Source organism: Zalophus californianus, chromosome 14 (genome assembly GCF_009762305.2).
Source record: "Zalophus californianus isolate mZalCal1 chromosome 14, mZalCal1.pri.v2, whole genome shotgun sequence".
Taxonomy (NCBI): domain Eukaryota; kingdom Metazoa; phylum Chordata; class Mammalia; order Carnivora; family Otariidae; genus Zalophus; species Zalophus californianus.
The window spans coordinates 34751961-35038821 of record NC_045608.1 but is presented as its reverse complement, the minus strand read 5'-3'; the positions used below and the strand labels follow the sequence as shown (position 1 = coordinate 35038821).

Genomic DNA, 286861 nt, shown 5'->3' with positions numbered 1-286861 from the left:
ATGAGGAAAGTTGTTCTTTTGCTACAGGCGTCCAGTGGCAGTGAGCCACGTGGCACGGAGAGGCAGAGGGTCAATCTGGAGATGCAGGGTTGGGAGGGAGCATCTCAGCTAGGGAAATCAGGCGGGCAGGCTGTGGTATGGCCAGCCCCACCCAGCACCCACACCTGGTGGGTTTTGAGTTCCTTAAGCTGGCAGCTAACTCCATTAGCTTGTAGGTGTTATGAGTTATGATTCTTAGGCCTCTTATATTTTACCTAACCAATTAAAAAAATTGATTTTACATCTTTTTATTTTGAAGTCTCTGCTTGAAGGATGGAGTCAGCAACAACTCCAAGGTACAGCTTTTGAGGTGAGAATTCTCAGTGCAAAAGCAAAGAGAAAAGAGTTCTGCCCTCCTAGAGGGGTGCTGTGACCCAGAAAGGAGCCTGGAAAAGTGCGGAACTGGAAAAGCGAGGATCCGTCATGGTTGAGGATGTCAGAAATGCCCTCAGTTGATTGAAGTTAGCCACTGAATTTAGACAGTCACCACTGAAATTCCTTTGTGGCAAAAATGGTTGCACTGTTAGCCCTCCTAATGCACATCATGCTGCAGCCATAGTGGTCATTCTAGAATACATGTGCAGGTAATGACTGCCCTAACCACAGTTCCAGTTCCCAGCAAATTGCAAGGCCTTTGTGCTCCTTTGCCTCAGAGGGCTCGGGTTACCTAGTAGGAAGTAGGAGCAAAGCAGACAACCTGCCTTTTGTTTTCCAGCAGTTTCACCTGCTTCAGGGGCTTCTCTGGGGATGGGGGCAGTGCCGAATTGAGTGCATTTGCCAGAAGACGAGAAGAGGCCCAGGTCTCCCAGACCATAGGGACTGTGCCCCAGGCCTCAATGTGCCCTCAAGTGCCTGGCTCCAAAGTCTGAACTTGCCTCTTTCTAGGGGTTCCAACTTTCGGGTATTAGCAGCCCAGCCCTCATTGTCTAGGGCCCTCAGACTTGCCTCAAGGATTCTGAGATCCAGGGTAGGTAACAGAGCCTTGCTCTTGGCAGGTATTGGATGTGATAGGGCTCTGCATCAGATTTTACTTGATTTAAAGAAAATAATGAGGGGCGCCTGGGTGGCTTAAGCAGTTAAGTATCCGACTCTTGATTGCAGCTCAGGTCATGATCTCAGGGTAGGGAGATGGAGCCCTGCATCGGGCTCCACGCTCAGCTGAGAGTCTGCTTAAGATTCTCTCTCTCCTCTCTCTCTGCCCCTCCCCCCACTAGTGCTGACTCACCCTCTCTCTCCCTACCTCTCATAAAGAAATAAAGAAATATCTTTAAAAAGTTAAGAAAAGAACTATGACATGTGGCAGAATGGCGTTTCCTTCTCTCACCCTCCTCCACGGGCAACCTTACTGTCGTCTCTGCCTGTCTCACCACCTTCTCTCATCCTCCTGCTCCCCTCAATGCAGGCCTTGCCCTCCCTCAGCACACCAAGTCTATTCCACCCTCGGGGTTTGCATGAATTGTTTCCTCTGCTGCCCTCAGCTGCTTACCCAGATTTCGCTCGCTTGTTCTTATTCAGGGCTCCTCCCAGATATCTCTATCACCATTTCTTAAGTAGCAGGCCCTCCCCAGTCACCCAATCCTATTACCACTTTACTTCTTAATATCAGGTAACTCTCTGAAAGTATTTATCAGTTACTTATCATTTGTTCTTCTCTGTTAGCATGTGAAACCCTTGAGGGTAGGGAACTTGTTTCTTTTTTTTATCACTGCCTTAAACACAGTTCTCCAGCACCCTAAAGTGTGGGACGCATGGCAGGCACAGATGTTTTATAGAAGAATGAAGGATAGCATACTTCCATACTACCATACTTCCGCTTAAAATGGTGGCCCCTTGTTGAACTCAGATAAAGGCCCATATCCTCAGCAGGCCTCTCAGGGCCCCATGGTTTCCTCAGCCAGGCCCACCTCAGACCTTTTCATTTTGATGTGGGCTAGTTGAGCACAACAGTCAAGAAAGAATTCTTGAGGGGCGCCTGGGTGGCTCAGTTGTTAGTATCTGCCTTCAGCTCGGGTCATGATCCCAGGGTCTTGGGATCGAACCCTGCGTCGGGCTCCCTGCTCAGCGGGAAGCCTGCTTCTCCCTCTCCCACTCCCCCTGCTTGTGTTCCCTCTCTCGCTGTGTCTCTCTCTGTCAAACAAATAAATAAAATCTTAAAAAAAAAAAAAGAATTCTTAAGACCTTTATGGTGCAACTTAGTTTATCTAAGTAGCACAGGGACAGGACCCATGGGCAAAAAGCTGTGCTTTTTGCTGTGTGAGGCTGGTGGTTATATACTTAGTAATTGAAGGGAAGGGGGTATGCAGGGAGTGTCAGATTACAAAAGTTTCTTTGAATTTCTTTTATTTTCTACTTGTAAAACTACTTTTGCAAGATTTCTTTGGTGCCTATCTTCAGTTTGATATTAACTGTAGGTGAGATATACAGGTAGTAATGAGACCCTTAAAGAGTGTAGCAATGGGCACATATTTGATGCTTATCAAAACTATGTAGGCTTTAGGTCAGCCTTCTGGACTAAGGGTAAACATTTTCCTGCTTCTGTCCCCCATTTTCTCCACTGACCAATTTTCGGTCCTTAAATCTTTAAGGTTGCTGAAGGACAAAGGGCTCGTCTTCTGTAACTTCAAGCTGACAGGGGGTTATAGAGATGTCCCTACCTATGGAGCAAAATTGGTCACTGTCTGTTCCTATGAATAGTAATCACAGAAGACCACTGCTGCAGAGTCCAGAGTGGACATCAGGAGATTATTTCGTATAGTAAGGATCATCTGTTGACTGGGCAAAGGAGTCAGGAACTGTTTACATATACCTCAACAATAGGAGAGAACAAAGCAAAAGAGACAACACATTAGGATTAATATGATAAAAATAAGTGTGATAAGACCCTTTAAGGTCCATCTCCCAACCAATCATTAAGTGACAATGTAGGGTCTTTAAGAGCACCAATCTGGTTAGTAATATCTGTAAGTAACCCTGTTACATTTTTGTCATAATCTGGAATGGAGACACAACATTCCGTTTTAATAATGACACATGTTCTTCCTTGTGCTGCTGTTAAGACCTCTAATGCCATTCTATTTTGTAGAACTGCTTTAAGCATTTGAGTTACATTAGTGATTAATAAATAATGTAATGCTGGGATACCTGGGTGGTTCAGTCGGTTAAGCATCTGACATTTGATTTCAGGTCGTGAACTCAGGGTCATGAGATTGAACCCTCACTGGGCTCTGCACTGGACGTGGAGCCTGCTTAAGATTCTCTCTCCCTCTCCCTCTGCCCCTCCCCACTCCACCCCCCACCCTGCTCTCTCACACTTGCTCTTTCTCTAAAAAAATGGTAATAATGTAACTCTGTTTTGGAAGTCATTAAGCCCTTAAATGTATAGCATGTGGTGTTACCCATCATATAGACTGTTTTGTTTAGCAAGCAATCAGGTAATTAAAAGGCACTTTTATGGAAACAAAAGAAAACTATAAGTCAATGGTTAGAGCAAATTACAAATCCAGTCTGAGTCTCAAGTGCTCCTGGTAAGATTTTTTTAGATGTCAGGCTTGCAAGCATTCTCATCTGGTGTGGCAGCTGAAATCAGGTGAAACAGGCAGTGGGAATCAGATGAAATTTTCTGGTTTGTAATTGTCTCTGGTGATCCTTTTGAATGGCCTGTACTTCAGCAGGCACAAAGATTGTCTATACATGAGTTTTGTGGCAGTTTCTCTGAAGCTGACCTCAAATTGTCTAGCATCAGTTTTCAGGGTTTTAGGAAAAAGGACAGTTTTCATTTTTAATGACTTTTGTCAAGAGAATGGAAGAATATTGGAAACCTTAGTTAAAAAGCCATAGCCAGATATTTGAGGAAACCAGAAGAACTCAGGATCTAGTTTAGCTTATAATAAGTAGTATTAAAATCAAATCTCTACAAAGATGTGTTATTGAAACGTATTTTCTCTCTATAATTACCATCATTTTTATCAACTAGCCAAATCAAGACTAATTTGTTTGTTAAAAAAAAAGTCCAGTTTTAACAACAAAGATGGCCTAATTATTTGCATAAGCTTAGTAAGAATTGTGATTAATTATATAGATCTTTTAAAATCTGCTTTCCTAGAACTTTTACTTAATTATTATTAACATATAATGTATTATTTGTTTCAGAGGTACAGGTTGGTGATTCATCAATCTTACACAACATACAGTACTCACCACAAGACATACCTTCCCAATGTTCATCACACAGCCACCACAGCACCCCTACCTCACCCCCCTCCCCTCCAGCAACCCTCAGTTTGTTTCCTGAGATTTAGAGTCTCTTATGGTTTGTCTCAAACCGTTTCTCTGGTTTCATTTTTTCCTCTCTTCCTCTATGATCCTCTGCCTTGTTTCTTAAATTCCAAATATCAGTGAGATCATATGATAATTGTCTTTCTCTGATTGACTTATTTCACTCAGCATAATACCCTTTATTTCCATCCACATCGTTGCAAATAGCAAGATTTCCTTTTTTTTTTTTTTTTGGATGGTTGCATAAAATTCCATTTCACACACACACACCACATCTTCTTTATCCATTCATCTGTCAATGGACATTTGGCTTTCTCCATAGTTTAGCTATTGTGGACATTGCTGCTATAAACATTAGGGTACAAGTGCCCCTTCAGATCCCTACATTTGTATCTTTGGGGTAAATACCCGGTAGTGCAATTGCTGGGTTGTATGGTAGCTCTATTTTCAACTTTTTGAGGAACCTCCATACTGTTTTCCAGAGTGGCTGCACCAGCTTACATTCCCACCAACAGTGCATCCCTGCCAACATCTGTCATTTCCTGACTTGTTAATTTTAGCCATTCTGACTGGTGTGAGGTCTCTCATTGTGGTTTTGATTTGTATTTCCCTGATGCCGAGTGATGTTGAGCACTTTTCATGTGTCTCTTGGCCATTTGGATGTCTTCTTTGCAGAAATGTCTGTTCATCTCTTCTGCCCATTTCCTGATTGGATCATTTGTTCCTTAGGTGTTGAGTTGGTAAGTTCTTTATGGATTTTGGATACTAGCCCTTTATCTGATATGTCATTTGCAAATATCTTCTCCCATTCTGTCGGTTGTCTTTGGTTTTGTTGGCTTTTCCTTTGCTGTGCAAAAGCTTTTTACCTTGATGAAGTCCCCATAGTTCATTTTTGACGTTGTTTACCTTGCCTTTGGCGATGTGTCTAGGAAGAAGTTGCTGTGGCTGAAGAGGTTGCAGCCTGTGTTCTCCTCAAGGATTTTGATGGTTCCTGTCTCACATTTAGGTCTTTCATCCATTTTGAGTCTATTTTTGTGTGTGGTGTAAGGAAATGGTCCAGGTTCATTCTTCTGCATGTGGCTGTCCCAATTTTCCCAACACCATTTGTTGAAGAGACTGTCTTTTTTCCATTGGACATTCTTTCCTGCTTTGTCAAAGATAAGTTGACCATAGAGTTGAGGGTCCATCTCTGGGCTCTCTATTCTGTTCCATTGATCTATTTGTCTGTTTTTGTGCCAGTACCATACTGTCTTGATGACCACAGCTTTGTAATAGAGCTTGAAGTCTGGCATTGTGGTGCACCAGCTGTGGTTTTCTTTTTCAATATTCCTTTGGCTATTTGGGGTCTTTTCTGGTTCCATACAAATTTTAGGACTATTTGTTCCAGTTCTGTAAAAAAAGTTGATGGTATTTTGGTAGGGATTGCCTAGAATATATAGATTGCTCTAGGTAGCATAGGCATCTTCACAATATTTGTTCTTCTAATCCATGAGCATGGAACGTTTTTCCATTTCTTTGTGTCTTCCTCAATTCCTTTCATGAGCATTCTATAGTTTTCTGAGTACAGATCCTTTGCCTCTTTGGTTAGATTTATTCCTAGGTATCTTATGGTTTTGGGTGCAATTGTAAATGAGATCAACTCCTTAATTTCTCTTTCTTCTGTCTCGTTGGTGTATAGGAATGCCACTGATTTCTGTGCTTTGATTTTATATCCTGCCACTTTACTGAATTCCTGTATGAGTTCTAGCAATTTTGGGGTGGAGTCTTTTGGGTTTTTCACATAAAGTATCATACCATCTGCAAAGAGTGAGAGTTTGACTTCTTCTTTGCCAATTTGGATGCCTTTTATTTCTTTCTGTTGTCTGATTGCTGAGGCTAGGACTTCTAGTACTATGTTGAACAGCAGTGGTAATAGTGGACATCCCTCCCGTGTTCCTGACCTTAGGGGGAAAGCTCTCAGTTTTTCCCCATTGAGAACAATATTCGCTGTGGGTTTTTCATAGATGGCTTTTATGATATTGAGGTATGTACCCTCTATCCCCTACACTGTGAGGAGTTTTAATCAAGAAAGGATGCTGTACTTTGTCAAGTGCTTTTTCTGCATTTACTGAGAGGATCATATGGTTCTTGTCCTTTCTTTTATTAATGTAGTGTATCACATTGATTTGCGGATGTTGAACCAACCTTGCAGCCCAAGAATAAATCCCACTTGGTCGTGATGAATAATCCCTTTGATGTACTGTTGGATCCTATTGGCTAGTATTTTGGTGAGAATTTTTGCATTCATTTCATCAGGGATATTGGTCTGTAATTCTCCTTTTTGGTGGGGTCTTTGTCTGGTTTTGGAATCAAGGTAATTCTGGCCTCATAAGAGTTTGGAAGTTTTCCTTCCATTTCTATTTTTTGGGACAGTTTCAGAAGAATAGGTATTAATTCTTCTTTAAATGTTTGGTAGAATTCCCCTGGGAAGCCATCTGGCCCTGGGCTCTTGTTTGTTGGGAGATTTTTGATTACTGCTTCAAGTTCCTTGCTGGTTATGGGTCTGTTCAGGTTTTCTGTTTCTTCCTGGTTCAATTTTGGTAGTTCATACATCTCTAGGAATGCATCCATTTCTTCCAGATTGTCTAAATTGTTGGCATATAGTTGCTTATAATATATTCTTATAATTGTTTGTATTTCTTTGGTGTTGGTTGTGATCTCTCCTCTTTCATTCATGATTTTATTTATTTGGGTCCTATCTCTTTTCTTTTTGATAAGTCTGGCTGGGGGTTTATCAATCTTATTCTTTCCAAGAACTAGCTCCTAGTTTCATTGATCTGTTCTATTCGGTTACTATTTTTCATTGATTTCTGCTCTAATCTTTATTATTTCTCTTCTCCTGCTGGGCTTAGGCTTTATTTGCTGTTCTTTCTCCAGCTCCTTCAGGTTGTGTATTTGAGACCTTTCTTGTTTCTTGAGAAAGGCTTATATTGCTATATACTTCCCTCTTAGGACCACCTTTGCTGCATCCCAAAGATTCTGAACAGTTGTGTTTTCATTTTCATTTGTTTCCATGAATTTTTTAAATTCTTCTTTAATTTCCTGGTGGACCCATTCATTCTTTAGGAGGATGCTCTTTAGCCTCCTTGTATTTGCGTTCTTTCCAACTTTCATCTTGTGACTGAGTTTGAGTTTCAAAGCATTGTGGTATGAAAATATGCAGGGAATGATCCCAAACTTTTGGTACCAGCTGAGACTGATTTGTGACCCAGGATGTGATCTATTCTGGAGAATGTTCCATGTGCACTCAAAAAGAATGTGTATTCTGTTGCTTTGGGATGGAAAGTTCTGAATATATCTGTGAAGTCCATCTGGTCCAGCCCTTATTTCCTTGTTGATCTTTTGCTTAGATGATCTGTCCATTTCAGTGAGGGGTGTGTTAAAGTCCCCTACTATTATTGTATTATTGTCGATGTGTTTCTTTGATTTTGTTATTAATTGGCTTATATAATTGGCTGCTCCCATGTTAGGGGCATAAATATCTACAATTGTTAGATTTGCTTGTTGGATAGACACTTTAAGTATGATATAGTGTCCTTCCTCATCTCCTTTTACAGTCTTTGGTTTAAAATCTAGTTTGTCTGGTATAAGGATTGCCACCTAGCTTTCTTTTGATGTCCATTAGCATGATGTCCATTAGCACCACCCCCTCACTTTAAATCTGGAGGTGTCTTGGGGTCTAAAATGAGTCTCTTGCAGACAGCATATTGATGGGTCTTGCTTTTTTATCCAATCTGATGCCCTGTGTCTTTTGATTGGGACATTTAGCCCATTTACATTCAGGGTAACTGTTGAAAGATATGAATGTAGTGCCATTGTATTGCCTGTAAGGTGATTATTACTGTATATTGTCTCTGTTCCTTTCTGGTCTATGTTACTTTTGGGCTCTCTCTTTGCTTAGAGGACCCCTTTCAATATTTCTTGTAGGGCTGGTTTGGTGTTCACAAATCCTTTTAGTTTCTGTTTGCCCTGGAAGCTTTTTATCACTCCTTCTATTTTGAATGACAGCCTAGCTGGATAAAGTGTTCTTGGCTACATATTTTTCTTGCTTAGTACCCTGAATATATCATGCCAGTCCTTTCTGGCCTGCCAGGTCTCTGTGGAAAGGTCTGCGGCCAGTGTAATGTTTTTACCCTTGTAGGTTATAGACCTCTTCTCCCGAGCCACTTCCAGGATTTTCTCTTTGCCTCTGAGATTTTTAAGTTTTACTATTAGATGTCAGGGTGTTGGCCTATTTTTATTGATTTTGAGGGGGGTTCTCTGTGCCTCCTGGATTTTGATGCCTGTTTCCTTCCCCAAATTAGGGAAGTTCTCTGCTATAATTTGCTCCAATATACCTTCTGCCCCCCTCTCTCTCTTTCTTCTTCTTCTTCTGGGATCCCAATTATTCTAATATTGTTTCGTTTTATGGTATCACTTATCTCTCAGATTCTCCCCTCATGATCCAGTAGTTGTTTATCTTTTTCTCAGCTTCTTTGTTCTCCATCATTTGGTCTTCTCTGTCACTAATGCTCTCTTCTGCCTCATTTATCCTAGCAGTTAGAGCCTCCATTTTTTTATTGCATCTTATTAATAGCCTTTGATTTCAACTTGGTTGGATTTTGGATCTCCAGAAAGGGATTCTCTAGTGTCTTCTATGCTTTTTTCAAGCCCACCTAGTATATTTATAATCATTATTCTGAACTCTAGTTCTGACATCTTACTAATGTCCATACTGATTAGATCCCTGGCAGTCAGTACTGCCTCTTGTTCTCTTTTTTGAGGTGAGTTTTTCCGTCTTGTCATTCTGTCCAGAGATGAATTGATGTACAAGAGAACAAAATACTAAAAGGGCAACAATGACCCCAGAGAAATATACATTAAATAAATCAGAAGTGACCCAAAACTGGGGGTGGGGGGGGAGGGGACAGAACATAATCAGAGAGGTGTGCAGAATAGAACAATATGCTGGATTCTGTGTGTATTTTGGTCTCTTTTTTAGAAAACTAGATCCCAAGAGTTAAAGAAAAACTTGTATATGTACAAAAATAAAATTAAATACAATGAAAGGATAGAATGTAACTGTAAAAATGGAAATTAAAAACAAGAAAAAACAAAAGACAAAACAACAACAAAAGGAAGGGATATAAACAGGTGAACAGAACAGAGCAATACACTATCTCCTGAGTGTATTTGATCAGTTTGTTAAAGGAAACCACATCTCAAAACTGTAAAGAAAGAAAAACATATATACAAAAATAAAATTAAATACATTGAGAAGATAGAATGTAACTAAAGATGAAAATTAAAAAACTCTTTAACAAAACAAAAAACAAAAGGAAGAGAAGAAAAAAAAGAGAGAGAGCATATGATCAGGCGTGTGAATAGAACAGAGCCATACACTAGATTTTGGGTGTATTTTGGTCTTTTAGAAGAAACTACATCCCAAAATTTTAAAGAAAGAAAAACATATAAAATGATAAAATGAAAATTAAAAAAGATTTTAAAAAAGGAATTGATAAGACGTTCGTTGAAAAAGGAAAGAAGAAAAAATTTAAAAAAAAAAATTTTTTTAAATTAAAGACTAAAGAGTCATGGGAAAAAAGCCATGAATTGTATGTTCAATATTCCCCTAGCGCTGGAGTTCTGCCCTTCCCATTGATCGGTAAACTTGGTCTTGGCTGGCTGTTCTTACTGATCTTCTGGGGGAGGGCCCTGTTGCCATGGTTCCCAAATGTCTTTGCCGGAGGCGGAATTGCCCCGCCCTTGCCAGTCTGGGCTAAGTAATCTGCTCAGGTTTGCTCTTGGGAACTTTTGTTCCCTGCAAGCTTTCTGTACAGCTTTGGAGGACAAGAGTGAAAATAGCAGCCTCCCAATCTTCCCGCTGGAGGATCCGAGAACTTGGGGCCCCGCTCCTCAGTGCGCCTCCAGAGAAAAGCAATCGCTCCTGTCTCCCCGGTCTCTGGCCACACTTCGTGCTCCCCTGGCCTGTGACCAAGCATTTCTATCTCTGGCACACGACCCCATGTGGAGTCTCCAAACCCAGCAGATCCCTGCGGTGTGCTCCCGCGCCGCTCCTCCCAGGGGAGGAAGGGGAGTCTCCCCCGATCTGCTGCTTGTTGGGTCCCTGCTGGAGGCGCAGTGACCCGAATGTGCCGCGGATCACAGTTTATGGCAATCCCGAGCTGAGAGCCCGCTCCTCGGCTCCGCCTCTGCAGCCGGCCTCCCCATTCTGATACCTGGGAGCTCTGCCGCACTCAGGCACCCCCAGTCTTTCTGTGACTCCGAGGGTCCTGAGACCACACTGTCCCCACTTAGCTGCCAGAGCGACGTCCCTCAGCAGAGCAGCCTTCTAAAAGTTTCAGTTTTGTGCTCCACTGCTCTATCACTTGCCGGTAGCAGCTGACAGAGGCTTCCTCCCCCCACGGTCTATCTTCCCATATATTGCTTTGGATTCACTTCTCCGCACGTCCTACCTTCCAGAAAGTGGTCGCTTGTCTATTTGTAGAGTTGCAGCTATTCTTTTCTTCGATCTCCTGTTGAGTTCGCAGGTGTTCAGAATGGTTTGATAGCTATCTAGCTGAATTCTGGGAACCAGATGAAATTAAGGTCTCCTACTCCTCCACCATCTTGGACTCTTCCCTGCTTTTTTTTTTCCTAGAACTTTTTTTTTTTATTAAAGATTTTATGTCTTTATTTGACAGAGACACAGCGAGAGAGGGAACACAAGCAGGGGGAGCAGGAGAGGGAGAAGCAGGCCTCTTGCCAAGCAGGGAGCCCGATGCGGGGCTTGATCCCAGGACCCTGGGACCAGGACCTGAGCTGAAGGCAGACGCCCAATGACTGAGCCACCCAGGTGCCCCTTCCTAGAACTTTTTATAAGTAATCTCTAGGTTGAGTTTTTTTTTTTTTTTTTTTGACAGAGAGACACAGCAAGAGCAGGAACACAAGCAGGGGGAGTGGGAGAGGGAGAAGCAGGCTTCCTGCTGAGCAGGGAGCCTGATGTGGGGCTTGATCCCAGGGTCCTGGGATCATGACCTGAGCTGAAGGCAGACGTTTAACAACTGAGCCACCCAGGCACCCTAGACTGAGCTTTTAATAGCTTCTCGAATCCAGAGCCAAACCAAATACTTGCCATCACACTTTGCCTGCCATACCTATAGATTTGGGTGAATTTCTCTCTTCTCAAGGTCTTCAACATATCCTGAAGTTCCTACACCTGCCAGGAAATGACCTTCTTTATTCACCAGGTAAGGCTGCTGGGAACTCTGCAAGCTCGTTATCACACTGACATTTCCAAGTGCCTTTTTGGCTCCATAAAATCAATCTGAGTTTCTTAAAGCTGTCTGGTCATATCTGAGTCTATGCATGTCTCTCTCAAATATGACATGCTAGTCAAAGCTCTGGTAATGTAACCAGTGCTTCCAATGGTGTCCTGTTACAAGGGTGTTTCCAATGGTGTCCTGTTACAAGGAGAACAGAGTTTTATTGAACCTATGCAAATAATTATATTGCTATGAAAGAAAGAATACTCACTGAGAGTTTCTGAATTTCAGAGGGTCCAGGTAAGGAGAAAAGGTAATGTTTCAATTTGTTCCCAAAAGAATATATTATCATAGTTCTGTAAGTTATAGATATCTTAAGAGAAAAAACTCCTTAAATATAAAAAAGCAAATATTAGAGAACCAGCAATGTTCCAAACAAGAGTCATAAAAAAAACAATAATCATCTTCCTCAATTCATTCAGTCCCATGTTACTAATTCTTGCTTTGTTTTGATGCAGCTTTCCCATTAGTTCTGGAAATTCTTATCCAGTTTAATTTTATGATCTTAAGGATATCAAAAACCTGTTTGTTAGAAAGTCCTTTTCATAAATCTCCTTGAAGACAAAACTCATTCTGCAAGAGCATCAGAATGATAACTATAAATGATAAAAGACTAAAAAATGGACATGGTTAAAGATCTGATGAGAGTTCATGATAATGCAGTTAACAAGGAAATCAGCTTATTTCTGTGACACATAGCATTTTAATAATTAGAATGTCAAGTGATGACTTTATACCAGAATGTATTTGAAACTTTAGAAATTTCATGTATTTTCTAGAACAGTTATAGCATTTACCCAAACAACATAACCTAAGGTTTATCATCATTTATTTGACAATGCTTCCCAAGTAATTTAACATATCAAATAAGCCTAATTAGTTGAAAAGACTTCATTTAGAATCGAATCTTGGGAACTTTCAAAGCACATGCCTAAATAAGATAACAGATCAGTATAGAAAACTCAATACTTAATTAACCATGCTGGCAATAAGAGATTCTACAGAAGGTTATACAGTTGTTCACAAAACTTAGCTCCTTCAATATTGAGAAATTTTAACTTTTTTTAAGTAATCGAAGACCTGATAAAGACAAAACATGGAAGCTTTGGTTTTCTGGGCAGATAAGAAAAAACTCTGTTTACAATTTCTTATCAAGAGCAGACCAATAATCCAAAAAAACTGTCTTTTTAACAGAGAGAAAAACAGAATTTCAATCTTATGCCAGTATACTTTTAAAATCCATTTATTTCAGTTTCAGTCTTGACCACATATAAAATTCTTTCCAAAGATTTCCCTTCATAAATCTTATATACAACTCTCTTTTTCAGATTTTGTCCTAAGCCTTTTCTCTCTAAATAGCCAGTCTGATTTTAGGGCACAATTACTTTTTTTTTTCCCCTCAACAAAATGTATTATCATTTCTTATACCTTCCTTACACATTTCCTACTTTGCTACATACAGACTTTCTTTCCTTATCATTTCCATCAGTCTTAATTACATTTAGCAGAATTTTAACTTAAGAAACCTTAGTCTCCAGTAAAAATTAAGTAATAACTGATGTGGAAATGTTGAGGTTCAGAGCCAACAGCCAAGAAAGAATTCTTGAGACATTTTTGGTGCAAAAAGGTGTTTTTTATTATAGCATGGGGACAGGGCCTGTGGGCAGAAAGGGCTGTACTGGGATTGTGAGGAGCAATTGATTATATACTTTGGAGATGGGGGAGGTAAAGACAATGGGAAGTTTCCAAAAAGTTTAGAAGATTTACAGGATGCTGGAGGCCTAGCTATTGTAAGTTAAGGTTGCTTTTTCTTCTAGCAAGGTAGTAACATTAAGACAGTTGGGAGTTCCTGGAGGAATGTCATACTCTGCCAGTCTCAAATATTTGTCAGTGTGCTGCAAGTTAGAAGGAAATCTAATTTTATACATTTCCTTTTGCCTTTGTTCTCCACATCATTCCCCGCCGAACAGTTCTGACCCTTAAATCTTTAAGGTTGTTGAAGTTGGAAGGTCTCATCTTCTGTAACTTCTTCCTGCTGAATATGGGTGTAGAGATGTCCCTACCTACGGGTGAACATTGGTCAGTTGGGGGTATATATAGAGAGTTACCAAAGTCAAAGGCAGCCAGTCCAAGGTGGACAACATATATCAACCTTCTTGAGTAAAAAGGAACATCTGTTGGCTTGAAGTTATGGCAATGAAGGACTCTCAGCACCAGGCAGGAAGACATTGGAAAAGATAACAAAATATGGTTTTTATTATTATGAGAAAGAGAAGCGTGAATAAGAGACCTTTGATAGTTGACCAAAATCTTTTCTCCAGGCCAGGAGTTAAACCAATCACTAAAGAAAAGAAAGATCATCTAAAGTGCAAATTTGGGTATTTATTAAGGACCTCCTTATGCCAAATTACTTTCTAATACTACAGATGGAGGAAAAATGGATGCCAAATGATCATACCAATGAAAAACAGATCATGTCCATCTTTATTTTAAATTGGGAAGATTAGCTGGAGTAGTGATAGTTTTGGGAATGTACCCATGAATCCAGGCAAAACCTAAGGTACAACGACCTATCCACCCTGGAGGAAGCCAGGGCCATAGATTAGTCCCACATAACCAGTGGGTTCCATTGGGAGCTAACCATCTGGTTCCAGGTCTCCTTCTCCAATCAGTAGCAAACCAGTGAGTAGCCTGGAGTACAATGGTTTGAGAACATGCTTCTGATGGTAGCCATCCTAAGTGACGTGTGCTATTTACCCAGGTATCATATGTATGATTTCTTTGTTCCCAGCATAAAACTGCCTTTTGACTGAGCTGTGCAGTGGTGGGTGTGAGCCATAAATATGCATCCCAAATTTGATATATGCCATCCTCAGTATAGCGGTAAGTAGGGTTTTGTAATTTAGGCACTCATTGGCAGGCATCAATTTGTGGGTTTGTAAAGTCAGTTAATATTTTAATAGTTTGATGGTATGAAAAGGTCTGGTTATGTCCTGGTAAGTTCCATGTCCTATTGATCATGGGCCAGGAAAAAACATTCTGATTGGTGATAGACTGATCATGAAACATGATATCATTATGTATTATTTCTGAAATGTAATTATATAGAGAGTGCCAATCAGTGCCTTGAATAGGAGAAATCCACCAGGATAACCCAGATGTACTGGACAGAATTCCACAAGCTGTTTGGTTTTGTAGTTTAGCGTAATGTTGTGCCCACTGTAGAAAGGAATTGTGACCTAAGATAGATGAATAGAAAACAAAGAGAAAATATACAACCTTCATTGTCGTCTGAAGAGGAGTTTGAGATCTTCTACAGGTTCACAGGAGTTAGAACGCACATTAATTTGTTCATGGGTTTCCTGTGAAGGAGTTACAGGTTTTATTCTAGATATATGAGCCCATGAAGAGTGTCCCTCTAATTTTACTGCAGTGAGAGTACATAATATGATCTGATATGGACCTTTGCATTTTGGACTTAAGTCCCCTGCTATATTTGACTTCCAATCTCTTAAATAAACTATGTCTTCAGCACTTACATGGGGTGGACTTTTAGTTATAGTTAAATCAGGTTTTGGGAGCATGTGATCAGTATACTTATTAAGTAACTCATGAATTAAACCAGCCTCGAGTGAATAAAGCAGTATAGTCTTTCTCTATTGATAGGTCTACCAGTGAGATAAGGCTTTGCATATACAAGAGTTGGGGGAATCCATCCCATTTTCCAGTTCACATAATCATATGCCCAAAGGTCTTGTTATTATCTTCACAGAATAACAAGAAGATTGTCTATACATGAGCAGTTTATCTCAAGTTGTCCAGCATCAGTTTTTAAGGCTTTAGGGAAAAGGGCAGTTCTAGTTTTTAATGATTTTAAGTCAAGAGGAATGGAAGAAGATTGGAAACCTTAGAGAACCATAGCCAGATATTTGAGGAAACCAGAAGAACTCAGGATCTAACCTAGTTTATAATAAATAGTGTTACAATTTAACTCTGCAAAGATGTGTTTTTGAAACACAATTTCTCAGGGCACCTGGGTGGCTCAGTCAGTTAAGCATCTGCCTTTGCTCAGGTCATGATCCCAGGGTCCTGGGTTGGAGTCCCACATGGTGCTCCCTGCTCAGCGGGGAGCCTGCTTCTCCCTCTCCCTCTGCCCTTATTCCCTGCTCATGCTCTCACTCTGTCTCTCTCAAATAAATAAATATCTTTAAAAAAACACATAATTCTCTATAATTACTCTCATTTCCAGAGATAACCAAATCAAAACTAATTCATTTGTAAAACAAATCCAATTTTAACAAACTTGGCCTAATTATTTACATAAGCTCAGTAAGAATAGTGATTGATCATACAGATCTTTTAAAAGTTGCTTTGCTAGAACTTTTTATAAGGAATGTCGATCGAACTTTTAGTAGCCTCTTTAGGCCAGAAGCCAAGCCAAGTGCTTGCCATCAGACATGCCTGCAATACCTGTAGATTTGGGCGAATTCCTCTTCTTGAGATTCCCAAAATAGACTGAGGTTCCTGCACCTGCCAGGAAGTGACATTCTTCACTCACCTGGTAAGGCTGCCGGGAACTCTGTAAGCAAGGTATCAGGCTGATATTTCCAAAGGGCTTTATTGGCTTCATGCTTCATAAAGTCAACCTTAGTTCCTTAAAGCTGCATGGTCATATCTGAGTCGATGCATGTCTCTCAAATATCACATTCCAGTCAAAGCCTTGGTAAAATACCAATGTTTCCAGTGGTGTCCTGTCACAAGTAGAACAGAGTCTTATTGAACTTATGCAAATACCTATGATTGCCATGAAAGACAGAATACTCAGTGAGAGTCTCTGAATTTCACAGGGCTCAGGTAAAGAGAAAAGGTAAATGCTTCAATTTGTTCACAAATGAATATTTTATCACATTTCTATAAGTCATAGAGATATCTTAAAATTTCCTTAATCTGGAAGAGCAAACATTAGAGAACCAGCAATGTTTCAAACAAGAGTCACAAAAACTGCGGTCCTCTTCCTTAATTTATTTAGTCCCATGTTACTAATTCTTCAGTTTGAATGCAACTTTTAGTTTGTTCTGGAAATTTTTACCCATTTTAGTTTTATTATCTTAAAGATATCAGAAAACCTGTATTTGTCAAAAGCCCTATTTATGAATCTCATTGAAGATGAAACATGTTTTGCAAGAGAATAACTATAAATGACAAAAAACTCAAGAATGGACATGGTTAAAGATCTGATGAGAGGTTACAGTGTAGCTAGCAAGGAAATCTGGTCATTTCTATGACACATAATGCTTCAATAATTAGAATGTTAAGTGACAACCTTATTACCAAAACATATTAGAACTTCAGGAATGTCATATATACATATATGTGTATATATTTGAACAGTTATAGCATTTACCCACCCAATACAACCTAAGGCTTACCATTATTTGTTTGACAATTCTTCCAGAGTAACTTAACATACCAAATATACAAGCCTAAGTGGTCAAAAATTAAATTTACATTTACAATTTAAAGCCAGAGAAATTTGTTTAAAAACCTTAGAAAGTTATAAAACACATGCCTAAATAGGATTTCAGATCTTTACAAAATTTAAAACTTAATTATTTATTTAACCAAGGTGGTAATAAGAGATTCCAAAGGCAAATACGTAGGGTTATATAGTTAGCAAAACTTAGCTCCTTTAACAGTGAGATTTAAGTAATCAAAGACCTGATAAAGACAAAACATAGAAACTTTAGTTTTCTGGGCAGACAAAAAAAGAACCTTTGTATTTTCTTTTTTTTTTTTTAAAGATTTTATGTATTTGACAAAGAGAGACACAGCGAGAGAGGGAACACAAGCAGGGGGAGTGGGAGAGGGAGAAGCAGGCTTCCTGCAGAGCAGGGAGCCCAATGCGGGGCTCGATCCCAGGACCCTGGGATCACGACCTGAGCCAAAGGCAGACGCTTAACTGACTGAACCACCCAGGTGCCCCTTGTTTGTATTTTCTTATCAAGAGCAGACCAACAATTCAAGGAAAAAAATTTTTAACAGAGAGAAAAGCAGAATTTCAATCTTATACCAGGGTACTTTTAAAAATCCGTTCATTTCAGTCTTAGTCCTGACCACATATAAAATTCCTTTCCAGAGATTTCTCTTCATAAACCTACAACTTTTTCATTCAGAGTTGCTTCCCTTATTTCCATCAGTCTTAATTACATTTAGCAGAATTTTAACTCTTAGAAACCCTAGTCTCTAGTGAAAACTAAGTAGTAACCAACTGTGAACTGTTACACCAGAATTCTTTAGATGGCAAACTAATGAATCTATTAAGCACAAAGCATGTTTTCCAACAGACCCAAATATTCTTATTTTCTCTGCAATAAGAAGCAGAAAGTGCAAACCTACATTCAGTAATCAATATTTAGCACTTTATCCTATTTGGGAAAGACCTAGATGTCCAACAAATTCATTTATCCAAGCAAAACTTTAAAGTTTCAGGTTACCGAAGACTTGGAAAGCTGTCTTAACAATTACCCATGAAAACTTTGAGACATCCAAAATTAACCATCATTTTAAGTCATCTTTTTGCTAACAAAGTGCAAGAAAGATAACAAGCTTATTTGACCTTCAGTAATCGCTGGTGGAATAAAAGTTTCATATTTAATGCTGATAACTCTAAAGTCATGTCTATTTCAATTAAACCAACAAACTTCAATTAGTTTAAATACTGAATTATGTTCCACTCGAGTTCACTGTAAAAGTCAAAAAGTCAATGAATTTGTTCCCCATTGCCAATTTTCGCCTGGGACACTGCTGGGGAAATCTGAAGTGGGTGGTGTAAGTGCAGTGGGGTGCTCTGGACTCCTTGACAGTGAGGGGGGGAAGAGGAGCCATGGTGCTGGAGGCACCCAGATGGTATAGGAGCCAGTTATGTAGGGTGCACCCAAGGTGGTGCAGAACTGGGAGGAAGGGGAGGGGAAGGCAGAAGGGGTGAGGTGCCTCCAGGGAGGCTGGAGGTGGATAAAAGCCAAGAGGGCAGAGAAAGAGGTCTTCCCGGTCCTAGAGCTCATCAGCTTGGACAGATGAAAAAAACAGGCAGTCCACATCAGGCTGGAGAAGACCGAGAACTTCCCCATAAACAAAAGGAGTTTCAGCAGCTGCTTGGGAATATTCCTGAAAATCCCCGTCCTGAGGGAGACTAACCAGAGACAGCTGGTTCCAATTATAGCCATTAACCTGGGAAATGAGTGAGGGAGAAGCCCCCACATACAGCTAAAGTAAGCTGGGCCTCTTAGGAACAGTGAGAGAGTCAGGGTCCCCTTCATTAGGAATGGCCTGTGTTTCCTCCAGCAACCTGCATTTATTTGGAGGAGGCTTATTTAGATAATTATCATTCACTATGTCAGGAGGGAGTTTATTAGCCTGGTCCATTTGCCCAGTTTACTGCAGAAGAGACCTGATACAGGAGGTCAGTCCTTTCTTAAATTTTACAATCTGAATTGTTTCCAGTGGGTTAAAAGGCATTCCAAGGGAGAGTCCTTGGGAATTGAAGAAGAGAGAGGGTGGGTTACCAAAAATCTCCCCTCCCCCCCCCCGACTCCCAGGTGACATCCCACACAGGATATGTCAGAAGTTCCAGGTATCAAAAGTGACTGGAGGAGTCCTTCAAACGAAATCACCATTGATCACTGTCCCACTGTAAAGGCCCTGTAGGAAGGATGCCGGCGCTCCCCCCACCCTTCCCCATTGCATCCTAAGCTACAAATGGGTGCTGGAGAATGGACCGAGATATCGTACATGCCTTGCCTTGCCTTGCTGTGAAGGCCGTGCCCTGAAGGCCATGAAGAACCTGCCATTTTTAACCTATGAAAAACATTAGCTAAGTTTCACAAGGGGAAACTTCCCAATTTTGTAATTTAAGTAGTCAGTAGGTGACATTGATGGAAAACAGTAAAGATAGAAACCCATAATGGTTTAAGCAACATGCCAAAACATGTAGTTCTTATAGCCAACTTCCCTAGGAAACGATCCCCAGTTGGATTTTAATTCATTCAGGTACTGGTTTTGGCTGGCTCCAGGTGGAGGTTTTGTGGCCAGAGTGGCTAGAGACATGGAGGGGATCACATTAGACCAATGAGGAGGGAACCTCATGCAGGTGTCCTAAGATCAGCAGCCGTCCTGGTGACTTAGGTGCTGTCCTGTCCCAAACAGACAACTTTGTATAAGGACAGGAGTGAAGAGAAGGCATTAAGTTTCTGGGTCTTATTACCATTCCAGCCATGGTACTAACTTCCAGCCAAAAGGCAGGCTTCTCTTCCTCCCTGTAGAGTAGCCACGGACTAGAGGACTGCAGCCTGAGCAATCAACATGAAAGTGTTTCAATAAGACCCTACTCTTGAAGAGCCCCTGAAATGAAAGTAAAGGAAGAGAAGAGGAATTACTCACCAAGTTTGCACTGAGGCTTCGAAGTCTCAGGCCGCACGCTGTAATGCCAAAATGATGTGGAAATGTTGTTGTTCAGAGCCAACAGTCAAGAAAGAATTCTTGAGATGTTTTTGGTGCAAAAAGGTGGTTTTTTATTATAGCATGGGGACAGGACCTGTGGGCAGAAAGGACTACACTGGGATTGTGAGGAGCAACTGATTATATACTTTGAAGATGGGGAAGGTAGAGACGATGGGAAGTTTCCAAAAGGTTTTTCATGTGTTAAAGGAGAGTTACAGGATCCTGAAGGCCTAGCTATTGTCAAGCAAAGACATATTGGTCTTATGTTAAATAAGACAGTGGGGAGTCCCTGGAGGAATGTCATACTCTGCTAGTCTTGAGTATTTGTCAGTGTGCTGCAGGTTAGAAGGAAATCTAATTTTATCTACATTTCCTTTCGCCTTTGTTCTCCACATCAGTAAATGATTGTGAATTGTTACACCAGACTGGCAAATTTATGAATACATTTCATAATTTCTAAAAACATATGTTTTCCCATAGTACAGTCTTTCAGTAAAGCATAAAGCATGTTTACCAACAGACTCAAGTACCCTCAGTTTCTCTGCAATAAGAAGCCAAAAGCACAAACCTATATCATTAATCTTTATCTTATTTGGAAGACTTAGATATCCAATGAATGCAATCCAGTTTATCATTTGACTTAACAACACTTCTAAGTTTCAGGTTACCAAAAATTTTGAAAGCTATTTAAAAGTTTTACCTATAAACCTTTTTATTTATTTAAAAATCCTGCTTATTCCTAACAATTACCCATAAAAGCTCTTATGAGACAGACAAAATTAACCATCATTTGAATCCATCTTTTGCTGACAAATTGCAACTTATTTGAGCTTTAGTAAGCCCAGGTAAAAGGTAACTCTAAAGACGTGTCTATCTTAAACTAACAAACTAAAATTAGCTTTAATACAGAATATATTGCACTTGTACCCACTAAAAGTTAATCAATTTGCTCCCCACTGTCAATTTTACTTGAGGCATCTGTGGGAAAATTTGAAGGGGTGGCTTAAGTCCAATGGAACCCTTGGGCCCCTTTGTGCTGATTTGGGAGGTTCTTCAGTTTGGACCTCAAAAGGAGATGTCCCAACAGCTTGGGGTGCTCTTCTCTCCTTGATAGTGAGGATAGCAGGAGCCAGAGGCCTGGAGAATGGTGCAGGACCAGGTTATGTAAACCACACCCAGGCTGGTGCAGAAACAGGAGGAGGAGGGGGTAGAAGCAGAACAGGTGAGGTGCCACCAGCAAGGCTAGAGGCAGATAAAAGCCCAGACAGAAGAAAGAGGACTCCTGGTCCTAAAGTTGGTCAGCTCAGACATCTGAACAGATGCACGTTTTCTGTCCACCAACAAAAAGTGAAAATAGGCAGTCCATGTTGGGCGGGAGAAGATGGGGAACCTCCCCAAAACAAAAGGAGTTTCAGCAGCTGGAATATGTCTTAAAGTCCCCATACCAAAGTAGACTAACCACAGACAACTGGCTCCAAGAATCGTAGCCATTAACCCAGAAACAAATGAGGGAGAAGGCCCCACATACAAAAGAGTCAGGCAACATTCATTTAGTCCTCTCAAGATACATTTCAGATCTGACATACAAAAGAAGCACACAAAGAGGAGATGAGGAACTCGGGAAAGAGGGACGCATGTACCTGATCTTGGCAGCAACCTGTTTACAAGAGGTGGGGGGCGCCTAGAGAACGTGATGGAACACAGGTGACATGACAGATTAACAGAAGTAGAAGGGCCTGCAGCAGCTGAGCTGATGGTGGATTGAGGAGTAGAGGCTGAGGAGAGGGGTGTTCTCAAGCCACGTAAAGGAGTATGGACAGATCAGTGTTTGATACAGGGTCACAAAGGCCTGACCATATGGGATTTTTGTCCACTTTTCCCGTCCTCTAGTTCATATTGAGGCCAACATGGTTAGAAAAGAAGCAGACTTGGGAAGGAAGCATATGAGGGATCAGGGTTAAACAGGTGTCAGTTTCTCAAGATGCATCCCAAGGGAGTGCCAGATGGAATTGAGGATTTGGAGGAAAGAAAGACAGTGAGAGTCTCCTGGACTAGAGGCATCCCTGCTAAACCCCAAGAGCATCACCTTGGATAGTCTGGACTCCAAGAACATCTCCCTGGAACCATCAAACTATCATCCCTGGTGGAGGAAGGCATCCCCAACCTGCCCACCTCTTCAACCTCCTATACCTCCCGAAGATGGAACCTTTGCCCATCCTTCCTATCAGTCAACATGAGTTTCCTTGGGAGACAGGAAGTCTCCCCTGCACTGAGATTGCATTTAAACTGGTGTACCACCGATTTTTGTTTCCTTTTTAGGCCTTTCCCCAGGTAGATCGGAAAGAGAGAGGAGAACAGAGGAGAACAGTGACTAAGCAACTCTCCAGCACAAGGAAGGAGAGAGTTGGAGGAGACTCATGGATGAAGAGGGTCACTCAACCTGCTGTTACCTTATCCCTCCGTGGTCATCAAAAAGATGTTGCCAGGTGAATTGGGGAGACCCCGGGCCATGGGGCCTTGACCCAGCCAGATCCAAAGGAGTGGCCAAAGGTTCTTGGTCTTGTCATGAGAAGGAATTCAAGGACAGACATGGAGCACAGCACACAAGTAACAGAAGCGGGAAAGTTGATTAAAGTGAAAAAAAAGGTACACTCGAGATCTGAGAGTAGTCAAGCTCAAGAGAGAGCTGCACATCCTGGGGAATGGGTTTCTATCTTGACAGTTGTTCACTAGGGGGTGGAATGTTTATTATTTGGGGCAGGAAGTAGGGTTTGGCACTTTTTTAAAAAATTCAAACTGACTCATATGTTAGGAGACAGCCCAAAAGGGAATTTTTTGACTGAGGAAGCTGATCCCATAGTTAAATCCAAGAAAACAAGGAAAATATATTAACCAAGAGTCCATTACCAAAATCCCCCTCAGCTTCCGAATGGCGTCCCATCAGGAATATTGCTGAAGGTTCCTGGGGTTAAGAGTGCCAAGAGGCATCCTTCTTCCTGAAGGCTCTGACACCCTTGTACTACTTGAGAGAAGGGATGTTGATTTCCCTTTGCTTCTCCCACTGCATCCTCGGCTACAGTAGGTGCCAGTAGATGGACTGAAATGCCACAAAGATTGAGGCTGCCTCTTTCAATTTTGAGGGAGTCAATATATTTGGTGGCCAATAATAATACCCTTTGAAAGCCTCTAGATGTAGTATTAATGGGTGAGGTAGCAGTCCTGCCCTTTGTTGAGAAGGTGCAGCTATTTTATATTGTATTAAGCATCCTATATCTAAGCTAGAAGTACCTTTAATCTAAGAGCATGACCAAGAACACCAAATAGCCCACGGGTAAGAACAAATGAGAGACATGAAAAAACGAAAGTATGGGACTCCTATTTAATCCAGGCAACTTTCTCATGAGGCTTATTCATGATCCAGTCCCAAGGGAGCAGTCACCTATTGAGGAGTGCCCCAACTGGGTAATAGCTCCAACCTGTCCGTTTCTAGAAGCATGTGGTCTGATGCATCTTGGATTTTATGCTCATTCAGTGATCTCACCACGTTATTGGGAAGGAAACCTTCCTCGGGAGTCTTAGGATTCACGGCCGTCCTAATGACCCGTATGGCTAGCTGTCCAATGCCCTAGAAGAATACAGGTATTCAAAGAACAGGTAAAACAGGGAAAGCCTGATTTCTGAGCCCAATGCCATTATGGCCAAGGTACTAGTGTCCAGCCAGGTGGCAGGAGTTTGTCCTTCCCTGTAGCCACAGGCAGGAGGTTCTCTACCGAGCACTCAGACAAGGCACATTCTGAGGGGTCGTACTATTCAGGACCTCTCTGAAAAAGAACAAATAAGAAACAAAGATGGGGGTGGGTGTGTAAAGACTTACCAAGCCACGCTGAAGCTCTTGGATTCTTTTTGTTGCTGTCCCTATACAGGCCCCCCAAAATGATGCGCGGTTGTCAAGTGCGGCAGTCAAGAAAGGATTCTTGAGACCTCTACGGTGCAACTTAGTAAGTCTAAGTAGTACAGGGACAGGATCCATGGGCAGAAAGAGCTGTGCTTTTTGCTGTATGAGGCTGGTGGTTATATACTTAGTAATTGAAGGGAAGGGGGTATGCAGGGAGTGTCAGATTACAAAAGTTTCTTTGAATTTCTTTGAATTTCTACTTGTAAAACTACTTTTGCAAGATTCCTCTGGTGCTTAACATGCAGTTTGATATTAACTATAGGTGAGATATACAGGCAGTCATGAGACTCTTAAAGAGGCACATATTTGATGCAGTGAGCACATATTTGATGCTTATCAAAACTATGTAGGCTTTAGGTCAGCCTTCCCGGCTAAGGGTAAACATTTTCCTGCTTCTGTCCCTCATCAATTTCACAATCCTACTGAACCACTTTCGGGTCCCTTGTAAATGATATTTTATCAGCCTGGGACACTTTTCCCTTTGTGCCTACCCTTCACCCCTTTCACTGGCTGACTAATGAAAGTCTCAGGCTTTAACCCCAGGGAATTCCTGAGCAGCATCTTAACCTGAGTCATTACCCTAGTCAGGAAGTAACCAGGCACTGTGAATTGCCACTCTTTCAGCCGGTGTCTGGGTTTTGAGTGGGTCATATGTAGGTGTTGCAAATGCATCTTTGCTGTGTGGCTTAGGGTTTTTCTAGACTGCTGGTACTCTAGGAGACTTGGAGATCAGGGGACTTCTCTAGCAACCTAGGAAGAAGACCATGTACGTTGTTGATACAGTTTTTGGTATCTTTGAGGGCAATTTCTGTTGCAGAAAAGATGAATCAGAAATTAATATGCATTTTAAAAATTAACATTTAATTTATTTGATTTACAAAATTAAAAAACCTAGCTAATTCTTCCATAAGTTTTTAAAAATACTAAATATTATTTCCTAACAGTTTAACAATGTAGGTATATATCTAAAAGTTTTCAAGGCTCTCTTTCTTTTTTTTTTATTATGTTATGTTAATCACCATACATTACATCATTAGTTTTCGATGTAGTGTTCAAGGCTCTCTTTCAATGTTTGCTTAGTCCTTAGACAACAATTAATTTAAACTTATAATAAAGTGAACCTGTTGAAAGTTCCAATTCTACACACAAACTTGGGAAGATTTCGACTGAAAATTAAGCCTAATTCAATTTCTCAATTACACACTTTGGATTGGATATGTGTGGCTGTGTTCTAATAAGTGTAAGTGAGGAAAGAAGACAGGGAGATTGGTAGGCACCACACAGTCTGCTGTGTGTGGATGACTATAACATCCTAAACACCTCCCATTCATAGTATTTTCTACTCTGTGTTGTAGTTGCCTGTTTACTTGGCTGTATATCCCCTTCACCAGAATGAGGTTGTATGTCTAGCTTGAAAACACAAAACTAGCCCCTGTCCTAGCTAGGAAAAGCACTGGTTCTAGACTGAGTGCCTGGTGGAAAGGATGAGGTGTTTATGACTGCCAAAAGGGGCATGACTTTGAACGATCCAGAATAAGCTAGCTAATAGCAGTTTCTGAGTGGGTTGGTTTTGAAGTATATAGGAGTTGAATAATTTTTCAAGAGTTAACAGTGGCCTTTTTAATGGCATTTCTTATTTAATACAGTTACATTTTTCTCTGGCTGATTTCTGTAGAAAAGATTCATGTTCTCTCATTTTCTCTGCCTTATTTGTAGGTGAAATAAATTATTTCTTTTAAGCCAAAGAAGCATATGTAATCCATAATTGGACCAGTTTACTAAAGCTCATAAATTAGTCTGTAGTGGTTTTCATTCCTGAACAAGAGAGCTTAGCCTTGAGATTTTTTCCATATTAAAATCATGGACCAAGGAGTCTTCCCTTTGGATTCTGAAATAGTCATGCAGAACAGAACTATCTAGCATAATACTGCCCAACAGAAATATAATGCAACACACAAATGTAAATCACATATGTAATTTAAAATTTTCTGGTACCACATTTAAAAAGTCAAAAGAAACAGGTAAAATTAATTTTAATAATATATTTTCTTTAATGTAATATATACAAATTAACATTTTGTCAAAAGTTCACAAATAACAGAAGTAAAACCAATGGATCACTGAAGCACTAATTAGTAAAAGTTTATTGTACATGCACTAAAAAGTTTGCAAATGGGGGCACTCAAACCAAAAACATGGAATGGAGCTCAGGGGTATATATAGTGAGAAAACAGTGACTGTTTATTCTTCACAATTAATTAGTTATAATATGAGAATTCTCTTTCTTATTTTTAAGCATTGGAATATTTTTAAGTGAGAGGGAATTAGTCAGTGGTTACCTCATGTCAACCTTGGGATACAGTTTAAGTTTTGCTTATGATTTTCAGAGGCATAAGCAAGAAGTGACCCAGGTCTAGTTAGCCTTACAAAATAAGATAAATAAAGCTTTTTTTGTATGACTGAACTGGTTTTGTCTGCCCAGGGAATTTTCAAGGCTGATTTCTAGTTGTTTTTGATTTAACAGTTTCAACATGGAATTCATATAAAAATTATTAGTGGCACATTTTACATTATTTTTTTGATATTAAGTCCTTGAAATCCGAAGTATGTGTCACATTCACAATGCATTCCAATTTGGACTAGTCACAATTCAAGTGCTCTCTAGCCACATGTGGCTAGTGGCTACTATACTGGACATCACAGATCTGGAGGACATACCATCTTAATTCTGTCACTTATTATCTTGTTGATCTTCTGTCTATCATAAGTCACTTATTTTCTGGAGCCAGGGGGTCTTGGCGTCGAGATATCTAACACCAGTGGTCTGGAATATGCACACGATGGCTTTGCCTGGTCATTCCTAATTGTTCTAGACTTTTGAAAATTAGTTATTGAAGTCTCCAATATTGTTGTATTGTCTGTCTTTCCTTTCAATTCTGTCAGCTTCTGCTTATTGTATTTTGGGGCTCTATTGTTAAATGCATATATGTATGTGATTGTTACATCTTCTCGATGGATTGACTCCTTTATCATTATAAACTGTCCTTCTTTGTCTCTAGTAGCAATTTTTTATCTTAAGAATTATTTTGTCTGGGGTACTTGGGTGGCTCAGTCGTTAAGCATCTGACTTCGGCTCAGGTCATGATCCCAGTGTCCTGGGATCGAGTCTCACATTGGGCTCCCTGCTCCGCGGGAAGCCTGCTTCTCCCTCTCCCACTCTCCCTGCTTGTGTTCCTGCTCTTGCTATCTCTCTCTGTCAAATAAATAAATAAAATCTTAAAAAAGAAAAGAACTATTTTGTTTGATACTAGTATTACCATTTCAGCTTTCTTTTGGTTGCTGTTTGCATGGTATTTTTTCCATCATTTTACTTTCAACCTACTTGTGTCTTGGAATCTAAAGTGTGTCTCTTGTAGACACCCTATGGTTGGAACTTGTATTTTTTTAATCTATACTACCAATCTCTACCTTTTAATTAGATTTTTAATCCATTTATTTTTAATGTAATTATTGATAAGGAAAGATTTATGTCTGCCATTTTGTTATTTGTTTTCTATGTCTTATGTCTTTTTTTCTTCCCATATTTCCTCTATTACTGCCCTTTAAAATCTTGGAGGGGCATTAACTGTATTTTCTTTTAAGATTTTATTTATTCATTTTTTTTAAAGATTTTATTTATTTATTGGACAGAGAGAGACAGCGAGAGCAGGAACACAAGCAGGGGGAGTGGGAGAGGGAGAAGCAGGCTTCCTGCTGAGCAGGGAGCCTGATGTGGGACTCGATCCCAGGACCCTGGGATCATGACCTGAGCCGAAGGCAGATGCTTAACGACTGAGCCACCCAGGCGCCCTTATTTATTCATTTTAAAGAGAGAGAGAGAGAGTGTGTGTGTGTGTGTGTGTGTGTGTGTGTGTGTGTGCAGAGGGAGGAGAGTATGGGGGAAAGAATCTCAAGCAGACTTCATACCCAGCAGAGAACCCAATGCAGGGCTCAATCTCATGACCCCGAGATCATGACCCAAGCTGAAACCGAGTCAGATGCCCAACAAACTGAGCCACCCAGGCACCCTTAACTATGTATTTTCTAGTCTCTATTTTAATTCTCTTGTCATTTCTTTGACTATATATTCTTCTGAATTATTGTCTTAATGGTTGCCTTGGGAATTACAATTAACATCTTAATTTATAACAATCTATCTACTTCAGATTAATGCAATTTATTTATTTATTTGTTTGTTTGTTTGTTTGTTTAATTTATTTTTAAGTAGGCACCATGCCCAGTGTGGAGCCCAGCACCAGGCTTGAACTCATGACCCTGAGATCAAGACCTGAGCTGAGACCAAGAGTTGGACACCCAACTAACTGAGCCACCCAGGTGCCCCCAGATTAATGCCAATTTAATTTCAATAGCATGCAAGAACTTTATTTCTGTGTAGCTCCATTTCCTCCCCCCTTTTCCTACCCTTGTAAAGAAAACACTTACTTGCTTAATGCATGACTGTATGCCACTCTCGATACTTTACTTCTGACACCAAATGTGTGGGGTTTCCCCACACATCAAGCAGTGTTCCAACTTTCTGGTGAACACCCACTAGGTGTTGTATAATTCAACTCAATTCTGACACTCTTTACCTAGAGATGGCTTTATTATTTTTTTTTTTTAAAGATTTTATTTATTTATTTGAGAGAGAGAATGAGAGATAGAGAGCACAAGAGGGAAGAGGGTCAGAGGGAGAAGCAGACTCCCTGCCGAGCAGGGAGCCCGATGCGGGACTCGATCCCGGGACTCCAGGATCATGACCTGAGCCGAAGGCAGTCGCTGAACCAACTGAGCCACCCAGGCGCCCCTACCTAGAGATGGCTTTAGATCCCACACAGGTTGAGGGCTCAGTTGTGCAGGACGGCCCCTCCCCCAATTTAAATCCAGGCTGTTACCTGTGCGTCTGACTGGCTATAAATTGTGAGTTCCCACTACCCCATCCTCAGATTTCATTAATTATCTAGACCACCTCACAGAACTCAGAACACTTTCCTTACTAGATTACTGGTTTATTACAAAGGTTAAATGATAGGAATGAACAACCAGATGAAGCCATACATCAGGTGAGGTTCAAAAGGGTCCCAAGCATAAGAGCTTCTATCCCCATGGACTTTGGGATGCACCCCCCACCCCGGATATGGATGTATGTATTCTTATTCACCAGCCCAGAAGCTCTTTGAGTCCTGTCCTTTGGGGTTTTTATGGAGCATTTATTACATAGGCATGATTGACTAAATCATTGACCATTGGTGACTGAACTCAATCTCCAGCCTCACCGCCCCTCTCCAGAGACTGGGGGTTGGGGGTGGGCTGGAGGTGTGGAAGTGTGAGCTAGTCTCAGGTGCTTTCCAAAAGTCACATTGTTGGATCACCTGGGTGGCTCAGTCAGTTATGTGTCCAACTCTTGATTTCAGCTCAGGTCATGATCTCAAGGTTGTGAGATCAACACCCACCTCAGTCTTCTCCCTGGGCATGGAGCCTGCCTGGGATTCTCTCTCTCCCTCTTTCTCTGCCCTTCCCCCTACTTGCTCCCTCCCTCTTTAAAAAAACAAAAACAAAGCAAAACAAAACAAAAAAACAAAGTCACATTATTAACACAAACTCAGGTGTGGTTATGAATAACAAAAAAACACCTTTATGGCTCTTAGCACATAGGAAATTCCAAGGGCTTTTAAACCAAAAAAAAAAAAAATCACAATTTCACATCCCTCTTTTGTGACGTTATTGTCATACAAATTACATCTTTATATTTAATGTGCCCATCAATACAGATTTATAATTATTCTTGATGCAGTTGTCTTTTAAATCAGATAAGAGGGGAAAAAAGAGTTACAAACAAGAAATACCTTTATGCTTTTTTAAAAATATTTACTTTTTTAGTTACCTTTACCAGTGTTCTTTATTTCTTCATGTGGACTCAAGTTACTATCTAGTGTCCTTCATTTCAGCATGAAGGACTCACTTTAGTATTTCTATAAAGGCAGGTTAGGTTGCAAGTGGCAAAAACCCAATTCAAATCAGCTCAAGAGGGGAAAAAAACACTGGAAGGCTCACATACCCCAAAAGCTCAGGAATATCATAGCTTCTGGAATGGCTGAATACAGGAAATGCTCTCTCTTGCTTGCAGCTCTATGCTGGGTTGGCACACCCCCAGACAGCTGTCTCAACAGCTGGCTCACTCCTCCAGTTGGCAATGCCAGCATGAAGAGCTCATCACTATGCAGATAGCTCCAGAAGTCCCAGGTAGCATTCATGGGTCCAAAGGAGGCCCCCCAAATCACATGGATAGAGTTGGGGAACAGTAGGTCTCCAGAGAAATACAGAGATTACTCAGAAAAGGAGGCTTGGCTAGAATATAAGTAAAAACTAAAGGTCTCCACTAGGTCAGCTTTAGGAAATGTTTCAGCTTTATTAAGTTGTTCTCTTGACAAAAACCTCTTCTACACAAGGCAGATTTTAGACTTGGAAATCCAATTTTAAATAACTGTATTTTTTTAAAAAAAAGAGGGGCGCCTGGGTGGTTCAGTCAGTTGTGCATCTGACTCCTGATTTCAACTCAGGTCATGGTCTCAGGGTTGGAGTCAGCTTGAGATCCTCTCCCTCTCCCTCTGCTCCTCCCTGCCCTCCCCACCTGTTCATGCATGCATGCACACTCTCTCTTTCTAAAATAAATGAATAAGTCTTAAGGAAGGAAGGAAGGAAGAGAGAGAGAGAGAGAAAGAGAGAGAGAGAAAGAAAGAAAAAGAAAGAAAGAAAGAAGAATGAAAGAAAGAAGAAAGGAAGGAAGGAAGGAAGGAAGGAAGGAAGGAAGGAAGGAAGGAAGGAAGGAAGGAAGGAAGGAAGGAAGGAAGGAAGGAAGGAAGGAAGGAAGGAAGAAATGAGGTTTCCAGAGAGCTCTAAGCTTTTCTCAACTCCATATTTTGGTGCATTGTGCTGCTTCTTTCAGGAATTTACTCCCCAGGTGCCTGGGTGGCTCAGTTGGTTAAGTGCCTGCCTTCAGCTTGGGTTATGATCCCAGGGTCCTGAGACAGAGTCCCGCATCAGGCTCCTTGCTCAGTATGGAGCCTGCTTCTCCCTCTGCCTCTGCCTGCCGCTCCCCCTACTTGAGCTCTCTCTCTCTCTCTGTCAAATAAATAAATAAAATCTTAAAAAAAAAAAAAGGAATTTACTCCCCAACTCTCCTTCTCCTGTCAACTGGTGCATTCTGAATTGTCCTTCATCACAATTGTCCCTATTTGTCTCATCTCCTCTGGGAAGAATTCATCGTCTCCAAGGCTGGGTTAAGCTTCTCCACTGAAACTCCTTTAAAATTTTCTCTTCATTCCATCATGGCCTTTATACTCTGTTGTAATTGTTGGCTTCTTGAAGTTACAGGATATACTTTGTTCACCATCATATACCCAGTATGCAGCATAGTCTGTCACATGCTGGGTCATCATTGTATAGTTATTGAATCAATAAAGTCATGACAAATTAAAAAAACCCTGCATTTTTATTTGAGGCCTGTCAGTTTTTTTCCTTGCCTGACATGTTAAAAATTCTTACTAATGTAATCTAGTAAATCAATCAAGAAGTACTTTAGCTAAAGTATGAAAAGAACTTCTGTGAAGGCGCTAATTTTAATCTCAAGTATGTGATATATTTTCTGAGGATAAAAAATGTATTTTGAATTCTAATAAAGGGCATTATAAACACCCGTAAGCAATGCCCTATTCTGCAGTTGCTACAAGTTGTACTATCTTTTTAAGCTTATCCATAATTCATAAAGGGGTAATGCAGTAATAATATGTTATAGTTTTTTATTTTCTTTTTCCAGATATGTAGTAGACACTAAAACTGGATAGCCAAAAGATTTAAGAACTTTGTCTGATCCAATACTTCAGCTGCAGGGAACCCAGAAAAACAGGTTGCTTTTCTTAGGTCCTCAGTGCAGTGTACAAGCAACTGTGTTGAATATTCCTTCCATTCGATGTGGGTCTAATCATGTATTCATTTGCCTTGGGATAAAAGTCCAAGATCCTGCGCTGTATTTTCATAACTATTTTGGATTTGCCCCCTGTTTAAGTAGCTTTTCTCCTGGGATTATTGCCGAGATTTTCTTCAGAATACTGCTAATAGAATTTTTTATTTTTTATTTCTTTTTATTTTTTATTTTAATTCTAGTATACTCAACATACAGTGTTATATTAGTTTCAGGAGTACAATATAGTGATTCAACAAGTTTATACATCATTCACTGCTCATCATGATAAATGTACTCTTAATTTCCTTCATCTATTTCACCCATCCCCCACCCACCTCCCCTCTGATAACCATCAGTTGGTCCTCTATAGCTAAGAGTTTGTTTTTTTGGTTGGTCTCTTTTTCTCCCCTTTGTTCATTTGTTTTGTTTCTTAAATTCCACATATGAGTGAAATCATATGGTGTTTGTCTTCTCTGACTGGCTTATTTTACTCAGCATTATACCCTCTAGATCCATCCATGTTGTTGCAAATGCCAGAATTTCATTCTTTTTTATGGTTGAGTAATATTTGTGTGTGTGTGTGTGTGTGTGTGTGTGTGTGTGTGTGTGTGTACCACATTTTTATCTATTCATGTATCGATAGACACTTGGGCTGCTTCCATAATTTGGCTATTGTAAATAATGCTGCAATAAACTTAAGGTGCATGTATCCCTTTTAATTAGCGTTTTGTATTTTTTGGGTAAATACCCAGTAGTATGATTCCTGGATCATAGGGTAGATCTATTTTTAACTTTTTGAGGAACTTCTAGACTGTTTTCCAAAGTGGCTGTATCAATCTGCATTTCTACCAACAGTGTATGAGTTCCTTTTCCTCCACATCTTTGCCAACACCTGTTGTTTCTTGATTTTTTTATTTTAGTCATTCTGACAGGTGTAAGGTAATATCTCACTGTAGTTTTTGTTTGCATTTCACTGACGATTAGTGATGTTGAGCATCTTTACATGTGTCTGTTGGCCATCTGGATGCTCTCTTTAGAGAAATGTCTGTTCCTTTCTTCTCTTTTTTAATTGCATTATTTGCTTTTTGAGTGTTGAGTTGTATAAATTTTTATATATTTTGGATATAAAACCTTTGTTGGATATTTCATTTGTAAGTATCAAGTGTGTTTATCATTTCATTAATTGAGCCTTTTATCTCTGCTTTGTTATTCCTTATTGCTGTGTTAAGGGTCTCACTCGTGTCTTCCCCTCTTTCCTCCAGTCCAGTGAGTATCCTTATTTATTATTGTTATTATTTTTTGAAAGAGAGAGAGTGTGTGAGAGCACACATGAGAGTGGGGGCGGTGGAAGGGCAAAGGGAGAGAGAATCTTAAGCAGGCTTCACGTCCAGCGAGGAGCCCAGTGCGGGCCCTGATCTCACGATGCTGGGATCATGACTTGATCTGAAATCAAGAGCCAGATGCTTAACTGACTGAACCACCCAGGCGCCGCCAGTGAGTATCCTTATGATCACCACTTTAAATTCTCTATCAGGCATGTCACTTATATCTGTTTCACTTAGATCTCTGGCTGTGGCCTTGTCCTATTCTTTCCTTTGGGATAAACTTCTCATCTTCTCATTTTGTCTAAGTGTTTGTGTCCATTTCTATGTTAGGGAAGTCGGCAGTGTCTTCTGTTGTTGAGGGTAATGGCCTTATGAAGTTTCTGAGTTATTTTGGTAGTAGGACAATTGTATTCTGAGGGTCTCTCAGCATGTAAAGTGTGTGTTTATGTGTTGGATGGTCAAAGGATGTAGGCAATTAATCAAATAGTAATGGTGCCCATAGATAGTTGTTGTAGCTAAAGATTTTGCCAGAGTAGCATTCTGTTGGTTTTCATTCCAGTGGTTAAACACTTCATGTCTATGTCACTCATGGTGGCCTCTTTCTACATACATTTTATACTTTTGGGGGTAAACTTGTGTTCAGCAGGGCTCTGTGCCCTTCCTAGGAGACCTGGGTTATGGATATATACTTTCTGAGAGGATTTTTTTTTCACGTCTGCAGCTGCTCCAGGGTGTTACCAGCCCAGAAATCCTTGATGTGAATTTCTAGCTTTATAGTTATAAGCATAAACTGGTAATAGAATTTGAACTCCAGAGCAGCACGAAGACAGGCTCATGGTCATGAACTCTCAAGGAGATGCTTGCCCCATCCAGACCAACACAGAGTGTTGTTCTTTTGCCCTTTGTTCTCCTATTGTCAGAGGGAGAATTTTTTCTAGTTCTCTCCTTCTTTGGACTACACCCTTTCAAGAGTCCCAGCTTCCTGGGGGTAGGAGAGGGCCTCCAGTCTATAACCTGTTTTGTGTGGTCCAATGCTTTGTCTCTGTCTTCTCGCTCATTAAGACCTGAGTCTTTTGATTATTTGAGATCAGCTAATACTCTCAGGGCCGGGGTGACAATAGTGCCAGTGTGGTTTTTAGCTTCAGCATCAGGTTTTTCCTTCTATTTTTTTTAAAGACTTATTTATTTATTTTTAGAGAGAGAGCAGGGGGAGGGGCAGAGGGAGAGAGGAAGAGAATCCTCAAGCAGACTCCCTGCTGAGTGTGGAGCCCAACACAGGGCTTGATCCCAGGACCCCAAGATCATGACCTGAGCTGAAATCAAGAGCTAGATGCTTAACTGACTGAACCACCCAGGGTCCCCTGGTTTTCTTTTCTATTTTTAAGATTTATTTATTTATTTGAGAGCGAGAGCGAGAGAGTGCACACATGCACATGTGAGTAGGGGGAGGAGTAGAGGGAGAGAATCTTCAAGCAGACTTCCGCTGAGAGTGGAACCTGATGTGAGGCTTGATCCCATGACCCATGATATCATGACCTGAGCCAAAACCAAGAGTCAGATGCTTAACTGACTGAACCACCAAGGTGCCCCTTTTCGTTTTTGAATCTAGGGACTTTCTTTAATTTTTTACAAGTGCAGCTATACATTGAACAAACAAACAAACAACACATTGGTTATGTTGTATCAGCATTTCTTGTTATTTTTCATTTGGAATTTTTTTCCAGGATGCTAAATTGCTTAACATTTGCTTAACATTTGCTTTAGTTTCGTTCTTTTTTTTTTTTTAATTAGCATATAATGTATTATTTGTTTCAGGGGTACAGGTCTACGATTCATCAGTCTTACACAATACACAGCACTCACCACAAACATACCCTCCCCAGTGTTCATCACGCAGCCACCCCCTCCCCCCCACCCATGCCCCTCCCCTCCTTCAACCCTCAGTTTGCTTCCTGAGATTAAGAGTCTCTTATGGTTTGTCTCCCTCTCTGGTTTCATCTTGTTTCATTTTTTCCTCTCTTGCCCTATGATCTTCTGTCTTTTTCTTAAATTCCACATATCAGTGAGATCATATGATAATTGTCTTTCTCTGATTGACTTATTTCATTCAGCATAATACCCTCTAGTTCCATCCACGTCATTGCAAATGGCAAGATTTTTTTTTGGATGGTTGCATAAAATTCCATTGTGTGTATATATATATACACACACACACCACATCTTCTTTATCCATTCATCTGTCGATGGACATTTGGCTCTTTCCATACTTTGGCTATTGTGGACATTGCTGCTATAAACATTGGGGTGTAGATGCCCCTTCGGATCCCTACATTTGTATCTTTGGGGTAAATACCCAGTAGTGCAATTGCTGGGTCGCATGGTAGCTCTATTTTCAACTTTTTGAGGAACCTCCATACTGTTTTCCAAAGTGGCTGCACCAGCTTGCATTCCCACCAACAGTGTAGGAGGGTTCCCCTTTCTCCACATCCTCGCCAACATCTGTCATTTCCTGACTTGTTAATTTTAGCCATTCTGACTGGTGTGAGGTCTCTCATTGTGGTTTTGATTTGTATTTCCCTGATGCCGAGTGATGTTGAGCACTTTTCATGTGTCTCTTGGCCATTTGGATGTCTTCTTTGCAGAAATGTCTGTTCATCTCTTCTGCCCATTTCCTGATTGGATCATTTGTTCTCTGGGTGTTGACGTTGATAAGTTCTTTACAGACTTTGGATACTAGCCCCTTCTCTGATATGTCATTTGCAAATATCTTCTCCCATTCTGTCGGTTGTCTTTTGGTTTTGTTGGCTGTTTCCTTTGCTGTGCAAAAGCTTTTTACCTTGATGAAGTCCCCATAGTTCATTTTTGACGTTGTTTACCTTGCCTTTGGCAATGTGTCTAGGAAGAAGTTGCTGTGGCTGAAGAGGTTGCAGCCTGTGTTCTCCTCAAGGATTTTGATGGTTCCTGTCTCACATTTAGGTCTTTCATCCATTTTGAGTCTATTTTTGTGTGTGGTGTAAGGAAATGGTCCAGTTTCATTCTTCTGCATGTGGCTGTCCCAATTTTCCCAACACCATTTGTTGAAGAGACTGTCTTTTTTCCACTGCATATTCTTTCCTGCTTTGTCAAAGATGAGTTGACCATAGAGTTGAGGGTCCATTTCTGAGTTCTCTATTCTATTCCATTGATCTATTTGTCTGTTTTTGTGCCAGTACCATATTGTCTTGATGACCACATCTTTGTAATAGAGCTTGAAGTCTGGCATTGTGGTGCACCAGCTGTGGTTTTCTTTTTCAATATTCCTTTGGCTATTTGGGTCAGTCTTTTCTGGTTCCATACAAATTTTAGGACTATTTGTTCCAGTTCTGTGAAAAAAGTTGACGGTATTTTGATAGGGATTGCCTAGAATATATAGATTGCTCTAGGTAGCATAGACATTTTAACAATATTTGTTCTTCCAATCCATGAGCATGGAACGTTTTTCCATTTCTTTGTGTCTTCCTCAATTTCTTTCATGAGCGTTTTATAGTTTTCTGAGTACAGATCCTTTGCCTCTTTGGTTAGATTTATTCCTAGTTATCTTATGGTTTTGGGTGCAATTGTAAATGAGATCAACTCCTTAATTTCTCTTTCTTCTGTCTCGTTGGTGTATAGGAATGCCACTGATTTCTGTGCATTGATTTTATATCCTGCCACTTTACTGAATTCCTGTATGAGTTCTAGCAATTTTGGGGTGGAGTCTTTTGGGTTTTCTCCATAAAGTATCATATCATCTGCAAAGAGTGAGAGTTTGACTTCTTCTTTGCCAATTTGGATGCCTTTTATTTCTTTCTGTTGTCTGATTGCTGAGGCTAAGACTTCTAGTACTATGTTGAACAGCAGTGATGAGAGTGGACATCCCTGCCATGTTCCTGACCTTAGGGGGAAAGTTCTCAGTTTTTCCCCATTGAGAATGATATTCGCTGTGGGTTCTTCATAGATGGCTTTTATGATATTGAGGTATGTACCCTGTATCCCTACACTGTGAAGAGTTTTAATCAAGAAAGGATGCTGTACTTTGTCAGATGCTTTTTCTGCATCTATTGAGAGGATCATATGGTTCTTGTCCTTTTGATTTTGAGGTGGGTCCTCTGTGCCTCCCTTATTTAGGTGCCTGTTTCCTTCCCCAAATTAGGGAAGTTCTCTGCTATAATTTGCTCCAGTACATCTTCTGCCTCCTCTCTTTCTTCTTCTTCTGGGATCCCAATTATTCTAATATTGTTTCATTTTATGGTATCACTTATCTCTCAAATTCTCCCCTCGTGATCCAGTAGTTGTTTATCTCTTTTTTTCTCAGCTTCTTTGTTCTCCATCACTTGGTCTTCTCTATCACTAATTCCCTCTTCTGCCTCATTTACTCTAGCAGTTAGAGCCTCCATTTTTTATTGCATCCCATTAATAGTGTTTTTTATTTCAACTTGGTTAGATTTTGGATCTCCAGAAAGGGATTCTCCAGTGTCTTCTATGCTTTTTTCAAGCCTAGCTAATATCTTTATAATCGTTATTCTGAACTCTAGTTCCAACATCTTACTAATGTCTGTATTGATTAGGTCCCTGGCAGTCAGTACTGCTTCTTGTTCTGTTTTTTGAGGTGAGTTTTTCCAGTTTGTTATTTTTTCCAGAGAAGAATAGATGAACGAGAGAACAAAATGCTAAAAGGGTAACAATGACCCCAGATAAATATACACTAAACAAAGCAGAAGAGACCTGAAACTGGGGGGCAGGTGGGGGCAGGGAATGATCAGGCTGGTGAATAGAACAGAGCCATACACTAGATTTTGCGTTTATTTTGGTCTGTTAGAAGAAACTGCATCCCAAAATTTTAAAGAAAGAAAAACTTATATATATACAAAAATAAGCTTAAATACAATGATAGGATGGAATATGACTGTAACAATGAAAATTTTAAAAAGATTTTTATTTTATTTTATTTTTTTAAAAGATTTTATTTATTTGAGAGAGAGAATGAGATAGAGCATGAGAGGGGGGAGGGTCCGAGGGAGAAGCAGACTCACTGCTGAGCAGGGAACCTGATGCGGGACTCGATCCCGGGACTCCAGGATCATGACCTGAGCCGAAGGCAGTCACTTAACCAACTGAGCCACCCAGGCGCCCTAAAAAGATTTTTAAAAAGGAATTGATAACAAGTTGCTTGAAAAAAGAAAGAAGAGAAATTAAAAAAAAAGAGAGAGAGAGAATGTGATCAGGTGGGTGAATAGACACTAGATTTGGAGTATATCTTGGTCTGTTAGAAGAAACTGCATCCCAAAATTTTAAAGAAAAAAAATTTATATATATACAAAAAATAAGTTTAAATACAATGAAGGGATAGAATATGACTGTAAAAATGAAAATTAAAAAAGATTTTTAAAAAGGAATTGATAAGAAATTGGTTGAAAAAGGAAAGAAGAAAAAAAATCAAAAGAAAAAAAGAAAAAAAGAAAGAAAATTTAAAAAATTAAAGTTGAAAGACTAAAGAATCATGACGAAAAAGCCATGAATTCTATGTGCTATATTCCCCTAGGGCTGAAGTTCTGCAGTTCTCATGGATGGGTAAATTTGGTCTTGGCTGGCTGTTCTTGCTGGTCTTCTGGGGGAGGGGCTGTTGCGTTGATTCTCAGGTGTCTTTGCTGGAGGCGGAATTGCACCGCCCTTGCCCGGGGCCAGGCTAAGCAATCTGCTCGGGTTTGCTCTCGGGCGCTTTTGTTCCCTGCAACCTTTCCATACAGCTTTGGAGGACAAGAATGAAAGTGGCACGTTAACTGGGGCAATTTCCTTCTCACCATGACCTTTTCACTGTGGCCTCTTCTGTGTTGATCCAGCAGGACACTCCATCACTAGCTCAAGAATTTGGAACTTGAAGATAGTGACCCAGAACCTCAGTCACATTCCCGGCAGCACTCTGGAGAGAAGCTCTACCAACGGAATTCTCTGGAGTTGACCTACTTCTACACAGCCCAGTTTGGTTCCTTTGATTCTGAGACCTACCCCAACAACCTTCCAGTTAAAAGCTTTTCCTGGCTTAAGAATCTGTTTCTTGGGGCGCCTGGGTGGTTCGGTTGGTTAAGCATCCAACTCTTGATTTTGGCTCTGGTCATGATCTCAGAGTCACGAGATGGAGCCTTGCATTGCACTCTGCACACTGGGAGTGGAGCCTGCTTAAGATTCTCTCTCTCCCTCTCTGTCTGCCCCTCCCCCCCAGTTGTGTGCTCACCCCCTCTCTCTCTAAAAAAAAAAGAATCTATTTCTGTTGCTTGCATCAAAAGAACACCAATACTAAATTGCTTATAAAATACACTTAAAATCAGGTGAGGGATATTAAAACATAAATGGTATGGTAATTAAAACAGTGTGGTACTAGCATATTAACATACGTATCTATGGTATGGGTATGCCCAGAAATAGTTCTAAATGCAAAAATGTAAAGAATAAGGTAAAGGTGATGTTACATACCAGTACAAAATTGTTATTAGATAAATGTGGGAATGACTGGGTGACTTAGTCAACTGAGGTTGCTGTAACAAATACCACAGACTGGGTGTCATAAACAATAAACATTTATTTCTCGGAGCCCCTGGGTGGCTCCATCCATTAAGCGTCTGCCTTCGGCTCAGGTCTTGATCTCAGGGTCCTGGGATCTAGCCCCACATCAGGCTCCCTGCTCAGCAGGGAGTCCACTTCTCCCTCTCCCTCTCCTCCCCACTTGTGCCCCCACCCCATCTCAAATAAAAAAGTAAAGTATTTAAAAAAATAAAATAAAATAAACATTTATTTCTCACAATTCTAGAGGTTGGGAAGTCTGAAATCAGGCTACCAGCAGGGTCAAGTTCTTGGGGAGGGCCTTCATCCTGGTTATGTGCTCACATGGTCTTTCTTTGGTGTGTACACACAGAGAGAGATCTCTGTCTCTTCCTTTCTTTTATAAGAACACTGATCTCATCATGGGGGGCTGTACTTCCTAGACCTTATCTAAACCCAATTGCCTCCCCAAAGTCCCACCTCCAATACCATCACACTGAGGATTAGTTAGGGCTTTAACATATAAACTTTGGGAAGGGCGCAGACTTTCATTCCATAGTGTTAACCATCTGAGAAAGAATAAAACTAAAATCATACCTCATACCTTATACCAAAATACATTCTGTATCAAAGATTTAAATATAAAAAAATTGAACTACAAAAGCACCCCCCAAAAGAGAATTACTTTTTAATCTTCATGTAGGAAAGGCTATTTTAAGTACAATTTAAAAGTTTTAACAACTAGTAAAGAGAAGACTGATACATTTTACTACAAAGCCAAAACTTGAATTTGGGAATTAAAAAAAAAAAATCAAACAATGAAAAAGGCCCTTACTTTAGAAAAATTATTTTTTTGTCAGTAAGAAAAAGAATTACAACCTGATAATAAAATAGTTGAAGTATATAAATGGACTATTCAAAGAAAAGGAAATGCCAATAATTATGGAAGATTCCTAACCTCTCTCAAAATTTCAGAGATGCAAATTAGAATATGAACACATAAAAGCATGGAAATACCATTTTCGTGTATCAAAATTGACAATGATCAACATTTTTCAGCTACAAAATGTTCAAAGAGTTCAGCAATGTTCCAAGAGTCATATTACGCCTAACATTGAGAGGTTGCAGGAAATCAGTCATGGGTCATGCTGTTTTCCACAGTCTCTTTGCTGGGGAGGGGTGCACTTGGCAGATCTGCATTGATCCAGCTATTTATCCTACAGATACTACTCCCAAGGGCATCCACTCAACATTGTAATGCAAAGTCTTGGACCTAATGTCCAACAATAGTAAGTGAGTAAATGATGGTACATTCTTATAATGGAATAATGGTGCAGAATAGTGGAGACTGTCTAAGATATATTGTTAACAGAAAAAGGCAAGATGTAGAAATATGTATAATATTCTACAGTTTGTGTAAAACAGAAAAATTTATGTACATAGTAGCTTGTATGCAAGTAAGTGTCTGGAAGGAGTCACCAGAAAATGAAAACATTGGCTGCCTCCAGGAAGGGGAGATTAGAGGAGGCTGAGGGACAGGGTAGGAAGGAGACTTTCACTGTATGCCCTTTTTACCTTTGAATTGTGAGCCATGAGAAGGCATTACCTTAAATAAAATTTAAATTTTAAAAAGACATGAATAGATATTTTTCCTAAAAAAGTCCATTTTGCAGCAAAAAAACAAAAACAAAAACAAAAATGTCTCTGTGAGTGACTAGATACCCAGAGTCTCTAATAAAAATGTTAACCTAAGGAGTCTTGATTATTCTGATAAACTTCACCTGTTGATCTAGTCCTGTTTTGGATAATGACATATTTACAGTTCTCAAATTCTAATAAATAGTTTCCAAATAGGATCTAAGAGTTGAGCAGTAAGATTTTAGGACAGTTTTAGTCATGTGCCTAATTTGTGCCTTTTACTATCATGGGATTTACTTCTTTGACCTTACAGAAGAGGTCAGGAGTATAAATTCAGTCTGTAGCATTCATTTAAACGGCTGCATTCCACTTCCTTAAACTAATCACAACCAACAAAAACACCAGCAAGAAACTCCAGGCCTTCATTTTAAAATTCCGGGAGAAGGATCTTTAAGAAGAATGTATTTGTGATCACAGAAAACATGCTAAGCAGTAGTTCGCCTCTCTTGAGATGACTGCCTCCTCATGACTTTTCTATGTCCCCAGTTCCTCCTGCCCGGATAAAGCGGCCTCCGTCACATTCTTGCCTTGGCATTTCCTTGCGATTGCCAGTTTTGTAAAAAGCCCAGTGCCTGTGGCCAGACCCAGAACCCCCAGGGTGGAGAGGAGGAAGCACAGGAGTGTAATCATTTTAAGGTAATTAACTTATTAAAGCAAACCTTGTCTAGCAGAGTGTTTACAACTCTCCCTTTTGTGAGTGGTTCTGTATAGACGTACGAGATGTCCTCCGAAGGACCTTGTTACACAAGTACAGAGCTCCGAACAAAGAGCTCCTTCCAGAAGGGTCCAGAGCACAGCCTGGGGCTAGAGGCGTGATGCCAGCCACTCTCAGGCTCCAGGCTCCAGAAATGGATGCGACCTCTTGAAAGAACACATTCTCGTATTGCTTTGGAATCCTGAATGAAATTCAAGAGGTGCAGGTGTTCGGCAGTTCTGGAGACAAAATTCAGTCTGCAGAGCGCCTGCCTTCCCCTGTGGCTACCTAGGAGTCTGGTGCGCCGAGCGAGGCGTGCTCACCTCCGCCGAGAGGCACGCCTCCTGCACGTGAGTCTCCTGACATCTGTGGCTCTTGGTCATTTCTCCCATCCCTCTTCTGTTTTCTAGGCCTCGGTAAAAAGAAAAACAAACAACCACCTTTTTTTTTTCTTAATGCTTGATTTTCCTAAGATGGATAGAAAAAACAACTCACAATCCAATCGTCCTCAAATTCAGCTTTGCTGCTGGAAAACAGGGAAACTGAGCAGAGAGGCCTGGCAGGCAAGGCTGCGGGTCCTCCTCTGGGTGCTTCAAGCCCAGACTAGATGTGGAGCAAGACAGCAGCCTGAGTCACTGCACGTTCTGCCGGCCGCGTGGGGAAGGCACGGGGAGTGGGCGCAGAGCCTCAGTGGTGACCGTGCTCCCAGGAAGGGTGCCCCGTCAACAGCGCGGGCTGCTACCCTTCCCGATCATTCGCCTTTCAGTCAGCTGAACATGTTGTGGGGCTGGTCTGATTGCACCTTCGGTTGCTCCACCGGCCACAGTGCTGAGGCGCTAAATCAAGTCACCACGTTAGCCTGGTCCTTACAACGTGGAGCAGGGGCCCAGGGAGCCCGATGCAGGCTAATTTCCACGGGCTGGGCACAGACAGGCTGGGCCAAGAGTGTGCCTCTCCTGGGTGTCAGAACCAGGAGCTGCTGAGAGAGCGGTGGCTACCAGGGGGACCTGGCTGAAAGAAGCACACTTGGAGGATCAGCGCAGCCCCGATGGGTCCTGTGCAAGCCCAGATTGTGGAGGAACAGGAAACGTAAGGAGAAGGTGTGAGAAGGCGAGAAACTACGGAAGAGGGTGTGGGGAAGCTGAGTGGTCACGCCCGCAGAGCAAAGCCTCCGGAGGTCCGCCTCCTATTGCTGAGGCCTCTGGACCTGCCTTGATTCCAGAATAATCCTCACTCCTACTGCTTCCCAACTTTTCCCATGTCGTGGTGAAGGTGTTTCCTTGCAAGGAACTTGGTTTGGCTTTTTGTTTGTTTGTTTTTTGAGAAATCTTGGTGAGTCTGTTCTTTACAGCCCCCAATCCTAAGGAATACAATGCCCTCCCAGTCGCCCTCCCCACAAACGGACAAAACTGGATCAGAATGAACTGTGATTTTTAACTTGACAATGTGTGTGGGAAGTCTTCTAAATATCACTGAAACTTTATAGAATTTCCTTGCGAGGTACCCAGACTTCTGAATAGCAGTCATCACAAAGCAAAGTCCAACGTGCTGCCATCCTGCTGTACAAATATCTGTGCAGAAACCCATCAAGAAGTTGAGTGACATTCTCTCCCTGTCCGCGTTCCCTGGAGCCGCTCCAGCCCCAGCCCTTGGCCATTTACTGCCTTTCCAGCAGCTCTCACTTTCTCTGTCCCAAATCCTTTTCTCAAGAGCACAGACATACTGGAACTGTCAAAAGGACCTGAAACGAGCCACAGAAAAGCAGGCAGCATCACTTACAGTTCTATTTGTTCTGTGACATTTTAAAAAGAGCAAATCTGTCATCAGGATAAAAAACAGAAAAGCTGAGCTCTTTGGTATAACTCGAGGGAAGATGACCCTGCCGTTGAACCATCTCCCAGGGCTATCAAGAAACAAGAAATGCAGGCCATTTAAACAACTCCAGTTACCTTCTGCCTATAACTTTCATGCTCCTCTGGCTTTAAAGTCCGGCTCCTGAAGCCTCTCTCCGTGGCAGCGGCAGGCAGGAGGTGCGTTAGCTGCACGGCCGCCGTGGGCCTAAGGACCCTGGCACCGGGAGCCCTGGCCTTTCGGGTCCCGCGTGGGGGCACCGGCTGTCTCTGGAACCCTCCGAGCCCTCCATGATCCCGTGGCATTACTCACCTGAGCTGCGAGGTGGTGGCCTCTGTTCCTGGCCATTGTTGACACCTGGACTGAGCTCCAGCCTCATCTCTGCACTTCTGGAGGGGATGAACGCTGTCACTATGTCAGAGGTCCTTGCCAGGAGCGCTCGTGGGTGAGCACTGTGAGCGGGGAGTAGCTGAGAAATGTCCATTGAGTCTGACCTCGAGCTCACAGCCCAGACGGCCTCCCAGGCACTATCATTCCTATTTCATGGTTTGGTGGTCAGGCTGCCATTGGGAGGGGTGATGCCATGATACTTGGCACGGGGGTTTGCTCCTGTGCCTTCTCTCTCTGTTTTCCCTTGGGTCATCTGGAAGATTGGGGACCAGGAAGAAATCGGAAGGCTGTAATGCTTGCATTGTTCCATGGACAACGTGTCTTAGGTGTGTGGGAGGGAAACAAGAAAGAAAAATGTTGCTCTCTTCTCCCACTGTCTGCACCTGGAATTACCTGTCAGCCACTGTCCTTGCGGTCACACAAGGGTTACACAGTGGTCAGAACTCACTGGGCTGATCAAAGGGAATGAAATCTTGCCGTTTGCAACAGCGTGGATGGAACTAGAGGGTATGATGCTAAGTGAAGTCAGTCAGTCAGAGAAAGACAAATACCATGATTTCACCCATATGTGGAATTTAAGAAAAAAACGATGAACACAGGGAAAAGGAAGGAAAAATAAAATGAGATAAAAACATAGAGGGAGACAAACCATAGGAGACTCAACTCTAGGGAACAAACTGAGGGTTGCTGGAGGGGAGGTGGGTCGGGGGGATGGGGTAACTGGGTGATGGGCATTAAGGAGGGCACTTGATGGAATGAACACCGGGTGTTATATGCAACTGATGAATCACTAAATTCTACCTCTAAAACTAATAACACACGATATGTTAATTAAATTGAATTTGAATAAAAAATTAAAAAAAACCTCATCGGGCTGAACACTTAGCTCTTATGCATTGTATCGTATGTTCATTATGTCTTCAGGTTTTTTTTTTTTCAATAAAAGTTAAACCCCAGAACTGTGCCACATCCTGCAATGTTAAGATGGAAATAAATTCACCTTTCTCGCGGGTTTTGTGACTTGGACCTCGCGGCCCAATGTTCCTTTCCAGCCCCACCCTCTCGCCCTGCCTCATTTGGCCAATGTGTAGCCTGCCAGTTGATCCCTCTGCCCCTGGTCTTGGCACCATCATTTCAGCCACCAAATACCCTTTAAAAATGCAAATATTTCCATATTACTCCTTGCTTAGAGTCCTCGGTGCCTTCCCATCTGCTAGTGAGAGGATAAAATCCAAGGTCTTCATGGTATACAAAGCCCTCCTCTGTGCTGGCTGCTGCCCGCCTCCCTGGCTTCGGCTCTCACTGCTGCCAGACTCCCATTTCCCTGCTCCAGAAATATAAGCTGCTTATAATCCCCCACACTCCCAGTTTGCCCCTCTGCCGGAATTGCCCTTTCCAAAGTTGCCAAATTAAAGTTGGTGCCAGGACAAACACATACCGTGCTTATGGGCTTCCAAAACAGTGGTCAAGTGGGTTCTCCTTAAATAGAGACATCTCCCCCGTTTTGTATCTGAGCCAGCTGTGAAGGTGGGCTGGGGGCCACGGGCCATCGTTCAGTGCTAGAGCTTTGCCCCTTTCTGACTACACTCCTTGGGCTGCTCACTTAGCATGTCTGAATCTTACTTTCTTTTATGGAAAGCCAGGGTTATAAATATTCACCTTAAAGGAGGAGGAACACATGAACTGTTGGATGTCAGGCGACGTTGGGAACTCTTCAGTGCTGCACAAATGCATTCTGAGCTTAAGGCGACCCAAGTGCAGTTAGCAGAAAGCAGCAGAGTCCATTGTGGGCCCTGCACAATGTTTTGCTGCCTGGTATCTGTTGGAGAATGTCTTGAATCCTGGGAAGAATTTTCTGTGGCCAGCTCTGGCTGTTCCATCAAACACCATAAGGATTCCTTCTCCAAGGGCAAATTTAAAAGAACGCAACATCTGCCCTTAATTATGGTTAATGGTAATGGGAGCACATCTAATGTGCTCCAACATGGACAGGCTGGGGAAGGATTTAAGACACAGCGGACAGAAAAAAAAAAAAAAAAAAAAAAAAAGACACAGCGGACAGAGCACTGGATGCAGGAGAATGATGTTCTAATTCTCTGCCACCAGCTTGACTTCCCTGGTCTTAATTCTCTCATCTCCCAGGGCTCAACTAAATTAGTGCTGGGGCCCTTCTAGTTCTTATGTTCTATGTATAGCCAAGATAGAGTGGTGCAAAATGGCTGCTTTATTTATTTTTTAAATTTTTTTAAAGATTTTATTTATTTATTTATTTGACAGAGAGAGAGATCAGGAGAGCACAGGCAGCAGGAGCGGCAGAGGGAGAGGGAAAAGCAGGCTCCCCGCTGAGCTCCCCGATGTGGGGTTGGATCCCTGGACCCTGGGAGCTGAAAGCGGTCGCTTAACCAATTAAGCCACCCAGGTGCCCCAAAACTGGGTGCTTTAAAAACTGAGTTTTGGGGCTCCTTGGTGGTGCAGGTGATTAAATGTGACTCTTGGTTTCAGCTCAGGTTGTGATCTCAGGGTCGTGAGATCAAGCCCCTCATCGGGCTCAGCATTCAACGCAGAGTCTGCTTAAGATTCTCGCGCTTTTTCCCCTCTGCCCCTCCCCACCACTCACTCTCTCTCTCTCAAATAAATAAATCTTTAAAAAAATAAATACAAACTGAATTTTGAGTAACATCCATCGTTAGCTCCAGGATCAATCAAGCCACAGACATTAATTGACCTACAATATACTCAGTATGTAGTCCAATCTAACTATTCTTACCAGAAGTGCCATCAATGAAAAACACTGATAGCTCAGTCTGTCTATTCAGATGCCAATTTCTCAGGAGAAATCTCCTTTTTGCCAGACTAAGTGGTGCCTCCATTTAGAAGAGCTACTATTGACCTTGAACAACACAGATTGGATCTGCTCAGCTCCACTTAAATATGCAGATTTTGTTCAATAAATACATACAGTACTGTAAATGTATTTTCCTTATGATTTTCTTAAAGATTGATTTATTTATTTGAGAGAGAGAGAGAGCGCATGTGCATGAGTGGAGGGGAGGAGCAGAGGGAGAGGGAGAGAGAAAATCCTCAAGCTGATGCCCTGCCGAGCATGGAGTCCAACTGAGGGCCCGATCTCACCCCCCAGGAGCTCACGACCCGAGCCAAAACCAAGAGTTGGACATTCAACCTACTGAGCCACCCAACCTAGGCGCCCCTCCTTATGATGATCTTAACAACAGTTTCTTTTCTCTAGCGTCCTTTATTGTAAGAGTACAGTGTATATTATGGATACACAGTATGTGTTAATGGACTGTTTATGTTCTCAGGAAGGCTTCTGGACAACAGTAGGTATTAGCAGTTAGGTTTTGGGGCAGTCCAAAGTTATATGCACATATTTGACTTGTGGGGAGCCAGAGCCCCCAACCCCTGTGTTCATGGGTCAACTGTAGTTAGAAACTAGTTATAGTCACTGCCTCTGGGAGCAAAGCTTGATGGGAGGGGGACAGGGGAGCACCATGACTTCCTTCTTCCCGATTTTGCTTCCTACCTTTTGAATTTTGTGCTGTTTACATTGAGAAAACTCTAAAATAATCACTGAAGTATTTACTGATGAAATAATAGGGTGTCTGGAATTGCTTTCAAACACTCCAGTGGTAGTTGGGGGGATGATGTAGGCTCTGCCATGTATTAATCATTATTAAAGTTGGGTGATGGATACATGGGGCTTCCTTATACAGTTTTTATTTTTAGAGATGTTTGAAATATCCCATTATGAGAATTTTTAAATAATAAACATGTCAATTTGTTGAAAAGCATACTTAAAATTAGTCATATACTACAAAATTTTGCTTTATTTCACCTTTTCCTTGAAACTTTTTTTACCATAAATGAAAACAAAATGAACGTTCCCTATGATGAATCAGTTAAATTATTCTAAGAGGAATTAGAGAAACCAGGAATGAGACTAGAGTTAGGGGTCAGGACCCCCCCCACCATAAACAGAATGTCTGTGTCTCCCCCGCCACAAATGCATATGTTGAAATCCTAACCCCCAATGTGATGGTGTTAGGGGTTGGGACCTTTGGAGGTGATGAGGTATGATCATCACTCTCCCTCACCACCCTCATGAATATGCGATTAGTGTTCTTATAAAAGAGACCTCAAAACTCTCTGCCACATGAGGACACAACGAGAAGTCAGAATCTGTAACCCAGAAGAGGGTCATCACCAGACGATGATGGCACCATCAGCCATCTGGCACCCCGCCCTTGGACTTCCAGCCTCCAGGACTGAGAGAAAAATGTCTGCTGCTCATATGCTGCCCAGTCTGGAGTAGTTTCAGCAGCGAGGATGGACGGAGGGGTCCCCTTAACTCCTGCTGGGTGGCAAAGCCAGCTAAGACAGTCACTCTGCGGCTTGATCCTCTGCTCTTCTTCTTTTGTTTTCTTTCTTTTTCTTTCTTTCTTTCTTTCTTTTTCTTTCTTTCTTTCTTTCTTTCTTTCTTTCTTTCTTTCTTTCTTTCTTTCTTTCTTTCTTTCTTTCTTTCTTTCTTTCTTTCTTTCTTTCTTTCTTTCTTTCTTCTTTCTTTCTTTCTTTCTTTCTTTCTTTCTTTCTTTCTTTCTTTCTTTCTTTCTTTCTTTCTTTTTAAAGATTTTATTTATTCATTTGAGAGAGAGATAGGGCATGTGCAAGGGGGAGAGGCAGAGGGAGAGGGAGAAGCAGGCCCCCTGCTGAGCAGGGAGCCAGACATGGGACTCGATCCTGGGACCCTGGGATCATGACCTGAGCCGAAGGCAGATGCTTAACAACTGAGCCACCCAGACGCCCCTCCTCTGTTATTCTTGACCAAGTGTCTCAACATAGACACTCTTGCCAGTTGAGGAGCACATCATGAGATATGTCGGGGTCACCTGGGGTTACTGACTGGACAAGCATCTTTGCTTTTCCTTTCCTTCCTCACTAACTGTCCTTTAAGGAAAAAAATGGAAGAGGTCAGGCCATTAAGCAGACAGGGACAGTAAAATGGAATCAAAGGAGCACGCATGAAATGCATTCTCCCTTGTGAATTGGGAAAATGGGCTTTTATAAGTGCACACCCAATAAGTGTGTACTTATTAACTGTAATATAAGTGCACACTGCTGTTGTTTTCCTCATTTACTTAGCAACGCATAAAAGAATGAATATATAAACAAAGATTTCTGGGCTTTAATATCAACAGTAATAGTTTTTCTTTAAAGATTTATTTATTTATTTGGGGGGGTGGGGAGGGGCAGAGGAAGGGGGAGAGAATCTCCAGCGGGCTCCCCGATGAGCAAGGAGACTGATGTGGGGCTTGACCCCAGGACATTGAGATCAGGACCTGAGCTGAAATCAAGAGTTGGATGCTAACTGACTGAGCCACCCAGGTGCCCCAACGGTAATAGGTTTTTATTGCTGTTCTTAAATCACCACTATAAACTCAGTGGCTTAAAACAACATAAATCTGTTCTTAGAGTTCTGGAGGTCAGAAATTCAAAATTAATTTTATTGGGCTAACTTCAAAGTATCGACAGGGCAGTTTCGTTTTGGAGGCTCAGAGGGGAGAATCCATTTCCTTGCTTTTTTCAGCTTCCACTGGCTACCTGCGTTCCTTGGCTTGCAGTCCCTCCCTTAGTTTTGAAGTGCATCACTTCAAACTCTGCCTTCTCCAATGTTCCTGACCCCTCCTGCCTCCCTCTTATAGGAACATTCTGAGATGACATCGGTCCACCCAGATAATCCAGAATCATCTCAAGACTCTGAACTAATTTAAACCTGCAAATTCCCTCTCCCACAGAAGGTAATATTCACAGGGAATTAGGAGGTGGATGTCTTTAAGGGCCATTATTCACTGACGTGACCAACCACGGGAGAGCATCTCAGGAAGCGCCTTGCTGGTGGTCCAGAAGTGTGTGACTCAGGTCACATTTCTCAAACTGAGTTATGTGCACCCAGGGCTGCTGGGCCAGGCCACGCAGTTCTCTAAGCCAGAGGGAGAACATGGAACATGAACTTTATTTCATGAGAAGTGATTTAAGACATGACTTTAATATTTAAATAAACATAGATATGTTATAGAATAGGATGCAAAATTCTCATGTGTTTTATTATTTTTTTTTTAAAGATTTTATTTACTTATTTGACAGAGACACAGCGAGAGAGGGAACATAAGCAGGGGGAGTGGGAGAGGGAGAAGCAGGCTTCCCGTGGAGCAGGGAGCCCGATGCGGGGCTCGATCCCAGGACCCTGGGATCACGACCTGAGCCGAAGGCAGACGCTTAACGACTGAGCCACCCAGGTGCCCCTCTCATGTGTTTTAAAAATGTAAGTCTTTAAAAAGAAATGTACCCTCTAGTGATGTGGTTCTTTGGGTTTCATCCCAAGACCCTTGGGTTGGTTGGCTCTCCTCTACCACCGGGGACACTGCAGGAACCAACTCTTCTACACGAGAGGAAGTGCGGGTCCAAGAGCTTACAACTTTTACAAGCACGTGGGGGCTGAGCAACGGCTGGGCTGCATCTCGCCTGATGGCTGGTGGTTTGCTGTGTGTTGGCTCCAGAGAACCCACCTCATAGGCCAGAGACAGACACATGAGTGGGTGAAACTGAGGTGGAAAGAGCCCAATGTGTCTCCTTGGCTGAAGGAGCTGTGTCCCTGTGTGATCTGGGGGGCACATCCCACGTACCACCTGCCTCAGACCTCTCTGGTGGGGCGATGGGGTCTCAGAAAGGCAAATTTTCTCAAAGGGAAGTGAATAGGAATGCCAGGCACAATTTGCCCACCTGCTAAATTCCTGATTGTTTCCCTTTAGAAAAAAAGAAGTCAGGTGACTTCATTCCTTAAAGCTCTAACCCCCAGTGGGATGATATTAGGGGGTGGGGTTTTGGGAGGTGATTAGGTTTAAATGAGATAATGAGGGTGGGGCCCCCATTATCTCATTTAACCCCCTACATGAGGAGGAGGAGGGGGAGGAAAAGGAGGAGGGGGAGGAGGAGGGGGAGGAGAAGGGGGAGAAGGGGGAGAAGGGGGAGGAGGGGGAGGAGGGGGAGGAGGGGGAGGGGGGAGGAGGGGGAGGAGGGGGAGGAGGAGGGGGAGGAGGAGGGGGAGGAGGGGGGAGGAGGGGGGGAGGAGGGGGAGGAGGGGGAGGAGGAGGGGGGGAGGGGGAGGAGGGGAGGAGGGGGGGAGGGGGAGGGGGAGGGGGGGAGGAGGGGGAGGAGGGGGGGAGGAGGGGGAGGAGGGGGAGGAGGAGGGGAGGAGGGGGAGGAGGGGGAGGAGGAGGGGGAGGAGGGGGAGGAGGAGGGGGAGGAGGAGGGGGGAGGGGGGGAGGAGGGGGAGGAGGGGGAGGAGGAGGGGCAGGGGCAGGGGGAGGGACTAGAGGGCCACCCCTCGCCCCTCTGCCATGGGACAACACAGCAGGATTGTGGCTTCTGCAAGCCAGGAAGAGGGCCCCCCCCCCCAACAAGGAATCTGCCAGTAATTTGATCTTCAACTTCCAGCCTTCAAAACCGTGAGAAATGAATGCTTGTTGTTTAAGCCACCCATTCTGTGGTGTTGTGTGACAACAGCCCAATCTGACTCAGATGATGAGGATTCTGACCGGGCAAATGTTTACAATGTTTACAAGCATTCATACGGGAAAAAAATTGGTAATGCTTATTTTAAAACAGTGGGTTTGAATCTAATACCAGTTTTCCTTTGGAAGACCATATCCTTCAGGATTTGACTCACTTGAGAAAGTAAGTCATCCATAGTCTAGTCCTCCTTCTCCTCTCCTCTCCTCTCCAGATACCCTAGATTTCCTTTGCTGCTCCCTAAAGCAGTGATCCTCAACTAGGGGGGCGAGCTTCTCCTCTTGGAATGAGATCTGTCAGATTCCTTTAGAAGATAAATATGTAAAACTGCAGATCATGCTGGGATGGTAGAAATCACAAATGGATACAAGCCTCAGCCGGTGTGAATCACTCCCCACGGTGCATGATCGCCTGCATGTGTTTGTAGTCGGAAAGTTCTTTTGGAATCCAACCTGACCAGCACAGGTGTGTTAGGAAGGCCAGAGAACCGTGTGTCCTGGTGAATTGCGTGCAGCCGAGGTGAGCTGTCTCCATCCAGGTGGGTGGTCAGGGCTAAATTTGCAGCCCACACAGGGCTACGGGGTCTGGAATGCCGCGGCTTTCTTTGAATTCGGTCAGCTCTGTTCGCACTTTGGGGATATTTTACTTCCTCAGAAAACTCTGTATGTCTCCTGGCATGACCTGTAATTTTCTGTGTGCCAAATGAAAGGCACACACAGAACAGTGACTCTGGTTATGACAGGTAACCAAAGATGTCCAAAACCGAGTACCAAAACATGGTAGGGTGGGGGTATCTTATGCTTGACAAGCCCTTGCTCAAGCATCCTTTCAGGTTGCCTATTTGTGGGTCAACAAAAAAAAACTCCATTCAGTAGCTGGAAAATTACTGAAAACTTGGATATTGGCAAATGGCAAAAAAAAAAAAGTTGGAAGTAGTACAAAAGAGGTTTTGACAAGCTCCCTTGTGAAACAGCATGACCCATTTCAGAATTCATGAGGCTCCCAAAACTAGGTTTGCATGATGCACAGATGCTTCAAAGCATCTGTGAAGCAGCAAACACATTGAAATCTTATTCAAAGCAAAACCACATTTGCATGACGAACATCGGAACATTGCTCTAAACAAAGGCCAGTCCCTGGAACTTGATGAAAACCTGGGAATGCAGAACAGTGTGTCTACTTACAGCAAGTGGGATCAAAGGCAAGATGGTGAACAACTCCAAGAAAGCAGATCTTCCTTTTTCAAACGGTTCCACCTCTATCTACCTTGTGTACGTTTTGCATTATCTTAGCCCAGGTAATCTGGCTGTCCCTACTACAACCTCCACGGAGCACAGTTAGAAACCAAAGTCCCCGGGCACCTGGGTGGCAGAGTCAGTTAAAACCTCCGACTCATGGTTTCCACTCAGATCTTGATCTCAGGGTCCTGGGATGGATCCCCGCCTCCGCCTCCACACTCAGGATGGAGCTGGCTTAAAACTCTCTCTCTCCGCATCCCTCTCCCCAGCCCCACCCCATGCACTCTCTCTCTCTCTCTCAAAAAAATAAAAAATGAAGGAAAGAAACCAAAATCCCTTATGCCAGGCTGTAAAGTTGCGCCATCCAGTATATCTTTAATTTTTTTTTAAGATTTTTATTTACTTCTTTGAGAGAGAACGAGTGAGCTAGCAGGCGAGCCCACGCAGGGGGAGGAGCCCACGCAGGGGGAGGAGCCCACGCAGGGGGAGGAGCCCACGCAGGGGGAGGAGCCCACGCAGGGGGAGGAGCCCACGCAGGGGGAGGAGCCCACGCAGGGGGAGGAGCCCACGCGGAGGGGAGCAGATTACCTGCCTGCTGAGCAGGGAGCCCACCCTGGGGCTCCATCCCGGGACTCCGGAAGCCTGAGCCGAAGGCAGCCCCTTCACTGAGCCACCCAGGTGCCCCTCCAGTATATCTTTAAAATGGCTTATTGTGTCAATCTCATTTGTCTTAACTCTCCATGTAAATGGCATATAAACATATTCACTTTTTTGGTCATGTCCGATACAATTCATGCCAGCATTCATAGTGGCCACATTTGCAATCAGGGCTTCAGGCTTTTTGTTTTGTTTTGTTTTACTAAATTAATTTTGTCCACGAGGAGGTTAGTTGTTTCATCTGTATTTGATTTCACTAACTCATCAGGTGCAAGCTCTATATTTATTTTCTAGGTTCATACTCCTTACATAATATTTTTCATTTTCTTATTCAAATGTTGCTGTAATACTAACAAAGAGTAGTTATAACAATGTGCTGTGCAGACTACTTTTACTTAGCTAATGGTTTCAGCAGCAAGAATAATTGTTCCCATTTTTACATCCAAGTTTCTAATTTTTCAGCTATTATGTAAGGTTTCTCTTCTCTAATCCACATCACCCATTAGTCAACATTTTGGTCTTATGGGGGAGGCGTTTTTGTTTTTTGGAAAAATTATACTAAAATTCCACATTCTAAAAATGAACGAAGGAGTGCCTGGGTGGCTCACTCGTTAAGCGTCTGCCTTCGGCTCAGGTCATGATCCCAGGGTCCTGGGATCAAGCCCTGCATTGGGCTTCCTGCTCTGCGGGGAGTCTGCTTCTCCCTCTCCCACTCCCCCTGCTTGTGTCCCCTCTCTCGCTGTCTCTCTCTCTGTCAAATAAATAAATAAAATCTTTTAAAAAATAAGAATAAACGAGGACCTCATCTGCGATATTCGTTGGTTTCACATCAGTGATAACCTCCTTGACCTTCTTTGGCCAGATTTCGATTGTGAGCAGATTCTTCTGATTACTGCTGAGCTTTGTAGGATTTCACAGCCAGTAAGACAAAATTGATCTGGGTGCTTTCCTTATATATTTATATAATCAAAGTGGCTCTGGACGCACGCTGCCTCTAAACTGAATTATCTGGGGCACAAATGGCAGCGAGTTTGAGGAAACACTGTGCCTGACAGCTGCCTCACGTTGTTGCCCATTATTTTGCACGATCTCTTCACTTCAGAGAGTATTTCTGGTCCATGACAAGAAGGCAAAGTAAAAATGTATGCATAAACCCACAATTCATTTAACCAACCGAGCCTCTATTTTTATTTTTGTAATTACACAAGTAAAAAACGAATTCATGATCATTGCAAAACATGCAACACCACAGAAATATATGGAGTGAGAAGTGAGAGCTCCTTCACACACTCTCCTCCCCATCTTACCCCTCCCACAGATCCTTCCAGACTTTTCTCAGAGGATTCATAAATTCCAGATAACTTCCCACTCTGGCCCTTAGAAAAACTGGTCCCTCCTTCTCCTCCTCACTCACCAAGATCACAGAACCAAAAAGAATTTTATTCTGGAGCACTTGTTCAAGTGGCAAAGGAGGTGCAATTTCACAAAGTAAAGGGGGAAATCCCAAACCCTGCCATGCACTGGAGGGGGGAGTTTGGAGAAGACCGATGGCGGGGGGGGGGAGTTGTCTAATGGAGGGGCCAGAAGAGGGAAGTGTTTGAGCAGGTGATGAGAATCTGAGCTGAGTCTGCTTAGACAAAGGGCAGGGCACCCACGGACCATGTCTTCCCAAGGAACAGCCCCCCTCATTAGAATCAACCTTTTCAGGTCCTGGAGAAGGTACAAGGTAGTGAGAATTCTTCTATGGCTTCATTTCCTACCTGTAATTGTATCCATCCTATGCCATCTTGGGTGCGAGGCTGGAGGAGACCCAAGGTGACCCTCTGTCACTGGGTGCTCCGGCAGGCTCCAGGAGGTGGCCTCATGGCAACCCTGGGGGGCACAGCTGAGAACATTCCAAGCAGGGCATGCTCAGAGGACAGTGTGTGGACCTCACACAAACCTCCGACTCATGGTTTCCACTCAGATCTTGATCTCAGGGTCCTGGGATGGAGGACCTCTTTATGGGCTTTGTTAAAAAAAAAAAATTCTACTGAGTGAATTTTAATGATCTTATTGGCTTTATTCAATGATTCATGAATCAGGCAACAGCCCATCTAGCAGATGGAAAGGAGCAGTGAGTAGCTGTACACAGTGAAAGACTCGTAGGTAGAAGGGACTGGGAACCAGGAAGTTACACCAGGCAAAAAAATCAGATTGGTTATTGAAAGGTCACCTTCGTTTAGGGGATGATGATGAGGTCTATCAGGCAGATTACCTCTCTAGTGCTGATCAGGCGATTCCTGACTGACTGGTTTAAGATTCCATTTCTGGGAGAGCCAAAACCATAATTAAGTCACAGTTTGGTGATGTGGGGCTTAGCATAAGGGACTCCCTTTGGGGCCTGCTGTTTTGCTTTTAACTTTTTTTTTTTAACATATATATGTCTGTGTGTGTTGTGTGTATGATTCCTTTTTTTAAACCATGCATGCACACACACACATTTTTTTAAGCATGAATGGAATAATTGAATTTATTTTTCTGTGACTTGCTTTTTTTCACTTAATACACTACAGTATTTCATGTTAGTATATGTAGAGTTGCTTCTCCTGTTTAACACATATTGCCTATCTTTTAAAATTAGAAGATGGTTGTTTGTTTATGCTCTTTTTGTTGTTGTTGTTGCTTTAGGATTAGGAGGCAGGCCATGAGAATGACCTGGAGACGACCAGAGAGGCTGGTGAGGCCACATGCTTGGCTATTTGGGGACTTGTGGGAGGGAGACTTGCTATTGAGCAAGTGATGTCAGGGGCGGGGGACACTAATGTCACTTGGCCTCAGCCTCTACATCTCTGCAAAGGAGGGTGGGGAAGGTTAAGGAAAATCCCCAAATTCCATCCTTTTGAACAATGTCTCCATGCCATTTTAGGTTTTCATAGCACAAGCCTAGCAAAACTTCTGAGATGTTTTAATGATGTCAAACGACCTTCCCTTCTTTTTTATTTCTTTTTCTTTTTTTTTGAAAAAATCAAAGACAAACTTCATATGTTTAGAATGCCAACTTCATCCCAGTTCAATGCTTTCGTATGTGTTGCAGAGAAAGAAACTCCCAGAAGCAAACATGTCAAAATGATCTTTGTGAAAGGAAGAGAAAAAGCTTATTTCAAATGTCAGTGGTTAGCAATATCCTTGAAATAGAATTATAGCCTTTGAAAATCAGGTTTCGTAAAATTAATTGTCCCAAGATCACAGTTGGGCTTTCATTTCACAGAACCTTCAAACAGCCTCAAAAGTACTGTTAACTGATCATTCACTTTCCATAAGAATGGCGCTGACTCTCCTTAGTTAGCCTGACGAAGTTAATCAATGGGACCAACACCAGGAACTGGGGCGGGGGGCAGGACTTGGGGCAGGGGGCCAAGCAGATGTGTCTTTTGTGGTCCCCACTCCAGTTTGGAGCTTCTCCAGGACACTTCTGCTTTTTTTTTTTTTGCCTTTGAATTCACTTGTTTGAACAACTGCCAAGACATCAGGGGACACCTAGGAGCCAGAGATGGAGAGATAAGATTCGAATCATCCTCAAGTCAGTGCAGAGGGGATTTCACAAAAATGTCATTCTCTTGGCAAAATGCCAATGTCATTTTTCAACTGTAAAACCATATTTTCAAATTCTCCTCACCAGTGTGGGGTAACAGGACCCACATAAATGGCTCCTCCCATAGAGTCTGAGAGGGAGGAAATGTTCGGGGAAGGGGGAGAAAATTCTAGAACGGCATTTTCCACACCTGGAGAGGGAGCCCCCTGATGAGTCCTGGATGCTTTCAAAGCAGTGACTTCACAAATCAGATTTATTGTAGCAGGGCAGCATTTCCCAACTGAAGGGTAAAGGGATTCACTTTGTTAAAAGATAGAATGATCACTGTTCTATTTCAATTTTTAAAAATAATCCAGTAATTACTTAAAAAATTTTTCATCCTTAAAACAGAAAGTTTGAGAGCCATCCAATGCTTATCCAATGAGCTGGTCAGAGGAACCAGCTCACTTATCAGCTGCTATGAAGGGGAGGGGGTTTTAACCACTCAGTGGACACAGCTGGCTCATTGGGTGGGGTGGGGTGGACCATTATCCTTAGTTCTGCATTGTTTAACTTAGTCTGTGTAAAACTATGGTGTAAAGTGGGGGAGTGAACAGGAAACCCACTGAATGGGAGAAAATATTTGTAAATCATGTATCTAATAAGGAATCAAGACCCAAAACATATAAAGAACTCCTAAAACTCAATAACAAAACAAACAACCTCATTAAAGATAGTCAATCATCTCGAGTAATCACTTCTCTGAAGAATATATATAGGGGCGCCTGGGTGGCTCAGACGTTGAGCATCTGCCTTCGGCTCAGGTCGTGATCCCAGGGTCCTGGGATGGAGCCCCGCATCGGGCTCCCTGCTTGGCGGGAAGCCTGCTTCTCCCTCTCCCACTCCCCCTGCTTGTGTTCCCTCTCTCGCTGTGTCTCTCTCTGTCAAATAAATAAATAAAATCTTTAAAATATATATATATAAATATTTGGCACAATCAATAACATGTATTTATCTAATCACAGTTCTTACAGTGCACATCGAACTATCTCTTGTTCTTCACAGATCAGTATTAAAAGAGAAAATGTAGTTTTAAAAGCCCAATTTTCACTTTTAGTGAAAAAAATCTTCTATTCATGATGTATGGTTTTTGAACAAATAATAACAAATAGCAGTTTGAAACTTCACAGAAAACTTATAAAAATAAACCAACTGGCGTTTTTCAACCAAGAACTGCAAGCATTTAAGACAGCTGCTTTGGTCTATTTTTGATGCCACTATGCCGATACATTTCAATCTAAATTTTATTCTCATTTAAACAAAATTTTATCAACACAGTAGATGTAAATTACTTTTTAAAAAAAACAATCGCAAGATTTGTGATGGAAAGCATCATGTCTCTCCCCACTCCAGGGCTGTTCCCATGGGCAATAAATTTTATCAACATAGTAGATGTAAATTACTTTTTGAAAAAAAAAGTCACAAGATTTGTGATGGAAAGCGTCCTGTCTCTCCCCACTCCAGGGCTGTTCTCATGGACAATCACTTTTTTATTTTCCATACTTCTGGTAGTTACCTTCATAATTCTAAATATTGTGTCCACATCACTACTTCTAAATTAGATAGATATTATCCAACAGCTCCCTCCTCCAAAATGTAAAGATTTAACCTACACGATTGATCTTCTCTTTTCAATTTTTGATAGTTATTTTAGTTCTTTTTTTTTAAAGATTTTATTTATTTGACAGAGAGAGACACAGAGAGAGAGGGAACACAAGCAGGGGGAGTGGGAGAGGGAGAAGCAGGCCTCCCGCTGAGCAGGGAGCCTGATGCGGGGCCTGATCTGGACCATGACCTGAGCCAAAAGCAGACACTTAACGACTGAGCCACCCAGGTGCCCCGATTTTAGTTCTTTTTTATAACCTTTGTAATTTGAAATGATACACTTAGACCTCTATTTCTTGTTCCATTAATTTTATACAGTATTTCTTGTCTCTCCAGGAGGTAAAATTAGAATTCTTCTCCAAATTTTACCTCTTGACTTAGGTTCTTACTAAGTATTTTGTGGATTGTCTAAAGGTTCTTTTTCAAAGTTGAAAACCATTAAATGGCTTACACATTATTATAACTATGTGGGTATTATTAACTGCAGAGATTTTTTTAAAATGCTAGGATCCCAGGGGCACCTGGGTGGCTCAGTTGGTTGAGCATCTGATTTTTCATTCCAGCTTGGGTCATGATCTTGGGGTGGTGGGATCAAGCCCCACAATGGGCTCCATGCTCAGCATGAAGTCGGCTTAGGTTTCTCTCCCTCTGCCCCTGCCCCAGCTCACGCGCTCTCTCTCTCTCTCTCACTCTTCTCTCTCTCTATAATAGATGGATAAATCTTTTTTAAAAAAAGAAATAAAATGCTAGAATCCTATTTCCTTCTGTACATGGTCAATGTCAACACTCCAGAGTTACCTGAAAGAATGTTCTTAGAATTATAAGCAAAACCTATTCTCTTTTCTAATATTCTACCAATTGCTCAAACTTATGCTACTTTGCAGGTTGCTTCTTGTTTGAACCATGACTATCCTGTACAACTTTCTGGGTTTTTTTCTGGAGTTTCTAAGTGCCTTTATTCTATCTTGTCAAAAAAAGAAAGGTGCCTTCTTCTCAACAGGCTTTTGGGTCAGTTTCACCCCTTCCTGTATCCCATGTTTTCCTTTTTCTTGGCTTTCCACTCATCTCAAGAACTTTCTGAAAAGGAATATGTGGGAGCTACATTAAAAAAATTCTTGTATGTGTGCAAATATCTTCATTTTTTCATTCAATTGATAAGTTGACTGTATATAGCATTTTAAATTGAAAATCATTTAAAATTAATGCCAGGATACCTTGACTTACTACTTGTCCCACAATAAGTATGCCTGTTTATTTTGGTATTTTCCTTCTTGCTGCTTATTTTTTCATATATCTGGGGATCTTTAATTGGTCATATTTACTCTCTGGCCACCTACAATTCATGAAACTACTCTTCATGAAGTGTTGCCATGCACTACCAGATGGTAGAAGAGACCTTTTGTTAGTCAAGCTAATTTTTCATTAATAAGTTTCTCTGACACAAAAGATCATCCTAAACCTAATGTGCTGGAAGCTTTGCAATCAAGAGGCCATAATTTCTTACCTCTGCATTTTACAACATTCTGTAAGTAGTAAAAGTGACAAACTTATTAATATATCAAAGTCCCAGAAAATTTTAAGACAACAAAAAGCATTTCATGAGGATATAAATGTTATTCAGTAATAAGATAGATATAATAACTGAGAAGTCTGCTATTTCAAAACATTTGGCAAATGAATTATTGTTTCCATGATGGAAATTTTAAGGTGACAAGGGAGAAAATATGCATTAGGCAACTTTAGTAAAGTAATAAATATTAAATAGTGATTAGCCAACTTAATTGTTTGTATACTTGATATTTACTATCGATTTTTAATATTGGCCTATTGTTTCTCTCAAGATTTTCAGATATTTTTACTGTTAAACTTTCAAAAGTACATGTTGAGCTTCTGATAATTCTTCAAAGGTTTTCCATAATTTTACTTTTCTATTTTGTTTGATAATTCTTTAGTTAGAATAAATTATTTAGTTAGAAATGCCACTTTAGGTAGGAGATTCAAATGTGTTATAATTAGGTGAACATCAACAACATAATGACTACTTCATTTATTCTTTAATTTGTTTCATGCTCGCTCTAGAACATGACTATTCTAATTGGGCAAATTGAATCAGTCTAATAAGTCTAATCAGAATATCCTATTCTAAAGAGTCAAAACAAACACGTCATACTGTCAGGGTTTTCTTACCTAATTAATATTAATCAAATTACATGGCATCATTTAACTTGTCAAATAAATAAAAAATACAAGTTGTCTTATGTATATGGATTTAGAAACATAAAATAAGAAAATTATAATGCAGTTATTTAAATGTTTTTCCTATTATACTTAAAATAACTTCTCTATTATATACCACACAAAAGCTAAATATCTATCTATCTTCCAAAGAAATTCTAGAATTTCTATGAAAAGGCACATGACCTGGATTATCCAAAGTAATCTTGAAAAAGAAGAACAAAATTTAAGAATTTACACTATCTGACTTTAAGATTACTACTAAGGTATAGTAATCAGTGTGGTACTGGTGTAATGATAGAGAACTGAATAGAGAGCCTAGAATTGACCCACATTTATACAATTATTTGAGTTTTACTAAAGCAGTTCAATGAGGAAAGGAAAAGTTTTTCATAAAATGGCACAGGGACAACTGGATATTTGTTTGGGAAAAGATGAACCACCTGTATCTCATCCTTACCCAACAAATAATTCAAAATGTATCATAGACCTAGACTTAAGAGTTAAAACTATAAAGCTTCCAGAAGAAAACATTAAAAAAAAAATGTTCATGTCCGCGAGGTAGACAAAGATTTCTGGACAAGACCCAGAAGGTGGTAACAATAAAATTAAAAGTTGATAAATTAGGGGCACCTGGCTGGCTCAGTCAGTAGAGCACATGAGTCTTGATCTCAGGGTTGTAAATTCAAGCCCCATGTTGGGTGTGGAGCCTACTTAAAAAAAAAAAAAAGGTTGATAAATTGGACTTCGGCAAAAATTTTAAAATCCTATTTCCTGAAAGGCACAGTTAAGATAAATAAACAAGCAAGAGGAAAATATTGGCAAAATATATATTTAGTAAAGGATGTGCCTCCACAATATATAGAGAACTCCTACAACTGAATAATAGAAAGACAAAAAACCTATTTTTTTAAAAAGCAAATAATTTGAGCACACACTTTCCAAAGGAAAATGTACTAGTGGACAAAGAGCAAATAAAAAAGGGTTCAACATCATTAGTTGTCAGGAAAATGCAAATTAAGCTACAATTAAGTTACCACTATAACTAACCAGAATGGCTCAAATTTAGAACACTGACAACACCAACACAGGGAGAGTGGAAAGAATAAGAACTCTCATACATCGTTGGTGGACGTATGAAATGGTGCAATCGCTTTGGGAGAAGTTCTGATAGATAAACATCTATCTTATGACTTAGCAATTCAGCTCTTAGGATTTTACCCAAGGGAAATTTAAAAACAGGTTCACAAAAGGACTTGGGCAAGAATGTTTTGTTAGGAGACAGTTTTCCACGGGTCTCTGGTGTTATGCATGGCTTGCGAGCAGAAGCACCAGCTGCTTTTTGTTCTGAGCTATGTTTGATAGAGAACAGCCTTGGAAGATAAAGATAAAATCTCCCTCTGGGCAATCATAACAGATTCAGGTTCTCTAAGCTCAAGGTTTGTACCCTGTGACATAACTCCTGTATGCAAGCATCACTTGGCCCTGTATGTCACTCCATAGAGATGGGCTTAGGGAAGTGGTGCAGATACTGATACTCTGGCTATCACCATAGCTGTGAGCAATAAAACCCTTTGTGTCTGACTTAGGAGTCTTGTGATACACTTACATGATGGAATACCACTCAGTGATAACTAGAAATGAACTACTGAAACACAACATGAATGACTCTCAAAAACACACTGAGTGGAAGAAACCTTACACAAAAAAGTGCTAATCGAATGATTGCACATATCTGCAGTTCTAGAATAGGCACAACTAATCGATGGTGTACAAAATGAGGACTGATCTAGATAAGGGTTGGACTGAGTGTTGTATTTTTTTTTTAAAGATTTTATTTATTTATTTGAGAGAGAGAGAGAGAATGAGAGATAGAGAGCACGAGAGGGAAGAGGGTCAAAGGGAGAAGCAGACTCCCTGCGGAGCAGGAAGCCCGACGTGGGGCTCGATCCTGGGACTCCGGGATCATGACCTGAGCCGAAGGCAGTCGCCCAACCAACTGAGCCACCCAGGCGCCCCTGGGTGTTGTATTTTTTAAAACTCATAGAATGGTGGTACACTTCATGTTTGTCTATTTCATAAGCCAGTATTATAAGCAAATATTAAGATCTATTTAAGTACATGTGAGCTGAAATGTTTAGGGATAAAGTATACTTGGGTCTGCTGTTTACTTTGAAATTCAGAAAGAAATGGGGCGCCTGGCTGGCTCGGTCGGTGGAGCGTGCAACTATTGATCTCAGGATCGTAAGTTCGAGCCCCATGGTGGGTATAGAGATGACTCAAAAAAATAAAATCTTTAAAAAAAAGAAATACATAAAAAAATAAGATGGATTGGTGGGTGGTTAGATACATAGATGGAGAAAATAGAGATCAAACAAATGATCAAACAAATACAGCAAGATATTAATATTTGTAGAATCCAATAGTGGGTATACATCACTGTACAATTCTGCCTGCCAACTTTTCTATGTAAACAGCATTTTTCATTTACAAAGTTGGGGGAAAATACACATAAAAATTCTAATGGGGCTCGAGATATATTTTATCATGAAAGGAGTCTGTGAATGAAAATGATGTTGAGGAAATCTTACTCAATTCCAGATATGTCTGTCTTTTCAGTTCTTGCAAACAGATCCAGTATAAACCCAGAGATGTCTCTCAGACAAGAGAGAGACAGAGGGAAAGGGAGAAAAATGAAAGATGAAGTCAAGGTTTCCAGCCTCAACATCAATAGAATTTTTAAAATTTGTCCATTAGCTACATAAACTTTACTAATAAAAAAAGTATATTTTAAAATGATCATGGACAGTTTATTAGCAACATGATCCATAGAAGTCATCCCCAAGTCCATCAAGATTCTAATAAGCCAATCAAAGTTTTATTAAATAATTAACATTTATTATATATTAATTGTTTCAGTTTAGATAGTTCAGATTTATGACACTGCTATATTTTTATATGTTGTATGTATGTCTTTTTAAACTTATGACATGATTTTGATCATCACTATAATGCTTTTTATGCTGAAATAAATTATTGTGTTATATATTTCCCTTGAAAAAATATGTCATTTACTTTGTATCACTGTTCTCAACAACACATTTTGGAAAAAAATGTACTACTTTTTTTGGGTGCTACTTGTATTTTTAAGTAAAGAAGTATGTTAGATGAGTTTTAAAAAGTGTCTTACTATCTATATCCCATGTGAGGAAACTGGATCAGATGACCACAAATCTGTTCAGCCCGATGGTCTGCTCTTTGCTCTGTCTTCTGAACAGTGAAAATACAAATTACAGCTGCTTTCCCTGCCCAAACAGAAAGCATCATTATTTTCCTCCTTTATAATGTATCATTTTCATAAATAGTTCAAACAATACAGGGACAGGGAACACATTCTCATACATATTCTGTCCAGATAACTAAGTTTGCTGTTTGTTGGATATCATGGACATCTCTCATGCCAAAAAAAAATACTATGTATTTTTAAAAGATACACTGTATTCTACTGCAGTGAATATATCATAATTGATTCAATCAATTCCTGGTTGATAGACCTTAGGTTTTAATGCTTTCATTGCTAAAAATAATAATATTATAAATATTCTTGTCCATCCCACACTTGTCCTATTATACCATTGGAATAAGTTTTTGGATCACAGTTTATATATGCTTTAAATTTTGTTAGATACCCTGAATTTCTCTCTTGGAAGTCTGTACCAATTTACAGTTCCACCAACCGTGTAAGTTTTTTAGTTACTCCTTCAGCTTCTAGAAACCTGCAGAGTAAAGTAAAGTAAAGTAAAGTAAAATATTTAACAAAGGAACTCTTAAATATTCACTAGAGGGACATTTCTCATCCTTTATTTACCAGAAAGACTTCCAACCATTTCAATCAAAGACTCTATAAAGGTTATTTCAATTGATACTCCTTTGTTGTAATTAGACCCACACATAAACTTCCCAGGAGATGGTAACCTACTTTATTTTTAAAAGCCTGTCTAGTTTTAAAAGCTTTCAACAGCCACTCTAAGGAAATCCTTTTGATGGCAAACTTCAAAGCCTTGTTTTGGTTAAGGCTCTTTTCTTTCTGTTTCAACTTCAATAAAAAGATGGAATACCTGATTCCTTTACTTGAAAACTAGATTTTCAGTCACTAAAAGCATGTCTCCACAAGCATAGCTAAATCCCACAGGATTGAGATGCTGTATTCATTCAACAAGGTCTGACCTTTCTCCTCCTGTCTGGAAAGCTCTGTGATAGGCACCAGAGGAAGGAATAGGAGGGTGGGAGGGGCAGCAAGCTAAGGTCTGTTTGACACAAGGACAAAACAAAACTATTAAGTGCTTTGGAAAGACTAGGAACTAAAGTGAATGTTTTTGGTTGAGTCACAAATGGCATATTTGCGCTGCTGCAACCAGAGCCAGAACCATAGTCATATCAGTGAACCAGAAATTCTAATGCTCCATTTAACAACCCTGTGCAAATTAAACTTTTCAGGCTTTGTCCAATCCAACCAGACCATAGAGCTTAGAGAGGTTTAGAAACTTCCCCACAGGTTATCTGTAAGTAGTTAGTGACACATCCCAGACTCAACCCCAAAACTATCTGACTTTGGGGAGCATTTCACTGCCTTGGTTCATTTTTTTTTCCAGCTTAAAATAGGAATTTTATTTTATTTTTATGTAGTTGACATATAACATTACATTATTTCAGGTATACAACATGATTTGCTATTTGTATGCATTGCAAAATGATTTGTATAGTAAGTCTAGTTATTAGACCCATCACCAGACAGTAACAAATTTTTTTGTTTGTGATGAGAACTTTTAAGAGCTATCAAATTATTTCATATAAGGGCCAGAACAACCTTAGAAAGTAGTTAGCATTAGGACTGTTTTTGCAAATGACGTAATTGAGTTAAGAAAATATATTCATAGAACAGAGGTCAGCAGAGTACAGTCCATGGGCCAAATCCAGTCCTTCACTTGTTTTTCTAAATAAAGAATTTTTGGAACATAGCCACACTCACTTAGGTACGTTTTGCCTATGGCTGCTTTTGAGTTACAACAGCAGAACTGAGTAGTTCTAACAAAGACCATACAGCCCAAGGAAATCTAACAAACTTACTATCTGGCTCTTTAAGGAAGAATTGCTGATTTTGACGTACAGTGGGAATTAGAGTTAACATTCAAACTCAATTCTGTCAGATTCCAAATTTGTGCCCATTTACCTAGTCTAATTATACCTGTTTGTCGTGTGTACAAATTCTTGCAAAGTTTTTGACAGTATTTCTCTTCTTGCGGACATGTCAGAGTGGTATGGTCTGGGTGATAGTACACTTATGTGTTAATTCGGTGTCTGTGGGTAAAGATCATCCCACAGTCACCCCAGCTGAACTCCTTGGACCTTACCCATCACTATGGTAACTGCAGCCTCCCGGCTGCTGGAATTAAATGCAGCCACCTGTCCTCTATTGCTCTGGGGCCCCATCTTGCTCAAGAGTATTGATAACTTGGCTCTGTGCTTTCCTACCATCATCCCTGACCTGCAGAAACTCTCGCTGAACCCCTAAGTGATGCTGGTGCCCCTCTAACTAGCACATCTCTAATGGCCTTGCTGACTGGTGTGTCCTGGGACCCTCCTGTGGACCATAATCCTCTGGTGGGTCTTCTGGTCACCCATCATATATCCATTCCAACACGCCTGCTTCCCTCAACCCTTCTATTCTTCCCTCTACCATGTGCCAGGGAAACTCAGACATTTCTGCTTCACTGAATGTTGGTCATTGGTTTTTTGCAAGCTTCTAATTAATTGTTGCCTGAGCATCAGGTTTGCCCTATTCCTTTTGCCAGTCAATTCAAGCAACTCTTTTGGTGGAGTCTCTTTCCTCCATTATCAGGCCCAGCATGTGCCCATCCAGGTGATTGCCCTGGCTCCCAGGATGGGTGGTGGGAGCAGCTCCTGAGGAGTATGCTGGTACTATGTAGTGATTTCCAGCATGACAGAAGTATCAGCTAATACGAGGGAAGGGTGGAACATTTGGAAGTTGTAGGGTTAAGAGGTATCTGCAGAGTTAACATCCTCAGTGGCATACATCCATTTGTCTTTATTCTATATTTCAGAGTCCCAAGTTTTCCCAACCAGGACTTTGACCTTAGCATAGGAGATGCCTTTGGCTGAGAATTCAAACATCCTGGAGCTCATCTGTGTCCACTCTTCTACTGCAAAAGATAAGGACCTTTTTGTGTGCTACTATGAGTCTTGGCCATTAACTGCTTATTAATGGTGCTCAGGCTTTAATTATTCCTCTGCAGGGTATTAATACAATTTATCAGCAACCATCTAATTCAACTGTCATGGAAGACATGGTTCTCCTCATATTTCTCAAATTCTTGAATCATTTTATCTGCAAGACTGTTCTCTCCCTGGAAATTTTTCCAGCTCACCACGGGTAAAGTCTTTAGCAACTGGGTCACAATCTTGTGCCAGGAGTATCTGTGCCCACCTACCACTCAGGATAGCATTTTCAACATCTGCCAAGTTGTAAGTCAATAAATCCCAAATCTCATCTTTCCATCTGTTTCCTCAGACTCCAATTTCTGTGCCATTTGCAATAGTCTGAGTCCTCTGAGAGGTACATGCCAGTATGGGACAACACATGGAAGAGATTTATTAGGGGAAACAGCTATGAGAGAAAATGAGAAGACTGGAAGAGCTATCAGTCATGATACAGGTATGACCCTTGTAAAGGAGGGAGGGAGGGAAGGAAAAGGGTAGAGAGGAAGGAAGGAAAAAAGGAAGAATGAAGAAATGGCCATAACTACAATGCAGTTCTAAGAAAGTTTTGGCAAGACTATGGGCATCTTCAAGTCAAATACACCCAGAAGAGGAATCCTGCATCTTGCAAGAATGGGCTTGCCTTAGTACTCCTGCCACTCTTAGTCATTGACTGGGGAGCAGCCAATGTGGGAAGTGCGGCCTTGGGAAGAATGCAGTGATGCATCTGGAATACATCATCTGGGACCATCAGTCGATTAGGGTCCCTACAGTCAGAGATCCAAGAAAGATGTGTCTCCACTGCCACACCCCACATGTCAAAGAAAAAGGGGGATCCTTTCCTTTTTTTTCACAAGAATTTACTTATTTCCAGTTTTATTGAGATATTATTGATATATATGTTAAGTTTAAGGTATATAACATGATGATTTCATACATGTATCCATGGCAAAATGATTACCACAATAAGGTTAGTTAACTCCTCTGGGGGAAACATCTTTTAGGAGAAACCAGTAGGTTGACACACTCAACAAAATAGCCCAACCAGACCCCCCAAGAGGGAATGAGGTCCACAAGTCCCAAGCCCCATATACATACACAAGCTTTTTAGTTTCACACTTTCAAATATAGTTAGATAGCCAAAAGTCACTGCACACTTAAGGAAAATCTCTCATATGAAAAGCGGAGACCCAAATAAACACAATGGTCACAAAACCATCAAATCACAACCTGAGAAGAATCAGAGATTATGCAAGGAGAAGAAAACTTCAACGTATGTGTCACTGATAGGCTCAGGAAGAAAAGATAGGTTATAACATCCAAGAATAGAACAGGATGCTATATAAAAAAAATTAAGAGAGGGCGCCTGGTTGGCTCAGTTGGTTAAGTGACTGCCTTTGGCTCAGGTCATGATCCTGGAGTCCTGGGATCGAATCCCACATCGGGCTCCCGGCTCAGCAGGGAGCCTGCTTCTCCCTCTGACCCTATCCCCTCTCATGCTGTTTCTCTCTCTCTCTCTCAAATAAATAAATAAATAAAATCTTTTAAAAAATTAAGAGAAATTAAAAATATGAAACCAAATGAAAACCCTAATACATAGGTTGAAAATATATTTGAAGAAATTTAAGTAAAAAGACAAAGAGACAGAAAATAGGAGATAAAAGACAATAAAAGTAGAAGAGCATTATAAGGATTCAAAAGCAAATTACAGGAATTACAGAAGTACAGAAGAGAGAAGTGGATGGGCAAAAAAGTCATCAACGAGATAATCCATGAAAAGATCCCACAATTGAAATGCATGGGTTTCTGGACTGAAAGGTCCTAACCCACAAAAGAATAAAACTAATCCCAGCTCAAGACATATCACTCTGAAATTTCATAAAACCATGGGCAAAATAGAGAATTTAAAAGTATTTTTTTCTTAAAGAAAAAAAGTAAGGTTTTTGATGGTTTGTTTACAAAGGATCAAAAATCAGAATAGTATTGGATTTTTCCACAGCAATACTAGAAGCTAGGAATATTCTTCAATATTCTGGGGTAGAATGATTTGTAATCTGTACTTGGCCAAACCAAGTCTGAATTGTCAGCATAGAAAAAAGATACTTTAAAATATGTAAGGTGTGTTGGGGGGCCCATAGCTGGTGTATTAAATTAAGAATATGTAGATTATGACCTGCTGAGTGAAGAGGCACAAGCCACCCACACAGCGTCGGCAGGTAACTCCCTCAGCATTTGAGCTCCCACTTTGGGAAAGAGAAAACCTGGGGGCCCTTTTGACTGAAGGCACAGTTTATTGTTTTATTGTTTTTAAAAAATTTTTAGAGCGAGTGTGCATGGGTGCTCTCACGTGGGGGGAGGGACAGAGGGAGAAGGAGGGGGAGAATCTTCAGCAGATTCCCTGCTGAGCACAGAGCCCAACTCTAGGGGCTGGATCTCACTACCATGAGATCATGACCTGAGTCAAAACCAAGGGTCCAACACTCAACCTGCTGAGCCACCCAGTGCCCCTGAAGCTGCAATTTTAACACAAAGAAAGAAAGAAAAACCACAAGATGTATTACTTACAGCCCCCAGAAGGAGGTGCTGAGGGAGGAGGTAGGGAGTGCAATGAGCTGCGGGGAGAGCAGTTCTCTGTCCCAGGTCACAAGGAAACGGAGGAATACTTTTAGATGTTTAGGTTTATCTAGACCAAAACTATGATTCATAAACTCATGATCCAAATTATTATTATTCTAAATAACCTCAGTGTTATCACTCATAACTTTAAAAAACAAATGTTATACTTTAATTTATGACATAAATTTTACCATTTCTCCCCCCAGAAATGATTACATGAAGCGGCATATGATGGAAATGGAAAAAATTTTGCTAGATCAGATGGAAGCTTATAAGGTAAAATTTTTATCTGAATCAGCTTTGTAGTTTATTTACTCCTAGAAAATCTTTAGGATTAGATAGGACTGGAGGGAAGATACTAGAATGCAGTTTATACTTACGTTTGATTTATGATTGTTTCAATCAAAAGGTGTCAATTCACACTAACTTACAGACCTTGGAGGTTATGAAGTCATTCCTGCAGGAGCCAAGGAGATTCAAGAATTCTTGTCATAGATTGCAAATAAATGGGCACAAATTCTTTCAAGTGCCTCGGTGTAGGTGGAGTCTATTTCTTCATCTCTTGAATCTGGAGCTTGGCATATGACTTGCTTTGGCCAATGGGACATCAGTAAATGACCTGCAAACACTTAAAAAGTGTTTGTGTGCTAAGAATACAAACTAGCCTTTGGAAGATGAGAGATCACTGCAGAGAGAAGCTCAGCCATCTCAACTGCCCCGGCGAGTCTAACCCCCACCTAACCCACCAACTGACTGTAACTTCAAGAGCAGCAGAATAGTTAAAAGGCACTGAGTTGTGGGGTAAATTGTTGCAAAGAGTAAATGTGAACTCATATAGTTCTGACATCTGTTTTTGTCATGAGCTCTAAATAGTGTATCTTTATATGATCCGTAAAACTATAACATTTTATTATATTATAAACATATATTTAATAATAAGAAATAAGAAATTTCAACTATGTAACAGTGCTATGACCAGTGAATTGTTTAGTGCCAGTCCCAAGGATACAGGCAACAGACACTGGATCTTTCTTTCTTTTTTTTTTTTTTTTAAAGATTTTATTTATTTATTTGACAGAGAGAGACACAGTGAGGGAGGGAACACAGCAGGGAGAGTGGGAGAGGGAGAAGCAGGCTTCCCACAGAGCAGGGAGCCCAGTGCGAGGCTCGATCCCAGGACCTTGGGATTATGACCTGAGCTGAAGGCAGATGCTTAACGACTGAGCCACCCAGGCGGCCCAACACTGGATCTTTCTACTCCATTCATCCAAGCGTGGGGTTACTTTAGAATATTTAATCCAGTTCTCATATCTTTAAAAAAAATAACAGTATTATTGAGATATAATTCATGTACCATAAACTTGACCCTTTTAAAGTGTACAATTCATGAAGGATATTCTATTTTTTTGTGATGTTGTTGGTTTTGTTACCAGGGTGATATTGGCCTCACAAAATGAATTGGGGAGTGTTCCTTCCTCATCTATTTTTTAAAAGAGGATTAATAGATTTGGTATTATTTTTTTTCCTTTAAAATATTTGATATTTTAAGGGAAAATTCACCAGTGAAGACATTTGACCTGGATTTTTCCTTGTGAGATTTGTATTTACTGATTCAAGTTTTTTACCCTGATACGTCTATTCAGATTTTTTACTTTTTTCTTTAGTTTTGGTAATTTGTTCTCTCCAGGAATGCCTCCATTTCCAGCTATTTTTAAAAGTATCAGGATTATGATGTTCATAATATTCCCTTATAATACTTTTCATTTTTGTAAGGTCTATAGTGTCGTCCCTCTTTCTCATTTTGGTAATTTATGTCCTTTTTTTCTTAGTTGGGCTAAAAGTTTATCAATTCGATATTTTCAAAGAGCCAGGTCTTGGGTCCTTTTCTCTCTTTCCTTTTGGTTTAGATTCATTGATTCCTATTTTTATCCTATTTCCTTATTTCTACTAAATTTAGGTTTGATTCACTCCTCTTTTGCTACTTTGAGATAGCTTAGATTATTGTCTTCCTTCTAATGTAAGCACTTACTGCTATTAATTTCCCCCTAAGCACAATTTTGGCTGCTTCCCTTAAATTTGATATATTTTTGTTTCCATCTGTTCCAGACGTTTTCTAATTTTCCTTGTGACTTCTTCTTTGGCCCATGGGTTATTTAGAAATGTGTTCATTTCCAGATATTTGGGGGTTTCTCAGATTTTTGTTTTTGCTAATTTAATTCCACTATAGAAAGAGAACATGTCTTGTATGTTTTCAGTCCTTTAAAATTTATAGAGATTTGTTTTGTGGCTTACTGTATGATCTATTCTGGACAATGTTTCATTTGTTTGAAAAGAATGTGTATTCTATTGTTGGAGTTTTCTGCATATGTCAAATATTTCAAGTTGGTTGATACTGTAATGCGGGTCTTCTATACCCATCTTGACTTTCTCTCCTGTTCATTGCTGAGACAGGAATTTGAAACCTCCAACCACAACTGAATTGTCAATTTATCCTTTCAGTTTTTATGATTTTTGTTTTACATGTATTAGAATTTCCTTCCTTTTTAAAGCTAATATTGAACATGCTAATAATTGGTAATTTAAGTGCTCAAAGCACTTAAAGAAGAGCTGTACAAACCTTGGCCTCTAAAACTGAAACCAGAGTCATCATGCTGTCAGCTCTTGCTTTCTCTCCCTTCCCATCCCACCCTCCCCTCCGGTTTTGGCCTTATTGTTACTGCAGAAAAGACTCTTTATGTTGTGAAGAACATGGCCATCAGCAGTTACCTCAATAAAAAGCCTTTTCCCCCCTCCCTTTTCTGTGTCCACATAGCGATTTCAAGCAAGGGCTCAATAATGCCCAACTCAGGTCAGTGCCTATCCCTTGGCCCAATTAGTGTTGCTAGAAGCAAATAGTATTATTAACTGGCATTGTGACACGCCCATCTCAGTGGTCAGAGGACACTCTTCTGTTGCCAGCAGGGCAAAGAGAAAGCTTCTCAAGCAGTCAGAAAACAATGGCTACTATAGACCATGTTGGTATCTAATCGTAGGAGGCTCCTCAAAGTCAGGCTTAGGGGGCTGAGTAGAAAACGTGTACAAGGAAGAGACCTATTGTCAGATCTGTCAGTTTATCTGGGAGCAGGACGGATTACGTAGGTTAATCTACATTATACAATGAAGTTCTAGAGTATTGCACGTAGGAATGGAAGTAATTGGGAAGGGCATTTATCCCAAATCATACCTTTCCCCTAATAATCAGCCAACTTTTATAAAACAAGAACACTTCAAAAGACCCGATTTCCAGCCATGCATTAGTAGAATAATTCTTCAAGTTTTGCTTAGGACTCCTGGGGGGAATTTAGTTATTTTCAGCCTTTCCCACGATTCAGTAATTTCTGCAACCTAAACATGCGGCTGGACAGTTCTATTTCAGGTGTTCCTTTGCAATTGTTGAGCCAGAGAGGGCGGTGGAAGAAAGCCCCGCACCCCAGCTCGAACCAGGGGCTGGCCCTTGTCAACACCCATTTTAGGAATTCTCAGCAGGTTTCCGACAGAGTTCTAAGCAAGTTTCTCCTCAGAGGCCCAAGGCGCTTCCTTTAACGAAAACCCACAGCAAGAGTCCCCACCCCAAGCAAAAGATTCCCCACCCAGTCCAGTGCCGGGAAGATGCCCCACCCAGCGGCAGGCTGGGCCGGCCTCCCAGGCTGGTTTAACTGGTTAGGACGACCGAAGCCTGCTGGCACAAAATATCTGCACTTCGGGAGCTGAGGAGCAGCCGGCTAGAACGTGGAGAGGAAAGCTCTTTCCTTTCTCAAGACCACCACAGGCGATGCCTTCCGACCGTCTTCGCTGACACTCGCTCGGGGTAGGTGTTACATCCCACCCAGTCCCCCAAGACCAGGAACTGCGCAGGCGCCCGCTGAGCACTAGCGCGGCGCATTCTCTCGCGCGCTCCCTCAGTCTCCTCAGCGAGCCTCTGGGCCGAAGGAATCACGGTGCTTCTTGGGTGTTGTAGTGTCCTTCCTCGACGAAGGGCCCTCACGTAAACTGGGCGTTGGGCATCCAAGAACTACGCCTCCCAGCGTGCTGCGCGCGAGGGCACAGGGCGTTTGCCCTTGACGGCTTTAGCCGTCAGCACAGAGAGGAGGACCCGGGAAGCCGGCAGCGGCGGGAGGAGGGAATGCGCGTGCGCGTTGGGCCGGCTCGTCGCGTTCTGTCCCAATCATTGTAAACAGGCGGAGGCTGGGGCGGGGTGGGAATGGGGCGCCTGAGGCCGGCTAGGGGCGCAGCGCAGGAGGCATCTACGGTGGCTGCGGCGGCACCGTGAGCGCGAGGAGGCGGAGGCGGCGGCTGCGGCGGGGGCGGGTTGTCGCGCGGCGGCAGGTACAGGTCAGTGGCGGTCAGCGGTGGCGTGCGGGGGTCGTAGCGGTACCCCTCGCGTGCCCGGGGAGTCCTCTTCGCACCCACCTCGCAGCGGCGTCTGTCAGGCAGCGTGCGGGGCTGGGCGCTCGCCGCGCGCGGAGCTGGAGTTGGGGGTGGGGGGCGTGGCTGCCCCGAGTGCGGGTTCATCCCGGGCAGGCTTCTCCCCAGTTCTCGCCCGGTTGCCGGCCGTTCCTCCCACTTGCCGGCCGGGCCTCCCTCGTGGCATCCGCATTTGTGATTTGGTGCTCTCGGGGTCCGGAGGAGGAGAGTCGGGAACCGGGCCCCTCCCCACTTGAGTCTCCAGGCCTCAGGGCAGCTCTTGGGCACCGGAATGGAGGAGAGGGGACTCTGTCTTTTATATAATCACTATTTTTTTTTAAATCGCACCCGGAATATTGACCCGTCTCCAGGACTTGCCCAGTGGACTAGGAAAAGGCTCTTGATGTTTCCCACCGCTGGCACGGAAGCAGTGGGGCTCCTTTGGGTGCTGCGGTCTTTCGTTCAGGTTTCAGTGCGAATGGACGAACAGATCTGGAGTTGAGAATTCTTTTTACAACTCATTTTCAAGTATGCTTGTGCCAAAATGTTCTTATTGAGATCACCTTTTTTTTCTTTTTTAAAATTTATCGTTATGAGAGTGAAACAGGGATTTTACAAAATACTCTACACGGCAGTCTTAACCTGAAATAATTACGGTGTTTCGAGTTTTGGGATTCATTACTTCAGAGCCTCCCTCTTGACCAAGCAGCTTGTTTCCTCTAAGGCCTAGTAGAGTACTTGAAAATAATTAAAATGTTAACTCGAGATATTTTGAATGTGTATTGTAGAAGTACAGTCGTTTGGACGTGCAATTTACCCACCATCTAGCCTCATTAGAAAAGCTTTCACTGAATGTTTTGTAGAGTGGAGTGGGCATGTTCACATGCTGCAGCACTTTCGGTAGCGTTCCATCATACTTGGCAGTTATTCATAAAGTAAGTGGTGATAAGGAGCAAGCTCACTTTTGGTTTGGTGATTATGGAGGCAGCACTTCTAAACGAAAAAAATGGGACTGTGAGTAAGAAAAGTAACCTCACTTGACACCTTCCTAGTTGTCTTGGTGATTTGAATGTTCCTTTCTGAGTGTTTCTGAAAATGAGTAATTGCTGTAAACTGTACTGGCAGTAGGAGAGGTAGGAAGGAAGTTAGAGTGGTTCCCACTTTTCTCAGTGACCCATAGATTTAAGTGGGGTAGACTAGTTTAACAGTAACCACTGAGAAGTAATTCTTTGAACAAAGTATCTTGAAGCAATATGACATAATTTGCTCTCTCTTCAAAATAGTATCTCTCATTTTAGATCTAATTTAGAAAACTAGAAGTGTTATCAGAAAATGAATATTAACTTTAATTTGTATACTTGTATTTGCACAGATATTTGCTTGGCCAGGGGAGATTGGGCTTGAACATAACCCAAAAGTGTGTTCTTTCTTTTTTGAAAGAAAATTCCTGATAGAAACTTAAGTTAGTATATGTGGAAGGAATAAGGAAGAATGCAGGTCATTTAGTATAGAGGAGTTACTCTATAGCAGGTACTATGCTAGGTGAAGAGGACTTACAGATGGATTAGGCAGTGACCCTGCTTTCTGGGTGATAAGGCTTTATCTCTTACTTGCACTGTTCTCAAGTACAATATGTTTTTAAGATTACTTTGTAGAGAAAGTTTGGGGGTATAGAGGGTGTACAAAGGAGATAGTGATCAGTTTCCTAAGGGAAGAGAAGGAGAGATTGAGGAAGGTGGCAGTGGTAAGGGAAAAGTATGTATAGGAGGGGATGAAAACAGTAAGGATAGGCATTTAGGTTGAAGGAACAGTGTGAACAGAAGCACAGGAGTCTAAGCCTCCATAATGAGTTGTAGGATCTGCAGGCCAAATTATCGATAGTCTTACACACAGTTGAAGTAGTTTAAACTTTTATCTTGGAAGCAAATACAAGTCACTGAGACAGGATAAAGAAAACAGAAGCCTAAGCCAGCTCAGCCCATTTTAACTCCCTGCTGTGTGTCACATTAGGTACTTTATGCTTTATGTCCTTAAACTTGAAGGTTTAGGCATGACTGAGGCAGAAAATGAGGGAAACAAGGGGCGCCTGCCGTGGCTCGGTTGGTTAAGCACTCAGGTCATGATCCCAGGGTCCTGGGTTCGAGCCCCACATCGGGCTCCCTGCTCAGCAGGAAGTCTGTTTCTCCCTCTCCCTCTGCAGTTCCCCCTGCTTGTGCTCTCTCGCTCTCTGTCAAAGAAATAAATAAAATCTGAAAAAGAAAAAAAGAAAATGAGGGAAACGAACTTAAGGCAGAAGGAATGCTGGATGTGATTAGAGAGAGCATGGAACACTTTGAAGAGCTGGAAGTTGTTCTCTGCAACTATAACATTGGGTTTATGGTGGTAAGTAGCACATGAGGCACACAGATCGATCCTTGAGTATTGCATGACATTCTAAGGATTCTCGAATTTTTTCCCTATAGGTAATAATAGAGTTTATGAATTTTAATCAGGAAAGAGTCATGATAAGGTTTTCCTCTTAGAAAGATCATTCTGGTATTGTAGAGTGCAGATTTCAGAAGGGATGGAGGGAAGATAAGGCAGGGTGCACAAAGACTGGTTAGGAGTTTCTGTAATAATTGAGATGACAAGACCCTAAACTAAGGTAGAGTCATTGGAGATACAAAGGGATAGGTTAACAGTACAGTACAAACTGTACAAACATTTAGAAGGTAGGATCCATAGGATTCAGTTACAATTGGATTTTAACTTGGGTCATTGAATAGACAATGGTAGAGAACAGTTGACCCTTGAACAATGTGGGGGTTAGGGATGCCGACCCCTCTTGCAGTCTAAAATCCATGTATAACTTTTGACCACCCCCAAAACTTAACTACTCAACTACTGTTGACTGGAAGCCCTACAGATAACATAAAGTCAATTAACACATATTTTGTATGTTATATGTATTATATGTATTCTTACAATAAAGCTAGAGAAAAGAAAATGATACTGAAATTATAAGGAAGAAAAAGTATGTTTACAGTACAGTACTGTATTTATTAAAAAAAGACCACATCTGAGTGGCCCCACACAACTCAAACCCATGTTGTTCAAGGATCAACTCTGTACTGAGACAGAGGAAGAGGAGCAAGCTTGGGGAGTAAAAGTATTTTAGCTTTTGGATATATCGAGTGGGAATTGTCTATGAAACATCCAGGTGGAAACATTAACTACAGAGTTGGGTGTGTGGGTTTGGAGTCGAAGAGAGAGGTCTTGCTGTGAGAGTCAGCAGACTATATTATAGGTGGTAGCTGAAACCTTTGATTTACATAATACCATGTAGGAAGAGTTTACCAATGGAGAATAGTTCTGGAAATAGACAATGGAGAACATTTAAAGCCAAATTGAGGAAGAAGACCTGGAAAGGGAAATTCCTGTGTGTTTAGAGATGCAGAGAAATCATGAGAAAATGTCATAGAAGCCAAAATGGAATCATTTCAAAAGGAAGCTATGCTTCACAACCAACTCCAGAAAAAAATAAAAATTTTTTAAAAAGGAAGTGATACTTCAAATGCTTTGAGAAGTTGAATAAGACAAGGATTATTAGGAGTCGGTTGAATTTGATAACTAAGTAAGAGCAAGTTTGTCACATTCTACCTAATGCTACCATTTGGGGAAGGAGCTAATTTCTTTGAATTGAGAAGTTAATGGGAGATCAGAGTGAAGAAAGTAATTGTGGATTAGTTCAAGAATAAACAAATCTTAGCTGTGAACGGAAGAATGGAAAGAGGTGTTAGATGGTAAAAAGGGTTAAGAGAGTGATTTTTAACATGGCAAAGACTTGAACCTGCTTTTTTCTTATGACAGTTTAATTGAAATGTACTTCATATAATGTAAAATTCATCCTCTTAAAGTGTACAATTCAGTGGTTTTTAGTATATTAACAGAATTGTGCAGCCATCTCCACAGTCAACTCTAGAACATTTTCATTACCTCAAAAAAGAAACCTTTTACTCATTATCAGTCACTCACCATTCCCTCTCTTCCCACCCATTAGCAGCCACTGACATCTGCTGTCTCTGGATTTGCCTCTTCTGGACATTTCATAGAAATGGAGTAACATATATGATCATTTGTGACTGACTTCGTTTACTCAGTATAATGTTTTCAGGGTTTATCCATATTATAGCATATGTCAGGACTTCATGTCTTTTTATTGCTGAATAATCTTCCATTGCCTGGTTACACCATGTTTTGTTTATCCATTGATCAGTTGGTGACTATTTGAGTTGTTTCTACTTTATGGCTTTTGTGAATAATGCTGATATGAATATTCATGTGCGAGTTTTTGTGTGGATGTATGTTGCTCCTAGGTGTATACCAAGGAATAGATATGGTTACTCTTATGTTGTACATTTTGAGGAACTGCCAAACTGTTTCCCAAAGCAACTGCACCATTTCATTATGCAGTGTAAGGATTCTGATATCTCCACATCTTCACCAACACTTGTTATTTTCTGGCTTTAAAAATTTTAGCTGTTCTAGACATTTTTCCAAAGAAGACATCCAAATGGCCAACAGGCACATGAAAAAGTGCTCAACATCGCTCGGCATCAGGGAAATCCAAATCAAAACCTCAACGAGGTACCACCTCACACCAGTCAGAATGGCTAAAATTAACAAGTCAGGAAACGACAGATGCTGGCAGGGATGTGGAGAAAGGGGAACCCTCCTACACTGTTGGTGGGAATGCAAGCTGGTGCAACCACTCTGGAAAACAGTATGGAGGTTCCTCAAACAGTTGAAATTAGAGCTACCATTCAATCCAGCAATTGCACTACTGGGTATTTACCCCAAAGATACAAATGTAGGGACCCGAAGGGGTACGTGCACCCCGATGTTTACAGCAGCAATGTCCACAATAGCCAAACTGTGGAAAGAGCCAAGATGTCCATCGACAGATGAATGGATAAAGAAGAAGTGGTATATATACACAATGGAATATTACGCAGCCATCAAAAGGAATGAGATCTTGCCATTTGCAATGACGTGGATGGGACTGGAGGGTATTATGCTTAGTGAAATAAGTCAATCAGAGAAAGACATGTATCATATGACCTCACTGATATGAGGAACTCTTAATCTCAGGAACAAACCGAGTGTTACTGGAGTGGTTGGGGGTGGTAGGGATGGGGTGGCTGGGTGATAGACATTGGGGAGGGTATGGGCTACGGTGAGCGCTGTGAATTGTGCAAGACTGTTGAATCACAGATCTGTACTTCTGAAACAAATAATGCAACATATTTTAAGAAAAAAGAAAAAGAAGAAGATAGCAGGAGAGGAAGAATGAAGGGGAGTAAGTCAGAGGGGGAGACGAACCATGAGAGATGATGGACTCTGAAAAACAAACTGAAGGTTCTAGAGGGGAGGAGCATGGGGGGATGGGTTGGCCTGGTGATGGGTATTGGGGAGGGCACATTCTGCTTGGAGCACTGGGTGTTATGAACAAACAATGAATCATGGAACACTACATCAAAAACAAATGTAATATATGGTGATTAACATAACAATAAAAAATTAAAAAAATTTTAGCTGTTCTAGTGGGTGTGAATTGGTATCTCATTGTGGGTTTGATTTGATGATGATGACCATCTTTTCGTGTGCTTTTTGGCCATTTGTCTATCTTCTCTGGAAAAATATCTATTCAAGTTCTTTGCCCTAAACCCCTAAAATTGGGTGGTTGTCTTTTGTTGTTGAGTTTTAAGAGTTCCTTTATGTATTCTGGATGTTAGACCCTTATCAGAATATGATGTACAAATATTTTCTTCTGTTCTTCCCTTTTTACTTTCTTGATAATACCCTCTGATGTACAGAATTTTAAAATTTTGATGAAATACATTTCATCCATTTTTTTTCTTTTGTTACTCATGATTTGGTGTCATATCTAAGAATTCATTGTCAAATCCAAGGATGTGAAAATTCACGCTATGCTCTCTTCTAAAAGTTTTTTGGTTTTAGTGTTTATGTGTTGATTCATTGTTGAGTGAACTTTTGTGTATGGTCTGAGGTGTGGGTCCATTTTCTTGCATGTGGAAATCCAGTTGTTTCATCCCCATCTGTTGAAGTGACCATTCTTTTCCCATTGAATAGTCTTGACACCCTTGTTGATAATCAGTTGACCATAGATGTTGGGTTTATTTCTGGACTCTCATATCGATTCTATAGGTCTGTATGTTTGTACTAATGCCAGTACCATATTGTTTTGGTTACTCTAGTTTTGTAGTACCTTTTGAAATCAGGAAGTGTGAGTCTTCCAACTCTGTTCTTTTTGATTATTTTTTTGTGTGTGGCTGTTTAGGGCCCGTTGCAATTCCATATTAAACTGAAGATCAGCTTTTCCATTTCTGCAAAAGAGATTGTTGGAATTTTGATAGAGTTTACATTGAGTCTGTATATCCCTTTGAGTTACAGCAATACTTTGCTACTTCCAATCTGTGAAAAGGCTGTAGTCTCTATGTTGTATCTTTTACCCTTGCAAATGGAATTTTTTTTTCCTTAATTTCATTTTTGTAATGTTTGGTTTTAGTGTGTGGATGTATAGTTTATTTTCTGTCTTCATCTTGTATCCTGTAATTTTTTTAAACTCATTTATTAGCTCTAATAATTTCCTAGTGTATTCTTACGGGTTTTCTGTGTAAGATCATGTCATCTGTGAATGAATAGAGACAGTTTTGCTTCTTCCTTTCCAATATGAATGCATTTTATTTTATTTTAAAGATTTTATTTATTCATTTAACAGAGAGCATATACATGGGCAGGGGCTGGGGGGAGAGGGAGCAGACTCCCTGCTGAGCAGGGAGCCCAATGTGGGGCTAGTAGTTACTTTTACCAGGACCCGGAGATCATGACCTGGGCTGAAGGCAGATGCTTAACCAATTGAGCCACCCATGCGCCCCTGCATGCATTTTATTAATTAATTATTTTTATTTTCATAATTGCCATTGCTTGAACTTCCAGCTCAGTGTTGAATAGAAGTGGCGGGGCAGACCTCTTTGTCTTGTTCCTGGTCTTAGGAGGAAAGCTTGCAGCTTTTCCCATTAACTGTAATGTTAACTATGGGTTTGTCACTGATGCCCTTTATCAGTTGCCTTCTATCCATAGTTTGTCAGATGTTCTGTTAAATGTTTGTTAATATTTCTGCATATTTTTTAAGTAAAAAATTTTTTCTATTATTGATTTTCAGTGTCATTTCATTGTGGTCAGAGAACATAACTTTGTGTGCTTTCAATCTTGTAAACTTTATTCAGGTTCAGGTTTGTTTGTGGCCTAACATATGACCTGTGTTGAAGAATGTTCCAAGTGCACTTGAGATGAATCTGTTTTTTTATGCTGTTGTTGAGTGGAGCGTTCTGTAGATGTCTGTTAGGTCTAGTTTGTTTAAATATTGTTCAAGTCTTCTTCCTTTTGGTGTTTTGTCTAGTTGATCTGTCCATTATCAAAAGGGGGATATTGAAGTCTTCAACTATTGTTGAACTGTTTCTCCTTTCAATTTAGTCAGGTTTTTGTTCCATGTGTTTTAGGGTTCTGTTATTAGGTGTGTATACATTTTTAATTGTTATCTTGTTGACAGACCTACCCTTTTATCATTATGTAATATTCTTTGTCTCTTGTAATAGATTTTGTCCTAAAGTTTATTTTGTTTGGTATTAGTATAGTCAGTCATCCCAGCTCTCTTTTGGTTACTGATTGCATGAAGTATCTTTTTCCATCCTTTTACTTATTTTTTTAAATTTAATTTTTTAAGATTTTTTATTTATTCATTTGAGAGAGAAAGAGAGCATGTGAGAGCACGAGCAGTGGGGAGGATCAGACAGAGAGGGAGAAGCAGACTCCGTGCTGAGCAGGGACCCCAGTGCAGGGTTCAATCCCAGGACTGTGGGATCATGACCCGGGGCAAAGGCAGATGCTCAGCTGACTGAGCCACCCAGGCATCCCCATCCTTTTACTTTCAACTTGTCTATTAGAACTTGAGTCTCCTGTGGGCAACATATAGTTGGATCTTTAAAAAAAAAAAAAAAAAAGTTTTGCCACTATCTGCCTTTTCATTTTGGGAATTTAACTTATTCACCTTAAAGTAATTACTGATTAGGAGGAACTTCAGGCCTATTGCAGTTTGTCTTCTATATGTTTTATATCTTTTTTATTCTTTAATTCTTCCATTACTACCTTCTGTGTTTCTTTGCAGTGTATTTTAATTCCTTATATCTTATTTACTATATGTTTTTGAGTTATTTCGTAGTGGTTGCCCTGGGATTACAATTAACATTTTAATTTGTAATAGTCTGGTTCAGATTAATACCAGTTTAATTTCAATAGTGTATAAAAACTGTACTCCTATAGCTCCACTCACCCTTATGGTGCTTTTGTCACAAATTGTGTCTTTATACATTGTATGCCCATATGATTTAAAATTGTTGCCTTATGCAGTTGTCATTCAGATCAGAAAGGAGAAAAGAGATACAAACGAAAAATACATTTTTAAAATTTTTTGAAGATTTTATTTATTTGAGAGAGAGCATGCATGCGTGCACGAGTGGAGGCAGAGGCAGAGGGAGAGGGACAAGCAGACTCCTGGCTGAGCAGGGAGCCCGATGCAGGGCTTGATCCCAGGACCCTGAGATCATGACCTTAGCTGAAGTCAGACACTTAACTGACTGAGCCACCCAGGTGCCCTGGAAAATACATTTATACTGTCTTTTGAAATTGGTATGTCTTTTATATTTACCTATGTAGTTACTTTTACCAGTGTTCTTTATTTCTACATGTGGATTCAAGTTAATTACTGTCTAGTGTCCTTTTCATTTCAGTGTGAAGGACTCACTTTAGCATTTCTTGTAGGATAGATCCATTAGCAATGAATTCATTCAGATTTTCTTCCTCTGAGAATTATTTTTTTTCGTTCAATTTTGAAGGATAATTTTACAAGATAAAGATTCTCAGTTGACAGTGTTTTTTCCTTCCAATACTTTATGTCATCACACTGCCTTCTGGCCTTTATGGTTTCTGATGAGAAGTCAGCTGTTAATGATATTGAGGATCCCTTGTATGTGATGAGTCACTTCCTTCTTGCTTCTTTCAAGATTCTGTCTTTGTCTTTGAACTGTTTGATGAAGATGTGCCTCAGTGTGAATTTCATTGAATTTCTTCTGCTTGGAGTTTGGTGAACTTCTTGGATATATAGATTAATATATTTCATTAAGTTTGAGCAGTTTTTAGCCACTATTTCTTCAAATATTTCTGCTCTTTCCTCTCTCTCCTCTCCTTTTGGGACTGCCATTATGCTTGGTGTGTCAGATGGTATCCCACAAATCTCTTAGGCTCTCTTATATTTTCTCCATTAATTTTTATGTCCAATCCCCAGGCTGATATATTTCAGTTGACCTATCTTTAAGATCACTGGTTCTTTGTCCTACCTTCTCAAATCTGCTGTTGAGCCTATACAGTGAATTTTTCATTTCAGTTATACTTTTTAACTCCAGGATTTCTATTTGATTTTTTTTAAAGATTTTATTTATTCATTTGAGACACAAAGATAGAGAAAGAGCATGAGCAGGGAGAGAGGCAGAGGGAGAAAGAGAAGCAGGCTCCCCCCTGAGCCAGAAGCCCGATGTGGGGCTCAATCCCAGGACCCTGGGATCATGACCTGGGCCGAAGGCAGATGCTTAACCATCTGAGCCACCTAGGCGCCTCTATTTGATTGTTTTAAAAATAATTTCTCTCTCTTTATTAATATTTTTAATCTGGTGAGACAGAGTTCTTATGCTTTCCATTAGTTCTTCAGACATAATTTCCTTTTGCTTTTGAACATACTTAAAACAGATTTAAAGTTGTTGTCCAGTAAGTCTAATGTCTGGGATTCCTTAGGGAGAGTTTCTAGTGATTGCTTTTTTCTCCTGTAATGGGCTCTTCCTTCTTGTTTCTTTACATGCATGTAATTTTTGTTGAAATTGGACATTTTGAGTATTACAGTATGGTAGCTGTGGAAATTAGGCTCCTTTCCCCAGAGATGTTGCTACTTGTTGTAGCTGTTCTTAGTTTGTTTAAGAACTTTCCTGAACTAATTTTGTAAAGTATACATTCTTTGTCATGTGTGCCCATTGAAGTTTGTGTCTGTGTTCTGTCAGCTAATGATTGGACAGGTGTTTCCTTAAACATTTGGTACCAAAAACGTCTCCCAGTGTCTTCAGAAGGGTGTTGTGCTTATGCTGGAATATTTTATTCCCTGAGCACTCAGCCACTTTACAACTCTGGTTAGCCTTAATTTGCTGTTTGTGTAGAGGTCAGGGTCACCCAGAAGTGAGAGTGTAGGGACTTCTTGGGTAGGATAAACTCAGCAAGATCTACACTGGGAATCTTAATCAAACAGTTGAAAGACAGAGACAAAGAGAGAATCTTGAGAGAAGCAGGAGTGAAGTGACTCCTCACATACAAGGAATCCTCAGTATCATTTAACAGCTGACTGTTCCAACATCTTAGCAGAAACCATAGAGGTCAGGAGGTGGTGGGATGACATATTAAAGTCCTGAAAGAAAAAAAACTGTCAACCAACAGCTGGCAAAATTCCTGGGCATGTGCACAGCCCTAGGCATACATGTTGTGTCCTAGATTCCCAGAAATCTGTTGAAGCTGTTCAAGGTCCTTATTTCTCAAAATATCTCATTGCCCAGCCTTTCTTCCCAAGGTTTTTGGTCAGTTTGTTTGCGCCAACTGTTATTCATTGTGTCAGGCAGCAAGCGCTGAAAATGTCTGCTTGCATATGTTTTCAACAAACATCCTTTGTGTCCTGTAGTGACTTTAGCCTGGGGGAAGTCTGAGTTAGCAGCATTAGGTGAGTTAAAGCAAGACTTTTCACACATCTTCCAGGGAGCCATTAGATTGGTCAAAACAAATGATTTCAGTTTGTTTGTAAATGAGATTTGTTTTGCTTACCAGTACTAAGAATGTGGGCTGTTTTCACAGCCACCACTGAGCTGGGGAGCCCAGGATAGGACGAGAGTAAGTTAAATGCCACAAAGCTCTATGTTCTTACCAAGATTTAGCTGTTTTTCTTGAACCAGTACTCCCTGGATTGCTACAAGCTTTTGGTTAGTTTCTGGTCTTCTGGAAAAATTGATTCTGACAGTTTTTAGTTGCTTTTGCTGTTTCTTATGCCAGCATTTTGCCAACATTACTCCCATCTATTTATCATACTACACTTGTTGTTAGGCTACCTGTTATTAGTATAGTTCAAGTGAATTTCATATTTCATGTAGCATACAGTGTGTCAGTATATTCTCTTTCTCAGTGCTTTATTTTTCAAGGATTTTAGGTGCTTAAAGAGATGCAATATAAATAAAGGTTTTCTGGCTGTTATAAACACTACAGTAAGCACCCTTTAATTACATTTTTGCTTACTTTGTGTATTTGAGGGTAAGTTTTTAATAGTGGAATTGCAAGGTGAGAATATTAGTTTTTGATAGGTTTTGCTAAATTGCCCTTTTAAATATATCAGTTTACACTTTTACCAGTAGTGTCTTCATGCCTTTCTATTATTGGGTATTGGACTTGTTCATCTTCAGAAAATTTGTGGTTGAAAAAGGGTATCTCTTTAATTTCCTATTCCTTCATTTTTAAAATATCTTTTTAAAAAAGATTTATTTATTTATTTTAGAGAGCGAGAGAGAGATAGTGGGGGGGAGGGATGGAGGGAGAGGAAGAGAGAGAGACTTTTAAGCAGATTCCCCCCTGAGCATGGAGCCTGATGTGGGGGTTGATCTCACAACGCTGAGATCATGACCTGAGCCAAAATCAAGAGTCAGATGCTTAATTGAGCCATCCAGGCACCTCCATTTTTAAAATGTCTTTTTTGTGTATTTTGTGTTTATATGTTTTGTCTTTTTTTTTTTTTTTAAATTTTATAAAATATTTGTCATGTTTTAGGGGACGCCTGGGTGGCTCAGTTGGGTGTCTGATTCTTGATTTCAGCTCAGGTCGTGGGCTCAGGTTTGTGAGATTGAGCCTTGTGATAGGCTCTGCACTCAGCGGGAGTCTGCTGGATTTCTCTCTCCTTCCCTCCCCCCTGTTTGTGCACTCTCTCTCAAATAAATAAATAAATAAATCTTAAAAAAAATATTTTTTTTAATACATGTCTAGTGCCAGTATTTTTTTTTCCAAGTTTCTTTGTGGCTTTTTAAATTTGTTTATGATGGGGTGCCTGGGTGGCTCAGTCAGTTAAGCATCTGACTCTTGCTTTCAGCTCAGGTCATGATCTCAGGGTCATGAGATCGAGTTCTGTGTTGGGCTTGGTGCTTAGCGGGGATTCTGCTTGAGATTTTCTCTCTCCCTCTCCCTCCCCCCTACCCCCTGCTTGTGCATTTGTGCTTATTGTCTCTCTCAAAATCTTTTAAAAAATGTTAATGATTTGTAATAAAACTATAAAAGAATTTGTTTATGATGTTTTAAAAATGTACTTAAGATTTTTTGAAGGGTTTTCAAATGGACAATCAAAGAGAAAAGACAGAAAAAGCTTTGTTTTTCATAGTCTTGTAAGGGGGAGAAATACAGTTTAGAAAATCTCAAGCTTTGTCCAGACATCTTTATGCCCTTCTTTTCTAGCACAATTAGATATTGGCTAGTATTACTGCTTACTGAGTACCTACTGGATATGAAGAATTTCATTTTATTTAATCTTGGCAATGCCTTGCCAGATGTCAACATTCTTTTGTACAGATAAGGAAATTTGGTCCCTGAAAGGTGATGGCATTCAGTCAAAACCCATAGCTGTGTTCCAGACGGAGCTAAGATTTGAATCCAGATCATCTCTCAAATTCCAGAGCCCATATACTTCCTATTTACCAAATTATCTCTCCATTAGGATATTTCCCAATTTCCTTATAGAGAGAAGGGGGCCTGAGTGATAATACAAATGTGTTTTTCTCAGCCATTAAAAGATACTACCAAAGGAATAGCATTTCTTTTATGTTCTTGCAGACATGTTTAATACACATACAAAGAAAGTTGTATGTATAAATATGTATACTTTTAAAAAAGATTTTATTTATCTTAGAGTGTGCATGCATGAGCAGGAGGAGGGGCAGAGGGAGAGAGAGAATCTCAAGCAGACTCCACCCTGAGCCCGGAGCCCAACACAGGGCTGGATTCTGTGGCCCTGAGATCATGACCTGAGCTGAAATCACGGGTAGTTCTCCCAGCCAACTGAGCCACCCAGGTGCCCCTAAGTGTGTATACATCCTAAACAGGCTTTTTTTTTTTTTTTTTAAGATTTATTTATTTTAGAGAGAGAGAGCATGCAGTGATGAGGGGCAGAGGGAGAGGGAGAGAAAGAATCCCAAGCAGACTCCTGGCTAATCGAGGAGCCTGATGCAGAGCTCAGTCTCATGACCCTGAGATCATGACCTGAGCCAAAATCAAGAGCTGGCCACCCAACCACCTGAGCTACACAAGCACCCCACTATTCTAAACAGTTGTAATACATGGAGTGAGGGAATTTGTATTTGTTCAGCACTTGCTGTGTGCCAGGTACTAGGCCTGTTTATATTTGAGTGAAGTCCTTAAAACTGGTTGCCTTGAAAAGTTGTATAAATATTTAAAAGTGAAGCTTTTACCTAAAAGGTTATTGAAAACAAAAATACTAGTAAAACTCATTTGGAATTGCTTTCAGAGCTAATACCATGATGTAATGAAGTATAGCAGTTCATTTTGAACTGAACATTAAATTAATTCAAAAGCACTAAAAATTGTGACAGGTTGAGAATAAAACTGCATACTATTGCCATTGTTCAAAAATGGGGTGTGTTTGTCAGTTATAGAAACAGTGGTTTTGTGTGACCAGGACTTTCCTCTTAACCTTTTCATAAATAGGAATGTTTCACCAACTTGCCAGTGATGGATGCCTTTAGATAAATATAGTTGGATAAGGAGCTACTAAAGAGAAAAAAGAGAGCTGGGGAAGATGAGGAAAGAAAGCTCCCCTTCCCTATACTGGGAAGAAGACTTTGTAAGGAAGATTCATAAATTATAGATGTAATTTTAAGATGTTGGTAATTTTAAGTAGTTTCTTCCAAAGTTGAAATAGTGAATCAAGAACTTTGACTTTCTGCTTAGGAAAATTATGGGAAACAGTGTGAATATAAAACTGGAGAAAAGGCTCATTGAAGTCCATTTTGTTATCCTACTAGTATGGTAACAAACAGTTGAAAAGCAGCAGATACCATCTAAGTTTTTCAACTTAAGTTTAGCATTTTAAGAAAAGGTGTATTATGAGTATATCATAGTCTTAAATGTATATCTAATATACATTTATACTCTTATTTCGTATTTAATGAATATAAATAATACTCTTATTTGGTATTTCAGTATTAATATACTTTTAAATGTATATTACAAAGTATATCATGACATTAAATTTAGCTTCCTCAGGTTTTTCTAACATTACTTTTTTTTTTAATTAAAAGAAAATTTAAAGCAGTTTTAGGTTCAGAGCAAAACTGAGCAGAAGACAGAAAGATTTCCCATATATCCCCTGCCCCCACACATGCATAGCCTCCCCCATTATCAGCACCCCACCCCACCGCCCCCCCACCAGAGTGGTACATGTTATGCTTGATGACCCTACATTGACACATCATAATCACCCAGTCCATAGTTACATTAAAGCCCACTCTTGGTGTTGTACATTCTTTGGGTTTGGACAAATATGTTATGACATGTATCTGTCATTATGGTATCACACAGTGTTTTCACTGTCCTTAAAGTCCTTTGTGCCCTGCCTGTTCTTCCTTCCCTGCCTCCTCCACCAGCCATAGCAACCATTGATCTTTTAGCAGTTTCCATAGTGTTCTACCTTTTCCAGAATGTCATATAATAGAAATCAGTACAGTATGTAGCCTTTTTAGATTGGCTTCTTTCACTTAGTAGTAGGCACTTAAAATTCTGCCTCCATTTAAGATTTTACTCATTTATTTTTAGCACTGAATTCTATTGTCTGGATGTACCACAGTTTATCTGTTCACTTACCGAAGGATATCTCGGTTGCTTTTAAGTTTTGGCAATTATGAATAAATGTAATTCTCTTAAGTTAGCTGCCATAAACATTTTTTTTTTAAGAGAGAGAAGGCAAGAAAAGCTAGAGTGTGTGTATGCAAACGGGGGCAGGGGGGCAGGGGCAGAGGGCAAGGGGAGGCGGGGGAGAGGGGAGAGAGAGTCCCAAGCAGACTCCATGCTGAGCATGATCATGACCTGAGCTGAAACCAAGAGTCCAGTGCTTAGTCAACTGAGCCCCCCAGGTACCCCAGCTGCCGTAAACATAATATATATAAACGTATACATAAACATATGTATATGTTTTTGTGTGTTCGTAAGTTCTCTCAACTCATTTCGGTAAATACCAAAACACCAAAGGAGTGTGATTGCTGCATAGTATGGAAAGAGTGTGTTTAGTTTAGTTTTATTGGAAACTGCCAAGCTGTTTTCCAAAGTGACTGCCATTTTGCATTCCTACCACCACTGAATAAGAATTCCTTTTGCTCTATACCCTTACCAACATTTGATTTTGTCAGTGTTTTGGATTTTGGGCATTCTAATAGGTATGGTTCTTTTTTTTTCTTATTTTGGTAGTTTTTTTAGATTGAGGTATAAGTGATATACAACATTATATTTATCTCTCAAGTGTACAATGTAGTGATTCCATATTTGTATACATTGCAAAATGATCACAAGAAGCCTAATGAACATCTATCACCATATGTAGTTACAAGAACATTTTTTTAAAGAAAAATAATTTTTTTTAAAGATTTTTAAAGATTTTATTTATATGAGAAAGAGAGAAACAGACCACGAACAGGGAGAGGGGCAGAGGGAGAAGCAGGTTCCCCACTGAGCAGGGAGCCCGATGCAGGGCTTGATCCCAGAACCCTGAGATCATGACCTGAGTCGAAGGCAGACATTTAACTGACTGAGCCACCCAGGCACCCCTAAAGAAAAATAATTTTTTAAAAATCTAGATTTGTTTTATCAGGTTCATCAATTTACAGTTCCCTAGTGACATGATATGAAGCATTTTCCATGTTTGTCATTTATATATCTTCTTTGGTGTCTTCTTGTCTTTTGCCCATTTTTAAATTGGTTTGTTTTCTTATTGTTGAGTTTCAAGAGTTCTTTGTACCTAACAGTCCTTTATTACAGTGTAATCTTTTATGAATATTTTTTCCAGTCTGTGGTTTGTCTTCTCATTCTTGGTCTTAAGTCTCTTAATATTTATGTTCACTCTCCCAGTCTCCCTCCTTCCCCTCTCTTTTTCTTGCAAAGTATTAACTAAAGAAACTAAATTTTATACCCTATAGATTTTGAGTCTTAATCAGTTTAAGGTTTTGTTTGCTTATTTTTGCAAGGCTGGTGTGTGTATCAGAGAGCATATTAAGGTGTGGTTTCTTTTTTTGTGTGAGATCTTAGCAGCCATTGAAAATCGTTGCCAGTATCCATTTTTAAGTTGCTGATTAATTGGCGATAGTCCTTCATTTCTTTATTAGTTGGAAGGTTTTGATCAAAAGAAACTTGTTGCATCAACACTTTGTATAGGAAATTCAGAATAAATTTTTTCCCTTTTATTTACCAGCTATTCTATATAATGAGATGGTTCTCTAGCATCCTCCAGAGTGACCAGTGACTTTTATTGAGTATCATTATGAACTCATGGATTTAAATATACTTGATATATTTTAGTTCGTTGCAATTATTAATTTTTGGCCTGTGGGAGCATCTTCCAGTTGGTTTCTGAGTCCTTTCTTTTGACTTGATTCCAATCATCTTTTCGTAACTTTTTACTTTCTTTTATGACATGATATTTCAGCCTCATTGTGTATATATCCTGCTCTTAGACGTGATGTCATCCTAATGGGAATACCTAATAGTTCCATGTGCTTTTAAGTTATGTGGTTAGATTCCCACAACTTAATGTGTATTTATGATGACAGTTTAGTGGACATTTGAAAACAAATACACATAAATTGAAAGAGAAAATATTTTTATTTCACTCTTAAATAACTAAAGTTAATGGTTTGCCTGTGCCTGCTGGATACTATACATAGTAATACTTTGTAATCAGATTGGACATTACCACTCTCATTTCTTGTCTCATGTTGATTTTCACATGGTACTTAAAAAAAAATTGTGGCAAATACTCCCCAAAATCCCACTTCACAAAGATATGTCATTGAAAGGAATGTTGCTCGGCCTAATGTTGAAATTGACCTTCTTTTAGGTGGTAGTTTGTACAGTGTCTGACAGATGTTGGGTGCTACTGTTTATCTCAAATTGAAGATACCCCATGGCTCCTGTATGACTTGATTTATGATGCTCTGGGTGCCTCAGTGCACTCTTTGGGAACCATAGACTAGATGCTTCTGCCCAGTTTCTATTGTAACCAGTGGTGTGCATTTTAAGATTATTGCTTTGTTTTTTTTCTGTTTTTGTTTTGTTTTGTTTAGTACTGAACACGGGGCTTGAACTCACAACTTCCAGATCAAGAGTTGCATGCTCTTTTGACTGACTGAGCCAGCCAGATGCCCCCAATAGTGTGCATTTTAAAAGTTATTGTTAAATAAAGTTTGTTGGTCCTTCCACTCTCCAAATGAGTTCTCATTTAAGATTTGCTTGAGGGGCGCCTGGGTGGCTCAGTTGTTAAGCATCTGTCTTCGGCTCGGGTCATGATCCCAGGGTCCTGGGATCGAGTCCCACATTGGGCTCCCTGCTCAGCGGGAAGCCTGCTTCTCCCTCTGCCATTCTCCCTGCTTGTGTTTCTGCTCTCGCTGTCTCTGTCAAATAAATAAATAAAATCTTAAAAAAAAAATTTTACTTGAGGATAGATTATGTGATTATGAAATATGGCAGGAAAGAGTCCTGTCTCCCCACTCCCCCAAGAATATACCATTCCTTTATTTTTTATTTTTTATTTTTTTATACCATTCCTTTAAAAATGTTCTGTTTCTCTGTTAAGTATGGAATATTTATTATGATTTTTTAAATGAGAAAACTTTTTTGTCCTCTGTATTAGAGTGACAGCTAGTGATAGCACTTTTGATTTTGTTTAAAGACAATAGTCCAGTGTGGGTTTTCCCCTGATACATACATACTCTTTGATTTGGACAGCTGTATGTAGGACTGAATTGTCTTTCACCTTGGAGGCAGAAGGTGGAATTATTTCCTATATATTTTGGCTGCTCATTTTCTAACACCTGACTTACTTACTTTCTTTCTCTCTCTTTCTTTTTCTTTCTTTCTTTTGCTTTTTTTCCTAAGATTTATTTATTTATTTTAGAGAGTACATGAGTGGAGGGGGGGAGGGACAAAGGGAGAGGGGAGCAGACTCCCCGCTCAGCAGGAGCCCAAGGTAGGGGGGACTCAATCTCAGGACCCTGAGGTCATGATCTGAGCTGAAACCAAGAATTGGGACGCCTAACTGACTGCCACCCAAGTGCCTCAGCAACACCTGACATTCTAATCCTGAGTCTGAACTTCCACTTTCACTTTAAAGCTTTGCTTTTTTTTTTTTTTTAGAAGATTTTATTTATTTGACAGAGAGAGCACAAGCAGAGGGAGAGAGAGGGAGAAGCAGGCTCCCTGCTGAGCAAGGAGCCCGATGTGGGGCTCGATCCCAGGACTCTGGGATCATGACCCAGGCCGAAGGCAGCCGCTTAACTGACTGAGCCACCCAGGCGTCCCTAAAGCTTTGCTCATTTATTATTATTTTTGATACTGAAGTCTAGTTGACACAGAATGTTACATTAGTTTCAGGTGTACAGTATAGTGATTCCACAGTCTGTATGTTATAGAGGGCTCACCACAAGTGTGGCTACCATCTGTCCCCACACAACTACCATCGACTGTGTTCCCTATGCTGTACCTTTCATCCCTGTGATTTATCCACTCCATAATTGGAAGCCTGTACTGCCTACTCCTCTTTACCCATTTTGCTTAACCGCCCTTCCTCCTCCGCTCTTCCCCTTTGGCAATCATTAGTTTTGTTCTCTGTATTTATGAATCTGTTTCTTTCTTTCTTAATTTTTTTTTTTAAAGATTTTATTTATTTATTTGACAGAGAGAGACACAGCGAGAGAGGGAACACAAGCAGGAGGGTGGGAGAGGGCGAAGCAGCCTTCTCGCTGAGCAGGGAGCCTGATGCGGGGCTCGATCCCAGGAGCCTGGGATCATGACCTGAGCCGAAGGCAGATGCTTAACGACTGAGCCACCGGGCGCCCCTATGAATCTGTTTCTTATGCTCTTCAGATTTTGGTCTCATCTGGAGGTTGATTTTACAGATTGCATTATGTCAGTTTCTTGAACTAACTTTAGTTTGTTTTCTTGTCATTAGTTGTGTGTTAGATGTCAGCATTGAAAAGGCATTCATACGTTCATTTTCATTGTAATGAACTTCAGAATTTTACATTTTTATATTTTCTTTTAATATATATCTTGTTTTAGGTATATTGTTTTAATCAGTGACACTGAGAATGTTGGGAAGCTGAGTGGAAAACATGAAATCACTGTCATTCAGCGAATTTCTGTGAGTGGCATGTGGGACTAATTACTGTTTATTTGTTTGGATGAGAAACTAAAGATTAAGTCTGATAATATATAAGAAGGGTACAGAAACAATAACTCATGTAAGTGTAAAATCTCTATTAAATGTGGGCCTAAACAAATGTTAGTAGATTTTAAAGGACTAATTATGTAACAACTGAATTGGATGGCAAGTGGTCTGTGGGGACGTGCATGAGAAATTGTTGTCAAGCCTGTAAATGTGAATACTAGTTTGCATTTCCTGGGCACAGGTCATAAACCTCAAACATACTATCATGGGAGGAATTTCACTGATGATGATATGAACTCTAAACCTTATGATATGAACAGCTTCATCTGAAGGATTATATCTGTCCCATTTTATTGATAAACTTAAAACATTTTTTTCTTGGACAATAATATTCATATTTTAAGAGAAATCCCCTTTTCTTTATTTCTTTGTAATTTTTTAAAAATTTATTTGAGAGAGAATGTGTGTGTGTGTGCAAGTTGGGGGAGAGGCAGGAGGAGAGAATCTCAAGCAGACTCCCCACTGAACATGGAGCCTAACATGGGGCTCAATCTCAGGACCCTGAGATCATGACCTGAGCTGAAATCATTCTCAGACACTTAACTGACTGAGCCCCCCAGGTGCCCCTTTTATTTGATTTTAAAATAAGATTGGCAGTATTCTTTTTGTAAGACATGATTTTTTTAAGTTTTTCTTAAAGATTTATTTATTTAAGAGAGAGAGCATGAGCAGGGGGAGGGGCAGAGGGAGAAGTAGACTCCTCACTGAGCGGGGGAGCCTGATGCGGGACTTGATTCCAGGACCTGGGGATCAAGACCTGAGCTGAAGGCAGACGCTCAACCAACCGAGCCACCCAGACGCCCAATTTTTTTGTTTTTTGTTTTAAAATTGTATCAGAAAAATGCATAAGATAGTTTAAGATATCAAATAGTACTCGTGCAGAGACTGTTGTCCATAGAAGACCTGCCTGCAATGTCCGTCCTTGGCTGGTGTTGGAGAACTTGACTGTTAAGTTTCCTACAGCATGTAAAACTTTTCCCAGATTAGAATAGTCGCTTACTGTGTCTTACTGTTGGTAGAAGCAGTGTGGTTTCTGCTGAATACCTGCTTTCTTTCTGGGAGTCTGGAATTCTCCTACATGCTAGGCTCCACAAAGACCTTGGAGTTGTCTGGCAGGAGTTGTCTGGCAGACAGCACTTCACATCTTACTGTTGTAGAAGAAGAGTTCAGCTTGTTTCTGTGACCCCACTGCAGGAAGATTCTTGGAAGCTTGAGTCTGGTGTCCCCTGGACTTCTCTCCACTTGCCTTTTCCTTTGCTGTTTTTGCTTTGTATCCTTTCATGTAATAAATATCAGCCATGAGTATGACTCTATGCTGAGTTATGGGGGTCGTGGGGTGACCTTGGAGGCCCCCCAATGCAGTACTGAAAAACAGTGTAAAACCCTGTCTCATTCTTGCACCCCCACTCTTATTTTTTTCCTTTTAGTGATTTCTTTTGGTATTTATTTCCTTATTTCTAAATGATATACTTAAACTGCCTTTTTTTTTTTTTAGATACCAGTTTTAGTTGTGGTGTATTAACTGGGTGTTATGGTAGGCGATGATTTAGGTCTGATAGCCCTTCCTGAATTCCCTCTCTTTAGCCCTCTGATATAATCATGCATATCACAATGTTTGATTGAATCAATGTTCATTGACTGGACAAATATTATGTAATGCTGAGCCAGGCAATAGAGTACAATTTCATTTTCTTATCTTTTTCTCTTTTCCTAACAGTTAATGGTTATCTCTTATTTTTAATTTGTTTTTCTATTCTGTTCCTATGACAGATTTATTCCAAAAGCTCCAGCAGCTCTTTACCAGATCTTACTATTCTTTTCCACGTGGTCAGAGGTCTGTAAATCCCACTGTCCTCAGGAGCTCTTCTTCCTCCTGTGTCACTGTGAACTGTGTCACTGGTTGGTCACAGGCCTGCTTTTCCTGGGGCTGCCTTTGCTGCTTTCCAAGGTTGCACTCAAATCATTGGAATTCTTGAGAAAGTGACACTGTGTGTCTGAAAATGTCTTTATTCTACCTATGTGCTTGAATGGTTGTTGGAACTAATTTTCTTTTCAGAGTTTAGAAGCTGTTTTCTTTATTCTCTTTCAATTTCCAGTGTTCCTGTTGGCAAGTTGTCCCCGATCCTTTGTAAGTGCTCTTCCTGGAGGAATCTATTTTAGTATCCTCTTTGTATCCCATTGTGCTCTAAAACTTCATAATGTGCTTTGGTGTGGGTATCTTCAATTATGGTGTGGCGTGCTTAGTGGTCTCTTGTGATCTGAGCACTCTTGTCCTTTATTTTTTAAGCTTTAAATAATTTTTATTATACTTTCACTTTAAACCGGTAATAAAGGTGCTCAAATCAAGATGAATTTTAATTTCATCACACAGTCTTATGCATCTTCCTTCTTAGGATTTTTCTTTTTATGTTTTATCAAAGTTTCCCAAGGCTGAAGTAATTTTACCTGTCACAGAAGAATACCATCTCAGATCAGCTGAAATGGCAGCTCCTGGAATTTTGCCACTGATCTTGGTTAGCCAAGTCCTGATTGTGTAGACCATTGCAATTTCAACCCAAGCCTTGGGGCATTAGGCAGAGTCCCTCCCCCCACTTTTTATTTTTAGAATTTATTTGAGAGAGAGAATGAGAGAGAGAGTGAGGGCACATGAGGGGGGGGGAGGGTCAGAGGGAGAAGCATACTCCCTGCTGAGCAGGGAGCCTGATGTGGGACTTGATGCTGGGACTCCAGGATCATGACCTGAGCCAAAGGCAGTTGCTTAAGCAACTGAGCCACCCAGGTGCCCAGAGTCCCTTTTTGTAATAAAGGTTTGTCCTTTAATTCTGAGAAAATTTCTATGTCATTTGAAGAATAAAATGTATGTGCAGATACTGTTCACAAAATTTGGCATTCCTAAATAGCAGGTTAATACTGGGTAGAGGTTCAGTATGTAATATATTAATGAGCCAGTATTTGGATTCTCTTGTAGAGATTTAGGTTGGAGACTCTTAGTTTACAGCTTATTTTTAAAAACTATAAAAACAAGGAAAAGCTGCTTCTGAATTTTAGCTTGATATTTATGAATAAAGAACATTTATAAAATGCTGAATTTGTTTGACTTGTAAACTAGTTCAGCAGGTTATTGGTTTTCTGGAATAGGTCTTTTTCTGTGTTGATATTATCAAGTTTAATCAACCATTAGAGTTACTCTTGAAAGCTTATTCTGGGAGACTTTAATTTAGCAATCTTTCTTTCTTCCCTACTTATATTACTTTGTTCTTTTGCATGGGTGAGTGATTCTTATTACATGTACAAGACAATTTTAAGAATTAATGTATATCCTAGTTCTTTGGAGAAAAAGTAAATGTTTTTATGCCACTGTTTAGTTAAGTTTGAGTCCAGTTTTATGAAACTTTTTTTTTTTGCTTTACCTCAATTATAACTGTCATAAAAGTGCTTTCCACTTTTAACTTAGTACTTCTTGTCAGATACTGCAGGAGTAACATTTTTTACCTTTAGTGCAACTCCTGCATCTGTACAGTATTTTTTATATGCCACATATATACTTTACTATTTTAATGTTTGTGCATTAATATTTTCAATTTGTTTAACCACTTTGCTGCTAAGATTTTGCCATCCCATGCCCATTTTTTCCTTTACAGTTTTAAACAAGTTTCTTCATTAAAAACTGGTGATAAGAAAAACCCATTTTTCTAAAAAGATTTTATTTGAGAGAGAGAGAATGAGAGAAAGAGAGCATGAGAGGGGAGAGGTCAGAGGGAGAAGCAGACTCCCCGCTGAGCAGGGAGCCTGACGCAGGACTCGATCCCAGGACTCCAGAATCATGACCAAGCGGAAGGCAGTTGCTTAACCTGCGAGCCACCCAGGCACCAAAAAAACCCCATTTTTTTACCTGCAGTTCTCTCTGGAAAGAAATTACTCCTTTATACAGGAACCAGCCACAGGCTTCCATTTAGGAAAGATTAAAAGAGACATTCCTGTTGTAGTGATTTGGTGTATGGGGGTGGTGGGATGTTTATGGTAGAGGTGGGAGTAGCAACATTTGAAAAGGAAGATCTATATTTTTTAATGGCTCATGATCACAGTCATCTCTATGTAGAGCATCCATGGCTTTTCTCCCTTCTGAGAGATTTTATTGAGATATAATTGATACTCAGTGAAATATAGTTTAGTAGTTTTAACAAATGTGTACATACATATAGCCCACATGCCTGTTAAGATACAGCACATGGCTGTCAACCCAGAAAATTCTCTCCTGCTATTTTATCCTCAGTGCCTGCTTCTGCCCCATACCCCCACAACCACATTTTAAATTCTTTTGACAGAGGTAAGTTTCCTTGTTTCAGAACTTCATATAAACAGAATCATACTATGTGATCTTTTGTGTCTAGGTGTGCTGACTTGAGATTCATCTGTTTTGTTGTGTGTATGAGTAGTTTGTTCCTTCTAAAAAATGCTGATATTTAAAAAATGCTAATATGAGTATATTGTAGTTTACTCTCTTGTTGATGAAAATGTAGACGTTTCTAGCTTTTATGAATAAAGTTACTCTGATCATAAGTCTTGTGGATATGTTTCCATTTCTCTTGGGTAAATACTCAGTAGTGGAATTGCTAGGTCATATAGTAGGATTTAACAAAAGATATTGCCAAACGCTTTTCCAAAATAGTTAAACTTAACATTCCCACCAGCAATGTATTAAACTTCCTGGTGTCCCACATGTTCACCAGTGTTGGGAATGATCTCATTCCATTTAAATTTTAGCCATTCTAGGTGGTGTTTTTTCATAGTTCACCATGGTTTTAATTTGCATTTCTTCAGTGTTTAGTGAGATGGAGCTTTTTTCATGGGCTTCTTGACCAGTCATATATTTTTCTTTGTAAATTGTTGGCTCAACTCTTTTGCCCATTTTTTTTTTCTGGATTGTCCTTTTATTGTTGAATTGTAAGGAGTTCTTTATATATTATGGATATAAGTTTTTTTTCAGATATATATTCTGTAAATGTCTTTTCCAAGACTGGCTTGACTATTCATTTTCCTAGTAGTGTTTTTTAATGAGCAGAAGGTTTTAGTTTTTATACGGTTCTATTTTTCCACCTTTAATGTTATAGTTAATGTTTTCTGGTCCTGTCTGGGAAATTCTTAACCCGATGTCTCAAAAATCTGTTTTTCTTTAGAAGTTTTACAGTTATTAGCTTTTAAATTTTGCGTGTATGATTTATCATGAATTACATTTTGTGTATGATGTGATGGAGTGGCTTGAGCTTCTCTTTTTTTTTCACATGGTTATCCAACACTATTTGTTGAAGACTTTCCTTTCCCCCATGAATTCCTTTGGAACCTTTATTGAGAATCAACTGACTATATACCTATGGGTCTCATTCTGAATTTTGTTTGGTTCCACCAACCTATTTGTCTTTCCATACTTCAATACCATACCATCTTGATTACTTTAGCTTTAATAACTGCACTTTTTCAAGATGGTTGTGGCTGTTCTAAGTTTTGTGCATTTCTAAAATTTAGGATCAGCTTGTCAATTTCTTTCAAAAAGCTTGCTTTTTTTTTTAAGCCTTATTGATGTATAATTTACATGCTATAAAATGCACCCAGTTGAAAGTGTACAGTTCTTTGTGTTTTGACAGTTGTGAATACCTGTGAAACCATCACCACAATCATGATGTAGAACATTTTAACACCCCTAAAATTCTCTTTTTTTTTAAAGGTAAATATACAGAGGGTCCGCTTTTTTAAATTTTTGTTTATTTATTTATTTAAAGATTTTATTTATTTATTTGAGAGAGGGAGAACACAAGAGGGGGGAGGGTCAGAGGGAGAAGCAGACTCCCTGCTAAGCAAGGGAGCCCGATGTGGGACTCGATCCTGGGACTCCAGGATCATGACCTGAGCCGAAGGCAGTCGCTTAACCAACTGAGCCACCCATGTGCCCCACCCCCAAAATTCTCTTATACTTCTTTGCATTCACTTTCCTGGCTGACCACATCTGGCCCAATGGCACCTCTGACTGGCTTTCCATCACTACAGATTAGTTTTGCTTGTTTTAGAATTCCATATATATGGACTCATGCAATGTGTATTTTTTTGTGTCTGGTTCTTTGGCTCATTGTTTTTGAGACTCATCCGTGTTGTGTCTATCGGTTCATTTTTATTGCTGAATAATATTTCATTATAAGGGTATGTCGTAATTTGTTAACTTTTGCTTGTTGATAGATATTTGGGTCGTCTCCAGTTTTTGTCTATTGTAAATAAAGGTACTATGAACTTTCATTGACAAGTCTTCGTGCACACTTATGTTTTCATTTCTCTTGAGTAAATACCTGGAAGTGGAATTGTTACTTGATAAAAGTGTATGTTGGGACACCTGGGTGGCTCAGTCGGTTAAGTGTCTGCCTTTAGCTCAGGTCATGATCCCAGAGTCCTGGGATCGAGCCCCACATCGGGCTCCCTGCTCAGTGGGGAGCCTGCTTCTCCCTCTCCCTCTGTTTCTCCCCCTGCTTGTGTGCGTGCTCTCTCTCTGACAAATAAATAAATAAAATCTTAAAAAAAGGTGTATGTTAATTTTACGGGAAACTATTAAGTACTTTCCCAAGGTGATTGTACAGTTTTACCTTACTGTCAATAACAGATGAGAATACCAGTTGCTCCACATTCATGTCAGCACTTGATACCGGCAATCCTTTTAATTTTAGTGATTGTAGTAGGTATATAGGAGATAATGTGGTTTTAATTTGCACTTCCTTAAAGAATATAGTGATACTGAGCTTGTTTTCATGTGCTTTTTGATTGTGTATTTTCTGTGGTGAAGTATCTGTATCTTTTGCTTGCTGTTATTATTTGCTCATTATTTTTTAATTGGTTTGTCTTACTGATTTGTAAGATAATATGTATCTTGTAGATTGATTGTATATATACACGTGCATGTTTTTTTCCTAAAGAAATGAGTTCTTTCTCAGATTTATGTATTACAAATATTTTCATCCAGTACGTGGCTTGTCGTTTAATTTTCCTAATTTAATTTTCTTTCAGTATGTAGATGGTTTAACTTTTAATGAAATCTCATCAGTTTGTTCTTTTATGGTTTGTGCTTTTTGTGTCCCAATTGAGGTATTTTTTGCCTGTATTTACTTGTTTTGTCATTTACTGAGAGAGTTCTGTGATAATGATAACTGGATTTGTCTGTTTCTCTCTTTGTAGTTCTGTCAATTTTGCTTCATGTATTTGAAGTTCTGTTATTAGGCATGTACATGTGTACAACTGCTTCATTTATGATTGTGGGGATGTCCTTTATTTCTGGCAGTGCTTCTTGTCTTGCAATCTGCTTTGTCACCTTTCTGATGTTATGTGTTTGTATGGTATATCTTTTCCATTCATTTGCTTTTAACCTCTCTATCGTAATTATCTTTAAAGTGGTGGATCTCTTATAAACAGCATTATCGTTGAATCTTGCTTTTTTGTGCAGTCTGAGTATATCTGCCTTTTTTTTTTTTCGAAGATTTTATTTATTTACTTGACAGAGAGAATGAGAGTACAAGCAGGGGGAGTGGCAGGCAGAGGGAGAGGGAGAAGCAGGCTCTTCATGGAGCAGGGAGCCCGATGCGGGGCTGGATCCCAGGACCGTGGGATCACGACCTGAGCTGAAGGCAGCCGCTTAACTGACTGAGCCACCCAGGCGCCCCTAACTCTGCCTTTTTATTGGAATGCTTAGCCCATTGCCTGTAATGTAATTATTGGTTTTAATTCTAAATTGCAGTTTGTTTTCTGTGTAATTTTTTTGGAGGTTTTCTTTTCTCCTCTTTTGCGTCTGGCTTCCCATGTGGTGTCCATTGACACTGAAGTGGGATAGCCTCATTACCACTGGGTGATGGTGAAAATCCTGACTCTTCACTAGGCCTCCTCTGAGACTACCCAGCAGGAATGGAGTGGGGCTTAGTTACTTACAGTTTGGGGGTGGAAATCCAGATTCTTCACATGGTCTCCATTGACACCCTTGTAAGAGCCCAGCCCTCTTACCAGCTGGCAGGTGTGAAAGGCCCAGCTCCCTACCTGGGGCACCCCGTGAGGGTGCAAATCTAATCTCCCTCTTAGCAGTGTGGTTGGGGGCAGGGCTACAGATTTTTCCTGGTGTTTGCCTCGAGCTATTTACTAACTCCACTATTATCTAAAAGTTTTGTCTTGCAGGACAGCCCCTTTCCTGGTTTTTGGCTAGAGAGAGGAGGCTTTTGTTGTTTCATCTATGCCCATCAGTGTTTCTGGGTTATGGACTTTGTGAGCTCCAAGTCTGGGACAAAAAGAAAACTCTGGGATCTCCCAACTCTGTTGTTCTTAGAATCCTGAGGTCCCTAAACTACCAGCCTTCTCTACCTGTCAGTCTGCTGTCATTTTTTTTTTATTCTAATATCCAGGATTTTTAGTTGTACTTACCAAGAGGAGTAGGGATAAGTAGTCTTTCTTCAAATGTTTACAAATTTACATCAGTTTTTCTGTTGCCTTAGAAGTAGGGATTTTTAATTTTTGTTTTATTTTCTTACCTTTGGCTTCAAATTTACCATGGACCCTCTGAGGCCTCTTCTGCCCTTTTATTTGATGAAGTTTAGGTTTGCTGTGGCTCCCCAGTGCTCCAAACAGTGTGTCCTAATGGAAACGTGTTGTTGCTTTTAAATCATCCTGCATTCAGGCCTTCACCCCTTCGTGTATGCTGTTAGCTGCTGCCCTTCCTTCTATTCATTCCCAACTATAGGGGAAGCAAGTCAACAAATATTTGTCTAGAGTAGTTTTTGCAGGATAATCTATTGAACGGTTTATGAACAAACCTGTCTTCATCATCAGTCTAGGATGGAAACTGAGTAATGGTAATAAATGAACTGGGAGAACATGTGCATGTAGGTGTAAGTTACAAAATGCTGCAGGACAGGAGAGAATGACCCAAATCAGTATGGCATTTGGTTGTACCTATTCCTGCCCTTACTCCTCTTACTGCCAGTTTTGTCACTTCCTGGCTTTGGAATTAGTGATGACTCGGCTCCCACATCAAGGCTGACGTCCTCAGCTGGGCACTCAGTTGGCATTCAGTTCAGGACCCCCCTTGTCTTTCCATGACTTTCCTATCCTTTTTCCCAGGAACTGCTCCCATCAGACCAGGCTTGCTGCCATCCCACAAATAAGCCCTGTTGGTTCTGCTTGTGTCTGTACCACGCCGTTCCTCTCTCTTCTGGGTGTTAGACACGAAGGGCAGTGTAGTGTATGCTCCAGGGTAGATCCCAGTTTTACTTCTTGCTGTGTGACTTAGGGTAAGTTACTGTGGCCCTCTGAGCCGTGGTTCCCCTGTTTGTGAACATGAAGAAGTACTTCTTTTCTCACAGGATGTACTAAGGAAGTTAATGTATGTGAATGTTGCTGAAGCCACAGGAGTTCAAATAAAATAAAATTTGGGTTCCATTGCTTTGTTTCCTTAATTAAAATGTAAGGCTAAGGGTCACGTTCATTTCTTCTAGTCTTTGTCTCATCAGCAGTACACAATATGTTGAGAACATGGAAGAAACTATAATTAGTTCATTAAGTAAATGTTTGAGTACCTCCTGTAATGCCCTGTGTTGTGTTAAATGTTGGAGCTCACAGATTTGCTGGACAGGACAGATGGGTGCCCAGGCAATTAAAATAGCACAGTGCATGCAGTGCTGGAGGTGTGTTCCGGAGATTTTGGGAGCACAGAAAAGAAGTGATGAAGGAGGATTCCTGGATAAAGTGTTGCTGGTAATTGTTCCTGGTTTTTTTGTTTGTTTGTTTTTTAGAACAGCTTTATTTAGGTATAATTTACATACCATAAGATCCACCCACTTTAAGTGTGTAATTCAGTGATTTTTAGTAAATCAACCGGTTTGTGTAACCATTACCACAATCCAAATCTAGACCGTTTCCATCACTTCAAAAAGATTCCTCATACCCATTTTCAGGCATCGTGGTGAAGGATGGGTGTGAATTGGCCATGCAGAAGTGCGGGAAAGGGAGGGCTGGCTTCCTGGGAGTGCAGATAAAGTGCGCAAAGCCAGGGGAGCATAAGACAGAATGGCTCAGTGTGGAAGGCATGCCTATAAGTGGGTTTATTTCTGTAGTTTACAGGTTTGCTCCTTCCTGGCAGCTGTATTCTGGCTTCCTCGGTCCTTGGAGCTCAGTTTCCTTACCTGTAAATGTGTAACTGTTGCGCTGTTGGCCCCAACTTCCCCTAAACTCTCAAATCCTGTGACTGTCAAAACTTATGATGCCTTTGGTTGAAGAGAAAATAGCCTGTTCTTCTAAAAAACAATAGCCAAACAGAAAAACAGAAGAATTAGAGTGATGCTTACAGATCCTTTAATGGAACTTTCTGCTCTTTTTTAGGTTTTCCTGATTATTTGAGTAATAATGCATACTGGGTAGAAAAATTGTGAAATGCAGGAAGATAGGAAGAAAACATAGGTCACTTATAATCTTATTCAGAGATAATTGTTATTAACATTCTCTTGGTTCTTACGAGTTTTTTGTTTGTTTTTTGAGAGAGAGAATGTGCATATATGTGAGCAGGGGAGGGGCAGAGGGAGAGGGAGAGAAAACCCCAAGCAGGCTAGACGTCCAGCACAGAGCCTGATGCAGGGCTCAATCTCACGACCCTGAGATCATGACCTGAGCCGAAATTAAGAGTCAGATAGTCAACCCACTGAGCCATCCAGGTGCCCTGTTCTTAGGATTTTTTTGCATGTGTGTTTATATACTTAAATATTGATATTGTGCTTTAAATAAAGTTTTCCCCCACATTATTAAATAGTATCAAAAACATGATTTTAAATGCTGCAGGATTTTTCTGAAATTAAAAAAAACACGGCCTGTGCATTTTTTTAAATAGTAATAAAAGTAATAAAAAGACATGGTAAATTTCAAACTATGTAGAAGGAATAAAAAAAATTTTTTTTCTCTCCCTCCCATTTTACCACTTCTAAGAGTTAACAGTAGTTAACTGTTTTTACATGCTTTCAGAAATTGTGTGTATTAATTTATATTCCATTATGTGGATAAATCATAATTTGATCTTTTATGGATAGCCATTAAGATTATTACATTTTTGCTTTTACAGTGCTGAAATGAATATTTTCATGTGCACGTCTTTGAATTCTTACAAAAGTATATCTGAAGGATCAGTTCCTAAAAGGAATGCATGGATCAGGGAACACATTTCGTATTTTGATAGATGTGGCCAAATTGCTTTTCAGAAAAGATTGTGCTAATTTATACTTCTATTCTCATGAGTCCCTCTTTGCTTATAGCTTTACCAGCATTGGGTATAACGTACTATTTTGTTCTTTGCCAGTCAGATGTTAGAAAAATGGTAACTTATTGTATTTTAGTTTATGCTTTAAAAATTAGATTGTACTTGAACATTATTTTCATATGGATATTAATCATTTTTCTATGAGTTACATCATATCCTTTGTGTAGGTGTCTTGAATTGTTCATATTTTACTGATTTGTAAGAACTATTTGCTGTTTAAAGAACTTAGCTAATGCAAATTGCAATTATTTTTTTTTTACATTTTCTTCTCTTGACTGTGTTCATGGTCAGATTTATTAGTCTTGTCATTTAGGGCTTAGGGATTTTTTAAATTGCAAAATTACCTTAAAAAGTAAGTGCAGAGAGAACCAAGTGATTCTAATAGTTTTCCAAGTGAGTACCATAAGGATATTAAAGAGGAATAAGAACTAATCCAAGTAACTTTTGAACTCTGTATGTAGACTGTTTAACCTCTGACTCAGGAAGAAAAAGTGAACAGATCTTGAGTTCTTACTGTGTTTGTCCTTTGCAGTGTCCATTCTAGTGAATCTGTTGTATTTCAGGATTGAGCAAATAAGGGCTCCCTTGTTTCTTTCAGTATAATTGCAGTACAAAATAAAATAGTTATTATCAACACACAAATGACTTAATATCATGCAATATAGAACTATAATTAAGAATCTATAATTGTGTGAATCATCAAATATATCCCTACAATTACTGTAAATTTTAATTCTGATTCTGAACTATTCATGTGTAGCTATATAAGTTCTTTGTAATTTATTATTTATAGTTGTTCATAACCTAAAGGAAAATAGTAAGATTTTATGTTGGATAGAGCGATCAAAATGAAACCCCTTACAATGGGAACTTCTTTGTAAAAGGAACTCTGTATACTACTTTGAGAACTCTGATTTTAATTTGGTTTATTTTTCTAATACTTAGAGATGCTCTTGCATTCTGTGAAAGCTCTTTGAGAACTGAAATGTGTCGTGAAGGGAATATAACTTGAGATGATAAAATGAATATTTTTAAAGAGGGGTCATGAAGAGAAATATTTTTTATTTGTAAATGCAAGATTACTCACCATGTTTTGTATGTGTGTGTGGTGCCTTTGTGTTTTGGTTGGTGTTGATGACCTTTTCTCCCTATGTGCAGGTGTAATGGATAGGTAACAGAGAAACCCTCCTCACTGTCTCGTCAGGGAGGCAGAATGACTGAGTGCTTCCTGCCCCCCACCAGCAGCCCCAGTGAACACCGCAGGGTGGAGCATGGCAGTGGTCTTACCCGAACCCCCAGCTCTGAGGAGATCAGCCCTACTAAGTTCCCTGGATTGTACCGCACTGGCGAGCCCTCGCCTCCCCATGACAGCCTCCATGAACCTCCTGACATAGTGTCTGATGATGAGAAAGACCATGGGAAGAAAAAAGGAAAATTTAAGAAAAAAGAAAAAAGGAGTAAGTGCCATTTTTCCCTGTGCTTTTGATATATTTTAGATAAACTCTTACTTTAATCCCATGTACCTGCTATTTTCTGGGAATATGTCCAAAGACTCTTGTTTGACATTTTCTGTTTTTTACTTTTCTGGGTCTCAATTTTTGTATACTAGAGTTGTATTTTAGGGTCTTACTCTTGAAAATAAAAATACCAGATTTCCAGAAATGGTAAAGTTTTTTGGTGGAAGTTTCTTATATTGGTTATTTTAAATAATGTATAAGTAGATATTGGAATTTTACTTATATATAATATTACTTTCTTGGCTAGGTTGTGTAAGCCAGTTAGGGTACTACACTTTATTGGAACTGTGAAAAAAATAGTTATTTGTTTGTCTTAAGCAAATGCCATAATGCATTCTATTTATAGTTCTATTCAGTAGGAAAGATGAATTGTTTAAGCATAGCTCTTTAGTATGTTAAAAGCAGATCAGGTGAGTTATTTTAAGTATTGCTTTATTTTGACTTTTATGGTATTTTTAATTTGTTTTTTGAAGCATAACATTGAGGTTAGAATGCACAGATTATAATTTGAATGACTTATCACAAAATGGACATATGTCCTTGTAATTATAAACATCTGGAAATAGGGTGTTATCAGCACCATAGACATTCCCTTCCATGATCCCTTCAAGGGGAATCCCCTACCCTTCCCAAAGGTAAGCTTATTTCAGCATAGCTTGAAACTGCCTGATTTTTGAATTTATCTAAATGAAAGTATATTTCCTTTTGCATCTAGTTTCTTTTTCCCAGTTACATTTGTTAGATTCATCCATGTTCCATGTGGCAGTAATTTGTTCATTTTTATTGGTGGATTTTGTTTCATTGCATTAATATACTAGAATTTACTCTGCTGTTGTTGGTCATTTGGGTTGTTTTCCATTTTTGGCTCATGAATAGGGCTTCTGTGAGTGTCATTATAGCTATTTATATATTTCTTTTGTGTATGCCTGGGAGTGGAGTTGCTCTCTTATAGGCCATGCTCATTTTAGCATTAGTCGATCCTGCACAAAACGATTTTCCAGAGTGGTTGTTCCAGTTTACACTCACACCAGCAGTGTCTGAGAACTACATTGGCTTTATATCATGGTATCATGCCCTTAAGGTTTCTGCCCTTATGGATGGTGTGGAGTTTGTGGTATTTTAAATAGAGGGTAATTTGTGAAATATTTTTAATCTTTGTTATGAAATAGCTTGTAAGGCAGCTGGCTGAAGAAAAGAATAGGAGAATTCTATTTGGAGATGATGAAACCAAGCTAGGATAGCTCCAATATGATAAAAGCAAGTATCAGTGTGGAAACCAAGGCTCATGATGCAAACAAATGGGCTGATGCATTTGGCGACCATCCAGAGATTAGGGAATCTCCTGATTCTGTCCTCCACCCTAATGAGGTTTCAGTCCCTGCTGCAGTCTCCAGAAAAAACCTAACAGCTAGTGACAGGAGGGCAGGGTGTGATCAGGGAAGGGCTGGAGCATCCAAACAGCAGTGCCATTGGTGTCATGGTGTCAGACTGCTTCCAGTTACAGGGACCAAATATATGAAAAAAATCTAAGAGGACATTGTCAGATGATGAAAAAACACTCTATATTATAGAAGGACTCTTTCCATTAGCCCTCTCTGTAGATCCTTTGTGGTGTATTCATAATTTGGTTTGCCAAAGTTCCACCTAAAACCAGTTGTAAAGGTAACTGGCACTGTGCATTTCCCCCTCTTGTGGTCAGGAGATGTCACTGCCGCATCTCGTTTTCCCGGAGCAGAAACCTGTTTCATTAATGGCAGTACCCAAGAGGGATTGGCCAGGAAGTGAAAAGTGAGGTAGCCAGTGCCTGGTAGCACTTTTTTGGGGGGGCAGGGGGGAGGGTCCTGTTTTTAGAAAGTTTATGGCCGGTTTGACATTAAACAGATAGATGACTTCTGTTTCCTGCATTTCTTTGGCAGCTGAAGGCTATGCTGCCTTTCAGGAAGATAGCTCTGGAGATGAAGCTGAAAGTCCTTCCAAAATGAAGCGGTCCAAGGGAATCCATGTTTTTAAGAAGCCCAGCTTTTCTAAAAAGAAAGAGAAGGATTTTAAAATAAAAGAGAAACCCAAAGAGGAAAAACATAAAGAAGAAAAGCACAAAGAAGAGAAACATAAAGAGAAGAAGTCAAAAGACTTGACAGCAGCTGATGTTGTTAAACAGTGGAAGGAAAAGAAGAAAAAGAAGAAGCCAATTCAGGAGCCAGAGGTGCCTCAGATCGATGTTCCGAATCTCAAACCCGTTTTTGGAGTTCCCTTGACCGATGCGGCCGAGCGGACCATGATGTACGACGGCATCCGGCTGCCGGCGGTTTTCCGCGAGTGCGTGGATCACGTAGAGAAGTACGGCATGAAGTGCGAAGGCATCTACAGAGTTTCAGGTACCGGGGATGCTCATTTCTCTCCGGCGGTTTTTAAAAGTCACTTCCGTTTTTCAAAGGAAGGAAAATATTGGCTTGTGAGGAAAATTGTGGCATGGGTCCTATGTCGTCTTCATTTTCTAGATCCTTCCAGTTGAACAAAAATCCCCCACAGCGCGCGGGCGTGTGTGTGTTGACAGTTTGCTTTTTTAATGATACTCCCCTCCATCAGGACGCTTTCCACACGAGTTGTTCACAGTATGCCGCAGGCCGGCTGAGTCTAAGCGAAGCATATGAGTAGCGTCCCTTCCCTCTGGTGCACTCAGACTGGTCTTTAGTCTTCTCACCTCCTGCCTCTCTGAGCCGGGCTCAGTGTTGTGAGGGAGAGGAGCAGGGGTAGGACGCTTCTTGGCCAGAAGACACTTTTACTGACATAATCCTATTTCCTGAGGCCTCAAAGGCGAATGCTTTTGTCAGCCACCTGCAGCTGTTACATAGATTAGTGAAATTGATTTTTCCATTTGTTTATGTTCCCTACATGTGAAGTTTTAAATTTCTTATTTGGCAAGAATATAATTCATTCGGGTGTCTAAAATCAAGCCAAATGATTACTCTGATTTAAAGGAAATCAGAGGAAAAAGAATTTTAAAGGAAAAAGAATATGCTTCTTAAAGTAGTAGGACTTTTGTACTGTATAGGATGGTAGTCCTGCCCTGTGGCAACATCTGTGCTCCAAATCATTACCTTCCTGTGATTCAGTTTCTTAATACTGGAGATCTCTTTTATAAAACCTGTTGTTGGTCACACGTTGGTCATGATGAATCAAATCATACACATTTAGAATATAGATTACATGGAGTTTTTCCATTTATTTGGTTCATACATATTTTTTAGAGGGCAGATTTGATATTTTTTATTTTTTGGGGAAGGGACGGGCATCTTTGGTAATTGGGGAACCCTTTAGCAGTCCCCTAGATAGCATTTCATCGTTTAGGAGTATTTTGGCTAACATGCTACCATTTTATAGAAAATAAAATCCACAAATTAGGCATTGAATTTGAATTTATAACTCTTTAGTAACATGAAAATAAACACATTTAAATGAATTGGAAAATTTGACTTTTAAAACTAATTAATGATGAATTGGTTTGTAAAGATTTAAACAATACTAACATAGTTGCTTCTCTCACATGAGTTTGATAAGAAGGAATTTTGTTTTAGGTGAAAGTTTCTCTGAAGAGTTTCTACAGCTTTGTTCAAAGGATTCTTTTGTCTTTGACCTATTTTTGATGTTTGCATTCTTTTGGAGAGTCAGTCACAGAACTCCTTTGTTTGTGTGTCAGAGCATTCAAACAGAGCTCTTCCCCTTATCATTGACTCCTGGAGGCTGAGCTGCTGCTTTGATCAATTTTTTATTATTTTTTAAGCTCTGACAGTGTGCTGCTGTGGATTAGAGTTTATGGCTGTGACTTTTCTTTCTTTGAATGCCCATAATAATACTGTTTTCTGCTGGAGATTTTTGGCTCTTGCTTATTCATATGTAAGTTCCAATTTTAAAACATATGTCATTTTGGATATGCTCTTTCTCTACCTAGGACATTTTATTTGAAGTGTCCAATTCTTAAAAAGAAAACATTTTGATAATTGCAGAGTAACAACAAACCAAACACATATTTTAATTGTTTACTTGTGCAGTTTTCTGGGTAGGCACTATGGGGGAGAAAAATCAGATACATATAAATAGAGAGAGGAGGTCTTTGCTAAGAATTTCACTTGAAGTTATCACTCACTATGTTTTACTCATATTGTCATAAAAATTAGAAAATGGGAATTATTGAGGTGCCTAGGTGTCTCAGTCGGTTAAGCACCTGACTCTTGATTTTGGTTTAAGCATCTGACCTTTTTTTTTTTAAAGATTTTATTTATTTATTTATTTGACAGAGAGAGAGAGAGAGAGCGCTCAAGTAGGCAGAGTGGCAGGCTTCCTGCTTGGGAAGCCCGATGTGGGGCTCGATCCCAGGCCCCAGGATCATGACCTGAGCCAAAGGCAGACGCTTAACCGACTGAGCCACCCAGGCACCCCTAAGCATCTGACTCTTGATTTCGGTTCAGGTTGTGATCTCAGGGTTCTGGGATCGAGCCCCACGTCAGGCTCCACACTCAGCACCAGGTCTGCTTGTCCCTCTCCCTCTGCTCCTCCCCTCCCCCAAGTAAATAAATAAGTAAATAAATAAAATCTTAAAAAAAAAAAGAAAATGAGAATTATTTTCTAACTTTTCTGCCTCAAAATGAAGATTATATAAAAATAAGCTTTATCTTCTTACTTTCATACTTAGAGTTACTGATTTTATTTTGTCACTGCTGGATAATTTACAGACTTATTATAATGGAAGGTTTTCACATAAGATAAGGAATGCCAAAGCCCGGATGTAAACACTATTGATTATAAAGTGCTGTTCAGATGAGATGACACTTGAGTATTTACATCAACCATTACAGTCTCTCGGCCTTAATCTGTGGCTTGTTTCAAATAATTGGCCTAAAGTTTTAAGTATCAAACTACAGGAAGCTATCTTGTGCTTTTATGAGCAGTCACTGGCACTGAATCTACATCACTTAAATGCAGATTGGACTAAGGACTTAAAAACTTATAAAATGTTTGAAAAACAGTCTTTTTGTGTGTCAGTGTTTCTCTCTGCCAGTAAGAAAAGCAGAACAGTTTGATTTTAGAAACCCAGGTTTCACTTTTTGTTGGTTGTTCCAGCTGTGTTCCAGATTACGGAAACAGAACAATTTGAATTTAAAAATAGAAATTAGATGGGGATTATTTAATGGATAAGATTTTTCAAAGAGTGTGTTTAGATAGTAAACCCACCTTTTGCATTTATCATACAATGTTTGCTTATAAAAAAGTAATTACCCACAACTTTTTGGACACATTTATAAATACTGAGTTGTGTTTTATGTTGTTAGTCTTGTGACTTTTTAGAAAAGGCAGTTGGCCGCTCATGTGGAGCAAGATTTATGCTTGGATTGTAGTTGAATTTTTGCCTAAATTCTTATCTACTAAATTTAAATTAAAAAAAAAATTGTCCCCTGAATCAGTTGGCATGTTTTGAAACCTAAAATATTCTGTGATTGCTCTGACTTTTTTTTTTTCTTAGTTTTGAGTTTTCCCATCATCAGTTAGCTTTTGGTTGAATTCACCCTCACAGTGTAGTCTTTCATATTATTTTCTTTTATAGAGGAATTGTATGCACCTTGAGCAGATAAATACTTCATAACTAGAGGTTTGTTATTGTCAGATTGGCTCTCCTTAGATCTCCCCCTAGGAGTTGGTGCCATGGTGAAAAAATCTGTGTTTGATTATTTTCTTGAAATTCTCTTTCTCTTCGGAATTTTGATGTTTTTAGGAATTAAATCAAAGGTGGATGAGCTGAAAGCAGCCTATGACAGAGAGGAGTCTCCAAATTTGGAAGAATATGAGCCTAACACCGTAGCCAGTTTGTTGAAGCAGTATTTGCGAGACCTTCCGGAGAATCTGCTTACCAAAGAGCTGATGCCTCGCTTTGAGGAGGCTTGTGGGAGGAGCACAGAGAGCGAGAAGGTGCAGGAATTCCAGCGCCTGCTCAAAGAACTGCCAGAATGTAACTATCTTCTGATTTCTTGGCTGATCGTGCACATGGACCATGTTATCGCGAAGGAACTGGAAACAAAAATGAATATACAGAACATTTCTATAGTGCTCAGCCCAACCGTTCAGGTACATGGCCTTCTCTGCACACATGCCCTCTGATGCTGACCCTGAGGAGTGTCGGAGACATTTTCTGTTGCTGAGTCGCATACAAAGCAATTAACCAGCAAATGTAGACAATAGATTAGCCTGAATATTGGTCTTTTTCTTTCAGAATATGGACAGTGTCATGACCAGCATGTAGCTTTGTAATTTGAGTGTTGTACAGTCTTTGCTGTGGGTTTCTAAACCAGTTTCTGATGACAGTGATCCGTCATGAATAGAGGAGGAGCCCATGGTACACACAGTTACAGAGTTCATCTATAGAATTTTAAAGATTTCATTTATTTTTTCAAATAGCATTATTGCTTCATTATATCATGTCCACATATCAGACTCAGGCACAAAGGGGCCTAATATCATTTGGTTTGGTCAGAGATTTAACCTGGTGATTTCATTCATGAAGATAGATCCTAGGGAAGGGTGTTAGAGAAATTTAATCTGAGGAGGCATTTAGAGAACTGGATAGTGTGTTAATTGGTGTCTCTTTACAACATAAATAGTTGGCCTTCATTTATTACTGCTCACTTGGTGCTGGCACAGAGCATATATTTTCCTTCCCTTAGAATTATTGATATTTTATTGAGGCCAGACACCAAAGACAAAAAAATGAAGTAATGTTTGTATTTTTATTTTAAGCTCTCTTTTTGGCCAATATACTAGGTTTTTGTCAGCCATTGTTATAATGCACTGGTGTAAGAGTGTCTTTTCTTACACTTTCATTGTTCATTGATTGTGTTTTGGAAGTAAAATGTTTCTCAGATTTCAGTTTGATCATTCAGACTAGTCAGGATTTCAGAATTTGGTAAATATGACATTGTTACTTGATATTACTATAACAGGACAATAATTTCATAGAAGGTTCAAGTGTATTGTAAGTTTTAGGTAGAGAGTAATTAATGTCCCGATCTCCTAGCATATGAACATCATATTTAAACACTGGCTGTGCAGATGTGCCCAGAAGGCGTTCGTTTCTGGAGTGAGGGTTCTTGTACTCAGCCCAGCTTGACAACTGCAAGTGCTCGTACTTCCTTCATATTCCTCAGTGGATCCACTTGTGTGTTTTAAAAGGTCTCAGAATAACTTGAGAATAAAGAATATAAGATTTTTTAAATCAGTAATATTATATTGCTAAAAAAGAAGAAATTGATGGTCAGCGACTTTTACATCCTTTTTCCTGTCCTTTTTTCTCCCCAGTTCCTTATGGTGCTTGAATACATGACTGAACTCCTACTACTTTTCCATTCTTTTCTTTCAATTGGCCACTAATTAGCAAGCATGTCTGCTCACTACTGAGGAAAACCGTCGTTCCCATGTCTAGGATTAAAGGATGTACTATGCAACAGACACAAATTAAATGAAATGATAATTTGAATAGGTTTTTTTTTTTTGCAAATCTTTTTATTTATTTTTTCTTAGATTAGCAATCGTGTCCTATATGTGTTTTTCACACATGTGCAAGAGCTCTTTGGAAATGTGATACTAAAGCAAGTGACAAAACCTCTTCGATGGTCTAACATGGCCACTATGCCCACACTGCCAGAGACCCAGGAGAACATCAAGGAGGAGATCAGAAGACAGGTGTGTGTGCTCAGCCCCACGCTTCAGCCCTAAAGAGCCTGCCTTTGCTCTGACCCTTTTGGATGATTATGATGATTGACAGTGATGATTAGGAGGAGGAGTTCTTGTTCACTGTGTGTCTGGAATTATGTTAGACACATTATTCATGGCACACCAAAGGCAGAAATTTCTCTCTGGCACTGTTTCATGCCAATGAAGTCATAATATTGTAGAAAGAACACAAGTTTTGAAATCAAAAGACCTGGCTTTAAGTTCTTCCTAGGCTTCTAATTAGCTGACTCATTTTTAGGCAAATTGCTTAAACTCTGTAAACCTTGGTGATCCCATTTTAAAATGGGTCATTTCATGGTTTGATGTGAAGATTATTACTGTAGATGAGATAATGCTGCCAGGCACGTTGTCAGGAGTCCAAAAATGTTAGCTTATCTGAACAAAGTTGCTGTTACCAGCCATATTTTACTGCTAAAAAGAAATTTGGGGAAATTAAATAACTGACTCTGTGCCACATGGTTACTGAACTATAGAACCGGGATTTGACCCCAAATCCTGTGCTTTTCCATTGTGCTACTTTGATAGAAGAAATAGTTCATTTGGTTGTTTGTGTGTTTAGCAAAACTGATTAAGAAATTCAAGACTGAGAAATCTACTTATATTTGATGATTATTACGTCTTTTATTTGCATACATGTTATCAAATTCCTGTTTGGTTTTCTTTCCTTTATCTACTCTGAGCTCCCATTATTAATTGTTGATGTGTTGTGGGAAGGGATATGAACAAACTGTTACTGAACCAATGTAAATTAATGATGAGAACCCAGTGCCCATGCAAAAAAGGATTTTTCAATCATATGCTTGAAAAAATAATTCATGCCATTATTTCATTCCCTTAATGATAATTGAAAGATGGTTGTACATCTTTAGAAATGCATGTAGTTTTATTTTAAAATGATAAGACATGGGACACCACTCAGTGTGGTATTTTGTTTTCTAGGAGTTTCTTTTGAATTGTTTACATCGAGATCTGCAGGCTGGGATAAAGGATTTATCTAAAGAAGAAAGATTATGGGAAGTACAAAGAATTTTGACAGCCCTCAAAAGGAAACTGAGAGAAGCTAAAAGACAAGTGAGTAAATTTGTTATTTTGGTATATCATGTTTATAATGGAATATAAACCGAATGCATTGGAATTTTTTTATGTACTATTTTAAGTTAGGTTTTTTTTTTTAGATTTTATTTATTTATTTGACAGAGACACAGCTAGAGAGGGAACACAAGCAGGGGGAGTGGAAGAGGGAGAAGCAGGCTTCCTGCCTAGCAGGGAGCCCGATATGGGGCTCAATCCTAGGACACTGGGACCATGACCCGAGCCGAAGGCAGATGCCTAATGACTGAGCCACCCAGGTGCCCCTAAGTTAGTTTCTTTTGTAAACACAATATATACATGTTTTCTGAAGTGAAGTTCCCTGGTGGATATTTATTTGCTTGAATGTTCCCTTTAATGATTGTCGATCCTTCAGTTTGGTATCAGGGAAATGTTTAATTTAGAAAGTTTTTTACTTTTTTATTTTAAAGATTTTATTTATTTATTTGAGAGAGAGAGAGAGAGAAACAGCATGAGGGGGAGAGGGTCAGAGGGAGAAGCAGGCTTCCCGCTGAGCCAGGACTCCGGGATCATGACCTGAGCTGAAGGCAGTTGCTTAACCAACTGAGCCACCCAGGTGCCTGGGGTTTTTTTACTTTTTAAATTAATTAATTAATTGATATTTTGTGTTGTATTGTAATCAATACTTTCATAATCTACTTGATACACATCTGACCAGTAAGAACCTTTTAAGTGGCTCCAGTGTTCTGACACGCACTCATCATTTTTTGAGGTTTCCTTTCTTTCTGGCACGACAGAATGTTCCACGTTCATCTTGTATTTTTTCTACCCCCAGCCCTGAAGTTGGACGTTTCTCCAAGGAGCCTTGGTTCCTTTCAGTATTGAAATCAAAATCTGGGTACTCAGGTGTGCTCACTACTACTATAGTAGCAGGGTCCCAGGCCCTCAGTGAACATGGGTGGAAAATAAACACACAGAGAATATTAAAGTTATGAAAGACAAAGAGTGACGAACTATTCCAAATTAAAAAACACTACACAGACACAACTAAGTACAATAAATGGCCCTTGTGTTGGATCCTGGACAATTTGAAGAAGCGTTATGAAAGACACTTGGGATAACTGATGAAACACGCTGGACTAGAAAATTGGGCCAGTCTTAAAATGTTCTGATTTTGATAATTGTACCACGGTTAATATGAGCATGTCTGTTCTTTAAAAAATCTACATTAAAATATTTAGGTACAGGGGCACCTGAGTGGCTCAGTCGGGTAAGTGACTCTTGATTTCAGCTCAAGGTTATGACGATCTCAGGGTTGTGAGATCGAGTCCCCTGTCAGGCTCTGTGCTGGGTGTGGAACCTGCTTAAGATTCTCTTTTGCCCTCCCTCTCTCTCTGCCCCTCTCCCCCGCTTGCACTCTTTCAAAAAAAAGTAACAAAGTTAAAATGTTAAAGTGCATGTTTGAAGAGAAGATGCACAAACAATAAAGGGGCAAAATGTAAACTTTTGAATCTGTTGAGCATAATGGGGAATCACTATACTATACTTGTAATTTAAGTAAACTCTCTGCCCAGCGTGGGGCTTGAACTCATGACTTTGAGATCAAGAGTGGCATGCTCTACTGACCGAGCCGGCCAGGTGCCCCTTAAATGATACCAAAATAACAAAAATAAAAAGCTTAAGAAGCATCTTACAGACTAAAGGTCTGCCTAAAACGTAGACTATCTCTGCAGGTATTGACTCAGTTCACTGAGATGACCTAGCTCTGGCCTTGTTAATGTTTGAACCATGATAATTTAGTAGATAAATGTGCAAGTCATGGTTTTATCAATGAAAAGGGACATTTTCTTAATTCAAGAATAAAACCAGAACAACCTATATTAACTTTCTTAAAGCTTTACGCCCAACGTAGGGCTTAAACTTACAACCTGGAGATCAGAGAGAGGCATGCTCTACCAACCGAACCAGCCAGGTGCCCCTATAGTAACATCTTCAGTGGCATCAAAGAAGGGGCGCCTAAGTGGTGTGGTCAGTTAAGCATCTGACTTTTGGCTTTGGTTTCGGCTCAGATCCTGATCTCAGGGTTATGAGATCTAGCCCTGCGTCAGGCTCTGAGCTCAGCCAGAGTCTGCTTAAGACTCTCACTCTCCCTCGGCCCTTCCTTCCCACTCTCTCTAAAATAAATAAATCTTTAATGGCATCAAAGAAATATATATATATATATATATAAGCACCTACATTTTGCTATAGGCAAAGGCAGTTTTGGGGGGTTAGTAACTGAAAGTAGTTTTATACAGCTGCTAAATTTCATCCTAATATGGAATCTCTCCAGAAAGTTGGTTTTTTAAAAAATTAAACATGATTTTACTGAAAGATGTTTTGTCATTTCCTGCTTGGTTGTACTTGTAAACAGAAGCAGTTGGATAGTGAGACATTTCAGAGATGGCTGGGGAATTTGAGGCCTTTGAGTCAGCTCTTTGGAAACACAAAGAAGTACTGAAGATTAGGAGGAATTTTATTCGCCTAATAATAGGAAGACTAGCATGTGACTCCTGCTAGTTTGGGGTACACGAGTTAGACTTTTGATCTCTTCTGGCTTAGTGTGTGTTGCTTGGCTTTGGCACTCTTGAGTTGCTCAGCCACACCAAGGCTAAGATCTCAGACCTCAGTGCCAGGCCCCGAATATTACTTCCAAGGAACATTAGTTAGCATTTATTAGCCTGGGAGAGTGTGATCATTGGGGTGTGCTAACAGACAAAGACAAGCCCATGTGTTTATGTTGCTTTGAGGTTAGAGATTTGCATTTATGTGGAGGTTAGCTTCGTCAGAAAGGAAACATTCATGGGGTTTTTACACATGCACTCCAGGACTGGCAGACTAGTAAAAGCCTTTGTGTATTTTTCTTCATTCTTTTCTCCTGCTTACCAGATTAGCTATCTTTTGCTTCCTATGCCTCTTGTCATTATTGTTCCCTTCATGCTTCAGCCTGGAATCAGCGACTGACCGACCAGCCCTCATGGTTGTAAATGTTAACCATATGGCATTACCCACCAGACTTTAAATGAAGGGTCTCTGACCTATGAGAGGGATAACGTATGTTTGGTTTTCATTACTCTTACTTTGCTTCTCTCTTGGATAAAGGAGTTGTGACAGAGCAGAGTCGTTATAGAAAGGGATAGATTTCCTTTACCAGTTTTCTTTATGCTATCTTCTTATACCTGCTCATTCATTCATAAATTTTCAAAAGGTTCTGTCAAGTTGACTTCAACTTTGAGGAATAAATTACTTTTATTTTTTTTATCTCCCCCCCCATGCCCATCCAGGAATAAATTATTTTTAAAGATAGAAGTAATATGATTCATTATAGAAAAACCACAAGATCATGTCAATAGATGCAGAAAAGCATTTAGCAGAATTCAACACTTATTCATGATAAAAGCTCTCAGCAAATGTCATTCTCAGCCTGATATAGGGTGTCTATGAAAAAAATCTATGATTAATATTGTACATAATGGTGAAAGTCTGAATGCTTTCTCCTAAGATTGAGTATACAAGGCAAGGATTTCTGCTTTCACCACTCTGTTCAACATTTTACTGGAGGTTCATTCTAGCTAGTACAATAAAGCAAGGGAAACAGGTATACGGATTGGAAAGAAGAAAGTCTTTATACATAGACTACATGACTGTCTACATATAAAATCCTTAGGAATCTATAAAAAAATTAACAAGTGAATTTAGCAAGGTCGTGGGATACAAGATTAGATACACAGAAGTCTGTTGTATATCTTGATATTAGCAATGAGCAGTTGGATACTGGACCTAAAAAGAAAAATAAAGACCTAAATAAATGGAGTGATGTATCAATATTTTTAAGATGTTAGGTATTCTCAAACTGATCTGTGGAGTCAATCCCAGTCAAAATCTCAACAGGTGTTTTTTGTGGAAATTAACAAACTCTTCTAAAACTTACATGGAGGGTGCCTGGGTGGCTCAGTTGGTTAAGCGACTGCCTTCGGCTCAGATCATGATCCTGGAGTCCCGGGATCGAGTCCCACATCGGGCTCCCTGCTCAGCAGGGAGTCTGCTTCTCCCTCTGACCCTCTCCCCTCTCATGCTCTCTATCTCATTCTCTCTCTCAAATAAATAAATAAAAACTTAAAAAAAAATAAAAAAAAACTTATATGGAAATACAAATGATCTAAACGACTGTGGAAAAAAACCAACATTGGAGGATTCATACTATCTGATTTTAAGACTTACTATACAGCTACAGTAACCAAGACAGTAGATATTTTATAAAAGTAGACATATAGAATAGGAAGTCCAGAAGTAGACCCACACCATATATGGACAATTAATTTTCAACAAAGGTGATAAGACAATTCAGTAGGGAAGGATTTTCTTTTTAATAGTGCTGGAACAACTGGATATCTGTATGCCAAAAAAGAAAAACCAAAACAAAACCTTGACTCTTTCCACAAGGCATATACAAAAATTAACTCAAAATGAATCATATGTTAAGACCTAAAAAAAAAAACTTCCAGAAGAAAACGTAGAAGATCTTACTGACTTTGGCTTAGGCAGCGATTTCTTAAATAGGACACAATACCCATGAACTGTAAAAGAAAAATTTGTTAGGGTGCCTGGGTGGCTAAGTCAGTTAAGGGTCCTGGGATCGAGCCCTGTGTCAGGCTCCCTCCTCATGGTCATGCACTTGCTCTCTCTCTCTGTCTCTCTCTCTTGCAAAAATAAAATCTTAAAAAAAAAAGATTTGTTAGAGATTACATTTTATCAGCGTGCTAAAACATGTTCTTCAAAAGACACTGTTAAGAAAATGAATATACAAATCAGAGGCTGTGACAAGATATTTTGCAGAACACATACCTCATAAAGGACTCGAATATTTAAAAAACTTATAACTTAAGACAATTCAATTTTTTTTTTTTTTTAGACTTCATTTTTTTTGAAGCAGATTTAGGTTCATGGCAAAATTGAGAGGAAGGTACATATATATATTCTACTCTCCCACCAGAGTATGGTACATTTGTTACAATAATAATTCAGTTTTAAAAAGGTAAAAAAGTTGAACAGGCACTTTACGAAAATCATGTACAGAAGGCAAATAAGCACATGTAAAGATGCTCAACATCATTAGTCATTAAAAAGATACAAATTGAAATCACAATGAGATACCACTACACACCACCGAGAATGACTAAAATTAAAAATACCAGGTGTTGGGGCACATGGGCGGCTCCATCAGTTAAGCATCTGACTCTTGATTTTGGCTCAGGTCATGATCTTGGGGTCATGAGATAGAGCCCCGTATTGGGCTCCGTGCTGGGTGTCTAGCCTGCTTGGAATTCTCTCTCACTCCCTCTGCCCCTCTCCCTGCTCTCTCTCTCTCTCTCTCTCCCTGTCTAAAAAAAGTAAATAAAAATAAAAATCCCAGGTGTTGACAAGAACATGGGGCAACTGGAACTCTCATTGTTGCTCTTGGTAATGCAAAATGGTATAGTAATTTTGGAAAACAGTTTGGCAGTTTCTTATAAAGTTAAACATACGGTTACCATATGACCAAGCAATCCCACTTTTAAGTATTTAAAAGAAGAAAGCACATACACACACAAAACATACCCGTGTGAAATGTTCATAACAGTTCTAGTTATAATAGCTCAAAATTAGGAACGACCCAAATGTCCATCAGCTGGTGAATGGATAAACAAATTGGTGTATCATGGCACATTACTCAGCAAACTACTAATACAGACAACAAAATAGATGAATAGTAAAAGCATTATGTTCTGTGAAAGAAGCCACATAAAAAAGATTTCTTATGGATGGATTCAATTTATGTGAATCTCAAGGAAAGGCAAAACTATAGCAGTGGAAAATAGGTCAGTGGTTGCCAGGTGCCAGCAGATGGTGAGAGGCACTTTGTGTGGTGATGGAAGTGTTTATATCATGATTGTGGTGGTGGTTACTTGACTATTCATTTATCAAAATTAATCGTATACTTAAAACTGACACCCTCCAAAAAAAAAAAAAGTGTCACAGAAAGTAATTTTATATGGATGGGTTCTAGAAATCGTGAACACATTAACCAGAATTGCACATTTTTCGTGGTGCAGCCACAAACTAAGATCCACATGTTATTTTCCAAGCCCAGTTAACAAATTCTCCTCTATCCAGATAGTTCATCTGGCTGTTACTGTTACCTTTTCAACTATAGGAAATGAGAAGGAAACTTCTACATGGTGATGGTGTGAAATTGTTGGATATGTGTTACATTTGGGCTGACCAGTTTTTCATTTGTCTTACTTGACAGGAGTGCGAAACCAAGATTGCACAAGAGATTGCCAGTCTTTCAAAAGAGGATGTTTCCAAAGAAGAAATGAATGAAAATGAAGAAGTTATAAATATTCTCCTTGCTCAGGTAAGCTTAACTTTTTTTCTCTATTTTACAAGATCCTTTTTAAAAAATAAAAATTGTACATATTTGAAGTATGCAGCATGATTTGATAGACCTATATATACATAGTGAAGTGATTACTACAGTGAAGCTAATTAACATTGTCTTCTCATATAGTTACCTTTTTCTTCTGTGATGGGAGCACCTGAAATCCATTCCTTTAGTGTATTTCCAGTATTCAATACAGTATTATTAACTATAGTCATAGATAGTCTAGATCTCTGGACTTACTCATCCTTTGTAATTGCAACTTTGTACCTTTTGACCAACATCTCCCCATTTTCCCCATCCCCCAGCCTCTGGTAACCACTGTTCTGCTCTCTACTTCCATGAGTTCTACTTTTTTTTTCAAAGATTCCACCTAGAAGTGAGATCATACAATGTCTGTCTTCCTCTGGCTTATTTCACTTAGCACAGTGTCCTCCAGGTTTATCCATGTTAATCAGAAATGGCAGGATTTCCTTCTTTCTCATGGCTGAATAATACTCCTGTGTATATGTCTATACACACCCCACATCTTCTTTATCAACTTGTGCATTGACCATTGGGTTGTTTTCGTATTTTGACTATTGTAAATAATGCTGCAGTGAACATGGCAGTGCAGGTTATCTCTTCAGTATCCTTTTCATTTCCTTTGGGTATAAACCCAGAGGTGGAATTGATGGATCATATGGTAGTTCTGTTTTTTGAGGAACTTCCATTCTGTTTTCCATAATGGCTGCATTCAGTTTACGTTCCCACCAACTGTGTATAAGAGTTCCATTTTCTCTACATCCTTGCCAACAGTTGTTACCTTTTTTTTAATAATAGCCATCCTAATAGTTGTGAGGTAATATCTCATTATGGTTTTGATTTGCATTTTCCTGATAATAAGTGATGTTGAGCATCATTTGAGATATCTACTGGTCATTTGTAGGTCTTCTGTTTAGAAATGCCTATTCAGGTCCTTTGCCTATTTTTGAATTGGGTTGGTTGTGTTCTACCTGTTGAATTGGTTGCATTATTTATAAATTTTGGATATTCACCCCTTATCTCACACATGGTTTGCAGATATTTTCTTCCATTCCATAGGGTGTCTCTGCACTCTGTTGATGTTTTCCTTTGCTCTGCAGAAGCTTTTTAGTTTTATGCCATCCCATTTGTCTATTTTTTGCTTTAGTTGCCTGCTTTCTGGGTCATATCTAAAAATTCATTGTCTAGACCAGTGTCAATGGACCTTTTCCTTATGTTTTTTTCTAATAGTTACATGGTTTAGGTTTTATATTTAAATCTTTTTTTTAATTATGTTAATCACCATACATTACATCATTAGTTTTTGATGTAGTGTTCCATGATTCATTATTTGTGTATAACACCCAGTGCTCCATGCAGAACGTGCCCTCTTTAATACCCATCACCAGGCTAACCCATCCCCCCACCCCCCTCCCCTCTAGAACCCTCAGTTTGTTTTTCAGAGTCCATTGTCTCTCATGGTTCATCTCCCCCTCCGATTTCCCCCCCTTCATTCCTCCCCTCCTGCTATCTTTTTTTTTTTTTAACATATAATGTATTATTTGTTTCAGAGGTACAGATCTGTGATTCAACAGTCTTGCACAATTCACAGCGCTCACCATAGCACATACCTTCCCCAGTGTCTGTCACCCAGCCACCCCATCTCTCCCACCCCCCACCACTCCAGCAACCCTCACTTTGTTTCCGGAGATTAAGAACTCATATCAGTGAGGTCATATGATACATGTCTTTCTCTGATTGACTTATTTCAAAAGCTCAGCATACCACTCTCCAGTTTTATCCACGTCATTGCAAATGGCAAGATTTTATTCCTTTTGATGGCTGCATAATATTCCATCGTATATACACACCATATCTACTTTATCCATTCATTGGGTTGATGGACATCTTGGCTCTTTCCACAGTTTGGCTATTGTGGACATTGCTGCTATAAACATTGGGGTGCACGTACCCCTTCGGATCCCTATATTTGTATCTTTGGGGTAAATACCCAGTAGTGCAATTGTTGGGTCGTAGGGTAGCTCTATTTTCAACTTTTTGAGGAACCTCCATACTGTTTTCCAGAGTGGCTGCACGAGCTTGCATTCCCACCAACAGTGTAGGAGGGTTCCCCTTTCTCTGCATGCCCGCCAACATCTCTTGTTTCCTGACTTGTTAATTTTAGCCATTCTGACTGGTGTGAGGTGGTATCTTCTGGAGGTTTTGATTTGGATTTCCCTGATGCCAAGCAATGTTGAGCACTTTGTCATGTGTCTGTTGGCCATTTGGATGTCTTCTTTGGAAAAATGTCTGTTCATGTCTTCTGCCCATTTCTTGATTGGATCATTTGTTCTTTGGGTGTTGAGTTTAACAAGTTCTTTATAGATTTTGGATACTAACCCTTTATCTGATATGTCATTTGCAAATATTTTCTCTCATTTTGTCGGTTGTCTTTTGGTTTTGTTGACTGTTTCTTTTGCTGTGCAAAAGCTTTTTATCTTGATGAGGTCCCAGTAGTTCATTTTTGCCCTTGCTTCCCTTGCCTTTGGTGATGTTTCTAGGAAGAAGCTGCTGCGGGTGGGCGCCTGGGTGGCTCAGTTGGTTAAGCGACTGCCTTCGGCTCAGGTCGTGATCCTGGAGTCCCGGGATCAAGTCCCACATCGGGCTCCCTGCTCAGCGGGGAGTCTGCTTCTCTCTCTGACCCTCTTCCCTCTGGTGCTCTCTCTCTCTCATTCTCTCTCTCTCAAAAAAAAAAAAAAATCTTAAAAAAGAAAAGTTGTTGCGGGTGAGGTCAAAGAGGTTGCTGCCTGTGTTCTCCTTTAGGATTTTGATGGACTCCTGTCTCACATTTAGGTCTTTCAACCATTTGGAGTCTATTTTTGTGTGTGGTGTAAGGAAATGGTCCAGTTTCATTCTTCTGCATGTGGCTATCCAATTTTCCCAACACCATTTGTTGAAGAGACTGTCTTTTTTCCATTGGACATTCTTTCCTGCTTTGTCGAAGATGAGTTGACTATAGAGTTGAGCCCATTTCTGGGCTCTCTATTCTGTTCCATTGATCTATGTGTTTTTGTGCCAGTACCAAACTGTCTTGATGATTACAGCTTTGTAATAGACCTTGAAGTCCGGAATTGTGATGCCGCCAGCTTTGCTTTTCTTTTTCAACATTCCTCTGGCTATTCGGGGTCTTTTCTGGTTCCATACAAATTTCAGGATTACTTCCATTTCTTTGAAAAAAGTGGATGGTATTTTGGTGGGGATCGCATTGAATGTGTAGATTCCTCTAGGTAGTACTGACATCGTCACAATATTTTTCTTCCAATCGATGAGCATGGAACGTTTTTCCATTCCTGTGTGTCTCCTCAATTTCTTTCATGAGTATTTTATAGTTTTCTGAGTAAGATTCTTTCCATCTTTGGTTAGATTTATTTCTAGGTATCTTATGGTTTTGGGTACAATTGTAAATGGGATCGACTCCTTAATTTCTCTTTCTTCTGTCTCATTGTTGGTGTATAGAGATGCAACTGATTTCTCTGTATGAATTTTATATCCTGCCACGTTACTGAATTCCTGTATGAGGTCTAGCAGTTTTGGGGTGGAGTAGTTTGGGTTTTCCACATAAAGTATCATATCATCTGCAAAGAGTGAGAGTTTGATTTCTTCTTTGCCGATTTGGATGCCTTTTATTTCCTTTTGTTGTCTGATTGCTGTGGCTAGGACTTCTAATACTATGTTGAATAGCAGTGGTGATAGTGGACATCCCTCCCGTGTTCCTGACCTTAGGGGGAAAGCTCTCAGTTTTTGCCCATTGAGAATGATATTCGCTGTAGGTTTTTCATAGATGGCCTTTATGATATTGAGGTATGTACCCTCTATCCCTATACTCTGAAGAGTTTTGATCAAGAAAGGATGCTGTACTTTGTCAGATGCTTTTTCTGCATCTATTGAGAGGATCATATGGTTCTTGTTCTTTCTTTTATTAACATAGTGTATCACGTTGATTGATTTGCAGATGTTGAACCAACCTTGCTGCCCAGGAATAAATCCTACTTGGTCGTGGTGAATAATCCTTTTAATGTACTCTTTGACCCTATTGGCTAGGATTTTGGTGAGAATTTTTGATGAACACCCATGTTCATCAAGGATATTGGTCTGTAATTCTCCTTTTTGATGGGGTCTTTGTCTGGTTTGAGGATCAAGGTAATGGTGGCCTCATAAAACGAGTTTGGAAGTTTTCCTTCCATTTCTATTTTTTGGAACAGTTTCAGAAGGATAGGTATTGGGTGCCTGGGTGGCTCAGTCGTTAAGCGTCTGCCTTCGGCTCAGGTCATGATCCCAGTGTCCTGGGATCGAGTCCCACATTGGGCTCCCTGCTAGGTGGGAGGCCTGGTTCTCCCTCTCCCACTCCTGCTGCTTGTGTTCCTCCTCTCTCTGTCTCTGTCTCTGTCAAATAAATAAATAAAATCTTAAAAAAAAAAAGGATAGATATTAATTCTTCTTTAAATGTTTGGTAGAATTCCCCTGGGAAACCATCTGGCCCTGGGCTTTTGTTTGTTGGGAGATTTTTGGTGACTGCTTCAAATTCCTTAGTGGTTATAGGTCTGTTCAGGTTTTCTGTTTCTTCCTGGTTAAGTTTTGGTAGTTGATACATCTCTAGGAATGCATCCATTTCTTCCAGATTATCTAATCTGCTGGCATATAGTTGTTCTTATAATTGTTTGTATTTCTTTGGTGTTGGTTGTGATCTCTCCTCTTTCATTCATGATTTTGTTGATTTGGGTCCTTTTTCTTTTCTTTTTGATAAGTCTGGCCAGGGGTTTATCAATCTTGTTAATTCTTTCAAAGAACCAGCTCCTAGTCTCATTGATCTGTTCTGTTCTTTTGGTTTCTATTTCATTGATTTCTGCTCTGATCTTTATTATTTCTCTTCTCCTGTTGGATTTAGGCTTTATTTGCTATTCTTTCTCCAGATCCTTTAGGTGTAGGTTTAGGTTATGTATCTGAGACCTTTCTTGTTTCTTGAGAAAGGCTTGTATTGCTATATACTTTCCTCTTAGGACTGCCTTTGCTGCATCCGAGAGAGTTTGAACAGTTGTGTTTTCATTTTCATTTGTTTCCATGAATTTTTTTAATTCTTCTTTAATTTCCTGGTGGACCCATTCATTCTTTAGTAGGATGCTCTTTAGCCTCCATGTATTTGAGTTCTTTCCGACTTTCCTCTTGTGACTGAGTTCTAGTTTCAAAGCATTGTGGTCTGAAAATATGCAGGGAATGATCCCAGTCTTTTGGTACCGGTTGAGACCTGATTTGTGACCTGGATGTGATCTATTCTGGAGAATGTTCCATGGGCACTAGAGAAGAATGTGTATTCCATTGCTTTGGGATGGAATGTTCTGAATATATCTGTGAAGTTCATTTGGTCCAGTGTGTCATTAAAAGTCTTTATTTCCTTATTGATCTTTTGCTTAGATGATCTGTCCATTTCAATGAGGGGGGTGTTAAAGTCCCCCACTGTTACTGTATTGTTTTTGATGTGTTTCTTTGCTTTTGTTATTAATTGGCTTATATAATTGGCTGCTCCCATGTTAGGGGCATAGATATTTACAATTGTTAGATCTTCTTGTTGGATAGACCCTTTAAGTAGGATATAGTGTCCTTCCTCATCTCTTATTACAGTCTTTGGTTTAAAATCTAATTTGTCTGATATAAGGATTGCCACCGCAGCTTTCTTTTGGTGTCCGTTAGAATGGTAAATGGTTTTCCACCCCTTCACTTTCAATCTGGGGGTGTCTTTGGGTCTAAAATGAGTCTCTTGCAGACGGCATATCAATGGGTCTTGTTTTTTTTATGCAGTCTGATAGCCTCTGTCTTTTAATTGGGGCATTTAGCCCATTTACATTCAGGATAACTACTGAAGGATATGAATTTAGTGCCATTGTATTGCCTGTAAGGTGACTGTTACTGTATATTGTCTGTGTTCCTTTCTGGTCTATGTTGCTTTTAGGCTCTCTCTTTGCTTAGAGGACCCCTTTCAATATTTCTTGGAGGGCTGGTTTCGTGTTTGCAAATTCCTTTAGTTTTTGTTTGTCCCGGAAGCTTTTTATCTCTCCTTCTATTTTCAGTGACAGCCTAGCTGGATATAGTATTCTTGGCTGCATATTTTTCTCGTTTAGTGCTCTGAAGATATCATGCCAGTCCTTTCTGGCCTGCCAGGTCTCTGTGGATAGGTCTGTTGTCAATCTAATGTTTCTGCCATTGTAGGTTACAGATTTCTTCTCCCGAGCTGCTTTCAGGATTCTCTTTGCCTCTGAGACTAGTAAATTTTAATATTAGATGTTGAGGTGTTGACCTATTTTTATTGATTTTGAGGGGGGTTCTCTGTGCCTCCTGGATTTTGATGCCTGTTTCCTTCCCCAAATTAGGGAAGTTCTCTGCTATAATTTGCTCCAGTATACCTTCTGCCCCTCTCTCTCCTTCTGGGATCCTAATTATTCTAATGTTGTCTTGTCTTATGTTATCGCTTATCTCTTGAATTCTGCCATCGTGATCCATTAGTTGTTTATCTTTCTTTTTCTCAGCTTTTTTTTTTTTTAAGATTTTATTTATTTGAGAGAGAGAATGAGAGATAGCACGAGAGGGAAGAGGGTCAGAGGGAGAAGCGGACTACCTGCCAAGCAGGTAGCCCAATGTGGGACTCGATCCTGGGACTTCAGGATCACGACCCGAGCCGAAGGCAGTTGCTTAACCAACTGAGCCACCCAGGCGCCCTTTTCTCAGCTTCTTTATTTTCCATCATTTGGTCCTCTATATCACTAATTCTCTCTTCTGCCTCATTTATCCTAGCAGTTAGAGCCTCCATTTTTGATGGCACCTCCTTAATAGCCTTTTTGATTTCGACTTGGTTAGATTTTAGTCTTTTATTTCTTCAGAAACGGTTTCCTTAATAACTTCCAGGCTTTTTTCAAGCACAGCTAGTATCTTTAAAATTATCATTCTGAACTCTAGTTCTACTAGTTCTAGTCATACTAATGTCTGTATTGATTAGGTCTCTGGCAGTCAGTACTGCCTCTTGTTCTTTTTGTTGAGGTGATTTTTTCCTTCTTGTCATTTAGTCCAGAGGAGAATAGATGAATGAGAGAACAAAATGCTAACAGGGTAACAACATCCCCAGAAAATATACACTAAACAAATCAGAAATGACCTGAAACTGGGGGGAAAGAAAGGGAAAGAAAGGAAAAAGAAAAAGATAAAAACAAAACAAAAAAACCAGAATATGATGAAATATGATCACTTTGGTGCATAGATCAGTGCCACACACTAGATTTTGGGTGTATTTTGGTCTGTTAGAAGAAAGTGCCTCCCAAAATTTTAAAGAAACACATATGTACAAAAATAAGGGTTAATACGATGAAGGGATGGCATATGACTGTAAAGATGAAAATTATAAAAGGTTTTATAAAAGGAATTGATAAGCTGGTTGAAAAAAGAAAGGAGAGGATTTAAAAAAAGAATGTGATCAGGCAGGGGACTAGAAGAAAGCCATACACTAGAGATTTAGGGTTTATTTTGATCTTTTAGATGAAACTGTATCTCAAAAAAGTTAAAAAAAATTAACTTTGAAAGACTAAAGAATCATGGTAAAAAAGCCTTGAATTCTATGTGCAGTATTCCCCTAGTGCTGGAGTTCTGCCGTTCTCATTGATGGGTAAACTTGGTCTTGGCTGGCTGTTCTTGCAGATCTTCTGGGGGAGGGGCCTGTTGCTGTGGTTCCCAAATCTTTGCCAGAGGTGGAATTGCCCCGCCTTTGTTGGTCCGGCTAAGTAATCTGCTCGGGTTTGCTCTCGGGAGCTTTTGTTCCCTGCAAGCTTTTGTTCCCTGCAGCTTCGGAGGACGAGAGTGAAAATGGTGGCCTCCCAGTCTCTGCTCCATAGGAGTGGAGAACTCGGGTCCCCACTCCTCAGTGAGCCCCCAGAGAAAAGCAGTCAATCACTGCCATCTCCTTGGTCTCCGGCCGCACTCCATGCTCACCCGGCCTGTGACCGAGCGTTTGTATCTCTGGCACCCGACCCCATGTGGTCTCCAAACCCAGCAGATCCCTGTGGTGCGCCCCTGCGCCGCTCCTCCGGGGGGAAGAAGGGGCGTCTTCCCGGATCTGCAGCTTGTTGGGTCCCTGCTGGAGGAGCAGTGGCCCGACTGTGCAGCGGATCACAGTTTATGGCAACCCTGAGCTGAGAGCCCGTGCCTCGGCTCCATCTCTGAAGCCGGCTTCCCTGCTCCGGTACCTGGGAGCTCTGCCGCTCTCAGTCACTCCCGGTCTTTCTGTGTCCCCGAGGGTCCTGAGACCACACTGTCCAGCAAGGGTTCCACTCCCCGCTTAGCCACTGGAGTGACGTCCCTCTGCGGAGCCGACTTCTAAAAGGTCTGATTTTGTGCTCCGTGGCTCTATCACTTGCCAGAAGCGGCCGACGGACGCCCCCTCCCCCGCCGTCTATCCTCCCGAATATTGCCTCGGATTCACTTCTCCGCACGTCCTACCTTCCAGAAAGTGGTCACTTTTCTGTTCAGAGAGTTGTTGCTATTATTTTCTTTGATCTCTTTTTGAGTTCATAGGTGCTCAGAACGGTTTGATCCCTATCTAGCTGAATTCCTGGGACAGAGGAAATCCAGGTTTCCTACATCTCTGCCCCTCTTACATTTAAATCTTTAATTCATTATGAGGTGATTCATATATATGAAGTGAGATAAGGGTCCAGTTTTATTCTTTTGCATGTGGAAGATAAGTTTCCCTATACTATTTATTGTAGGGATGGTCCTTTCCCTATACATGTTCTTGGACCTTTGCAAAGATCTGTTGGCCATAAATGTGTGGATTTATTTTTGGGCTCTCTGTTCCCCTCTGCTGGTCTCTTTTCTGCCAGTACCATACTGTTTTATTAAAGCTTTTGAAATCAGTATACTTTGAAATCAGGTAGTGTGATACCTCCAACTTTGTTCCTTTTGTTCAGGATTGCTTTGACTATTAACAGTCTGCTTTGGTTCTGTATAAATTGTAGGATTTTTTTCTATTTCTGTGAAAAACACCATTGCAATTTTGAATCTTTAGATCTCTGGGTAGTATGAACATTTTAACAATATTAGTTCTTCTGATCTATGAACATGAGATATTTTTCCATTTATTTTTGTCTTCAGTTTTTTTCATCAGTGTTTTAGTTTCAATAGATCTTTCACTTCCTTGGTTAAATTTATTCTAAGTATTTTATTTTTTGATGCTATTGTAAATGGAATTTTCTTCATTTCTTTTTCAGGTAGTTTGCTAGTACAGAAATACAACTGATTTTTATATATTGATTTTATATTCTGCAACTTTACTGAATTGGTTTATTTTAAGAGGTTTTTTTGTTTTTTATTGTTTTTGGTAGAGTCTTTAGGGTTTTCTATATATAAGATCACATTATCTGCAAACAGAGACAGTTTTACTTCTTTCCAATTTGGATACCTTTTCCTTGTCTAATTACTCTGGCTAGGACTTCCAGTACTAAATAGTGAATAGAAGTGGTGAGAGTGGTCATGATTGTGTTGTTTCTGATCTTAGAGGAAATGCTTTTAACCTTTAACTGTTGAGTATGTTACCTGTGGGCTTGCCATATGTGGCCTTTATTATGTTGATGTGTGTTCCTTCTATACCCAGCTTGTTAAGACTTTGGAAAAATTTTGTCAAATTCTTTTTTGCATCTACTGAGATGATCATAGGATTTTTATCTTTCATTCTGTCAATGTGGTGTATCACATTTATTGATTTGCTCATGTTGAACTATCCTTGCACTCCAGAGATAAATCCCACCTGATCATGTTGTGTGATCTTTTTAATGTTGAATTTGGTTTGCTGGTATGTTGAGGATTTTTGCATCTGTGTTCATCAGGGATATCAGCCTGTAACTTTCTTGTAGTGTCTTTGGCTCTGGGACAAGGGTAATGCTGGCCTTGTAAAAGGATGTTTGGGAGCATTTTTAAGTTTTCTTGGAAGTGTTTGAAAAAGATTGGCATTATTTCTTTAAATATTTGGTAGAATTCACTTGTGAAGCCATCTGGTCCTGGTTTTTGCTTGGTTAGGCAATTTTTGATTACTGATTCAATGTTTGTGCTGCTCTGTTCAGATACTCAATCTTTATGATTCAGTTTTGGTAGCTAATATGTTTCTAAGAACATATCCATTTCTTCTAGGTTATCCAGTTTGTTGGTGTATAAATGCTTATAGTAGTCTCTTATAATGTTCCTTATTTTTTTGGTATCCATTGTAATGTTTCCTCTTTCACTTATAGTTTTGAGTTCTCTCTTTTACTCTAGCTAAAGATGTGCCACTTTTGTTTTTTAAAAAAACCAACTCTTAGTTTTATTGGTCTTTTATATTGATTTTCTAGTCTCTATTTCATTTATTTCTGCTCTGATCTGTATCATTTCCTCCCTTCTGCTAATTTTAGGGTTAGTTTGTTCTTTTTCTAGTTCCTTTCTAGTTCCTTGAGGTATAGAGATAGGTTGTTTCAGATCTTTTTTTAATTTTTAATTTTTTTATTTTTTTAAAGATTTTATTTATTTATTTGACAGAGACAGAAACAGAGACAGCAGGAACACAAGCAGCGGGAGTGGGAGAGGGAGAAGCAGGTTTCCCGCCGAGGAGGGAGCCCAATGTGGGACTCGATCCCAGGACCCTGGGATCATGACCTGAGCCGAAGGCAGACGCTTAACGACTGAGCCACCCAGGCGCCCTCAGATCTTTTTTTTAATGAAGGCATTTATACCATAAACTTCCCTCTTCGAGCTGCTTTTGCTGCATCCCGTACTTTTGACGTTGTGTTTCAACTTTGATTCATCTCTAGATAATTTGATTTCATCTTTGATCTGTTGCTTGTTCAGGAGTGTTGCAAGACTCTTAGTGGTCATCATTTATTAAATTTGAGAAGCTCAACTACATAGGTGTAAATCTTTTAAAGAAACTTGTAAGATGATATGGCAGCCTTAGAGGGATCATGCCTGTTTTATTTGGTCCTTCCTTTATGTGGTGTTTGCTTAAGTGTTCAGCTGGAGAAAGAAACTACCTTCTACTGATTACTTTTTACTAGACACTGTTCTAGGTGCTTTACTTAATTTCATTTTATCTGCACACAGGTCTGATTTATAGGTGTTTTCCCCAACTTATAGATTAGTTGTACTTGTTCCATATTAATGAGACTGGACTTCAATAAATATTTTAAAACATGTTCTTCCTGACCACAAAGTTTGGGATCCTTGAAATGTAATGGTATAGATTTTATCTGATTGTTGTTGCTGATAATATCTGTTTAGATATTTTGACTTTATTCTTTGTGGTTGAGGGTTGTTGGAGATGAGTTGTTTTATTATTCATTCATTGATTTGACAAATAGTTCTTGAGTATCTATTGTTCTAGGCATAGAGCTGAACATGAACTCCTTTCTCTCTCTGAATTTCTTGTCAATCTTACTCTGTTCTGGAATATTCCAGACTTTAACCAGAAATGAATGAAATTCTAGGCTCTGACAGCAGAGTCTGTACTCCCAGAGATCCATGGATGTGGGCTACCTAAAGCTGGACAAGTTCCAGTCCTTTTCTGTCACTTGAGAAAGACTGTTTTGCCTGCCAGGGACACATAGCTCTTCCCCTGAAGACAAGATGAAGTCCCAGATTATGTCTTTATTTCATAGTTTTCCAGTCTGATATTTCTCTGCACATTAGCTTTACTAGGTGCACTGGGGTAAAGGGAGAACATCTGTGTTTAGAAACCCGTGGAGAAGGATCACTGCATATCGCATCTCCAAGAGCTTGCTCATGCTTGCCAGGGGCTTCGATTAGTTCCCTCTAGAACTTGACCACAGTGTCTTTCAGGTTCGATCACAGGTGCTTATCTGGATACCTAGGGGTTGGGAAGGAAATGCTGTAGACCTTTGCCTCCAACTCCTCGTTTTCATAGCCATACATTTCTGCCTCTGAAATTCTGCTTTGGTTCTTTTCTCTAGGTTGGAGGGGTTAAGTACATCTTGGACAGGTAGGGTTTTTCCCCCGCTTTGGTGATTCAGTTTTAGAAATGCATATTCTGTGAAAGCAGAATATTTACAATTTATCATCTCCGGGGACATGGGCTGAGGAGGATGGTGGCTTTTGGTGAGGAGAAAAGATTTCTTCTGGGAACATCTTCCCTTTACTAGATCTGCTTTCAGGTGCTACTGACACCAGCTGTGTACCTCCTGGGTCCTTCTCCTAGTGCACTGTCAAGGGCCATCTTGACCCTGAAATAGATAGTCCCTTTACTGAGAGGTGGGAAGGCATTCAGGAGGGACTGAGACTCAAAAACAGACATAGTCACTTGACCTTTGGCTTTGTGCCCAGTGTGATGGCCTCATAGGGAAGCTTTGCAAAACGACATGGGATTCCTAGGTGGCATTTTATGTCTTAAGAAAAATCTAGACAGCCTTTTCTCAGAGATCCTTTTCTTGACATTAAGGAGATAGGTTACAAGCTTTGCAGTCCAAGCTTTCCCATAACTTGTGTTATGTATGTATGTATGAGGCCAAAGAATTCAAGGGAATATAGGAGAACCCACAAAAGTGACATTTCCTAGACTCATACTCTTAAAGGTGTTCACCAGTGATCATTATTTCAGGAGAATGAGATCCTAACTGAACAGGAGGAGCTTCTAGCCATGGAGCAGTTTTTACGCCGACAGATTGCCTCAGAAAAAGAAGAGATTGAACGCCTCAGAGCTGAGATTGCTGAAATTCAGAGGTAAAGGAAAGCAGAGGGTTTTAAGTTTGCAAGAATGTTTAGTTAAACATAAACATAAAATTGTTTCAGCTCTCAAACTTTCATACAAAAGAACTAGGCATCCAAATCCCTTGTCTTTGAGTTTCTTTCTCTTTGTTTTTAATATTTATTAGAGAGAGAGAGAGTGTACGCAGTTGGCGGGAGGAGAGGGAGAGAGAAAATCTCAAGTAAACTCTCTGCTGAGCATGGAGCCCGACCAGGGGTCGATTCCATGACCCTGAGATCATGACCTGAGCTGAAGCCGAGTCGGACGCTCAACTGACTGAGCCACCCAGGCGCCCCTAAGTTTCTTCTTGATTAAGTCTTGAGAATGGTGCTATATTAAGCCAGTTCATGAAAAGCTGGTGAATCTAAAAGAAGGGTAGGAAGGGAGCAGCATTCCTTCCTCTGCTCACCGGTCCTTTTCTCTTGGCCTCCCGCCCGCAGCCGTCAGCAGCATGGCCGCAGTGAGACCGAGGAGTACTCCTCCGACAGTGAGAGTGAGAGTGAGGACGAAGAGGAGCTTCAGATCATCCTGGAGGACTTACAGAGGCAGAACGAAGAGCTAGAAGTGAGCACCACCTTCCCAAAACTTGTAGAAGCCACCTCTTTCCCTTAGAAGTCGTCTTCCTTTCCTTGGGAAACAGCGGGGAGGCTGAGTAGAGAGGAGTTTAGGGGACATCTCACCAGAGTGTGCAAGGCGTGAGCTGGTCCTGGCCAAGCACACAGCACAGGTGTGACCTCACCGTGCATCCCTGGGTGTGGTGACCTTTCCCTTCCACTTATGGGGAGCCCCACCTGACTGTCCTTGAACAGTTGTGGAAGATCTGGGCTAACTTCCCAGAGATGAACAGAAAGAGAAATGCTGGTGGAGGAAGGAAAAGTCTCCTGACTCACCTGTGGGAAAATGAGGACAAAGTTTTCTCTTGTCCCTTAACCCTTGAAGCAGCCAGTGTGAATAAACTTGGCCCTAGGGATCTGGGAGGCAAGTGCATGGTGAAATGAAAGCAAGAGATTTACATGATCCTGATCAGAACTTCCCTTCTTACCCCAGATTAATCATTGTCTCCAGATGTTTTACCTCAGGGTTGAGAGAAAGCCATTCTTGTCTTAGATTCTAAGAATGGTGGGACAACTTTGTTTCTCTCATCCCAGTGCATTCAGCCTCTGGGGCAGATCAGAGCCACCCAGTGTGTAGAAAACTAGAATTCCACACCAACAGTAAGTCCTGTGGACAGGGTTGAGAGGGGCAGCGCACCGAGGCTCAGGTCCCGGAACACTCGCGGCAGCCAGGGGTGTGTTGTGGGAGAAGTGGAGCAGCGGGTGGAGCCTGGGCCACCATGTAGCTTCCCTTCTTTAGAAGGGTGTCATGTTGGCACTCTATTTTGCTTTCTTAACATTTTACAGATCATATGAAAATCCTAAGTAGGAAAACATTCCAGAATTGTAGTACTTAGGATACGGGCTTAGCTGCTGTAACAAAGAAAATACTCTCTCGTGGTTTGAACAAGACAGTTCTATGCCTCCCCTGGCAGACATCTAGGTCTCCCACCTTCCACGTGAGTGGAAAACACCTGGGGTCCAGAGTAGCCCCTTAGGTCTTAGCCACTCCTAGCAGGAAGGGGGAAGGAACCCAAGAAGGCCTGGTGGTTAAGGGCAAGTGGCACAAGTAGAAGCCAGCGCTTCTGCTCACACCCTGTCAGCAGAGGCCCCTGGCCACAGCTAGCTGGGGGTAGGCCGGGAGACACGTGCTGCGTGCGAAGGCCGCCGCCTCGGGAGGTCAGAGTTTGGGATTAGCTACTGTTCTGCCTTGGCTCTGCTGAAGGAGTGCAGTAATGTAGAACTGATAGCTCTCTAGTTTGCCTAAGTAGCCGGGTTCAGACATAAAGTAATGCCGTTCACAAAAGACAAAGCACATCCACTTTTGAGACAAGTCTGGGATTTTATCTTGTCTCTAACTTCCCCTCTGATTGCTGGTACAGTCACTTCTATCTTCCACTTACTTAAGGGCTGGTCCGGAGCCCATAAGTTAAACCTGTTTTAAACACTGAAATATTTAATATTTAATATCCTTAAGCAAATTGTTTTCTGTTGGTGCATTTATCTTTCCCAGACGCATTTAGTCTTCGGTACTGAGCAGAATTTTGTGCATTCTGGGTCAAGGTGTTTACGTGTCTCATTTGCATATTCATGTTCTCGTCTGATGTTTTGCAACTAAGTTGACTAAAACATAGATTCTTGTGTAGGATACCCTTGCTAACTGTTCCCTGTTTCTGAATCATTGTCCTTTTGCCCTTCCTGCTTCCGTGACAACTGTTCCTTTGTCATTCCTCAAGATAAAGAACAATCATTTGAATCAAGCAATTCACGAAGAGCGAGAGGCCATCATCGAACTGCGGGTGCAGCTGCGCCTGCTCCAGCTGCAGCGAGCCAAGCCCGAGCCGCAGGCGCAGGACGACGACGAGCCCGAGAGGCGGGCGGGCGCCGTGCAGCCGCCCAGAGACGGCGCCCTGGAGCAGCCGAAGGTGGGCAAGGAGCAGGCCAAGCCGTCCCCGGGCAGAGACAGGAAGGAGACACCCATCTGAGCAGCCCGAGAGACACGGGATCCCCAGACCCAACGAGACCTGTGCATCTTACTGTAACCCTGAGAGTCGCAGCACACAACTCTCTGCTGTACATTCTGTAAAGATGTCTTTCCTTCGCAGACTCTTCCTTCTTTTCACACGTATGACTTCTCCGCGTCAGGCTCAGGTTACATGGGAGGACAAAGCAGTGCACGCAGTGTGGGCTTATAGGGGACAGATGAGTTTTCCAGATAGTGTCAGCTTATTTGAAGATTAATTTTCTTTGTTAACTTAAAACTATTTTAACCCTTGAGTGGCTTCTTTTTAAACCAAAAATCCTCTTTCTTTGCTTTTTTATTACAGCAGAATCAGGATCTCTTTCTCTCGTTCAAGGGCGGGGGGACCAAACAAGGTAAATATTGTTCCTGCCTTGTGGGTTGCCCCATAGTCTCACCCTCCGGGATCTCTGCTTACTAGTCACTCTTGCTTGTGCCTTTTACACCTTTTTGGTGCAGATTATATAATGGGGAGCTGCCTCATATTTCCTGACTGGCCAGAACGGCTCTTACTGAGGTTACCTTTACCCACCCTTGTCACCCTCTCCTTTGACTGTCCTAACCCACAGTCCATGAGCCTGAGTCACAGGATGGCCTAGCCGGTCACAGACAGAGCTGCCGGTGGAGCCTGCCCACTGCCCCCCCTCCCAACCCCCCCGTGGAGGAGTAGCCACCTCGCTCTTGCTGATCAGCACATGCTTTTCACTGGGTTGGTCGAAGGTAGCTGCCTGGCCTGAGGCATCCACACAAAGGATCTGTTTCTGAACCCAGACATCTTCTGTGTGACTCATCTGCCATTAAACACAGAATGACCGAGATTGCTTGCTTGGGCTAGAATGTAAAAGTCTCTTTGCCTGAATAAGCCATATATGCTCTTAAACAAAAGTTTTCAATGACCCATATCATCTCAGTGAACCTGCTGATGGACTCCCAATTGACAAGATTGAGCAATAGAAAAAAAAAAACAACTTCTCCTTTAAATGATAGCTGTGATTCCCGACCCTATTTTCTTGCTTCTGCAACTTCTCTGGTGACTGAGGCATCTGAGAGGTCAGCTCAGGCACCTTTGTTCAGTCGCGCTCTGTCGGAATCAGTGGCACCCATGAGGTAGGTCAGCTCTCATGGCTGTGCAGACAGACCCCACACACTCAAGGTGATGGAAGCAAACCCCCCACGAGGGCTCTGTCCTCTCCTACTATTTATTTTCAGCACCTGTTTGATGCGGTTTTTTATTCTCTACCTATTGCACTGTTGTGACTTGTTGGCCATTGTTTGATTTTTGTACGAAAAAAAGCTTTGTTATAGAAATCAGCATACTATTTTTTTAAATCTGGAGAGAAGATATTATGGTGACTGAAAATATGGTCAGGTGTCAAATATAAACGTATAAAAGCCTTCTTGCTGTCCTGTCAGTCATATTACATTATTTCATATTTGCTGGCAATAGTGAAGGTTTCTTTTTTGTTTGTGTGAACTCTAATTTCTATCAAGGTGTCATGATTTTTAAAATTAGTATTTCATTACAGTTGTCTCAGCGTTGGTTAAGTAATTTTTTCCAGGACCATTATTGATCAAGCAAATAAATTCAACAGCCATTTGAAGAAAAAAAAACAACAACAACAAAACCCCAGCGTCTTGTTTTATTTGTAGACATTCTTTCTTTGAAGTAGTTAGCACCCTGTGGCTGACCAGGAGTCGGTCTGATACTTCTTTGAGGTCCAAGAGTGCACCAGCCTTGTGTTTTCAGTTGCCATCTGCTCCTCACCTCGGTGGACTTGATGCCCCCTGCTGGTCGTGAGGGTGTGCTGTCCTCCTTCCCCAAGTGGGTGCTTGCTGAGGGAGCATGTGATCGTGCAGCACAGCTGACTGGCATCGGGGCGGCGGCTTCTTCCATGAGTGATGTCCTGCTTACACTGCAAAGAGCCTTTTGAAACAATGCACAGGTCAGTCAGCCCGACTTGGCAAAAGAGCTGGTAGGCTATTGTAGTCGCTTTCCTTTTAGGGGCTGGCAGGGGTCTGTCAGGCCAATTAACTAGTATCGATTAAGTGATTCCTGATTGATTCCATTGCCGGGAGCGCTGGACCTGTGATTAAGTTGTGTTTGCTGACATGGGGCTTAGCATAAGTGACCCTGTTTGGGGCCTCTTGTTTCTAACAATAACCTCCCTTTTGATGAGATTCTCAGCCTTGAGAGATGGGATCAAAATTTAAGGCATTAGCGCTCCTCTTCGCTACCATTCTGGTGTTCTTGCAGTTTCCGCCCAGTGTTGCGTTCACATTCTTTAATTTGGTCATTCTCTGTTCTTTTTCTGATACTCTGTTCTTCGGGAGATCATCTGCATGGTGGTAAGTGGCGGCAGACATGGATTTAAAGCTTTTGAGAGTTTCAGCGCACCAGGGAGCTACTAGGATTCTAAGCAGGATAATTCCCAATATCTGGAGTGCACTCTGGAGCCATGGTCCCCAAGACCTGAATCAGTCAACAAAGACCTGTTTGTAGGAGTCACTTACGCCAACTGGCATGTTCACAGATCTTAGGTAGCGGAGTCTCCACTTCTCCACAGGTGTCAGCCCAAATGTAGCAAGTGTCATTGGCCACAGCACAGACCCCTCCTTGCTCAGCTGACAGATAACCAAGGGCCTTCCCGGTTTCAAGAATCTCTCAGGGGAGAGAGCCAGGGTTTGCTTGTTGTGGGGCAGCTGTTGCTTTTAGCAGCAGATTCTTCAGTATCTTCAGGAGTTAAGTTCTGATCATAGTCTCATTTGCACTTAACGCTTAGCCAGGTGAAGAGGAGAATCTGTTGAAGGGATTGAATTTGGAATCCTGAATGCTTCCTGGGAAATCCAGTTTGAGTCTGTGGCTCGGGCCTGGACAGCTGACAGCCATGGAGGCCAGTACAATTTCAGGATCTATAGACTGCACCGGTCGTTTTATTCTGGGTAGCGTCTCGTATCTGTTTCTTGGTCCAGAGCCTGGATGCAAGGTTCCCCAGGTTTGGGGTTGTTAACTGGAGATAGGGAGATGGACCCTGAGGGTTAGGGAGCCTGATGGGACTGAGAGGGGCCGAGCTTGTTCCAAAGAAACCAAGGCATTGGAAATCAGAAGTTTGTGATGGACAGAACTGTAGGATCACCAGCATCATGGCAAATCCAAGAGTTGTTTAAACATTGATTACCTGCTTAAGGTATGTGAACAAGGTAGTTTCTGGGCCAGAGGCAAGGCAAAAGGTGAACAAAAGAACCCTAAAGACCTTCATGGTGGTAGACTTAGGGAAAGGATGGTCAGGGAAGGAGTAGAAACATTCTTGGCCCCACGTCTTGGGAGGAAGTGGTCTACCTCAATGTTGGCTACTTCTCTTCCTGGTCACTTTTCTTTTGAGGTCTCCAGCCGTTTGCACAGGACTAGATGTCCGGTGGAGCCATCTTCCTGCGAAATCTGCACCTTCTAACTTGGCAGCAGTGTCAGTAGTCAGAGTACTTAGTAGGGTCCTTTCCACGAATCTCACTTTTACAAAAGCATCAGAGTAAAGTGACTGTAAGTGACAAGACTTTAAAAATGCCCATGGTTAATGATCTGATGAGTTTATCGGAGAAGGAAATATAGTTATTTCATCATTTAGGGTAATAAATGGACAATGAGAGCTTTGACAAATACCTAGAAACTGCAATTTCTGGATTACTTCTGTTAGTAATATATATCCATACACATATAACCTAAGGTTATTTGACAGTGCTTCCCACATATTTTAACATGTTGAATTAATGAGAGAGAGCCTTTGAGACTTTCCAGAAGCCCTCTGGGAAAATTTCAAAGTTAGTTTGAGGTCAAAAAGACTATTGAGATTTTTAAGAAAATGTCAAAAGGTTTGAACATTCGATTAAATAGGATAACAGATAATTATATGAAAACAACTCTAGTGAAAGTGACAGTAGAAGATGTTGAGGTAAATACAGGTTATATAGTTGTGAACAAAAGCTTTCAATATTGTCAAGACTGGGTTTTCTTAAGTAATCAAAGACCTGATAAAGACAGTGTAAAGCAGAGTTAGTAATTTGGGAAAGAAGAAAATCTTTCCTGTCCAAAGGTTGGGAAAAAAACCCCACAAAACAACCTTTGCAGTTTCTTATTAGCAGAACAATCATCTAAGGAAACTTTGTCCTTTTAACAGAGAAAACCAAATTCTGATTTTGTATCTGTATTTTTGATATTAAAACTCATTTTTTAAAAAAACTTTAAGTCTATATTCCAATTTTAGCTTAGCCAGCTTCACCACACTTAAATTCCTTTCCCAAGATTCCTTTTCCACAAACTTTCTACAACTTTTTTCTATCCATTCAGATTTTGTCCTGGATTTTCTCCTTTAATTCTTGAAAATTTAGCCAGTCATTTTACTTTCCTTACCTACTTTCCATATGCAGGTTTTCCTTGTTTTTTTTTTCCCCTTAGAGAGAGGGGGAGGAAGTGGGGTGAGGGATAGGGAGGGAGGGAGGGAGGGAGGATCTTAAGCAGGCTGCACACATAGGGCAGGGCTCAATCTCACAACCCTGAGGATCATGACCCGAGCAGAAATTCAGAATCTGATGCTTAACTGACTGAGCCACCCAGGCACCCCCACCCTTATTATTTCTAAGTAGGTTTCATTATATGCATTGATTAGAATTTGTAACCCTTAGGATCCTTCATTCCTAGCTAAAATGAAGAAGTAAGCAATTGTGGACTGCTAAGCTAGCGTTCTGCGGATTGGCAAATTTATAGATACATTTTCAGTTTCTAAAAGCGTATTCTTCCTCTTGGTAAATTTTGCAACACAGCACAAAACATGTTTACTGATAGAGCCGAATGTCTTTATCTCTTCTATAAAAGGAAAGCAAAAGTGGTAAACCTTTGTTCATAAATAAATCTTTAAAAAAAAATACTGAAACATTAATTAGCGAGCGGGAGATGGGGCAGAGGGGGAAGGAGAGAGAGAATCTCAAGCAGATTCCCGGCTGAGTGTGGAGCCCCACCCAGGGCTTGATTACACGACTCTGAGATCATGACCTGAGCCGAAACCAAAAGTCAGATGCTCAACCGGCTGAGCCACCCAGGCACCCCAACGTTTCAGTATTTTTATCTTTTTTTCTTTAAGATTTTGAGAGAGAGAATGAGATAGAGCATGAGAGGGGGAAGGGTCAGAGGGAGAAGCAGACTCCCCGCTGAGCAGGGAGCCCGATGTGGGACTCGATCCCGGGACTCCAGGATCATGACCTGAGCCGAAGGCAGTCGCTTAACCAACTGAGCCACCCAGGCGCCCCTCAGTATTTTTATCTTATTTGGAAACTGATCTAGATAGTCCATGAATATCCATTATTTATCTCAGTATAACTTTAAGGTTTCAAGTTACCAAAAAGATTGTGAAAACTGTTAAGTAGACATACCAAAAAGCATAATTATTGAAAAGTTCATTTATAAAGTTTTATCTTATTTATATCTATTTAATTCATTTGTCCTTAACAATTTAGACTGGTGAAAATTTCACGATATTAAACTGCTAACTACCGTCTTATCTTTCTTGCTGACCAATTCTGTAACAGACAACATGAGCTTATTTTTTAGTAAACTAAGGTAGAATAAAAGTTTTATATGTTCACATATTTAATATTAATAACTCTAAAGACATGCCTGTTTTAATTAAACCAACAAACAAACTAGATTTTATTTACTGAAGATTATCCTAGATCACATGAACTTGAAAAACATTTGGGTTAGTTTCTGTGTTTCTGAGGATATACTTGATTTATATAATACTTGTGTTTAAGCCAAATAGGGCTCCTTACAAATTAATTTTGGCAACATCTGGAGCTAAAAAAGAAATCACACATTTATAAGGTATATACATTGACATACCTAAACCTTACAGACACAGAGGTCTTGTAGCTTTTAAGATTTCAGCTGTTAAGGGCACCTGGGTGGCTCAGTTGGTTAAGCGACTGCCTTCGGCTCAGGTCATGATCCTGGAGTCCCGGGATCGAGTTCCACATCGGGCTCCCTGCTCAGCAGAGAGTTTGCTTCTCCCTCTGACCCCTCTTCCCTCTTGTGCTCTCTGTCTCTCATTCTCTCTCTCTCAAATAAATAAAAATATTAAAAAAAAAAGATTTCAGCTGTTAAGATAGTTTTAAGTGCAGAACTCACTAGTTTATGAAAGAACAGTTGGATACAAATTTTGTTTTAGGCAGAACAGAATAAATTAAGGTTACCTGCTCAGATGGCTTAAACTTTTTACTAACATTTGTGAAGAATTTAAAGATCTTCTTTTTTCCTGGTAAGAATTACACAGAGCAGACCAGTTAGAATTCTTCCATCTCAGAAGCCACAGAGAACACAAGTTCCACCAAGAAGGACTTCTGTTCTCAAAGCCTTCTGAGATGAACAGGGGAGGTTTGGGGGTTCGTAAAGATGGCAGGAAGAGCTTTAGATTGTTTTAGCACGCATTTCTATTCTTGTGAAGACTCAATTTGTAAGACAGGCACAGTTGTTTTTATTTACTTATAAAAGTTTGTTTTGGGTAATCTCTATACCCATTGTGGGGCTTGAACCTATGACCCTGAGATCAAGAGTCGCTCATTGCTCTGACTGAGCCAGCTGGGAACCCCAAGTACAGTTGTTTTTATTCCTCAAAGAATTGGGTTGCAACCTGAATGATATCAAGAGGCTGACCCAGCCATCCAACTACATAATCTTCAATTTACTTCTTTTCTATCAGGGAGATGATCTTCAACTAAGATGGAAATCAAAAGATTCCTATATTCTAGATTTAGAGCTGTGTGTCTTTGGAATGTTTTCGTAAATCCTTCCACAAAGACTTCAGAATGTTCTTTCCTTTGGGACACATAGGAATTTTTTTTAGGTCTTCTCCCCAAAGCTAAAAGGAAACTATCAGGCTCTGAAATATCAGGCTTCTAGTTTGGCCAACTTCTGGCCATTTAGCTAATTTAAAAAAAAAAAAATTCTTTCAAATAGCTTGTTGGGTTTCAGTTGAGACAAATGGTAAATATTCCTGTCAGTATTGAGCAACCTGTGGACACAAGAGGTGTCCCCAAAGAAGGTGCAAAAGATACTACCATCTGATTATCCAGAGCCACCCCTCAAGATAGTCAAGAGACAATTCCCCCGAGAGCTGACAAAAGTTGTTTGAACCCTAGCCACAAAGGGAGAGTGCAGCCCACAGTTCTGTCTGGCCATATTTTGGGGTCCCCAGCCTGACGGTTGACAGGCCAAGTTCTGTGGACACAAAATGAGACAAACAATAAAGCAATATAACTGTGCACAGGAGAGAAAGGACCAAGAACCAATGGGTAACCGAAAACAAATTCCAAGTTCTAATTCAAAGATCTAATTCTTAACAAATGCTTTTTGCCTGCCAATCTGAATATGCAAAGGAAGAGACAAGGTCACATTTCTGCTTCCTGTCTTGACCAGGCACCACAGAGAGATGGAAGAGCTGACCGTGGTAAGAATTCTCACAGTTTGCTGGCTCCTGCCAGTTTTCCCAGGATCCCATCTGCAGGTTCCAGAGTGGGTGGGGTGTCCCAGCAGGTCTCTTCCTGGTCCCCAGAAACCATAGGGGAGGAAAAATAAATTTTCCCTCTACTTTTAATGGGGAGGGCTTGGCTGGGACCCGTTTTTCTCTAGGCATCTCCTAAATGGATAAGCGTATCTAGGTTAAAAGTTGTCTACTGTAGGGGCACCTGGGTGGCTCAGTTGGTTAAGCGTCTGCCTTCAGCTCATGATCTCAGGCTCCTGGGATCGAGCCCCACGTTGGGCTCTCTGCTTAGCAGGGAGCCTGCTTCGCCCTCTCCCTCTGCCTGCCGCTCTGCCTGCTTGTGTGCATGCTCTCTGGGAAATAAAATCTTAAAAAAAGTCCACTGTAGCCAGTGTACTCAAGATTATCCTCGGTAAGGTAAACCTGCTTGTTCAGCCTTACAAGAAATTTGAAATCTGAGGCCTCACGCTGGACCCAGTCCAGCTAGGTTAGACCTAGGTCTGACCCCAGACCCAGTCAGGTTTCCACCTTGGCCCCAATCCAGTTTTCAGGTTGGACCCAGTTAAATCTGGATCCATTTTGGTTTTTAAGTCAGACCCAGTCTAGGAAAATAATGCTCAAATAAAGTCTGAAAGCTGCAAAAGCTGCAAGGCTGGATCTAAGAAGGACAGACCCACCACCTCCAGTGGCAAGAGGAACGCAGCAAGCTCTAGGGGCTCAGTGGGCACCTCTGCCCGGTGGCTCCCTGGTCCTGCGGGCGGTCAGATGTCTTCAGATCCCGTATCAGACACTAGAACCGTTAAACAAACGGAGGCACATTACAAATTTTAAGTTTATTTGAGCTATCAAAATTACGGAGAGAGTATTAACCTGGAAAAGCTAAGATTCCACGCCAACAGCTTCCTCTAGGACCTTAGTACTTAAAAACGTCACCCAGATTCTTGTTAGGAGTGCTGGATTGGAATCTGCCCTTTGACAAGATTCCAGGTGACTGAGATGTACATGAACATTTGAAAGGCAGCATTCTGAATGACCAACCTTGTGCGAGCACTATTTAAAAGCCAAAACAACAAAATACCCCAGAAAAAATCTCAGAATAAATGGCCATCCAAGACAAGTCAGGTGGCAGCACATACATGCACCACATGGCACTGTCTTTCCTCTGTGGGAGCCATCGAGAACTTTTCTCGTGGGCTGGGGGGACCCGCTGTGAGGGTGTATCCCCGCTGCGGCAGGCCAGAAATTAAATGGCAGTGGAGTGGCCCCCGGGGAGCTGAGACTCCCTTTGAGCGGCTGTCCCGCTCGCCCTCCTGTCCGTGACTGCCTAGGCCAACTTTCCCTATAAAACTTCCTCTCCTCCAGTATTTTTGTTCCTAAACTTCTGTCGTCTGAATGCTGGGCTGCTGGTGAGCTCCAGGCTAGGACAGCTCATGGGGTGAGGGACACCCATGTTCACAGCTTCCTCCCGGAACATCTACAAACACTACCCAAGTGATGCCTCGGCTCCGGTTAGTAACAACTGTGGGTATCATTAACGCTAAATACAGCCGGGCAGGGTGAAAGAGTCACAGGATGAAATTTCTCACTACAAACCCCAAGTATCAAATCTGCCAAATTTCTTTCGGCAAAACTTAAGTAAGACTTGGTGGAAATTAACCTACAACAGCAGTGTCATATGCTGCCTGGAGTGAAATCTGATCCCTTGCTGTCAAATTTTCTAGGAAAAGAATCCACCCTGCTCTTGACATTCTCCACCTTGCACGAGGAGACCTGAAGACAGAACCACAGTCTTGCTTACTCACATTTATTTCCAGACTCAACTTCTTTTCCTCTGGTTTGAGTCAGGTAGGGAGGCCATTTGCTTGGTTTCAAGTTGCTAGGAGTTTCCTTCTTTTCCGCCCATCACTCATCCCATCTGTCTCCTGGAGTCTTGCACAGAAACATGACCGTACAAGGAAATCATTGCACGTGTCCCGGAGCCTGAGGCGCTTTTTCCTATAGATCAGTTTCAAACCCTGCCGCCCCCGCTTGCAGCTCCTGCCCTCCTTGAGCTGCGTCTGAGAAGAAGCATTCCCCGATGCTCTCCAAAGACACCACGCCTGGTGTTTCAGGCATCCGTGTTCCTGTGACGCTGCAGCAGGTGGATTTTCCACCTGCTTCCTTTAGCATATTCAGCTTCCAGCCTGCCAGGAAAAAGACTTGCCCAACACAAAGTGGGGCCCGGACCGAACAGGTAGGAGAAGAATCAGTAACACACTGTGCACCCGACCTCCTGCCCCACGAAGAATGGATGCCAGGATGCCAACAGCCTGGACGGCTCTGAGGGCATCTGCATGGTAGTCAGGAACTCAGCACTTGCCAATTCAGCTAGAAAGTTCCAGAAAAACTAGTGGTCTGGCATCACAGAAATACCTCCAAGACTTAACGACAAAGATCACAGCCACAAGGTGGCCCCCAAACCATTCCACTAAGCAAATGAGAGGTCTGGTGGTCTGGGGGCTGGGTAAAGGGACACTCTGAACAACCACAAAAGCTCCCAAAGAGATTTCTCCCAGACAGGGGAGGAGCAGCTGAGATCCTTTAGAGCAGCATGACTCAGAGCCAGGCAGGCTGCTGAGGGAGGGTCACGCCCTGGGGTGGGAGGCGGCAGAGGGCAGGGGAAATGCCCCACCGTGACCGCTTGGGGAGTAAGCTCTAGCTTTTGGAAAAGACCGTTTTCCTCTTCACCTTTGTCTACCTCACTCAAAAGTCCCCAAATCACAGAGTATCTTCTAAGATTAGCTACCCCATAGTAAATACTTTTAATTAACCTTTTACTCATTTTCCGATTATGAAAATGCCTTGAGTACTAACTGATTTGCCGTTTTGCCTCCTGGAGGATGTGAAATCATTGCTGAATCGTCCATTACCTCCCTCTTCTCCCTTCGACGCTCGTGTCACACGGGAGGGTGCACGCGGGCCCCCGCCAGTCCCAGCCCGTCCAGCCCTCTGTGGGGACCAAACAGCCGAGAATCAGAGTGGCGCCACGCGCACCTTGCCCCTGACTGTGAGGTCATTAGCGACCATGCACACTGGGCCTGCTTTCACTGCTGGGGCCGTGGGACAGCACCCCGGGCTTCTGGGCACGTGGGGGCCACGGGGGACCCGGATGCGCCCCCTCAGGCACTAGTGGGCACCCCCAGCACGTGCAAGCCGCAGTGGGAAGGTGAATGCGGAAATCGGCTGGCATTGGTGCCTTTGTAAGTGGCCCCTAAATTCCAGTTCTTGATCCCCAAATAGACGGTTATGGCCCCCGCTTACGAGAACGTGCGGCGCTTGGTGTACACGGTCGCGGAGCTGATAGAACGGTAATTCCGGGGCACAGCGTGTGTGAGCAGAGCTTCACCGTGGAGAGCCTGCTCCCCACAGCTGCCACCCGGCCCCCCGGCCCCACTCGGCAGGCGCAGACCGCCTGGCCCTTGTCAGGCAAGGGGAAGGGACCCAGGTCTTCTCCATAATCATCCGTACAGAAAGCAGCCTCGGTCTCCCCAACCCATGCACCCCAAGCCTCGAGGGGGCCTGACCTGCTCACGCGACCCTGAGGAGTCCCTGCCTGGTGAGTCCCGAGTCCCGGAAACCAAGGCTCACAGAGGCACCGCGGGGACTCGGCAGGCCGGCTGTGTCCTCATAGCAGTGCGCACGGCCTGGCCCGGCGGCCGGACTCCGAGCCGCAGATAGGGTGGCCCCCCTGCTCGCGGTGGGCGCAAGCCAGCGGTGCTCCGGACCTGCCCCTGGAGGCCCCTGGGGGCCAGGCTCGCCGGGCTCCGGGACCAGGCGCCTGGGCACACTCGCCCTGCAGGAACTGCTGCCCAACAACAGAACCTGGCCCTGGGTGGCACGTGCAGATGGCAAAGAAATTACTAAACTAGTTAAAAGACAAATATTTTAATCTAGTTTTCCCACTTCATACTAAATCATTAATACAGGTCACAAATTGCATTTATTTGCAAACATCTAGAAAACAATCAGAAGTGTATATCTCTCTCTATAGATCTTATTAATAAATTTTATTCGGACAAGAGAACTTGTGCCACAACAGTTTAAACAGCATGATTAAAGACCGCAGCACTCCTGAGAGTGGTCACAGGTATGTACAGCGTGGGAAGGAAAGCTGCACCTAGAGCCGATCATGATCAAGTTAAAAACACCTGACATACAGCACACGTGCCAATAAACTCCTTCAGATCATGACCAGCATGAAGAAAATCAGGACACAGATACTCAGCCAACATTCTGTAAATGTGCACAGCAATATGCTGCATTTAAGAGTTAAAATCAGATTCTACTTTAGTGTTAGCATCAAGCCCTTAGGAGAACCCCTCCCCCCCCCAAATCTCCTTTCGCATTTACACACGCCAGAAACTATTCACACTTAGGGCTGGGCTGGGCAGCTGGCCACAGAACCAACAGGTCCTTGCCTGCGTGGGGACAGTGCGGGCTAATACTGAAGGTCTCTTTACATCCTGGCTCACAGCCGCCTTCTGGCTGCCACTCCATCTATCTGTCGTTAAAGAAAACCAGGAGAAAGCAATGCAGGTCTCTGGGAATCTCCTCCCTTCCATAAGGAAAATGCTCTGCCAATTCAAGTTTCATTCAGTCAGGAAGACGGAAGGATTTAAGGCTTCGGTGACAATTATAATCCTCTGAGAAATTATTTTCCCTTAAAGTCAAGATAAGATAATAGTGTTTACTGTACTTTCTCTTGACTCTTAAAATCCCTGGTATCAGTGTAGGCAACTTGCACCTGCAATTGAGTCTGCGAGAGAGGAAGGTCTCTCCTCCTCCCAGAGGCTGTCCCAGATCACACGCGTGGAGCACTTGTCAGCCCTTGGCCCCCGAGGAAGGAGGACAACGAGGTCCCAGCTTTCTAGTAGGTTGAGGAAGCTGTGCTCATGGCATCATCAGAGATTTTGGTACTAGCAGGGTGGATGCTTGCAAAATACTTGACGTCACTGTCCCGATCCATCTGAAGAGCCACGATGGTCTGTTCCACGGCTTCCTGGTGACAGCCGGCAGAGGTCAAGAAATATTCTGGAGATGCAAAGTGCAGATTACAGATAAAATTAGTTTAACAATTCAGTTTTATCAGGTACAAGTATACGAAGTTCTTGGTCATAAAGTATAAACACAAGCTATGTTGAATTATAAACAGTAATCTGAATTGATTTGTGTGATATGAAAAAAAACCCCAAACATAAGAGAATCAGAAGATTTATCTTGATTATTTTTAGAAGACTAAATGGCAGCGAAGCTAATAAACGTATTAAACTTATACTTGTGATAGCTATTAATTCACTCAGTAAAAACACCCCAAATACCAATCACACATGACTAAAAACCAGTCTTCTCTAGCCATTTCCTTGTAATTGCTATTAAAACGATAAATGAATTCTAAAGAAGAAAAAAACCAGTATTCATTTACCCCTATTCTTAGACGTCTATTACAAACCTTTCTGTGCTTTGTTTATGAGTTCATGCATTAAATGATATTTATTAGGCATTTTGGGAGGATGACAATAAATAAGCTAAATCTTGAGCAGCTTCTTAGGATGTGCAGCAGAGCAAGTACTAGGGGGCGTCTGTCTTCTGCGTAAGGAATGAAGAGCAGGAGGAAACCCAAACGTGCCTCCTGGCCTAGAACAGCAGTAACGCACGTCATGCGCGGCAGACCGAAGGCAAGAGTTTTTCCTCCTAAGTGACTATCCAATCTCTCAAACTAAGTCTGCAGTTATAAAAGAAATGCCCCTGGGGCAGAAAGGCGAACATGTCCCTGTCCTCCAATCTGTGTCCTCTCTTAGGGGTCCCCCATTAACAACTCACAGATCTTCTCCTATCACATTATGTTTGTGGACATACAACACTTCTCCCTCCACGTAGTCTACACGCCTCCTCCCCGCCACATACAGTTTTCCTAACAGAGCCACCCACCCACCTTTCTCTAGTAGAGTTTGTCTTAATGTCTTTGCGAGCAGCACTCGAACGTTTGGAACCCTATCATTCGCCAAGGTTAGCAGATGTGGCATCAGATGCACGGCGAACTGGTCCATGGGAAGGCAATCGTCCTCAATGACAGTCTGGGGAAGACAAACAGCTGCTTTACAGTTGCCAAGGTAGTCTACCAAACCAGGATACCGGTGAACATTATCTTTTGATGACAACCGAAGTACTCCAGATTTTAGTTACTTCTTTTTAAACCAATATTCCAGACACTTGGGAACTCAAAACTAAGATGACATAATTTTAAGTCCCTACAGTTTTTTAATGGTTCCACTGAGTCCTGGAGTGTGCAGTATGCACAGTCACACGCATTTATACACACGTGCCATGGGCCCCGAGCACCCCCTAGTGGATGGCTGTGGGATGAGCCAGGCAGGCCCCTACTCTAGGGAACAGGTGATCCTACGAAGAGCCAGATGCAAAACTCAGTTCCTTAAGGATAAGAAAGAGGGTGTTGAAAGGCAAAGAGCGGGAGAAGAAACAAAGCTTCAGAAAGAAAAATGGGTCACAAATGGGTAAGTCTTCACTTACCTGGCAGACAAAGACAAAGGCTTGCCGACCAGACCACTTGGGACATCTACCAAAGTTTTCTACAAGCTCATTGATGAGGTCCACTCCAAACGTGGGGGGCGTAGCCATGTGCAGCTTCTTCACCATTTCACTGACCTAGGAGGGGGAACACAGAGAAGTGAGGAGTTCTAGGATCTTCTTGAATAGTGTACTGTTCTAAAATTGTAAAAATTGTAACACATACCAACTTGTAGGAAATCCAACGAACAGAAGAAACTTTATCTGCACATAGATTCAGAGCAATGGGACGTAAATAGTCATAAACATCTCTGGGACTATATAATTCTAGAAGTAAAATCAGCTGTCTATAAAAGTGAATTATAAAAATAAAAATATAATTAAAATTTTAAAATAAATGAAAATAGGTTAATCATCTGAATAATTTGTAATACTGGATACTATTTGTAAGATGAACACATGCAAAGACTAGTGATTAATGTGGTCTCTCATGCACAGAGTTCTCTCTAGTCTGTATGTATCTGGAAATGCATTTAAACACTATGCAAGTTCAAGAAGTATCTCTTCCCCTTAGAACGTAAGGAAAACAAATGTAGAATTTTGTGTCCACAGGGAATGAGAGACAGAGCAATGCATTTCCCACTATGTTCACCTGGGACATGAAACATATTTTTTCCACAGTAACCGTTCAGAATGCTAAGAAACTTCCATCTACAAATCAGTTTCCTAGATAAGAAGTTCTAGCAATATTAAGTAGCCTGATGTGTATCTGTCAAGGGTCTGAGCAGCTTCTAAGGGAATGAATGATACGTTTACTAGGGATAACAGAAATGAAGAGGTCCTCTAGAGACTGTTCCTATTACATCTGGGGAGACGTGAAGACTGACCACGTCCACCAGTCTACTTTGAGTAGACACAACAATGCCCTTGAAAAAATACCTCTGATACGAATGAGATTTTTGCCTTTCAGATTTTATGTTTAAGACTATTTACATTCGTAATCAGTAGGGAGTAAACCAAAAGCATGAATATACATAATGTAACAATGACCCATGTTCTTGTACACATATATAAAATACTCAGAGATGAGAGGCACATTTATCGATTCCATTTTCTGACACTGCAAACTTTCTTGCTGGCCTCCCCTGGGTGCATACCACATGAGAAAGTCGGGTCAGGAAAGCAAACCAGAGAGAGGCTGTGATTCAGCAGGCAGGAAATGAGTGACACATCTTGGGGGACAGGCATAAAGCCCCACACACTCCCCTGGGCCCTTCTCTTTACTGAGCCTGAGCCTTATGGTACTGACAGAAGGGCAGCAAAGCCTGCTCACCCCTGGGCACAGGCGAACACACTGCAGCGGAGGGGGGCAGAAGAGAAGAACTCTCTCCCAGAGAGGGGGGCAGCAAACCTTGAGCGAAGACCCTACACTGATAACAAAAGAAGTCTCCTCCTGCTGAGGAGGGGCAGGAACCTGTGCCCAACATGGACCACAGATACGAGGCAGAGACTGGATGCTACAGGGATAGGGGAAGACTGAGAAAGCCCAGGGACCCAGGGCCTCCCAGAGACTGAGGGTGAACCAAAATAACAGAGATTCTCCTCTTTCCCAGCACAAGCCTACCATATCCTAACAGCGGTCTACAGCTGCGGGAGGGGAAGAGACCCCCCCTGGTTTACAAGGGTGCATGAGAGCTGCAAGCTGAGGATGGAACACAAACACAGGAGGAGGCCCCCTGGAACCCCGGCTCCCACCCTCAGCAAAAGGCACTGGCAGGCCATGGTGAGAGGCAGCAAAGCTTACCAGGCACTGAAGGCAATCATAGCAACAGCAAAGCCCAAACCCAGCTTGCTCCTGATTAGATGGACCCAACCCTCCACACTAATGGCAGAAGAGATGTGCCTATTTTCAGTCAGAAACCTGGCAAGCCAGAACCTTTAATGTACGAAGAAAACAACAACAAAAAACAACCAAGACTGTCAGTCCCAATTCTATACCCAGCAAAGATACCTTTTAAAAAGGCAAGTGAGGTCTGGAATCCAGAATACATAAAGAACTCTTACAACTCAACCCAATTTAAGACAAACAGCCCAATTAAAAAAATGGGCAATGGACTTGCATAGACATTTCTCTGGATTATATATAAATGGTCAACAAGCATATGAAAAGGTGTTAAACACCACCAGTCATTAAGGAAACGCAGATCAAGATCACCACAAAACACTGCTTTGCAACCACTATAATGATGGCTATAATTTGTTAAAAAAAGGAAAACACCAAGTGTTGGGGAGGATGTGGTGAAACTGGAATCCCTGTACATTGCTCATGGGAACGTAAAATGGTAGAACCGTTGTGGAAAATAGTTTGGTGGCTCCTCAACAAATTAGACAGAATTATCAAAAAATCCATCAAATCCACCACAGAATAAGTGAAGACCGGTGTTCAAGGAAAAACCTGTACATGAATGTTCATAGCAGCACCAGTCACATCAAACCAAAATGTAGAAACAACCCAAACGTGCACTGAGGGATGAATGAATTTTAAAAAGTGGTATACAATGGAGTATTAGTCATAAAAAGTAATAAAGTTCTGACATATGCTACAACATGAATGAATCCTGAAAACATGCTAAGTCAAGAAACAAAAGGCCACATGTTAAAAATTCCACTTATATGATATGTTCAGAATAGGCAAATCCACAGAGGGTAAAGTAATGGTTGCTATAAGTTGAGGGCACAGAGGGATGAGGAATGACTGTGAAAGGGCATGGTGTTCCTTTTGGGAGGATGGAATGTTCTAGAACTAGATAATGGTAATGGTTGCACAACACTATGAGTGTACTAAATCTTACCACAGTAAGAAAAAAAAAGGCGAAATAGGTTTAAAAAAAAAAAAAAGGCTGAGAAAATTCACTGCTGGCAAGACCTGCACTTCAAGAAATGTTTTATAGAACACCGGAAAGAAACTTGCATCTACACAAAGTAATGAACAAATCCCAAAAAGGTAAAGATGAAGTAAATACCCCTCCAAAACATAGTCCAATAAACTGTGAGAACTTACTCAGCCAGTTCAGCTCGAAAGCGCCAATTTCTACTATTATCTGTCACCAAAAACTCCTGAAGTTGATAAAGATACTCTCTTCTTTTGTCAATATGAAGAAGCTGAAGTGACAAAATAAAAATATTCGCTAAGATATAGGCATTATTACTTTTACTAGACTGCTTGAAAACAACTACAATATAGTTAATTCTTCTGAGAACAGACAGTTCTCAGATTGTTTTAAAATTGACGTTAAGGTCATTTTCCCCGATAATCCCATTTACCATTAAGAGTCTTATCCTTTTTTGAAATATTTGTTCCTTGAGCCATACGTGACCTCCTCTGAACCCTACAGTACCTTGGTCACAGATCTATGGCAGGACTGACCCGCTATGTTCATGGGACACCGTCGTTACTGTGAACTCTTGGAAGACAGTAATGTGCTGTTACTTACACATGTGAGCCCAGTGCCTGGCACCGGGATGGCACATGGTAGGTGCTCAATAAATATTTGTTGAATGGAAAAAAATCCCAATGATTGCTCTATAGCCATTTTAAAGGAGGTTTATGGTCCGCAAGGGGGGAAAACCCTAAAATTTGATATAAACAGAGGCAAACAAACCTAACTGTATATCAGTTAAGAATCACGCAGAAAAAAAGTACTCTGACTATACACGTTCATGGGGTATGTTCTAAGAACAAAGTGCTGAAGGAAATCTTGAACGTTTTTTTGGTTGAGTTGATGTTAGAATTAATATTGGTGGAGTAATTCTGAAACTCCATGTATGCTGTGGAACTGAGTAAACGACTGAGTACGTTCACGTTAAGAACAGAGTTTTTACCGTGAGAGAAAAGAAAAAATAGGAAGTGGAAAAAGGAAAGGAAACGGTGTGGGACTGGAAGCTATCCGTATGAACTCAGTAATTAAAAAAACCAAACAAACCCAAACCAAAAAAAACCGCTGCCAGCTCCCGTCCCCCGAGAAGGCGGAAAGGAGATGATGCCCCAGGGAGCAGGGGCACATCCAGGGCCTGGGGCGTACTTCTAACTACCGCTCTCCACCGGAAAACAGCTGACTCGGGGCTGGGGCAGAGGAAGGAGAAGGTGGGGTAGAAGGAAGTAAGGCTGTGCTTAACGTGAGGGGACAGATCAAAGGGGCCCGGGAGGCGGCTTTCAGGGGTTCCTGTTAGCCAAACTGATGCTCAGAACCAAGGACAGAAATGGATTACGCTGAATAGAAAAAAATTCCAGAGTTCACACTTAACGCTAAAAAAAAAACTTCCATGAAGGGGGAGGGAGAGAAGGAAAATATTAGCTTTGCATGAGCATGCCAACTAATAAATGGAGAAGGAATTATAAAAACAGAAAATTGGTATTTTACAGCCAACACAGTAACAACCGATTGAGGCGAGAACCGTGTACAGACGCACGGACACAAAAGCTCTGGGTGAAAGACTCGGGGGGGAAGTGTTCAGAGTTTGAAAGTATCGCCCCCCAAGCAATCGCTAATCAGGAAGGTGAGAGGTCATTTTACAACGGAGGGAGCCAACGGACGCCACCATGATCACGTGGCTGGGGTCACATCGCCAGTGATGCAGGGATGGTGCACACACAGGCGACGGTGCCCACCGAGCAAACCTGCGACCTGAATGTCACTGTGTAGCCGCCCTCAAACTGAGGGGCATCTGCAAAGCAACCAGCTTGGCCTCTTCAAAGATGCTGATGACATTAAAGACACAAGTCAGGAAACTGTTCTAGATCTAAGAGGGCTAAAGAGATGCAATATTCAAATTCAATATGGAATTCCTGATTGGATTCTGAACTGGGGGACGGGGGAAGCTATACCAGCACACTAATGAGACGGGCAGAGAAATTTCAGTATGATCTGCACGAAATACACTAACACAGTACCAATGCTTTTCAAAGTAGGATTATATTACTTCTGTACCTCAAAACTTCAAACTACAAGAGCCAATTTCAAGGTTAAAGTCTAAGAAACAACAGTACTCCAGGACTAACAAGTTGTAAGATCACAGCTGTTCACCTCTAAGACCAGAGATCCATACCGTCTCCTAAGATAAGGACTTCTAAAATATCACATAAAGCCTCCAAACTTAAATGTTCATGGAATTTTTGTACATGTATTTAATTCAGTAATTTTGAAAAAAAAAAGTGCTTGTAATCATGATCTAACAGTGTTTAAAAATGAAATTTAGGGGCGCCTGGGTGGCTCAGTCGGTTAAGCGGCTGCCTTTGGCTCAAATCATGATCCCGGGGTCCTGGGATTGAGCCCCGCATTGGGCTCCCTGCTTGGCGAGAAGCCTGCTTCTCCCTCTCCCTCTGTCTGCTGCTCCCCCTACTTGTGCTCTGTCAGATAAATAAATAGAATCTTTAAAAATAAATAAGTAAAATTGAAATTCAGTGTAATTATTTTAAAATTAAAAATTCAAAGGACACCAGCAAAAGTGATCAGAATGGGACTTTTTTTTTTTTTTAAGTTACATCTTATTATCACCTCATGGCTACATTTTCTTACGTAGAACATACGGAAACTTAATCTTGGTGGGAACAGAAAACCAAAACTTCTACAGTGGAACTTTAGTCTGTTTTTATGCAGAAAAATTTAAAAGTTACCTTCAGAAAATCATGCAAATGTTTAAGAACACCTATCCTGACTTCGTCGAGGTCTTTTAAAAATCCATTGAAGATGGGAACCAGATCTGCAGCTGTCAGCTGATCTCCAAGGATAACTGCAAGCTCGTGGATGGAGAAGGCTAATGTTCTTCGAACCTTCCACTGCAGAGATAAAGATGACTGCATTCGTAAACGAAGCACACGGTACCAAGCGCTTTACCTCTCAGCCAGTGTATGCAGGCTAACTTAGATCTAAATGTTACCGATCTCAAACAATTAAATCGGAACAGAAGTAATGATAAGAACAGACGCTCAGCTTTAAATGCCTGCTATGTCTCAAAAACTGGCAGAGACATTTCAAAGCCCTGCACCGTGTGTATTCTTCTCCTTTCATTTACAAAGGGAAAAAAGCTTGGAAATCACTAAGGGCATAGTCTTTGTAGTTCTCTGAACACTGGATACCCGATTTACAGATGTCCCACATCCATCAAAGGCTGGCTAGTATCATCCTTGCTTGACTGTTCCCCTTTTGATTCTTGTACAGTCTATCTTATGGTTAAAAAAACAGTAATGAAACTTGTTTCTAAGGAACTGGCAATTAAGGAAATGTAAGAACAGGAAAATGTAGGGAAGTTTACATTAAAAACATCTTTTTCTTCATGTTGCTTTAGTTTAAAATGTTTTATTTTGTTACTTAGCTTAAAACACTCTACCTGCCGAGAAGCCATTTACAGCAAGGGTTTTATCCCCAATCCCAAACACTAAACCCTATTCTTGAAATAAAATTTTATACCCGCATTCAACATATCAAGCAGATGAAGGCAGAGCTGTTCTGATGGAGGGGAGGGGAGAGGGGGATGGAGGCAAGAAGCCCTGCCCATCCAGGGCCTTCCTAGTCACCAGGGGCCCCGAGGTGCACACCCCACAGGAACCTTGAAAGGCCTGTGGAATGAAGATGGAAAACCACCGATGTGGAGGATCCTGCACTCTGCAGATTGGTCCTTTGTGGTCCCCTGCCCAGTTCTACTGGTGAAGAAGTGTGTGAACACAGGATAAATTCACTTCACCTGGACCCTGTTCCTAACCTCTTAGGTCAGAAAAGGACCTTGACCTATGTTCTCTCACGATTACTTCCAACTCCTACCTTGCTTAGTAAACAGCACAAATTCCTTGAAAAATGCAATCATCACTAACATATTTAAGGGAAAATGATTCATATCTCAGTATAAATTAGTCTAACCAGACTGCTTTCTTAATAACCAAAAGATTAATTTCACCAAACAGATTTTGTGGAAGAGGGGCAAAATTTTGGTGTATGACGAAGAAACCAGACCTAATGGCAGGGGAAGTTAAGTCAACAAGATCTAGGGAAAGAGCCACAAAATCACACAGATATCCAGACAAGATGACCTAGGGTCAACATTTCACATTTTGTTTTCTTTCAGAGGGATGGTGTTGGTAGTGTGCGCGGACACACACACACACACACACCTTCCCCCACCTTTACTGCAACACTCACTGAACCAGGGCCCAGAGTCCGGGAGTGCCAATGCTACTACAGTTCTATTTAAGTTTTAAGAAAATAAAAGCAGCATTTATAACACTGTGTCTAGAATCAACCTACACATAAACTTCAGACAATAACACATTCGTAAATTAGGAACTTAGGCACGTCAAATGCAATAATTTCCAAACGGTGGAACTTGGGACCATACAAAAAGCAAGCTCTTTGGTATTACTTTCAAGCTCTTCTGCGCATGATTTCCTGTAATACCAAGTATTTGCTGGAATATGAACAGAAACGCTCCTAGGTTGTGAAGGGGCACATCACTGTGCCTTCCACCCACACTCACTCACCTGCATGTCTGACGCGAGCGTCTCGTAGGTCTCTCTCAGGCAGTGCCAGTTCTGCCTGCCCAGGGTCAGGGCCACGCCGGGAAGGCTGTAGGCACAGTGCTTAGCGATCTCAGTGTCGACGGTCTGTGCACGAGACGGGTCTGTCATAGATAAATACTGATCTAACAGAGCCTGAGGCACAACATCCTAACGGAGAGAGACACACGGCAGGGATTCATTTTAGCAGTCTAGGCATAAATTGAGTAAATTTATTTTTAAATAGATGAAGAGTTTAACATAGCATCTCAACGAGCAGAGAAAAATCCAGTTTCAAAGTTTCAGGGATCTACGGAGAAGAGGTAGGAAAAACATGCTAAGGAAAAAATATATCTAAATAAAAGAAGCCACTCCAGAAGAAAAACAGTAAGATCTTAGAACAGAACACAGCTTAGATGATGATCAGAGCTGATGACTAAACTGAAGAGCTGCACCAGCAGTAAGACAGGCACCTCTCAGCGTTGGCGGGGGGCCAAGTCTGACGTGACCCAGTGGATGTGATGAAACAGGCACACTATTACCAACCTGGGTTTTACAAAAACAACACCCACCTTTTGATGGAAATTGAGCAATTACCTATAAAAATTTAAAGTGAATAAACATCTAACCATTCATATAAATGTGAGGAAAAGAAGAATGTCTACACAGTCTTGCTAACATATACATAACACAGCTCTGGAAGAACACACAAAAGAAACAAAACCAGTTGCTTTGGGGAAAGCCAAATGGATGCTGGAGAAGAAAACCGAGAAGGAAGTATCACCAAATGTCTCTGTACCTTTTGAATTCTGAACTATATAAACTTACCTATTTATAAAAAATGAACTAAAATTGAAATAAATTCATTAAGAGAATGAGACCATCCGCTTTTATGAACTTGAAAATACATCTACAATGTAAGCAGTGAAAAGCATGTTTACAACACTGTGAATACTAATTCCATTTTTAATAAACAGAGCAAAAAGAAGAACATATACCATTTGACCTAGGAAATGCCCACATAATCACAATGAATGCGGCACCACATGTAAGGTCCCAGGACTGAACCTGGAGGCATCATAAGGAACTTTGGAAGGTAGTTCTCAAGACAGAGGCCACACTGCAGGGACACTATGCTGCTATGGTGGGCATGGGCAGTGAGCATATATGGAAAGATCAACACACACACAGAAGCAGGGTACAAACGATCATATTCCAAATATTCCATAAGCATATTTTCCCACACTTAAAATTTCTGAAATTGGAGTGTAACTTGCCATTGATGGCACTTTATATGGCTTAGGGACACTTTTTCATACTTTCATCTCTGAAATTAAGATGTATCTTGTAATTCTTGGCAAATCAGGCACCATGAAATACCTAGGTATGATGGCATGATTCTGTCTTTGACAGACAAAAAGGGGTACGTATGCATGTTTCTGTATCCAGAAAATGTTTATGAAGAAATATACAGGGCGCCTGGGTGGCTCAGTTGGGTAAGTGTCCGACTCCTGATTTCGGCTCAGGTCGTGATCTCAGGGTCATCAGATCGAGCCCCATGTCAGGCTCTGCTCTGGGTGAGGAGCCTGCTTAAGATTCTCTCTCCCTCTGCCCCTCCCCCTCTCGCTCTCGAAAGGAAAGAAGGAAGGAAGGAAGGAAGGAAGGAGTTGTGATCTGTGGTTACTCTGAAGAATGTGATCACAGGTGTGAGAAAAGGAAGATTTCTGCTTGTATTCTACTCTATTTGAATTTTCTTATCATAAGTATGATATACTAGTCTTACTTTTAAAAAGCTCATTGTAAGGAGGACCAAATTCGGTGGGAATTGGGTTTCGAAGAGGAATTAACAAGACCCTCACCACATAAAGACTTGTTGTCACTTACTTGTACTTTAGATCTCCTCTCCTCATCAGGACTAAAACTACTGTTGGTGCTCAAGTCCGAATCATTATGAATATAGCGAAGGGCAGAGTCCATATTCTGTTAGGAAAAAATATTTACGTGAAGAACTATCCCTTCTGTAAGTGTCCTTCACTTAAACCATCTTACTAAGTTACTTACCTTTCAAGATTACCTGGAGATATAAATACATATAAATTCTTCAAGCTTTTAAAAGCTTATAAAGATGCCTAAGATCTCATAAGAAATCCCCCCACACCCCAACTTGAGTCAAACTTGCGGAATAGGTTGCTAAACATATGAAAATGAATTCCAGAATAAACTCATTAAAATATGTAAATTGAGAAGTAATTTTGAAATGGTTCCAATATCTAAAATTAGCTTACTTATAAGATAGTATTATTATATTATAGAGGGTGCTTTTGGTCAATGTTTTAGAGGCCATGGGATATCCTATGTAGTTTTTCTTCTACTGTCGGCTATTTCTAATTTCACAAATATACTTTTTTACCAGCTTCGAAAAAACTCCAAAACAAACAAAACACCTTCTAAAATGCAGAGATATCATAGCATTCAAATCTCCAATGATGACAGGTGGCCAGGGTTTCATTCTGAAGCACGGGTATTATATAAGATTTATAAGTCTACCAGCTGTCACCTAACAAAAAACAAAACAGAAATCCACTAATGCTCCAAGAACCCTCTCCATCCCCGGTATGTATGCAGGCACTCTGCCTTGAGCTTATCACTCGAGCCGCTCTGATCTGTGACCGGCTGCTTCTTGCAACCAGTGGTGCTATTCCTTCCCCGTGTTTCTCTAAACAAGGGTAAGAAATACCGATCCCACATGATGCTGGCTGGGGGCGGGGGGTGCGGTAGGAAATCGGGGAAGGATCACACAGAACAGCTCCAAGTACACAGCAAAGATGATGCTAGTAACAGTACCCACCCTCACACTCCAGAGTCCAGATAATGCCACTGGCCCTCCGCAACATGGCCTCAAGTCCCGATCTTCTGCTCAGAATACTGTGTTGCTTGCTGCAGTGAAATGGTCCGATCAGAAACAAAGCACCTCTCCAAAAAGAAAAGGGAAGAGTTAATTATTCTTGATAAAGGGCTTTGTTTCCAGTAAGACTATTTCACTGCAGTGAGCTACGTTAACACATTGAAGCTACTCAAATGGTCATGTAGACAGGACTGGGATTTACATTTCCAAGCATTGAACATGACACTTATGTCACAAAGACAGAATGTGGTGACAAGTACTTTTACTTTATGCCGAAGAGAGAGCTGACGAAATCAGCAACAAACAGAATGTACTAATTAGGAAGTGATTAGCTACAACTATTCCCCCAACAAAAGACTTCTGATTGGAACTATTTTCACTGGATAAACATTTTACTGAGTGCATTACCTCAACAGCATCGCTGATTAAAGGCACGGAGGCGTCGTGATTTATTTTACAGTTTGGTAGCTCATTTACACCCAGCTCATCTTGCACATCACTTCTCTTTTCTGCATCGCTGGCCTCCTCGCGAGCATCCAGCCTGGAAGCACGCAGCGCGGCGGACAGCACGTCCACTTGCGCTGTGGGCGGAACAGGGAAAGGGCGTATGAGCGGCAGAATCGACAACCTGCCTGCAAGTTTCTCCTCTGTTTGCACTAGAGGTTATCAATGAAATGTATACTGTTTTGACACTGCCATCAAAAAGCTGAAAAAAAAAAACTACTGTGGTAAATCATTAGTCCTTCGAGAGAGAAAGTAGAAAACTAATATGCTTTCATGAGATTAAAAATGCTTATCCACTACTGTACATTATTCTGCGTTAGTATGAAAGAGAAATGCTATCTAGTTTTGGAGGTATCTCCAGTTTATTAAAAGGAGTCAATTTCAGTGTAAGTTAACTATGTTTTGGTAGTGCATGAATCGAACTGACAAGGCTTACTTACTAAGCTATTTTAGCAGAAGAGCAGTCACACAAACCCTGCCAACATAAAACAATGGTAATTACAAAGATTTCTGTTGCAGTTACATTTCAACATCTCATATCTCATTCCAGTTTTTTTTTCCTCTAATTCCTTTTGAAAATGAAATTAGTGACTTGGACACCCCCACGTGTGCACTGTCTTGCTTGTAAGCAAACCAAAACAACAAATTACCAAGCAGTGATTCTTAAATCTGGCAAATGTTTTATTACCAGTCTAAGTTTCGTGTTACACCTTCTTTATAAAAGTGATTCAAAACTAAAATAAGGCATTCTTCCTTCTCCCAAACAATTGAGACATGCAGCAAAAAAATTGCTTGGTTATATTTGTTCAAGTAACAATCCACCTGGATGCTCAAAATATAAAAATTCATCAATTTTAACTTCGAAATTAATTAGTACAAAGATCAGAAAGTGTGTCCCCATGCCACTTAAAAGATTATAAAAAAAGCAATTCTAGTACTTTGATTAAGACAGTCTATTATGGGGCTGCAGCATTTATGAAACTCAAGCCCAAGCACATCGGGCCCCTGGCAGCGGAGATACAGGAGACATATGGAATGAGCTTCTATTCTATTAGGTCATTAGCTGCTGAGTTAAGTAAGTAAATTGAAGGTGTTTAATCGTAAAAAGTTACTCATGCAAAGTATGCTCATTCTTTTGAGAACTCCAGTTGCAATTTGTACTAATCCTTTTAATCAGTTTAGGCCCCGTTCTGGAATCTTTTTAAGTTTCCAAAACAAATCAAAATAGTACTAAAGGAGATTGCACAATACATAAAGGTTAAAATGTTTTGTCCCACATAAAATGCACGGGGTGTGAGAAAAAGAGCCCTAACACATTTTAATCATTTCCCAGAAAGTAATTAATCAAAAGCCTTTCACAGAAAATGCCTTACATGAGTCATTTCTCTCTAAATGGACTACATATTTCTCTTTGTCTCCTTTAATGTTTGTACATTCATAAGTTTAAACGAGTTACACTGTGAAGTACCTTCCTCAAAAAACTGATACATAAAGATCACCAAGACAGAGCCTAGTGCTGACTCCTGAGGAAACCTGATGCTTCAACTCTCCAGCCAGAGAATGAAGCAGAATCTAATGCCGGGCTAAATGCTGATACCACCACAAAAAAGTTAAGAAAACTGAACACACAGGTTTTCATCAAAATCTGCATTCTACTTAAAATACAGACTGAAATCCCAGGAACCAGGGCTGGTTTAATCATAGACTTGTGAAGAAACACAGTCCCCAGTGACTCATGCTCAGATGTAGGGACAACGTAGAACTGTGAATTTTACTCCTTCACTGAAGAAGCTGGTACAGTTAAGCTAAAACTTTATAATAATCTCTCACGCTTCCACACAACATACTGGGGGTTGGTCACAAATTCCTAACAATTTATAGATTTCAACAAAGGAACAATATGATTTTTTCTGACCACAGCTACCAAAATGGCCCAAATTCTTCCACTGGGCCTAAACTGGGTAGAAACCTAGATTTTGTGAGCTTGGGCATTTTTTCCTTTTGTAGTCTATGAGTCTAGCTATAGTAAACCAAGGTGGCATCAGTAATGCTACTCATAGAGTTCAATCCTGAATTGCTTGGTGACCCCAAAGATTTTGAAAGTGCCCTAGACAAAGCCAGAAAAACCTCAAATTCCCTAGGTAAGTATTTTAGAAAAGAAGATCTCTTACACCTTCTTCATGTTTTCCTACTTCCCTCTTTGGCCTTCCATGTTTCTGTTCTATGACTGAGAAAGGGCTTTCTTTTTCTGACAAGAATATCCTTCTAGTCGCTGGAAACACTTAAATTTTTTTGACCAAAAAATCTGGAGAGAAAAAAAACCCCACAAATGCTTTGACAAAGGGAAGAGTTAAATTTAGCAAGACTGGGAAGCAAAGGTCGCCTTATAAGCAGCAGCCCCAGCCTTGTTATGGCTTCCCAACAATGCCCACTAACAGCAAGCAACGAGGGGAAGGCCAAGGGACACAGGCCTGGGAGCGCCGAAACTCCACTTGAGCATTCCCTGGGCAGTGCTAATTTACCATTTTACAGGCCAGCTAACAAGAAAAAATTAACACATGCGACATAACTAGTTCAAAAAGGTGGACATTTCCCGACAGTTTGTGGCTGCCCACAATGGCAGAATTAGAAATGAGGACACATCCAAAATTAACGTATAGCCCTTCAAAGCACCTTCTGACACCATGGAAAAATCAAGGCACAGTTACTTAAGTTTAACACAAGTTAAACAATGCCCTCAGATTTCAAAGAAATAAAAAAAAATCAGGAATTCTGTAGCCTAAGAAGAAAATGCCCAACACTGCCCACCTACGTTTTACTGCAGAACATTGGACGCATGGGCAGTTTATGTGCTAAGCATCACCCTTCTGTGCTCTTTGAGGCTGGGATTTTGGTCTGGTTTGTTGCTGCTCTATATTTAGTGCTTAGGAAAGGACCTGGCCCAAGAGCAGGTGCTCAGTAAGAAATGCTGAACAAATCAATGAATCAACACATATGTTATGAAAGGGCCATCATAACGGACAGAAAGAACATTGCAACAGATTTCAATTACAGCAGGTGTAAGAGCTGAACTAGAAGGAATGGATTAAATCACAATATAGTATTTGTACTGAAATCGCTCACCTGCAGCCTATATATTTTAAATGAAACAGGATTAGCCATCTTCTGAAACACAAAGCTGTATGTGCACATAGGTCTTTTTTAAAAGGCACACCCTCACTTTTAGCTTATTTGTTAAAAAAATTTTTAACACAGTTCATTCAAATATTTCAATTACCGTTTGTTAAGTGCTCTGATGTGTCAGAGATCTAGCGGGTACTGGAATGCAGTGAGCGCTCCCAGAACAGCCCTAAAAAGCACCATTTGAATGACTGTGTAAATGTCAAGGCGAGTGATCTGTAAATTAACAAATCTGTGTATGTATGCTACAGTTAGCAACACAGTGATGAGCTCACCTAAACGAAACTCCCTAAGTATCACATTAATCAATATTTATCAAGACAAGAATACATGATGATAATGATGGTGAAAATAAATTTTTAAAAGGCAATTTTTCTGGGAAAAGAGTCAGCAAATAATATGTCAGCTTTAGAGTAAAGAACCTGATAGACTCTTCCGTACCTTTAACATCTGGATCATCAATGTGCGGCTCTAGATTTTCTATCATTTCTTCAAGTTCCTTTCTGGTGGCCATAGTGATATTTGAAGAACCTGGTACGGTGACTTCAGAGGTTTCTTCTGGTCTCTCTGGGCTGAGAGTATTCCCAGAGCCCTGCTCAAGCTCTATATCTAGATCTATTTCAGGAAGAGGAGTCCTCCAGAAATGGAAGGAGTTGTACAATTCCTGATCTAAGAGAGCTGAATCTGGTGAACTGGCGCCACCCTCTGGCCGTAATGCAGATTTGCAGTTAGCTGGCTTTTTATCATTCTCATTACTAGCTGCTTCCTGATGAGATTCTGAGGACAAAGTACAAAGTAAAGAGCTGTCCACTGGGACACTTATTTCACCTGGAGATTTCCTAGATGTTTCAGCATGATCTTCCACCATGTTTTCCAGTTTGACACTGGAATTACTAATACTGGGATCTGAAGAAACATCCTCTGGCCTGATCTGTACATCCTCTGGGACTTCTTGATCTCTGATCCTTTTATTGTTTCATTTGGGAAAAAAAAAATGAAAGTATAAAAATAATTACTGAAAAAAACTCAATGAAAGACACTACATAAAGTATTTACACAAGTTCAGTATTAAAATTTACAGATTATCCATACAAATTGAGTAGTGTATATACTGGTAATGCTTCTTTTTTCCATCAGTTGTTCTGTGTTCATAGATGTAAACATCTGTTAAGCATAAGTCTAGATATTAACGCATTACATGAGTTGGAAAAGATAACATTGTAGAATCCCAGGATTCTTAAAATACCACGCTAATTTCAGTAATAAAACTAAGGAAAAATTGTAGGAAGATAAATTCCTACAATGCACTTCAAAAATGATCTGATTCTTAGGATTATGGTATTGCCACTGCTCCAATGATGTATTGAAAAGCTGAGAATTAAAACCTATTTGCTTTTATAAAAAAGAAAAGGAAAAAAACCTCTGTACAGTATTAGAAAAGATCCTTATTTGCTATCTCACAAAATATTAAAATCCATTTTAGTGTAAATGAAGTTTTTTATTTCTTCCACACTTTCCAGCTCTACTCCCAAAGGCTTTCCCAAAATAAAGTCATGACTTAATTGATAAGGACAGATGGCACAAGCTCCTAAATTAAAGTCCACTGATTACCACCATCTATTATCTAAACTAAAACACTACAGTAAGTTTTAATGTTTATCCCCTATATTTTATTTGACTCCATTAAATTTAACAGACATATATTGAGCACCTACTAGGAGCCAGGGAATGAGGCCACTATGGAGGATTCACATGTGAATGAGATGCAGGTCTGGTCAGGGAGATTAAATTAGAGGCAAACAGGAGAACCAAACACGTTAAGCAAGTAACCGCCAGGCAGAGTGGTAAGTACAGAAGTATGCACACTGAGCACGGGAGGCGGGATGGAGTTGAAATGAAAAGGCCTAGAGGAAAATGACAGGAGCGGTATTTAGAAGAACCAGTAAATGCTTACGAGGCTAAGGGGAAGAACATGTATTCAAGGGAGAAAAGGCATATGCAGAGGCAGGAGTGACATAAAACGTATAACATACTCTGCAAACAGCCATGAGTTTCTTATGGCTAAGAGAAGGAAACAGTGGGTGACCAGGGTGAAAAACTTTGCCAGAACCACTGTTCTCCATACCCAACACCTCTGGAATTGATCCTATGGGCTACATGGAATAAGGCAGGAATTAGGAGAATTGCATTTTTAGATGCGTTATTTTTGAGAGAGCATCCTGGAAGCAGGGTAGAAAATGGGGCGGAGGTGAGATAGGAGGTGGGAACTCCGGACGGGCAGGGGGTGCCAGCAAGGACTTGGTGAATGAAGGCTACGAAGAAGTAAACACATCCAAATGATGACAGGACCAATAGGATCTGTTTATTTACTGCACACTGGAGATGGCAAACAAAGGGAGGAATCTGGAAAGACTGCCAAATTTCTGGCTAGCGCAACGGAACAGATCGTGGTAGCACCAACTAAAAGTGGAAAACACAAGAACCGCGTAATGAGGAGGCTAATGAGTTCTGGTTTGGACAGGCTGAGTGCGGTACCTGCGTTGCATTCTGGGCGGGGATGTCCACGGGAAACCGGTCAGACACCAGGGATCGAGGTGGAGGTCATCAACTCAGAAGGACGTGTGCAGGGCTTAGATGGGCGCAAGGCAAGAAAGATGAACGGAAACATGAAAGACACACCGAGTAACAGAGTGAAGGCATTTTTCTCAGGATGCCTTAGAGAGAGAGGTCAGAAGAGATGTAGGAACTGCAGGCACGGGCGACGAGGAAATCACTGATAGAGCACTGTCCTTCTAAGAAGAAAGAAGAACGTGAGCTCAAGAACAGGGGTGCACAGATTCAGTGGGTCAGGACACACCTTTCATAAGAAACATGAGAGGAAAGTAAGGATGGGTGTGTAGGTAAATTTGAAAGTGAGTGTGGGAAAAAATTAAAGCTGCTCCCTGAAACAGTATGTGCCTTTAAATACAACAGGAGGCTTACCAGGATTGAGCAAACGGAAGGTGACATTAACACCTGTGTAATATTCTAGTTAAGGAGCCACCGTACATGTTCCCATGAAATTATCAACTTCCCTCTGATTATGCTTTATCTCATGGTAATGTTCACACTATTTTCAAAAATATGTATTTTTAAAAAACACACGATTACTTTAACATCTTGAAAAATATAGAAAAAAGATGTAAGAAGTCATCTGAAAACATATCACACAATAGCATTTTACTTCTGGTGTTTCCCTTCGATTCTTAGGACTATAAAATAGACAGTGTGCATGCACAATAGAGTTATTACACCTGTGGGAGAGCTGGGCCCCTAGTTCTCAGGTCCTTGTCCTAGTGCCAGCACTGCATTCCCATAAACCTGTGAGTCTTTCAAGGCCCCCATGATTCCACACTTACTCCTTATTCATAAGGATGAGAGACTGGCTTAGACAACCTTTAAGATTCCTTCCCTCTCCAAAACAGTTCTTGGAGCTAGTGCTATTATGCCAAATAAATGTCTTCTATACAAATTACAGACTTTCCAATCATGTGGTCCTTATTAAAAGACATTTTTTCTTTTGTTTTAAAGAATTCAGTGGGATATTTGGTAAAATTTGAATAAGGTCTCTAGTTTAGATGACAGTATTTTATATCTATGTTAATTTCTTAATTTTGGTAATTGGACCATGGTTATGTATTAATGCCTGCATTCTGAGGAAGTACACAGTGAAATATTTAAGAAAGGTAAAAAGAATATGTCTGAAACCTCAAACTATTCAGAAAAGAAATCAGTAAAGCAAATAATGGTAAAATGTTAACATTTGGAGAATCTGAAGGGCATATGGGATTTTTTGTGCTATTTTTGCAGTTTTTCTGATATGAAAATTAAATTTAAAAAATTATAGCAACAAGATATTGTTTGGTGGGAGTGGAGACCAAATGGGTTAAAACTTGTTAAGACTTCATTATCTGATAAATTAAAAAACAAACAAACCTGCATTTAAAATACACAAAAAGAACCTAATTAAAAAACCATTCAGAGGGCACCTGGGTGGCTCAGTGGGTTAAGCGTCCGACTCTCAAGTACAGCTCAGGTCATGCTCTCGGGTCGCGAGATGGAGCCCCACCTTGGACTCCACACTGGGAGTGGAGACTGCTTAAGATTCTCTCTCTCTCCCTTTACCCCCCCAAAACAAACAAACAAACAGCAGCAGCAGCAGCAACAAAGGCCATTCAGTATGCAGAAGTATCCCATGGGCCTGAAATTCCTTGATTATTATTCTCACCATGCCATTAAGATTAAACTTTAATATTCTTAGGAACGAAAAAAAAAAAAAAGAATGGCTAAGTCATTCTATTTCCCTAATGTTACATTACTAGTCTGTCCAAACTTAAAACTCCTAGTATGGTTTCAAGGAGACAAAAAAATTTTCCCTACTGTTAAATTCTGGGAAGAATTACTACATGTATGAATAACAGTTGCTTTGAATTGTCAAAAATATAAATTATCTGAATACTGATTTTTCCAAGAGCTGGGAGCCAAATGCTATTATAAGAGCAAAAATCATTTTGAAAGCTGAGAAGACCTCTAATTCTGCAAAATGAGAGAACTACCCCATCTCCTAAGAGATGTAGGCAACAAGAGTACCAGGGTGAGCCAGGAACTTCTCTAAGAGAACCTTAATTTTCCTTTAGTGTCTACATAAGTTTCCTATTAATACTCTCCGAGTTCTGGACTAGAGACTCTGGGCCTAGAAAAATAAGTACACGTATTTCAGGAGAAAATGACCTGTGGGACATCTGGTTAAAGCAGCACTATGTCCTGACACGAAAGCAAAGAACATACATCTTTCCTGTACTGTGAATTAACTAAATGAAGTTTTCATGTTACTGAAATACTTCCAAATTTGTACCAACAGCCATCAATTTTACTTTCACGCAGCTGGCATTACACTAAACTGACAAAAAGTGGCATAAGTGGTGTAGCTCCTTAAGGCTTCTGAGATTAAAGATTTCCTTACAATTCATTCAAAGTTTACTATTTGCCAACTATGTGCCAGGCCCAGTGAAGGTGCTCTATACGCAAAAATTCGTAACTCGACCGCTGCAGCAGATGGACTTGCAGTCGGCTGGCCTGAGCATATATGCAAATATACAATTGAAAAGATACGGATCAGAAATCCGTGCTCATATTCCAGCACTGACAGCCAAGATGCAAAAGCTCTGAATTTCCCAAAAAACTGAGGAAAAGATTCATGGAGGTAGTAAGTCTAGAAACAGCAAACACGCTGACAATTCACTTTGTTAAATGGGTATGGATGGAACAGAACAGCTTCTTGAACAGAAAGCAAAGAGAACCAAAAGAACCTAGTGTATTCAGAGAACAATATAATACAACAGTTGATCAACTAAGAAGAAAAGGGAATGCTTATTTTACATAATTTAAAAATGCAAATATGAATTTTTAACTCTGCTTCTGGAAGTAGCCTTTATTAACACCTTCCAAGAAGCATTAATAGCCTGATCTAGGGTGAAAGATAAATCCGGTATACAAAGTCAGAGGTTTAAAATCAATTAAGGCTTCAGAGAGTATTAAGTGACAGTAAATGTTTCCAGGGTCAGATGAAAATATATAATAAATAGTAGTGGAAACAGACTGTCAAAAACTTGCTTACTTTGTAAGATATTTGTTTGAGAGATCTGAATTCTAGGAAAACTGAGAGGACCTTGAGAACAGGAATCGAGTTCTTGATTTCTATCTAAAGGAGCTGGTTCATAGTAGGTGCTCAATTAATTTCTGCATAATCAACCAATCTTAAATAACAAACAAGTTTTAAGACAGCTTAGAACAAAAGTCAGTGCAGTATTTAAGAGAGGGTAAACAAACTAATGGTTCTGAGATTAATAATACATAAGACTATTTTTTTTTTGAAGTTAGGAAGTAAAACTACACAACGGTTTTAATGGTATTTAACACAACTCCTTCCTTAGCCAGAAATTCTCTCTTCCCTCCCCTCTACCATTAACACAATTCAATAAAGTCTAAAAACATAGTGAAAATCCAATGCTACAAAGAGTTCTGACTTGACATTAAGACATACCTCATTACAATGGAAGAGGAACTAAGGTTTGTAGGTAAAAGATAACTACCTTTAAATATCTCTTCCAGTAATGTCCTACACGGGCAGTCAGAACAACTACTGGCCATGGTAGCCACACCGACCATTTTTGTCAATAAAGTTTTATTGGAACACAGCCAAGCCCACCCACGTATGCATGGTCCATGGCTGCTTTCACGCTGCAGAGGCAGAGTACGGCAGTTGTGGCAGAGACTGAAAATATTTATTATTTGGCCTTTTACAGAAAGTTTGCTGACCCCTGACCTATACAATCCTCTGTAAATTTATATTTTCACTTACTAGACTTTCTCCAGATTTAAAAATAAATAAAAGTTACATCATAGTCTTTGCACAATTACGTAGTGAACAAGTTATGCTGACTTTAAAAAAGAAAAACAGGTAACATTTCCCCCCATCATCACTTTTGTCAAACTCCTTGCAGCAGCTGTTTTTCAAAAGAACTGACAGAATTTGCTTGCTAGGAAGACAGGTTTAGAGTGATTTTCTTCCTTTACAAAAAACAGTACCTCAGGTTTGTTTGGCTACTCAGCAGGACAGTAGGAGAACGGGCAAAAAGGTAAAACAAGGCAGCAGAGAAGAAAGAAGAACTGCCAAATCAAAACACCCAGAAAGCAAATACCACAGTATCAAGACCTACAGAAGAAAATGTCCATTAGCATCATGACAAGGGAGGGACAAGACACTATGGTAACTCAAGCATTACAGTAGGGACTGTTTAAAAAGCAGGTTCTAAATTATTTCAAGTGCACACCTGTAAAAGTGCATATTTCCCACGGACTAAGTTAGGCTTGATTTTTTTTTCCCCCTAAGTATATGGTATAATAAATTTTAAAAACAAAAACTCGAAATTTCTTAATGTAAAAAAATTTAAAAATAAAAATCAGAATTGTCCTTTTTATTTTAAAATGAGTTGCCCTATGACACTTAAAGTTGATATTCTAGTTAATAAGTACATTAATTTGGTGCTAATCATAATACTTTCCCCCTTGATTGAGAGATTATAATCGTCATTCTGCAGAGTTCAAGATCCACAATTAAAATAACTGACTGAAAGGAAAAGTAATAGTAAGAAATGGCCTACATACTAAACAAACATACTCCTAAATTAGGTTTTACCCCTTAAAACACTAAACCCTTTAAATTGTATAACGATTACTTCATCTAAATGTCAATAGATGGTTTACTAGGTAACTAATTTATTCAATAAACGTATTCAAAAATTACCATTATCTATCATTTATATTTTCTCTACGGCCGACATCCAGCTCAGTGTGCTACACTCATCTTCATCTCCTCACTTCAGATGTAACTAACCAAAGGGACATTTAACAAATGTATTTAAAATATACCTCTTTAAAAATATTTACCAATTTTTACAATCAAGAGAAATAGCAAAGTCTCCAAAAAGAACATTTATTATAAAATAGAGGAAATGAAAAATACGTTCACAAGCAATAAAAGCTGGAAAGTAAAGTTTAAAGAAATCATACCTATTTTTGTCTTCTACTGACAGATCTTCCGAGCTTTTGCTTTCTTCTTTAAAATACTGGCCTGAGCTAGACGGATTAGCAAAAGTAGATATGAAAGGTCCCAGAGACTGAAAAGCCGCTTGGCGAACCTAGAAAGAAAAAGAGAACAGTAATAAAACATAAAAATAAGGGATTATTAACAGTCTACTTTCCATTTACCCAAGTACAGATAAGATAGTAATAAGATAGTAATAAGACAGTGTTTTCTAAAAAAAACTTCCCAGATTCAGAACTATAAATCATTCTTCTCCTAGGATTTAAAATTCTTTATATTTTCTCTTTTACTTTCGATTTTTAAAAATCTGTCTTGAATATTTAAACCATGAGAATACGAATATGAGATCCCACAGAGCATCTGCATGTAACTAAAGGAAATCCTGCAGTGTTCTCAAGGAAAACCGAATGAAGAAAACCAAGATTGCCAAATAGAAAATATAGGGCAATAAAGTCGACAAAATGTGATACATCCATTTCATGTTTTCTGGTAGGAAAAGACCGTAATTTGCTTACTACAAGGAAACAAGACAGATGTGCCAGAACTATGGATGCACTTATCAGAAACAGAATACTGACTTAAAATATATTTCACAAAAATCTGGATGCACATACTACTGTTATCCATGAATGTCTCAAGTAGGAGAGCTGAAAAAAAGGTTATAGAATTTTATTTCATATTGTATTCTTGTATTATTTTTGTAATGTTGGTTACAAAAAAAAATTGGGGGAGAGAGCTTTTATGAAAGGAAGCCGAAGGGCGGACACAATCTGGAAGAGGCAACTATGATGGGAGAAGCCACAAACCAATTTCTCTAAGACCCTGCCCTTGAGGCATAACAATACCTTTTCCATGGTTTAAAATGAAGATTACATGACACGTGTAAATTCTGCAGAGGCAAATACATGTGAAGCATGCCTATTACTAGTATTTACCCTCTAGGGGAAGCAGATACAAAACGATTCAATTGGTTTAAAAAAAAAAAAAAAGGCCAGAATTATATATAAGATAGCAATAAGAAGCCTACGTGAGAACTTACAGGTTGTTTTCTCCTCTACAGCGGTCATGTTACCACCATAAAAACATAAAAGGTAACTTTTAAAATTATAGGCATGAGTTTAGTCTACTCTGGATACTGTTAAAACTCTGTCTCAAACAGTTACAGGATTTACATATACCTCAAATGACAGATTTAAGGAGTCCTTCATTTTAATATAAACATATTCCCAAATTAGCAGGAAATACTGTATATCATTGAGCCAAGATAATGATAAAGTCTCAAAATGAAAACTTTAATAAAGCTACATAATCTTTTCTAACAATCTTAGACATTTTAAACAACATTAAAGTCGTGCTATGGCTTAACAGTGTTTCCTCTATGTAGAATCTGTTTGGAAAATGAATATGGTTAAGGTCCTGAGATCTACTTCAGGCATGACAGCATAAGGCGCACCACTGACCCACTCTCCAGTGAAATCGTTGAAAATCGAAAAAACAAAAACGAAACAAAACCCCAAAACCCCACCAATTAAAACCTCTGCAAATAGTCCTAAGGGCAGGCAAACAACAAAAGAAGGAATAGCTATAAATATTCAGTAAAAGAACGCTGAGAGTCTGTGGTATTTGAACCAGGGAGGCAGAACCTCTACTCCCGACTGCTGCAGCCAAAAACACTGGCCTCTCTCTCTTCTAACTTCCAGCCAGAGGGCTTTCAATGTTTTCCATCCTGCCCCCAGCCACCTGTTGGGTGTCCCTTCTTCTACACAATGCCCACTGGTAGAATGGAAGCTCTACCTTAGACGTGGCTCAAAACACTGGGCCCTGATAATACTCAGAATACAGTCCCTACCCCCCAGCTTATAAGGCCAGGATAGATGAGCCAAGGGAACGTGGGGCTCCTGTCCCTCCTACTCCCATCAAAATGTGGTCATCCCAGGATGGGATATAGGCATGTAGGCAAGCCCAAAGCTGTGCCTCCTGGAGGGGGGAGTAAGAGTCCACTAACACATTCCAGCCAGTCACTAAACAAGCAAGTAACAGTAACAAGTCCCAGAGAGGGATTCAAGTACCCAAATCTGCTGTATTAACTAAAATGACCAGTTTAAACAAAATTTTTAAGGCATGCAAAGGAACAAAAAAGTATGATCCATAGACTGGAGAAAAATTTAAGGAACAGAAACTACGTGTGAGAACACTAAGATGTTGGACTTAGAAAAAAACTTCAAGGTGACCATTATAAATTGTTCACAGAACGAAAGGAGAGCATGAGTCAAGTAAAGGAAGGAATGAGGACGGTGTCATATCAAACATAAGTTAATGAAGAGAACCCGATGGAAATTCTGGAGTTGAAGAGTATAATAACTGAAATAAAAACTAACCACATAAACTTAAGTAGATCTGAACTGGTAGAAAAAAAGAATTAGGGAACTCAAGGTATGTTAATATAGATTAGGCAAAGAACAGAGAGAAAAAAGAAAATGAGGAAAAATGAACAGAATCTTGGAAAATGTGGGACTCCATTCAGTGCACCATCATATGTGTAATGGGAACACCAGAAGGAGGGAAAAGACACACTATTTGAAGAAATGATGGCTCAAAATGTCCCAAATTTATTAAAAATCAATAATCTACACATAAAGAAGCTCAACAAATAGGATAAACTAAAAGAGACCTAAAAATGCCAAAAGTCAAAAGCAAGAAGAAAATCTTGAAAGCAGCAGAAGTGACGTATCACTCACGAGAACCCCAATAAAATAAACCTAACTTCCTACAAAAACAAGAGAGATCAGAGGGCTGTGGGGAAGACACAGAGTGCTTGAAGAAATTAAAAAAAAAAAACCCACCAAAACTGTTAACCAAGAGTTCTATATCCAACAAAGCTATTTTCAAAAAAAAAAAATGAAAGCAAAATAAAGACACACCCAGATAAACAGAAACAGAATGCTGCTACCAAATTTACATGACAATAAATGCAAAAGAAAGCTCTTCAGGTTGAAAGTCAGTTACCCTGGATGGTAACTCAAAAGAAAGAAGGATGATCTCAAACTGCTAACTTAATCTTCCACCTCAAGACCCTGGAAAAATAAGAGCAAACTAAACCAAAAGCAAGCAGGAGAGAAGGTATAATATAGATTAGAGTGGAAGTTAATGAAATAGAGAACAGAAATATAGAGAAAATTGGTGAAACTAAAGCTTTAAAAAGATGAACGAAACAGACAAAACTTTAGCAGACTGGCCAAGAAACAAAGAGACAAGAGTCAAATTACTAGAACCAGAAAGGAGGGACATTACTACTGACATTACAGAAATACCAAGATTATGAAGAAAATACTATGATCATATACCAGCAAATTAGATAACTTACATGAAACAAATTCCTAGACAAACCACTAAAACTGACTCAAGAAGAAATAATCTGAATAACTCTGTAACAAGTGAAGCTTATCTGAATAGCCCTATGACAAGTGAAGAGATTAGTAAACAAAAACCAAAAAAAACTACACACAAAGGAAAGTCCAAACTGAGACGGCATCACTGCTGAATTCTACTAAACATTTAAAAGAGAACAGCAATTCTTCACAAATTCTCCCAAAAAAAAGGAGGGAGCCCTTCCCAACTTGTTTTATGAGGACATTATTACCTTGTCAACAAAACACACACAAAAAGCCATTGCAAGGAAGCTATAGACCATTATGTCTTATAATATGGATATAAAAACCCCTAACAAAATAGTAGCAAACAGTCCAGCAACATATCAAAAATTATTACACTATGGCCAGGTGAGACTTATTGAAGGTTTAACACCTGAAAATCAATATGCCACATCATATCCTTAGAATGAGAACATGATTTCTATTTGTACAGACGTTCTGTCCAGTTAAAAAAAAAAGTTAATACAGTAGTTTGCCTACTGTCTACTCCTAAAAGGATTAACAATAACATACTTTGATAAACTGTTTCTTAAATCATGAAATCAAAATCACGTTTCGTGTAAAATGTATTATTTTACAAAAATGGTAATTAGACAAAACCCTACCCAACGTGAAGGATCACTGATCAAATTAATAAACAGTGCTGACAATTTAGTCCGTCGGATTTCTTGACATGTCGCACAGGAAACGGCCATGAAACATTCAGCACAAGCCTTCCGGACTCCCCACACGTTATCAGAACAAAGCTGGAAAAACCTGGGCAGCTGCGCAAGGACAGTGGTGTGTTAGGCAGACAACACAGGTTTCAGTGGTTCATTTTATTTCATTTTCTGCTTTCACAGTGTTTCAAAATACTAGATTTTCCTATAACAATTTAGAAGATCGGTTTCGTATTAAAACTTAGTAATTTGAAATAAATCACACCTAATTCACAGCACTACTGACTGGAAAAGCAGAAACAACAAATACAGCTTAAATGTTATGCAAAAGCTTGTACCTACTGTTTTGCCTAATGGATGACTTCAGAAACTCTTCCAGTATGTTAACTGGTACACAAAGCATGTATATCCCCATGCACTAACCATTTAAAAATAACAAGCTGTAGATTTGTCACTAGAATACTTGAGAGTTACAATAAAATTACAGATTTCTTCGAATAAGAATTGATTTAATAGAAGTGGGAGAGGTAAAAATAAATCAATGGTCCTTACACATCATATACCTGCATTTTTAACAAACTATAATCAAAACACAATCCAAGTGCCTAGAGTATAGAAATGTGAACTCCCAAACTCAGTCATATTATCTTTCTAGTTCACATTCATGAGACTGTGTTAATAAAATTGGGGGGTAAATGTATGCATTTTAAACTTTATGTATTACTCTGTAGTGTACTGCTTACTCCTTTACTACCCCTTTATGCCTGCAATACTTACCAACATCTCCTCAGTAGCTTGCTGGCCAACTACACTGCAAATATCTCCAAAATTGGCAGCACAGACCTGACAACAAAAGCATCACTGACATTTCAAAAATCTTACATACACAGTGCTTTTAAAATAATCTTTTAAGTTTCACATATCAATACAGTAACCACTAAAACCATGTGTTCTTAAACAAACAAAATGCCTAAAAAATACCTTTCGAACATGAAACATTCTGCAATCACAGCACATCTCACAAAACCTAGGGAGGATAAGACGCTCTGTAATGTCCTTCCCAACCATGGGAGCCATTTTGCACATTATCTAAAATGGATAAGAACAAAAGCACACTGAAAACATCTTCAAACTAAGACTGTTCCAGTTAAGTTTGCTAACTTATTAGAAGTGTATACTTTAGGAAATATAAAATAGGTCATGGCATCCTTATACTGTATACAGCACAAAAAACATTCATCTTATTTATCCAGGTTCAAGGCAGAAAAGTAGATATTTACTACTACCAATAAAATCAACCAATAATTACTAAATAATTATTTATGCACAGTAAACCCAGAGAAAATCTGAAAAATTTCATTTGACTATAGTTTCAATCTTATTAATCATTTTGCCTGATAACTTTAAAAGTAAACCTCCCCCACCCAAATTTTCCCAGTAAGAAAACAAATGGTCACTGTTCAAAGGAAAGATTATCCACAAGAAGATTTTGGGTTTAGTATATTTGTACTGCTAAGAAAAGACACTCTAGAGGCAGTCCTTCCCTTGCAAAGTACCGTGTTAACAGAAACTCGTGCGTAAGAGAACTGTGTCCCTTGGTTCTAAGGGAGGCAAGGACCCAGTTCCAACATGCACAGTTTCAGGTAACGCAGTCCCAGGCAAACAAGGATGAACTATGTCTGAAAACCAGCCCAATGCTATTTAAATAAATTCCCCACCCCACCCCCCAGTTAGTACAGAAAGAAATCTGATGGTCTTTTATTATCACACCTACTCCTGGCCCATACAAACATAATTAGAAGTAAAAGGAATAGAGATTGCAAAGAAAGAAAAAACTATTCATACAGGATATGATTGTCTACATAGAAAAATTTCAAGGACTCTGCAAAGAAGTCACTAGAACAAATAAGTGAGCTTAGAAGTTTTCAGGACATATGTCAGAACCAAAAATCAAACGTATTCCTATAAATTAGCAATGAAATGAAAACATTTAGAAACAGTATCATTCACAAAAATGTTAAGAAACATAGTTCAACAAAATATATATGTACTCTGTCTACTGAAAACTACAAAACATTGATGAGAAACATAAAACACCTAAATAAATGGAGAGATCTATCGTACTAATGGATTGTTAGGTGGGTGACTATCTCCAAACTGATCTACAGATTCAACACAATCCCTATCAAAATCTCAGCATCCTCAGAACTGGAGATAACATCTGTATCTCCCAAATCCCAAAGCCAGTTTTGTTCTTTGACTTTGTACTGTTTCTAAGCATTTTCAAGCCCTGAAGATCCAAACTTATACACTGTATAACTGATCTAACATAATGAAACTCATCAGAATGAATTATCTCCAAGATAGAGAACAACTAGGAAGCCAGGGTGTGCAAAGCATGATAAAATAAATAAGGTGACCACAAAAGAATCATGGGTGTCATACCAGCGCTGGATATAGTCTCTCTACTACAACTGTAATGTTTCACTATTGTTAAATCCTATAAAAATAATAGAGTAAGTTAAACTCTGCTCAGTTATGCAAAAACTGATTTCCTTCACTGAGAAACCTGTGAAATAAAGAAAAAAAATCTGCATTTTGGGAGGTGACAGAGGTGCTGATTGTACAACATGGTGAATGTACTAAATGCTAACTTAATTGCACACTTTAAAATGGTTTTTCATTATGTGAATTTCACTTCAATAAAAATATTACTGAAAAGTATCTAAATTTATTATTATTTTTTAAAGATTTTATTTATTTATCTGACAGAGAGATAGCATAAGTAGGCAGAGCAGCAGGGAGAGGGAGAAGCAGGCTCTCTGCTGAGCAGGGAGCCGGATGTGGGGCTCGATCCCAGGACCCCAGGATCATGACCCGAGCCGAAGGCAGCCGCTTAACTGACTGAGCCACCCAGGCGCCCCTAAATTTATTATTAACTGGTATGGAGTATCTAAAAAATAATGGAATCGAGAAATCTCCAAGGGAAAGGGGACTAGAGAGATGACCTAATTCATCCTAATGATCCAGAAACACTATCCAATTTTTGTATAATTCTCTTATCAACAAAGATGCTATTATTTTAGCGTTTCTATTTTATTTTTAAGTAATCTCTACACCCAACACAGGGCTCGAACCCCAACCCCGAGATCAAGAGTCGCACACTCCACAACCGAGCCAGCCAGGCGCCCCTATTTTAGGTTTAAATAGTAAACTCTCACTATCCAAGTAGATTTGAATTTTTAGATGGATTTATTATACCAGACTTTGTTACACGCATGATTTAATCCATGTGTTTTTCTTATAATCACAATTTCTATAACATGTCATATATCATTATAATAAAATTACTTGCCTGATTATCCTTCCCCCAAAGCACACTGTCAAGGGCAGGAGCTATTTTTTTCCCCCTGTGCTTACATAGTGCTGAGAAAAGTGTTCAACAGCAACTCAAGTTTCACAAACGTTTCTTCACCCAATACAGGGTTTTTGTGTTTTTTGTTATAACTGCACTGATTATTTCTCCCATCTTCTTTTTCCATAATAATGAACTCAGTTACTTATTATTTTCTTGCTGCATATCTTGCTTTCTCAGAGCCCAGTGATAGAGCCATCTAATTCACGGGTGCAAAGCATAACATGGGGCCTATCAAACACAGACCTTTTTTGTGTGCCTATGTCCCTTTCTAGCCCTAATGATTTGTGGCTACTTTGATACCTAATACGAACAAACTCCATAGCACATTAATATTTGAGCACCTACTATTTGTCAATACAGTGACTAATGTTTGCCTGAACAGAAAAAGCGCCTTCTACTTACAGCCACAGCTTCTGTTTTCACATCATCGTTGCTATCTGGGGCAGTTAGCTCTATGAGGACGGGGCACACTTTGGTCTCCACATCAAATCGCTCAATTAACTCCTGCTCCAGCAGAGCCAGCAAAGCTGCCTGACTTGTTTTTCTTACCTAGGAAAAAAATCAGCAGTATAAACAAAGTACATACATGATATAACAAAATTCTATTACTTGATTTTCACAATATTGAAGACTTTTTATCTCAACTTAAAGGGATTCATAACTGGCAAAACCTTGCAAATAAAAACTTGTCGCCATTTTCTCCAGCTACTGCAAAGACAGAACCTGGTAGATTGCGATACAACAAATGTAATGGAACAGAAAAGCCATCCTTGTGGGGCACCTGGGTGGCTCAGTCAGTCAGGCACCCGACCCTTGATTCCAGCTCAGGTCATGATCTCAGGGTCCGGGATTGAGCCCTGCGTTGGGTACCCCACTCAGTGGAGAGTCTGCTTCTCTCCCTCTCCCTCTGCCCCACCTCCCGGCTCGCATGCTCTCATGCATGCAAAAGAAAAGCCATCCTTGTGAAAGGTGGCTCCCAAATTACCAAACTTTCTGAGGGACACCCATGAGGGTACCATGTTCTCACATGCAGCTACTGGGCATCACCTTGTAACGGCATTAAGGAGACGTCCTAGATTTGCCAGACTCTCAACATATCTTGTCTAAGACACATGGTCATTTTGAAAAACAGAGTAACGAAGTTAAGAGGAAAAAACACTCAAATGAGACCAGCTAGGGGAGGCCATTCTACATACATCATACTACATGCATTTCCAGTAAGAACCTGTAAATGGCACTCTTACCTGATTATTCTGATCTGCAAGATATCTAACCACAATAGGTAGTAAGTATTTGGAAAAAGCATATGGGATTGAAGGCCGGTTTTCTTGACAAAACAATGCAATATGAGGCACCTGTTCCATCAGCTCTGCTCTCACGGTTGGTTCTATTGAAATAAGAGAAAAGTGAGCAAACACATTCTCCCACAGTAACAAAATCTTTGCCTGGGCTTAAGACTATTTAGGAAAGCTTTGGACTTCCATCGTTGGCATAAAAAGGACTTACACAATGTTCTCTAACTCTAGGAACCTTTTCACAATCATATGCAGGTCAATCCCATGAGTAAAAGGAAGACCCTACTCCCATCCCAGGCTTCTATCTTCCTACTGTGTACCAAGTATGCAATCATTTCCTATTATGACCAAATTTATCCATCACCTACATTGTGTCACATATGTTAGGGGTTAAAAATCCAATATTCACATCAATAAAATATGTATTATCTATGAACTATTAAAGAGCCTCCTAGGACTATTTAAGAGCCTCATACGGACCGGTTCCTAAGCTAAATTTAATCAATGAATAAGAATTCATGGATAAAATTAAGACTATAATGGTAAGTGACTGTTAAAGTAGACCAATCAAGTTAAAGAAACAAAAAAAATCTGAAAAGACCCAAGTATGTACAGCAAATTTCAGTATGACAAACACACCATTTCAAATCTCTTGGTTTCAAAAGGATGAACTGCCTAAGAGTAATGGCAGGAGAATCAGATATGTGATAAAAAGAGGATTCCTATCCTGCACATCATAAATGAATTCTAAGTGAAAGTTCCAAACTGTTTTTAAAGATGAAAAGCACTAAAAGACAACATTAAAAACAAAAAAAGTTTAATCTTAAGAAGCCCTTCCAAGGCAAACAAAACCCCAACACCAACTTAGAGACCAACTAATCTTACTTTATAAAGCCACCATTACAGACAACAGGTACCACACTCAGTTAAGAGGCAAACCAGCCTGGGAGAAAATACACATATAACAAAGTATTGATAACTAAATATACAAAGAACCCATTGTTCAAATGAACACAAGACAGACAAGGATATGGACAAGCAATTCTCAGAAGAAATGCAAGTGACTAAGACACATACAGACATGATGGATTATCAGTACAATTCATTCCATCAGACTTAACTGGAACTTCAGTATTAATGATTGTATCATTACAGTTACTTTAAGGTAAACATGCATGCATGGGTCCGGAGGAACTTTAAATTTCAACAAACAGAAATTAATGAAACTATCAGCAGAAAATGTACTAGCATCTTAAAAAGCTAAGAATCTTACCAACAAACCAATATTTGGAATTTCTATTACATGGCTCTGCCATGTGAAGTTAGACAGTAATTGAACAAAATAGTGCTTCTGTTTTGAAAAATACTTAGTTTAAAAAAAAAAGACATAGCCTCTCCTTTTCCTCATTGACCCTGAATTTGCTAACACTGACCTAATACTTATATATATTTTTGAAGCAAAAGAAGGATACAAGTTACAGTTCTGGTTAAGAATGAAATCAGCAGGGGTGCCTGGGTGGCTCAGTCAGTTGGGCATCTGCCTTTGGGCTCAGGTCATGATCTTAGGGATCGAGCCCCATGTCAGGCTTCTTGCCCAGCTGGGAGTCTGCTTCTCCCTCTCCCTCCGCCCCTCCCCACCACTCATTCTCTCTCTCTCAAATAAATAAAATCTTAAAAAAAAAAAAATGAAATCAGTAACTTCTCTTTCTTCAAAGCCATGCTTAGGCAAAAAAAAAAAAAAAACCAATGGAACAAAACAGAGTCAAGAAATGAACGAACTGTGAGTCCTCTGGGAGGAACTGAAGTGCTGGGGAGGGATTTCAGAGCTACTATGATGGCTGAAGGGAATGAAGGAAGAAAGGGGAGTTGAGCCTAATGTCTCTAACTTGGTGGGCTGGGCGGATCATGACTACTGAAAAATATACAGCTGCAAAATTAATGTGTATATTCTAGTGTCCTAAGCAAAGAGCTCAGAACCTTAAAATCTCTCATCTGCCTATTCCTTATCAACATTTACCTTGATTTCTTTATTCCCCTAAAGTTGTTATTCATATTTTTAGGATTTTATATAGCAAATGCTTGTTTAGATTTACTACTAATTTAGTTTTTTTTCCCTTATCAGTACATCTTTCATCCAAATCTTTTCTGGTTCAATTAAAAAAAATAGCTATAAATGGAGTTACACACCAACAACCTGATAAGCTTCAGAAGTATAAAGAAGCTAGACACAGAAGAACATATTCAGTATGATTCCATATAAAGTTCAGAGGAGCAAACTAATCTAAACATTTAGCAGTCAAAACATGGATTACCCTGGGGAAGAAGAGGACAGAAATGAGGAGGTGCCCCGAAATGGATTCCGGGATGCTAGTTCTATCTCCTGATCTGAGTACTAATTACATTGGTCTTCATTTCGCTTTACTTCATGGAGCTGAAAATTTATAGTCCATGTACTTTTTGTAGTGTTTTATTCAATATTCAAGGAACAGAGTTCCCCAACAAGTAAGTGTTCCTGTTGCCCATCAATGTCACCAAGTCTGTGCGTACTGGTACATTACTGTTCTCTATCACAAAAACGTACTCTAGCATGGCACAGTATAAACCCCTACAATCTACACCTCGACTGCCTTATTGAACAGCCTCATTTTTTTAAACTGTAGACTCAGCAAACTACCTGTTGACCAAATGTGGCGCTATCTTGAACTCCTTAAACCTCTAAACCAGTCTTTTCTTCTCCTGAGTATGCTCCTTTCCTTCTCTGTACCTCATCATTCTATTAAATTCAACTCAATGTCACTAACTTCCTGAAATCAGCACCAATGCTCCCCATTATAATGTATTGTTTATAAGTTAGCTGCATTGATTAAATTGTTAATTTGATGACAGGAATTCTTATTCACCTTAGTAACTGTTCTAGCATTTATTCTAGAATCTGGCATAGGACTGTGTACTGTGTTACTTTTACCAAACGAACAAAAAATGTAAATGTCAATAGAGATATTTATCACGAACTCAACAACTTGAGAATATATTTTTTTAAAAATCTACAGCTGACCCTTGAACTAAGGGGGCTGGGGCACTGATCCCTCCCTGGGCAGTAGAAAATCCGCATATAACTTTTGACACCCCCAAAACCTAACTACGATTAGCCTACTGTTGACTGGAAGCCTTACCAATAACAAACAGTTGATTAACACATATTTTTATCTTAGATGGATATCTTAGAATACAGTACACTGTATTCTTACAATAAAGTAAGCTGGCGAAAAGAAAGAAAAAATCATAAGGAAAATGCATTTATAGTACTGTATTCATCAAAAAAAATCTGTATCAATAGATCTGCACAGTTCAAACCCATGTTCAAGGGTCAACTACATATACCTACATATATTTATAAAAACAAGCACTATAGGTGGCAAACAGGTAAAAGAAAATAAACACAAATTCCTCCCTAAAGAGTATCTATTCTACTAAGAAAGGAATAAATAACCATAATGCAAAAAATAAATAAGTGAAAATTATAATTGATGAGCTTCTCCTAAAACCACTCTGGAACAAGCATATACACATAAGCAAGTACATACATCATCATTAGACATCATCATTAGACAGATTATTTGTAAGCTTACCAATTTTTTTCTACCCTATAGGAAAATAAAAAACACTTAAGGCTTATATAAATAGAACATATTCCCATAAAACAAATTGCTCACCAAAAGATGAGCCCATCTAAAAATTAAAAAATGAGACTGCTTACATACAAAAGAGTTTGTTAAAAAGTGAAAAACAGGGGCGCCTGGATGGCTCAGTCGTTAAGCATCTGCCTTCGGCTCAGGTCATGATCCCAGGGTCCTGGGATCGAGCCCCGCACTGGGCTTTTTGCTCGGTGGGAAGCCTGCTTCTCCCTCTCCCACTCCCCCTGCTTGTGTTCCCCCTCTCGCTGTCTCTGTCAAATAAATAAAATCTAAAAAATAAATAAATAAATAAAAGTGAAAAAAACACATTTTAATAGAGACAATGGGTTTAAGAAAAAAATATATTTTTGAATTGTTTCTAAAATAAAAAATAAAGATATGCATATGACTTAAGATTAGGTAGGTAAGTTGTATGTTATGCATATTTTGCCTCAAGAAAAAAATATTTTTAAAAAACTTAATAGAACCATATTCCAAGCCTGAAGTCAGGTTTATCTCTTTCGTAAGCAGACCCTCCTATCTTCGCTTTGGAGACAAAACGCTCTAGTTTTATCATGACTGATTCACATTTTTCACAAGTGAGAAAGCATAGGAAAAGGAAGCATTCTATATTTGCTTAAAAAAAAAACAGCCCACTCCCTCGCTTTTAAAATTTATTCAAAGGTGCCTTCTTAGCGCAGTGGGCAGCGCGTCGGTCTCATAAAATTTATTCAAAATTATTTTTAAGTTTTTAGTAATCCTAAAATAGTAACATACATGATGCAAAAACAATTTTTGGATTTTTCTGATGAGAAATTTCCAAAATTAAACTAAACAGACCAACTACAAAATGTGGCTCTTAGAAAGGTTTTTCTTCTTACTGATGTATTTGGTAATTAGGAAATCTTTTAGAGAAGTCTCATATCACACTAAGTTTTTCATTAGTTTTTAAAACCTCAAATTTGGTAAAAGAAACCTTTCTCTGCATAAGCATATACCTGAATCGTCAGCTAATCTGCTAATTCTTTCCAAAACAGCAATGCAATCTCTTTCATCATCACAGACTTCCCTCAACGTGTCCAGCAAACTCCGGGCCACCATTTGTCTAACAGAAAAAGAAAATGATATAGTGTTTAGTGGTGTTAGTAAGTAATACGTAGAATTCCAAAACGTAGAATCTACATGGTTTTAAAGAATTTCTTAATACATTTTATAACATACATTAAGTCACTAATTTCCTAAGTGACAAATGCCAGTATGGATTTTATTGTAACAGGATGAAAATGAATATTTACCAAAATACTTTTCATCTTTAACTGAAGTGACAAATTTTTAAGGTCACTGAAAATTCTATAAAATTTCCAACAGTTACCTTCAACTATCAAATAATAGGAAAATACACACATTCTTCATTATATATCTTCAGTATATACAAACACACACATTCATTTTTACTAAGTGAGTTTTATACATCTATACTCAAAAAATTTAAGACTCAGTTTTCCCAGAAAACTGATAGAGGTATTCTGAGGACCACAGCTGGAGAAATAATGCATTAGGAAGAGTGTCCCAGTCCCCTTAAATATCACCTGGCACACAGTAGGTATATAACATCATTTGTTGAAAGAATAATATACCCCTCAGTAATCACTTTACACAAGTATCAAAATTATGCCTAAGAGCAAAAAAGTAACGGTGTTTTGTTTTTGTTTGTTTTTTGCCAAAAAGGAAAGAAAGAGTGCCACATGCTTACTAGGATCAAGGAGTAAACAATTACAAAAGAGGCCTTGGCTGTGATTATTAACAAAACATGTTGACTGAGACTACACATGTTAATACTACTTTAAACTGGAAAACTGGATTTTCCCTATGAAAATGAATGTTAATAATTAATCATTCCACTTCCACAAGGAAAAACATATGCACATACCTGTTAAATACGTTCTCACTTGCAGCATACTTGTCCAATCTCCCCAGTGGCGTCAACATTTCATCTTGTGTGACAAAGTCCAGGGCTGAAGGTATAATAATCACATCAGACTCTGAGCTGTAGTCATCCACACCAACTATCAGAGACATCAGAAATACTCCTTATAACACTTTGAAACTAAAAAGTACCCCTTGCCTGTCTGAAGCAGCATAAGTAACACTGCCTTTAATGTTTCTGGAGGGGTATAAAGGATCACGAGAGACTCTTACATCAACTCAGAAGCCATGAATGACTCAAGGATGCTCCCTCTCCTTTTTCTACAGGTATGTCTAGTTGTCTCTAGAAACACAGCGGTCAGAGGCTCCAGAAACTCAGCATGGGGTGATTACTGAGAACTTAACATGTTCAATCAGAACACTAACAATGTGTAAATAAATAAAATGTCAAACACTGGTAAAGTAAATTCTGAAATGCAGTAAGAATAACTCACATTATAAGCAAAAGAACAAATGTAAGAATTACAGGAGACTTCTCATCAGAAACAATATAAGCCAAGAGACAGTAGAGCATTCCTTAAAGTACTAAAAGGAAAAAAAAAAACACAAAAAAACAAAAAACAATGTCAACCTACAACTCTACACCCAGTAAACAAACATCTTTAAAGTATCTCTGAAATTCGTATCTTTCAAATACAAAGATTTCAGACACACAAAAGCTGACAGACATCATCACCAGCAAACCTGCACTACAAGAAATATTAAAGTCCTTCAAGCAAAAAGAAAATTTTACCAATTGGAAATCTAGATCTATACAAAGGAATGAAGAGCAGTAGAAATGGTAAATATGTGGGTAAATACAAAGATTTTTCTCATTTAAAAGTCTCTTTGAAAGATAATTAAGGTAAAAATATGGACTGCAAAAAAAAAAGAAAGATAAAAAATGTACTGTGGGAACTCTTAACTAGAATGAACAAACTGATGGTCACCAGAAGAGAGGTGGGTGGGGGGATGGGTGAACAGGTGATGGGGATTCAGGGGGCACTTGTGATGAGCACCAGGTGTTGTATGCAAGTGCTGAATCACTGTATTGTACATCTGAAACTACACTGCATGCTCACTGGAATTTAAAAAAAAACTTTAAAAAAATGTACTTTAATCAAGCTCCCTGCTCAGCAGGGAGTCTGCTTCTCCCTCTGACCTTCCCCCCTCTCATGCTCTCTCTCTACCATTCTCCCTCTCAATAAATAAATAAATAAATCTTTTAAAAAATGTACTTTGGGTTTCTAACTTACATATTAGTTAAAATATATGACTATAATAGCACAAAGGTAGGAAAAGGGCAAAGTACACTGTCCTAAAGTTCTCACACCATATGTGAAGAGATGCATATTATTTGAAGGCAGACTGTTTAAAGATGTATACTAATTATAAACTCTACAGTAGCCATTAAACATCAAAAAAAAAACCCACCAAAGATATATGGCTAGTATGCCAATAAAGGCCATAAAATGGAATGATAAAAAAAAAAAATACTCAATCCAAAAGGCAGAAAAGGAGGATAAAAGGAGACACAGAACATGGGGCACCTGGGTGGCTCACATGGTTGGGCGACTGCCTTCGGCTCAGGTCATGATCCCAGGGTCCTGGGATCGAGTCCCACATCAGGCTCCCAGCTCAGCGGGAAGCCGGCTTCTCTCTCTGACCCTCTCCCCTCTCATGCTGTTTCCCTCTCTCTCTCAAATAAATAAAATCTTTTAAAAAAATTTAAAAAAAAAAAAGGAGAGATAGGACAAGCAGAAGAGAAATAGCAAGATGTGAGATTTAAACCCAACAATATCAATAACCATGCTGAACACAAACAGTCTCAATACCCCAATTAAAAGGCAGAGATTTTCAAACTGGATTAAAAATAACACCTAACATTAAAATAATTATTTATATAGTGCAAATTTTATACAGTTTATGCTGATCTACGATTCACAGCAAAGTATTTACTTTGAATCAGAAAGTTGTAAAAAGCTCTCAGATGCTCTCATTTGGCTTCTGTTTTCTCTTTCTAGCACAGGACTGTTGAGCTAGCATGACCTCGAAGGCACCTTTATGCAGGCTCTAGAATTCTATGACTATGACCAAACTGTTTCATCAGTCTCATACTTGTTAATCTTAAAGATAACCATTAAAAACATGATTCTGGTCCTTAGGAAGCCAGGACTCCTAGAACGGCGACTGTTCAACATTGCCGTGTACAAGGCAAGCTTGGAGCACTTCCTCTAAATGCAGACTGCCAAGTCGCATATTCAAATACTGCTTATGTAGGTTTGGAGTGAGCCCCGGGAGCACTCATTTTTAATAAATACCCCTACTAATTCAAATGCAGATTGTTGAACAACCATATTTAAGAAACATACTGTTAAGAGGGCAGCAAAATCGTATTGTGCTTCAACTTCGGACACCACTCTATCCATCACGGTTGACAATTACTTCTCTACAAAAGACAGTGTTCTATTCTGCCACAGGCACTGGTGACAAAGCTTCACTTCTATTTCCCATAACTGTTGCCTCCTGCCAGTATCTGTGGAATCACTCTGGCCTGAACCCTCCTTTCTGGAATTCAAGATTTCTTTATATCAATTCTTGATTGGACTAAGGCGGCTCTGGATCTCATCTTTATGGAGGCCACAAGAATTTGGTTACCATAGTTACAGACTGCACACTTAGGTCTTACCCAGTCATCCTGCAAATGTCTGGCACAGGTTACAAAAAAGAGAAATAAGAAAATAATCAACAAAAAAGACTATTACCACTAATGAAAAAATCCTACTGCGTATACTGAGTGACGGTACAGTAAATAACATCCTCTGATAAAACAGACAACATAGAGGTAGTAAATGTAGCTGTGCTGTTATAGTTTATGCAAAGTAGAACACTAAATAGATTGAGAAATTAAAGATAGAAATCATAATCCTTATGAGTATTCTCTAAAACAAGTAAGAAAGAAGAGCTAGGAAGCCAATGGGGGAATTAAAATGAATACTAAAAAATATCATTAACCCAAAAGAAAGTCAGGAAAAAAGCAACAGAGGGAAAAAAAAAAAGAGACAGAAAAAAAAACAGACCTAAATCCAACCAGATCAATAATTACATTACATATAAGCGGACTAAACATTTAAAAGCAGAGATCCCCAACTAACAAAAAAGTAACACCCAACTACAGCCTATCCACCAGAGAGAGAGTTTTAAAGCCAAAATTTCAATCAATAGGTTGAAGAAAAAAAGAATTTTTTTTAGAAAAGATAAAACATGAAACAGTAAGCCTAAGAAAGCCAAAGTGGTGATATTATGATTAGACAAAATAGACAAAGACAAGGACTATTACTGCAGATGAAGGGAGACATCTCATGCCTCCATACCCCACCAGAGCGCTTTCTTTCTGGAGAACTAAAGTTTATGGATTCTTGGACACTATGGCAGCAATAGCCTTTTAGGGCTTCAAAGCCTTAAATACCTAGGCTCCTCCACTGATGAAGTAAAAAAAAAATCAGGTCATCTTTTCATGTTATTTGAAATTTCAAATTGACCAAAAAGCACATAAAAACAATGATCACTCTAAAATGCTTTTTCAAATTATCTGACCTCCCCAAATTCCCACACTTCCTCTTCCCCAGTAAATTCACTGTCCTAGCTGAAGGGCAACCAGGACGCAGCGGAAGAAGGGAGAGGACTTGCAAGCTCTACATAAGAGACAGAATTCCAACAAATACTTAGGTAGGCAATCTTCATTTTTCAAAACCTCGTAATTATAAAAAAGCTTCCATGAAAAAGCTATATGACATCTTTTTAAAAAGTTTTTTACTTAAGTTTTTTACTTTAATTCCAGTATAGTTAACATACAGTGTTATATCAGTTTCAGGTGTACAATATAGTGATTCAACAATTCTATACGTTACTCAGTGCTCATCATCATAAGTGTACTCTTTAATCTTTTAATGAAAACTTGTGGGTTTTAGTGAATTCTAATAGAATAGAATCCTAATAGAAGAGAATTCCTAAGAGGAATAGAAACCTAGAGTACAAACTGAAGCCTTATATTTAAGGCATCATATGGCAAAGGCCCAAAACATAAATTAGACTCAACAGATCCTTCTAGTTCCAAATTATAAGAACCAAACGTGTTACAATACAAATAAAGAGATCAAGAAAAAAAATGATGAAGTAACCATAGAAAAATGACATTTCTCTCTGTTAACTTCTAAAACAGAAAACTTCCCTTTGTATAAAGCTAAGAGATCTTACAGGGGAAAAGAGAAAATATCTTTACAGTTCAGGATGTATCCTCTGCCTATTCTCAGCTCCTTGCACCAGCACCAACAGAAATCCAAAGGAGCAGAAAGCAATGACCCAATTTTTAGCTGTTTTAAATTTAAGGAAAATACTAAAGTTTAAAAGTGGAAGTTTGAAGAAGATTAATTTAACCCCTACACAGTGACAGCAAAAAGTGGTGTGAAAAGGGCAGACACTCTTCTAAAATAAGACAGATCTAGGTTCAAATCTCATGTTTTGCTACTCATGAACTACGTGAACTTACACAAATACCTAATTAATTTGAGTCGGCTTCCTCATCTATAAAATACCGCAAGACTTCAACAAAGGGAAAGGCTTTTAAGACACACATTCTAAGATAATGTCTATAAAGTCTCTAACATAGTGTCAGGCAAAAAGTAAATGTTCCCTCCCCTCTGCATTCAGGTCTGTTTCTAGATACAGATAATCTCAATGTGGTTTCCATGTGTTTTTATATGTTTTCATCCATTTCAACCAGTAAGTAGGGCAGCACATATACTGGGAGTGCCAAGTACTCAACAAGGAACACAGATATAAACACTAGACAAAAGTGTACGCATGTAAGTACGTATGTGCAGATACATGTACACACATATAGACATATATAGGAAGAAAAGATACATGGTGTAAGAATACATACATACAAAATATACTGTTAACTATTATATGTTGTTAGTTATTACGTGTCTAAATCTGCGCTGGTGAGTACAAGAAGACTTCAAAAAGTCAGGCAGTTCTTGGAAAATACACCGGAGTTGCCAAGCAGCACAGAGGGCGGGACAAGGGCCTTCCCGGCAGAGAGACCCAAGGATGGTGAGGGAGGAGAGACAAACCACGGCAGGTCTGGCGAACTGCCCAAGGACTGCAGCGCAGGTGGGACACAGGGTTCCTACAGAAGCGAGTCAGAAAGAGGAGGGGCCAACCAAAATCAACCTAGCCTTCTAATTTTTAAAAAGTAACATCATTACATTTTGCAGTATCCTCTTACCTGGCTAGAGAAGTCACACTGCCACCCTGTAATTAGGAATGGCATAGGAATGCTAAGCAACAACTTAAATTCAATAGTAGTTACCTCTTTTGGGCAACAGACAATTCCAGGCAACATATATGCTTATTCAACTGTGCTACACTAAGACTTTATTAAAATTCTCGATTATTAATTAAAATCATGTTTTTAGAGTTCAGCAAGAAGCAAAGATCATAATGTCTTTTCCAAGCCAAAAGACCTTTTGCCTTTACACAGCATTCTAAGAGAACCCCAGGTAGCACATTACTTTTTTTTTTTTTTTAAGATTTTATTTGTCGAGAGAGAGCGCGCAAGCAGGGAGAGAGGCAGGCAGAGGGAGAAGCAGGCTCCCCGCCGAGCAAGGAGCCTGATGTGGGACTCATATCCCAGGACCATGGGATCACGACCCGAGCCGAAGGCAGACGCCCAACCGACTGAGCCACCCAGGCATCCCAGCACATTACTCCTCTCCCGATTATCTGATACCCTTAGTCGCTGGAGCAGGGGAGGAGGAAAGGAGTACAGAGAAGCAAGAAGAATTCTAATTCAGTGGAGACAATCCTGGTTCTACCCACATCAATACCATAAGTAAGCCTCTTTTCTATTCCTTGTTAACAATGCTCAGACATACTACAAATTCATGCTAATTTCATGCTCTTTCAATAAGAATTCTGAATCTACTATTCTTAAATCTCAACTTCTCTCAGAAAATGTTCCAAATGCCTAAGTTCCCAGAACTACCCTCAAAAAAATCATCTCCCGTTCCTGCCTTACTGTCACAAATGTATGTGATGAACTCTCTGACACCAAGGCAGGGGGAACAGCGCCAGTAGCCAGGAGAACAAAAGCAAGGGAGAGCAGTCTGAGTAGTGTTCCTGGCCACCATTCTACTCCTGACCACAGATATGCTTGAGAGCATGAGAAGATACAGAAGGGCTTCAGCTGTCCTGACGTGTTTCTCCAAACGTAACATCTCACTACTGCTGTCTAAAGATATATTTTTCCAACAACACTGCCTTTAAACACCAAGCACCTCATCCAGGACTCTACTACAGAAACAGTTAACACTACAATGGAGGAGGGAAAATAAGGCCACGTAGACTATACTTTAGGAACGATATAAGGTAATCAGGGCAATTCTGAGTACATGGGTTTTTTCCTGACACACTGAATCTAGAACTTAACCTTGCTATTCTCTAAAATGACTTTTTTAATTCAACTTCTCCAAGAGGTTTTAGCGGCTTCACCTCAAGATAAGCAGTCTACCCTATTTCTCCTTCACTCTTGGGGCTCTCGTCTTAAGGATCAGCAATAATTTGCCAAAATTAGAGAGCCCTTCTTAGCCCCATTGTCTGACTTCTCTACAGCACTTGACAAGGCTGACTTCTGCTATCCCAACGCCCTCCTCTAAAATTCTCTTTTCTTGGGTTCTCTGGAAGTACACCATCCTGAGTATTTTTCTACCTTTCTGGACTATTCCTATTTTTTTCTGATCGTTTTATACAGGTAGTTTCCCTCTACTTTTGTCCTCACATTTTACACACACACACACACACACACACACACCCCTCTCCCCTCCCCCTTGAAAATGCATGGCTTCAACTATCACGTATAATGCAAATAACCTCCAAAATTCTGCCCTGATCCCCAAATCCACATTTGCAGGTATATCATAGAATCTCCACCTCAGTGTCACATTTGTTCTAAAAATTTAACTGCCCAAACCAATCTTATAAAAACCAGCTCTTCCTCAGGACTTTCTCCCCTGTGACCTTGAGTTCTCAAACACGAAGTCTTCAGTTACCTTTTTAACGTACGTTTCTGGCCCCCATCATCTAATCAGTTGCTAAGAACTATAAATTCTACTTTTATAAAGTATTCTGTATTCCCACCTCTCAGTTCCCAACACCCCAATTCAGAGGTTCTGATGTCTTTTGCTGAGAGCAAACTGGGGCACTTGAACCCCATGAGGGACACAAAGATTTTCCTGGGAATGAATCAGATGGATGACTTGAAAGGATATTCTAGACCCCAACATCCAGGAGTACTCTTATTGCAAAAATGTGTCTAGGGGTTTGGATCCTAAGGCGTTCCCTTTTACAATGTCCGGCCTCCGACGGGACAAGTTAAAGATGTATCTCTCAGCTCCAAGGCCACCATGTCACACTGCCCCAAGGTTGGAAAAACCTCCACTGTCAAACAAATGGACCCATTGAGATACTACTGGAAGTGTTAAGAGGTCGACTCTCTAAAGACTGTAACAAATACATTTACAAGTCAGATATTTTTCAATCCTTTGCTTTCAAAAAATTTGAAAAGCTGAATAGCTGATTAACTACGTTTTTTCCTTAATTTTATTATGTTAATCACACCATACATTAGTTGATGTAGTGATTCACTGTTTGCATATAACACCCAGTGCTCCATTCAGTACGTGCCCTCTTTAATACCCATCACCAGGCTAACCCATCCCCCCACCCCCTCCCCTCTAGAACCCCCCGTTTCTCAGAGTCCATAGTCTCTCATGGTTCATCTCTGCCTCTGATGTCCCCCCCTTCATTTTTTCCCTTCCTACTTTTTTTTTTTTAACATATAATGTATTATTTGTTGCAGAGGTACAGGTCTGTGATTCAACAGTCTTACACAATTCACAGCACTCACCATAGCACATACCCTCCCCAATGTCTATCACCCAGCCACCCCATCCCTCCCACCCCCCACCACTCCAGCAACCCTGTTTGTTTCCTAAGAATTCCTCATATCAGTGAGACCATATGATTTAACCACATTTTTAAAAATTTTAGCATTAAGTTGGAAGAAGTTCAAGGGAATTAGTGGCGCTGCTAACAAAACCCTTTCCATCAACTTATTTATGTCAACAAAATTTCTCAGTGCACATAGGTCTTAAAATAAAAAGTAGAAATGGATACTAAATATTGTCTCATTCTGGCAATAAATTATTCATCCATGAATACATACATCACTTTTTAAAAAGCCCCACCCAGGGGTGCCTGGATGGCCCAGCTGGTTAAGCGTCTGAGTTCAGCTCAGGTCATGATCTCAGGGTCCTGTGATGAGCCCTGGATCAGGCTCCCCACTGAGCAGGGGAGTCTGCTTCTCCCTCTTGCTCTCGCTCTGTCCCTCCCTGCACTCGTGCTCACTGGCTCTTTAAAAAAAAAAAAAAAAAATCTTTAAAAAAAGTAAAAGTCCCATCCATTTCGTTTAGATACCTACTCAGTAAAATTGTGTAGGAAATGGAAAGAGATCAAGAAAAAAAAGAACAGGGTAAAATTACCAATTTAAAAGTTTATTCTTGAAAATGGATGACAGTTGGTATCAAAGTGTTATGCTATGTAGATTCCATTAAAAAAAAAACTCTAACAGTTACAAGTTCTGCTTCAAAAAATAACTGTAAACTTAAAAACGCATGAGAGAGAGTTTTTGAAACTATTTTAGGAAGTATACAGTGATTAAATCTGAAGACCACTGCCCTCAATCATGGACTTCGTTTCCCCTCATTCTACCCCAGCTTACACATGACCACCACTTCCATCTCCCTAAAGTTCTACTCTGTTCAATACAATCCCTGCCCGTCCTCCCTCCCTTCCCTACCTCAAAAGTCCCAGCAGCCAGGATTAAGGGATAACCTTCTCATGATGTAATTCAAGGGACTCCATGATCTGGCACACCCTCTTTCCCTCTCCTGCACACAGCCCATATACAGAGGCCCATTTCCCATCACAATTCCCACAACTCTCCTGTCTTATGTGGTTATTACATCTGCCCCATTTCTGCCCTTTTACCCTCAACTCAGTTTAAATTTACCTATTTACAAACACCATCCAGGAAGTGTTTCCTCTTTCCTTTTTTTTTTTTTTTTTAAGATTTTATTTATTTGAGAAACAGAAAGCACATGACCAGGGAGAGGGTCAGAGGGAGAAGCAGACTCCCCACTGAGCAGGGAGCCTGATGCGGGACTCCGGGATCATGACCCGAGACGAAGGCAGTCGCTTAACCTACTGAGCCACAGGCGCCCCTCCTCTTCTAATTAAGATCTCTTCCTCCTCTGAATCCCCCAATCTGGGTGCCCTAGCTTTTATTCTGCCAGCACTAGCAGTGTCTGAGTTGTTTTTTCTTCTTTCATTTTCTTCTGCCTGCCCCTGGCCCCAAATAGATAAATTCCCTGAAGGCAGAGACTGTCCTCTTAATCTTTTTATTACCTAAAAAAAAAGCCTAATGCTTTTCCTGAATAATGCACATTAACATTTGTTAGTGAAAGGTGGCCCATAGGGATACTTGAGGGGACCAGGGTACTTCATCCTCTGCTAAGAGAGTGACAAGTTCATTAGCATATTAATGCCTCTGAGAACTACCACACGGAAGAGAATGGTTAATTTGTAGGACCTGACTTTCACCAAGCTTGATCACAACACAACATCCTTCTATTCGCCATACAGTCTCTAATATATAGCCTCTAAAACAGAAGAAAAAAAAAAAAAAAGCAGACAATGTGTTCTCTTGCCTCCAATTTTCCCCCTGACACTACTTAGGCCACAATAAAACTTGCCAAATTTTGTTTCCCAATTCTTTACATTCTTTTTAGAAAATGAAAACGAGATGTACCTTGGAGATTTAATCGTTTTTATAAGACTTACCTTAAGATATGGGGCTTTAAGATGATATTTTCATAAATAAACCAACAAATGAATAGGGAGAAAGGGGAAGCTCTTCTGTAAAGCAGACTGCCAGCCGGTAAATGTAAATTGATCCAAGTAAGACTCATGGACACATTCTAACACTAATGGGTCAAAGTTTGTTTGGGAATGAGGTACTTCCCCAGTGTCAAACTATTCCCCTTACTAATTACAAAAGGAAAGAACAATCTTTAGGTGGAGAAATCTTGCAGACATCGCCTTAACCGAGTGGTTAAAATTACCACCACCAATAATGGACAACTGACATCAGGTGCCTCTTGAGATGAAGCACTGAGAAAATCACAGTATTGCTTAGGTAGTAATCCTGTTGGGCGGGGGGCGGGCACAACCTGAATCAAATCATGAGGACACATATAAAACCAAACTGATTCTTCAAAAATATCAATATCATGAAAGAGAAAGGCTTTTAAAGAGACACTACAACTAAATGCAATACTGGAGCCAGGATTGGCAGGATGGTTGCCATAAAAACATTATCAAACAATTGGTGAAATTTGAAAATGGACTACTTATTACATATTTGAATTGTATCAATGTTACATTTTCTGAAACTGATTGCTCATTATGAGAGAATGGCCTTGCTCTTAGTACATCCAGGCTAAGGGGCCTGATTTCTAAACTTATTCTCAAAAGATGCAAAGAAGATAAAGAACAATGTATACATTACATTGTGTGCGTATATAAATGTATAGAGAAAGTAGAGCAAACTGGCAAATTGTTAAGAGTAGTTGAAGGTAGGTGAAGAGTTTTGGGAATTAACTGTAACACCAGTGCAACTTCTGTGTGGGTCTGAAATTTTTCAATTAATCCAAATCAATTTTTCACATTTACTTTGAAAATAAATTACCTCATTATTTGACTGCAAGTATGGTTTTATGGCCATATTTAGCTTGGCCAGAACAATCAAGACTCACCTTAGCAAGCATGTGCTGAAGGTCTACCGTGTGATGGGTACGCTGCTATTGGTAAAGAGTAAACATGTTAGAGACCTTGGACTTAACAGTACAGTGCAGGGGCAGCAAACCCCATGGCCCGCAGGTGAAACTGGCCCCCATAGTTTATTGGCAGACAGCCCTGCTCATTCATTTCTGTACCGCCTGTGGCAACTTTCATCCTACACTGGCAGACCTGAGTAGCTGCAACGGAGACCACGTGGCCTAAAAAACCTAAAATATTTACAGTCTGGTCCTTCACTGAAACTTTCCAATCCCTGGTCTGGGAACGTAACAGAAATGCAATTAAGTCATTGTTTGGGGAAAAAAAATGAATAAAGACAAACAACAAATTTGAAGGACCATATGACTTAGTCCTTATAGCCTCAAGCAACAGGTATGCTGTTTCAATTTGTACTTTGTGACAATATGTTCATCAGATAGCCTTCCTTTAAATATAAATATTAAAAGCTTACTAAATCCTTAGAAATGATCTTTACTGAGACATATAAAGCCGTCGTATAGCATGTTTAATTCCTAATTGAAGGTAAGCAAGAATAATTTCCTAAAGTTCATTCTATGTGAGTATTCTAAAAACATTTCCCTCAAGTGTACATATAAATAAAAGCGGCATCAGTGTGTTTATCTACTGTCAAATTAGTTACCAAGATCACACTCCGTACCGGCCAGAGGAGCAAGCAGCACAACAAAGCCCTTGCAGGCAGGGATCTCTTCTACATTATAGCCGTGTTGTTTGTTCCCTTCAGTGAGGGAACATTTTCCTTACAGTCTTATTAACCTAATTACTTTGGTTTGTAATCCTTTTTTCCAGAGGTAATCCAAATATAAAATTAGAGCTAATCCAGGTCCAAATTACCACCAACCTCTAATACTCTAATAAATGGAGTCTTGAATTTATTTGAAGTTTTGAAATTATTTCCACCAAAAACTAATAGATTTAAATGTAAAAAATGACTTATATCAAGTCTGACTTTGACTATAAATTTAACGCAGTATAGTAAATTTAAATATAAATTCAGATTCTGGAAAGGCCACTTGAGATGATGATCATATTAGATCCCACTAATGGTCTTACCCACTTTTACGGCAACGACTGGCTCTCCCATACACGAGTGCCTTAAAACACAAAGAAAAACTGTATTTTGCTCCTAACATTTCTATGACAGACAGGAGCAACTTAGACAAAAATCATTTTACCCACCAAATACTTAGAACATGTTAGTACCTTTATATCCTCCAGAACCTTTAGGAGGTTAATGACCTAAGTAAGTGATAAATTAAGGGAAGTCAAATTGGAAGGCAGTAAGAATATAGTAGTAAAAGGTAATAAAGATTGTGTCACACAGATTCATTAACCTAACACTTTCAAGTTAGGTGACTGAGCAAATTATTTAACCATCAGATAAGCCTCATCGGATACCACTTTTGTAACTGTGGTTACCACAGATCTCACGGGGAATACTATAAGGAAAGTACAATGCTCAACACACAGTATGACCATAAATGGTAATCAAAAAAATAAAATCCAAATTTTACCCACCTCCCTTTTGCACCCAAAGAGCTATGTGAGATGGTATCTAGGAAAAGAACATCAAAACCTACAAGATCTGAATTGTATTCTAGCCTCCACCACCTTGCCCCTTTTATCTGGGGGACTTTGAGCCTAAACTTTCTTCTGCTTGAAGGACAAAGATACCATCTGCCCTCTAGCTCTTGATTTCAGTAATTTTGGGATCACTGGCTCAAGAGGTACAGCACAGCTCACAATTTTAAAGTCTGTGTGATCCTCTAGATGATATGGCAAACCAATTTAAAATATAAAATTCAACATTTGTACACCAGTATTCTTTTGCTACCATAAAGCCTGGCCCGAAATGTGCTTAGCATGATGGAAATAAACAAGGTGTTGCTTTTCTTAATCTGGTGATCAATATGAAAGTGAATTTAGTAATTATTCAAATGGGCTTTATTGCAGTAGAACCAACAAGGCAAATGTCTAAGAATAATCATTTAGGGGCATCTGGGCAGCTTAGTTGGTTGAGGGTCTGACTCTTGATTTTGGCTCAGGTCATGATTTCAGAGTCCTGAGATGTAGCCCCATGTCCAGCACCGTTATGGATGTGGAGCTGCTTGGGATTCTCTCTTTCCCTCTCCCTCTGCCCCCAACGCATGCTCTCTCTCAAATAAATAAATCTTTATTTTTTTTTAAAGATTTTATTTATTTATTTGACAGAGAGAGACACAGCGAGAGAGGGAACACAAGCAGGGGGAGTGGGAAAGGGAGAAGCAGGCTTCCCGTCGAGCAGGGGGCCCGATGTGGGACTCGATCCCAGGACCCTGGGATCATGACCTGAGCCGAAGGCAGACGCTTAACGACTGAGCCACCCAGGCGCCCTCAAATAAATATTAAAAAAAAAAAAAGAATTTAATCAAACTTTCATTATTTACTATACCTTAGTTACATTATTTACCATACCTTAGATACCCTTCTGCTCATAGATTAGAGCATCACACTTCAAGTATATGCCTTGTGATATATTTATAGTTAAAATACAATGACACCTGGGATGTCTTTAAAGTACGCTGGCTGCCTCCTCTCTACTCCTCAATAAAGCCCAGATGTTAGGGGGGATAAATGAAAGTTGAAGCCAAGTGGTGGGTATATGATGACTCATCTACTGTGTAGGTTTGAAATTTCCTATTAAAAAAAAATTAACGGCACTCACTTTTTAAAAAAAAAGTAATTCATCATATTAAAAAAACTAAAAAAGAAAACCATAGATGTAGAAAAAGAATGAGACAAAATCCAACATCCACTCCTAATTTCAAAAAAGCTCTCAGTAAACTCAGGGAAGCTTCTCAACCTGATAAAGGGCCCTTATGAAAAAATAATAAACTGAACCTCAAAATTCAAAACTTCTGCTTCTCAAAAGGCACTGTTAAAACAAAAATAAGACAAGTCACAGACTAGAAAATAATATTTGCAAATCACAAGCCTGAGAAAGAACTTGTGTCTGGAATATATAAATAACTCCCAAAACTTAAAACAAATACCCAATGAAAGAATGGGCAAAAGATTTGAACAGGCACTTCATCAAAGATATATAGATGGCAGATGAGCACAACAAACTATGAGTATTATTCATTAAGGAAATGCAAATTCAAACTACAAAAAAAAAAAAAAACCCAACCCACCATACATACTTAATAGGACGGCTAAAATGAAGACTGCCCACACCAAATGCTGGCAAGGTATGGAGCACCTGAAACTCTCCCACACTGCTAGTGGGAGTATAAAATGGTACAACCCCTTTGGAAAACAGTTTGGCAGTTCCTTAAAAAGGGAGACAGCCATTCCACTCCTAGGTACATACCCAAGAGAAAGAACATATGTGTCCACACAAAGACTTGTACATGAATGCTCACCAGGGCTTTATTTGTAATAGCCAAAAACTGGAATCATCCCCTAAAGTCCATCAACATTTTAAGGACAGAGAACAGCTGAGAAAAACGAAGTACTTTGCTCAAGATAATAAATGAATAAACAGCAAGGGCCAGAATCTGAATGCAGGCCTAATGTTTACAAAACCAAGGGCTCTTTCCTCTGCACAGAACTATACTGGGATTGGGGCTCCTGGGGGGCTCAGTCGGTTAACAGTCTGCCTTCGGCTCAGGTCATGATCCCAGGATCCTGGGACAGAGCACCACAGTGGGGGCTCCCTGTTCAGTGGGGAGTCTGTTTCTCCCTCTCCCCCTCCGCCCACTTGTGTACACACACTCTCGCTCAAGTAAATAAATAAATAAAAAGGAACTACACTGAGATGTGTTCCAGAATTACAGCATGATAAATGCTCAAACACCAACCTGACATCAAGCAGGCCAACACCTGACTGAACAGTTAGGAGGATCAAAGGATGGATCTGGAGAAAGGGGACCTTAGGTGATCTGCCAGCTGAATGACAGGTGCAAAAGTGCCCTTTTTGGAACTTAAGGGAATACAGGCCCTTTAACCTCCTTAGCCCAAATTCCATAGGTGCACCACCACCTCCTCCTCCCAGAACATTAAAATGGGTTTATTTTCAGATCCAAGTTAAATGCAAAGTAACACTTTAATTCTAGCCTAGGGACTGCTCACCCTATCATGTAGCTGATGGCAGAAATTCTTTGCCATCAAGAGAGAAAAATCCCAAATTCCAAAATATAAGACAGAGAAGTATTTTAAAATATAAAATTGTTTTGATGAGAGGAGGAACTGAGGCAAAAAGACCAGATAAACCAGTGATCCAACAAATGTGGCAGACTAATGAACTTTATCTAGCAAGGGCTATTTGTCTTTCATAGGTGGAAAGAGCAAACAAAAACCTATGGTTTGTTTTTTTTTCCCCCAAGTCATGCAGCTACAAGCCCAGGCAGCTGACACGCATATTCAGAAAGGGTTTTCCCTTTTTCTTCAAAAAAAAAAAAAAAAAAAAAAATTCTGTAGAGAATTGTTACCCAACACATCATTAACGGATTCTATACACATGTGGGTACCACTAAAACCATTTTTAAACATGCTTTTCTAGGATATTATCTTTAAATAAAATTTTTCCTGTCCAGTCTTGTTGGTAGCAATCAAAACATGCTTTCAAGTCTCAAGACTCACTCTTCCAAATCCCCATTTAACAACACTTCTAAATATCATGACTTTCAAGGGCACCTTCCTACAGTTTAATTCATCCCCCAGCCACTACTACACACAGCCCCAACTTTTTACTCCTTACTTCCCTAAGATGGCAAGGACTTTAGAATCTTATCAAAATTAGTTTTCAAAAGTAGTCTGAGGGCCCAGGGACTCTTTGAAAGAAGTACAGTTCAGACAGTTATACCCAATTAGTTCTGGATCCATCCTTAATTCACTCTAATTCAACAGTGCCCTCAAACCTGAAAAACAATATAGTGTGAAAGATTTCCGAAACTTCTTCAGATACGAACAATTCTGTGGTATGGCATATATAGCTCCAAAGGCTCTTCGACATCATGCTAGTTACAGCTGAAAGAAAAGTTAACATAAAGACTAAATTATACTACACCCAAGCTTCATCCGAATGACCTCTTGGTTAAATCAAACCACATGCAGCATGCTGGATTAATCCTCAAGGGTATTTTAAGCATGGGTTCAAACAAATTGCCTATACAACAGGCTTGGGCTGCTCAATGTTTTAAACTAAGCGATTTAAGAAAAGACAGTATTTCCAATACAGTATTTAGAATCAGAAGGCCTAGCTTAAAATTCTGGCTGGTAGTTACGGAGTTTCCATTTCCTGACAAAATAATTTAGTCTCTTGCGTGTCAGCTGACTCATTAATATCCTAACACCACAGCCTGCATCTCACGGGAGTGCTGTGAAGAAGAATCTGTTTAAGAAAGCTAACCCACCCAATCTTACTGGAAGATTACTATAGGCCCTATCTCACCTATTTTAGAAATCTAGCAACTGAAATGTATATCAAAACTGCCAGAAAACTGATAATAGAAATTTAAAATCTCTCTATGAAAGCCTACCTGTAATTTTGCATTGCCTCCCATTATTCAAGAAACAGAAAGGGTTTTCCCAACTCTGAAGTCACTCTGCTGAGATACCTATTCAAACGGGTGTCACTGGCTTGCTTTCACTTTGAAATTCAGAGGATGTTTCATGACACAGTATGGAAAATACCACTTTTAACCTAAAACAAACTTAACAGCACCTAATCATTTCATTTACTTACCTTGAGGACCTTCTGCTCTGTACATACAATGCACCATTTTTCACATACTAGGATTTCATTTCTTTTTCTCAAGGGTATCAGCCAAATCAGTCTTTGACCAATGCTTTTCCCATTCTACCCACTTTTCTACAGGCTCTGTACAGAGACTTTGGGGCTTAAAACAAATCAACACAAAAGACCTGAGACTCCTATCATGGTCTGGCAATGTGCCCCCACTTCAAGACCCGGACCCCACCCTTCCCCTCCTAGTCTTCATAGCTGCAGAGCACCTGTGCTACCGTATTTACTCTCTTCGGAGTCTAGCTTCTGCATTTAGGAAAGACAACCAAGATTCTAGAGTTTGGCCAGAAAGTGATTTCTTCACATCACAAGGGCTGACTTAGACCTAGCTTGCCTGAAGCAGCAGGACCTGGCACACAACTACTTCCGAAGCAGGCCTCCATACCAGGATTGCTTGAGACAGAAAATCAGGCTCATACGATACGTTCCAGTTGTAACAGTAGCCCAAGCTCTATTCTAACATCTCTGGTCCTCTACCTTCTCTACATTCTTCAGCTTCTCCAGGATGTGACAAGCTTTCTCATTTTCTCTCCATTTCCCTTACCCTTGACCTAGGCACCACAGCCAGATTTGACCCTCATTCTTTCTCCCTTCACAGTAGACAGCAATTGGTCCTTCAACTGGCCACACGTTCAAAGATCCTTTGTTCCTAAATATTCCGGGTAAAGGTATCACTTGAAAAGACCTTAGCAACTGAAAAAAAAAAATTATTCTAACAAAGTCTTCAACCAACTTATGAATATGCAAATAAACTATTTATGCCTTCAGATGTCTATGTTTTATCCTAAACTAAAACTCACTGGGAACTAACAGAACCTTTAATAAGTTAATTGCAAGCATTAGCAGCATCTATAATTATATTAACTCTGTAAAGTTCAACATCAGTATTTCCTTCTCTGCTCTTTCAAGCTTCCCTTCCTCTTCACTCATAACTACCACCACATAATAGTATTTACCAAGTACTGTTTTAAGTGCTTTATATGCATTCATTTATATAAGGCTCTAAACAACTCTAAATAGGCAATACTTACTATACCTATCTGCAAATGACAAAACTTAAGCATACGGAGCTTAAGTGAGTTGTAGGAGTGACGATACCCAAACTGGAACAAAACAATCTGACTTCAGAGTGTTGTCTATTAACTACCGTGGTACATTGCCTCTGATATCTTCATTACCACACTTATATTAAAACTGCTGGTAAGCCACTAGAGGGCATAGATTGTGACCATCCTTTGCAGAGCTATAGCCTCAGTACACAGAAGTCTTGAGGCTCATGAATAAATCATTGTTGAGTTCTTCACAGGTGTGCTTTCCCCTCTAGACCGCACTCCTTTAGGGTCAATGAGGAAACCGACACTACAGCTCATCCTTTAAGTGCAAGGCACCTCAGTGAAAATAAATGAATAGACAGACGTTCTTGCTCCACACATTCCTAAACACCTGCTGAATGACGTGTCTTCTATTTATAAAGTCTTGAACCTAATTACAGGAATGAGAAGCCCCTGTTTGAGATAACAATCAGAGCCACCTTTCCAATCCTAACTTTGCAAGCAAGCAATGGCTGCCTTGAATAACCATTTGAAACTTCTTACTAGCAGGCATAACATAAAACATTAGGTGAAATGTAAAAACTGGCCTTCACTACATTAGTACTGCTCTCTTTAAGAGAGTTTTTTTCCTTAAAAAAACAACCCAGAGTTAGCAAAAGTTAATTTTGCATATGGTTCATTTGCTTTAAAAACAATTACTCTTTTTAGAGAACCCTTCTGAATAGTAAATTCCCCCTTACTTCACTTAAAACACCTAGGAATTTAAAAATTAAGCTTAATTCGGCCAACGGAAACCACATTAAACAATGCTAAGGATTAACTACACAATATTTAAAGGAGCAATTTCAGACTGCAACCATCTCTGAATTACTTACCTAGGTATTAGCCACAGTAAATCTCAGCATCAGGCAGGCCTTCCCCTAAATACACCACAAATTCTACCATGGTTATCGTTTCAACGCAGAACAATTTCCAAATTGTCTTCTGATGCTTAGAAAAGCACACACGAAATAAACAAATTCCTTTGTAAATATCAGTTCCTTCCTGACACTATTCTGGAGACAATGTGAAGGTTGTTTTTTTCCTTTTTTAAACAAAAGATCGACTCTTTTAAAACAGCCCTTTCTCACAGAAAAGCTGAAATTGTAATACTTAGGGAGATCTGGGTGATTCGCGAACATTTGCATTAAAGAAATAAGCTCTCTAAACCTAGTAACTCCTGCTAAGGCCACACCTTCTAACCTTCCCGTAATCCACAAATCACGGGGGCGGGGGGGGGGGGGTGTCGAGGCAATCTAAAAACTGCTCGAAGCTAAAGGGAAATTACAGGTATGTAGTCTCCATACAGAGCCCAGGCAACTGAACCGAGGCGGTGGAACGGGGACCAGTCTCCCCTACAGCTGGCCACCCAGTGATACGAGCGAGCAACTCTAAGAAAACACACCTTCCTTCTCCCAGCCTCTTCCTTCCTGGGGGTAGAGGCATGGGTGGGGGTCCGCGGAGGGCCCCCACCGGGAATAAGCACACCCCAAATGACCATTTCACATTTCGGCCCTGCCACTTTCTCCTCCCGAAACAGACGCCGAGCAGCCCCCGAGCCCACAGCCGCCCGGGGTGGGGGGGGGGGTGATGCGAGAGTGGGAGACGCGGCAGAGCCCGGCCTCGGGCGTCAGACAGGGCATCTCTTGTCGCCCGTGGACCCGGGCGAGCCGTTCCCTCCCCGAAGCGCAATGCTCCCTCCAGCTCGCGGCCCCGACCGGCCCAGGGCCACGCCTCGCCGAGCCCCATCTCTGCCGGCCCGGCCCAGGCCGCCGCCGCCCGCCCTTCCTTCCCGGCCGCTCCCCGCGGGCCGCCGGAGCCGCGACAGCTAGGCGGGCGCACTCACATCCGTCCGCGTCCTCCTGCAGGTCCTCCTGGAGCAGCGAGAGGTCTGCGCCGAGGGGAAAGAAGAAAGGCCCGGTCAGCGCCCCCGGGACCCGGCGCGCCGCCCCCGCCGCCCCCGCCGCCCGCCCTCCCAGCCGCGCGGCGCCTCCCCGCGCCCAGACCCCGCGCCGGCCGCGAGTCGGGGCGGCGGCGGCGGGCGGGCGCGGGGAGGAGACGCCGCCGCCGCCCGGAGGACAGGGGGCCACGTACCCGCCATCTTGTGGTCGCCCCCTCCTCCTCGGTCTCCCGGGGATCCGGGGCTACATGGAGCGGCGCGAGCCGGGGAGCCGGGGAGCGCGCGCGGGAGGGGCGGCAAGGAGGAGGGCCGGGCCGGCGGGGGCGCGCGCGGGGGCGCGCGGGGCGGGCCGAGCGGCTCCCGGACGCCGGGGGGCGGGCGGGCGCCGCGAACCGCGGGCCCCGGGCCTCGCCCCGCCTCGCCCCGCCGCTCTGCACGGCTCCCGGGCGGCCGGCTCTCTCTCCTCCCGCCTCCCTCGCTCCCGGCCCGGCCCGGCGGCGCGCGCTCACACCCTCGGCCGGAGGCGCCCTCACGCCGAGCGCTGCGACGGGAGCGCGCAAGCTGCCGCCGGCCTGGGACCCTGCGGCGTGTGCCCGGAACCGGGCCCGGGCGGGGCCTCCCGCGCCCCGGCCGGCTTTATTGGGTCACCGGCCTCGCCCACCGCCTCGTCGGCCGCGGCCCTTCTTCGCGGGCTCACCGTTCGCCGCCCCACGCCCCCTCCCCAGGGCTGCACGTACGTCGTCGGCGATCCGAGGCCCGACGGAGGCCGAGGGTCCCACCCTCCGGGTGGAGGAAGCGCCGCCTCCCCGCGCGCCGGGGGCCCTCGCGAAGTGGCTGGTAACAAAGCCCAGGGCCCGGCCGTACCGTGGTTGAGTGACAAAGTCATCCTAGTGCAGCCCGCTTTCCCACCCGGCGCGTTTAAGTCTGAGGCACAGATGATTGCCCCCGTGGCCGGCCCTTCGTGCGCTGACAAAGCGGGAAATGCTCCAGCAAGAGCGCCGGCAGGCCTGGGTTCAGATCTTGAGTCTGACATTTACTTAGGTGTGTAACCCGTTTGTAAATGAAGGATGATACCTGGCTTAGGATTACTGTGATTAATGAAGAATGTAAGGAACCTAGCAGGGTACTTGATATCTGGAAGGTGCTCAATGAAGGGTGCCTATGATTAGCTTTTCTTTTTCTTTAGTTTAAGTAATTTTGCGAGCCCTTGATGAGCAGGACTGAAATCACTATTACAAATTTTATTATTCCCGCTTTTTTTTAAAATTTACATGTGTTAAGTGATTAGCTCAAGTGCGAAGTGGAGGCTGAATCCAGGTTTTCTGACTCCATTTCACACTATCCTATTTCCAGGATTCTAATCGATAACAACTCCACCTAAGGCCTCTAAAGTTGTAATCTCCCAAAGTGGAGAACAAAACACTCAATTATTTAATTGATGCCATATTGGCAGGTCTGGTTTCTTGAAGAGGAGAGGAAATTCTGAATAATCAGCTTGTCCCTTTCTGTATTGTAGTCTTCACGAAGGACACTATCAGTTGACTCTTGAACTATACAGGTTTGAACTGTATGTAGATTTTTAAAAATAAATTAGAAAATTTGGGGAGATTTCCAACGATTTGAAAAAAACTCAAACAGCATAGCCTAGAAATAGCGGAAAAAGAAAAAGGTATTATTGTAAGAATGCAGGGTATAGTACATATTATACACAAATCAACTGGGTTATTGGTAAGGTTTCCACTCAACAGTAGGCTATAAATAGTTAACTTTTGGGGAGTCAAAAGTTTTACATAGATTTTTGAATGCAAGGGGGTGGGCACCCTATGCCATTGTATTGGCATTTAATGCCATTGGGAATCAAACTAAGGATCAGATCGAGCCTCTGAAATTCATAATTCCGTGTATTAAAACGGGTTCCACATAGCTATTCTAAAAACTTCCCTCTCAGCTGTTACAAGGTGGATCACAAGTTGTACAGTTTGTATTAAATTTCTAGAAGCAATAAAAATCAGAATCTATTACTCCAGATGTGTGTCTATTCTTCTCAAATATAGAATAATTAAAACTAAAGGCCAAACTCATAGCCTATTTCTTTCTTTCCGTTGCAGAATGCCCTTCTGGGAAATCAACTGACACTAATTCTCAACATGACAGCTAGAAATTCACAAACTATTAACAGAAACCAGTCACAATTGACTCAGTCCATGAGAGTTCTGCCCTGCTTGTAAATTTGTCTTGTTGACCACCTACCATTTTAACAATTCTGGGTGGAAAGGAGGAGGGGAAAGGATTTGGTTCTTTGCGCTAAACTGGTGATTTTGCAAGAACACAAAATCTATAGAGTGCTAATTATACTTCAGTCCCTGGTTATAGAAAGACAACGAAATCTATCTGGACAATCTACCCCAGCAGTCTGATTTATAATTCCCAGTGATGGTGGTAAAACAGATAATGTACCAATTGCTGTCCTGGGGTACAGAAAGGTGAAGGAACTCTGCCTTTGGTAGCTAGGCCTCAGTAAACTCATCTCACTATTCTCCGGCAAGGCAGCAAAGGAGGAGGGTCTGTGTAATTCTGTCCGTGCTCTTCCAGAACTATGCATTCGTTATCCTACCTGCTTTACATGTTACTACAGGTCCTTTTAGGAAGTATGGTTTTTAGACATTTCAGTGAGGGTTTCCTTATTCACAGTTCAGCGTAAGTACATGTTTTTTACATTTGACTTTCTTTCTCTACTTTCGTAAGGATAAGATAAATGGTTTTTATTTATTTTTTAAAAAGATTTTATTTATTTGACACACAGAGAGAGCACAAGCAGGGGGAGCAGGCCAGGAAGAGGGAGAAGCAGACTCCCTGCCAAGCATGGAGCTTGCTGTGGGGCTCGATCCCAGGACCCTGGGATAATGACCTGAGCCCAAGGCAGATGCCCAACTGACTGAGCCACCGAGGCACCCCAAGATAAATGTTTTTTAAACAAGCGCTTATAAAATTCATTCTTCCCTCTTATTAAAAAATGATATATAAACAAAGAATAGCAATCATTTCCCTATATACCCTTACTCCAATTTCACTTATAATGTAGCCTGTGGGTTCCAGAAGCTGTTGTTTAGTGGTGAGAGCACAACAGGAAGTATCAACTCTGAACCTGTTTCGCCACTGAAATCTGTGAAATAGAGGGAATGGCACAAGTCAAATTTTTTAAAGATTTTATTTATTTTTTAAGTAATCTCTACACCAAACATGGGGCTCAAACACATAACCCGGAGGTCAAGAGTCAAGTGTTCCACCAACTGAGCCAGCCGGCACCCCACAAGTCCATTTTTTAAAAAGTATTATCTGAGTATGTGGCTACAAAGGCCTGGATTTTTCAGAATAAGTACTCTTTCAAATACTTGTGAAAACTTCCATTAGTTGCCAAGGAGCCTTGGAAATCGATGTATTTGGCTCTTCAAAAACACAATAAATATCATGGGGAAAGATATCACCAGTAAAAAAACCTACCTGGCATTGCTTGAGGCTCTCCCATTTATTAATTTTTGTATCGGTAATTGAACTGTGTGCTTTTTTCTTCAGAATGTTCATTCCTGAAGCTGAGAAGATATAAAAGGCAGACCTATTAGTTTTTGTTTTGAATAATAAGAAAATGAATCAGTCTGAAAATAGAGAAATACTTACACGAGAAAGTGCTTTTTAAACATATTTTTAACATTCATTTTTGTTCATCTCTGTGTTTTTGGGAGCCAGGATGATGAGATGTCCCTCATAGACTGCCATTCCCAAGTAAAAAGAACAAACATTTTCCTCTTTTTTCTTTTTTAATTAATTGCCCCAATTAATCTCTTATCAAAAGCCTCCTTTACATATTCTGGTAAATTGCATAAAGGTAAATATTTGTGTAAAATTTTTCTTATCTTTTTGTTCCCTTGCCTCTTCTAGCTCCCTTTGAAGTTCTATGTCTAGGTGACCTTCCAAAATGTGAAATCTTAGCCTTTCCTAGATCTTTCATAGTTTGGTTTTGTTTTTCAAAGACACTGGATCTCTTTTTACTCACATCAGCTAAAGATACATTTTCTCAGACTATCCTAAAAAAGAAAGACTGGAGGGAGAAATAGCTACAGAACTGAGCTCCATCTGAGTCACCCTTAGTCATGCCGTTCTTTCTCTATTTACAAGAGTTGAAGACTGCCCGTTGAATTCGGCAGAACAGAAGCTCTGTCCCAGGGTCAGCCACTGCTGCAAGTTTTAGCATAGGCTTGTCCTGAACAGAAGAGAGCATCCTGTTAGAACCACTACTGTAAACCAAGTATGAAAGAAAATAAACCCTCAGTTTCTTATCCACCGCGTGAAGTGCTCTCCCGTTTTCTAGGTTAGTAGAGCCAAAAGGGATTCTTCACTGAGAATGTAGTTATTCCAGCTGAAGTAGAGCATCCTATACAATTTGTTTCACAATGTTTAACTTTATGGTGGATCCTAAAATGTGAAAATGATGAGCAAGAAGTACATTAAAATAGCAGTGGTTTTTTTTTTTAAAGATTTTATTTATTTTAGAGAGAGAGAGATGGAACACAAGCAGGGGGAGTGAGAGAGGGAGAAGCAGGCTCCCCGATGAGCAGGGAGCCCAATGTGGGGTCCGACATGGGGCCTGATCCCAGGACCCTGAATCATGACCTGAGCCGAAGGCAGACGCTTAACCATCTGAGCCACCCATGTGCCATAGAATAGCAGTGTTAATTTTCTTTGTGCCTTTCTCTGAAAATGCAGAAAACGTTAGTTGCAGTTCAAAGCAATGTGGAAGAGCCTACCCCACACAGTAGGGAGGAAATGCTTATTATTCTAAATCTGGACGCATGAGTCAAGTTGAACCGGAAAAGACCATAGGTAAACCACATACTGAAACCCAGATGCCTTGATTTTAAGGTCATTTCACAGTAATGCTGCTCTGTGGGTCTATGGTTCAGAAGAAATTGCTTCCATTCTCATTTCGCTTCTGTGTAACTCTTTGTAACCAATTGCTTTTGTTCCAGGTCTTTGATTCCTTCATTTGATAGGAAAATAAAAAATAAAAAAAATTAGCCCAATGACAATACATTTCATACACAAGATAACTAATCCAGTTTTAAAGCTTTTTATTTTGAAATAATTACAGATTTACAGGAAGTTGCAAAACATGTACAGGGAGGTCCTGTGTACCCTCCACCCCATTTCCCCCAATGGTAATAAAGTGCATTTGGCAACATTTTTGAGTTGTATGTGTCAGGTATTATGCTGAGTGCTTTTATGTACTTCCTGATTTAACCCTTAAAATAACCTTGTGAAGTAAGCACTGATATTACCATTTCTTTTTAAATATTTTATTTATTTATTTGAGAGAGAGGGAGAGAGCATGAGCAGGGGGAGGAGGGTTATAGGGGAGGGGGAGGGGCAGAGGGAGAAGCAGGCTCCCTGCTGGAGAAGGGCTGATCCCGGGACCCCCAGGATTATGACCTGAGTGAAGGCAGCTACTTAAGTGACTGAGCCACCCAGGTGCCTCGTTTTTTTGTTTTTTTTTTTTAAAGACAGAGACAGGAGAGAGGGAACACAAGCAGGGAGAGTGGGAGAGGGAGAAGCAGGCTTCCCACCGAGCAGGGAGCCTGATTTGGGGCTCCATCCCAGAACTCTGGGATCATGATCTGAGCCGAAACAGATGCTTGACGACTGAGCCACCCAGGTGCCCCGATATTACCATTTTTAAAGTAAGGGAAACCAAAGCTCAAAGAGGTTAATTAATTTGTCAAAAGTCAGATCGCAAATAGGGGAGTTGGAATTCAGACACTGGAATCCTCATTCTAATAGCATTTGTATATCATCATGTCCACAACTTTTCCATCAAAACTTCCTCAGCCAATTTCCCTGGCATTGAGAGAGCCTCTGTCCTTTTACATGTAAGGTCTTGCCAACTGGGCCATCTCTATTTCCTGCTGATTGAACCACTGAAACATTTAAGATCACCTTTTCACTCTTTTCTCACATAACATCCTGACCAGAGTATTAACCACTTCAAATCCTACTAGCAACTTTCTAACTAGGCTTTTTTAGTTCACTCTGGCCAAGGATGCAAAAACTGTCTTTCTATATTTTGCTCATATCAATTTCGTGAAAATCCCAAACATGTGCTGTAGTAGCATCTTAAAGTAATGAGACTTACTGTGGCAATCAGTATGGAATGTGTACAAGTGTCTGATCACTGTGCTGTACACCTGAAACTGACATAATATTGTGTGCCAATTACCTCAATTAAAAAAAATATATATATATATATATATATATATACAGGGGCGCCTGAGTGGCTCAGTTGGTTAAGCGTCTGCCTTCGGCTCAGGTCATGATCCCAGGGTCCTGGGATCGAGTCCCACATCAGTCTCTCTGCCCAGCAGGGAGCCTGCTTCTCCCTCTGCCTATCTGTGCTCTCTGTCTCTTTGTCAAATAAATAAATAAAATTTTAAAAAAATACATACATACATATATATATATACACACTCTACCAAATACCCTTTGCTTCATTAGCTGCTGTTTACCACCACTTAACTCTTCTGTTTTAAGCCAAGTTATCCTGGGTTAAGATAATCTTGAACTTGGGTGCCAACTCATGGCTCCTTCAAACTATGTTCTTGTTGTTTCTATTTGTTTGTTTTTGCTGTTGTTGCTCTTGTGGGGAGAAGGGGAGGGAGAGATTCTACCTCTTTGTGACATATATTCTTTTTGTTTTTCCAGTTATAAAAATAATGTATAGGGGCATCTGAGTGGCTCATTTGGTTGTGTATCCAACTCTTGGTTTTGGCTCAGGTCATGATCCTGGGGTCATGAGATCGAGCCCTGCATTGGACTCTGTGCTGGGCGTGGGGACTGTTTAGGATTCTCTCTCTCCCGCTCACATACTCTCTCTCTTTCTCTCTAAAATAAATAAATAAAATCTTTAAAAAAATACATGTATAAAATTCCAAAACAGTATAAAGAGAAAATAAGTAATGTCAAAAATCTCTCAATTCAGCCATTACACTACAGAACACTATTGTCCCTTTACCTCCTTTTTTAAGCTTTCAAGGTCCTACATAAAAATTTTTAAACACCCTTTATTGAGATATAAATCACATACTATAAAAGTGAGCCATTTAAAGTGTAGAGTTCAATGGTTTTGAGACTATTCACGGAGTTGTAGCACCATCACCCCATCTAGTTTGAGAACATTTCATCACCCTCAAAGGAAATATATCCATTAATAGTCACTCTCCTTTACCACCCGCACACTTTGGGCCCTAGGAAATCACTAATTTATCTCTGTCTGGATGGATTTGCCTGTCGGGATATTGTATATAAATGGATTCATAAGATATGTGGTCTTTTGTGACTGGCTTCTTTCACTCAGCATAATTTTTTCAAGTTTCATCTATGTTGTAGCATCTATCAGTATTCCATTCCTTTTTATAGTTGAATGAGATCTTATTATACAGATATACATTTTACTTATCCACTCATTAGTTGATGGACATTTGGATTGTTTCTACTTTTTAGCTATTATGAATAATGCTGCTATAAACATTTATATGCAAGTTTGTGTGTAGATTCATGCTTTCCGTTCACTTGGATATATACCTAGGATTGGGATTGCTGGATCCCATGGTAACTCTATCTTTAGTCTTTTGAGGAATTGCCAACAGTTGTCCAAATCAGCCACCCCATTTTATATTCCCATTAGTAATGTATGGGGGTTCCAAATTCTCCACATTCTCCTACATAAAATGTGCCTCTTCCAAAGTAAAGCTGTCATGATTCATAAATGGTGTGATTGTGTATGTGGAAAATACAAGAATCCAAAAACAAATTATTAAGAAGTAAATTTAGCAAAGTCACTAGACACAAGGTCAGTTCTATGTATGTCAGTATTCAATAATTATACAAAGATCTAAAAATGTAATACTGTTTACAATAGCATTTAAAAAGTCAAATCCTAGAAATGAATCTAATGAAAGATATGCAGGACCATTATATACAAAACTAGAAAGACATTATGGAGGGAAAATTATTAAATTCTTAGGTAAAATGTAAGGCTACATCAAGGCCATGGATTAGAAAACTCAATTTTGTAAAGATGTCAATTGCATTAGATTCAATTCATTCCTAATAAAAATCTGAGCAATTTGTGTGTGTGTGTGTGTGTGTGTGTGTGTGTGTGTGTGTGTGTGTGTGTGTATTGACAGTCTGATGTGAAATGTCTATGGAACTGCAAGGGGCCAAGACAAGAATAGCCAATAATTTTGAAGGACAACCAAGAAATGAGAGGAATTCCCTTATTGGACATCCAGACTTATATTAAAGCTACAAAAATTAAGAGTGTATAGTGTTGGAGTGGACATAACAAATAGACCGACAGAGTCCAGAAACAGACCCAAGCATGTATGAATTGCCTGATTTATGACAGCAGCAGCAATGGAGAGTTGTAAAAGAAGGACAAAAGTAGCACTGTAGAGTTGTAACAGAAAGCTGATGCTGGGTCAACTGGCGTGCCATGTGAGAAAAAAAAAAGAAAAGAAACTTGACTCTTACCTCACTCCACATACAAAAATGAATTCCAGAGGGGTTATGACACAAATATGACATGTAAAACAATAAAGCTTTAAAAGATCTTTAGCCACTTTAGACAATAGTTGGCAATAATTTCTAATGCCAAACACATGCAGAACCTATGACCTTGGTGTAGGCGGTTGATTTCTTAGACACAATAACACCAGCCATGAGGGAAAAAGATAAACTGGACTATCCTAGAAGTTCTGTTATGCAAAGACACTATTAGGAGAGGGAAAACACATGCCGTAAAGTGGAAGATAATATAAATACAAAGATATACAAAGAACTACACAAATCAATAAGGAAAGGACAATCAATAGGAAAATGGGCAATAGATACAGACATCATAAAAGAGCATATCTACATGGCTAAGAAACTTATGAAAAGGTGCTTAATATAATTTCTCATCAGGGAACTATAAATCAAAACTATGGTGAGATTCTGTAATACACCCACCAGCATAGTGAAAAGCTTGAAATACCAAATATTGTTGTGGAGTCTATTACTTTTCTGTTGATGCTATCACAAACTACCACAAATTTAGTGACTTAAAGTAACTCAAATGTATTCTTACAGTTCTGTGGAAGTCTGTCTGAAGTCTGACATAAGTGTTGCTGGGCTATATCAATGTTTTAGCAGGGCTGCATTCTTTTCTAGAGGATCTACAGAAAAATTCATTTCCTTGCTTTTTCTAGCTTTTAGGGATCTCCATGTTTCTCGGCTCTTGTCCTTCTTCCTTCATCTTCATAGCCAGCAACATTACCTCTCTGTGACCATCCCTCCATGGTCACATCTCCTCTGACTCTCTTCCTCTCCCCCCCCACATTTAAGGACTCATGTGATGACATTGGGCCCACTTGTATAATCCAGAGTAATCCCTCTCTGTCAAGATCCTTAATTTATTCCCAGCTACAGAGTCCCTTTTGCCATGTAAGGTAATATATTTACAGGTTCTGGGAAGTAGGACAGTGGATACCTTTGCAGGGGGAGCATTATTCCGTCTACCACATAGGGTGACACAACTTTCATACAGTGCTCTTGGGGATTTGGTTCAACCACTTTAGAAAACAGTTGGCAATAATTTCTAACGCCAAACACATGCAGAACCTATGATCCAGCAATTCCACTCCAAAAGATATGTACACATTATGTACACCATTATTTGTAAAAACTCCCAAACTAGAAAAAATCCAAGTGTCCATCAGCATTCAGGATGGATAGATAAGGTTGTAGTATGTTCGTATTATGGAATACTATATAGCAACAAAAATGAATGAGCAAGTATCATGTACTGTAAAATGAATGACTCTCACAGATGTAACATTAACTCATAGAAGTCAGACAGCGAAGAATACGTTCTATGTGATTTCATCTGTTCAAGATTTAAAAACAGGCAAAACTAATCTTCAGTGTTAGAAGTCAGTTATAGAGATTAATCGGGGGTGGGGGCGTGGGGGGAGTGGGAGGATGGGCGGATATGATTAAAAGAAGACTTAAGCAGGGATTCTGGATGTTGGAAACATTCCATCTCTTAACCTGAGTGAAGGTTGCATATGTGTGAACTCTGTCATAATTTTTCATGCTGTATCTTATGATTTGGGCATTTTTTTCTATTTGCATGTTTTACTTTATTTTAAGATTTTATTAAGCATGCAAGTACCATGAATATACTTAACTCTACTAAATTGTACACTTAAAAATGGTTAAGATGGTAAATTTAATATTATGTGGCTTTTTTTTTTACCAATATTTAAAAAAATTACTAAGGAAAAAAATCATTTGCCTCTTCTAGAAAAGCCTTTGTGACAAAATCCAATCCAGCACCTCAGACTTTCAAACACTGATTTTTTCTTCATATCATCTCTAGGAAGAAATGAAGAGGAGGAAAAGGAGGGGTGGGAAGGGCATGGGAAGGAGGGAAGGGGAGGAGGGAAAGGGAGAGGGAGGGGAAGAGCAGGGGGAGGAGGAGGAAGCAGAGGGGAGGAGGAGGCTAGAAGGGAGCGAAGGGGAAGTGCTGGGAGAGGAGGGGGGAGGAGGAGGAGGGGAGAGGAGGAGGAGGGGGAGAAGAGGAGGAGGGAGAGGAGGAGGAGGGGGAGAGGAGGAGGAGGGGGGAGGAGGAGGAGGGGAGAGGAGGAGGGGGAGGAGGAGGAAGAGGGGGAGAGGAGGAGGAGGGGGAGAGGAGGAGGGGGAGAGGAGGAGGAGGGAGAGGAGGAGGAGGGGGAGAGGAGGAGGAGGGGGGAGGAGGAGGAGGGGAGAGGAGGAGGAGGGGGGAGGAGGAGGAGGGGGGAGGAGGAGGAGGGGGGAGGAGGAGGAGGGAGATGAGGAGGAGGGGGGAGAGGAGGAGGAGGGAGAGGAGGAGGAGGGGGGAGGAGGAGGAGGGGGAGAGGAGGAGGAGGGAGAGAGGAGGAGGAGGGGGGAGAGGAGGAGGGGGAGAGGAGGAAGAGGGGGAGAGGAGGAAGAGGGGGAGAGGAGGAGGAGGGGGAGAGGAGGAGGGGGAGGAGGAAGAAGAGGGGGAGAGAGGAGGAGGAGGGGGAGATGAGGAGGAGGGAGAGAGGAGGAGGAGGGGAGAGGAGGAGGGGAGAGAGGAGGAGGAGGGGGAGAGGAGGAGGAGGGGGAGAGGAGGAGGGGAGAGGAGGAGGAGGGAGATGAGGAGGGGGGAGAGGAGGAGGAGGGAGATGAGGAGGGGGGGAGAGGAGGAGAGGGGAGGAGGAGGAGGGGAGAGGAGGAGGAGGGGGAGAGGAGGAGGGGGAGAGGAGGAGGGGAGAGGAGGAGGAGGGGGAGAGGAGGAGGGGGGAGAGGAGGAGGGGGAGAGGAGGAGGGGAGAGGAGGAGGAGGGGAGAGGCGGAGGGGGAGATGAGGAGGAGGGGGAGAGGAGGAGGAGGGGAGAGGAGGAGGAGGGGAGAGGAGGAGGAGGGGAGAGGCGGAGGGGGAGACGAGGGGGGAGGAGGAGGGGGAGGAGGAGGAGGAAGAAGAATGAGGTGGAAGAGGAAAATAAAATGTTTACCTAACTCAATTTGATTATTTAGTAATTATTTTGTCTTTTCAAACAAAGTGTTCTTCTAGGAGCAAGGCAAACTGCCTTACTCCAGGCAAATTAAAGAAACCAATATACATCCTTTGTTTTATTCCTACCCATCTTTGCTCCGTTACCCCTCATTTCTTCCCTTCCCTAGTAAGTCTTCAACCGTGTTTTCCTCAGCTGCAGTTTGGTGTGCTCAGTCTCTTCCTGCACGTCCATGCCCCTTGGGCATAAAGCACCGGTGACAGTCCTCAGGCCTGGAACTTGAGAGAACAGGGCATCTGAAGCCAATCATGGGACAATCCCTCCATGTCCGCATGACTCGCACACAGTTGGGCAGCGTGGTGGAGTCAGCAGGGCCCCAGCTTAGATCCTGGCTTTGCCGTCCCATGTCTGTGGATTTTGAGCGATTGCCTCACCTCTTTCTGATTTGGCTTCCATGTTTGTGAAAGGGCAATCATAAAATAAAAGTGCCTTCCTCATGGGCCACTGGTGAGGACTGGTGAGGTACCTGTAAAGGGCTGAGACAGAGGCTGGTGCATGGTAATGACTCAGTAGTAAACTCAACAGAGAACTTATTAAATAGTCATCCACTCAGAGCATCTGAAATTACTGATGTAAGGAGTCATGTTAGTAGATCTGGCTGAATTCCAATAAACTTTGCCTCTGATTGCTTCCTATTTTTAGCTGTCACTGCTCTTCAGAAAATGGAAATGTCAGCCCCCCAAATTTAATGGCGTTCAGGAGGGCCTGGGATCCCCCCATGCTCACAGAACTCTCATTTCTATCCTTCAGCTGTTTTAGAGATAAATAATGCGTATCTTAGGGATGTAACAGCATTCGACTTCAGCCTTGGTGCTCAGCCCAACTCTGTGATTTAACTTCAGCTTTGCTTTCATCCTTTGGAAGGCCAAACAGCCCAGTGCTTCTGGAGCAACATTTCTAGAATCCCTGGGATGCAGCTGCTCAATGATCAAGCATACGCACAGGTTCCCAAAGCATCTAATCAGTGTGACAGTGTCAACAATGGCAATAACCATGGCACGGGTTTGTTATTATTATCTGAAGATACCCTTTTAAATACAATTAAGCATTCTAAATATAACTTGGAGGAAAATCTCCTCACGTACTTTCCGTGTTGAAATTCTGCCAATGAAAAGTGCTACATAAATTTATAATTGCCAGAGTAAATGCTGCAATATTCATGAATATTGTGAAAACTTTAAATGAGAGTGTTTTCGATAGTTAATTTTAGAAAGAACATTATATATTTTTGGAGCCAAAAATTTTTATAAAAATTTAATTACTAACATAAGATAATAGAATAGTGATTATATCATGATTCCCATCTTTTCAGATTGTTTGTTGTACTCGCAATTCTATCACTAATCAAAATAATCTGTAACAGCTGTATTTGATTTAGGTTTAAAAAAATTCTCTTTAAGCCAAGAGTCTTTTAAAAAAAGTTCCATTTGAAAATTCTTTGTATCTCATGAGAGTATTATTAAAATCATAATGTCAACTTTGCCATCTCAATTCCATTAAGGAAAAAAATTCCAAAACAGAGTACAGTAAATCCATGACAAGCTATCTTTAATCCAAATAGATACATTAAAGTGTATCAATAGTAGGAAAAAAGAAATACCTGCATGGCTCAGTCGGTTTAAGCAACCGACTCTTGGTTTCGGCTCAGTTCATATCTCAGGGTCATGGAATCGAGCCACACGGCATTGGGCTCCGCGCTCAGTGGGGAGTCTGCTTGAGATTCTCCCTCTCCCTCTCCCTCTGCCCGTGCCCCTGCCCACACGAGTGTGTTCTTTCTCTACAATAAATAAATAAAGTCTTAAAAAATATATTAGAGAAAAACTAGGTATCCCAAATGCATTTTGTTCCTTCTAATAAACTTAAAAATAGATGGCGTAAGAACACGTAGAGGAAAACAATTCTTTATAGATTTGAGCTAAACATTAAAATATAAAGCTTGCTGGGGTACCTGGGTGGCGCAGTCGGTTAAATGCCCAACTCTTGGTTTCAGGTGGGGTCCTGATCTCAGGGTCCTGAGATGGAGCCTCCCTCCAGCTCCCCGCACTCAGTGGGAGGGTGGGGGTCTGCTTGGGTCTCTCTCTCCCTCTGCCCCTCCCACTTGTCCTCTCTCTCAAATAAATAAATAAATCTTTAAAAAAATACATAAAGACAGCCAAATGTTTGCTGTGGTCTGCCAACCATTTTTTGCAATTGAAGATATAAGGTATTTTTGAGATGTTCCTACATGCTCAGTTCCTTTGAGAAAAGTCTGTACTGAAAACTGAATTATGTTCTATAATGCATAAAAGATTAATGCCATTTGTTCAACATGCTGGTGACAATTGAGTCTCGTGAATGTGCAGTAAAGTGCCTGCAAATGTGATCTCACAGATGACAACATCGACAAATTTTGTTCCTGTACTGTAATGTCAAACTTTAAAATATTGGTTACTAAAATATTTAAGGGTCAAATTTTAATCCTAATTAAGTTTTTGACATGTCACTTATTTTTATACTTCGGAGGTTTAATCTGTGATGGTGGTATTCAGCTTCTGCTTCAGCTTTGAGTGAATTTGGAGCTCTCCCAGCTTTGGCTGAATATGGTTTTTAAGATTTGGTTATGCGGTGTTTTGCCGTGAAAAGTATTTGGTGCACTGCTCAAACGTAGGTAATGAATGAGTATGGCATATATATGCATATTTACATTCATGTCATACAACTTGCCTACAGTTTCTTTAGATTTTTCCTTGATATGTCCCAAATCACTATGGGTTGATAAGGGACATTAGCCTATAATAAGATGCAAATATTTTTATTTATTTATTTTTAAAGATTTTATTTATTTATTTGAGAGAGAGAGAGAATGAGAGATAGAGAGCACAGGAGGGAAGAGGGTCAGAGGGAGAAGCAGACTCCCTGCCGAGCAGGGAGCCCGATGTGGGACTCGATCCCAGGACTCCAGGATCATGACCTGAGCCGAAGGCAGTCGCTTAACCAACTGAGCCACCCAGGCACCCTAAATATTTTTATATATATTTTAAATAACTGTAAGAAATGAGTTCTTCTGAATTATAGTAAAAATTATTCTCTATATTAAAAGGGCAATGGACTTGAATAGATAACCCCCCCCCCCCGAAAGATACAAATGGCCAATAAGCACATGAAGAGGTGCTCATTATCACTATTTATTAGGGAAATACAAGTAAAACCACGTGACACATCACTTCATACCAATTAGAATGGCTTTATTAAAAAAAAGAAAGAAAGAACAAGCATTGGCAAGGATGTGGAGAAACTGGAGCATTCATGCATTGCTGGCGCGAATGTATGATGGTGCAGCTGCTGTGGAAAACAGTATGGTCGTTTCTCAAGAAATTCAACATGGAATTACCATAGAATTCAGCAACTCCTCTTCCGGGTATATACCCAAAAGAATCGAAAGCAGGGACTCAAGCAGATATTTGCACAGCAATGTTCATAGTAGCATTATTCACAATAGCCAAAAAGTAGAAGCAGCCCAAGTGTCCACTGATGGATGAATGGACAAACCAAATGTGGCAAACACACACACACAGTGGAATATTATTCAGATTTAAAAAGGAAGGACATTTTTTTTTTAAAGATTTTTATTTATTTGACAGAGAGAGAGACAAAGCGAGAAAGGGAACACAAGCAGGGGGAGTGGGAGAGGGAGAAGCAGGCTTCCCGCTGAGCAAGGAGCCCGATGCGGGGCTCGATCCCAGGACCCTGGGATCATGACCTCAGCCAAAGGCAGACGCTTAACAACTGAGCCACCCAGGCACCCCACGGAAGGACATTCAGACACATGTTACAACATGATGAAACTTGAGGACATTGTTCTAAGTGAAATAAACCAGTTACAAAACAACTGCTGTATGATTCCATTTATATGAGATAGAAAGTAGAATGGTGGTTGCCAAGCCCTGGGAGAGGGGGAGGGGGAGGGGAATGGAGAGTTAGCGTTTCCTGGGGAAAGAGTTTTAGTTTGGGAAAATGAGAAAATTCTGGAGATGGATAGTAGTGATGGTTGCACAACAACGTGAATCTACTTAATGCCAGTGAATTGTTTACTTAAAAATGGAATATTTTATGTTATGTATATTGTACCACAATAAAACATTATTTTATATTTTAAATATTTCTATGTGAGACATGCTTATTTGACTACAACGGGCAGGGGGAGGAAAAGGTTCTCCTGAAGAAGTAAAGGGGGAAAAGAATATTGATCAAAGTGCTTTGACTTTGCAGATAAAGCATTTTCCTTGTGCGCTGGGAGGATATAGTAGAAAGAGGTATTTATTTGGAAGATCTAATGTCCCTGCTAGCCAGTGGGCCAGGGCCCAGCACTGGGAGCCACGCTGTGACAAACATACTACTTTATGTGGTCTAGGATAGTGTGGAGATCTTGGCAGGGGCGATACACACCGGAGCTTTCAAGGGAGTCCCCAGGTGAAAAACTGGGCACGTGCCAAGTCCAAGTCGGCCTTGGCTGGATGGAGAGGAGGGGGAGTTAAGTCCAGAATTGGATGAGAAATGACAAACTGAGAGGTAAAAATCCTGCCCATGTCTGTGGTATATGTCACTGTATTGCTTGACTTTTTCATAATCCTAGAAATGAGGAAGATACTGAGATCAATCCTTGGCATGCAGCTGGGGTGCTGTGGGTAAAAAGGACCTCATCAACTCTTCAAGTGGTGAGGCATGTCAGACAGGCCGTTTCTTATTACCTATAGCCCTATATTCAGATGCGGTCCATGTTAGTGATGGATAGAGATGCTGAGAGTTGATCCAACAGAAGAAGCACTTGGGGCACCTAACGGCTGCAGGCGAGGAACTGTTAGATGCAGTCAGCACATTTAGGGAGCAGTCCTGGCCTGGAGGCTGGATGGATCCCCCCACAGGGAAGCAGAGTGTGGAAAGGGCCAGTCCCCCATGCTCTGCTTGAAGCTTCTCTGCTACTTGGCTCCCCTGGTTTTCATCCCCACAGCTTGAACCTGGAAGTCTTCTTCCCCTACTTACCTCTCTGGATGGACGACCCTCTGGCTAGTCTCCATGGCTTCGTAAGTCACCTCTCCAGGATCTTGGGTCTGTGCAGGCCTCTGGACACAGGCTCTGAAACACCATATGCCAATTCAGATCAGCATGCCTCGGACCCCACTTATCCTTCTGGGGCGAGATTTAGTGTCATTTTTCTTGTCAGATAGCACCAGTGCTCCCTGGAGATGCTGATGGACGAATAAACCTTCCCTTTTATCTCAATTTATTCTCAGGAAATCCTGCTTCAGATGGAGGCAGATGTCCAAGAACTAGGCCTACTACATAAGTATTATTCACTCATTCAGAAAAATATTTACTCAGTGCCTTCCATATGCTTCAGGATTAGGGTTGTGTAGGAAAAACGTTGTTCAAGGATCTCACAGACTAGGGACAGTAAGGAGTAAAACAACCATAATGAAATGTGTTGAGTGCTTTGATGGAAGGGAGCAGAGGGTGCTCTGGGAACAGTCAGGGTGAATCTGCAGAGGCTGGGCGAACAAGGTACTTGGTCAGAGGTCCTACGTGAGGCGTGCTCCTTGGGCAGCGTCCGCAACCATGCTCTGGCAGAGTGCTCTTTTGCAGATGCTGGTTACCTATAGGAATCAATCCATGGGAGGGGAATGGAATGGGGGAAGAGGGTCCAGCACTTGCCTCAACCATCTGTAGGCAGTGGGGTTTATGACTTTCATGCACCAAAGATGAAGTGACCTGGTCCATTCCTACCTATTTGTTGGCACCCAGAATCCGGCCTCTAGCTCCTCACCCTCTGTAACCATGTGCTAGGGCAGCTTAGACATAGTCTCTGGAGACTAGCGAGCCCACTAGTATTGGGCACGGTGGCCTGCAGCCTTCTCATGAGACTCCCCTGAAAATCAAAACAATTCTACCTTAAAGAGCAGTGGATGAGGCCAGGACTGGGATTCCCCCATTTTCCGGAGGAGGAAAGTGAACGTGGGAGAGTGTGCGGAGCCGGCCTTAGGCCTTGTGGGCCGTACTCTCCACGTCCTAGAGCACAGCTCGCATTGGTCCCTCCTCCGGCAGAGCATTGCCTGGTTGCATAAGGCCCGTAGCTCATCTTGCTGCCTCTCCCAACTGGCAAGGCACTGAAGATACCAACTTTTCAGGTTCCCCCAAGATTACAAGCTCGGGGAGCAACAGAGAGCCGTAGCTGTGCCAACAGTTTCTCAGAGTCACATTTCTGAACGGAGGAGAGAAAGGTCACTGAGGACTCCAAGCCAGAATCCGATGAGCAAGCAGGACAAGAACAAGAAAGGCCCCAAGGCCACCGTGAAGACACCGAGTGCCACACCTAGATTTTAATCAGATACACCAATAAATATTGGTTTCCAAATTCATTTGTTTCTGTCCCTGCCATGTCCCCAGTAACCATGTCACTGGTGTCACCGTGCTAAACCAGGACACAGGGGGTTGCCACCTGGCCCGGAAGACTGCTGTTTCGTTGCTGTTTTCTTCCTCCTTCGCTGCTATTGGGCACCGCCTACAAAGGACAGTAATAAATATGCCTGCCTGAGTGCAGCCAACTGCCAAGTGCCCAATAAAATAAGCCTTTTTTTCTTTCATTTTGCAGCTTATAAAACCCCTTTATAAATTATTTCAGTTGTTAATCAAAACAGTCTGGGGAGATCAAAGGGCAGGTGTTAGTTCCAAATCACAGATGATGAGCCTGAAGCTTGGATGGGTGGAAACCTAGGTAATGCCGTGTGGATAGATAGTCTGTGGCAGGGTGAGGGCTGAAACCCAGGCCCTCCGACTCAGTTTTAGAGTAGGTACATTGTTATTTACTTACTTACATACTTACTTACTTATTTATTTATTGTAGGCACTTTATTTTAAAGTAGGTTTAAACATTGTAAAGTAGGTACATAGGCAACATGGAAGAAAAAAGGAACCTCATAGTTTTGATTTTTAAATAATGGTCATTTCTAATTTTCAATCCGTATTTAGTGTACACGGACCCATTGACGCATATCCTATTTTTGCGTGATTTTTTTCACTTTCATTTTACATAAACATTTCTGATTTAAAGAGACTTAATGAAGCTCTCCCTGAGGGCCTGAGTTCTTTGCCTGTTCGTAGGTGTGCCTCCTAGGGAACCTGGTTTAGCCAGGTGCACAGATTCCGTGGAAGCACATTCTGGTTAATTTGTGACCACTAACCCCCAGTCCCAGCCTATAGTGAGGAGTCCATTGAAACAGCACACCTGGGCCCTGTTTGCAGGTCTGGCCATGCAATCAACGGGCACAAACTGCCGCTCGTGGCCTTGTGTTTCCGTGTCCAGCCCTGTGTCTGCGGGCCACCGCGCCGCTAACCACACCATCACGTCCGCCATAGTCCAGATGACCTGCGCAAAGATGCGCCAGCCATTTTCGTAGCATATTGATTTAAATTGTATTGGATGACTAATTGTATTGGATGTTTATTTAAGGCTGTAATGGATTCCAACAAGTGTCAGATTGAGGAACTTATGTCATCGACATGCTTTAGTTGACCATGAATTCAATTGACCCGCTTGGGTTAGGGAGCTTAGCCGTCTGCTGAGCGCGTTGCAGAAGCCTCCGAACAGTGGTTCTCAAGCTGCGGTATGCTTGGGAATACCTCGGAAGGCTTTTCAAAGTACAGATTGCTGGGTTCCACCCGGATTTAGTAGGTGTGGGGTGGGCCTGAGAATTCGCATTTCTGACACAGCATCCCGGTCCTGCTGGCTCAGAGGCCACACTTTGAGGGCCACTGACACACACAAAGCTTGTGGCAAAGGCATGGACTAATTTCAGAAATTTGCATTAAATAGCAATTGCTTCTTTCAGATTTTTAAATTGTCAAATGTCCTCTTCTTAAGTAGAACATCTATTACACAGCCATGAAAAAGTTTAAAAAAATCAAAAGGGTGCACCTTGAGAGAGATTTTCCAAATTTTATGTATAAGAATGCTTTTTATAAGAACATGTTATAAGAATGTTGTAAGAATAATGTTATAAAAATGGATTAAGATTGTTTCCATAGAAGACACCTTTGTATTGAAAGAAAAGGGGGGTAATAAACCAAGGCCCGTGTTCTCAATCCCTGAAGACCCCGCTGGGAAGCCCAGGAACCGGCCAGGCTGAGGCCAGGCTGCAGGGGTGGATCAGGGTCCTGTGACCAGCTTCTTCTCTTTCCCTAACCAGCAGCAGTGTTTATGCAATACGCTAAGAATGCAAAGTGGATTAAAAAGACAGCAATGAGGGGCGCCTGGGTGGCTCAGTCGTTAAGCATCTGCCTTTATTCGGGTCATGATCCTAGGGTCCTGGGATCGAGCCCCGCATCGCGCTCCCTGCTCAGCGGGAAGCCTGCTTCCTCTCCCACTCCCCCTGCTTTGTGTTCCCTCTCTCGCTGTGTCTCTGTCAAATAAATAAAATCTTTTTAAAAAATTAAAAAAAAAGACAGGAATGAAAAGACACTGGATTACAATTCTAAAAAGCCTCAATATCTTTGGGAATGCTGGAGTGACATCGAGGATATGGTTTTGTAAAACTCTCCATGTTTATAAATTCCAGAACAATGATATCGCTCTTTTTGGTAAAGGTTCAAGTGCAAGACACACAGTACCTGAATTGAATCAGTCAATTGTGGGGTATGTTCTTAAGTCAAGGGAGGAGAAAAATCCCTAGGAGGTCCCCAATGTTGCTTGTCTTGCCTTTAATTAAAGGCTTTTCCTTGGAGTCCTATAAATCGAGGAATGGGGCTGTGCTATTTGCTGTTTAAATGAAACAAGTAGCCTACTGATCTGCCCATATGTAATAAATGCAGAACATTGGAAATGTGCAGTTGAAAAAATAGCCCGCACCTAACTTTATTTCTGCCATCTTTCAGCTGTGTGACCTCACATTTACTCTCACTTATTTAGAATACATATCATTATTGAAAGCTCCTTATCTACCAAGTACACAGCTTCTAAAAAGGACTTTAGTTGTTTCTTTTGTAAAGTAAGGATCATGCGAAGCCACCTCCCTGCTGTTGGGGACCACGTGCCTGGAACCCCCTGGGGACTCTGGATCTATGAGACCTCTTCTGTCTATCTCCTGATGATGAGCCCCCCAGGAGAACCACTCCTGGGATGCTTAGCTTATTCTGTGCATCATCTGGTGAGTGCAGCGCCCCCTCAATGTGACTTTCCAAACTTGAGCTGTTTCGAGAGCCAGATGGAACAAAGTAATGGAAGTGCCTGGAAACGGCTCCCTCAGCTATAAGACATCACACACATGATGCCACTTTAAAGAACCTCAGGCACCTAGAACATGCTACAGGGGGTGCTAGGCACGATACATCCATCAGCTTATTCCAACTTCACTCTTGCTTTGTGTAATGAACAAGCTTGGCATCATTACAAAATTGAAGTCCTTTTTGCAGTCCCCACAAAACCCCTAACAAAGTGCCTTACACTTAGTGGGAGCGCAACTGTTTACTGAATTCAACCACACACCTCAAATCGAACGCTTTTGAGCAGTGATCGTCAAAAAGAATTTGCAAATGTTTTTAAGAAGTACCTAAAAATGTTCTCTCCTGTGGTATATCCTCCCCCTGCTCCCACTCCCCGTATTTGAAATAAAAAAGTCTCTTGAATTAAGCATGGAATGAACATCTTCCATCTCATGCTGACTCCATCTTTAGAAGTAAAATTACAGTTTACTTCCACAGGAATAAAAAAAATAATTTGTAGAGGTACAATTAAGAAGAAAGTTACGAAAGGTTAATCCTTAAATTGCAGAAATCGTATTTTTTCAGTAAGTTCTTTTGTAATCATGGTCAACTCGGCTGATTGGAAAATAGTTATAATAAACCAGATTACAAATTTAATCCCTGTGTGGGGTCCACACGACCTGGTAGCCCACAAATGCTTCTTTACCCCATGTGGCTGTTGGTCACTGAAGGGGCTGGGCCAAAACTTGAGCCTGCAACTGTGTAGACCACCATGAATGTTTGGAAAAAGGACCCAGATTCTGTTTTCTGGCAAATTAGCACTCTCAATTATCTTTTATTAAATAAACTGATGAGGACAGGAGTCGTCTTCAACTAGTCAATAGGTTGTCCAGCCTTGGAGATAATGCACCAAGAGATAGAAAGCTCCTTTGATGTGAATCTATATAAGCACTGAGGCCCTGCTATAGCCCAGAGTCCTCACTGACAAGGTATTTCCTGGTTTCTTAACTTCCCCAAACAAAAAAGTCACTGACAAAGCTAGATGGGTAATTATAATGGGTAAGATTTCTGTACAGAGAAATCAGGGTGATATGGTAGAACGAGAACATGTTTAACCTGAATATAATCAAGTTTTAACATCTAACTTCCAGGGCGCCTGGGTGGCTCAGTTGGTTAAGCGACTGCCTTCGGCTCAGGTCATGATCCTGGAGTCCCGGGATCGAGTCCCACATCGGGCTCCCTGCTCAGCAGGGAGTCTGCTTCTCCCTCTGACCCTCTTCCCTCTCGTGCTCTCTATCTTTCATTCTCTCTCTCTCTCGAATAAATAAAAATAAAATCTTTAAAAAAAACAAAACAAAACAAAAAAAAAAACATCTAACTTCCAAGTGACTGGCAATACAAGAGACAAAAGAGCAAGCGAAACAGCATCTGGAGAAAACAGAATTCTAGAAAGCGGGAGATGAAACAGGACAGTAGGTCACTTCAACAAGTCAATGTCAAGATTAAAAGCAGCAGAGGAGTACTGATGAAAAGAAAATTGTAATTCCACCAAATGGAAGGTGTAACCTCAATTGGAATTTGGTTTGAATAATCTGTCAAAGACAACTTTGGTGCAATGGGGGAGATTTGAATATTGGCTGGGTATTTGTCGATGAGAGGGAAATTACTGCTAACTGAGTTTGGTGATAATACTACTATAGTGCTGTGGGAAAATTTCCTTATTTTTCAGAGGAACGTTCTAAGTATTTAAAGATGAAATGACATGTCTCTAATAGACAACTTTTCAGCAAAATGTGAAACAAAGGTGTTGAATATGTTTTGTTAAATCTAGTTAATGGGCAGATTATACTACATTCTTCTCTGTATTTTTTATTTTGAAAATCTTCAAAATAAAAGGTTAAAATATATTAGATATAAAATTTATGTTTAAACATTTTCCTGGCTTTCTCATTTCTTAGCTGTATGAACCTGCATGAGTCATTTAAATTCTCTGAGCTTCTGATTCCTTATTTGTAAACTGGTGATAACAATAAACTTGCATGAAAATTTAATATATATGTGAACATGCTTCCTAAATGGGCAAAGCTGGCAGGTTTTGTTCCTTCTTGTTTATATGCATGGCTTGAACTCTGGCTTGCATGGCGTTTCATCATCTCTCAAAGTGATGTAGATGCTGGCATTAATCAGGGTTTTCCAGAGAAACAGAACCAATAGGATGTATTGAGAGAGAGAGAAAGAGACAGAGACAGAGATCAAGAGAAAGAGACAGAAAACAGAAAGAGAAAGATTTAAGGAATGGGTGATTGTGGGGGCTGGCAAGCCCAAAATCGTAGGGCTGGCGGTCTGGAGACCCTGTGAAGAGATAACACTACAGTTTGAGTTTGAAGGAAGTTTGCTCATAGAATTCTCTCCTCTCCAGCGGACCTCAGTCCTTGTTCTTTTAAGGCCTTCACCTGATTGAGCAAGGCCCACCCACATTTTGGAGAGTAATCTGCTTTACTCAGTCTACTGATTTAAATATCAAATCTCACCTTAAAAAAAAAAAAAGAAAAAAAATCCCTCACAGCAACATCTGTAATGTTTGACCAAATATCTGGGTCTGTGTCCAACTGTGGCCTAGCCAAGTTGACACATAAAATTAACCATCCCACTGTTTAATAAATAAGTGATTAATGAGCTATCTAGCGTTTTGCTCTGTAGAATTCTGTGCTGTTACAGAAAAACAACCTGTTGTTGGTGCCATTCTGAGTCATTCAAAGTCATAGCTTTACAACCAGCAAGAAATATTTAGTTTTTTTTTAAATGCATCTAAATTTAATTGGTGTCTTTCCTATAACTTCCTATCTAAAATTTACCCACAACCAAAATATAGTAAAGCCCTCATTCTCCATAATAAAAATGCAAGACCCATGAGAATAAGGCTCTTTCAATCCTTTTACTGCTGTAGTCTTGGTAATTAGGGTGCATGACTGGCAGAAGTTGGGCACTCAGGAAATATTAATGAATGACTCCTTGATGGCAGAACTGAGAAGATATCAAAAGTACAATTAGTAAAGTGTGATGAGGATATCACATGTATACAGTCCATGGTAAAGTTTAGCATCAGTCAACACACATAGAAGAAATTCCCCTTCAGTTTAATTTGGAACATTTTACTCCTTGCCTGGACATTTAGAGATCAGGTTTATTGAAATAGCAGTTTGTAATAAAATATGAAGACCATGTCCAAATATATCTTATATCTTCCATAGAATCTTTCATATAGATGGAATGACATGTTGAACAGTGAAATGATTTAACTTTATTTTTTTTTTACACAGAGCTTGAACTCTTGACCCTGAGATCAAGACCTGAGCTGAGATTGAGAGTCAGACACTTAACTGACCGAGCCACCGAGGTGCCCCAATGATTTAACTTTTTCTAGTGAGAATTCTAGGTGAAGCCAGTCTTAGGGCTTACTGGTGGGCAACTGTATGGGGGGCAGGACTGCCTTTCCCCAAATACCTTCCTGTTATCTCAGAGCATAAAATGCCTCAAGTACCACAATTTGGGGTGTATTCCTTTGAATCTTGAAGGGATTTTAACTTTCCAGCAATCTCGATCAACGCCAATACCTCACAAAGGATATAAAGCTGTCATTTTAGTATGTTACCAGAGATCAACTAAATCTACCAATCAACTCATCAATTGGTAGATGTCCCATGTTTCTTTTCCCTTAGTGATGGCTTTCTCCAATTTTGACAATTTAGAAATATCCATAATCAATTCTGCCCTTATAACTGTAAAGGAATCAAATCCCATGAGAGCCAAAGAGTTTATATTTAGTGTTTTCCTCTCCTCCCCCACATTGAACTAGATTTACGTTAGAAATAATCTCATTGTTTCCACACTTAAGAAAGAGAAGAGCGATGTTTCTTGCTCCGGATGCTCCAGGAAGAGTGAGGGCTGTGGAATGCTGTTGGATGACTTCCTGCTGACGTGGTCTTTGTGGTTGCTAGGGTACTCACCCATATGTTTATACACTTATATAAAAATGACCTAAGAGACGAAGAATGAGTCCAAGTACTTCAGGGATTTGGTGATCATTTTCACAAACCTACTGGATTCTGCTTTTATCCGTTCCTCCAAAGTCAAAACCATATATTTAACAGAAAACGTGACCACAAAATGTTCACATAATCCGCAGTTGTAGTGTTAGATTCTGATAGAAGAATATTTGCTCAAATGATACTCTTATATGGGAAAATGTAATTTAAAAAATATGACCCAAGCCTATTGGAATACTTTACGGCTCCCCAATTGTATGTCATGGTCTATGATGAATGCATCTATTTCATCATTCCTGTCATTGAAGTTATAACCTCAAGATGATACACAAGAACTTGGATTTTGACTAGAAAAACTGTTTAGTTCTCTTTCTCAGATACAACTTTACAATATTATATTAGTTTCAAGATCACTCAAGATACAAATGGATTATCAGTGATAAAGTCATATTCGCTGAGAAAAGAATTTCTATGCCCTAATTCTATTTCTTTTAGTAGCAGAGACATTGGAAATGAATGGACTGAAATGAATGCCTTATCTTTGATTCAACCAGAAGCAGTATAATAAAGTGGTCTCCAGGGCGGCTCCTAACCACACATCTCCCCCAGCTCCGGTGGAAATTAAATGAAACAATGTATCAAAGTTCCCAGCAAAATGCCTGGCATATTTTAGACACTCTCCAAGTATTAGTTTTCCTTGCTCATCCTGAGGGAGTTTGAATTTGTATATGAAAGATTTGAAAAGTAAAAGGATTATATAGATGGGAATTTTTATGAATCAGGCAAAATTCTGCTATTACAGGTCAAGCAGTTTTCTTGTGTTTCTCTTTTAAATCAAATCAAGTTTGTTAAAACGTTTTCTCTGACAAGACTGAAAACCTTTCCCTCCCTCTTCTAAGAAGGCCAGCCTCTTTTTAAGAAAGGACAGGCCCCTCTAGTGTTAAAACTGTGTGTGGACTGCTGTCCTTTTGTTAAGATAAAGAACACATTATACGCTCCCTGTTCAAGAAAGCAAATGTGCCTGTACTCAGTATGACCAACATTATTTGCTAGGTGGAAATACAACCCTTTCCTCCTCTTAGTTGGTACTCAGTTGTTTTGAGAAATGATGCATTTGAGAAGTCAAAAAAATTGCTCACAGATTTGTGTGGTCATCGTAAGGCAACCAGATTTCCTTTAAAAATGGAAAACAATTTCAGAGTAAAATAACAGACTTCCTTGTTATACATTCATACTTACACAAAGCCACAGGTATTTGCGGAAATGTCTTGTGGTTCTCTTCCCACACTGTGGCTCTGGTTCTGCTGGATGTGTAAGCTCTTAAACACTCATGCTGTGTTCCCTAACACTACATTTCACTAAACAAAGGTTTTTTCTTTTTTAAAAGGCTTTATTTATTTATTTGAGAGAGAGAGAGAGCACATGAGAGGGGGGAGGGTCAAGGGAGAAGCAGACTCCCTGTCAAGCAGGGAGCCCGATGCGGGACTCAATCCAGGGACTCCAGGATCATGACCTGAGCTGAAGGCAGTCGCTTAACCAACTGAGCCACCCAGGCGCCCTCACTAAATAAAGGTTTGAAGCCTTAGAGATGAACATGGTTTTGCCTCCTGTTACAGAGACACGGAGCTCTTGGCAACCTCTCCTTCACAAATGACCACTGTTTCTCTCTGACCAGCCTTGGGCCTCTGCTTCCAGAATTCAGGCCGGATGATGGCAGAACTGTACTTGCTGGTAGTTACCTAGGTAATTTCAAGATACCCATCTTTTAGAACATTGAAAAATGGAAGTTCCTTTTGGAGATTCTCTCAAATAACAGATTTAAAAAAAAAATTAGGCGAGATACTGCTGTCTCACTTTCTGTAAAATAAAACCTAGGCACTATCCCAGGTGATAGACTGGCACCAATGTGCTGTGATTTGGGACACCAAAAACAAGCCATCCATATCATACATAAAAAAACAGTGACTCTCGTTTCTTTAAAACGTGTGATACTATTTGGCATTCGCAACTATCTTTGCTGCTTTGCCCTCTGTAGCACATTTTCTCTTTGACTTATTGCACTTGCTTACATGTCCTTTGCCCCTTTTAAGTCCGGTTGATAATGGTTCTCTGCTCAATTGTATCAGTTTTTTTTCTGCTCCAATTGCGTTGGCAGAAGTCCGCCAAGCTTGGGCACCAAGGACAGTTAAGTTGTTGGCTATCTCTTGTGCTTCATTTACTCCCTTCCAGTGAGGAGTAAATGCTTGGCACTAAGTGTGCTCCAGGGAACCCCAGTCTGTTAGGAGCCGTGCTGAAGACTGGGCCGTGCCTTGTGTCACTGCGAAGTGTCAGAGTCTAGGGCAAATAATCTGAATAAGCAACATTACTGCTCCCCCATCTCTTATCACAAAGTCAAACGTGGTGACTCGGAATTGACAAGGAGCAGCTCGTGGGCTGGAGAAGCGGGGCTGCTGGAAATGCAGGGGAGGCCACTGCCACTGTTTCCAGTCCCATCCTGGCTCCTGATAGATGGCAATTGGTACAAATGCAAAGGAGGACGTGCTTCTGGGGCTGGTCCACCACTTCCTGATACCCCAGAACTGAAGCTTTCTAGGCTAAAGATGCAACAACAAATGTCCCAAGCTGGATGCTGTAGGAGGCACAATCCTAGTGTGGAATATGGACATGGAGGGATAGGAGGATCGTCTGCTAAGTGGCTGTCTAATTCAGACTCCACAGACGCTGCATTTAGTGCTTGTGATGACACTGCGAGGAAGTACCATCTCCAGTGATAGGAAAGTGAGGGAAAAATTGAACCTACGGGAAAGTAGCCCAAGGTTGCAGAGTTAGCACAAACTGAAAGTAAGATTCTTACCCAAATGTGTCTGATTGTGAAGCTTTAACAGCTTTAATCATGAGGGGAATGACCAGGGGAGTGGAAAAAGCAGATCTCAGATGGACAGGATTTAGATGGAGCTAAAATTCCCTCACCCGTCATCGTTCTTTCGCCCCTATCTCGCATTTACAAGGCTCAAAAAAGATCTTGAGCTACCCATTCAAGTTTGCCGAGCCTGACTTTCCTCATCTGTAGCCTGGGCTGATAGGATGATGGCGCCGACGCAGGCATAAGCCCGTCATAATCAAAGCCTTGCCCCGATTCAGTGTTCCTCATTCTGATTTGACTTCATAGAGACTGTCCCACGGAGCACTCACTGTAATCCCCGGAATACTGTATAAAACAACGTGAACTGGGCAGTTGTTTATCTAGCTCTTATCTTGTTGTCAAAAATGTACAGAATTTCTCTTCTTTAACAAGTGCCATTTCATCTCAGACCACTTTAAAGCAAGACCCATGTTCTGGTGACCGCTTGGAGACCAAGTGACTCAGCCCTGCAGCCAGGAGCCCTGTGGGGCTCTTATCTTGGCTTTATACCTCCCCCTCAGCCACACCTGTCCTTGTGCAAACTGAAGTAGGAGAGGCCTCGGGCAAGGAGGACTCCCTGTGCTATTTCGGGTTGTTAACAAGGCCTGAGAAGGAAATGAATTCTGCCAACTCCCCACTGGGCCCATGGGGCTAAAAACTCAGGGACCCCATTTCCCACAAGAAAAGTACCAATTCTCTGTATGAGAAGTTTCCAATCTAAGATGATGTCATTGGAGAAAATGAGTGCTCTTTTGTTTTTTACTTTTTTTATATTGGATTTTATTTCATTTTTTCACTTTTAATTTCATCTTGAAAGTTACAGGAGTTACTCTTTTATGGGCAGCAGATCAAGGAGCCCCAGGGCAACTTTGCTCCAGACCTGGTGGTAAAGATGTTGAAAAAGAACAGGGATACTGTCCGTTGGGCATTGATTTACGTCTCTGCAAGCTCAGTTTTCCTGAGAGTGAGTGAATGCTTGATACATCAAGGCCTATTTATGTTTCATGTGTGTGATTCTACATGTTTTAAAGTACCTCTGCTTGGGACGCGTGGGTGGCTCAGTTGGTTAAGCGTCTGCCTTCAGCTCAGCTCGCGATCTCAGGGTCCTGGGATCAAGCCCCGTGTCGGGCTCCCCACTCAGCGGGGAGTCCGCTTCTCCTTCCCCCTCTATCCCCGCTCCGGCCCCCGCTCGTGCTCTCTCTCATGCTCTCTCTCGCAAATAAATAGAATCTTAAAAAAATAAAATAAAATAAAGCCCCTCTGCCTGAAGGTTGATCATTCAGCCCAGTAGGAGCTTTACTCCTACTCTGTGCAAGCCACAGTGCTCACTACTGTGGAGTAGATGAAAAAAATAAAGGGCATGATTCCTTCTCAAAGAAGCTTGACTTTTTTTCGGGGAGAAAGTGGACAAAACAAGAGCCGTCTAGAGAGTATTATGCTAAACAAAATAAGTCAGTCAGAGAAAGACAAATACCATATGATTTCACTCATGTGTAGAATTTAAGAAACAAAACAAATGAGCAAAGGGGGAAGAAGAGAGAGAGACAAACCAAGAAATGAACTCAACTACAGCAAACACACGGGTGGTCACTACAGGGAATTGGGTGGGAAAATGGGTGAAATGGGTGATGGGGATCAAACAGGGCACACACGGGGTAATGTATGGAAGGGCTGAATCACTGTATTGTGCACCTGGAACTACTTTGACTCTGTATTTAACTATATGGGAATTTAAATTAAAACTAAAAAATGGGGCGCCTGGGTGGCTCAGTCGTTAGGCGTCTGCCTTCAAAAAACTTAAAAATAAAATGTAATATGTGAAATCACAGAAGAACCAAATAGACAAGAGCTGTCATAGGCAATATGCAATATAATTAACTGCTGGGGAGAAAAGGCAAACATGTGATTTAAAAATTCAAGAGAGAGGGGCACCTGGGCAGCTCAGTGTCTGCCTTCGGCTCAGGTCATGATTCCGGAGTCCCAGGATTGAGCCCCTGGCATCGGGCTCCCTGCTCAGCGGGGAGGCTGCTTCTCTCTCTGACCCTCACCCGCTCTTGTGTGCACGCTCTTTCTCTCAAATAAATAAATAAGATTTAAAAAAAAAAATTCAAGAGAGAGATGGACCCCTAACAAATTTTATTCACTCAATCATGAATTCATTCATTTATTCAAACAATGAATATTTGTGGACCCTTGTGTTTAGATGCTAAGGGGATTTCAAGATGAATAAGAAAGGGGCCACCTCCCCCTTGGACTTGTAGTAGAGTAGACAAGCTAAGTCAGGCACACAGATAGCTATCGTTCAAGGAAGAAGATGATAAGTGCTATAAGGTGTTGGAATTTCGAACAGAAAGGAATAACAGCTTGGAGCCAATCCAGAAAGGCTCGTAAAGCAGATATTCAGACTGAGGCTTGAAGAATGGGCTGGATCCGTACACATGCATCTGACTAACATGCTTCCATCGATGGTGCACAATTTCTCTTTAAGTTGACCATTGGTATTTGGAACCTACTTTGTGTAGAAACAATATTCTGTCTGGTCTTTGGTGTCCCTGGTCTATCCAAAAAAGCTCATGTAGCCCACAATGTACTTGAGAAATAGTGTAAATACATTCTTTCAACTACTCGTAGATATTGTGTATGTGTTCCTATGGGAAAGTTCAGGCTGTTCAAGTGTTCAGAGCTAGACACACAGCTTCCTGCTGCCCCAGGACGCAGGACCAGGGCCCCCTCCCTGACTTCCCCCTCTGGGTCTCAAGCCAACATCACAAGGGCAGACAAGACTTCTGGGATCGGAGAGATTGGTGGTGGGGAGGTATCCAGGCTATGGGGACTACAGCTTACAAAACTTTGGGGACTCTCTTTAAAAAAATAATTGAAAAATCACTGACTTTCGCCAATTTAACAAAAACATAAGACTGTGTGAACATATTGGTAAGGTGCTTCCCAGGCCTGAAAGAGTCTCAGCAAGTGAGAGACTCTGAAGTTTCAGTTTCATTAACTTTCTAGAAAGTGGAACCTAGGATTTGAAATGCTTGGAGACGAGTGATCTGTTTATTCTCCATTCTTCACTAAAATATACTGAAGTGTTTTGCATTAGGGGATAAAGGAACTAGAGCTCCAGCAGCCAACTCCTTTGCTGCCCTTGGGGAAGAGGGAATGCGTGATGGTGAGGTTGCAGGAAGGCTGGGCAGGGCAGAGCAGGGCTGGGGCCCAGGGGCATCGATCACTGCACAGTGTAGGGGCCAGACGGACCTGGGCTGGTATTCCAGAGTGTTCCAGAGTTGATCCTGAACAAGCGCCCCCACCTTTTTGATCTTGGGATTTCTTATCTGTAAAAAGGGGGAAATCGGCACTATTTTAAGTTATAATGGCGGCTCCAGAGGACGGTTTCAATGACACCACACGTTTAAAATACCTAGCCCAATCCCTGGCTTGCCATAAGCGTTTGATAACGTGGAGGGATGAGTCATGGGGAAACTGTGATACTACCTGTTTCAAACAGCTTTGCAAAAACCCACTTTCCTGCCTGTAATACTAGTTCACTTGTCTCTACACCCGAAAGGCAGAAAGGACTGCAGGACATGTTGCCATTGTCCGCTAGAATGTAAAGCATTCTGGAGAGATGGATGCACATGTGTGTAAGTCCTTTGTAGATTGCAAATTCCAATGTACATGGTATACAGTGTTGATAGGAGTGTGGCTGTCAGAGATGGTTCGCAGATTTCCCAGCTGTAGCTGCAAGCCAATTACAGTATTTCCAAAGGATGTAGATAAATCAGGCTGGTGGGAGGGTGGGGACCAGAGAAGCAGATGGGGCAAGGGAGCTAAAACAATTTAGCATGAGTATTTTCATTAAACACTTGGCAGGTAGAGTCCTTACCTTTTAGAGACAAGTGCGGAAATGTTTCGAGGTGAAGTGATATGATGTCTGGGACTTGCTTCCCTAGGAGGTAAGCAGTTGAGGATGCAGATAAAATTGGCCATCTGTCTTCTTGGGTATATGTATGAAATTTTTCATAGTAAAGACTTTAAAGAACGACCAGATGAATAAAATCACTTATTCTATAATAGGGCACATGTCAAGATGTGTCCTTTGCTGTGGCTCCACACTCCGTCAGCAGGCATGTCCTTAACACATCTCACCTGGGGACACAGAGGTGGGACCCTGCACCTCCCCCCCTCAGAATGGCTCTGGACTTATCAGGGAGTGTGTATGAGGCAACTTGGCTGATGTAGATGGTCCCTTATTTTAAAAGCTTCCCTAATGGGGTGCCCTGTGTCTGCTGTCATTATCTTCTTTCTAGCTTCTAACTCTGCCTTGAATGTCAGGACACCTTTGTGGTCCCTGACACCTACCTGGTCCACTGCCCTGCTGAGATCTCTGGTACCCACATTTCCAACATTCCGACTTTACTTTTGAGTTTGAAACCTGATGTTTGAGCACCTTCCAGGTCCAGCACTGTTTGATATCTTGTGCTTATTTCCCACCCTCCCTTTCTCTCAGTTTTGGGGACCTTACCCTATCTCTGTGACCAATTGGTATTCACAGCTCACACAATGACAATGAAAAATGGAACGACTCTATTTTTTTTCAGCTCAAAAGAATAATGTGCATTTCATTTCCTTGCAGTTCGATTCTGGAGTTTTTGACCATTTCTTTTGCTTTAAATGGATCAGTTTTCAGCTATCTTAATGAAATCATTATAGTACAATTCTGAAGCATGAAAATACATACCATCTGAGTTTCCTATTGCTGCTGGTACAAATTTCCACATAATTAAGACTTAAAAATGACATTTGTTCTCTTACAGTTCTGGAGGTTAGAAGTCTGAAAATGGTCTTACTGAGTTAAAATCAAGGTGTTTGTCTGGAGGCTCTAGGAGAGAACCTGTTTCCTTGAGTTTTCCAGCTTCTGGGAGCTGCCTGCATTTTTGGACTCTTGTCTCCTTCCTCCATCTTCAAAGCCAGCCACCTGGTACCCTCAAGTATCCTCCCTGACTCTGACCCCTCCTGCCTTCCTTTCCTACTTTAAAACACTTGTGATTATACTGGGCCCACCTGGATGATCCAGAAGAATCTCTTTAAATCCAGCTAACTAGACATCTTAATTCCATCTGTAACCTTAATTCCCCATTGTCATGTAACCTAACATACACAAGGGTTCCAGGGATTAGTGTGTGAACATCTTTTGCGGGGGGCCCTTCTTCTGCTTACCACATACCATATTAGAAATTGAATGTCACTTTAAGGAGATCCAGGGCAAAAGTTACCCCAAGAATGAAGCGGCTAGTTTAATAAAAACCATACAGATGACCAAGATACTGTTCAGTTAAGTTTATCTAGATAAGCTGCTGATTGGGATGCCTGGGTGGCTCAGCTGGTGAAGTGTCAGCCTTTGGCTCAGATCATGATCCCAGGGTCCTGGGATCGAGTCCCGCATCAGGCTCTCTGCTCAGTGGGGAGCCTGCTTCTCCCTCTGCCTGCTGCTCGCCCTGCTTGTGCTCTCTCTCTCTTTCTCTGACAAATAAATAAATAAAATCTTTAAAATAAATAAATAAATAAACTGCTGATTGAACCACTCAGTTTCCCAACACCATCAGTTTCCAACTCAGCTTTCCCATAGGCTCCAGAGTTCCAGAAAGGGCACTTGGTGATTTTGAGTGAACTCCTGAGCCTATGACGCTGTCTTTAGGGATAACAGAATGAATGGCATACGTGTATCATTTATTGTTGTTGGCCCAGGACAACCCTGGACTTGGTCTCCGCTCAGCCCCAGGGCACCAGCTGTGCTGCATGAGGGCGCATGTCCCGGGGACATGACCTCAGTGTCCAACACGCCTGTCCCTGTCACGGCTGCAGGAGACCCACAGGCGGAGAAGAGAGTCCTGACCCAAAAAGGAACCAAGAGATCATCTGTCTTTTTCAGTTTATCTTATGGATGGGGCAAACGAGGCGTGAATGCTAGGTGACTTTAAAAGGACGTTTGATAGTGTCAGAGATCAGAACCCGAAGCAGACTTTTGAGGGGCCAAACAGAACCTACCCTGTTTTTACCCCTAAATCACCACAGGTAACATCTCAAATTCTTTTAGAAGAATACTTGTTTTTTAAAATTTTTTATTTAAAACAAAATTTTTAATGTTTATTTTATTTTATTTTTTTAAAGATTTTATTTATTTATTTGACAGAGAGAGACACAGCGAGAGAGGGAACACAAGCAGGGGGAGTGGGAGAGGGAGAAGCAGGCTTCCCACCTAGCAGGGAGCCCGATGCGGGGCTCAATCCCAGGACCTGGGACCATGACCTGAGCTGGAGGCAGACGCTTAATGACTGAGCCACCCAGGAGCCCCTAATGTTAATTTAGCCACCATACAGTACATCATTAGTTTCTGATGTAGTGTTCAATGATTCATCAGTTGCGTATCACACTACTAGGTATTTGCCCCAAAGACACAGATGTAGTGAAAAGAAGGGGCACATGCACCCCAATGTTCATAGCAGCAATGTTCACAATAGCCAAACTGTGGAAGGAGCTGAGATGCCCTTCAACAGATGAATGGATAAAGAAGACGTGGTTCATATATACAATGGATTATTATTCAGCCATCAGAAAGGCTATATACTTACCATTTGCATAGACATGGATGGAACTGGAGGGGATTATGTTAAGTGAACTAAGTCAAGCAAAGAATACTTGTTTTTAACAGGAAGCTCAATGCCCCATACGTGTGATGGGACTAGAGCCTAGTGATAACAGAAGAATGAAAGGCCTTTGTTCCAAAATTGTAAGTAAGATAAGATGTGGTGGAATAAAGTGAAGAAAAGGAACACAGTGAAGAGAAGGGTGGAGCTGGTATTCAGAAGGACTGGGAAGTGGGGCCACAGAGGGGTGCATCTCACCATCCAGATCCCCGTGAGAGGTGGGGGACTTGGGAGGCTGGCTGCACCCCAGCACTGCTGGGCTGGGGGCGCAAGGCAACAGTGCCCCCAACACTAAGTACTTCTCCCCGTGCCCTTGCTCATGCTGTCTGGAGACCCGCATCCATTCATGATTGTTCATTCATTCTCAGTCAATAAATAGGTATTAAGCTCCCGCTCTGAGAGCCAGAGCAGTAGGGACCCGAGGGAACGAAGACATGAACACCCCTCGGGCGCTGACTTCACGGAGCCTTTTGTCCAGCTGAGCTGCTGAGAGGATGAAACTTTCATGCAACTGAGCTAAACGCACCTTCGGAAGTAGCGCAGCTAGAAATGTGTGAGTGCGCAGAAAGCGAGCCCAGAAGAAAAGGCACTCAGATGGTACCCGGAGAGAGGCTGAGCCCAGAAAAAAGGCACTCAGATGGGTACCCCGAGAGAGGCTGCTCCTCTCTCCCTAGAACAGAGGCAACTCTTTTCTGTAAAAAGTAAAGTACGTCTGTTGTGCTGCTCAGGGCTATTTCATCCTCCCCTGGAAAACATGGTCATAATTTGACGGACCACTTACAATCTGTTCATTTCAGCCCTTCTAGTGAGTAGATTCTACCCTTCCTCAGGCAAGCGATCAATAAATAGATGTTTATCGCTCTTTGGGGCCTGGAGGTTGGAACGTACAGAGTGCTTCCTTATTTGGCAATTCTGTTCATAAATGAACCCAGACCTTAACGAAGGGGAAAACATGGTACACTCTGTGACAGTTTTGAAGGGACAACTTGTGTTAGATGGTGTCTTTAATTGTGAGGTGGTCTCCCTATCAGGGACAGGTGGTTTGATTCAACAGCTTTTGTCAATGGGTTCTCCCATGATCAGACATCTGTGTGAGTTGTTTTAGATGAAGAGAACTATGTTTCCTGCATAAAGGATATTGAGGTGATTTATACGTTTTTAATGCATAAAAATGATGTCTAGTTGAACAGTGAATCCTTTTATGTATTAAATAATACAAAATGATCTCTGACAACAGACGTCAGATTAAAAAAATATGTAGGCTATTTAATTCAGTTTCACACCATTTGATCTTGATATTCTAATTCATTGCCATATAAAATGAGCTTTCATGAGAGAGACTGATTTATTGCTATTATTTTCTATTTGCTTTTTTACAGAACTCCTGAAATAGGGCTAGAGTTATTTTTAAAAAATCCAGCTCTTTATGTGTGTCTGATCAACAGCAAAATAATCTAGCATTTTAAATAAAGCAAATGGTAGGGTCCTTATAAACCTCACCATGGAGACCGGAGAGTGAAGTGTTACCATGGAGACATTTTTAAGTCCACTATGCCTGGAGTTATGATTACCACATATTCAGATATTATTAGCATGGATCGGATATTGTATGAAAGCATTTTAAGTTCCTCACTAGAAGCATGCCATTAATATCAAACAAACTTCAATGCACCAGAAGTGTCCTCATCTCTGGCACATGAAGGGGAAACCCACAGCTCCCAGACTTCACCCCAATTCCTGATTTAGTCTGGAATGGAGGCTGAGCAATTCATATTTTAGGGCCACTCAGGAGCTGCTGAGAGCCAGGCCAGCCTGAGAATTTCACAAACAAGGGTTTCTGGGTAGGTAGTCATCAGGGATGGTGTCTCAGTTTGGTTTTGGCTAAATAAGAGTTTTTTCCTGATCTTTTAGAGGTTTATTTTAAGGTTGAAAATGAATCGTAATGAATTAAAATTTGTAAAAGCTTAGTTCTTTCTTAAGCATTTGCCCTCAATTCACCTATCTTACTCTATTAATTTGACACCTTCTGGCCATCGCTTTTAGAGGGATTTATTACAACTTAAATTCCCTTAGATATTTCAAACTGTATAATTATAATATACTCGATATTTTTAAGCACCTCAAACTTTAAAACTTTCTCAAGTTCTTTTTTTTTTTTTCCAAGATTTATTTTAATGGTGGTGGGGAGGGACAGAGGAAGAGAGAGAAAGAAACTTAAGCAGATTCCTTGCTGAACGCGAGCCAGGAAGCAGGGCTCTATCTCACCCCTCTGAGATCAGGACCTGAGCTGAAACCAAAGGTCGGCACTTAGGCGACTGTGCCACCCAGGTGCCCTTCAAGTTCTTAAGTAGCTAATAAAACTTGAAAATCTGAACTTCTATTCTCTTCAGTATTCTAACAGTATAAAAGCATGGCGAGATTTCAATGAAATAATCACAAATCAAATAGTTACACATTTTAAATTTGAATCACTGCCCTAACTTCTCTGACTCTGATAAGCCAATCTTTAAAAACCTTTGCAAGTATATAAAATTCAAATTTACAAATTCCACACCACAAAAATCCATTTATTAAACTCTGCAGATTTCTTTCTTTCTTTCTTTCTTTTTTAAGATTTATTTATTCCAGAGAGAGAGAGAGAGAGAGAGCGCGCGCTTGAGCGGGGGGGAGGGGCAGAGGGAGAGGGAGAAGCAGACTCCTCGCTGAGTGGGAAGCCAGATATGGGACTCCATCCTGGGTAACCCTGAGATCATGACCTGAGCAGAAACCAAGAGTCAGACACTTACCTGACGGAGCCACTCATGTGCCCCGATTTGATTTTCTTAAACATTTCTGGACAACTCTAACTCCTCTCAGGGAGAAAATTTCCTCCTTGCTTATCAATCCAAGATTTGGGAAGGGACGCTAACAGGTGGGATATGCTGAAGATGAGTTTTAGTCACGATATATTTATTAGGGTTTAGAGTGTTTTCTAGAGACCCTAGGCGGCAGCCCTCATGTGGCCAGAGATAATTACCACTGCTGCGGTGGCAATGTGGAGACGAGGAGCCCAGGGCCTGTATACACAGTCTCCTAGTAGGGCTCTGTGTCCCAGCCACCCCATCTGGGCACCACAGGGTAGTGAGTATGTAGGGTTTTAATTTTTCAAAACTATATATATTTTATCTTTTTTTGGAAATAAGTTAAGAGATAGGGAAGTGATATTGTAATTTTAAGTCAGAGCTCTGTAACATGCTCTTCCATTTGAAGGCCTGGGGATTGAAACAGGGCGGGGGGCAGGGTGCTAGGGCACTCACCTGATAAATGTATCTTCTAGGAGAGGATAATCATAATGGATTTCCATTATGGATTTCCCTTTAGGGAAAATAGGTCCCAAATAACCAGTGTCTGAGAAGTAGTTCTCCACTTGGATTTGGTGAAAAAGGGTCATAAGTTCATGAATTCCCTGAATAGTGGTCTGTATTAGGAGGGTAAAGGCTAAGCTGCTATGACAAAGAGCCTCCAAATAGGACGGCTCATCAAAATAGAACTTCATTTGATTTTCACTTACTAGCCCCATGGAAAATGGGCCAGATTGATCAGGAGCCTTTGCTCCGTGTGGCCATTGTGTGACCCAGGTACCGCCATACTGTTGCTCCACCATCCCTCAAGGTTATTTAACTGGGGTTCTTGGACCTCCAAAGAGTCCATGGATAGAGTTCAGAGGCACCATAGATTTGAATGGGAAAATACTACGTCTCTGTTTCATAGTTAGCATTTCCTATGAATTATGAACTATGAACATTCTTATATACATATCTTTTATTTTTTAAGATTTATTTATTTATTTTAGAGAGAGAGAGTGATCACGTGGTGGGGAGGGGCAAAGGGAGAGGGAGAGAGAAACTCAAGCAGACTCTGTGCTGAGAGTGGACCCTGACTCAGGGCTCAATTCCACGACCAGGAGATTTCAACCTGAGCTGAAACCAAGAGTCAGATGCTCAACTGACTGTGCCATGCAGGTGCCCCAGTATATATGCTTAGTATACATGTGTGCTCATTTCCCTTGGATATAATCATATGGGTGGGGTAAGCATATGTTTAGCTTTAGTGGATACTGCCAAATTATTTTTCAAAATGGTTGAATAAGATTGTACTCCTGTTAGCAAGCAATGTATAAGAGTTCCAGTTGCCCCACATTCTCACAAATATAAGGGGTTTTCCGTCTTTTAAACTTTAGCCACTCTCGTGGGTGTTTTGTGATATATTTTATTTTATGCACTTAGTTTTCTGAGAAGGCATCCCTAGGTGTCACCAGACTCTAAGGTTTCCATGGCACAAAAGGTCCTAAGAACCCTATATTGGATCACAGGCATGGTCCAGCTACGGCCTGGTCAAAGGCCTGCTCAACATTGGGCACTTTGGTTTTCCCACTCTAGCGAAGGACAAAAAGCAGAAGTTCAGGAGGAGCAATTTCCTTTCAAGCAATGAGGAAGTTGCTCATTGCTTAATCACTTACTTAGTCACGGGGCCACACCCAGCCTCCCGGGTGTCTGGGAAATGTAGTCTCTCATTGGGCAACCATGTGCTCAGTCTAAACTCTATTAATGAGGAACACAGGGTGATGGACTATTGGCAGTCTCCACCACAAGATGCTATTGCCTGGGGCACCTGGGTGGCTCAGCTGGTTAAGCGGCTGCCTTCGGCTCAGGTCATGATCCCAGGGTCCTGGGATCGAGCCCCGCATCGGGCTCCCTGCTCCGTGGGGAGCCTGCTTCTCCCTCTCCCTCTGCCTGCCTCTCTGCCTACTTGTTCTCTCTCTCTCTCTCTGTCAAATAAATAAATAAAATCTTTAAAAAAAAAAAAAAAAAAAAAAGATGCTATTGCCTGCCCCAGTGATTTTTTGGTGGGGCAGACTCTCCCCAGAGCATAAATGCACCTCCACCCAGGGTGAGAAACAGCTGAATCACCTAGCTGCCCTGTCCTGACTTTCGGCAACATATTGCCAGGGCCTGGGGCAGTCTTTCCAGGTAAAATCAGGCCCTCAGGTAAATGTGTAGATTCATCAGGTCCATGAGGTTCTCCAAAAATGGATATATGAGACATGCTATCTGAGATGTGTCAGTGAGTAACTGTGTGGGTGAGTACGGCAGTTTTAGTCAGGTCTTGGGGAAGAATGCTGAAGGTGCAAGGTGGCCTGAGTCATGCCTTTGTCAAATACCTTGTGTGGCACTTCACTTTTCAACAGGATTGACAAAAAAAATGTGTTGAAACCTTTCCAGGAAGTTGTCACTGTGTCTCAACCAACCCTCTTGGGTCATTCATGAGTGTGGCTTTACCCACTTCTCAGATGGGGTACAGTGGCTGCCCAAAGACATCTGTGGACCTCCAAGTCGGCTGCTCTAATTTCTGCACTCGACGCACTTGCAACAGCAGTTACAGAGGGGAGCAGATGATTTAGTGGGAAGAAGTGAGAACATGTCTATCAGTGGACATACATAGATAGCACCCAAACTTTGTGGTTGCATTACTCAGGAATTAGGGACGTGTACAGCGGCCTGGCTCCTACCAATGCCATATCGATGGACAAGCTTTCGCCATGTAATTGAAGACCAGACTCGAACCAATACTCTTTCTTTATGGTAAACTCACACATGCCAGCAGGGCTTGGGATGGAGATTTGAGTCCACGTGAAAACCCAAAGAGGGCCATGATAAAGAGAGTAAATCTGTCAGTGTGAACTATATGTAAGTTAAAATATATATACTTGGAAACAGCCACAGAAAAGCAAACAGCCAAATTCCATGTGGGAAGCGGAGAATCACATCACCCAAAGCCCCTTCCTCCCCGCTCTGTGTAATCCTGGGCTCCTGGGTTTGTACCTCCCCTCTAGTTAGCAGATCCAGGCAGAGATGAGAAGAGCTTTGATTTACAACTCAAGGAGGGGGCTGGGAAAATCTCTAAGACGCCACAGAAGGTTTGGGATCTGTTAACCTCTGGGGGCAAGGGAGGAGGAATATAGTGCTGCCGAGAAAGGGGGAAGGCAGGAATATGGGGAGAAGAAAAGAAATCAGAAAGGCCAATGACATTGGGAAGAGAGTGTGTTCACCCAGTGAATTCCTACTAAGGGAAGTTTGGGCAGTGAGACTTGGCTCTCTAGCACGACACAAAGGAATGCTTTAGTGAGAACAGAGAGCCCCAAATGCTAGCTTTCTCACTCTCTCCCTAAAGCCTCCAAACTCTGTGCCATGTGGGTTTTAATGCTGGAGACCTTGAGTTGCTGGAGTCCTGTGTGATGTGTACGAATGCACCGGACACCCACCTCCCCATCCCCCACCCCCAACCCAGGAACACCGAGGACACGCTCTGTGGGTTGGTCACACAGGTGTGCACGGTTCATCAAGGGGGCTTTGTGGAAAACCCAGCTCTCTGAATAGCCTCGCCCCTCATTTGGTTCCAGGGGTTCTGTCGACTGCACCTCAGCTTTGAACATGTGGATTCCATTCAGATGTGTTCAGAAATTCTAGTTTAGGAAACGTTATAAATAGTTTTCTCATGAACACTTATGAGGAAAAAACACACAAGTGAAAACACACCCATTGGCTGAGGCTCTGCCGACAGATTTGAATAAAAACTTCTTGGTTGGCACAAAGTACACTAGGATCTTTTGAAATAAGCCTCATGCCAGCTTGGCAAAACGTGAATGTGCTGACTGTGTATTAAAAGGGCATATTATCCTCACTTGGCAATGCACACAAAAAGTGTGCTTACTGGACAATAAAATTCTGACCTTAACTTAATACTCTTTTCCCCCCTCATTTACAATATTTGGCTTAATTAAGAAGTGAAATTGTGAATGTTTTCTTGGCAATTTGGCAATAAACATCTGTATTGAATATAAAGTTCCATTTGGTATTTGGGGGCAAAATGACCAGTTCGTTAATGTATGGGTAAGTTTCTTGCAAAGTGAAAGAGGGCCAGGGTTGGCATCCAAACTTTTTCTAAAACGTGGTAATGGGCTTGGCCTTGCTGAAGGGGAGCAGAGAAGGGAGGTTGGCCAAAGCCTTTCATCAACAGGACAAGAAACTTCAAGAAGTCCACGCACAGGGAGGAAGTTGTTGACAGCATTGACGATCATTTCCAAGCAGGATTTCTTCAGAACCCTTCTGACACCTGCAGAATGTGGTAAGAACAGCCTCCGTCTAAGATAAAACGGAGGCGTCTCAAATGAAGACAGAGAGAGGCATAGTCAACAAGTGGCATTTACTCATTCACTTCAAATCCTTTGCTAAAATTAAGTTCATTACAAGTAGAAGCTAAGAATAAAATGGCAACCATAGGAAGACTTTAAGAAAATATAACGGAATAGTAATCAGCCCTTGGGTGTGTGGATGTGAGGAAGTCTTTTAAGTTTAGAAGAAATCACATAGCAAAAAAGATGTGAATGCATATTTTGAAATTTGGTGTCTGCAAATAACAAAACAGGTGAAAAAATAGAAGATGGGGAAATATCACAGGTCAATGAGAAACAAGTGATTAATTGTTGCCTTAGATCAGGTTCCCTGGCAACTGGCTCAGATGAAGCTTTTGTATACAGCAAGGTTTTTTTTGGCTCTAAGTGTCTGTCAGCAGATGAATGGATCAAGAAAATGTGATAGATTTATACAGCAGAATGTTTATTATTCAGCCTTAAAGATGAAGGAAGTCCTGTCAATTGTGACAACATGGATGAACCTGGAGGACATTATGCAAACTGAAATAAGCTAGACAGAGAAACACAAATATTGCACGGTATCACCTGTGTGTGTAATCTTTAAAAAAAGTCAAACTCAGGCACCTGAGTGACTCAGTCGGTTAAGCATCTGCCTTCGGCTCAGGTCATATGATCCCAGGGTCCTGGAATCGAGCCCTGCATCAGGCTCCTGCTCCGAGCGGAGCCTGCTTCTCCCTCTGCCCCTCCCCCTGCTTGTGCTCCCTCTCCCTCCCTCTCTCTCTCTCTCTCTCTCTCAAATAAATAAATAAAATCTTAAAATAAAAGAAAAAGCCAAACTCGTAGAGAGTAGAATGGTGGTTGCCAGGGGCTGGGGGTGGGAGAAATAGGGAGAGGTTGGTAAAAGGTTACAAACTTTCAGATATAAGAGGAATGAGACCTGAGAATCTACTATATGACCTAGCGATTATAGCTGGTAACACTGTACCATATAATTGAAATTTGCTAACAGTAGAACCTGAATGTTCTCACCAAAAAAAAAAAAAAAAAAAAGTAAATATGTGAGGTGATAGATGTGTTAATTAACTCAATGGGAGAATCTTTTCATAATGTATATATTTATATATATATATATCAAATCATCACGTTCATACTTTAAATATCTTACAATTTTATTTGTCAATTATACTTCAGTAAAGCTGAAAGAACAAAAAGTTTATTGGAGAGGATTCTAGAAACAGCTCCTCAAGGGAGGGATGGCAGCAGGGTTGGGCAGAGGGAGAAGCCAAACAGTGATGCAGCAGCAGCTAAGGTTTCAGATGGCCCTGCAGAATTGTTTCAAACTGAGTCAAGGGGGCTAGTTTCCACTGGACCCAGCTATGGGTGTCTCCAGAGAGGGGGCCTAATCCTGGGCAAGGTGTCCCTGAAGACAGTTATCAGAGAGGGAAGCAGTTTTGAAATGTCCACAACTAGTCTGCCTGACAATGGGGCAGTAAGAGCACCCCCTCCCCTTCAAGGGGGTTCTAAGTGGCAACTCTGAAAGTTAATAAAAGGAAATCTCATTTAAAATGGAATTGGGGAGCCAGAAGGGGGAGCTCTCTCACCCTACCATTCCTTGTCAATTGCAGACCCAAACAGGAAGAGATGTACCCTGCAAGTCAATGCGGCTTTACTCCTCCAGCTGGAGGAAGAAGGGTTTTCTCTTTCCCCCCACAACAGCCCAGCCAATGAGAGACTGTCACAGCTCAGCCAAGGAAAAGCCACTACACTTCGAATTCCCAGTTTAGTCCAATGGACTTGCTTTTAACAACCACTTCCCATGCCTCTCTTCCTCTATAAAAGAGCATCCCTCCTCTTTTTTCCCTGGACTTGTCTATGGTTTCGCTGTGGCTTGCAAGTTCTGAGCTGTAATTGTCTGCTATTCCTGCATACATTTATTTTTGCTGGCAAAATGACTGGCAGTTTTATTTTTAAGCTTAACACACCCATAGCATTCACTATAAAGAGCTAAACACTAAAAAACTGAAAAAAAAACCAAAACCAAAAACAAAAAACACTAAAAAACTCACAGTGTTAATAGGAAAAACAAAAATTGCAATATAGAAATTAACAAAGGACATGACTAGACAATCCACAATTCATGAATGGGAAAATGTCCAACATCACTAGTAATCAAAGAAATAGAAATCAAGGGCGCCTGGATGGCTCAGTCGGTTAAGCGTCTGCCTTTGGCTCAGGTCATGATCCCGGGGTCCTGGGCTGGAGCCCCGAATCGGGCTCCCTGCTCAGCAGGGAGTCTGCTTCTCCCTCTGATCCTCCCCCCGCTTGTGTGCTCTCTCTCTCATTCTCTCTCTCTCAAATAAATAAATAAAATCTTTAAAAAACCCACAATCTTTACCAATTAAAATATACAAAATATAATAGCCAGTTCTAGAGGAATTATGGTGCTGCCTGGAAGCATAACTGATGAGAAGTGTAAATCATTACAGCCTTTTTGGAAAGCAGTTTGGCATTCTATATCAACCCCTAAAAATGCTCCTACTTCTTTGACCCACCTCAGAAAAATTGCCCTAGACAGATAGTTCATTATTTGAAAAGACCATATGCATGAAGATATTTCTTACAGCACTCTTAATAGATGTGAAAAAAAGATGGTATAACTTAAACAATGATAGAGACAAAATTTAAGTAAATATAATTATGAAGCTGTGTAGCTATGGAGAAAAGGTTTTATTTTTTTTAATTTTTTTTTAAAGATTTTATTTATTTATTCATGAGAGACAGAGAGAGAGAGAGAGAGAGAGAGAGAAGCAGAGGGAGAAGCAGGCTCCCAAGGAGCAGGGAGCCCGATGCGGGACTCGATCCCAGGACCCTGGGATCATGACCTGAGCCAAAGGCAGACGCTTAACCATCTGAGCCACTCAGGCGCCCAGAGAAAAGGTTTTAGACACATTATTTAAGAAGGTAGTGGAATTCTATATAGATATGGTTACAATTATAACAGATTATAAGAAAAGAAACTTGAAGGAAGAAGGAATGGAACTAAATAATTTTAAAATTCAAGGGAAGAATAAATAGTTGCAAATAGTAATGACAATTTTGAAAAATTGGCAGAATTACTCTAAAACATATTTGTAAAGTATTCTGGTGATCTATTGCTGTATAATAAATCACCCCAAATTCAGTAGCTTAAATAACAATAATCATTTTATTACCATCTCTCGTGAATCTGGGCATTGACTGGGCTCAGTTAGGTGGTTCCTACTTGGGAGCCCACATGGCATTACAGTCAGATGGTGGCTGGAGATGTCTAAAGAAATGCTTACTCCCAAGTGCATCTGGGTGGATCAGTTGGTTGTGCATCTGCCTTTGGCTCAGGTCATGATCCCAGGGTCCTGGGATTGAGCCCCTCGTAGGGCTCCCTACTCAGTGGGGAGTCTGTTTCTCTCATGCCCCTCCCCCCTGCTTATGCTCTCTCTCTCTCTCTCAAATAAAGAAATAAAATCTTTAAAAAAAAAAAAAAGAACACCTCATTCCCAGACCTGGGAGGTACTTGGGCCAGGAAGACTCAAATTGCTGAGACTGGACCTCTGGGGCTATGACCTATGGTTATCTCTCTCTTCCACGTGCTCTCTCCAACATGGTGGACTTGCGGTAGCAGCATTTTCTTGGATATGGCTCAGGACTTCCACAGCCAGTGTCACCCAGGGTCAGCTTCATTGCCTCATATTCCTTGAGGCAGTTACAAGGGTCTATCCAGTTTTAAGGAGAGGGAACACAGCTTCCACATCTTAACAGAGGAATGCAAAGGTTCTAGAAGACCATGCAGGATGGGAAATATTATTGCAACCATTTTTTGCAAAATGTAATCTGCCACACAAAACTGCAATAATTAAATAGGATTGTAGCAATGTAAAATAAAACACACTCATCAATGACACAAAATAGAAAGTCAAACAACAGATTTATTATATTTAAATTTTAATATATGATAAAATAATCATCTCAACTCAGTAGGCACAAAAAATATTCAATTACTTATGTCTCAATAACTGATTAATTAAAGAATTAACTGTAAAAGAGGAAAAAAACTGAAAAAATATCAAAACCCTACGGGGGTGGGTCACTTCAGAAGCTTGAAGTTGTAAGAGAAATCCCAAAGGAAAAGATTTTTAAATGACTAAATAATTATGATAAACTTCTAAGTTAAAAAAAATCCCATTTTCCTGGGACACCTGGATGCCTTGGTCAGTTAATCGTCTGCCTTCAGCTCAGGTCATGATCCCAGGGTCCTGGGATCCAGCCCCACATCAGGGTCCCTGCTCAGTGGGGAGCATGCTTCTCCCTCTCCCTCTGCAGCTCATGCTCTCTCTCATTCTCTCTCTATCTCAAATAAATAAAATCTTTAAAAAATTCCCATTTTCCAAATAGAAAAGGAAATAAATGACAAATTTTGAGATATACTCTAAATAAATACAAAAGAAACAAGGTTAATATCTTCTAATGTATAAAGAGTTCATTCCAAAAAATGGACTAATGGTAAAGGACAAAAGATAGTTCCTAAGAGAATACAAAAAGAAAGTAATTTTGTCAGCTGTGATAGAATGTATGATACATAAACTATATAATACAAAATTTACCGGTTTAACCATTCCTAAGTATACAGTCCAATGACATCAAGTATATTCACATTGTGTAGCCATGACCACCGTCTATCTCCAGAACTCTCTTCATTGTTCAAAACTGAAACTCTGCATCTGTTAAGCAATAACTCCCCATTCCTGCCTCCCCTGACCTGTGGCAATCATGAGTCTATGTTTTGTCCATATGAATTTGACTGTTCTACATCCCTCATATACATACAGTATTTCTTTTTGGTGACTGGCTTATTTCACTTAACGTGATATCCTCAAGGTTCATCCATGTTGTAGCCTGTGTCAGGATGTCCCTTCTTTTTAAGGCTGACTGACAGTCCACTGTATGTATAGGCCACATTTTTTTCATTCATTCACTCATCCATCTATCCATCCTTCCATCCATCCAAAGAGAAACCCTTTTGTTAAATTGTAAAACTAATACATGTTTATGTTTAGAAATTCAAACAACTGAGAAAAGCATAAAATAAAAAGCAAAAGTCTTTTACTCTTCTTTATCTTTCACATCCATCCTAGTACCTCCTGTTTAGCACTCAATCACGCATCCTTCTGGAAAGTTTGTGTGTTTGTAGAAGCACACTCAGATGCTTGCCTCGTCTTTCTTTCTTTGGTCCCTAACTCTGATGATGAGAATCTTGATGGCGTTAGAGATAAAACTGGATGATGCAACCTATAGTTATAGTGCAATATTAGGTTTTGACACTATGTTTAAAATATATTTAAGCCAAATATATGTGGGGTATTTGTCTTGATGCAGACTTCTGAATGCTTGCCCCCTCTTGAGAAGAGTCAGTACTAGACCCAACCAGCCCATATAAAGGAGGACCCCACAGTGACCATCTCTTTGGGGAAGCCTGAGGCAATAGGGACGTGACTCACCTGAGGCTGTTTCTGTTGTGTCTGCTCATAGCCAGTCACAGACATGTGGCAAGGACCTGGAGACCTTCAGCTATTGGAATGAACCTGCTGAAGGGTGAGATATTGTTCCTCTAAATTCCGTTCTTGGACTATCTTTCCCTTTGTCCCCCTCTGCGTCTCGTGAGAACTGGAACATCAAAGACAGGTTGTACTGAACATATGCTCTGAAGTCTGCAGTGAGTAAGGTTCCTCCTTTCAAAGAAAACAACCCTGGAATAAGGTGAATTGTGGAGTTAGGCAGTAAGTCCTTAATTGTCATGTGTCCAAATAGTCGACATGGAGTTTGCAGCAAGGACTCCATGATGGTTCCTTTGAATTAGAAGATTAAATGGCCGCAGGGCTCTTTCAGGCTCTTTATGCCCAGGGGCATCATAGTTTTGGCTGAAGAGCTAGATCCTAAGCAAGGTTTGGGCCCCCTCACCCAGACAAGTAACTCAGTGGGTAAGGGTGGGCCATAGCCAGTGGGTAGACAGACTATAGTGTGGAAGAGAGAAGTCATAAATACTGGCTGGCTTAGCTTGCTGAGGTTACTGGCACAAAGCACCACAAGCTGGGTGACTTAGAACAGCTGACATTTATTGTCTTGCAGTTCTGGAGGCCAGAAGTCTGAAATCAAGGCATTGATTTGAGGGTGCTAGGGGAGGATCTGTTCCAGGTCTGTCTCCTTGACTCGCAGAGGCCATCTTTTCCTGCATCACTTCACATCATCTTCCCTCTGTCCCTGCCTGTCTTTGTGTCCAAATTTCCCCTTTTTATAAGGACACCAGCCATATTGGATTAGGGGCCACCCCAATGACCCTATTTTAACTTGACTACCTTTGTGAAGACCCTATTTTCAAATCCAGTCACATTCTGATACATTATATCTTTTTGAGGGGACACAATTCAACTCATGATATCAGCCCAACCTCAAAACCAGCTACAGAAAAATAAAGTGCTTCCATCTGTATTTTATTGCTTATTGCCAGAGTCAACTAATTACCACCCTTTTCCCTTTTTAAAAGAAGTTATTATAATTTTTCTTTTTTTCTCTCTCTCTTCTACTTGATATTGAATGTGATATTGTCGCCTGAATGGACCCATGTCCCTAAGGTGCAGAACATTGAAAGGGAATCTCAGCAGAACTAGAGAAGCGATTGTGACCCTGGGGAATGTGGCTCCATGAAATGACTTTCTCAGGCAGCTGCTGAATTTAACTCTGGTTATGTCCTCTTGGGGAAAGAGGGGTGCATGGCAGACTAGTTCAGTTTTGTTAGACAGGGGCATCTCTAAATGGATAGGGGAAGGAGTGTATACATAAAATAGAGAAGGTCTTTTTCTAGTGGCTATGTCTGAACTGAGTGATTTTGTAGAAACTGGACTATCAGTTTCTGTCTCTTGTGTAATTTTATTTTATTTTATTTTATTTTTTTAAAGATTTTATTTATTTATTTGAGAGAGAGACAATGAAAGATAGAGAGCACAAGAGGGAAGAGGGTCAGAGGGAAAAGCAGACTCCCTGCTCAGCAGGGAGCCCGATGTGGGACTCGATCCCGGGACTCCAGGATCATGACATGAGCCGAAGGCAGTCGCTTAACCAACTGAGCCACCCAGGCTCCCTCTTGTGTAATTTTAAACTTGCGTTGGAGGGACCCAATGTGCAGTGAAGAATTAACCTGACCCAAAAGGAAGTCTGGCCTTTGCCCTCAGCTCCTGGGAGGTGATTTCCTGGCTCTGGAATGTCCTGCCTGACAGGAGTGTCTTTGTTTGCCCAGGAGCTTGGTCCACTGGACAGTCTTACAATGTGATTTATGATGGGGACTTTGGGCCTACACGGTATCAGTTCTGCTTCTAGAAGGAACTAGAGATGAAAAGTATCCACCAGATCTTCAGGGGTTGGAGACTAGAGTCCAGCCACGTGGGTAGGATGTGATCAAACCCCAATAAAAACCTTGGACACCAATGGCTCTGGTCAGCTTTCCCGGTTGGCAGTCCTCCATATACATTGTCACATGAGAGAAGTTAACATGATCCACAGCAAACCTGGACAAGATGGCCAGACAGAAGCTCCATGTCTAGACCCTCCTGGACTCTGCCCCATGTGTCCCTGCCTTGGCTGATTTTAATCTGTTTTCTTTTTCCTCTGTAATAAACCATAACCATCAGTATTATAAACACTGAAGGTGGTTTTGGGAACCTTGCCAACTTGCAATTGATATCAGAAAGAAGGACATTCTCTTGTGGGAACTGTTCTCTCTAACTGGACAGTGGACTAAATTCCTGCATTCAGGTTCTGGAAATCCGTGTTGCTGAGTCACACAAGGGATGACTCTCTAAGGAGAAGGCCCACAAGTGCCTTCTGCTGAGGTGCTCAAAGCTGGCCTGACTCCCTCTCCTTCTGGGTTAGATCTTCCTAGGATTCTGCAATAACTAGTATCTTTCCAAGAAATTATCTGTTTTTTTCTTAAGCTTTTCCAAATAGGTCTCTGTTATTTGCAACTAAAAGAATTCTTAACTCTTCTAGAAGAACAGTCATGAAAGCGTGTGGTGGGGGATTTGACCACATCCCCAAGGAATTCCTCTAAAGGATGGACAAAAGCCGACTCAGGTGAAGAGGGGAGAGGCGAGAGACAACTCCAAGTTTGATATGGCACTGATTTGCTATTTCCAAAACTGGGACATCAAGGGAAAAGGTGATGTGTTTTATCCTGCCTCCCTGATGGGTTGTTTCACAGTAGACAATAGTTGATGGGACAAGTTCTTTAGAGAGGGAGCAACGCTAATGATCGCAGGGAGAAAGATACTGTCAGAAAATCACTGTGAGCCTCCTCTAATGAAATAATGGATGCAGGTAATGAAGAATGGCCTCTAAAGCCAGCAGGGAAACAGTTGATGGGGAGTGTTCTACTGGGTGGTTGGGCTGACCACACTTGAATCACTGCTCAATTTTGGTGTGACTAAGAGTCAGGCAACCAGACCTGAGTGCGCTTCCTCATGAGATGAGATAGGAAATACACAGCCCCACCTTCGAAGTATTTCTGCTTCCAACCTAACTATTCTGAATATCAACAAGTTTTTGGATCTAACCATCAGTTTACAAGTAATATGGGGTATATTAGGTATTAAGTGAGCAACAAGGGTTCAATCAACCAAAATCAGATAGTGAGAAATTCTATGGGAAAATTGTCCCAACGTCTTCAATAAATAAATGGTAGTAATAAAATGCAGGGGAGAGGTAAATTGTTGAAGTCCAAAAGAGCCTTGAGACTTAGCAAATGTACTGTCTGGATCTAGTTTGAACCCTGCTTTGAACAAAATGATTGTGAAAAGACATTAGTAAGACAGCTGGGAAAAAATTCTTTTTAAAAGATTTTATTTATTTATTTTTAGAGAGAGAAAGAGATTGCGTGCAGGGGGGAGGAGGGGCAGAGGGGGAGAGAGAGGGAGAGGGAAAGAATCTCAAGCAGACTCTGTGTTGAGCGTGGAGCCCCACACAGGATTTGATCCCATGACCCTGAGATCATGACCTGAGCTGAAACCAAGAATCTGATGCCTAACTGACTGAGCCATCCAGGCGCCCCAACAGTTGGGAAAATTTAAACACTGACTCTGTATTTGATAATATTAAAGCAACTTTTTTTTTTAAAGAGAGGATAATAAATATGTTGTGGTTATGTTTAAAAAAGGAAAAGAATTTTTATCTCTTAGAGTACATCCCAAAGCATTTCAGGTGGAACATTATGTTTTCTTTATAACATTAAAATGTATTGAAAGTGACAGCAGTCAAAATTATGTGGTGCTAGCACTTGAATAGAGACATCAGTGGACTAGAACATCATGAAATCCAGACTTCATGGCTATAAAATAATTGAGTTGAAGGAGATGGGTGTGAGGAGTATCGCTAAAACAGAAATCATCAAATATTTGTAATTGTTAAAGCTGGATGACAGGAAGTCATTCTATCCTGCATGTAAAGTCAATGTTTGTGCATGTTTGAATATTTTGACAATAAAAATGACTTTGGGGGAAACTGAGTAATATTCCTCACATCCTACCCTGGGATAAATAAATCTTATCTGTAAAAACTGAAATCAAAAGGCACTGGAAGAAACCAGGGGAGGATTGTTTTGCAACCTCAAAAATGTGGCAGGATTCTCTAAGGATAATAGATTCCTATTTATCTTCTGATGTGACTGCATTCCACTTGTTCATATCTTTTTTTTTTAAAGATTTTTTATTTATTTGACAGAGAGAGAGAGAGACAGCAAGAGAGGGAACACAAGCAGGGGGAGTGGGAGAGGGAGAAGCAGGCTTCTCGCTGAGCAGGGAGCCCGATGTAGGGCTCGATCCCAGGACCCTGGGACCATGACCTGAGCCGAAGGCAGATGTTTAACTGACTGGCACCTGTGTACACACAGCATGTGTGTATAGGTATATATATGTGTGTATGTACATGCAGATGTGCATAAGCGTGCATGTATATATGTCCTACTATGTGCATGAGATAATTTTAAAACAATGCTAACATTTTTGCTGTCGATAGCAATTTTAAGAGTTGTGATCCTTTTTGTCTCCAAAGTTATGTATGGAAGGGGCGCCTGGGTGGCTCAGTCAGTTGAGCAGCTACCTTCGGCTCGGGTCATGATCCCGGGGTCCTGGGATTGAGCCCTGCATCAGGGTCCCTGCTCAGTGGAGAGTCTGCTTGTCCCTCTCCCTCTGCCCCTCCCCCCCGCTCCTACTCATGCTTTCTCTCTAAAATAAACATATAAAATCTTTAAAAAAATTATGTATTGAATAACACATCTTTCCTCCATGATTTGAAATGCCATTAGTTTCCTATACTAAATTTTCATATTTTTTTGAGTCTAGTCCAGACTTCATGATGTTCCAGTCCATTGATCTCTCTATTCAAGTGTCAGTACCACACAATTTTAATCACTGTGGCTTTTTAATACGTTTTAATGCCTGATAGGACCACCCTCTCTCAATTATTTTTTAATTTTTCAGATTTTTCTGGCCATTATTGTCTTTCCTATGAAATTTAGAATCAGATAGTTTACTTTTAAATAATCCTGTTAATATTTTTATTGGCTTTATAAGTCTTTTTTAAAAAGATTTTATTTATTTATTTGTCAGAGAGAGAGAGAGAGAGCACAAGCAGGGGGAGCAGCGGATAGAGGGAGGAGCAGGCTCCCTGCGGAGCAGGGAGCCCCATGCGGGACTTGATCCCAGGACTCTGGATCATGACCTGAGCTGAAAGCAGACGCTTAACTGACTGAGCCACCCAAGCATCCCTGGTTATATAAGTTTTGATCATTTAAGTTTTTAAAAAAAAGTATGCCATACATGTAAAAAAATTTTTTTCCATAGAAATCTCACATATTAACTGTGGTTATATTGCTAGACTCTGTCTTAATGAAATGATGCTCAATCACTTGTTTTCTTGTTTACATCCATCTGTCTGCAAATTTTCTGTTTCTTCAGAGCTCTTGTATTTGTCTATTGAATGTATAGTTTTTATGTTTTCCAATTTACTAATTTTTGCTTTTGACTATACAATTTCCTTCCTTTGTTCTCCCTAGAGAAAAAGAAATTAGAAGAAAATGTGATTGTGTATGAGAAATATCTGTGCAATTTAAAGGAAAAGTATTTTTTTATTCATTTGCTGAATAAAATTTAATTTTTTTAAAGACCTTATTTATTTATTTGAGAGAGAGAGGGCACGAGCAGGGGAAGGGGAGGGGAGAGAGGCTGGGGGAGAGGGAGGGGTGAGGGTGAGGGGCAGAGGGAGAAGGCGGATGGGGAGGGGCTGAGGCAGAGGGAGAAGCAGGCTCCCCGCTGAGCAGGGAGCCCAACGTGGGGCTCGATCCCAGGACCCTGAGATCATGACCTGAGCCGAAGGCAGATATTTCACCGACTGATCCACACAGACGTCCCTAAAATTTAATGTTCTGAATTAGATGCTAGACAGAGGGAAATTAAAATATCCTTTTTATAGTGAAATAGAAATATTCCAGCATGTGAATACTATCAGATTCACAAGAATGCTTTTCTGGAAATTCTAAACCTGAATTAGCAAGCCCTGTCTTTTCTCTGGCTCCATTCATCACCCTCTGGATGGGTTCCCTAGTTATGACCTCTCTACCTTTAACGGAATAACAGAGTTCTTAGAACTGGAGTTAATACTTTACAGCTATTGTTCTGATATGCCTTAGTCGTGGCTCTCTTGCACAGGTGTCTTGGGGCCTGGCCCACCTCTAAACCACGCCCTTGTGAGGGGAGAGGCCTTAGACTCCACAAGTCACGTGGCTCTCTGGCTACCAGCGAAAGGTAGTTAGACCCCAACAAATACAAACCTCTCATCCAAATGGCACTCTCTTGCCTCTGTGTAAGTATCATGCTATTTACTATATACTTCTTGAAGCAATTTAATCATTTCTCTTATGTGTAGTAAATGGATGTTAACCAGAAATAAAATTTCATGCTGGTGCAGTAAAAGATATTCCTTTCATCTTTGAGTTTCTGTAACACAGATGTTTCCCTTTCATTGCTTCAAACGAGAATAGTGGACCTAGAAGGGCCTGTTAGCTTCGAGTCACTGCCATCTAATGTCAGAGGTTAGAAACCACACAGAGGCGGGTCTAACCGTTCTGCAAAGGAAGAGCCAGTGAGCGGCACAAGGTCTTGGGGAATTTGGGGAAGAGGGTGGTTCCAGTCTTCCCATAAGGTCTCATTCCCTCCTCTGCAAAAGCAGGGCGGTGGTAGCAGTGGGCCATACTCTTATTGTGAGGACTGGAGGGGGTAACATACAGAGAGTGCTGATGCAGTAACTGTTGTATCATGTTCAGTAAATGTAGGCTTAAATTTTTACAACATTCATAGACCCCTGAATACCTGGGATCTTCAATACTTCAGTGGTCGCGGTGTCCCTGGATTCCTAGAATTCGGTGACAGAGAAAATAGAGCAGTCTTGGATTGCAGAACTTTAAGTACTTTTAACCTATCTCATGAAACCAACGGGCTGGCTGCTGCATTTCCACCTGAGAAATGTTAGTGGTTAACCATGCGCGTGAAATCAGAGCAGTATTTCATTGTAAACCCCCACTTTTTACTTATGTATCATATCTATGTGTACATCATTTATGATGGCATAGATCTTATTCAATTTATATAATATTGAGACAAAGGTCAATTTTCCATACAAGAAATATCACTTTGTGGGTTATTTGTGGGGAGATGTTCTGAAGATTCCCCTCCCTGTGCAACTGTTTGCTCCCACCACTGGACATCATCTTGGTGATTTCTCTGGAAATGATATGATTCAAAGCAGCAAACTTATTTTTAACCAAAGCTTTAAATAAATGAAGCCCTGTTCCATTAATTTTATTTCCTATGCTCCTTCTCCTGCTCCAACATTAGGTCAGCAAGAGAATTTCAATATCTAGGGGACAGGGTTTTTACCTTGGGGTATCTACTGATGACCTTTCAGTATTCATTGGACAGATAGCTTTTGAAAACCCTGATCAAGGATCAGTGGAATTTTTGGGACCCAAGGTTTCCCCCTCAAAAATAATAGATAAGGCCAAGGTCTATTGAAAATATGTGGGGAAAAACAAATTCCAGCTGAAAAAAGGGAATTTTAGGTGCTAGAAAGGGATACAAGTCCTATCCAAAATAATAAGAAGTGGGAGCTTGGCCCAGGGGGACTTGAAATAGCTTTCGACTACCAACTTCTCCTTAAATTGGTTACCCAGCATGCTCACCTGATGCTGTTGGAATATCTTTTTTCCACAGAGATGAAACTCCAAAATAATTTGCAACTCATTTATGGCCTGACTGGACATTGCCTGTGCCTCCTGTTTACATCAGATGGATAATCAATCTTGGTTGCTTGTCTCTGTGGCAGGGGTGGGGGCAGCGGGCAGTGGATTTGGCAAATACACCACCGACTGGGAAAATCTCTGCTGTGTCTCCTTGAAATTCTACTCTCAGAATACTTCTGTATCCTTGATGCTACTTTGCTTCTGATACTTCTGGTCACCAAACATGTGAGTGTTTTTCTCACCAGGTAGGTGTCCTACAATTTAATTCAATTCTGACACTATCTTCCTGGAGACAGCATCAGATTCCACAGGTGAAGGGCTTGGTCCTATAAGACTGCCCCGACTTTGGATGCCAACTATAAGTCCAGGTTGTCACCTTGTGCTTCTGACCTACCAGCTCTATATCAGAAGTTCCTATGACTACCTTCTGGGTTAGATCATTTGCTAAAATGGCTCACAAAACTCACAAAACACTTTACTTACTATTGCTAATTTATTACAAAAAATATTTCAAAAGATACAAATGAACATCCAGATGGAAGAAATGTGGAGGGCAATGTATCGGGGAAGAGTCACAGATCTCGCATGCCCTCTTAAGGCACAATGCCTTGGCCCAGAAACTGAGGAACTCTGGTCTTTGAGGTTTTATGCAGGTTTCATTACATAAGTGTGCTTGATTAAATCATTGGCTATTGGTGATTAAGCCAATCTCCAGCCCCTGAAATTTCCACCCCTCTAATCGCATGGTTCGTTCCCCTGGCAACCAGCCCCATCCTGTGGTTGGTTATCTAAGGGCTTTCCAAAATTCACCTCACTAACATAAACTCAGATGCGGTTGAAAGGTACAACCAGAAGGGTCTAACAGAAGACTCTTACCTTTATGGCTTTAGTACTTAGGAAATTTGAAGGGCTTTAAAAGCTCTGTGCCAGGAACAGGGACAAAGACCAAATACGTATTTCTTATTATAAATCTCAACATCACAACCACAATTTGTTTATCCATTCACCTGTTGTTGGACTTTAGACTATTTCCAATTTGAGGCAATTATAAATAAAGTGCTATAAGGGGCCCCAGGGTGGCTCAGTCGGTTGAGCATCCGATTCTTGGTTCCACCTCAGGTCATGATCTCCGGGTCGTGGGATCAGGCCCCAGGTGGGGCTCTGTGCTCAGCAGGAGTCTGCTTGAGATTCTTTCTCACTCCCTCTCCCTCTGCCCCTCCCCCCTCTGCCCGAGTTCTCCCCCCTCCCTAAAATAAACTAATCTTTTAAAAAAAACCCGAAGGGTTATAAACGTATGTTTTCATTACTTTTGGTGTTTAAGAATGAAATGTCTGTTTCATATGATAGGTAAATATTTAAGTTTTTAAGAAACTGCAAAACTTTTCTTCCAAAGGGTTGTAATATTTTGCATTCCCACCAGTAGTGTATGAGGGTTTCACCACCCCTTGGAATGATCAGTCTTAATTTGGGTCAATCTAATAGGTGAGTAGAGGTATCTTACTGGGGTTTTAATTTTCATTTCCCTAATGGGTAATGAATGGGTTATATATCTTTCAATGTGCTTATTTGCTATTCAAATCTCCTTTGGTGAGTGTTTAGTCAGATCTTTTGCCCATTCTAAAATTGTTTGTTTTCTTATTATTGAGTTTTCAGAGTTCTTTATGCGTGCTACATACAAGCCATTTATCAGATACATGATTTACAAATATTTTCTCCCATTCTGTGGTTTGTCTTTTCATTTGCTCGACAGTGTCTTTTGAAGAACAGAAGTTTTTAATTTTGAAAAAAAAGATAACATCAATTTTTCTTTAGTAGGTCATGCTTTTGGTGTGGTATCACAAAACCTTCAACTAATCCAAGGTCACAAAAGTTGTCTTCTGTTTGTTCCTAGATGTTCAATAATTTTAGCTTTTACATTTAAGTCTATGGCCTATTTTGAGTAAATTTTTGCATGTGGTGTGAGGTACGAAACAAAGTTCTTTCTTTTTTTCATATGAATATTCAATTGTTTCAATACCATTTGTTGAACAATTTTTTTTCTTCTGTGAATTGTCTTGGTATCTTTGTCAAAAATCAGGTGTTCATATATGTGTGGGTCTATTTCTGGACTCCCTATTTTGTTCTACTGAATTATTTATCTATATGACAATGCTGTTTCGATTGCTGTAGCTGTAAGAGAAGTCTTCAAGTCAAGTAGTGGTCAGCCTCCAACTTTCTTTTTCTTTTTTAAAGGTGTTTTGTTTACACGGGTTCTTTGTATTTCCATGTGAATTTTACAATCATCTTGTCAATTTCTACAAAAAAGTCTACTGGGATTTTGATTCAGATTATGTTTTTTTAAAATTTTATTATGTTATGTTAGTCACCATACAATACATCATTAGTTTTTGATGTGGTGATCCACGATCCATTGTTTTCGTATAACACCCAGTGCTCCATGCAGTATGTGCCCTCCTTAATACCCATCACTGGGCTGACCCATCCCCCACCCCCTCCCCTCTAGAACCCTCAGTTTGTTTCTCAGAGTCCATAGTCTCTCATGGTTCATCTCTCCCTCCAATCCCCCCCTTCATTTTTCCCTTCCTTCTCCTAATGTCCTCCATGCTATTCCTTATGTTCTACAAATAAGTGAAACCATATGATAATTGACTTTCTCTGCTTGACTTATTTCACGTAGCATCATCTCCTCCAGTCCCATCCATGTGGATGTAAAAGTTGGGTATTCATCCTTTCTGATGGCTGAGTAATATTCCATTGTATATATGGACCACATCTTCTTTATCCATTCATCTGTTGAAGGGCATCTCGGCTCTTTCCACAGTTTGGCTATTGGGGACATTGCTGCTATGCAGATCATGTTAAACCTATAAATCAGTTTATGGAGGATTGACATCTTAACAATATTGAGTCAGTCAGTGAACAAAGTATATCTCTCCATTTATTTAGGTCTTATTTCATTTATAGTTTTCTGTATAGGTCTTGCACATCTTTTGTCAGATTTATTCTTAAGAATTTCATAATTTTTGATGTTATTGTAAATGATATTTTTTAAAAATTTATTTATTTAGGGTGCCTGGGTGGTTCAGTTGGTTAAGCGACTGCCTTCGGCTCAGGTCATGATCCCGGAGTCCTGGGATCGAGTCCCACATCGGGCTCCCGGCTCAGCAGGGAGCCTGCTTCTCCCTCTGACCCTCTCCCCTCATGCTGTTTCTCTCTCTCTCTCTCTCTTAAATAAATAAATAAAATCTTTAAAAAAAATTTATTTATTTATTTGACACAAAGAGAGAGAAAGCACAAGCAGGGGGAGTGGCAGACAGAGGGACAAGCAGGCTCCCCACTGAGCAGGGTCCCTGATGTGGACCTGGGTGCAGGGCTCAATCCCAGAACCCTGGGATCATGACCTGAGCTGAAGGCAGCTGCTTAACCGACTGAGCCACCCAGGTGCCCCAGGAATTGATTTTCTAATATTAATCTTGTATCTTGCAACCCTGATAAACATATTTACTAGTTTTAGTAGATTTCTTCTAGTTTTCTACACAGATGATCAAGTCATCTATAAAGAAAGGGTTTTACTTATTCCTTTTCAATCTGGCTATGTTTATTTTTATTTTATATTTTTCTTTTATCACACTGGCTTGGATCTCAATATGTTTGTTGAATAGAAGTTGTACAAGCATAAATACTTGTTTTGTTCCTAATCTTAGGTGGAAAGACTTCAGTCTTCCACCATTAAGTATGATGTTAGCTGTAGATTTTTATAGATGCTTTTTATTAGGTTGAAGATATTTCCTTCTATTTCTAGTTTACCAAGAATTTCTTTTTTTATCAGGAATGGATATGATATATTATTATTTGAAGATGGACTATGATGAGCTAAATATGTCAAGTTGGTTTGACTATGTTTTTCAGGTCTTCCATATCCTTATTGATTTTCTGTTTACTTGTTCTACCAATTATTGAGGATTGTTGGAATCTCTGACTATAATTGTAGATTCATCTGTTTACTCTTGCAATTCTGTCAGTTTGTATTTTATGTATTTTTCAGCTCAGTTATTATGTGCCTAAACATTTAAGATTATTCTGTCTGCCTTATGAATTGACCCCTTTATCATTATGAAATGACCTTCTTTTTCCCTGGTAATATTCTTTGCTCTAAAATCTACTTTGATATTGATATAGCCACTCCATCTTTCTTTTAACTAGCATAGCATATGTTTTTCCGTTATTTTACTTTTAACTCTCTGCGTTTTTATATTTTAAGTGTGTTTGTTATGGGCAGCATGCAGTTGTATCTTTTTTTTTTAATCCAACCTAAAAATCTCTGCCTTTGAATTAGAGTGTTTAGACCATTCACATTTAATGTGATTATTGAAATGATTTGGTGAGATGTATTATCTTGCTATTTGTTTTCTATTTGACTCATTTTTCCTTGTTCCTCCCCATTTCTCTTCTTCTTTCTTTTGAATTAACTGAGAATTTTTTATGATTCCATTTTATACTCTTTGTTGACTTATTACCTGTAACTCTTGTATTATTTAAGTAATTGCTTTAGAGTTTATAGGATACATCTTTAACTTATCACAATCTACCTTCAAATGATATTATATCACTGCATGTATAGTATTACAATATTGTACTTCTATTTCTCCCCTCTCAACTTCTGTGCTGTTGTTGTCACACATTTTGCTTTTATATATGTTATATTCTCTGGAGTACATTGTTCCCATTTTGGTGCAACCAATGATCTTTAAAATATATTTAAATAGTAAGAAAACATTATTTACTCATATAATAAACCATATCTGGTGTTCTTCATTCCTTTGTGTAGATCCAAATTTCTACCTGGCATCAGTTTGGGTTTTTTTAACCTTAAAAATTTTTCATTATGAAAAATTTCAGAGTATAGAAAAGTAGAGAGAACAGTATAGTGAAACCCCATGTATCCATTACCCTGCTTCAGTGATTACTAACATTTTGGTACCATTTACATTTTCTAGTATGTGTATGTGATACATTAAAATAAATACATAAAATTAAGAAAATAAAATATACATGTTTAAGCCATACTACAGAACCATAGAGACAAAAATCTTTGGGTTGGGGCCTAGAAGTCTGATTTTAACCAGCTTCTTGCCTAGCTGGTATCATTCATTGCCTGAATCCAGGGTCTTGAAACTTTTCTTGATCTAGCTTTTTTGTGGGGGGGAGGGGCAAGGGGTTGTTTCAGGCAGGAATATAAATCAGGTACCTGTTACTCCATTTTGGCCAGAAACAGAAATCTAGAACCCCCTTTTTAATTTCTATTTTTCTTTCTAAATCCAGTAAATGAAACTATATTAGATCTACTTTCCAATAAGAAAATAAGAAAGCATACATAGTGAGGTTCCTTTATGTGTAAGTAGGAAAAGCATCTGGTCACACACATTATTTAAGACATTAAAAATCAAGTGCAAATGGCTGCCTCAGATAAATTCTAACTTCTCCCAATAGGTTGCACTCCATAGAAAGATCTGCACAGCCAAAGGAAGAAAAGGGATATAGTGATTAGCTAGAACATTCAGGAAGAACATGCAAATTTCCTTTTCACTTGTGATGTGCTCTCTCTCTTTTTCTTTCTCTCTCTCTTCCTCTTCCCCCCTCTATCCTTCCATCCCCCACACCCTGCCTCCCTGCCTCTAAAATTATAACATCGGGAACTGGCTTTAGAGCAAAAAGGGGAACTAGTTAAAGTGTTTATGTTAGTAGCTGAAAATTTGGTTTTACATAAAGAGTACCTCTTTAAGTAAAATAATAAAATGAAAGAATAACATATTCAGTATTTCAAAATGTTCCTGTTTCAAAACCCAAACAAAAGGCTCTGAACATTCAACTTTCATAGCTCTGTTTTCACCAGACACTGGAAAACATTGAAACCACACCAATCCCTCAGAAATGTGTTCCTAACCACAACTCCATGTAGGCAGACAAACAGAATTTAGGTCAGTTCCTGGAAAAGAAAGGCTTAGGAGTCACATTTAACTATTTCATGTCTTTGTTCTTTTGTTCTTGGTCTGTTTCTCTTCTTCAGAGGTCATGAAGGCCAAATGTCACAATGTCAGTTCTCTTCTCACCTCTGCTCTGATTGTACGTTCGGGTTCTCACTGGTCTGTCTGATCTCCTGGAGGCCTTCGTCTGTCTCCTTATCCCTTCCCAACTATGTCCAGAAAAATTTGGTCTCCCTAGCTTCTTTCCATGATGACCCAATTCAAGCTGAGACAGAGGCTGTTAAGTAGACAAACTGTTCCCTTTGCGTTGTATTTTGGGACTCCTCTCCTTTTGTTCCTGATTCTTGGTGCTCTCTGCTATAAAGGCCCCATTTTGGAGGCTGATGCTTTGTTCCAGCACAGTCAGCCTGCAGTGCAGGGGCAGTTGAGGTCCAGCCTCTCAGTTTGTGTGTGGATATCACTTTAGTAGGTAGAGTTCAGGATGGTGTGTTGGTCAGGACCTGCCACGTGGATGGGACCGGCAGAGACACCCAGCAGCCTGTAGACCAAAAGAAGAAGAAATCCGATGTGCTGACAGAAGCGAAAAGGAAGGTCCAGAGGACTTTGCTCTTCCAAGTTCAGTCCCTTCTTGAGTCTTAAATGGGTTTTCCATTGGTTATCCTTGAAGCTGTTCAATCAATATCTCCTTCTAATTACCAGTTTTTTCAAGCTTAAGTGAGCTCCAGAGCTGGCTCCTATTACATGACACAAAACTGCTCCCAGATCTGTTTCACTCCAGTGGGTTATTAAAAAAATTATGCTAATTCTTTGAGGGATGTGAATGTAGTAATTTTTATATTTTGAAAGTTATGTGTTATACAGGTGTTGTCCAATAGGTATATAATGTGAACCATATATGTAATTTTAAATTATCTAGTAGTTACATTTGAAAAAGTACAAAGAAACAGGTTAATTTTATTTTATTATTTTTTTTTATTTTTTATTTTTTAAAGATTTTATTTATTTATTCATGAGAGAGAGAGAGAGAGAGAAGCAGAGGGAGAAGCAGGCTCCCAAGGAGCAGGGAGCCCGATGCGGGACTCGATCCCAGGACCCTGGGATCATGACCTGAGCCGAAGGCAGACGCTTAACCATCTGAGCCACCCAGGCGCCCAAAACAGGTTAATTTTAATAATATATTTTATTTAACCCACTATATCCAAGATATTATCATTTAACATGCAATCAATAAAAAATTTAATGAGATATTTTGAATTCCTTTTTTCATACAAAGTCCTCAAAATTTTGTGAATTTCATGCTTACAGCACATCTCAGTTTGGATCAGCCATATTTCATATGCTCAACAGCTGTCCATGGTTAGTGGTTATTGGACAGTTCTTTGGCTTTACCTAACAGGAATGGCTCTATGGGTGGTTCACTTGGTTAAGCATCTGACTCTTGATTTTGGCTCAGGTCATGATCTCAGGGTCATGAGATGGAGTCCCACACTGCACTCTGTGCTCAGCATGGAGTCTGCTTGTCCCTCTTCCTCCGCTTCTCCCCCCTGCTTGCACTCTCTCTCTCTCTCTCAAATAAATAAATAGATAAAATCTTAATAAAATAAAATGCCATAATGAACTGATAAACATTATTTCAGGGGAAGTTGAGCCCTAGGGTAACTTTCCTATGATATCATAGTGTAAAGGAAGGCACCTCTACTCCTTCATAAGGTGGGCTCTCTAATGAGAGGGGACTTCCAAAGACTTCTAAGAAGATAAGATAACTGAGGATAGCAAGGAGGGTACTCATTATTGGCTCAAAAATTCTCAATTGCATTCCTATTATTTAGGACTATGCTAAGACCTGAAGTTATAAAAATAGAAACATTTTCCGGGTTCTTGGACATTACTGTCTCCTGAGGGAGAGATACACTTGTCAGAATTGTACAGATATAAGTGTTATGGAGGAAAGGAAGTCAGAGTGATGAGAGCAGATCCTGGGACTTGATCTAGGGTGGAGCTGGGGACAAGGATATTTGAGCTGAGATCTGAGAGATGTGTAGGTGCTTAATGACCACAAAGAGAGGGCACCATCCCGGGAGAAGAGAGAGCATGTGCAAAGGCAGCAGGAGCATGGTATGCACTTTGGGGTGGGAGAGGACCTCTGGGACTGAAGTGTGGGATGGATGAGGGTGGTGCAGCACGGGGCAGAGATGTGGGCAAAGGCCAGATCATACATGATGTGTTACACCAGATTATAAATGTTGGTCTTTATCCCAAGAGCAATGGGAAATCATTTCTGGGTTTTAAGCAAGGGATATGATGTAATCAGGCTTCAGTTTTGAAAAGTCATTCCAATTACAGTGTGGAAGGTGTCCTGAGGAGAGGTGTCTGTGAGGAGACCACTCAGGATGATAGTGCAGGAATCCTAACAGGAGACCATGGTGGCCCACATCATACTAGTGGCAATAGAGATGCAGAGAAGTGGACAACCTTGAAATATGTCAGGAACATAAAAGAGACAGATCTTTGTAGAGGGGATTAGGAGAAGCTTCCAAACTTTGTGCAAGGAGAAGCAAAAAGGAGACCAGATTTGGAGAGGGGATCATGTAGAGGTTAGGGGTCCAAGAGACATGCAAAGTAAAATGTCAGGTAGCTGGTTAGATAAAAGAGTCTGGAGCTCAGAGGAAAAGTGAACACTGAAGATGATTTTTTTTAATTTAAATTTTTGTTAGTTAACATACAGTGCAACATTGGTTTCTGGAGTAGAATTCAGTGATTTATCACTTACATATAACACCCGGTGCTCATCACAACAAATGCCCTCCTTAATACCCATCACCCTCTAGCCCATTCCCCACTCACCTCCCTCCATCAACCCTCAGTTTGTTCTCTGTCATTAAGAATCTCTTATGGTTTGTTTCCCTCTCTCCTTTTTTTCTTTTCCCCCTTCTCATATGTTCGTCTGTCTTTTTTCTTAAATTCCACATATGAGTGAGATAGTATGGTATTTGTCTTTCTCTGACTGACTTATTTCACCTAGCATAATATACTCTAGCTCTATCCACTTCATTGCAAATGGCAAGATTTCATTCTTTTTGATGGCTGAATAGCAATCTACACATTTCATGAAATACCTATCAGAATACCACCAGCATTTTTCACAGAGCTAGAACAAACAATCCTAAAATTTGTATGGAACCACAAAAGACTCCAAATAGCCAAAGCAATCCTGAAGAAGAAAAACAAAACTGGAGACATCATGATTCCGAATCCTAGGCTATATTACAAAGCTGCAATCATCAAGACGGTATGGTACTGGCACAACAACAGATCAGTGGAACAGAATAAAGAACTCAGAAATGCGCCCACAACTATATGGTCAATTAATCCTTGACAAAGCAGGAAAGAATATCCAATGGAAAAAAAGACAGTCTCTTCAACAAAATTGTGTTGGGAAAATTGGACAGCCACATGCAGAAGAATGAAACTGGAACACTTTTTTCCCCCTTTTTAATTGTTATGCTAATCACCATACATTACATCATTAGTTTTTGATGTAGTGTTCCATGATTCATTGTTTGTGCATAACACCCAGTGCTCCACGCAGAATGTGCCCTCTTTAATACCCATCACCAGGCTAACCCATCCCCCCACCCTCCTCCCCTCTAGAACCCTCAGTTTGTTTTTCAGAGTCCATCATCTCTCATGGTTCGTCTCCCCCTCCGACTTACTCTCCTTCATTCTTCCTCTCCTGCTATCTTCTTCTTTTTCTTTTTTCTTAACGTATGTTGCATGATTTGTTTCAGAAGTACAGATCTGTGATTCAACAGTCTTGCACAATTCACAGCACTCACCATAGCACATACCCTCCCCAATGTCTATCACCCAGCCACCCCATCCCTCCCACCCCCCCACCACTCCAGCAACCCTCAGTTTGTTTCCTGAGATTAAGAATTCCTCATATCAGTGAGGTCATATGATACATGTCTTTCTCTGATTGACTTATTTCACTCAGCATAACACCCTCCAGTTCCATCCACGTCGTTGCAAATGGCAAGATCTCATTCCTTTTGATGGCTGCATAATATTCCATTGTGTATATATACCACTTCTTCTTTATCCATTCATCTGTTGATGGACATCTTGGCTCTTTCCACAGTTTGGCTATTATGGACATTGCTGCTATAAACATTGGGGTGCACATACACCTTCGGATCCCTACATTTGTATCTTTGGGGTAAATACCCAGTAGTGCAATTGCTGGATCGTATGGTAGCTCTATTTTCAACTGTTTGAGGAACCTCCATACAGTTTTCCAGAGTGGTTGCACCGAAACTGGAACACTTTTTTACACCATACAGAAAAATAGATTCAAAATGGATGAAAGACCTAAATGTGAGATGGGAAACCATCAAAATCCTAAAGAACACAGGCAGAAACCTCTTTGACCTCAGCTTGTAGTAACTTCTTATTAGACACATTGCTGGAGGCAAGGGAAACAAAGCAAAAATAAACTATTGGGACTTCATCAAGATAAAAAACTTCTGCACAGCAAAGGAAACAATCAACAAAACTAACAGGCAGCTACAGAATAGGAGAAGATATTTGCAAATGACCGTTAAAGGGTTAGTATCCAAAATCTATAAAGAACTTATCAAACTAAACACCCAAAAAACAAATAACCCAGTTAAGAAATGGGCAGAAGACATGAATAGACACTTTTCCAAAGAAGACATGCAAATGGCTAACAGACACATGAAAAGATGCTCAACATCACTCATCATCATAGAAATACAAACCAAAACCATGATGAGCAAACACCTCACACATGTCAGAATGGCTAAAATTAACAACACAAGAAACAATAGTTGTTGGAAGGAGGGGGAGAAAGGGGAATCCTCTTGTATTGTTGGTGGGGATGCAAACTGGTGCAACCACTCTGGAGAGCAGTATGGAGGTTTCTCAAAAAGTTAAAAATAGAACTACCCTATGATCCAGCAATTGCACTACTAGGTTTTTACCCAAGGGATACAAAAACACAAATTCAAAAGGGTACATGAATCCTGAAGTTTATAGCAGCATTATCAACAATAGCCATACTTGGAGAGAGCCCAAATGTCTATTGACTGATGAATGTGTAAAGAAGATATGGTATATATAATGGAGTATTATTCAGCCATGAAGATGATTTTGAAATCATCTGTGCACACTCCATTCTCTGGCCTCCCTGGCCTTTACTTCCTCATAGATGTCATGCTTGATGTGACATGACTTTGCATATGTTACTCCATCTGCCCTAAATCCTTCTCTCCTTCTCCTTTGCATAGTGACCCCCTACTTTCGCTTGATTCCAGATCAACTGTCACTTCCTCGGGATTAACTTTCCTGACCTCCATGCCTATAATAAACCCCCACAGCACCATATATCTATCTCAACTTTGTGGCATTTGGAGCAATTACCAATTGCTGTTTTACATTTATTTGCATTCTTATTTGATTAACAACTGTTTCTGTCACTAGAATGTAAGAACAGGACCAAGTCTTTTCTTTTCTTTTCTTCCTTTTCTTTTCTATTAGATAGACTTTATTTCTTGGGGCAGTTTTACATTCATGGAAAAATTGAGCAGAAAGTGCAAAGAGCTCCTATACATACTTTGCCCCCTCACCACACACAGACTTCCCAGTATCAACATCTTGCACCTAAGCGGTACCTTTGTTACAATCACTGAATGAACAGACACATCATTATCATCCAAAGTACATAGGTTGTATTAGGATTCACCCTTGGCATTGCACGTCTTTTGGGCTTTGACAAAAGTATAATGACATGTATCCATCATTACAGTATCATACAGAATAGTTTCACTGCCCTAAATATCCTTTCTGCTCTACCTCACCCATTCATTCTTTCCTCTCCCCAACCCCTGGCAACCACTGATGTTTTTCATGTCTTCATAGTTTTGTCTTTAGCAGAATGTTATACAGTTGGAATCTTACAGTGTGCAGCCTTTTCTGTTGGTTTCCTTCACTTAGCAACATGGCATTTAAGATTTCTCCATGTGTCTTTATGGCTTGAGAGTTCATTTCTTTTTAGTGCTGAATAATATTCCATTGTCTGGATGTGCTAGATGTTACTTACTTATTCACTTATTTTTTTAAATTTTTAAATTTTATTATGTTATGTTAGTCAGCATACAATACATCATCAGTTTTTGATGTGGTGATCCAGGATCCATTGTTTTCGTATAACACCCAGTGCTCCATGCAGTACGTGCCCTCCTTAATACCCATCAATGGGCTAACCCATCCCCCCTCCCCCCTCCCCTCTAAAACCCTGTTTGTTTCTCAGAGTCCATAGTCTCTCATGGTTCATCTCTCCCTCTGATTCCCCCCCTTTCATTTTTCCCTTCCTTCTCCTAATGTCCTCCATGCTATTCCATGTTCCACAAATAAGTGAAACCATATGATAATTGGCTTTCTCTGCTTGACTTGTTTCACTTAGCATGATCTCCTCCAGTCCCATCCATGTTGATGTAAAAGTTGGGTAATCATCCTTTCTGATGGCTGTGTAATGTGGTCCATATATACAATGGAATATTACCTATTCACTTAGATGAGAAGAGAACATTTAGGACCAAGATTTTGAGGATTTCCCTCATTTAATGGCTGGATAGAAGAGACTAATCAAATGGCCATAGAACATAAGGAGAGAGGCTCAATCTCATTAGTCATTGGAGAATTGCAGTTTAAAACCACTATGAGATATCACTACATGCCCACCAGAATAGTTAAAATTCTTGAAAAAGAAAATATCAAGTATTGGTAAGGATCTGGAGTAACTGGAATGCTCATACTCTGCTAGGGCAACTGTAAATTCAAACAACCAACTTGGACAACTGTAGCAATCAGAATGCTCATACTCTACTGGAGCATGTAAATTCATGCAACCAACTTGCAAAATTGGTGGCAGCAACCCAAACTGAATGTATTCATATTTTATGATCTAACAATTCCACTATTCATTATATATCCTACAGGCTGATACCTAGGACTTTATGATCCTATTTACATTAAATTCAAAAACAGGCAAAACAAATCTATTGCATTAAGAGCCAGTATAGTCATTACCTTTGGGGAGAGGTAGTTACTTGGAGGAGGACCAAGATGGGCATGATTCTAAGGTTCTGGTATTTCCTGATCTGGGTGTTGGTTATACGAGTGTGCTCAATGTGTGGTGATTCATCAAAGTGTTCACTTTATGGTTTCTGAGCTTTTCGGTATGCATGTTTACACCCTAACAAGTTAAAAATGTATTTAGGAAGAAAAAGATAAATCTGTTTGGAATCCTCCAAAAGGAAGTAGTAAAGCTCTTTCACCATCTCTTCAGTGCCCCAAAGAGTGAGTCTCTGGGCCATTATAAGAGCAAAGGAAACTGTTCATGAAAACTTGTCAAACATTTAAAATGTTGATGTTTTAACTTGGAACCTAATACTGTTGTGAAGAAAAAACTTAAATGATAAAAATATTTCACAGAAATGGTCTAAGATATTTAATGGTCATGAGCGAAAACCCTTGGTCTTCCAAGCTGGGTTTTACTGTTGGTTCTTATCAATGTAAACTTTATTAGCCAGGACAATAACATATAAAATAAATAATTTATTTGCTTGGACACTCACTCTGGTTTTTGTAGATTCATTATTGCTGATGAATATTAAAAGTCATGAGTAGCTCTCAGCTGAGCTTGAGGTAATTGCTCAGAAATGCTATGATGGTTTCTACCAGTTTCTACCACTGAATGGGGTTGAACATGCAAAGTTGTCCATAGAGCTGCTTAGTTTCTCATAAGCCCTCACTTACTCCCTGGATAAAGGCCACTCAGTGACTGTTAGCACCTCGAATTGTGGAATTGGGGTAAAACAATCAAATCCTATATCAGGAAGAAGGAATTTGGTAACGTTAAGAGAACACCAGAATTCTGTTCAGAAGGCATTGTACCTTAGTCCCGTTACTTACTGAGTAACAGGATAATTAGTAAATGGATAATTACTAATTACACTTTCTGCAGCTCAGTGTCCTCACCTATCCACGGGAATGATTCACTGGTTTGCTGGGAGGGATAATGACCTCACATATTTGAAAGCATTTAGCATGTGGTGGGTGCTCAATAATGTTCTCCTTGTTTCTTTCATGATAACTGAAAAGTGAGGAAAAAGCCATGTGTTATAATCTGTATTTCTTCAGTAAATAAACTTTGTGTTGATAGAGTTGTTGAATATACAATGTATTCCATGATATAATCTAGTGAAAAGTGTTTCAGCCTCAGAGTACCTTGGTTCAAATCCTACCTGCCATTTGCTAAGTATATCACCTTAAATAAGTTACTTACAGTATCCAAAATTTAGTTTTCTCATCACAAAATTGTTACGAGTTTCCCTATGGGCTATTGTGAGGGTTAATGATGATGTATGTATTACTCAGGAGTCTTGGTTTGTGCGTGAAACTCAACTGCACCTTGCCTAAACCACAGGAGGGGATTTATTGGGTCTTGTTGCCAAGTTCAGGCAAAGCAGAGATGATCTGGTCTTGGAGATAACTGCAGCCTTGGACTTAGACATGTTTAAGTCCCTCTCTCTCTTGGATCAATGTTGGCAATTCTAATTCTTCTAAAACAGGCTCTTCAGGCCTAAAATCTTAATTATAAATGCTGTCTCTTTTGAGAGTTTTCATGCCACCTGACGATGTTTCCCAACAGTAAAGTTTGACCTCATGCAACCTCTTCTCTTCTACTGTGGGTTTTGACATGCTCATCACAGCTCTTTCCCACCTCTCTGAAGTGGGAGAAATTGAAGCAACCTTGAGCTTTCTTGGACTGACTTGGATACAGCAATTCTTTGTTACCTAAGGGTGAGTTCTTTCTCAAAAGATGCATTGCTGAGAGACTAAGATAGGGGTACATTTAGGAGGTCTTGATATTGAAGATTGGCCATCAATCCCAATGCATTCAATCATGCTCCCACCTTTATACAGATAAATCCAAGTCAACCTGTTCATTTTTCTTTATGCATATGAGAAAATATTTACGTGTGTATATATTTACCTATTATTCATAAATGCATAGTGAATAGTTTTTCTACAGGCTCATTAAAATTCCTGAAACTCTTATTAATGTTTATTAACTCTTATTATTCCTTGTAGTATATCACAACATTTAAAACACAAGCTTTGCGTCTAGGGAAAATGTGACTTTCAATCCTGGTTTTATCACTGACCAGCTGATATTTCAGGCTAACCTCTCATTTAGACTTGGTTTCCCTAAAAAATTATCTCATATACTGTCTGATTTGTTCAAAGAGTCCTATGAGGTATTAATAATCATAATATACGTAGAGACATCCGATGCATATAGGCTTGCCAATTGTTTTTGGTTTTCATCTGTATGTTCATTCTGGCCACGACCCTACTCTTCCTGAGAAGCAGATGTCCCAGACTCTTGTAAGAAATAAACAATATGTGAAAGAACACAGCAAAGGCTGTCATCACAAAATATCTTAGACTGGGTGACTTAAAGAACAGAAATGTATTTTCTCACAGTTCTGGAGGTTAGAAGTGATACCAAGGTTTGGCTGATCCAGGTTCTGAAGAAGGCTCTTTCTGGCTTGCAGATGACCCCCTCCTTGCGGCATCTTCACATATCCTTCCTTCCTTCAGTGCCCGCCCACAGAGACATTGAAAGAATGAGCAAGCTTTGTGATATCTCTTCTTTAAAGACAATAATCCTATCAGATCAGGACCCTACCCTTATGACTTTATTTAATTATAATTACCCTTTCTATGGGCCTTATCTCTAAATAATAATAATAGTTGGGATTAGGGCTTTAACATATGACTTGGTGGGGGGCACAATTGAGTCCATAGCACAAAACAAAACAAAATTAACCTAAAATTGAGTATAAGTAGAAACAAACAAAACTAACTATACATCAAATTACATAACCACACAGAAAAAAACAATTAATGCAATTAACTTTTGAACCATGTGCTCTGGCTGTATGATCTTAGTGGATTTGAGGACAAAAAAAAACTGCAGAGAAAACTTGAATTTGCTTAGCAGTTTTGTTGTAGGAAGTGGTATTGGTTTAGTGATATTGGGACTATATTCTTTGCATTGTAAGATAAATATGTTTTGTGCTCTTGGGAACCAGGGAAGGGAAGGGAAAAATAAGTCATGGTGGAGAGTTGAGAAAGAAGAGCTGTAGTTGTATTAGTATGAACTCATCTTTGTTTGTTCCTTTAATCTAATCCATTGGAAGGGCCTATATGCTCTTTTCAATAACACTTAAACACTTAGCACCAAAATCTTGGTGTTTAAACAAATCAGGGATCCTTAGAGAAATAGCTGACTGTAGATCTAGGGCAGGAAAAGTGGAAGGTGAATCTGAAACCCTTACTGGGTCAGATTACTTATTCAATACAGAGGGGAAAGTTAGCTTTACAATGGAGAAATCCAGTGGACACCATCTTAACTGAGTTAAGATCACCAGTAATAGGATACATTTGCAACTCAGCCCCCTGCTCATCACCTTTGTAGTATTCTTGCCAAAATGCTTAACCTGCATCTAATTAAGGGAAAACAATCACACAAGTCCAGAATGGAGAAGACATTCTACCAGACAACTAGCTTTTCAAAAATTATGAAAGGTAGAACAAGGCATGAGGTTGTATATTTGATATTAATTAATTAATACAATGACAAATTATTATAACGATAATGTAACAATATTATTAATTGTTTATCAAAGTTAAGTATCTTGAGAATGATAATGTTACTATAGTTTTATGTGAGGATGTTTTTGTTTTTGGGAGATATATGCTGAAACACTTAAGGGTGAAATGTGATGATTACTCTAATTTACTTTCAAGTGGTACAGCCAAAAAAAAGTGTCTTATATATATATTCACTACACACACACATATATATGTGTGGTTTATATATATATAAATATATATTTTATATTTATTTATATTTTTATATTTATTTATTTTATAATTATATTATTGTATAGAAATAAAAAATATATATTTATAAATAAATATATATATGTGTGTGTATATATATATATATATGTGGTGAAGGTGAAGGGTATCTGAATGATTCGTTCAATTCTCTTAACATTTTTGTAGGTTCAAAAATTTTCAAAATAGAAAGTTTGAGGCAAAACTCCAAAACTCCAATGTCTCTTTCAGTGTAACACTATAAATTTCCCCATTTGGCAGCAGCTGCTTGGCTAGAAAATTCAGGCAGGGAGAGCTGTTGCTCTCCTCTGCTTGTCCACATTAGGTGTTAGGACAGATTGCAAGGTTTGTTGGAAATAAAGTTCAACCCTAGAATCTAGAATCCCATGGTTGAATGGGGGCTTAAGGTCATATAGTTCATATACGAATAAGTCATGGCAGAAGGTAAGAAAGGAGAGTAGTTCCAAGCTCTTGATTTCTGGAGCAATATAAACAAACATACAAACAAATAAATAAACACACACACACATAGAAGAACAAAATAAAACATGGGGGGAACTGATGTACAGTTGCTAACTCCGTATTTTGTCCAGTGAAGACTGACATAAAAAATTAAAAACTCATCCATTATTCCATCTGTAATCACACTTGTGTCACTAAAAATGTCATTTTAATGAAATAATGACCTCAAAGAAATAAGGCAGTCAGGGTGAAAAGTGTTTTAAAAACCAGCTCCCTTCAGCCATGTGAATGCACACATTGTTCTTGTTCAGGGTGGACAAGTGAAGATGTGGCAGGCTGGTGTGAGTCGCTGGACAGAGACTGGGGACCACCACAGAGTGGTACTACCTCCCGGCAGGGAGTCGCATCTGCCACTTGGCTTTGCTTTGAACCTCCAGGAGAGACAGGAGGACCGTTAAATCCTTGCTCCAGGACGTATTCCACCTCGGACAACTCCTTGAAGAGTAAGTCTCTCCTGTAGATGAGCGGAAATGGGCCGCTCTGCGCCTTCTCCTCTTTGATGGCTACTTTGCCATCTGGAGGACATCAGAATTAACCAGCTCAATTTTTCCCCTCAAATGAGGTAAGGTATGAATCCAAAAAGAAATAAAGTGGGTACCAGTTTCCACCCCTCTTTTTGAATATGCTTGTGATATTTGAACGTGGCTGTCTTGTCTTAACTCATCTCTAGTTGTAATGCACCAGTCTTTCGAATATCCTTCTTAAGCTGTTGGTTGGTTACTTGATTGGTTTGCTACTTCTTGAGCTTCCACTGGTTGCTAGGATTGGTGTCGTGCCAGTGTGTTTGCAGTCCTGGGAGGCTCCCTTCTAGTCGCGGGTGCCTGGTTTGCCCTGGGACACCAGAATCTTGACTGGGATTGTCATTTGAGGTTGGGTTTGCCTGGAAGGATTTGTCTTCACTGAACCTCACTTCCCACTCACTTGAGTGAAGAAGGGGAATATGGTAGGTTTCATGGGTAGCTCAGAGATCCAAGTCAGGGAACTCTCTCATGAGAAGCCTGAACCAGGAACTGGAGGGCTGACTGGAACACAGTCAGTCATTTTCTAGACTCTCTCTTCCTCTTGAAACATGGTCAAAACCCATTTCTCTCTCTACAAATTGGCTTCACGCCCTCTTCTACCTCATGCATGTGGCTCATGTTTTATCACCTGGGTTTATATCACCTTCGTTCCAGTTGCACGTGGAGACTGGATAGAATCTCAGGGCCTCAATTCCAAATTCCTGTGAGAGAATTTCGTTGGTCTGTTTTCAATCAGCTATCCACCTGTGCCCACCTGTGGTCAAATCAGTGGCCAGGGAGTTGGGTGGGTAGTAAAACAATAGCTGCCTGGCCCTCCCACCCTCAACCCCCCACTTTTTTTTTTTTTTTTGTAGAAGGAGCATTCCTTAGAGGAAAGTGTCTTTCTAAACTGGGAGGAATTTCAAAAGCGTTTGGTATAGGATTCTTTAATTTTTTTAAGCCTTTGTAAATATGGCAATAGTAATAAATGAGAAAAACTGAACTCATTTCTGAACGAGCTATGTTGAGTTTATCACCACTCAACTCAAACATAAATACTGTCAGTAATCTATCACTCTCTTGCCATTTACGGCTGGGAGAATGATGTCTGTCCTGTCTCATCCTATTCATCCTGAACTTTTCTCCTGTTTGCTTAATATCTGCTGGGGCTTAATGTGCTGATCTCTGCTGCTATGGGCCACGGAGCAGGATTTTTTAAAAACAAATCTCAGGACTTCATAGACACTCCATCTGCAATTCCTCAAAGTTCAGATTTTGAGTACTCATCAATTGTTTTTATAACTCTAGTTAGCGTGTGTGTGTGTGTGTGTGTGTGTGTGTGCATGCCTACACACACACACACACACGAATAAATCTATAAGGCTGGAATGTAAGAGGTTTGCTTTCCTTCAAAATGCTTTCCATCATGCCTGTTGAAGACCCTTATCACCCCAGCAGTGGGTTTCCCTTCTCCTATCTCTTTTTAGTTGAGCTCTACCATCTCGGAGCTATGGCTCTGACACATTTACAGCAGGCTCTGACATTTGGCAGGGGAGAGCAGTTTTGAAGCTGAATATGGCCCAAGTATGGCTCCTGAACTGTGTAGAAGCCAGGCATTCCCAGATGGTTCCGGAGTGGTGCTTCCAAACACCTCCCTGGCTGAGCTCCTCCCACACCCACTATCTTCATAGGCCATGGGTTCCCAGACAGAGCAATAAAATGAGAATACCTGACATCTGATAATAGACTTGTAAGCAAAAAACAAAAACCCAAATAAGACCCCCAAAGTCAAACATCCCCTCTGTTACCAGTATCATTTATAAAAGAAAGGACATTTGGGGGCACCTGGGTGGCTCAGTCAGTTAAGCATCCGACTCTTGATCTCTTGGCTTGGGTATCGATCTTGGGGTCATGAGTTCAAACCCCGCATTAGGCTCCACTTGAAAAAAAAAAGAAAGGACCTTTTAATGCCCGCAAAATAGGAAAGTCATAACCTCAGGATAATACACTTGGATACATTTGGTGTAAAGGAAAACTTATTACTTTATCTTTTTTTCTCTTCTCATTTTGCTGCAGGTTGATAGAAGTCTGTCACATACAACTTGGGAGCCACACTTTCAGCTGCAATGTGCAACGGAAGGTGTATGAAAGTTCCAGACCTGTCCTTGGGAGCTCATGCCTGGAATCTCAGCTGGAGACAACCTTCAAAATCATCTTCTCCAACCTCCTTCTCAGTGTTTAGATAAACTAAATAACACAGCAGGGTCTGGTGATGGAGATAAGACTATGACATAGTGTAAAAAGTGAGAAATCCTTTCAAGGAGGTAGGAAAATGTCCAATGGGAAGTAAGAGAAGAGAGAAAGCTGAGGTTTCAGGGATGCAGCATATGAGCCAGAGTTTGAGGAGTGCTGTGATTTAGACCCATGGCTCTCAAATTTAAGATACATCAGAATCAACCCACAGAACTGGGCCTCTTGGTTAGTATGACAGTTTCCCGGGGGGTGATGCTGCTGCTCTGGGGACCACACTTTGAGAACCATGGATTTAGAGCTGCAGACACCGGGGCTTAGGCAGAGGTGCAGAGGCCTGCAAGTAGTGTAGGTTGTGTGGGTAAGATGGGTGGACAGGATGTTGTAGAATAGTGAATGCCATGTGAGGGAGCTCAGACTTTATTTGAATAGGCAATGGGGAGCCATACAAGAGTTTTGAGCCAAAGAGTAGAATTTAAAACAGTATCACATAAAAAGGAATGAAGTGCTAGCACATGCTACAACGTGGATGGACCTTGAAGACTATGCTAAGTGAAGGAAGCCAGTCACAAAGGACCATGTATTGTATGATTCCATTTATGTGAAATACCCAGAGTTGGCAAATCCACAGGGACAGAAAGCAGATCAGTGAGTGCCAGGGGCTGGGGAGAGGAAGCTGTGGACAATGACGGCTTAATGGGTAAAAGGTTTCTTTTTGAGGTGATGAAAATGTTCTAGAACTGGAGAGTGGTGATAGTTGCACAACCTTGTGAATGCACTAAATGTCACTAATGGCAAATTTTATGTTCCGTGTATTTTACTATAATAAAAAAAAACCCCAACATCATATTTCTTAAAAATTAGATTGTGTCACATGAAATTATTTCAGATGTTATGTTAATAAATAAAAAAATACAAAACTATGTATGTAGAATGGTTGTAACCATTTCAGGATGTAACTTTACATATAGAAGAAAGATCAGAAATAACTTACTATTAGTTGTTTGTATGTGTGTGTGTTTTGGATGGTGAAAATAATGTGATTTCTCCTTTGTCACAGTGTTTCTTAATTTTCAATAAATAACAAGATATTACTTATATAATTACAAAACTGCTTTAGAAGAGGAGAAAAAGGGGGCACCTGGGTGGCTCAGTCAGTTAAGCGTCTGCCTTCAGCTCAGGTCATGATCCCAGGGTCCTGGGATCGAGCCCCATTTTGGGTTCCCTGCTCAGCGGAAAGCCTGATTCTCCCTCTCCCTCTGCCTGCCGCTCCCCCTGCTTGTGCTCTCTCACTCTTTCTGTCAAATAAATAAATAAAATCTTTAAAAAAAAAAAAGGAAAGGAGAAAAAGGAGACTACCATAGGGATATTCAAGTGAAGATACTTGGTGAAGATAGATAACTTGGTGGGAAGGTAACTTCACCAGGAATACCTGAGTGTTATCTGCAAAGGCAGGATTGAGCCTGAGGTATGGGACAGATGTGTGTCCCAGATGCTAGGACTGAGAAGTCAGACTGACATGAGTGACCCAGGAGGGCACCAGTATGAGGAAGTAAGCCATCCCCAGCGGAAATGGTAACTTCCCAACATCTAGAGGTCTTCTTCTTGGCATCCAGCCTTTCTATCTACTTTCCCTTGGTTTTATTCCTTCATTCAGTGGGCAGCGAGTCTTAGGGATTTCATTTGTTCATCCATTCATTTTTCCCCAACAAATATTTGTTGAGCATCTACTATGCTCCTCCAATACTTTATCCATGAGCTAAGTTGCAGCCTTGTTATTCTGGCCAGCTGGGTGTGGTTTAACACAGCAGAATTTTATATTGCTTCTCTCTTTCATTTTCTAGACAGAAATTTTTTCTATTCCTGGTCCAAGCTGCAGCCTCCTCTCTCAATTCCTCTGGATAGTGAAGAAGTAATCATTCCTTTTCTGTTTCACTTCTCTGGATAGTGCCCTTGAGTCCAGGCTAGACATTGCAGTCTAGACGAGGTTCTGGACATCCTGGTGGCGGGGTCAGTAAAATCTTCCCCAAGCGGTGCCTTGTCCTCCTTGGGTCCAACTCTCCCATGCAATAGCCCTGCTACTTTATTCTGAGCAAGCCCCGTTAGCTCTGATTCATCTCTGCTTCTCTACCAGCTTCTTCTCTCTACTTTTGTCACTTCTTGGTCACTAGCTTAAACCTTATAGGCCGTGTTTTTCTGCTTTCGACCCGGATCTATTATCTCCACTTTTTATTTTTACTTTTAAGTCATCATGGCCCTCTCCTCACAACATGGATGTGGCCCAAACTTACATTTGTGAGTTCTCACGGTGTGGCCATGGCTATAGAGGTTTGAGAAGCAGTCTGTTTCTTCAGAGGGTCATGGTCAGAGGCAAGTTCAGACTGTGGGTTTCTTGATGCCTCCTTGTTGATCTTTTACAACTCTAGCTCCTGGCCACATAGTGGGTGCCTGGTTAATATTTGGGGAAACAGATCAGGAGTAGTATGTAGCAGATTCAGGACAAAAAATCAGGTAAATATTGTTTTAGTTAGGGTTCACTGGAGAAACAGAACTGATAGGATGTGTATAATGTGTGTATATATACATATATATAAAGAGACTTATTTTAAGGAATTGACTCGGGTGATTCTGGGGGTTGGTGAGTCCAAAATCTGTAGGGTAGGCCAGCTGGCTGGAGACTCAGGGTACAGTCATAGTTCAAATCTGAAGGCCGTCTGTTAGCAGAATTCCCTTTTCCTCTGGGGATGTCAGTCTTTTTCTGTAAAGGCCTTCAACTGATTGGATGAGTCCTACCTACATTATGGAGGGTAATCTGCTTTACTCAAAGTCTACTGATTTAAATGTTAATCTCATCTAAAAATACCTTCACAAAAACATCTAGAATAATGTTTGACCAAATATCTGGGTACCATGGGCTAGCCAAGTTAACATGTGAAGTTCACTATCACAAATACTATTGGGTTTATTGTTTGCTCTTTAGGTAAGAATTCTAGGGCATCAAGAATAATACTGTGAGTGGAAAATGCTGTGTTTCACAGACATGATCTCATGTGTTCCACAAATATTTATTATTTTTACACTTTGGGGAGGCTCCTTGGCCCTGCAGAGATTACCAAAATGTTCAGGATACCATCCTGGACCCCTAGGAGCTTCCAGTCAACAGGGAGGAATGGGATCTGCCCAAACAGCAGTGTGTGTGTGTGTGTGTGTGTGTGTGTGTGTGTGTGTGTGTGTGTGTGAGAGAGAGAGAGAGAGAGAGTACCAACTTTCTCA

The 286861-nt window shown here is 40.7% G+C and overlaps 2 protein-coding genes across 11 annotated transcripts; one reads left to right on the top strand and one right to left on the bottom strand.

Annotated features, from left to right (window-relative positions):
- The first annotated feature begins 74109 nt into the window (after nucleotides 1-74109).
- Nucleotides 74110-139761, top strand: RALBP1 (ralA binding protein 1). Of its 6 annotated transcripts, none has more exons than XM_027576344.2 (11): nucleotides 74651-74818; nucleotides 104211-104345; nucleotides 107053-107351; nucleotides 109328-109786; nucleotides 113179-113528; nucleotides 114978-115139; nucleotides 116130-116261; nucleotides 122569-122676; nucleotides 135377-135498; nucleotides 135964-136087; nucleotides 137853-139761. In XM_027576344.2, the coding sequence occupies exons 3-11, from the start codon at nucleotides 107108-107110 to the stop codon at nucleotides 138099-138101; spliced, it is 1950 nt and encodes a 649-aa protein (XP_027432145.1). In that variant the 5' UTR covers nucleotides 74651-74818; nucleotides 104211-104345; nucleotides 107053-107107; the 3' UTR covers nucleotides 138102-139761. The 6 variants fall into 6 exon arrangements, with proteins under 6 accessions (XP_027432146.1, XP_027432145.1, XP_027432144.1 ...); XM_027576343.2 differs by having other exon boundaries at nucleotides 104204-104345; XM_027576345.2 differs by lacking the exons at nucleotides 74651-74818; nucleotides 104211-104345 and adding an exon at nucleotides 74110-74294.
- Nucleotides 139762-149567: 9806 nt separating this feature from the next.
- Nucleotides 149568-208565, bottom strand: PPP4R1 (protein phosphatase 4 regulatory subunit 1). Of its 5 annotated transcripts, XM_027576028.2 has the most exons (21): nucleotides 208420-208454; nucleotides 208172-208216; nucleotides 199386-199430; nucleotides 188411-188495; nucleotides 187479-187585; nucleotides 182756-182898; nucleotides 181914-182060; nucleotides 179075-179182; nucleotides 178871-178936; nucleotides 178040-178198; nucleotides 173970-174097; nucleotides 166800-167323; nucleotides 163083-163255; nucleotides 161654-161749; nucleotides 159755-159940; nucleotides 157898-158059; nucleotides 155285-155385; nucleotides 152450-152570; nucleotides 152227-152361; nucleotides 151631-151772; nucleotides 149568-150729 (listed from the first exon to the last, which is right to left on the bottom strand). In XM_027576028.2, exons 4-21 carry the CDS (start codon nucleotides 188467-188469, stop codon nucleotides 150566-150568), a joined length of 2721 nt encoding a protein of 906 aa, XP_027431829.1. In that variant the 5' UTR covers nucleotides 188470-188495; nucleotides 199386-199430; nucleotides 208172-208216; nucleotides 208420-208454; the 3' UTR covers nucleotides 149568-150565. The 5 variants fall into 5 exon arrangements, with proteins under 5 accessions (XP_027431829.1, XP_027431827.2, XP_027431828.2 ...); XM_027576026.2 differs by lacking the exon at nucleotides 199386-199430 and having other exon boundaries at nucleotides 188411-188546; nucleotides 208420-208565; XM_027576027.2 differs by lacking the exon at nucleotides 199386-199430 and having other exon boundaries at nucleotides 208420-208565.
- Nucleotides 208566-286861: the final 78296 nt, after the last annotated feature.

Coding starts and splice junctions, on each gene's coding strand:
- PPP4R1 (XM_027576026.2), bottom strand. Junction 188,547..208,171: donor GCAGGAGGACGCGGACGGAT/GTGAGTGCGCCC, acceptor TGTCTCTGATAG/TTGGTGTGGATGACTACAGC. Junction 150,730..151,630: donor ACAAACTCTACTAGAGAAAG/GTGGGTGGGTGG, acceptor TTGCATCTCCAG/AATATTTCTTGACCTCTGCC.
- RALBP1 (XM_027576345.2), top strand. CDS start 107,108: ATGACTGAGTGCTTCCTGCCCCCCACCAGCAGCCCCAGTGAACACCGC. Junction 135,499..135,963: donor GAGATTGCTGAAATTCAGAG/GTAAAGGAAAGC, acceptor TCCCGCCCGCAG/CCGTCAGCAGCATGGCCGCA. Junction 136,088..137,852: donor GGCAGAACGAAGAGCTAGAA/GTGAGCACCACC, acceptor TCATTCCTCAAG/ATAAAGAACAATCATTTGAA.